General features: G+C 42.9%; 8 protein-coding genes, 1 long non-coding RNA gene and 1 pseudogene across 47 annotated transcripts in view; 5 read left to right on the top strand and 5 right to left on the bottom strand.

The window, feature by feature from the left end:
• The window catches only part of LOC110528177 (sodium channel protein type 8 subunit alpha), a 117,257-nt gene extending 115,898 nt beyond the window's left edge, over window positions 1–1,359 (bottom strand). Inside the window, exon 1 of the mRNA XM_090241400.1 lies at window positions 1,217–1,359. The gene's annotated coding sequence lies outside the window, so the exon portion shown is untranslated. The remainder of the gene's footprint in view (window positions 1–1,216) is intronic.
• Window positions 1,360–18,411: 17,052 nt separating this feature from the next.
• Window positions 18,412–19,213, top strand: LOC110528993 (thiol S-methyltransferase TMT1B-like; annotated as a pseudogene).
• Window positions 19,214–20,864: 1,651 nt separating this feature from the next.
• Window positions 20,865–22,387, top strand: LOC110527134 (thiol S-methyltransferase TMT1A-like). Its single transcript, XM_021608282.3, has 2 exons — window positions 20,865–21,491; window positions 22,062–22,387. The coding sequence occupies exons 1-2, from the start codon at window positions 20,961–20,963 to the stop codon at window positions 22,296–22,298; spliced, it is 768 nt and encodes a 255-aa protein (XP_021463957.3). The 5' UTR covers window positions 20,865–20,960; the 3' UTR covers window positions 22,299–22,387.
• Window positions 22,388–26,270: 3,883 nt separating this feature from the next.
• Window positions 26,271–42,356, bottom strand: LOC110528175 (cyclic AMP-dependent transcription factor ATF-1). Of its 5 annotated transcripts, none has more exons than XM_021610019.3 (7): window positions 42,183–42,356; window positions 36,633–36,746; window positions 33,530–33,627; window positions 32,998–33,137; window positions 27,941–28,120; window positions 27,603–27,747; window positions 26,271–27,180 (listed from the first exon to the last, which is right to left on the bottom strand). In XM_021610019.3, the coding sequence occupies exons 2-7, from the start codon at window positions 36,744–36,746 to the stop codon at window positions 27,036–27,038; spliced, it is 822 nt and encodes a 273-aa protein (XP_021465694.3). In that variant the 5' UTR covers window positions 42,183–42,356; the 3' UTR covers window positions 26,271–27,035. The 5 variants fall into 5 exon arrangements, with proteins under 5 accessions (XP_021465694.3, XP_021465697.3, XP_036839611.2 ...); XM_021610022.3 differs by having other exon boundaries at window positions 36,648–36,746; window positions 42,183–42,355; XM_036983716.2 differs by lacking the exon at window positions 42,183–42,356 and adding an exon at window positions 40,411–41,967.
• A 1,820-nt stretch (window positions 42,357–44,176) lies between these two features.
• LOC110528174 (disco-interacting protein 2 homolog B-A) lies at window positions 44,177–132,223 on the bottom strand. Of its 11 annotated transcripts, none has more exons than XM_090241391.1 (39): window positions 131,944–132,223; window positions 92,643–92,714; window positions 84,060–84,236; window positions 81,183–81,308; window positions 80,683–81,024; window positions 80,462–80,602; window positions 78,192–78,311; window positions 77,782–77,979; window positions 77,171–77,262; window positions 76,589–76,699; window positions 74,321–74,444; window positions 69,268–69,377; window positions 69,090–69,192; window positions 68,890–68,954; window positions 68,713–68,806; window positions 68,502–68,621; window positions 68,137–68,251; window positions 67,775–67,914; window positions 66,459–66,595; window positions 66,251–66,331; window positions 66,025–66,152; window positions 63,875–63,989; window positions 63,545–63,746; window positions 63,278–63,390; window positions 62,923–62,946; window positions 60,769–60,849; window positions 60,519–60,642; window positions 60,263–60,384; window positions 59,981–60,092; window positions 57,074–57,183; window positions 56,663–56,793; window positions 56,411–56,579; window positions 56,058–56,228; window positions 55,533–55,594; window positions 55,358–55,415; window positions 55,179–55,253; window positions 54,808–54,982; window positions 49,870–49,993; window positions 44,177–49,721 (listed from the first exon to the last, which is right to left on the bottom strand). In XM_090241391.1, exons 1-39 carry the CDS (start codon window positions 132,026–132,028, stop codon window positions 49,469–49,471), a joined length of 4,902 nt encoding a protein of 1,633 aa, XP_090097517.1. In that variant the 5' UTR covers window positions 132,029–132,223; the 3' UTR covers window positions 44,177–49,468. The 11 variants fall into 11 exon arrangements, with proteins under 11 accessions (XP_090097517.1, XP_021465688.3, XP_021465685.3 ...); XM_021610013.3 differs by having other exon boundaries at window positions 84,060–84,239; window positions 131,944–132,219; XM_021610010.3 differs by having other exon boundaries at window positions 81,120–81,308; window positions 84,060–84,239; window positions 131,944–132,214.
• A 1,031-nt stretch (window positions 132,224–133,254) lies between these two features.
• Window positions 133,255–141,576, bottom strand: LOC110528172 (cyclic AMP-dependent transcription factor ATF-7). Of its 20 annotated transcripts, none has more exons than XM_090241379.1 (13): window positions 141,503–141,576; window positions 140,560–140,621; window positions 140,326–140,422; window positions 139,802–139,929; window positions 139,558–139,704; window positions 138,943–139,100; window positions 138,769–138,862; window positions 138,493–138,612; window positions 138,082–138,252; window positions 137,379–137,438; window positions 137,008–137,196; window positions 136,650–136,755; window positions 133,255–136,488 (listed from the first exon to the last, which is right to left on the bottom strand). In XM_090241379.1, exons 2-13 carry the CDS (start codon window positions 140,605–140,607, stop codon window positions 136,463–136,465), a joined length of 1,344 nt encoding a protein of 447 aa, XP_090097505.1. In that variant the 5' UTR covers window positions 140,608–140,621; window positions 141,503–141,576; the 3' UTR covers window positions 133,255–136,462. The 20 variants fall into 20 exon arrangements, with proteins under 20 accessions (XP_090097505.1, XP_090097512.1, XP_021465679.1 ...); XM_090241386.1 differs by having other exon boundaries at window positions 133,255–136,432; XM_021610004.3 differs by having other exon boundaries at window positions 133,255–136,405.
• Window positions 141,577–145,566: 3,990 nt separating this feature from the next.
• Window positions 145,567–180,094, bottom strand: LOC110528171 (la-related protein 4). 6 transcript variants are annotated; one of them, XM_090241367.1, is made up of 17 exons: window positions 177,279–180,094; window positions 168,210–168,351; window positions 167,672–167,830; window positions 164,514–164,589; window positions 161,951–162,087; window positions 160,084–160,187; window positions 159,665–159,775; window positions 158,397–158,450; window positions 155,661–155,873; window positions 153,305–153,411; window positions 152,794–152,835; window positions 151,895–152,134; window positions 151,457–151,508; window positions 151,186–151,350; window positions 150,863–150,990; window positions 150,554–150,743; window positions 145,567–150,365 (listed from the first exon to the last, which is right to left on the bottom strand). In XM_090241367.1, exons 1-17 carry the CDS (start codon window positions 177,426–177,428, stop codon window positions 149,982–149,984), a joined length of 2,454 nt encoding a protein of 817 aa, XP_090097493.1. In that variant the 5' UTR covers window positions 177,429–180,094; the 3' UTR covers window positions 145,567–149,981. The 6 variants fall into 6 exon arrangements, with proteins under 6 accessions (XP_090097493.1, XP_036839607.2, XP_036839609.2 ...); XM_036983712.2 differs by having other exon boundaries at window positions 179,288–179,904; XM_036983714.2 differs by lacking the exon at window positions 177,279–180,094 and adding an exon at window positions 169,364–169,594.
• Window positions 180,095–183,899: 3,805 nt separating this feature from the next.
• Window positions 183,900–187,160, top strand: LOC149982605 (uncharacterized). Its single transcript, XR_016497326.1, has 4 exons — window positions 183,900–184,019; window positions 184,450–184,905; window positions 185,064–185,173; window positions 187,102–187,160. It is a non-coding gene; the product is annotated as an uncharacterized LOC149982605 (long non-coding RNA).
• A 74-nt stretch (window positions 187,161–187,234) lies between these two features.
• Window positions 187,235–193,905, top strand: LOC110528170 (protein polybromo-1-like). Its single transcript, XM_090241366.1, has 5 exons — window positions 187,235–187,336; window positions 187,422–187,508; window positions 187,863–188,079; window positions 188,675–188,843; window positions 193,512–193,905. Exons 2-4 carry the CDS (start codon window positions 187,475–187,477, stop codon window positions 188,727–188,729), a joined length of 306 nt encoding a protein of 101 aa, XP_090097492.1. The 5' UTR covers window positions 187,235–187,336; window positions 187,422–187,474; the 3' UTR covers window positions 188,730–188,843; window positions 193,512–193,905.
• A 407-nt stretch (window positions 193,906–194,312) lies between these two features.
• LOC110528169 (exportin-2) lies at window positions 194,313–209,831 on the top strand. The gene is made up of 25 exons (XM_021609996.3): window positions 194,313–194,615; window positions 195,705–195,795; window positions 195,941–196,083; window positions 196,189–196,290; window positions 196,500–196,645; window positions 196,752–196,842; window positions 197,005–197,112; window positions 197,227–197,319; window positions 197,405–197,572; window positions 197,666–197,795; window positions 197,920–197,985; window positions 198,063–198,265; window positions 198,361–198,445; window positions 198,555–198,616; window positions 198,740–198,876; window positions 198,953–199,056; window positions 199,209–199,306; window positions 199,411–199,561; window positions 206,557–206,765; window positions 206,907–207,004; window positions 207,114–207,199; window positions 207,395–207,476; window positions 207,729–207,875; window positions 207,957–208,188; window positions 208,980–209,831. Exons 2-25 carry the CDS (start codon window positions 195,711–195,713, stop codon window positions 209,067–209,069), a joined length of 2,916 nt encoding a protein of 971 aa, XP_021465671.1. The 5' UTR covers window positions 194,313–194,615; window positions 195,705–195,710; the 3' UTR covers window positions 209,070–209,831.
• The last annotated feature ends 5,339 nt before the right edge of the window (window positions 209,832–215,170 follow it).

Here is a 215,170-nt window from a genome sequence, read left to right as displayed (position 1 = left end):
TGTCAGGACAATAATCGATTAATTTATAAGTGGATTTCCTCTCCCAGCAATTGTCATTACGGGTTATCACTTGATAAACCCCATAGCACATGTAAAACCGTTGAAGAAAGTAAAATGCGCACCTTCTTGGCCTATATGTTATAAACTGGTAATAACTCTTCCACTGTATGGTCTATCAGTTTGACTTTGTATTGTAGCCCATGCACTGTTTACACACGCGCGTGCCTTGTCCCCGGCATGCGGGCCAAAGCCTTTACTAAAATACTGCAGTATGGAGGATGCTTCTATGACAGAGGCACAAGTCCATTTGAAAACATGCACTGCTCCTATAAATTCTAGGCGATGTCATTAATTTAACTGTGTTGCTCCAAAACAATCTCAGCTCCACCATTCGAAGTAAATGGTATACATTGTTATAGATTGTCTTGATAATGTTTTTTGGTAAGCTCCCCAGAAACCATTGACGACCGTATTGTATAGCACCACACCCGAAAAGGCTGCCTAGGTGAGCCATAAGGCTCCCAACATTAACATGGTAGGGTTATAACACCATCGTGGACATTTGTTATCCACCTCCATTTGGGGATGGGGGCTGTAAAGAGATGAGGAGGGGGTGCCGCGGTCCCCCTTCAACTGCCAAACCTGAGGCATGCCTATCTCAAGCAATATAGCCTCAAAATTGCAAGGGGAGGGGTGATGGAGTGGAGGTGGTGTGCATGAGGTAACACTATCACAGTTACAGTTAAATTGTCTTACAAAGGATTAGGGTATCGATAATAGAAGTTGACTCAAAGCTCATACCGCTACCTTGTATGCCTGCATGTATGTCGATGTCAGCGCTAACACGCACTGAAGTTTGACGTGCTCCCACTTCCCCATCCCACCGTATGCGTATGTTTCACATTTTGACACATAGAATGTCATTCCGTTCAGAGGCAGGCCAACACCCCGATTTACCTGCGTAACACTCTCCACCACTTTTTGCAGTATAAGCTTATATTTTTCAGCTAAGAATGTCATCCCTACATGTAATTGAGGTTTTCCATGCATATTTGCACAAGCTTTGGCAAGGAGCGCTATCCACAATAGTCAGAATAAAGGATTCTGAGAGGGGGACCGCTCTGCGGCATTGGGGATGCAGGTTGTAGACAGGGAAGTAGCATGATCCATCCTCCGCCAAAACCCCGCCGGACAAGACAACATAATATCTACTTACTTTTCCCGCATTAACAGAAATCCAGACAGCCGGCACTGAACTGCAGATGTCCAAAAGATTCGGGAGAAACTGCGGCTGACGCCATATTGTTGCTGCTATCTCCCTTCCCAGTGCGTGCGGGTACCCTGCATAATTGATGACTCTCAGCAAATTGTTAGGGAGTGTCGGTAAATGCCTTTGGTTTGAAAACGGCCCAGTTACTGCAGTATCGCAAGCAACATGATTGCACAAAATAGAACAAAGTTATTCAACTAATAGTCAAGAAAACTATCATATAATTACTGTGTTATCCAAAAGTTAAAATGGTTGATATCTGAGTTTGTTTTAGTGGATGACAAAACTGTTTTTTTGTGACCAACTTTTTATTATTATGTGTTGTTGTTTTTGTGAGTGGTTCAGATCCCAGACAGGCAATAATATTCAAAAAGTACATATATATAGAAACGAAACACATTTGTCCAGTCTGTCCCCCCTCCCCCCCCTCCCCCCCCTCCTCCCTTGTCAGTAGGTGTGACCCATTCCTCATCTTATGTTTGTCAAATTGTTTGTTGGATCAAGGGATGAATAGAATCAGCCTGCATACATCGATATTCTATAGGCCTACATACAGTGCCTTGCGAAAATATTCGGTCCCCTTGAACTTTGCGACCTTTTGCCACATTTCAGGCTTCAAACATAAAGATATAAAACTGTATTTTTTTGTGAAGAATCAACAACAAGTGGGACACAATCATGAAGTGGAACGACATTTATTGGATATTTCAAACCTTTTTAACAAATCAAAAACTGAAAAATTGGGCGTGCAAAATTATTCAGCCCCTTTACTTTCAGTGCAGCAAACTCTCTCCAGAAGTTCAGTGAGGATCTCTGAATGATCCAATGTTGACCTAAATGACTAATGATGATAAATACAATCCACCTGTGTGTAATCAAGTCTCCGTATAAATGCACCTGCACTGTGATAGTCTCAGAGGTCCGTTAAAAGCGCAGAGAGCATCATGAAGAACAAGGAACACACCAGGCAGGTCCGAGATACTGTTGTGAAGAAGTTTAAAGCCGGATTTGGATACAAAAAGATTTCCCAAGCTTTAAACATCCCAAGGAGCACTGTGCAAGCGATAATATTGAAATGGAAGGAGTATCAGACCACTGCAAATCTACCAAGACCTGGCCATCCCTCTAAACTTTCAGCTCATACAAGGAGAAGACTGATCAGAGATGCAGCCAAGAGGCCCATGATCACTCTGGATGAACTGCAGAGATCTACAGCTGAGGTGGGAGACTCTGTCCATAGGACAACAATCAGTCGTATATTGCACAAATCTGGCCTTTATGGAAGAGTGGCAAGAAGAAAGCCATTTCTTAAAGATATCCATAAAAAGTGTTGTTTAAAGTTTGCCACAAGCCACCTGGGAGACACACCAAACATGTGGAAGAAGGTGCTCTGGTCAGATGAAACCAAAATGGAACTTTTTGGCAACAATGCAAAACGTAATGTTTGGCGTAAAAGCAACACAGCTCATCACCCTGAACACACCATCCCCACTGTCAAACATGGTGGTGGCAGCATCATGGTTTGGGCCTGCTTTTCTTCAGCAGGGACAGGGAAGATGGTTAAAATTGATGGGAAGATGGATGGAGCCAAATACAGGACCATTCTGGAAGAAAACCTGATGGAGTCTGCAAAAGACCTGAGACTGGGACGGAGATTTGTCTTCCAACAAGACAATGATCCAAAACATAAAGCAAAATCTACAATGGAATGGTTCAAAAATAAACATATCCAGGTGTTAGAATGGCCAAGTCAAAGTCCAGACCTGAATCCAATCGAGAATCTGTGGAAAGAACTGAAAACTGCTGTTCACAAATGCTCTCCATCCAACCTCACTGAGCTCGAGCTGTTTTGCAAGGAGGAATGGGAAAAAATGTCAGTCTCTCGATGTGCAAAACTGATAGAGACATACCCCAAGCGACTTACAGCTGTAATCGCAGCAAAAGGTGGCGCTACAAAGTATTAACTTAAGGGGGCTGAATAATTTTGCATGCCCAATTTTTCAGTTTTTGTTTGTTAAAAAAGTTTGAAACATCCAATAAATGTTGTTCCACTTCATGATTGTGTCCCACTTGTTGTTGATTCTTCACAAAAAAATACAGTTTTATATCTTTATGTTTGAAGCCTGAAATGTGGCAAAAGGTCGCAAAGTTCAAGGGGGCCGAATATTTTCGCAAGGCACTGTATATTCAAAACACAATTGCTAAATTCAAACATGATTACATTACATTAACTCATAATAAGCTTTTGACCATTTCGACTGCTCCGTTGAATGTATCTAATGTTGGTTCCTTTGTGCTGTTCACACGAGCTATGGAGAGCTCTAGTGAAAGAACTTCAAGGAAGTTTTGTTGCCATCGAGTTATACTGAGCTTCTGTGGCGGCTTCCATCTGGTCACTAACATTATTTTTGCCGCAGTCAGTCCAGACAACCATACTCGTTCCTGGGTTACTGTGAGACTCAGTGAAGAGTCATCGTTCAACAATACTATATTGGGGAGATAGGGAATGGCAGCAACAACTATGTCCTTAAACTCAAGGTAGTGAAGTTTTATCCTGAGAAACAAAATAATATCATTTATTAGTCTACCTTTGTTGAACAGTGTCCAAGTTCATAACCAGATGCCTATACTATCATATGGCTGAAATGGTGGCAACTGCCCAACTTTCCTTAGTCTATAATAACTTGCCATTCTGTTATCAACAGAGCAAATGTTATTAAATGAAACAATGAGAGTGAGGTGCTGTTGTATGCTAACTAATTGGAAGGGCAGGTAAAGCAGATGTCATATCTAAACCCAAGTTGTGCCAGTAAACAGTCGCACAGGAAACAACAATTCAGCACCATGGGCAGCTACCGCGCACCTCAACACTCAACAAATATCTACTAGATGATGTCAAAATGACAGAAGCCATCATTTTCAATGGAAGGAAAGAGGCTCGCAGCGAAATTAGCAAGGCAGATGAGCTCTGTGGTTGACCTCGGTGAACAGAGTGGCGAACAGAGCATAGCAAACAATTAGAGAAAGCTGAAATTATTGGCAATATGGCAGTACATTGACCAATCAAGGCTTGCTATAGCTTCCAGACTGTGCTGGATTGGCTGTTGATAAATTCCCTACTTAGCAGTCTGTGGGCTTCCTGCTCAAATAAAATAAAAAACATGGCAATGGCTGGCAAGTCAACGGTTGAGTTCCTGCCTGACTACATTGCAGACACATGCCAGATCTTACAACGTCTGGATAGGTATTTAACACCTCAGTAACCACATCATTTCAAATCAAATCAAATCAAATTTTATTTGTCACATACACATGGTTAGCAGATGTTAATGCGAGTGTAGCGAAATGCTTGTGCTTCTAGTTCCGACAATGCAGTAATAACCAACAAGTAATCTAACTAACAATTCCAAAACTACTGTCTTGTACACAGTGTAAGGGGATAAAGAATATGTACATAAGGATATATGAATGAGTGATGGTACAGAGCAGCATAGGCAAGATACAGTAGATGGTATTGAGTACAGTATATACATATGAGATGAGTATGTAAACAAAGTGGCATAGTTAAAGTGGCTAGTGATACATGTATTACATAAGGATACAGTCGATGATATAGAGTACAGTATATACGTATGCAAATGAGATGAATAATGTAGGGTAAGTAACATTATATAAGGTAGCATTGTTTAAAGTGGCTAGTGATATATTTACATCATTTCCCATCAATTCCCATTATTAAAGTGGCTGGAGTTGAGTCAGTGTCAGTGTGTTGGCAGCAGCCACTCAATGTTAGTGGTGGCTGTTTAACAGTCTGATGGCCTTGAGATAGAAGCTGTTTTTCAGTCTCTCGGTCCCAGCTTTGATGCACCTGTACTGACCTCGCCTTCTGGATGATAGCGGGGTGAACAGGCAGTGGCTCGGGTGGTTGATGTCCTTGATGATCTTTATGGCCTTCCTGTGACATCGGGTGGTGTAGGTGTCCTGGAGGGCAGGTAGTTTGCCCCCGGTGATGCGTTGTGCAGACCTCACCACCCTCTGGAGAGCCTTACGGTTGAGGGCGGAGCAGTTGCCGTACCAGGCGGTGATACAGCCCGCCAGGATGCTCTCGATTGTGCATCTGTAGAAGTTTGTGAGTGCTTTTGGTGACAAGCCGAATTTCTTCAGCCTCCTGAGGTTGAAGAGGCGCTGCTGCGCCTTCTTCACAATGCTGTCTGTGTGAGTGGACCAATTCAGTTTGTCTGTGATGTGTATGCCGAGGAACTTAAAACTTGCTACCCTCTCCACTACTGTTCCATCGATGTGGATAGGGGGGTGTTCCCTCTGCTGTTTCCTGAAGTCCACAATCATCTCCTTAGTTTTGTTGACGTTGAGTGTGAGGTTATTTTCCTGACACCACACTCCGAGGGCCCTCACCTCCTCACTGTAGGCCGTCTCGTCGTTGTTGGTAATCAAGCCTACCACTGTTGTGTCGTCCGCAAACTTGATGATTGAGTTGGAGGCGTGCGTGGCCACGCAGTCGTGGGTGAACAGGGAGTACAGGAGAGGGCTCAGAACGCACCCTTGTGGGGCCCCAGTGTTGAGGATCAGCGGGGAGGAGATGTTGTTGCCTACCCTCACCACCTGGGGGCGGCCCGTCAGGAAGTCCAGTACCCAGTTGCACAGGGCGGGGTCGAGACCCAGGGTCTCGAGCTTGATGACGAGCTTGGAGGGTACTATGGTGTTGAATGCCGAGCTGTAGTCAATGAACAGCATTCTCACATAGGTATTCCTCTTGTCCAGATGGGTTAGGGCGGTGTGCAGTGGGATTGAGATTGCATCGTCTGTGGACCTATTTGGGCGGTAAGCAAATTGGAGTGGGTCTAGGGTGTCAGGTAGGGTGGAGGTGATATGGTCCTTGACTAGTCTCTCAAAGCACTTAATGATGACGGAAGTGAGTGCTACGGGGCGGTAGTCGTTTAGCTCAGTTACCTTAGCTTTCTTGGGAACAGGAACAATGGTGGCCCTCTTGAAGCATGTGGGAACAGCAGACTGGTATAGGGATTGATTGAATATGTCCGTAAACCCATCATATGCTATAGCAAGCTGATGCTCTACTGCACAGTTGATGACATGGCACGCAACCATTGATTGATGCAATGCATCACCTGCAGAGTAGTCGGGAAGGAACTCGACCAAGCTTTCATCCCTTCAATGGCTTTTGGTGAATTCCTGCCTGACTAAATTGCAGAGTAGATGCATGCCAGATCTAACAACGCCTGGATAGTTATTTAACATATTCTGTAAGCTAAACACATGGTATGACATAGCAATCTGATGCCGGACTGCACAGATATGACATAGCAATCTGATGCCTGACTGCACAGATATGACATAGCAATCTGATGCCCGACTGCACAGATATGACATAGCAATCTGATGCAGGACTGCACAGACAATGATGTGGCATGCTACCATTGGTTCATGCAATGCAACTGGCAATAGCGACAGTCAATGGTCGAGTTCCAGCCCGGGAGAGAGAGAGATGGTGTGATCAAAATACACCATATGACTGTTGAATTCCAGCCCGAGAGAGAGAGAGATGGTGTGATCAAAATACACCATATGACTGTTGAATTCCAGCCCGGGAGAGAGAGAGATGGTGTGATCAAAATACACCATATGACTGTTGAATTCCAGCCCGGGAGAGAGAGAGATGGTGTGATCAAAATACACCATATAACTGTTGAATTCCAGCCTGGGAGAGAGATGGTGTGATCAAAATACACCATATGACTGTTGAATTCCAGCCTGGGAGAGAGAGAGATGGTGTGATCAAAATACACCATATAACTGTTGAATTCCAGCCCGGGAGAGAGAGAGATGGTGTGATCAAAATACACCATATGACTGTTGAATTCCAGCCTGGGAGAGAGAGAGATGGTGTGATCAAAATATACCATATGACTGTTGAATTCCAGCCTGGGAGAGAGAGAGATGGTGTGATCAAAATATACCATATGACTGTTGAATTCCAGCCTGGGAGAGAGAGAGATGGTGTGATCAAAATACACCATATGACTGTTGAATTCCAGCCCGGGAGAGAGAGAGATGGTGTGATCAAAATACACCATATGACTGTTGAATTCCAGCCCGGGAGAGAGAGAGATGGTGTGATCAAAATACACCATATGACTGTTGAATTCCAGCCCGAGAGAGAGAGAGATGGTGTGATCAAAATACACCATATGACTGTTGAATTCCAGCCCGGGAGAGAGAGAGATGGTGTGATCAAAATACACCATATGACTGTTGAATTCCAGCCCGAGAGAGAGAGAGATGGTGTGATCAAAATACACCATATAAGTAGCCTGCTAATGTACCTTTCTGGACCTTGTGAACTGTCGAGAATAAACCCATAACTGATCCAAATGGTTGCATAATCAGGCCAAGGCTGTATCCTTGTGTATAGCTCCATTCTTGTGCATTTCATTTTAATCCTCTTGTGTTAGTAATTTATTCTTATTTTTAAACTCTGCATTGTTCGGAAGGGTTCATAAGCAATTATTTCATGGTAAAGTCTACACAAGTTGGATTCGGCGCATGTAATAACCACAATTTGATTCGACTTTATGTAGTTATTTCTGCATGAAGCATTCAAAACAGGGAGTTTAATCGGTTATTGTCTTGTTCTTTACTGTAATCAGATGGCTAATATCAATAGCCTACTATGCATGCCTGTCTCTCTTAGCGGAAAGTAAAGAAGAGACTGACTGCAGCGCTTTGTGTTTTTAGAAGAAACATTCATGTGTTGTAAATTGTTTGCATAGTCAAACCCCACTAGCTGGGTGAGGTTTTAAATGCATGCAGTTCTGTCCTTAAGCTGTTCCTGTCTGTTAATGTTCTGTATTATGTCATGTTTCATGTTTTGTGTGGACCCCAGGAAGAGTAGCTGCTGCAATTGCCACAGCTAGAACATACATATGTTTTTTTGCCCACATTACTGCAGTTTACAGTGCCCGACTTTTGCAGAGTGCAGCATGCAGGAACCCACAGTTCTGCCATTTCATAATCTGTAAACCTTTCTTTCTTGCACTTTGACAGGTAAATATTTATAGCCCTAATATTTAGCTAATGAGTGGCCTAATATCTAGAGTGGCCTAATATCTAGATAATATTTAGCTTTTTCAGCTACACAACTCTAGCCTCTCTCTTCCAGCTATTCCTGTGATACGGACACAAGCTCGTCTATTCCTCTTCTTGTGAAATCCCAGGAAACGCTATAAGCTACAAAAGCTTTAGGAGATTTATTTATATTTTTTATACTTGCCCTAATAGGCTTTTCATGGAGAGAAGCAGGCTTGCTCTTGCTAATTGCTGAATGAAAAACAGGCCTAGGCTAAATGAACTGTCGGGGAAAGTTGTGGAGAGAGTGCATCACTGGCAAGTGATGATAACATTGTTGCACTGATTTAGCTTATTAAATGGTTACACATGACAGAGGGTGATGAGCACAGTGAAAAGGAAGATTACTTTACAGTTGGCACTATGCATTCGGGCAGGTAGCATTCTCCTGGCATCCGCCAAACCCAGATTTGTACTTCGGACTACCAGATGGGTAAGCTTGATTCATCACTCCAGAGAACGCATTTCCAATGCACCAGAGTCCAATGGTGGCAAACGTTACACAACTCCAGCCGATGCTTGGCATTGCACATGGTGATCTTAGGCTTGTGTGCGGTTGCTCGGCCATGGAAACCAATTTCATGAAGCTCCTGACAGGTGCCGAAGTTGCTTCCAGAGACAGTTTGGAACTCTGTAGTGAGAATTGCAACAGAGGACAGACCATTTTTACGTGCGACGTGCTTCAGTACTTGGCAGTCCCGTTCCTTGAGCTTATTGGGCCTACCACTTTGCAGCTGAGCCGTTGTTGCTCCTAGACATTTTCACTTCACAATAGCAGCACTTACAGTTGACCTGTGCAGCTCTAGCAGGGCAGAAATTTGACAAACTGACTTGTTGTAAAGGTGGCATCCTATGACCGTGCCACGTTGAAAGTCACTGAACTCTTCAGTAAGGCCATTCTTCTGTCAATGTTTGTCTATGGAGATTGCATGGCTCGATTTGAAACACCTGTCAGCAACGGTGTTGCTGAAATAACATAATCCACTAATTTGAAGGGATGTCCACGTACTTGTGTATAGTGTATATGGGCTGCATGATGTGACTATAGGCTATTGATGATTGAGAAAGTAGCAAAAAAAAGCTTGCACTCTGTTCCTTACCTCAGGCTGTACACACTGTACTCTCTTCAAGTGATCATACTGTATTTTCACCCTCAGACTATTCTCAGTTGAATCTTGTCTTTGCTAATATGTCAAATTAGGGGCAAGACAAAACATACATCATCCATATGCCCTGGAATAGGGAATGGAGGCTACTTTCCTGCTGGTAGGGTAACATGGGGCAAGACACCCCTCCTAAGATCAATGTCTCATTGCATACACAAAAAATATCATTTTGGAGAAAATATATTGTGTGTGATGATGATGCCCATGCTTAGAGAAACAAACTATGAAGGAAAATAAATGGCCAAGGTTGACAGATTTTTAGGAAAGGGACATTTTTGGGGTATTTTTGGTCACCTGTGAGAGTGAATATGATTGCAAGTAATGTCTTCTGTTTAAAATTTTTTTTTTTTTTATAAATGAGAGCCAGAACTGAATCTTAAATGATATCTAAATAAGTTCTGTGGTACTAAAGAGTCTGGATTCCATCGATGATTACCATTTGTTTTTTAAAATTTAAGTAGGTAAATCAGTTAAGAACAAATTCTTATTTTCAATGACAGCCTAGAAACAATGGGTTAACTGCCTTGTTCAGCAGCGTAACAACATATTTCTACATTGTAAGCTCAGGGATTTGGTCTGACAAGACAAACACTCTAACCACTACGCTACCTGCCACCCCATTACACACACCTGGTTCCAATCCCCACTCTATCGCTGTATATATACTCCCTCTGTCATTTGTCTTTGTGGGTCATTGTAAATGTTGCTTGTTTTCCTGAGAGGAGTCTCTCCTACTATTTCCAGAGTACTTTATTATTTTGCACTTTGGTTTTCATCCCGCTTTTATATATGTTGCTTTAATAAATGTAGTAGTTCTAAACCTGCAACTGCCTCCTGTCTACTCCTCTCTACACTTGTGACAGAATGACCGACCCAAGAGAACAGGAAGCAGCAGGACATGCCGACCTCTCCGCTATAGGAGCTTTGCTCTTAAACCACGACTCGTGCCTGGAGCACCTCGGGACTGCCATGGACGAGGTGCTCTGAACCGTATGCCAGCTGCAGGCTACACCACCAACTTACCAACTTCCCACAGTCGTTCCATCCACCCCACCACCATCTACATTACCCGGTCCGATCAGCAACGTCCACATGCCCCTCCGGGAGCAGTTTGATGGCACCCCAGCTCACTGTAGGGGGTTTCTCCTACAGTGTGAACTCCACCTTGCCCGTCATGCCAGGATGGCCTCCGAGAGGGACAAGGTGGCCTTGGTGATCTCGATGCTGACAGGCCAGGCTCTGGAGTGGGTGTACACTGTCTGGGAAAGGGATGGTCCAGAAATGCAGTCCTATGAGCGCTTCACCCAACTCTTCCGTGCCAGGCGGCCGCCCAGACAGAGCTGGTCTGTCGCGATGAGGACCTCACGCTGGACCAGCTCATTGCCATGGCCATCCGCCTGGATAATCTCCTGTTTGCCCCTCAACGCCCATCCCGGGGGTTCGGGTCTCTCCCAGGAACCTCCAGCGAGACTGAGCCCATGGAGGTGGGCACGATGCACCTTCCCTCTGAGGAACGTCAATGCCGCCGTCAACAGGGTCTCTGCTCCTACTGCGGGGAGTCGGACAACCCCTGGAACACCGGTCACAGAAGGAGAACCAGGCGAGGAAGGGACAAGCAGAGGAGCGCACCTGCACCTTCCCAGATAGGTGTGGATGTGCCTTGCTCCTCTCTGCCACCTCAGTGGAAAATCCAGGCTACCCATGCCTCTATCTCGTGCCATGTGCCTGCCCCCTCATTGCCCATGGGACTGCACTATCGACCTACTACCTGGTTTTACCATCTAGCGGGGGCACATCCACCCTCTTTCACATGCAGAGACGGAAGCCATGGAGGTCTATGTCCAGGAGGCGCTGGCCCAAGGATTTCTCTGTCTGTCCACCTCTTCGGCCTCCTCCAGGTTATTTTTCATGAAGAAGAAAGACAGAGGTCTCTGCCCATGTATCGATTATCGGACACTGAATAAGGCAATTGTTAAATTAAGATATCCCCTGCCTATCATACCCACTGTGACCGAACAGATGCACAGTGCTCAGTACTTTACCAAATTGTATTTACGCAGTGCCTACAACTTGGTGCGCATTAGAGAGGGGGATGAATGGAAGACCGCCTTCAGCACCTGGCACTACGAACACAGGGTAATGCACTATGGCCTGACAAATGCACCCTCTGTGTTTCAATCCTTCATTAATGAGGTGTTTAGAAACATGTTGGGTTGCTGTGTAGTGGTGTACATAGACAACATCTTGGTGTACTTCACTACAAGCGAGCAACATGTCTCATGTCAGATCCGTTTTGGAGAGGCTATGTGGGACCACTCCTTGTCTGGGCACACATAGCACCTGTGTCGGGGCGCTCGGGTATAGCCTGTACTATTGATTGTCTCTCTGCCAAGTACTGGTGTCCCACCTTGGCTCTTCCTGCTCCACCTGCGCACAGAGCAAGACATCGAGACACCTCCCCTATGGTAAACTCCACCCAATGCCGGTTCCACAATTATCCTGGTCCCATCTCTCCATGGACTTTGTCACAGACCTTCCCCCCTCGGAGGGGCACACCACCATCCTGGTCGTTGTGGACCGGTTTTCCAAAGCCTGTTGTTTGATTCCTCTGCCTGGTCTCCCTAACTGCGGCAGCTCTCTTCTCTCACATCTTCCGGCACTACGGGATCCCAGAGGACGTTGTATCTGACCGTGGTCTTCAGTTCACCTCCCATGTCTGGAAGGCCTTCAGGGAATGACTGGGTGTCCCGGTCAGCCTCACCTCCAGGTACCGTCTCCAATCAAATGGGCAGGTGGAATGGGTAAATCAGGAACTGGATATGTAACTTCGTACTTATTGTCAGGATCGGTTGGGGGAGTGGGCTGTGTTTCCGTCACTCCTCCACTAACCTCACACCCTTTCAGTGTGTTCTAGGCTATCAGCCGGCCCTGGCACCCTGGCACCAGAGTCAGATCGAGGCTCCTGCGATTGAAGATTGGTTCCAGCGTGCCGAGGAGGTATGGAGCACAGCACACACCCATCTCCAGCGCGTTGTCCTCCGGCAGAAGGCGCAGGCCGATCGCGGTCTTTCAGGATCTGGCTTTCTACGAAGGATCTGCCCCTCCTTGTACCTCACCTGCACTTATTCTCTTCTTTTAACTTCTCCTTCACTCTATTATGTGTAGTTAAACTAAACTCATTATCATTTGAATAAGGCAAGACTTTAAATCCCAGCAGTCTTTAAAATGAAATTCAAGAGCAAACAGTTTTCAAGAGTGTGTAATATTTATGATTTCTTTTTACAAATTCATTGGAATGTAACTGATTAAATATTGATTAAACACACACACACACACACACACACACACACACACACACACATGGCTCACGTCAGACTGTTTGTATGTGGGATACGGATGGATAATTCTGGGTGCCGCTTTGTAAAACTTGTCTATGCTTGCCAACCGCCTTTCTTTTTTAATGCGTTTTGGATTCCCATCCTCTCCGCCGTGTGGCACATTAAAGGCACGGGCAGCTGCCTTAATGCCCTGCCCATTTTCAATCGCATTCAGGGCACAACGAAGCGCCTCTTCGCCATAGCCACCATAATCAGATATTTTCTTGTAAACTAATCTGAAAATAAAAAAAATTAAGTATCTTAGGAACGGTGGGTAACTGGCCTCTAAACCTAACCCTAACTCCTATTTTGAATAGCCTAGTAATTAGCAATTTTTATTTAAGTGATAATGCCCGAGAAGCCTGTGTTTGGTGGATATATTGGCATGGGTGTTGTTAGGCAAACCGTGCCAATATATCCTCCAAACTCTGGCTTCGAGGGAATTATCGCTTTTATGCAACGGGTTACCAACATATTCAAATAATGATTGTAACGATGACGCTGGGAGTCAGGAAGCAGGTGCAGGTGGGGGAGATCTTTGTGGGCTATACTCGGCCTTGTCTCAGGGTAGTAAGTTGGTGGTTGAAGACATCCCTCAAGTGGGTGGGGTTATATCTTGCCAGTTTGGCCCTGTCTGGGGGTATCATCGGACAGGGCCACAGTGACTCCCGACCCCTCCTGTCTCAGCCTCCAGTATTTATGCTGCAATAGTTTAAGTATCGGGGGACTAGGGTCAGTTTGTTATATCTGGAGTATTTCTCCTATCTTATCCTGTGTCCTGTGTGAATTTAAGTATGCTGCCTTTAATTCTCTCTCTCTTTTTCTTTCTCCTTCTCTCTCTCTTTCTCCCGGAGGGCCTACGCCCTAGGACCATGCCTCAGGACAACCTGGCCTGATGAATCCTTGCTTTCCCCAGACCACCTGGTCATGCTGCTTCTCCAGTTTCAACTGTACTACTAGGGCTATGGAACCCTGACCTGTTCACCGGACGTGCTACCTTGTCCCGGACCTGCTGTTTTGGACTCTCTTTCTACCGCACTTGTGTCTCTAACTCTGAATGATCAGCTATGAAAAGCCAACTGACATTTACTCCTGAGGTGCTGACCTGTGGCACCCTCTACAACCACCGTGATTATTATTATTTGACCCTGCTGGTCATCTTTGAATGTTTGAACATCTTGGCCATGTACGGTTATATTCTCCACCCGGCACAGCCAGAAGAGGACTGGCCACCCCTCAGAGCCTGGTTCCTCTCTAGATTTCTTCCTAGGTTCCAACCTTTCTAGGTAGTGTTTCCTAGCCACCATGCTTCTACATCTGCATTGCTTGCTGTTTGGGGTTTTAGGCTGGGTTTCTGTACATCACTTTGTGACATCGGCTGATGTAAAAAGGACTTTATAAATACATTTGATTGAATTTGACTTTTTAATTTTATTTACTTTTTATTTATTTTTACTATTTTCTACATTGGAGAATAACACTGAAGACATCAAAACCATGAACAAACACATGGAATCATGTAGAAACCAAAAAAAAAACGTTAAACAAATCAAGATATATTTGAGATTCTTCAAAGTAGCTACCCTTTGCCTTGATGACAGCTTTGCACACTCTTGGCATTCTGTCAACCAGCTTCACCTGGAATGCTTTCCCAACAGTCTCGAAGGAGTTCCCACATATGCTGAGCACTTGTTGGCTGCTTTTTCTTCACTCTGTGGTCCAACTCATCAACAAAACATCTCAATTGGTTTGAGGTCAGGTGATTGTGGAGGCCAGGTCATCTGATGCAGCACTCCATCACTCTCCTTCTTGGTCAAATAGCCCTTACACAGCCTGGATGGTCTGTTGGGTCATTGTTCTGTTGAAAAACAAATGATAGTCCCACTAAGCGCAAGCCAGACGGGATGGCGTATTGCTGCAGAAGGTTGTGGTAGCCATGCTGGTTAAGTGTGCCTTGAATTCTAAATAAATCACAGACAGTTTTACCAGCAAAGCACCCCCACACCATCACACCTCCTCCTCCATGCTTCACAGTGGGAACCACACATGTAGAGATTATACGTTCTCCTACTCTGTGTCTCACAAAGACACAGCGGTTGGAACCAAAAATCTCAAATTTGGACTCATCAGATAATAGGACAGATTTCTACCAGTCTAATGTCCATTGCTCGTATTTCTTGGTCCAAGCAATTCTCTTCTTATTATTGGTGTCCTTTAGTAGTGGTTTCTTTGCAGCAATTCGACCATGAAGGCCTGATTCACGCTATCTCCTCTGAAAAGTTGATGTTGAGATGTGTCTGATACTTGAACTCTGAAGCATTTATTCGGGCTGCAATTTCTGAGGCTGGTAACTCTAATGAACTTATCCTCTGCAGCAGAGGTAACTCTGGGTTTTCCTTTCCTGTGGCGCTCCTCATGAGAGCCTGTTTCATCATACCGCTTGATGGTTTTTGTGAATGCACTTGAAGAAACTTCCAAAGTGCTTGAAATGTTCCGCATTGACTGACCTTCATGTCTTAAAGTATTGATGGACTGTTGTTTCTCTTTGCTTATTTGAGCTGTTCTTGCCATAATATGGAATTGGTCTTTCACCAAATAGGGCTGTCTTCTGTATACCACCCCTACCTTGTCACAACACAACTGATTGGCTCAAATGCATTAAGAAGGAAAGCTATTACACAATTTGGTTTTTAACCAGGCACACCTGTTAATTGAAATGCATTCCAGGTGACCTTATAAAGCTGGTTGAGAGAATACCAAGAGTGTGCAAAGCTGTCATCAGAGCAAAGGGTGGCTACTTTGAAGAATCACAAATATAAAATACATTTTGATTTATTACACTTTTTGGTTACTACATGATTCCATGTGTTATTTCATAGTTTTGATGTCTTCACTATTATTCTACAATGTAGAAATAGAAAAAAAAGAAACACCCTTGAATGAGTAGGTGTGTCCAAACATCAGACTTACTGTACTTCTTCCAGCACGTGCTCCAGCCGACTTGATATTACTTTGTGGTAGGACGAGAGGTTAACAGGGCAATATGGAAAGATCTGGAGGATGCTGGGTTCTCTGAGATCAAACTGACGCACATCGAGGCACTGATGATCAAACCACACATTGCGTGTGGTTATGCTGTCAAGTAAAGTCCGCAACTACATTCTCTGGGTTTGGCCTATCTCAGCACACTGGCTGAGAAGTATTGTAAACACTTATTCATTGTAACATAATGTATTTTCTTAATGGCATTGCTTTTGTTGCTTACTTGTGCATAAAATGTACTTTCACATCTTGACCTCTACATTGTCAATGTTTCCCACCTTATTAAAGTTTTCTGTACTGCATAAAAGAGGATGTGTATAGATCTGAAGCTATCACCTCATAACCAAACTCTTAGCGAAACAAGCTGGATGTTCTTTAGGGAGTGGAAGCTCAGAATTCCAGTAGAAGAGGACCACTGCCATCTAGTGGATGTAAACTCAATAATGAAAAACTCGCAAATATAATCAACTCACTAATATAAACTCACTAATGCCCTATGCACATAGCCATTGAACACTGGCCACTTAATGTTCACATACTGTTTGTGTATGTTCTGCTGTAATACAATTTGTTTTGGGGGGGATTATTGTGTGCTTGTTGACATTTACTGTATTGATTGATCGGAACGAGGAACATAAGCATTTCGCTACACCCGCCATAACACCTGATTTGATTTAATGGGCCATTTTTATACAATGATAAGCAATGTACTTCGTGTGTATGACATGTACATGACCACTACATTTTTCCTGGTCAGGAAATTATACATTTTAGTCAGGGCCAAGAGTCAGGGGTTTTCTCCTGGTCCTATATATGACAGCCTAGCCTACACTGTACAATCACTACAGTACATTACAATAGGCAATAATTACACTATTTTGATTATTTTACGTAAAGAAATCCCTTACTGAACTGCTGGGTGGCTGGTGCTGTTCTGATGTGTTGAACTGGACAGTGGTAGTGATGGGCAGTCCGTGTCCACTGTCATTCCATGACAACTTTCAACGACTTATCAATTTTTTTATTTTTATTTTACCTTTATTTAACCAGGTTGGCAAGTTGAGAACAAGTTCTCATTTACAATTGCGACCTGGCAATCATTCTGCACAAGACCTGAAAGTATTACCAACTTATCAAATAGAAAACATTGACTTGTTCTGTGTAATTTTCCAATTAAGCAGGCAAGACAATGTTTGAGTCACAACTGAAATGTCGAGTTTTTTTGGTCACAGATGGAAATACAGATGGACCCACTACACATCATGATAAAGTGTGGTAGGTGGCATCTTTTCTTCTTTTGAAAGTGTTTCCTCAGACCAATGTGTGAGTTTATGCAAACTAACAATCCATCACCAGGCTTACAGATACATTGTGGTTGATGTGATGATTACCTGATGTGTGTACACTGCTTCTAAACATTACAGTGACCATACTTTGGGTATCTGTACTTTACTATTTACATTTTGGACAACTTTTACTTTTGCTTCACTACATTCCTAAAGAAAATTTGTACTGTTTGCTCCCATATATTTCCCCTGAAACCCAAAAGTACTCTTTACATTTGGAATGGTCAATACACACACCTATCAATATAAGGCATTGTCAACTCTACTGCCTCCGATCTGGCAAACTCACTAAACACAAATACTGTGTTTGTAAATGATGTCTGAGCATTGGAGTTTGCCCTTGTCTGTTCGTAAATTAAAAGTACATGACATTTGTGCAGGATGGTTTGCCTAATATAAGCAATTTCATGTATAACATTTGCTTTTACTCAAGTAAAAGGGTAAAAAAATAATAATTTGGCCAGAATATTTTATTTCTGTAGCCTATGGCTGAGTCACATTAAAACTGTTTGTTGGTATTCGTATCTTATTAGGATCCCCATTAGCTGTTGCAGTAGCAGCAGCTACTCTTCCTGGGCTCCACACAAAACATGAAACATGAAACATGAAATAATACAGAGCATTAATAGACAAATCAAATCAAATGTTATTTGTCACATGTGCCGAATACAACAGGTATTCGCTACACGCTTAACATGACGTGCTAACTAACAAGCCCTTAATTACAAGATTGTGTAATTATGTGATGCCTACTATAATAACTAAATGTTATGCCTTTAATACCGAAATAAAAACAGACGTATCGTCTGCTCATGCAGTCCTCCGCCATGGAGCCAGACAGGTCCAATGGCGAAATCAACAGCACAACTGAGCCCAAACTAATGCTGTCATACTGTCACCAGTTCTTGATTGGTTGCTCCTGAAACACACCCATTCTCTTTAGACTATAACCTCTGCACCTGACCACAACTGCACAAACGAGGTGGTGGCAGTACACCTTTTTGGATCTAGTCCACCAATAAAATCTTAAAGGATAGCACAAATGCAAAATGACTATTTTTATGAATTTCTTTAGGCTTATTTTCAAGGTAGTAACCTTGCACCTCCAATTAATGGAGACGGTTGGCATATATGGCATCTACAAGTGTTTCTTTCCATTTCTTGTTTACAAGATATCTTTCACCTACAACAAAAAATGCACGACAAAAAGAAGGACCTTTTCAGCAATCTCTCAGAGTTCACCTTAGGCAATGGCCCACTTCGCATTTTGGAGATTGGCTGCGGAAGCGGGGCTAACTTTGAGTTCTACCTGTCTGGTTGCAAGGTGGTTTGCACCGACCCCAGTCCTTACTTCGAGAAGTATCTGTAAAAGAGCCTGGCTGTCAATGATCACCTAATGTTCGAAAGCTTTGTGGTTGCTTCGGGAGAGGACATAGGGGCAGTGAAAAACAAATCCGTGGACGTTGTCGTCGGTTCTGTCAACGACATACCACGAACATTGCAGGAGGCGCATCGCATATTGAGGCCTGTAAATTGGTTATCTTATTTTTAAAAATTGTAGACCTCCACAAGTCTGGTTCATCCTTGGGAGCAATTTCCAAATGCTTGAAGGTACCACGTTCATATGTACAAACAATAGTATGCAAGAATAAACACCATGGGACCACGCAGTCATCATACCGCTAAGGAAGGAGACGCGTTCTGTCTCCTAGAGATGGACTTTCGGGATGGATGTGAGGGAGTCAGGGCGACATGGAAAGATCTGGAGGCTACTGGGTTCTCTGAGCTACAACTGAGGCACCACTCAACTTCATGATCAAACCACATATTATGGGCCATGCTGTCAAGTAATGGCCTGTCCCAGCAATTGTTTGAACATTTTTGTCAACGCCTATGTATTCAGTGTGAATTTCTTGGGCATTGCTTCAGTTACTTACTTGTGCATAAAATGTAATTAAACTGGCTTAGAAAATAGCAATGACATACGTATACTGAACAAAAATATAAACGCAACATGTAAAGTGTTGGTTCCTGTTACGCTCGTCGTTTGAATCTTACTTTTATTTAAAATGAACACCGAAAAACAACAAAATGCAAACGTAAAGTTCTGCAGGCTACACAGCAACTATACACAATCAAGATCCCACAAACTAAGGTGGGAAAAGGCTGCCTAAGTATGATCCCCAATCAGAGACAATGACAGACAGCCTCTGATTGGGAACCATACCAGGCCAACATAGAAAATACAACATAGATTGCCCACCCTAGTCACACCCTGATCTAACCAAATAGAGAATAAAAAGGTTCTCTAAGGTCAGGGTGTGACAGTTCCATGTTTCATGAGCTGGAATTATGTGAGCATTCCTCATTTGCCGAGATAATCCATCCACCTGACAGGTGTGGCATGTCAAGAAATGGATTAAGCAGCACGATCATTACACAGGTGCACCTTGTGCTGGTGACAATATAAAAGGCCAATCTAAAATGTGCAGTTTTGTGTCACAACACAATGACACAGATGTCTCAGGTTTTGAGGGAGTGTGCAATATGCATGCTGACTGAAGGAATGTCCACCAGGGCTGTTACCAGATAATTTGTGAATTTCTCTACCATAAGCCACCTCCAACATTGTTTTAGAGAATTTGGCAGTATGGTCAACTGGCCTCAAACCCGCAGACAGTGTGTAACCACACCAGTCCAGGACCTCCACATCTGGCTTTTTCACCTGCAGGATCATCTGAGACCAGCCACCCGGACAGCTGATGAAACTGTGGGTTTACACAACCAACATTTTTCTGCGAAAACTGTCAGAAACCATCTCGGGGAAGCTCGTCATCCTCACCGGGGGTCTTGATCTGACTGCAGTTTGGTAACGCAACCGACTGCAGTGGGTAAAAGCTCCCCTTCGATGGTCACTGGCACGCTGGAGAAATGTGCTCTTCACGGATGAATCCTTGTTTCAGCTACCAGGCAGACTGTGTATGGCATCGTGTGGGCGAGCGGTTTGCCGATGTCAATGTGACCCATGGTGGAATTTTGGTTATGGTATTGGCAGGTATAAGCTATGGACAGCGAACACAACTGCATTTTATATTTTTATTTATATATATTTATTTATTTATTTATATTTTAATTTCCTTATGAACTGTAACTCAGTCAAATCTTTGAAACTGTTGCATGTTGCGTTTTATATTTTTCTCAGTGCATATGAAATGTACTTAGCAAATGTAATTTTTTCACATCTTTGCATCTATTTTCAATATTTTTCACCTAATAAAAGTTGTTTGGCTTATGGTTCATTGACATAACCTGTAAAACAACACCCTGTGAAACATGTTCATAATATTTGCATTATACACCCACACCTACACTGATTGCTATAGAATGAGTGTCTAAATAAAAGCAGTTTTCAAACCTCTACAAAGCTATGATAAGACCAAAGTGCAAGAGGTTGTGATGCAATAACTCCATCATGAGGCAAGATGAAAAACTACCAGATTAGCACCTTCCTCCTGACCCTCCCTGATCCCTGTATCACCTTGCTATGGGCTAAATCCTACATCACCTAGCCTGCCTGCAGTGTGCTGCTTAAATTCACATGGGAGGTTTCACCGGGAAAATGACATATCTTATGAGGAACTTCTTGATGAACTTCTGCAAGCTAATTTGTTTGGCGATAACCTTACCTCTCCAACTAATGGAGTTTTTGGGCTTATATTGCATGTACAAGCGTTTGTTTCCGCTTCTTGCTTACAATATCACTTTTTCATACAACGACAAAATGCACGAAAACAAGAGGAACCTTTTCCGAGACTTGTGTAAATTCTGCAACACGGACGGTACACTTCGACTTCTGGAGATTGGCTGCGGTAGTGGGGCCAACTTCAAATACTACCCACACGGTTGCACGGTCATTTGCACAGACCCCAACCCTCACTTTGAAAAGTACCTGCAGATGAGTATGACAGCAAGCAACCACCTGACCTATGAAAGCTTTGTGGTTGCCTCAGGAGAGGACCTGATGGCAGTGCAAGATGAGTCAGTGGATGTTGTTGTCTGCACGCTTGTGCTGTGTTCTGTCAACAACGTGCCACAGGTACTGGAAGAGGCAAGACGGATACTCCGAAAAGTGAGCTTATTATTTCAGCTAGTAGGTTATGTGTGTCAAGCTAGGGAGACGTAGCCTGCCCTATAGGCCTAATAAGAGTTATTGTTTAGCAAAAGGATAACTGAGATCTACTGTACATTCCAGACTCCATTAGTGAATTGAGAGAGTTCTCTAACTTGCCCCGTGTTGTCCTCGTGTTAAAAGTTAAGCCTATAGCGATGTTAAGTCTTAGGTATTTTTAGACACATAAAGCTTGTGACAAATCCCTTGTCTGTAAACAAGAGGTGTGTGAAACCCCCACAGTATAAACACCTTGCCTAACCAAGCAATGTAATTATGTCGATGTAATTTACATTTTTACACATGTAGCCTTTCCACTATGTCTTACATTTGGGTTAAGCCAAGCACATTTGACCAAACATTATATTTGATATCTGGTGCTTGGGTGGGACTGGGATAGATAGTGATATGTAAATTTTTGTCAAGTTTCCCATGGCCTTTTCAGTCACTAGATCAGACACCCAGCTACTTTTGATTGATTTGACGGTTTTGGGGAATGAGAATATAATCTACACATTTGTTGTCCAACAGGGTGGTGCTCTGTACTTTCTGGAGCATGTAGAGTCAGACCCCTCCTCTTGGATATACTTCTTCCAGCACATTCTCCAGCCGATGTGGTACTACCTGGGGGACGGCTGCATGGTTACCAGGGCAACGTGGAGAGATCTGGAGGCTGCTGGGTTCTCAGAGATCCAGCTCCGACACATTGCGGCTCCGCGGGTCACTTTCATGATCAAACCACACATTCTTGGATATGCCATCAAGTGAACGTTTCATTCAACTGTTAAAGTCAAACTGTATTTTTTTTAATCTACACATTTTATACTTTGACTAACTTTTCTAAAAAGATTTGGGCAATATTAAGCAACTGTGAATTAAAGTCACTTCCTGCTATTCACACCTTATTTGCCATTCAGTTTAGGAATGAATGAAATTGACTATGTTGCAGTAACAACAGAGTAGCTATAACTGTATACTACTACTCTCTACTCAGCCCACTTCGACCTTGGTGGCTTGAGGTCCCCAGTGGAGATTAGCTGTTGATTGTGGGTTTTTTATAGTGTTTTTAGCAGTCTCCTCTGTTGGAAGGTCTTGTCTTCTATAGCCAGTAGAATATAGTGCTCCATTCTACTCTTTGTTTATGTACAGCTCTTCACTCCAATGTGAGGCCTCTGTCGATAATAGCATTTCCACTCAATACAGCCATTCACTTCGCAGGTTTCCATTTCCCCATGTTTATTCGACAAAATCAATGTTGTAAAAAAATAATAATTGCGAAATGTGTCATGGAAACAACAGATAGACAACATGTTTTATCTGTTCACCCGGGGTGGCTTTTTCTTTTGTCTAACTTTATTGCAACAAATGATGATGGAAACTCTATTTTTCTAATAAATTATGATTGCTGATTAATTTTGAAGGTACGGGGGCACATGATGTCATCGCGTAACTATAGAGCTCCACTCCACATTTGATTCTAAAAGTATACTGCTTGCAAAATAGAACAATTCTACTTTAAAAATAAGATTTCTTTGCAGGACAAGGATTGTCTTGACCTTCAAGAATGCCTGAATTGCTTCGCCTTCTTTTTCTGGTTGGTTGGTAAGTTTCACCATCCAATTATTTCAGATCTACAGGGGTGTAAGTTACGATGGTGCGGACCGTGGTGATATGTTGAATATGAAAAATGTGTCAATTATTCCATTCTATCCATGCTGTCTTTCGCGGGCTAACTAAGACATTAAATTTTGCCTTCAGAAAGTATTCACACCCCTTGACTTTTCCACATTGTGTTGCATTACAGAATTAATTTAAAATTGATTAAATTTAGATTTTTTTTCTCTCACTAGCCTACACACAATACCCCATAATGTCAAAGTAGAATTAAGTTTTTCAAAATGTTTACAAATTCATTAAAAATGAAATGCTGAAATGTCTTGAGTCAATAAGTTTTCAACCCCTTTATGGCAAAGGGGCCTAAATGAGTTCAGGAGTAAAAATGTGGTTAACAAGTCACATAAGTTGTATGGACTCACTATGTGCAATAATAGTGTTTAACATTATTTTTGAATGACTATCTCATCTCACATGTTAGGTCCCTCAGTCGAGCAGTGAATATCAAACACAAATTCAACCACAAAGACCAGAGATGTTTTCCAATGCCTTGCAGAGAAAGGAAGCTAGTGGTAGATGGGTAACAATTTTAAAGCAGACATTGATTATCCCTTTGAGCATGGTAAGTTATTAATTACACTTTTGGTGGTGTATCAATACACCCAGTCACTACAACAATACAGGCGTCCTTCCTAACTCAGTTGCTGGAGAGGAAGGAAATGGCCCAGGGATTTCACCATGAGGCCGGGTCAACTACATTGTAGTTACTACACAATACTAACCTAATTTACAGTGACAAGAAGGAAGCCTGTGCAGAATAAAAATATTCCAAAACATGCATCCTGTTTGCAACAACGCACTAAAGTATTACTGCAAAATTGTGGCAAAGCAATTTAACTTTTTGTCCTCAATACAAAGTGTTATGTTAGGGCCAAATCCATTACAACACATTACTGAGTACCACCCTCCATTTTCTCAAGCATAGTAGTGGCTCCATCATGTCATGGGTATACTTGTAATTGTTAACGACTGGGGAGTTTTTCAGGATAAAACATTTACTGAATGAAGCTAAGCACAGGCTAAATCCTAAAGGAAAACCTGGTTCAGTCTGCTTTCCACCAGACACTGGGAGATGAATTAATCTGTAAGCAGGACAATGACCTAAAACAAAAGGCCATATCTACATTGGAGTTGCTTACCAAGACAGTGAATGTTCTTGAGTCGCCAAGTTGGTTTTGACTTAAATCGACTTAATTCTATGGCAAGACCCAGTGGCGACCCGTCATTCAGCCCCACCTGTTTATCTAAATATGTATATATATATATATATTTGGCCTGTTTTGGATGTTATTTTGGCATTAATATATGACACATATCAGTTTGCAAACATTGTCAAATAAATATAATTTAGTTAATAAAGCCGCATACAAACACGGTCTCTTTTTCAAAATCTTAGCTAGACAAGCAGTCATCATCATGAATCAAGTCGACTATCTACTGGCAAATCCTTTTCAATGATAGATAAAACATCAGTGCTCATCGGCCATTGGACATAAACATTAAACAACAAGCTGGAAATTGCAAATTCAACGAGTGCTTCTACAAAGTATTGACTCAGAGGTGTGAATACTTGTGTAAATGAGATATTTCTGTATTTCATTTTCAATAAATTATCACAATTTATTTTTTCACTTTGTCATTATGGAGTATTGTGTATAGATGGGTGAGGGGGGGGGGGGGGGGGAATCTATTTAATCCATTTTTGAATTCAGGCTGTAACACAAAATGTGGGACAAGTCAAGGGGTGTGAATACTTTCTGAAGGCACTGTAGGTGGGAGGGCATACAAGATGTCACCAATTTATTAAAGCACAATTTGCCTAAATTGGTAATGGAAAAACATCAAGCACTACATTTTTATTCAACACTAGGTTTCTTGCATAATTTTACTGACACAAAAAGGTCCCACCATGTCGAACAAATGATCTGTCAGCATTTATACAATTGTACCAAAACTTCTTGTTTCAGCTGTCATATTTTTATTTTATAGGTATGACCAGTCACAGAACTGTGCCACGTTTCCATCTGAAGTTTTTATGCGAGTAAAGGCAAAACATATTTAAAAAAAAATCATAACAGCTGCGATGGAAGCTTCGGAACAATTTTAGAAATGCAAACAGAGAATTTGTTTCGTTACACATGGTAGGATCTTTTTGTCAGTAAAATTAATTGTGGTGGAAATGCCTTTATGCCCAAATATTGATACAACCATCATATCAAAGTAAACTTGGAGTCACACAATGATAAGGCATATGGTCCTCCCACTATGACTCGGGAAACCATGCAAGGTGGTGAAAGTGCAGTGATCTTGATGTGCCTTTCTAATATCGAGGGTCTTATTTTGGTGACGTGATGCTTGACTGCTTTTTGACGAGTACAAATATTCTTGCTCTTAACCATAATCTCATCATTTAGAATAAACTACCTGTACTCTGGGGCGGCAGGTAGCCTACTGGTTAGAGTGTTGAGCTGACAAGGTACAAATCTGTCATTCTGCCCCTGAACAAGGTAGGCCTTCATTGTAAATAAGAATTAGTTATTAACTGACTTGACTAGTTAAATTAAGATTACATATCTGCCCACTGTTAGTCAGTCACCAATTGGAAGTAAACCTAGCTAGAGACCACTAGAGGTCGTAGTATACCCATAACCTCAAACACTCATCACTAAAAGGGCCGACTGGACTAATTTCTCAGTTTTTGGCTAAAATATCCCTTTATGACTAGTTTTGCAATAAAATGCATACCTTTAGTCCAAGGGTGTATTCTCTTGGAACCAAATGTGGAGGGACCTACCTGAATTTGTCCAATAGAAACAATCGTTATCATTGCAAAACATATTAATTATACTGATTGTTTTTAAAACAGTCTGTTGCAAAAGAAACCGTTTACTCCAAACGGAAAACACTCATGTTTCTATTCAAATTCAGGTAGGTCCCTCCCAGTTTTGTTTGCTTCTGTTTGGTTCTTAAATGGTAAACGGTTTCCGTTGCAAGATGTAATGAATATACCCCACCCAGGACAAGGCTCAGTGTCCAGGAAACAAGCCCATACGAGTAAGCCAAAAGAACATTTGGAAAAATATTTATTTCCATTTACTGAATGAGTGACATTGCTTTCCCTCTTTTCATTTGATTTGCCCCCAGAAATATAAAATAAATATTACCCTGACATTGTGTGTTCTCCCTGATAGATTATGTAAAGCTGAATTAGCTGTTACTAAGACAATCTTATCAAATACCACTTAAAAGGGTAAGGAATGAGACTTGTAACATTTCCTCATGGGGGAAAAAGGGGGGTGGGGTGAAAATAACTGGTTCACATAAGACACATGAATCACACCATGAGGTCATCAAACAATAACAATTCAGCTGATAATTGTTTGATGTTAAAAACAGCAGATTGAGCCCACTGCTACACTTTTAAAAAATAAATAAAGGAAAATAAAGGAGTGGATTCTGGTAAAGGGGGACACAATTGGAAATTGATTGTCAATGATTATGCTCACAATTCACACCTTCCATGTGCTCACAAAATATACACGAATAAACATTAAGCATTGGTTATCCAATCTGTTAGCTCAATAAAAAGAGTTCTGATTAAAAACAGACCTCTCTTTCACACTCTTTTCATTGTCTTTTATATGGAACACTTGCCATGGCCACCGTGTTTGTTAAAACAAACAGTATAAAACACAAACTGAGGAGGATGATTTCAGGTCTGAAATTAAAGGTGTTCCCGGTTAACCTCGCGTTGTCCATGTGGCAGAACAAAGCCGCTCGCTGACGGTAAAAGTCTTGCTTGCTGGTCGGCTTCTCTTCTTGTCCTCCTGGTTATCCTGTTTTGACATGGTACAGGTCCTTTAACGTCTTGAGTTCCTCAATGAGAGTCTTGTTCTGGTTCTCCAGCACGGCCACACGGTTCTCCAGACACTTGACGTATTCCTTCTTCTTCCTGCGACACTCACGGGCCGCTTCCCTGCCCGGAAGAAACACAGAAAACTGCTTTAGAGGATTACATTTAAGGGATACCGTTTTAGGTTTAGGTCGTCATTCTAGTTACCCAGAGTCACATGAGCTTAAGGATACCATTTTTATGTCTCTGCGTGCCGTTTGTACATAATTGAAGTCAGCAAATTGTTAGCTTAGCGCAATTGCTGGAAGTCTCCAGGTACAGTAGCCAGCTCCTCTCAAAAGCAGGGAAATAGACCAAACTACTCCAAAGCTGGGTGGTTGGCCATTTATAGTCTTACAAAGCTATAGTACATAATAAGTAGAAAAACAACCTAAATCATTTTACATTTTAACGTTCACACACAAAGGGACCAACTGTGCACTGCCACAATACATTCTCGTACACACACAGACCCATCATCATCATCCTTATATGCCCACACACACCTGTTCTTAGCGAGTCGGATCTCTCTCTTCATGGTGGGGTCGCCAGTCTTCTGCTCAGACATTCCTACAGGGGAAGTCATGACCACAGTCTGTTGCGCTGTGGGCGCCGTGCGGATCTGGTACGTCTGCATCTCTCCTCCTGCACCTGAGGGGGATGAGGCCAATCAAAACAATAGATGAGGGCATCTCCTCTTTATAAATCTCAACACATTACAATGGGGTCTGCAAGCATATTTACTCACCTTCAGGGAGGCTTCAGTGACAACGAGAAAAATACTGGGTACTTCTCCTTATGGTATTGTCTCAAATCTTTCCGTGAGTCATGAAGCCATACTCACTCTGTACGACCACCTGGTTGCTGGGCACGAGTAGCTGCTGTCCGTCGGGCGTCTGGGCATAATGTAGGATGGTGGTGCCCTGCTGTTGGCCTGAGTTGGTCATGGTGAGAGTCTGTAAGCCCTGAAGACTCTCTGACCCCGGGTTGGCCAGTTGAATGGTGCCGTTAGGGGCGATGGTAACTACAGATAAACAAACAGGAAATTAGGGACGATGGTAACTACAGAAACACACAGGAAGTTAGGGTCAATAGTAACTACTAGTGATGGGTACCTATATGGAAAATCGATACCAGTTGCATTGTAAAGTGTTTTAGCCTGTATGGACATTGTTTGCGAACAGTAATTAACAGTTTCAATATTTCTACATGCCGTGTTGCATTATTCAAGTGTATTAGCTCCCTACTCATGCTGCACAGAAGTGACATGGAAACCGCAGATCGAAATGGCATGCATTGAGCGGTAGCCCTGGATCTCAGACACAAGCGTTTCTCTTCCGCCTGTGTGACTAGGTCGTGAAGTCTGACACAAATTAAGCTGTGGTGACTCTCCAAGTCCTGGCTGAACCCTACATCACAGCCACAAACAAAGCACATGCCTGCAATCCTTACATTGTTGTGCAGCAGGGGAGAGTGGTTTCGTCACATTCAGAGATCTATTTATTGCAAACTTTATCAAAGTAATCTAAAATAATTTATAGATTTTAAACCAAAAAAAACACTCAGACAAAAGTTATAAATGGGGGCTCCCGAGTGGCATAGCGGTCTAAGGCGCTGCATCTCAGTGCAAGAGGCGTCACTACAGTCCCTGGTTCGATTCCAGGCTGTATCACATCCGGCCATGATTGTATTTTGTTTTAGAAAAAGCTTTTGTTGCGCCACAGATCATTGCCTTCCTGAAAACAAACATGTATACGCAACGCTTCAGTCTGGTTTTAGACCCGATCATAGCACTGAGACTGCACTTGTGAAGTTGGTAAATGACCTTTTAATGGCGTCAGACCGAGGCTCTGCATCTGTCCTCGTGCTCCTAGACCTTAGTGCTGCTTTTGATACCATCGATAACCACAATCTTTTGGAGCGATTGGAAACCCAAATTGGTCTACACAGACAAGTTCTAGCCTGGTTTAGATCTTATCTGTCAGAAAGATATCAGTTTTTCCCTGTGGATGGTTTGTCCAAATCAACTGTAAATTTCGGTGTTCCTCAAGGTTCCGTTTTAGGACCACTATACATTTTACTTCTTGATGATGTCATTTGGAAACATAATGTTAACTTTCACTGCTATGCGGATGACACACAGCTGTACATTTATATAAAACATGGTGAAGCCCCAAAATTGCCCTCGCTAGAAGCCTGTGTTTCAGACATAAGGAAGTGGATGGCTGCAAATGTTCTACTTTTAAACTTGGAGAAAACAGAGATGCTTGTTCAAAGGTCCCAAGAAACAAAGATCTTCTGTTGAATCTGGCAATTAATCTTGGCTGTACAGTCGTCTCAAATAAATCTGTAAAGGACCTCGGCGTTACTCTGGACCCTGATCTCTCTTTCAACGAACATATCAAGACTGTTTCAAGGACAGCTTTTTTCCATCTACGTAACATTGCAAAAATCAGAAACTTTCTGTCCAAAAATGATGCAGAAAAATTAATCCACGCTTTTGTTACTTCTAGGTTAGACTACTGCAATGCTCTACTTTCCGGCTACCCGGAAAAAGCACTAAATAAACTTCAGTTGGTGCTAAACACGGCTGTTAGAATCTTGAATAGAAGCAAAACATTGTATCATATTACTCCAGTGCTAGCCTCTCAACACTGGCTTCCTGTTAAGGCAAAGGCTGATTTCAAGGTTTTACTGCTAACCTACAAAGCATTACATGGGCATCCTCCTACCTATCTTTCTGATTTGGTCCTGATGTACATGCCTACACGTACACTACTGTCACAAGACGCAGGCCTCCTAACTGTCCCTAGAATTTCTAAGCAAACAGCTGGAGGCAGGGCTTTCTCCTATAGAGCTCCATTTGTATGGAATGGTCTGCCTACCCATGTGAGAGATGCAGTCTCAACCTTTAAGTCTTTATTGAAGACTCATCTCTTCAGTAGATCCTATGATTGAGTGTAGTCTGGCCCAGGAGTGTGAAGGTGAACGGAAAGGCACTGGAGCAACGAACCGCCCTTGCTGTCTCTGCCTGGCCGGTTCCCCTCTCTCCACTGGGATTCTCTGCCTCTAACCCTATTATAGGGGCTGAGTCACTGGCTTACTGAAGCTCTTCCATGCCGTCCCTAGGAGAGGTGCGTCACTTGAGTGGGTTGAGTCACTGACGTGATCTTCCTATCTGGGTTGGTGACCCCCCCCCCCTTGGGTTGTGCCGTGGCGGAGATCTTTGTGGGCTATACTCGGCATTGTCTCAGGATGGTAAGTTGGTGGTTGAAGATATCCCTCTAGTGGTGTGGGGGCTGTGCTTTGGCAAAGTGGGTGGGGTTATATCAAGCCTGTTTGGCCCTGTCCGGGGGTATCGTCGAATGGGGCCACAGTGTCTCCCGACCCCTCCTGTCTCAGCCTCCAGTATTTATGCTGCAGTAGTTTGTGTCGGGGGGCTAGGGACAGTCTGTTATATATGGAGTATTTCTCCTGTCTTATCCGGTGACTAGTGTGAATTTAAGTATGCTCTCTCTCTCTCTCTTTCTCTCAGAGGACCTGAGCCCTAGGACCCTGCCTCAGGATCACCTGGCCTGATAACTCCTTGCTGTCCCCAGTCCACCTGGCCGTGCTGCTGCTCCAGTTTCAACTGTTCTGCCTGCGGCTATGGAACACTGACCTGTTCACAGGACGTGCTACCTGTACCAGACCTGCTGTTTCCAACTCTCGAGACAGCAGGAGCGGTAGAGATACTCTGAATGATCGGCTATGAAAAGCCAACTGACATTTACTCCTGATGTGCTGACCTGTTGCACCCTCAACAACTACTGTGATTATTATTTTGACCCTGCTGGTCATCTATGAACATTTGAACATCTTGGCCATGTTCTGTTATAATCTCCACCCGGCACAGCCAGAAGAGGACTGGCCACCCCTCATAGCCTGGTTCCTCTCTAGGTTTCTTCCTAGGTTTGGGCCTTTCTAGGGAGTTTTTCCTAGCCACCGTGCTTCTACACCTGCATTGCTTGCCGTTTGGGGTTTTAGGCTGGGTTTCTGTACAGCAATTTGACATATCAGCTGATGTAAGAAGGGCTTTATAAATTAATTTGATTTGATTGAGAGTCCCATAGGGCGGCGCACAATTGGCCCAGCGTCGTCCGGGTCTGGCCAGGGTAGGTCGTCATTGTAAATAAGAATTTGTTCTTAACTGACATGCATAGTTAAATAAAAAATATACACTACTGTTCAAAAGTCTAGGGTCACTTAGAAATGTCCTAACATTTTTTGCCCATTAAAATAACATCAAATTGATCAAAAATACAGTGTAGACATTGTACAGTGTAGACATCAAGTGACGAGGCGATTCCAGGATGCTGGCCTTCTAGGCAGAGTTGCAAAGAAAAAGCCACATCTAAGACTGGCCAATAAAAATAAAAGATTAAGATTGGCAAAAGAACAAACACTGGACAGAGGAACACTGCCTAGAAGGCCAGCATCCCGGAGTCGCCTCGTCACTGTTGACGTTGAGACTGGTGTTTTGCGGGTACTATTTAATGAAGCTGCCAGTTGAGGACTTGTGAGGCGTCTGTTTCTCAAACTAGACATACTAATGTACTTGTGCACAACTGAGCAAGAGGACCAGGGCCTCCCACTCTTTCTATTCTGGTTTGAGCCAGTTTACGCTGTTCTGTGGAGGGAGTAGTACACAGCATTGTACAAGATCTTTAGTTTCTTGGCAATTTCTCACATGGAATAGCCTTCATTTCTCAGAACAAGAATAGACTGACGAGTTTCAGAAGAAAGTTCTTTGTTTCTTGTAATTTTGAGCCTGTAAATTGAACCCACAAATGCTGATGCTCCAGATACTCAGCTAGTCTAAAGAAGACCAGTTTTATTGCTTCTTTAATCAGAACGATGGCTTTCAGCTGTGCTAACATAATTGCAAAAGGGTTTTCTAATGATCAATTAGCCTTTTAAAATTATAAACTTGGATTATCTAACACAACGTGCCATTGGAACACAAGAGTGATGTTTGCTGATAATGGGCCTCCGTACGCCTATATAGATATTCCATAAAAATCTGCCGTTTCCAGCTACAAGTCATTTACAACATTAACAATGTAATTTTAATGGACAAAATGTGCTTTTCTTTCAAAAACAAGGACATTTCTAAGTGACCCCAAACTTTTGAACGGTAGATGAAAGGTGAGTTTAGGAAGCCAAGCTAAAATATGCACATTTTCTCTAACCCTAAACATACAAATATGTATTTTACAGTAATAGAGGGTGACATCTTAGTCGTTTTTATAATTTGATTATTCTATATTTAGAGAGCATATAAGTAATCAAGCCTTACATTTTTGTTGAATAGGAAATCAAAACATTTCAAAGGTTTATCATATTTGTAGTGTGTACTTGAGCTTGTGTCCAAAAGTGACTACACCTCAGCAATTTACAACTATTTTTTTATCAGAATGGTGAGATTTTAACCTTTCTTGGAGTATGCAGCATTACTAGTTATTTTTTATGGTCCTCATTATAATTACTTTAGGCCGTCATTGTAAATAAGAAATTGTTCTTAATTGACTTGCCTAGTTAAATAAAATACACGTAGATCACATTTTACATGATATTTAGTTACATTTGTCATTAAACAGAGGATGTCATCCATTGACATAAAGCATACTCAATGTGTGTCAACTGTATGTGGCCTTGCTGTTGCCTTGGGAAATCACATAATGAGCCATTTGGCACTACCTGTCCCCTGCGGTGGGGTATATTTTCACAAAACTGCAGAAGCCCATCATTGATGATCCATTACTTAGCAAGTGCCTCCAATTCTTAACAATATCCAATTGTAGAATCTATTTATGATGACAGTGGTGAATTGGTAAGACTATGTAGTAGGACAACCCTTACTGTACTGGCCGCTGCTGGTCTGGTAGATTGTCTGGGTGTTGGGCACTGTCACTGTGGTCATGCCAGAGGAAGCAGGGTTGTCATCCTCTCCCTCGTTCCGTGACGCCACCTCCTCAGCAGACAGCTCATTGAGGATCTTTCTACAGACCACCGGGAAGAAGCAGGAGATTACTCATCCATTAAAATATTACCATAAAGATTGGTAATTCTATTATATGTTTGTTGTTTTGGCAGGAGGTGGTAATTAACAAAAAACACTATGCTACAGAATCAAACAAATGAGATTGGAACATTTTATGGAGAATAGGTAGCTCACTAGTAAACATCCAAAAGGTAACATCAATGTAGTATCATTGTTGTATTTCAGTTCACTACTTATACATTGAGATTGACTGTTTTTCCACATCATCATAGATACTATTTAACATCCCAGTTCAGCAGTGACCTTTGCAGTCTGCACACACTTCTTTTCACTATTACAAATGGTAAACTTAAGATGGTGTTTTGGACACAACAGTGCGGGGACAGCTACCTGTAGGAGGGCCGTCTGGCCAGTATCTCTCTGGTCTTCTGGGCGGAGGCTCCACTGTCTGAGGAGTCCTGGGAGTCGTCACTGTCTGAGCCCTGGCCCTGTGGAGGAGAGATGTGCCAGGACATGATGGGTTACTCATCTACTATGTTTACTTAATACCTAAGATCAGAATGTGGGGGCACAAGATAGAGATTCAATCACACATTTACAATAGTAATACAGTAGGACAAAGGCTAACAGATTTAAGTTATGCTAGAAGAACAGGGGACACCTCACTGTCGTCCAGAGGCACTGTAGTCCATGGCCAGTATTCATTAGGCATCTCAAAGATGGTGCTGATCTAGGATCCGGGTCCCCCAATCCATGTAATCTTATTCATTTTGATCTCAAAGCCAAAACTGATCCTTGATTTGCATTCCTACTCTGAGATGTTTGTGAACATGGGCCCAGACCTAGTTCCTGGTTGTTGAGGAGCTCCTCTTGCCTTTCCTTACAGTTCTCTGCTGCCAATGACTGGAACGAATAGCAAACATCACTGAGTCTTATATCTCCCTCTCTGACAGCTGATGCTGAAAGTTAGAGCAGCTTACCGATCACTGTACCTGTACGCAGCCAAAATGTAAATAGCACACCCAACTACCTCATCCCCCAATTGTTACTTATCTTCTTGCTCTTTTGCATCCCAGTATCTCTACTTGCACATCATCATCTGCACATCTATCACGCCAGTGTTAATGCTAAATTGTAATTATTCCGTCTCTATGGCCTACTTATTGCCTTACCTCCCTACTCTTCTACATTTGCACACACTGTACATATATTTTTCTATTGTGTTATTGACTGTACGTTTGTTTATGTGTAACTCGGTGCTGTTGTTTTTAAAATCGCACTGCTTTGCTTTATCTTGGCCAGGTCGCAGTTGTAAATGGAAACTTGTTCTCAACTGGCCTACCTGGTTAAATAAAGGTGAAATATATATATATTTTTTTAAATAAAACAAAATAACCTCAGGCCTGGGCAATTATTTTCCATGGAGGGCCACATCAGAATATAATTTTGCCATCGTGGGCCAGCATCATATTATAGGATGATACATCATGTGTATGACTGCGTTGACAGATATCTACTATAAATCCCATCCAGATATGCTGCTTACTTTTCTTTTTTAACATGCACAGAAACAAACCACATCCATGTTCTCCTTTTGGTAGGTATTTTCATTATTAAACATTCAATGAACTACACGGAGGGAAAAGTACACTGTGCATTCAGCACCACGGACAGAACTCTTGTTAAAGGGTATGCACAAAAACACAGGAAAGAGGGAGAGCTCAACATTACATTTAAACTACTCAATCAGTGTGAGGAGTGAAGTCTCTGATGGGTATTGACTAGAGCAGTGAAGTCAGGTATAGTTTCTGACGTCACTATGCTCAGGATTGCTGAGAGGTGAGTCAGTAAGAGATGATCTGTGCCTTGACTTGTTATATTTCATCACTGAAAATGTCTGTTCACATACGTAGGTTGACCTAAACAGTGCAATCATCTTCTGAGCATGACGAAGTTTTGAAGTTTTGTTCATCGAGATATGCATAGAACCTTGTCAGTGACATTGTTTTGAATAGTTCTCCAATCACTGCATCAGACCGAAGATCGATACGCTCAAGTTGCAGTTCAGTGAGAGCGTTTTCCACATTGAAGGTGAAAGGAGAGGAAACCAACAGCATGTCATTTTCCAACCCTTTGAAATCCTCGAAACAACGAGAACTCACTGTTCAAAGCACGCAGCAGCGATGTATACTTCTCCCACTGGTCATCTGATAGGGAACACAGTAGAAGTGTCGGAAGGTGGGTGAGATTGTTGGTTTCTACTTGGCGGATCAGGAGGAGTAATTTTCCCTTGAAGGCTTTGACAAGGCTGTACACCTGATGTGCAAAAAGGCCCTTTCCTTGTAGTTTGGAATCCAGTTCATTCATGAAGGCCATGATGTCCACGGTGAAGGCAAAATCAGCCAACCATTCTTTATCTTGCAGTTGAGGGAAATCCATATATTTTCCTTTCATTTGCAAAAACTCTGCAATCTCCGACTTCAGGTCCCACACCCTTTTAATCACCTTCCCCAAACTCAGCCATCTCACGTTTGTGTGGCAGGGGAGATCTGCACGACCCAACCTCTTCCAACAGTGAGATAAGAGCAAAATCTTTAAACCACAGGCAGTTTATGAAGTTTACCACTTTAGTGACTGTATCCACAACATGGCTCATTTTCAAAACACATTTACAGAGCACCTCCTGATGAATAATGCAATGCAGGAAAAAAAATGTATGATCTGGGTTCAGCTCAGCTACTTGATCTTGTATCCTTTTCAAAAGGTCAATGTTTTTTCCTGTCATGTTTGGGCACCCATCTGTGGTCACAAACTTTTCAAAACTCAGTCCCAGCTTTGCCACACAATTATTAACCTCCTCCAATAAATATTGTGGTTGTGCTCTTCGTTGACTGCACTGAAGCAAGCTCCTCTGTAATTTCAAAGTCATCACTGCTCTCATCCAGGACCAAGGAGAAATAGGTGAAATCCTTTACCTTGTCTTTGAACTGTTGTTCCATATTCTCTGCGATGTCCTCAACACACCATGCCACTGTTCGTCTTGACAGGGAAACATTTTCAAACAGCTCTTTCTTGTCCGGGCAAAGTATTGCTGCAGAGTCAATTAAAAACATTCTTTAAATTAATTCGCCCTCAGCGAATGGCTTGCTATGTTTAGCAATTTTGTGGGAGAGTACACAGGTACCTCTCGCAATTCCGTCATTTGCTGAATGCAGTTTTGTGAAAAGTCCTTGCTGGTTTTGCAACTGAGAATGCAATGCTTTTGATGCACTTGCCGTCTGCTCAGAAGACATATTCATATAAGTCCCTGCATGTTTCGTCTGGAAGTGTTGGGACAAGTTGTAGTCTTCAAGACAGAGATGCTCTCTTTGCACACTAAGCACACAGCTTTCCCCGATACCTCAATAAAGAAATATTTGGATGTCCACTCGTTGGAACACCCTACATTCATCGTCTACTTTCCTTTTCTTTGAAAAACTCAGGCCTGGCTAACCTGAACAGTCTGCACCTGTGGGGACTGGATGACCGACGACTGGATCACCCCCTGCACCTGGAAATTACCCCCAGGGAGCTGGACCACCGTCACAGGAGAGCCCCCCAGAGACATCTGCAAACACACAGTCAGATTAGAGGGTGACAGGAGGGAATATTCCACCCTGTACTGTCCTGTGGATTTTGTTTCATGTCCTGTTAAAAGTAGACTCAGTGAGATGACGTAGATGCAAAGTTAACAGTAGTGGGTACACACTTCCTAAACAAATGTAGTTACAGTTCATTCATTATGCTGGTCTGACTGGATCGTCACTTTCTATTTTCAAGGATCATAAATTTGTAAAATTCTGAACAAAACAATTCCAAATATTTTACTTAGTAACAGTTCATGTAAGGAAATCAGTCAAATGAAAAATTAATTAGGCCCTAATCTATGGATTTCACATGACTGGGATTATAGATATGCATCTGTTGGTCACAGATACCATACAAAAAAGAGAGGGGCGTGGATCAGAAAACCAGTCAATATCTGGTGACCGCCTTATATCCTTTGGGCTGCATAGAGTGATCAGGCTGTTGATTGTGGCCTGTGGAATGTTGTCCCACTCCTCTTCAATGCTGTGAGAAGTTGCTGAATATTAACGGGAACTGGAACACGCTGTCGTACATGTCGCAGCAACAGCCTTCCACCTCCACCGGGGGCTGCATAGGGCAACCTGTCATCCGCATCTGAGGAGCATTCCACAGACACGAGGCCTACTCCAAACTATTCAATAAAATTCCTCATCATATTCTGTCTCTGTCATTCAGTTAAGCCTGTACTCAATTGAACTAAGAGCATTGAAGTGCGAGGCTCAAATTCTCTGCTGTGTTGGTTCCGTTGCTTTCACGTTGTAGCAGCGTGAAGCACACTTGTGCACCTGTGCAGATACACTAACTGTGTCTGAGTGAAGTCTTCCTGCTCTCTCTGAGTCTATCTAGAGTCTCTGATCCATCAATACACACTGAAACCAGTGGAGGCTGCTGAGGGGAGGACGGCTCATAATAATGGCTGGAATGGAGCGAATGGAATTGCATCAAACCATGTTAGATACCATTCCACTAATTACACTCCATCTATTACTACGAGTCCCTCCCCCCTCCTCCCTCCTTCCCAGTTAAGGTGCCACCAACCTCCTGTTACTGAAACAGATAGGGCTGGGAATTGCCAGGGACCTCACGATACAATATTATCATGATACTTAGCTGCCAATATGGTATGTATTGTGATTCTATATATACACAGATTCGATACTGTGAATTGATTGTGATTCCAAGATGGCCAAGTGATATTGTGATTTAAAGTGATCAAGATGGCACTTCAGTAGATAATGGACATTTTACATGCTCCTGACCAATTCTGCCATTTATTTTTATTCAGAACTTTTTTTTTGTATATAATGTCTCCGCCATCTCCTATGATGGCAAAGATATTATGTATTGCCCTCTGTTCTATTGGCCTCTGTTCTGGTGGCGAATGTGCAGTCACTGGAGAACAAACTGGATGAACTCCGTTTGAGACCATCCTATCAATGGAACCTGTAATATTCTGTGTTTTTCGCAGTCTTGGCTGAACAATGACATGGATAATATACAGTATATCTCGCAGATTTCTCCATTATTCATCAAGGCCGGATGGCAGCCTCGGGTAAAACTAAAGGGGGAGGGGTGTGTCGCTTTGTTAACAGCAACTGGTGCGTGATCTCCAATGTGAGGGATTCACTCATTATGCAGAGGGACAACAGAGCCATGAGAAAACAAGTTTGATCAGTCATGAAAATAAAGGTGCAGGTTTTTGCACCATCCTGCTTACAAGTAAAAACTCAAACAGGAAGTATAAGTGACGCGCTCAATATGGAAGTGGTCTGATGAAGCAGATGCTAAGCTACAGGACTGTTTAACTAGCACAGACTGGAATATTTTCAGGGATTCCTTTGATAACATTGAGGACTTCACCACATCAGTCACCGGCTTCATTAATAAGTGCATCGACGACATCGTCCCCACAGTGACCGTATGTAGTGGGGCAAAAATGTATTTAGTCAGCCACCAATTGTGCATGTTCTCCCACTTAAAAAGATGAGAGCGGCCTGTAATTTTCATCATATGTACACTTCAACTATGACAGACAAAATGGGGAAAGAAAATCCAGAAAATCACATTGTAGGATTTTTGATGAATTTATTTGCAAGTTATGGTGGAAAATAAGTATTTGGTCACCTACAAACAAGCAAGATTTCTGGCTCTCACAGACCTGTAACTTCTTCTTTAAGAGGCTCCTCTGTCCTCCACTCGTTACCTGTATTAATGGCACCTGTTTGAACTTGTTATCAGTATAAAAGACACCTGTCCACAACCTCAAACAGTCACACTCCAAACTCCACTATGGCCAAGACCAAAGAGCTGTCAAAGGACACCAGAAACAAAATTGTAGACCTGCACCAGGCTGGAAAGACAATCTGCAATAGGTAAGCAGCTTGGTTTGAAGAAATCAACTGTGGGAGCAATTATTAGGAAATGGAAGACATACAAGACCACTGATAATCTCCCTCGATCTGGGGCTCCACGCAAGATCTCACCCTATGGGGTCAAAATGATCACAAGAACAGTGAGCAAAAATCCCAGAACCACACGGGGGGACCTAGTGAATGACCTGCAGAGAACTGGGACCAAATTAACAAAGCCTACCATCAATAACACACTACGCCGCCAGGGACTCAAATCCTGCAGTGCCAGACATGTCCCCCTGCTTAAGCCAGTACATGTCCAGGCCCATCTGAAGTTTGCTAGAGAGCATTTGGATGATCCAGAAGAAGATTGGGAGAATTTCATCTGACCATATGACACCAAAATATAACTTTTTGGTAAAAACTCAACTCGTTGTGTTTGGAGGACAAAGAATGCTGAGGTGCATCCAAAGAACACCATACCTACTGTGAAGCATGAGGTGGAAACATCATGCTTTGGGGCTGTTTTTCTGCAAAGGGACCAGGACGACTGATCCGTGTAAAGGAAAGAATGAATGGGGCCACGTATCGTGAGGTTTTGAGTGAAAACCTCCTTCCAACAGCAAGGGCATTGAAGATGAAACGTGGCTGGGTCTTTCAGCATGACAATGATCCCAAACACACCGCCCGGGCAACGAAGGAGTGGCTTCGTAAGAAGCATTTCAAGGTCCTGGAGTGGCCTAGCCAGTCTCCAGATCTCAACCCCCATAGAAAATATTTGGAAGGAGTTGAAAGTCCGTGTTGCCCAGCAACAGCCCCAAAACATCACTGCTCTATAGGAGATCTGCATGGAGGAATGGGCCAAAATACCAGCAACAGTGTGTGAAAACCTTGTGAAGACTTACAGAAAATGTTTGACCTCTGTCAAAGCCAACAAAGGGTATATAACAAAGAATTGAGATAAACTTTTGTTATTGACCAAATACTTATTTTCCACCATAATTTGCAAATAAATTCATAAAAAATCCTACAAAAGTGATTTTCTGTATTTTTTTCTTCTCATTTTGTCTGTCATAGTTTAAGTGTACCTATGATGAAAATTACAGGCCTCTCATCTTTTTAAGTGGGAGAACTTGCACAATTGGTGGCTGACTACATACTTTTTTGCCCCACTGTATATGCAACGCAGGACACCCTAGATAAACTAGTAATATCATCAACCATGTGTAGTTAACTAGTGATTATGATTGATTGTTTTTTATAAGATAAGTTTAATGCTAGCTAGCAACTTACCCTGGCTTCTTGCTGCATTCGAGTAGCAGGCAGGCTCCCCGTGGAGTGCAATGAGAGGCATGTGGTTAGAGCGTTGGACTAGTTAACTGTAAGGTTACAAGATTGAACCCCTGAGCTGACAAGGTACAAATCTGTTTTCTGCCCCTGAACAAGGCAGTTAACCCACCGTTCCTAGGCTGTCATTGAAAATAAGAATGTGTTCTTAAAAGACTTGCCTAGTTAAATAAAGGTGTAAAAAAAAAAAAAAAAAAAAAAAAAAAACTGTTAAAATTCAAATATATATATATATATATATATTTTTTTTTAAATCGGCCAAATCGGTGTCCAAAAATACAGATTTCCGAGTGTTATGAAAACTTGAAATCGGCCCTAATTAATCGGCCATTCCATTAATCGGTCGACCTCTAGTAATAACTACGTAAAAAAATCATTAACACGTTAAATTATGTCATATTCTGGTCCTAATTAGTCAACAAGTTTATATGACACATCAAATAGTGTTATTTGACATGTATGTTTTTTGACACACAAAGACCCAAACGGCATTCATAGAAATTCGGGTTGAGAATGAAACGACTGAAAAAATTAACAACAAAACAGCACAGCAAGTAAGTGAAATAAATGAGGTTGGATTATGTTTTACTGGTAATGGGGACATACGTAAATGCCAACAAAATACATGTTTGGTCAGTGTGTGTGTGTGTAACCTTTATTTAAGGAGGCAAGTCGGTTAAGAACAAATTCTTATTTACAATGACGGCCAAACCCGGATGAAGCTGGGCCAATTGTGCACAGCTAAATGGGACTCCCAATCACTGACAAATGTGCTACAGCCTGGATTCGAATCATGGACTGTAGTGGCGCATCTTGCACTGAGATGCAGTGCCTTAGACCGCTGCGTCCGTGTGTGTTAACTATTTAACTGTACTAGAATGCTTAAAAGTCACAAACATGTTAATATAGTTTCTCTATTGGTCAAAAATGTCATATCGGTGCATCACTAACCGGTACACCCCTGTATATAGTCTCGCTATTATTATTTTACTGCTGCTGTTTAATTACTTGCTACTTTTTTTCCGTATTCGTTTTTTTAAAAAACTGCATTGTTGGTTAGGGGCTAGTAAGTAAGCGTTTCATTGTAAGGGTTACACCGGTTGTATTCGGCGCATGTGACTAATACACTTTGATTTGAAATTCAGTAACGTTACTAACTAGCTAGCTAAGTTGCTGACAGCACTAAACCTAAAGACTAACTGTGGCAATGTTAGATAAGTAGCTAACCATTGCTAACTAGGTAACGTTACCGGAACTAGCTAACTGCAGCGTTGGCTAAGGACAAGTTAGACAGTATTTGAATACGTTCGCTAGCAAACATTAACGTTTGCTAGTTAGCCAATTAGTCAAATTAGGCCGGGTAAAGTGTCAGTCAGCAAACTGCGTAACGTTAGTTGGCTTGCTAAACATTGCCGTTGGTGAATAAACCAGATTAGTCTTAACATTTCTCCAGGTCTCATATACCTTGTAGCTAGCTGACTCGCACTGTATTTACTTTTGGACAATGAGCGAATTTGTGTAATACCGAGTCACTGGCACGCAAGTACCCGCGTCAATAGACGTCAGCAATACCGCCACCTTCCCTTCGACAACGACGAGGAGACGGAGAGGGAGCCGCCATTAAATGATTAGCAACAAAGCAAACCATTGCTCAATTTAAAGCTGAGTACATAGCTAATATATATGTAGGCGGTCAAGTCATTGAGAAGCTGCATTACCTTTCAAATCCTTCGTGGGCCTCTGCAATGGCGTCGATTATCTCAAAAGCTGGTATAAAATCACCGGGGGGGGGGGGGGGGGGGGTAGTTGCTGGCTAATTGCTAAATAAAAGGGCGGTGCGACACCATTATTTTTTTAATCGTTTTATTTTTTTGAAAGGAAGGAGGCCCCAGGATACACATATGACGTTATTGTTTCCTTTGGGTGCTGTGATTGGTGGAAACAGTAGTGCTAGAGCATGGAAAGTGTAAAATATAAATGTGATGTAATGTATTGACGTTAATCCTCTGTTTAAAATATAGCCCATTGAATATGAAATAAAGATTATTTAATCAGAAAGCTATGGTTTTAAAGCTGATCTTGTTAAAAATGTATTTTTAAAAAGTGTAGTGAAAGGTCAAATCCATAAATATTACCCTACGAATCGTTACCTGAAGAAACTCAAAAAAGACATTAACACTAACTGTACTTTTTGTGATGAGCGTCCAGAAACAGTTTAGCATTTATTTTGACATTGTCTACATGTAAAGAAATGATAGCAAGATATTTGTAGATTTAAAATTGATAATATTTTTGATGACTTGTTTATTATGGGAGAATGTGCTGCTCGGTGTCCTTAACTGTAATAAGGTTAACGAAAAACTATTTTAATGTAAAAATTGTATATTCATAAATGTAAATTCACTAATAAAAAACACTGGTTTTCTATAAGGAGTTTGAGCAGTAAATTAAGATCATTCTACATTGTTTGAATAAGAAAGCTGTAAAAACAGTCAATAGGTCTGTCTTTTAAGGCCTTTCCATAACCTGTAATTATTTGTACCCCCTAGCATATGTTGTTTGTTTGTTTGTATACCTCCTGTATGACTAGTGACTAGACTAGTATACCTCCTGTATGACTAGTGTTTTGTGTATGAAATTAAAAATGATTAAAGTGTAATGACACAAGGGGAGAATCTGAATTGCATACTCCTCGTGTCCGCGCTCATCTCCTCATTCTCAAAACCCATTGGAAGAGAAGGTCAAAGGGGCGGGACCTCTGGCTTTCTCATCCAATGGATTTTGAGGAGGAGGCAAGGAGAGAGGACACGAGGAGTATGCAATTGAGATTCTCCCAAGGGCTACCTAGCCAGGGGTGTATTCATTAGTCGGATTCTATTGCAAAACGTTTTGCAACAGAAACAGTTTACAGTTTACTCTAGGAGCCAAACGGATGTAGGGGTGCTCCAGCACACCCTGAAAAATCTTTAAAGAAAATTGGGGGCACTGGGCCTTTAGTATTAGTGGACTGATATAGCCATTTGCAGCATGGGCAAAAATAACTATGAAAAACAGCCCCAGATTCCTCCTCCACCAAACTTTACAGTTGGCACTATGCTTGGTAGCAGGTAGCGTTCTCCTGTCATCCGCCAAACCCAGATTTGATTGGCGGATGACTTGTTGGAAAGGTGGCCTTATATTCATATGACGGTGCCATGTTGAAGGTCACTGTGCTCTTCAGTGAAGGCCACTCTACTGCCAATGTTTGTCTATGGAGATTGCATGGCATTGTGCATGGCATACATTTGTCAGCAACGAGTGTGGCTGAAGTAGCCAAATCCATTAATTTGAAGGGGCGTCCACATACTTTTGTATATATATGAGTTCTGGAACTTCTAATAGAAAATCTGCTGAAAAATGATGCAATTCCAGCACCCAAATACAAAAATGAGTGCAGGCACCTATTTCAGTCAAAGTCAAACACTGGTTATGATAAGGTAAGAGTAGTACTAAGCTATTTGAGGTATTTCTTAGTTGTATTCTTCAAAACCTAATGGGTATAATATTATTTCAATAGTTGAAATTATCAACAAAATGTTAGACAGAACCTTTAGCAAATCTGGTCACCCACCCATAACCATGAGTAATGTCCTTGAACAATGAACCAAACATTCACTAGAAATCATTATTTGCTGCCAAATCTAAACGAGTGAAAATAATGGGGAAAGGGTAATATAATACAATATCAGCAAGTCTTTATTTCTAAAATATATCATGAGCCAAATTACCCCAGACCACAACAAAATCATGATTGGATCATCCCCATCACATACCTGTTTTTAATTGACATTTTCTTTTTACTATTATTAACCAAATAATGTATATACATACATAGCATACCAGGAGTGCATACACAAAGTATTGATTTAACTCAGATAAAGAGATGTGTGTAGTGCTATATGTACAATATCACTAGTCAAACTTAAGACCTCGTTCTTTGTATATTTATTACAAAATACATTTCCCCCAGCCTGTGTAAGAATTGGGGTTAAACTGCATGGCCATTGATTGCATAGTGTTAAAAAACTATTTTGGAGAGAGCAGGAGCAGAGAGAAGAGGAAGCCCTTATTGACCTCCCTGTCATAGATGGATTTCAGCACTAAGTAACTCCCCTTTTACTCTTCTTAATGTTTGCAGTCTTAGCAGTAATGACAAGCAAGTCCTGGGAAAAACATCCAAAACATGGGGAGTATTATTCACAGACTGCACCGGGGGACCACCTAGTCCTTCCTTCCCTGTTGTCAGAGTAGCCAACTATTGTTCTTTCAAATGTCTCCCAAAAATCTGATGCCTAACTTCACTTGAATCTGATGCCTAATGTTGCTTGGTCTCCGAGTCATGCAGACAATCAACAGTGAACTTTTAACGTACATTTAAAGGCAGGATATGGCACTATAACTTGTCACTGGTTTTGTTTTTCTGCATGGATAGGTTCAAATCAAATGGCAACCATCTCATCTCTCTAAACATTGTAATTGAACAGCACAAGGGGGACAATTGTTTAACTCACACATCTCTGGTACAGTGCAGTACTGCAATTAGTTCAATCTTCACACAGTGTTCTTATTCATACATTATGACAAAATAAAATGCATCTTCTTTTCAAGCTTTTAAGCAGTGTTGTTCAACATGACTGAATGTTAAATATAGACCAACCCCATTCACACCTCTCACATATTTAAGATATATACACTACCATTCAAAAGTTTGGGGTCACTTAGAAATGTCCTTGTTTTCCATGAAAACATACATGAAATGAGTTGCGAAATGAATTGGAAATATAGTCAAGATGATAAATATTGATTTTTAAATGAAATAATAATTGTGTCCTTCAAACTTTGCTTTCGTCAAAGAATCCTCCATTTGCAGCAATTACAGCCTAGCAGACCTTTGGCATTCTAGTTGTCAATATTTTTGAGGTAATCTGAAGAGATTTCACCCCATGCTTCTTGAAGCACCTCCCACAAGTTGGATTGGTTTGATGGGCACTTTTTACATACCATACGGTCAAGCTGCTCCCACAACAACTCAATAGGGTTGAGATCCGGTGACTGTGCTGGCCACTCCATTATTGACAAAATACCAGCTGACTGCTTCTTCCCTAAATAGTTCTTGCATAGCTTGGAGCTGTGCTTTGGGTCATTGTCCTGTTGTAGGAGGAAATTGGCTCCAATTAAGCGCCGTTCACAGGGTATGGCATGGCGTTGCAAAATGGAGTGATAGCCTTCCTTCTTCAAGATCCCCTTTACAATTTTTTATTTATCTGTTATTTTACCAGGTAAATTGACAGAGAACACATTATCATTTGCAGCAACAACCTGGGGAATAGTTACAGGGGAGAGGAGGGGGATTAATGAGCCAATTGTAAATTGAGGATTATTAGGTGACTGTGATGGTTTGAGGGCCAGATTGGGAATTTAGCCAAGACACCAGGGTTAACACCCCTACTCGTACAATAAGTGCCATCATACAATTTAATGACCTCAGAGAGTCAGGACACCCGTTTAACGTTCCGTCCGAAAGACAGCACCCTACACAGGGCAGTGTCCCCAATCACTGCCCTGGGGGATTGGGATATTTTTTTAGACCAGAGGAAAGAGTGCCTCCTATTGGCCCTCCAACACCACTTCCAGCAGCATCTGGTCTCCCATCCAGGAACTGACCTGCTTAGCTTCAGAAGCAAGCCAGCAGTGGTATGCAGGGTGGTATGCTGCTGGCATAAAGCAAGAGGACAAATCTCCCACTTTACCACCTACAAAGCACCCCCAGACTATCACACTGTCTCTACCATGCTTGACAGATGGCGTCAAGCAATCCTCCAGCATCTTTTCATTTTTTCTGCATCTCACGAATGTTCTTCTTTGTGATCCGAACACCTCAAATTTAGATTAGTCTGTCCATAACACTTTTTTCCCAATCTTCCTCTTTCCAGTGTCTGTGTTCTTTTGCCCATCTTAATATTTCATTTTTATTGGCCAGTCTGAGATATGGCTTTTTCTTTGCAACTCTGCCTAGAAAGCAAGCATCCCGGAGTCGCCTCTTCACTGTTGACTGGTGTTTTGCGGGTACTATATAATGAAGCTGCCAGTTGCGGACTAGACACTCTAATGTACTTGTCCTCTTGCTCAGTTGTGCACCAGGGCCTCCCACTCCTCTTTCTATTCTGGTTAGAGCTAGTTTGCACTAATCTGTGAAGGGAGTAGTGCACAGCGTTGTATGAGATATTCAGTTTCTTGGCAATTTCTCACATGGAATAGCCTTAATTTCTCAGAACAAGAATAGACTGATGAGATTCAGGCCATTTTGAGCCTGTAATCGAACCCACAAATGCTAATGCTCCAGATACTCAACTAGTCTAAAGAAGGACAGTTTGATTGCTTCTTTAATTAGAACAACAGTTTTCAGCTGTGCTAACATAATTGCAAAAGGGTTTTCTGATGATCAATCAGCGTTTTAAAATTAAAAACTTGAATTACCTAACACAACGTGCCATTGGAACACAGAAGTGATGGTGGCTGATAATGGGCCTATGTAGATATTCCATTAAAAACCTGCCGTTTCCAGCTACAATAGTCATTTACAACATTAACAATGTTTACACTGTATTTCTGATCAATTATGTTATTTTAAATGGACAAAAAATGAGCTTTTCTTTCAAAAACAAGGACATTGCTAAGCGACCAAAAACTTTTGAACGGTTATATATATATATATATAAATAAAAATACTATTTACATGTTAGAGAATTAAAATTAATAGTTCACCATGGACTCCTATACCACTGCAAGAATAAAACATAATTTTCTGAGGAGCACATAAAAGAAAGGAGCATACAATATTGTAATAAATGTGAAAACTTCTAAAGATTAGAGTAAATGAGAGCTTTTCCCAGGGTGCTACAAATTGTGTGTGGGGAGGAGAACATAACAAAAGCTAAACTCGTGGCTGTTGTCCTCCTATTTCATCCACAGGACTGTGCCTATCTTTAAATGCTAATAAAATATTGACGTTTACAAAAGCAATTTAAGTTTACAGGGGGAAAAACAGGTTCTAGTGATTTAAAGTTGAATAGGACTAAATTTTCAAACCTGGCCACTATGACAGTGGCCAATGTTTGATTACATTGAATATTACAGTCCTATTATGCTAATTGGCAACCTTTTCATATGCAAAATGTTGCATTGCCATATTCTCTCGCTCACATTCTTAAATCACTCAGCCTAGGACAGTCAGTGAAAAGTGCCCTGCATCTAATCCCTTTTATCGATGGTTCATAGAAAAAAAACAAGATCTTATTTTATTTTTACACAAAACAACAGTAATTTATATTGGTTTAATCATTCTCCCCAAGCTCATAACATCAAAGCAATCTCTGGTTGGGGGCAGTAGTTATCCCTGACCGTACAAATCCCTGACAACCTTATTCATGGTGGCGTTGTTTTCATGGTCCTTCGAGCCAGATGGGACCTGACCTGGGGAAACTCCTGACCCTATTAGCTAGTTCCTTTCTGCTAATACCTAGTGATTCCTCAAAAAGTATTCCTCACAATTAATATGCTCCTTGAACACGAGGAATGTGCATAATTGGATCATGAAAAAATATAATATTTTTGGAGAAAGTGCAAGATTAGTGTTAAATTCTTATGTACAATATTATTTTGCTACCATCTGCTCACAACTATGTTAGCTATCCAGACAACCATCACGTGAGAGGGATGAGTTGAGGTTTTTTTCACATTTATGCACACATTTTAAAAAATAATATCTATACAGTTTATCGAAACTACAGAGGTCTTGATGGGTTCAGTACAGTAAATGGCCTCTAGCTTCTACTCAAAACATCCCTTTGGATATCAATCAAGATTCTCACCCCAATAACACAAACAGTTATGAACTGGAAGAACAGCAATGGAGAAAAACAAAAGTTGCATGGGCAAAGTTTTATAAGGCAGGAAGTAAACGTAATTCAAGAAAGGTGAGAATGTGTTCCATTTCATATTTTGCCTTTGTAAAACTTCAAGCAATAAACCTATGATGTAAGTACAGTACATGATGACTGACAGAATAAATTAAATCAACAGCTGATGATTGGTCTAGCTAATATGTTCATTAGTGTTCTAACATACCTTCACACATCCTTCATAACCCCCTGCCTCAAAGTGCACGGATAAGAGGCCACTACAGGGTGAAGCAAGCACCGGTGTGAGTTTCTGTGAATGTGTGCGTGAATACAGTACAAATATGGCAATTTAGAATAAGTCAAAGATAAGAAAAAGAAAACAAGGACTGGGTAAGACCTGGAAAGCTTTGGGAGGAGAAACAGTTATAATGGATGCATTTGTACACATCACTCAACCACAGAAAATGATGTCACCAGAGACAGGAAGTCCTCATCCCATGGCCCCTCACAATAACCCACCGATGATTGGATTGTGGAGGAGTGGGGAGAGTTAAGATTGACTTCAGCACCTTAATACTCCCCGACACTCTGTGCAAATAGAGGGCCAGTTGAGGTGTTTGATTTGGCAGGAGGGTTATAGGGGTTGTGGCGAGATTAGAGTTCTCTTCCCACCCAGTTCCAGTTGAACAGCTGTGTTTGGTGTAGACACACTCACTCTGTCCGGGTGTGAATATATATATATATATATATATATATTTTTTTTTTTCTTTCATTTTTTCAAACACACGTCTGAAAACACAACAGAGTGCCCCCTTCAAATCCAGCAGACCTGGAATGCAAAATAGCTAAGATCTGAACATCGTGCACCCCAAAAAGAGCTGTGGTTTCCCCAAGGGTCAGTACAGTCAAGGTCAACAGTACAGTCAAGTCAAGTACAGTCAAGTTGTACCACCTTGTGGTACAATATGCATTGTCTGTCTGTGGAGTAGGTTGGTCCAAACCACTTTCTTCCACCAGCCAGAATCTCTTCCATCATACAATAACCAGCCTGCCCCCCTGGCCCTTCACATATTATAGGCCACATAGATGGGGTCCAGTTGGTCAGCCAGGAAGGAGTCCCGTAGGTGCATGCGTTGTTTCTCCCCCCTGGAGTTGATGGGTATGACCCCCGGGTCCACGATGACCACCACGCCCACAATGAGGTGGTGCTCCTCCAGCACCACATTGGTGACCAGGGGCACCAGGTCCAGGGCATCCTGCTCTGAGCCACTCAGTTCAGCCACCACCACCAGTAGGTTGGTCCATGTGAATACCGCACTGTATTGGGGACACAGAGTGAGAGGAGAGAAAGGGGTTATAATCAAATGTCAGACTAAGATACATGCGCACGTACACACACAATTATGAAAACAGACCAACCAAATGGTCAATAGTAAGGTCTCCTGGGACCCCCCAGTGTTCTGACCTCTCTGCAATGCTGCGGTGAGCCCGGGACACAGATGTCTCGATGTCGATAGGGTGGTAGCGCAGCCCCCTCAGCTCCAGAGTCTCATCCAGGGAACCCACCACAAACAGGGCGTCATGACGATCTGACCACAGATAGGGAGACAGACAAAGAGGGGCAAACAATATTGAAAACTGGGAATGGTGGGATAGATCGGATCCCTATATCTCCCTTTTCATGTTATCTATTAGCATTAGCATCTATAGCAACATGTTACTCAATTTAGTGCTTCCTAGTTCCATGTATCAAACAGTTATTTCAGTTATATTAAAACCAGGAAAATCTGGAGAGACCCCTGCTGATTACAGACCCATAAGTTTAATAAATTGTGACAATAAAATAACCAAGCTTATAAGCAACAGAATGGCAAAAGACTTACCAGACTTGATACATATCAAAAAAGGTTAATTAAAAAGACACTTACAAATACATGTTTCAGTTTTATACAATATGCAAAAAAACAAGATTTAGATTTATCAATGTCTGTTGATGCCGAAAAGGCTTTCTACCATCTTGAAAGACCTTTTCTATTAAAAACGTAGGAAGATTTAAACTTTCCAGCTGTAATAATAAATATTATATATATTATATAAATGTCCTAAAATCAAAATATTCACAAATAATACATTATCTGAAGAAATTGCATTATAAATAGGCACAAGACAGGGATGTCCTCTCTCCCACCTGTTTGCAGTGGCATTTGAAGCGCTTGGAGAAAGAATTAGACAGGACGCAAACGTAACAGGTATCAGTATCGCTAAACATTAATATAAACTAAACTTAAATATAAACCAAAAAATAAATAAATAAATGTTAATAGGAAAAATAAAAAAATAATACTTATTATCTACAGCAATCCTTTAAGTGGACCATGAAAAATAAACACGTAGGATGCTTAAGTGACAACAAAAAACAAATATATAAATATAACTTAATACCATTACTTAACCATTTGAAAGCATACCTATTAAATGGAACAAACTTCCCATAAATCTTACAGGTAGAATTACCCTCAGAATGGCATGTGTCACACCCTGATCTGTTTCACCTGTCTTTGTGCTCGTTTCCACCCCCCTCCATGTGTCGCCCATCTTCCTCATTATCCCCAGTGTATTTATACCCGTGTTCTCTGTCTGTTGCCAGTTCATTTTGTTTCGTCAAGCCTAACAGCGTTTCCCCCATGCTCCTGTCTTTCTCTAGTTTTCCCGGTTTTGACCATTCTGCCTGCCCTGACCCTGAGCCTGCCTGCCGTTCTGTACCCTGTCACACCACCCTGGATTACTGACTTCTGCCTGCCCTTGACCTGCAGTTTGCCTGCTCCCCTGTTTTGTAATAAACTTTTGTTACTTTGAAACTGTCTGCTTCTGGATCTTCTCCTGAGTCTTGACAGGCATGGCTCCTAAAGTTTTTATATTTATTCTCAGTAATACCAATTACCCCACCAAAGACATCCTTTAAAAAGTATGCTCGGTCATAACAGACTTCATATTGGAAAATAAAACTTGAAGATGTAAAACTTTCCTTTTCATTCTCTGACAGTAGTTTTAACCTTCCAGACTTGCAATTGTATCATCTCTCCACCCAAGGCATTTACTTGTGACATATAGTTAAATGCACAAAGGAGGAAGAATGGGTACATAATGAAGATGCACATGCTCATCCCCAGAGTTTTTTCACGTGTCTATTTTCAAAGGATAAAGCTTTGGAAATGAACAGCAATATAAAAGAAAATGAAACTGATTCTACAAGAACCAATATCACTCCGTAAAAACACATCCCTATGGAACAATCCTTGGATAGTGTTTCAGAATTTACCGATAACTTGGTCGCCATAGAAAACTTGGTAATAGGAAATACATTTATTTCCACGACAGAATTAAAAAGCAATTTTGGACTGACCAATGTAGATATTTTTAAATACATGCAACTTAAAAGTTTCGTATCACCAAATTTCTATTTGAAATCTTTTGAAAATCAGAACAATCTTGAGGGAATCCTATTTGAGTCAGAAAAGGATATTCATAAACTCAGCAAAAAAATAAACGTCCTCTCACTGTCAACTGCGTTTATTTTCAGCAAACTTAATGTGCAAATATTTGTATGAACATAACAAGATTCAACAACTGAGACATAAACTGAACAAGTTACACAGAAAGGCCTATTTAGTGTCCTAAGTTTTCATAACTGTGACCTTAATTGCCTACCGTCTGTAAGCTGTTAGTGTCTAAATTTGCTTTAGGAGTAGTGCGTGACCATAGGGTGGCAACACAAACTCAGCAAAAAAAGAAACGTCCCTTTTTCAGGACCGTCTTTCAAAGATAATTCGTAAAAATCCAAATAACTTCAGATCTTCATTGTAAAGGGTTTAAACACTGTTTCCCATGCTTGTTCAATGAACCATAAACAATTAATGAACATACACCTGTGGAACGGTCGTTAAGACACTAACAGCTTACAGACGGTAGGCAATTAAGGTCACAGTTATGAAAACTTAAGACACTAAAGAGACCTTTCTACTGACTCTGAAAAACATCAAAAGAAAGATGCCCAGGTTTCCCTGCTCATCTGCGTGAACTTGCCTTAGGCATGCTGCAAGGAGGCATGAGGACTGCAGATGTGGTCAGGGCAATGAATTCCAATGTCCGTACTGTGAGACACCTAAGACAACGCTACAGGGAGACAGGATGGACAGCTGACCGTCCTCACCAGGAGCGCACAATCCCTCCATCAGTGCTCAGACTGTCTGCAATAGGCTGAGAGAGGCTGGACTGAGGGCTTGTTGGCCTGTTGTAAGGCAGGTCCTCACCAGACATCACTGGCAACATGGGCACAAACCCACCGTCGCTGGACCAGACAGGACTGGCAAAGTGCTCTTCACTGATGAGTCGCGGTTTTGTCTCACCAGGGGTGATGGTCGGATTTGCGTTTATCGTAGAAAAAAATAGCGTTACGCTGAGGCCTGTACTCTGGAGCGGGATCAAGGAGGTGGAGGGTCCGTCATGGTCTGGGACAGTGTGTCACAGCATCATCGGACTGAGCTTCTTGTCATTGCAGGCAATCTCAACGCTGTGCGTTACAGGGAAGACATCCTCCTCCCTCATGTGGTACCCTTCCTGCAGGCTCATCCTGACATGACACTCTAGCATGACAATGCCACCAGCAATACTGCTCTTTCTGTGCGTGATTTCCTGCAAGTCAGGAATGTCAGTGTTCTGCCATAGCCAGCGAAGAGCCCAGATCTCAAACCCATTGAGCACGTCTGGGACCTGTTGGATCGGAGGGTGAGGGCTAGGGTCATTCCCCCCCCAGAAATGTCCGGGAACTTGCAGGTTTCTTGGTGGAAGAGTGGGGTAACATCTCACAACAAGAACTGGCAAATCTGGTGCAGTCCATGATGAGGAGATGCACTGCAGTACTTAATGCAGCTGGTGGCCACACCAGATACTGACTATTACTTTTGATTTTGACCCCCCCCCCCCCCCCCCCCCTTTGTTCAGGGACACATTATTCCATTTATGTTAGTCACATGTCTCAGTTGTTGAATCTCAGTTGTTGAATACACTTACACATGTTAAGTTTGCTGAAAAGGTTATTTGGGACAAATAATTCACTAAACCCTAAACCTCAACTATGTCTCATAATGAAATATGTGGAAATTGAGCAAGTTGAGGTGATTAAACTGCTTGGTTACCCTGGATTGTAAACTGTCATGGTCAAAACATATTGATACAACAGTAGCTAAGATGGGGAGAAGTCTGGCCATAATAAAGCGCTGCTCTGAATTCTTAACAGCACTATCAACAAGGCAGGTCCTACAGGCCCTAGTTTTGTCACACCTAGACTACTGTTCAGTCGTGTGGTCAGGTACCACAAAGAAGGACTTGGGAAAATTGCAGTTGGCTCTGAACAGGGCAGCATGGCTGGCCCTTAAAAGTACACGGAGAGCTAACATTAATGGCATGTATGTCAATCTCTCATGGCTCAAAGTGTTTTTTGTAAGAGGTGTTGACAAGCTGAATGTACCTAGCTGTCTGTTTTTAAAATACTAGCACACAGCTCGGACACTCATGCATACCCCACAAAACATGCCACCAGAGGTCTCTTTACAGTCCAGACACATGCATAAGCAAGCATTATGATATTTTTGTATGGTGGTTTTGAACATTTTGTGTTGTGGATATGTGGTGGTGTAGGGATGTTATATGATGTACTGTTTTTTATGTAATGTGTTTTGTATTTTCTTAAAACTGAATTGTTGGTTAAGGGCTTTAAATTAAGCATTTGACTGTAAGGTCTTACCTGTTGTATTCGGCGCATGTGACAAATAAAATGTGACAAATAAAATGTGATTTGATCCCTAATAAATACAAATGTCTGAAGTGTAAAACTAACAATGACTCAATAATCCATGCCTTCTGGGAATGCTATTAAGTCCAAAAGTATTACAATGTACATTTACTTTTAATCTGTCTGTCTGTATATTTCAAGACATGGCACATGAGGGTGCCTGATGGGTTGGACAATACTTTTCTCGTCAATCAACTTGAAAAACGTATACTTTAAAACTGGAAAATCAACCAATCCTCCAACGTTAACACAATGGAAAGGTCAAACACTTGATTATCTAAATGTTAAAAGTGTGTGGGCAATGAAGATAAATAAAAATGGTGCCACTTGAGGCCATGTAGCAGAGAGTGATGCGTGTGCTGGAGATGGACGGGGGTGTGAGCAGGGGGGTCTGGGCAGGGTGATGTTTGTATGCTGGCGTTTGTATGTGTGTGTTTTAGTATTGCAAAAAAATAAAAACACTAAATAAGAACATTAGCATCCATAGCCATCCCTTTTCATGTTAGCCATTAGCGTTAGCCTACATAGCCCTGACCAGGCCCAGCCACTGACCCCCAGCGGCATCCAGTAGCTCAGTCCTCTTGACGAAGCCCAGGTAGCCAGTCCTGGCCCACAGGGTCGTGGGATCTCCGAAGCTCAGCTTGGTGTTGAAGTGGTCGGCCTGCAGGCTCTCCTCTCCATAGATGGCATAGTAGCCACTGGCACTGTGAGGGCTGTTGATCCAGATCTGACAGAGAGCAGAGGAGGGGACAAGGTAGAATTAGGGATGGAATAGGAGAGTTATGTGTGAGGAGAACTTGGTTATTGATAGGGCTGGGATTGATAGGGCTTTTTCCTAATTATACCCTGCATATTTCCCATCCTTTTCTCTATCCCACATGTTGCCATTTTCACTCTAATATTAGCGTTCTATCTCCTCTCACCTCTCCTAGATGGGAATCTCCTAGAGGTCCCCTGGTCTCTGGGTTCACGATGATCACCCTGACTCCTGGTAAGATCTAAAGAGAGTCATACATGGTGACCAACAAACTCACACAACAACACATCTTGTATCTGAGCCAAAGGGCATTTAATGTGTGTGGATCCATCATGGGAGACTTACTTTGCCAGACTCCATCAGAGGGAGACTCTGAGGGGCTCCTCTCTCCACCAGCCTCACTCTGAGATAGAAAATGAAAGCACATTGTGATGGTGAACTCAATACTGTAAAAAATGTCTTCCTCGGCATCAAAGCTGCTCATACATAAAACATACCACTAGGGTCTACATGTTCTCACCTGTCATGACGGAGGGACTTCATGTCCACATACACAGTGGAGGTGTCCGGTCCAGTGGTGCCCTGAAAAACACAGACAACCTGACTGAAAACTTGGATCAGTCATTAATGAGACACACAGGAAGGTCCTGATGTACTAACTGACCTGGACTAAGGCAGACAACCCTCAGAGGCCTCTATTTACATGTATGTTATGTACAGTAAACAGAAGTCTCTAACCTCCAGTTCAGGGAGACACTGGTCAATGCATCAACCAACATGAGTTAAGGTTCAACCACAGATCATTGGAACATTGGCCATGGCCATCAAAACATTTGTTTTCCTTTAGCCATTAATAAAAGTATATTTCCAAACAAATTAGTTTTTGCTTCCATCTTGTAGGTTGTCATTGTAAATAAGAATGGGTTCTTAACTGACTTTTGTAGTTAAATAAAGGTTCAATAAAAAATGAAATTCCCTGTTGCCTAGTACCTCCTCACAGAACTTGTTCTAGCTGGTAGAGTAACGGTTCTAACTGGTTGAGTACCTGCATGCAAATGGCAAGGTTGACCCTGGATCCGAAGGCTGTGCTGACAGCGCGGGGTGAGAGGCCCAGGTCTTTAAACAACTTGGAGAAGGACATGGTGAGGGCCAGACGAGGACGCTCCTCTGCTATCACCACACAGCTCCTCACACATGACAGGTTCAGCCCCCGCGCCTGGAGGGAAAAAGAGGGAGACGGTGAGTTAGCATGTACATGTGTGTGTGTGTGTGTGTATATGTGTGTGTGTGTGTGTGTGTGTGTATATGTGTGTGTGTGTGTATATGTGTGTGTGTGTGTGTGTGTGTGTGTGTGTGTGTGTGTGTGTGTGTGTGTGTGTGTGTGTGTGTTATACTCACTTTGAGTATCTCTGTCTGCGTGCCTATCCCCTTGGTGCAGAGCTCCATGACAGAGTAGGAGCAGAAGGTGTCTCTGATCCGGTACTGGCTCAGGGTGCTCAGCCACAGGGGCAGACAGCTTTCCAATTCCAGAGGAGGGATTAGGATGGACTGGTGCCCTGAGTACACACTACACACAGGAAACAATAGAAGGTATGAGTTCAAAATGTTTGTATGAGAGAGAGATAAAGATACCCTGTGTGTGTGTGTGACCTTGCGAGACACCACAGTACAAAGCCCAGGCCACAGTAAGGGTCTAGGCAGATGGCTATTTGGCGTGAGGAGTAGAGTTCACACTGCAGCTTGATGGAGCGACACAGAGCACTGACTGCCGCATGGGATATCTGATGGACAGAAACACACACACACACACACACACACACACACACACACACACACGCACACGCATCACAAAGAAACAACCAATAAGAGAAGCAGAATCAACGGGTAAAGTCATGGTTATGGCTACCACCATTGGCCCACTGTAAATCAGAGGAGCAAAATTAGCTGTTGGCTACTGACTTTGCCAATGGCAGGCCGCTCATGGGCCACCAAGTTTGCAAACTATCTGGGGCTTTTTTAGAGTATTGAGACCAATCAGTAGCCTCCTGTGGGTGACCTTACCTTGACCCCGGTGAGCATGCCTGTGGTAGACACACTGAAGTCCAGATAGGCAATCATCTCTGCCGTGGGGGGCTTATAGATCATTGGGGGTCTACGGCGAGGGAGGTCATCTGGAAGAAGAGAACATGCACAACAAGGTTGAGTTTCTCTGGCTCAGATTCTATGGTCAGGTATGTACTGTATGTAAGACCCATGGCAAGGGTTCTCGAAGTGGGGTGCGGCGGTACTGCAGGGGGTCTGCAGCCAGATCTCAAAATAAATAAATATATACAGTACCAGCCAAAAGTTTGGACACACCTACTGAGTCAAGGTTATTGCTGTATTTCTTTGCTATTTTCTACATTGTAGAATAATAGTGAATACAACAAAACTATGAAATAACACATTTGGAATCATGTAGTAACCAAAAAAGTGTAAAACAAATAAAAATATATTTTATATGAGATTCTAAGTTGCCACCCATTGCTTTGAAGACAGCTTAACTAGGCAAGTCAGTTAAGAACAAATGATGTTTTACAATGACGGCCTACCCCGGCCAAACTCTAACGACGCTGGGCCAATTGTGCGCCACCCTATGGAACTCCCAATCACGCCCAGTTGTGATACAGCCTGGAATCTAAACAGGGTCTGTAGTGACGCCTCTAGCACTGAGATGCAGTGCCTTAGACCGCTGCGCCACTCATGTGCCTGTCACTGAGGAGTGGCTTCCGTCTGGTCACTCTACCATGAAGGCCTGATTGGTGGAGTGTTACAGAGATGGTTGTCCTTCTGGAAGGTTCTCCCATCCCCACAGAGGAACTCTGTCAGAATAACCACAGGGTTCTTGGTCACCTCCCTGACCAAGGCCCTTCTCACCCGATTGCTCAGTTTGGCTGGGCAGCCAGCTGTTGTAGGAAGACTGTGGGACCTTATATAGAGAGGTGTGTGCCTTTCCAAATCATGTCCAATCAACTGAATTTACCACAGGTGTACTCCAATCAAGTTGTAGAAACATCTCATGGATGATCAATGGAAACAGGATGGACCTGAGCTCAATTTCGAGTCTCATAGCAAAGGGTCTGAATACTTGTGTACTTGTAATACATTTGTCATTATGGGGTATTGTGTTTTAAAATAAGGCTGTAACGTAGCAACATTTAGAAAAAGGGAAGGGGTCTTCTTCACTGTATATATATTTTTTTTAACAAAAATAAATACAAATGAATATTACTAGCAACGACAGATTAAACAAATGTTGGAAAAGGGATCCATGAAATAAGTTTAGAGGGTGTAATACAATGTGATATGATTTATCTACAATTTATGTTTTTAACCCTGGGCAACATGGGCATAGGAGGCTCACAGGGATATTGGTATCCACAGCATTCCAATTCTATATTTTTCAACTCAATACTTATTGTAATACCCAAAATGACAGATTTTTAAAAAACAAATGCTCTGTTATCTAAGCAAAGTTCACCTAGCCTCATAGCAAAATGTGTGGAATTGCAGGATATTACCTTTCAAGGTATCTCTCAACCCCAAATTCAGCCTTTGCCCAACCCCTTCAAATAAAAAATATAAATTAAAATCAGGTGAGAATTTGTGGGTTGGGATATTGCTCATAAATATTAATTTTGGGGGTGGGTAAACATAGTTGTACCTGATCCCAACCCTTTCTTACTAAAAGTCCACTGGCACGCTCTGATAAAACTATATGCATCGCGAGCAAATACAACTCTGGACAGTTAGCTCACAGTGGTAAGGCGTGGAGTTCCTGACATCTATTGCAAATGAACTCAGATTGGTCTTGGGTACTGTATAAAAACCTACAACTACTACCAGGGCGAGCCCTCTCACAGGTATGCTTTCACTTTTCAGAATTAGACATGTGGGCACAGGATGAATACTGTAAATTAAGGATAAAAAAAATAGAAAAAAACATCTGCCCCATGTGGGATTAGAACTCACAACCATTGAACTATGAGCCAACCAACTGTCTTAGCAGACTGCACCACCAGTCATAGTAGTTGGGAGAAACTACAACCAGCTGACATGACTACCATTGTCATCTATTTCCTGTTATGATAGAGGTAGCTATGAATCTAAACGTATGAACCTCATATCCTACATGTTTTTTTTGTCTCTTTGTAAAAGCACATAGATGTGTATGAAACGGAAAGCAAAAACATAGAATTTGTTCATATGCTGAAATGTGCCTTACTGCCTTTAGTATTTTGTGTAATGTCAGTAGTTGAGATATGGAAGCACCATGCTAAATATATTGGCACACTCCACTTATCAAGACCATTGCCAAACAAGTTACGCTGTCACCTACTTTTATAGTTAGCCTTGAGGTGGTACCACCCAGCTTATCTAGAAGGGAGTGTCTTTCATACTGAACGCCTCCCTTGATGACATATAGGCACATTCTCAAAGCGCTTCTACATCAGCATTTCAATGCTATATTTGAATCGCTAGGGACAAAAAAGAGCTAGATTTACTACTAAAAGACCAAAATATATCACTTTTGCTACGCTGTCAAAATGAGGACTTGACATGTTTCACTATAACTAAGCCTAAAACATCTGATTAAAAAAGAAAGTTATGTTTTTCCCATGAAAGTTACTCTTTAAAGCAGCAACAACAAAACATCTCTGTGCCCCATGACAAAATGTGTAGACATGCAGAAAGTAGCTTGAAAACTGCGAAAATTCTCTGATGTCAATAGGCTGCCCTTTAAAATGTTCCTTCCCAGAAAATGCAATTGTTCGTCTGGCCATGCACTGCTGAAGTCATAGTAAAACTCCTTGTATGCTATTTTTATCTCATTTGAGTTGTGTTCTGATGAGGGTGTCCCTGATGAATTTGCCATCACAAAAGGGGTCCCCTGTGACACCTTGTTTTAGAACCCCTGTTCTATGGTACCTGTGTCTATGATTGTCGGCCATGTTTTAATGTTCACAGTGGCAGCAGCCTCTTTGGAGCGCAGGATCCTCATGAGGTTCTGAGTGGTGAGGATACAGGCAGCTTTACTGACCTGGGGACAGACAGAGGCACCACAAACAACATGTTAGTTTGTAGAAAAATATGGTTCCAACTTCCTACTCTAGGAAGACCAAAATAATGACACCCAAACACCATGCTCATAAAATAGCACCCAACCTCATACACTCAGGTGATCAAAAGATAGCACACATACACACTTACGTCAATGATCATGCGGACAGTGGGCAGTGTGGCTGCCAGGTTCTGTGGGTGAGGAGGTCTGACAGTGACAGGAACACAGCCAGCATACAGGCAGCCATAGAAAGAGGCTATCAGATCAATACCTAGAGTGAGAGACAGAACGAGATAGTGACGATAACTGTAAGTCATCCTGAATGGGTATGACTATGCCAGTATCAGTGCCAGTATGACAGATGGACAAACAGAGACAGGCGGACGGACAGACGGAAGGACCCACCAGGAGGGTAGAGTAGCACCACGTTGTTTCCGGTGTTGACGCTGCCTTTCTCTGTGAGAGCCGCTGCAATCTTCTCCGCCCGCTTGTGCAGCTGCACACACGTTGCTGTGGATACAACTAGACCCTGAAGCACAGGAGTTAGAGAGGGTAGGGAAAAGGGCTTTATTTACAACTGGGCCCAACTGTATATGGGCAGGGGGTTCTGTTTATTGTCTGTGTGAGAGTGAGTCTATAAGTGTGAGAGTGCTACCTTTGCATTGAGCAGCACATAGAGACAGTGGTCTGGATCAGTCTGTGCCCTCCACTGTAGAGCCTCGGACAGGAACTGGTGCTGAGGAGAGAAGAGGGTCAAAGTTCATTCCATAGCAATCATGTCAATATGGATATCAATTTTATACCAACAAGATTTTTTACATTATAATAAATTGATATCAAGTTATGCCAAAATAACCACAAAGAAATATAATAGAAGTTTTATTTTGCTGATGGGAGGAACTCGATAGAACTTTAATTTCCTCAAGTTCATTCTCTTAAGTTAAGTCTAAGGTCATGAAGATGGTCAATACAGTCACTCAGCAGTAAATAACCCTGGAGCCAAAATGTCCTCCGTAAGCAGCTTTTCTACCAGGAGGAAGGAAACTGTCACTCCCATTGGCAAATCAACAAGCAAATGGACAATTTAGAACATGCAGCATTAGCCAAACTACTTCTTAAAATAATGAACTGATTTCAGTTGTAGCTAACAGCAATGATTGGGAGAGATCCATTGGGGAGAGAAAGCAAAGCACATAAAGAGGAGATGTGAATGTCTGGATGTCTGGAAGATGGCTTGCCAGAGACTTCCTCTGAGTCCACACAACTCTGCAGATCAGCAAGGCCTGTGTGTGTGTGTGTGTAGCAACAGTCATCAACAACAACAAAAAATATTCTAATAAATGCAACAGTTGGACAATGGATAAAGATACTACACATTTAAAAAAAAAATGTTTTAAATAATCAGATAGACTAAATTATAGCACATAAATATTTTAGTTCAGGGAGTTTGGTGGGAATTCAGGTATTCAACTTATTGTCAAATGTCACTTTTATTTCTTAGAATGCACTCATATATACATTTTCTAGAATCTACTCATATATACATTTTCTAGAATCTACTCATATATACATTTTCTAGAATCTACTCATATATACATTTTCTAGAATCTACTCATATATACATTTTCTAGAATCTACTCATATATACACATTTTCTAATGCTATTTTATTTTAAATTTTGTGTTAAAAGAAAGAAAATGTGATGTGCCCGATTTGCATGAATCCATCTGAAAACATGAACATAAAGGGGTGGAATAGGGCTGCTACCTCCACAAACTTGCTCTATTTAGGACTACACTCAACTGTGCTGTCTCCACTGTCTCATGAATTACTGTAGTCACGTTCTGTTGCATAATTCAACAAGTGTGTCAATAGCAGGATACCCTCGGATTAAAAACCAACAAGCCTCTAGATGACACCTATCTACACATACTTTACATTGTTTGCGAGATCAGACATAACATCACTACAATCTGTGTTCATTTTTGGAAGTTGCTTTCATTTAAGTTCACCTCATTTGTAAACATTTCAACAATATTAAATTATAACTTTTTTAAATTCCCTAAAAATGAACACCCATCAAATCAAAAGTGATCTTTCTTCTCTTTCTTGTGATGTAAGGGTTGAGACGAGGCATTAAATCCCAGACAAAGCTTTAGTGTTCTTATAGATGCAACGGAAAGACAATGTATTCCATTGAGCCCATTTCAGCCATTACCGGGGGGGTGTTTGACTGTTTGATTACAAACATTTATACAGTCGTAATGTTAAAGGGAAAAAACGTCAGGCACAAGCAAGAAAGTGAAAATGAAAGAGTCACAGGAGTAAAATGAAGGCAATCACAATCTAACGATATTTAAGTGACAAGTGGATTTTGCACCCCTCAAACACAGGAAACACATGGCTGAAAAGGACAGCTCCTCAAGTTGGAGGGGCATGCGAGTTGCTAGTGTGTGTTTGTGTATACGTGTACTATTTTGAACATTCAGAGGTGATGGAGGGCAATGGAAGGCATGTGGCATCAGGTGGCATTAAGAGGTATGCCGACAGATTGTCACCATAACTGTGCTGTGATCCAGAAAAATAACAGAAAACTGAATAATACATTGGCACATGCAGATTCCGAGCATTACTTCTGACACCATGCAAGAGCTCACATCTTGCCAGAACTTGCATCCATAGAAAGATCTGTGTGTGCAACTGAAGAATGGCTCCATTCACATTTGGAGCTTCACTGTACAGCACATTCCAGACAGAAGCAAAGGTAGGACCAGGGTGTTACAGAGTTAGAGGGGGCAGTAGCTCTTACCATGATAGTAGGCCACATACGGAGCTATATAGATCCAGAGAGATGGGTGCATTAGGGCAGAGGAGAGGAGAGAATGCATCATGTTGCCCACATGGTTTACCAGCCATCTTGTCCTGTCCAACTAAATAGCTAGTAAACACTTATTGGACCACTGGTGGCAACCAATATGGTAGTATTATGCCGCTGGCAGCCCAACAGCATACTGACCGTGAGTCGGCATGCCATTGTTAGTAGTGTTGGCTACCACCAGGTTATTAGTGCCAGCTACCGCTATCGTCCCTACCCTGCTATGGTCCAACGTGCATGTGGATCCTTTCTAACTGGTGAGATGAGAGAGGTCATGAGGTGGTCCTACCTTCCTGACCAGGTCCTGGTCCTCAATCATTCCCAGATCCCTGCCTGCTGCCTGGGCTATCCTCTTCCCTGCTACCAGGTTCCCCACCATGATGGAGGCTGGACCCACACCCACTAAAGAGAGAGAGAGAGAGAGAGAGAATATGTGAAAATGAGAATGCATATTTACAATCAGATAAACAGTCCCTGGCTCAAAAGACATGGTAACTGTAAGCCAAATCAATTGCTAAGTTTTGCTGTATGATCCCCTGAACTGAGCCTACTGTACCTGGCTGTTTCTGCCGTGGTTTGGGGAGGTTGGTGACACAGGTATGGGGGCACATGAGGATGTTACAGGGGTGCAGGTTGCCGTCCAGGAAGTTCTGCTTGGTCTCAAAGATGTGGATCCCTCCCAGGTGGGTCTTGGGTAACGTGTTGGCAGGTACCAGGGCTAGGCTGTACAGACCCACCTGGTGGATACTGTCAATGGCCTGGACAATGGACACACACACACACATACACAACACTCCTTAGTTAGACAACTTCCCTGTACATTGAAAACAGTGGTGTTTGTTTTGGAATGTACCAAGAAAGAGGTGTTTGTAGGGGGGTTAGCTACCTGCAGTACTCGGCTCATCCACTGGAAGCTGTCCTCCTCACTGGCATCTGGCCTCTGCTCTGCCACAACCACAATCCTCTCATCATAGAACACCGTCACAGAGAACACCGCAATCCTGACACACACACGCGGATTAGAATGTCTACTCTGCAATGATCCATAGTCACACACACACATGTAGTTGAAGTCGGAAGTTTACATACGCTTAGGTTGGAGTCATCACAACTCGTTTTTCAACCACTCCACAAATTTCTTGTTAACAAACTATAGTTTTGGCAAGTCGGTTAGGACATCTACTTTGTGCATGACACAAGTAATTTTTCCAACAATTGTTTACAGAGAGATTATATCACTTATAATTCACTGTATCACAATTCCAGTGGGTCAGAAGTTTACATACACTAAGTTGATTGTGCCTTTAAACAGCTTGGAAAATTACAGAAAATTATGTCATGGCTTTAGAAGCTTCTGATAGGCTAATTGACATCATTTGAGTCAATTGGAGGTGTACCTGTGGATGTATTTCAAGGCCTACCCTCAAACTCTGTGCCTATTTGCTTGACATCATGGGAAAATCAAAAGAAATCAGCCAAGACTTCAGAAAAAAACATTGTAGACCTGCACACGTCTGGTTCATCCTTGGAAGCAATTTCAAAATGCCTGAAGGTACCCGTTCATCTGTACAAACAATAGTACGCAAGTATAAACACCATGGTACCATGCAGCCGTCATACCGCTCAGGAAGGAAACGCGTTCTGTCTCCTAGAGATGAACGTACTTTGGTGCGAAAAGTACAAATCAATCCCACAACAACAGCAAAGGAGCTTGTGAAGATGCTGGAGGAAACAGGTACAAAAGTATCTATATCCACAGTAAAACGAGTCATACTGTATATCGACATAATCTGAAAGGCCGCTCAGCAAGGAAGAAGCCACTGCTCCAAAACCGACATAAAAAATACAGACTAAGGTTTGCAACTGCACATGGGGACAAAGTTTGTAGTTTTTGGAGAAATGTCCTCTGGTCTGATGAAACAGAAATAGAACTGTTTGGCCATAATGACCATTGCTTTGGTCATGGAGGAAAAAGGGGGAGGCTTGCAAGCCGAAGAACACCATCTCAACCGTGAGACGGGGGTGGCAGCATCATGTTGTGGGGGTGCTTTGCTGCAGGAGAGACTGGTGCACTTCACAAAATAGATGGCATCATGAGGAAAGAAAATCATGTGGATATATTGAAGCAACATCTCAAGACATCAGTCAGGAAGTTAAAGCTTGGTCGCAAATGGGTCTTCCAAATGGACAATGACCCCAAGCATTCTTCCAAAGTTGTGGCAAAATGGCTTAAGGACAACAAAGTCAAGGTATTGGAGTGGCCATCACAAAGCCCTGACCTCAATCCTATAGAAAATTTGTGGGCAGAACTGAAAAAGCATGTGCAAGCAAGGATGCCTTACAAACCTGACTCAGTTACACCAGCTCTGTCAGGAGGAATGGGCCACAATTCACCCAACTTATTGTGGGAAGCTTGTGGAAGGTTCCCGAAATGTTTGACCCAAGTTAAGCAATTTAAAGGCAATGTACCAAATACTAATTGAGTGTATGTAAACTTCTGACCCACTGAGAATGTGATGAAAGAAATAAAAGCTGAAAGAAATAATTCTCTACTATTATTCTGACATTTTACACTCTTAAAATAAAGTGGTGATCTTAACTGACCTAAGACAGGGAATTTTAATTAGGATTAAATGTCAGGAATTGTGAAAAACTGAGTTTAAATGTATTTGGTTAAGGTGTATGTAAACTTCCGACTTCAACTGTATTTATTCATTACACATAAATACACATCCACACATAAAGCCGAGAACACCACAATTCCTACCCACACAAAACCACTCTGAAGAAGACAATGCTCTGATCATTAGCTGATCATTCCCAAACCATAGGAATCCCCACCCACTTTAAAATGGTGGAAGCCCTCAATGACAACGTCCACGCAAAAACAAGTTATTTCCCTGTAATGATCGCTATACATCTCTATGCTCAATCCCCACTACAATTGACTCACATCGAGCACAAACTGCACAGATCTCATCCAATGTTGATTCAAATACATGCTGACCCATGCGCACACACACACACCGTAATCACCTTCCGCGATACACAGTCTTGACAGGCTCCACGGCGAGTGCTGTGGCCACCAAGTCATCAGCATTGTGTCTCCTCCCACTCACCATCAGCAGGCCTTCGTTTTTCCCCACCACAAATATCAGATTGCCCTGTAGAAGGGTTAGACACAGCCGTCAATACAGACTGACACACAAATGCTCACAGATATGGACGCACGCGCACATACACACACAACCTTCCTACTTACAGGTCCTACGAAGCCTAGGAGTCCAGATCTCACAAAGGGGATCTCTCCAATAGGAGCACCAAGAGTATTGACAGGAATCACCTATAGACAGACATGTTTCATTAAAATGTCTAATAGAAGAAGTGTTGAACAGCATATTGGTGTGTCTAACCAGGTGTAAGATATGCTGTAACACATAAGGGGGAATTGAATGGTTGTGGGTCTGTACCTCAAAGGTGTTCTTGGTGACTCCTGGTAGGCCATAGTACATGTTGCCTCCGGCACGAGAGTTCACCACAATCTCCCCTATCTCATCTGTCTTACACAGCTGAGGAGGCCCTTCAGGCTTCACTATACACATCAGAGCTGCAGACACAGAGACAGGCTTCACTATACACATCAGAGCTGCAGACACAGAGACAGGCTTCACTATACACATCAGAGCTGCAGACACAGATACAGGCTTCACTATACACATCAGAGCTGCAGACACAGAGACAGGCTTCACTATACACATCAGAGACACAGAGACAGGCTTCACTATACACATCAGAGACACAGAGACAGGCTTCACTATACACATCAGAGCTGCAGACACAGAGACAGGCTTCACTATACACATCAGAGACACAGAGACAGGCTTCACTATACACATCAGAGACAGGCTTCACTATACACATCAGAGACACAGAGACAGGCTTCACTATACACATCAGAGACACAGAGACAGGCTTTACTATACACATCAGAGACACAGATACAGGCTTTACTATACACATCAGAGCTGCAGACACAGAGACAGGCTTCACTATACACATCAGAGCTGCAGACACAGATACAGGCTTCACTATACACATCAGAGCTGCAGACACAGATACAGGCTTTACTATACACATCAGAGCTGCAGACACAGATACAGGCTTCACTATACACATCAGAGACACAGAGACAGGCTTCACTATACACATCAGAGCTGCAGACACAGATACAGGCTTCACTATACACATCAGAGCTGCAGACACAGATACAGGCTTCACTATACACATCAGAGACACAGAGACAGGCTTCACTATACACATCAGAGCTGCAGACACAGATACAGGCTTCACTATACACATCAGAGCTGCAGACACAGATACAGGCTTCACTATACACATCAGAGCTGCAGACACAGATACAGGCTTCACTATACACATCAGAGCTGCAGACACAGATACAGGCTTCACTATACACATCAGAGCTGCAGACACAGATACAGGCTTCACTATACACATCAGAGCTGCAGACACAGATACAGGCTTCACTATACACAGAGATACAGAGACCGTCAGATACACACAATAATGCAGAAACCTATTTACACATAAAGAAACAAAATGGACATGCAGTGGAGGTGATTTGGAATCCCACTCTCGTGATGAGTGACTGTAGCCAAGCCTGAGACTTCTATGCCAGTTACACACATACAAATGGATTTCACTCCTGATTTCTTTCCCCATTTCTCTCGCTCTTCTACACTGTGCACCCCTTATCCCCTCTCCTCACCTCCAGGCATCACGTGACCCACGTCCTGCACAGTGAGGGCAGAGTTCTTGTCCTCCGCATTGACCCTGATGACCCCGTGACTTAGACCCCCCATGGAGAGGATGGCCCTGGCTGGGAGGGGCGTCCCCGGCACCCCCGGCCTGGGCACAGGACAGGAATTTTACTGAAAAATATAGACATACTGCCGAAAGACGATCCTTTTATCCATACATGCTTTCAATCACAGAAGGTGCAGTATGTAACTTTAATTTACTCCCATTTGTCCAGAGGCAAATCAGGGTACTACAAACACATTTTGCCAAGTAGCAAAACAAAACACAAACTGTTACATTTGCCAAGAAAACCCATCAGGCGTATCCTACCTGCGGATGGCCACCGTCATGGCCTCAGGGGAGGTGGCACAGGGACAGATGACCTCTGGCTTCAAGCCGTGGATCTGGAACACGTTGAGGAAGGCATCACAGGATGACACTGACCCTAAGGGAGAGACACAGATAGAGACATCTCACAACACTGACCATTTTTAGAGGGAATCTATTCTAACCATACAGAGCTTTGTTTTTCACTTGCAATTGTCCTATTGCATGTGGGACGTTTGCTCTATGTCAGCCCCACTGACAGCCTGGAAGTTGCCATGCAGACCAGTTCCAAGCATGTCTGCCACCTGTAGTTCCAGTGTGGCTTCCAGAGACTACATTTCCCTGCATGGACTACATTTCACACTCACAGGGGTTGGCTCCATCAGCAACGATGAGCATGTGCAGTGATTCCAGGCTGGTGTCCCTCTGTTCCCTGTGTGCCATCATGGCCCAGTGCAGGTCACGACACTTCACCAAGGCAACGCGCGCTACGGGGGAAGAGGAGGGACAAATGAGTACATTAACCTCACAGTGTTCTCATGGTCACACAGAGAGAGAGTGTGGAGGTGGTGTAACTACCTTTGTGTATGTGGACCCTCTGAACCCAGGAGAGAGGGCAAGCCTTCATCACAGCATAGGGCACACTGATGGTGTGGATCCTGTTCATTACACTCTGAAAGAAGAACAAAATACAACTTATTAAAGGAAAATACATATGATATGAAATCAGTTTACCAGTAACTATTATCCTCCCACCGTGAGAACTCCATGCCACAGGCCCATGTCCTTTTTAAAGTCCAGAACGTTCACTAGTGTCTCACCTAAGAACAGAAACAGATAAGTCCCTATGAGAAGCATCCTTTAAACACTTGTTCCCTGTGTATCATCCTCATACAGATGCCATAAACTTACTCTCACGATAGAATATGCCTCTCTCATATAGAGTAGTTCCTCACCCTCACAGTAGTTGCAGGCCTGGGTCAGTGCTTGGCAATGGGTCAACATGGCCACCTTAGACACAGCCACACCCATCACTGTGCCCTCCTTACTAGCCTTGTACTAGAGGGAGAGAAAACACAATTATTTAAGATTAGATTAGCAGTACATACATATGCACGTGCACACACATCTCACCTCTATGTATGCAGGGTCAGTGTTCGCTGTAGGGATGTGGGGCTGCCAGTCCTTGCCAGGTTTGGTGAGGTACTTGGAATCTGTCACCACCCACTTTAGCCGAGGCCAGCCTATAAGAGACAGTCAATATCATACACCAGCCAATCAACTTCATTAAAAAGAGACTCGTAACGAAAGAGATAAGGTATCACATTTGGATCTCGAGAGACAATAGTTGCGTTTGAGATCGACCAGATTGCAGTCGCCGACTCGATGACTAAAACCACCTGGCTTCCTAAATAACTAATCATTATTATTTGTAGATCAGTCAGTCTACTTAGTCAGTCAGCTGTGACGGCTGCCGACGGCATTAGCTACCAAGAGAATTCTCTTCGATTATAATCACAGTCGTTAACATCCCCCCCCCCCCCCCCCCCCTCATTGTAGCTGGGAATTTTAACAAGGCTAATCTGAAAACAAGGCTCCCTAAATTGTATCAGCATATCAAATGCACAACCTACGCTGGCAAAATTCTGAATCATTGTTACTCTAACTTCCGCGACACATACAAATCCCTCCCTCGCCCTCCTTTCGGCAAATCTGACCACGACTCCATTTAGTTGCTCCCAGCCTATAGACAGAAACTAAAACAAGAAGCTCCCGCGCTGAGGTCTGTTCAACGCTGGTCCGACCAATCTGATTCCACACTCCAAGACTGCTTCCATCACGTGGACTGGGATATGTTTCGTATTGCGTCAAACAACAACATTGACGAATACGCTGATTCGGTGAGCGAGTTCGTTAGAACGTGCGTTGAAGATGTCGTTCCCATAGCAACGATTAAAACATTCCCAAACCAGAAACCGTGGATTGATGGCAGCATTCGCGTGAAACTGAATGCACGAACCACTGCTTTTAAATCAGGGCAAGGTGACCGGAAACATGACCGAATACAAACAGTGTAGCTATTCCCTCCGCAAGGCAATCAAACAAGCTAAGCGTCAATATAGAGACAAAGTAGAATCGCAATTCAACGGCTCAGACACAAGAGGTATGTGGCAGGGTCTACAGTCAATCACAGATTACAAAAAGAAAACCAGCCCAGTCACGGACCAGGATGTCTTGCTCCCAGGCAGACTAAATCACTTTTTTGCCCGCTTTGAGGACAATACAGTGCCACTGACACAGCCCGCAACCAAAACATGCGGACTCTCCTTCACTGCAGCGGAGGTGAGTAAAACATTTAAATGTGTTAACCCTCGCAGGGCTGCAGGCCCAGACGGCATCCCCAGCCGCGCCCTCAGAGCATGCGCAGACCAGCTGGCTGGTGTGTTTACGGACATATTCAATCAATCCCTATCCCAGTCTGCTGTTCCCACATGCTTCAAGAGGGCCACCATTGTTCCTGTTCCCAAGAAAGCTAAGGTAACCGAGCTAAACGACTACCGCCCCGTAGCACTCACTTCCGTCATCATGAAGTGCTTTGAGAGACTAGTCAAGGACCATATCACCTCCACCCTACCTGACACCCTAGACCCACTCCAATTTGCTTTCCGCCCAAATAGGTCCACAGACGATGCAATCTCAACCCCACTGCACACTGCCCTAACCCATCTGGACAAGAGGAATACCTATGTGAGAATGCTGTTCATCGACTACAGCTCAGCATTTAACACCATAGCACCCTCCAAACTCGCCATCAAGCTCGAGACCCTGGGTCTCGACCCTGCCCTGTGCAACTGGGTACTGGACTTCCTGACGGGCCGCCCCCAGGTGGTGAGGGTAGGTAACAACATCTCCACCCCGCTGATCCTCAACACTGGGGCCCCACAAGGGTGCGTTCTGTGGCCACGCACGCCTCCAACTCAATCATCAAGTTTGCGGATGACACAACAGTGGTAGGCTTGATTACCAACAACGACGAGACGGCCTACAGGGAGGAGGTGAGGGCCCTCGGAGTGTGGTGTCAGGAAAATAACCTCACACTCAACGTCAACAAAACTAAGGAGATGATTGTGGACTTCAGGAAACAGCAGAGGGAACACCCCCCTGTCCACGTCGATGGAACAGTAGTGGAGAGGGTAGTAAGTTTTAAGTTCCTCGGCGTACACATCACAGACAAACTGAATTGGTCCACCCACACAGACAGCATCGTGAAGAAGGCGCAGCAGCGCCTCTTCAACCTCAGGAGGCTGAAGAAATTTGGATTGTCACCAAAAGCACTCACAAACTTTTACAGATGCACAATCGAGAGCATCCTGTCTGGCTGTATCACCGCCTGGTACGGCAACTGCTCCGCCCACAACCGTAAGGCTCTCCAGAGGGTAGTGAGGTCTGTACGACGCATCACCGGGGGCAAACTACCTGCCCTCCAGGACACCTACACCACCCGATGTCACAGGAAGTCCATAAAGATCATCAAGGACAACAATCACCCGAGCCACTGCCTGTTCACCCCGCTATCATCCAGAAGGCGAGGTCAGTACAGGTGCATCAAAGCTGGGACCGAGAGACTGAAAAACAGCTTCTATCTCAAGGCCATCAGACTGTTAAACAGCCATCACTAACATTGAGTGGCTGCTGCCAACATACTGACTCAAATCTCTAGCCACTTTAATAATAAAAAATTGGATGTAATAAATGTATCACTAGACACTTTAACCTTTTGTGACTAGGGGGCAGTATTTTCATTTTTGGAGAAATAACGTTCCCGTAGTAAACGGGATATTTTGTCAGGACAAGATGCTAGAATATGCATATAATTGACAGCTTAGGATAGAAAACACTCTAAAGTTTCCAAAACTGTCAAAATGTTGCCTGTGAGTATAATAGAACTGATATTGCAGGCGAAAGCCTGAGAAAAATCCAATCCGGAAGTGACTCATCTTTTGAAAGCTCTGCGTTCCAATGCGTCCCTATTGAGCAGTGAATGGGCTATCAACCAGATTACTTTTTCTCCGTTTTCCCCAAGGTGTCGACCGCATTGTGACGTAGTTTTACGCATTTATGTTGAAGAATACCCGTAAGCGGCTACATTGCGCAAGTGGTCACCTGATGCTCTCAGAGTGATTCTCGCGTAAAATACAGAGGTAGCCATTATTCCAATCGGTCCTACTGAAAAACCAATTGTCCCGGTGGATATATTATCGAAGATATTTGAAAAACACCTTGAGGATTGATTATAAACAACGTTTGCCATGTTTCTGTCGATATTATGGAGCTAATTTGGAATATTTTTCTGCGTTTTCGTGACTGCAATTTCCGGGCGATTTCTCAGCCAAATGTGAAGAACAAACGGAGCTATTTCGCCACAAAAATAATATTTTTGGAAAAAAGGAACATTGGCAATCTAACTGGGAGTCTCGTGAGTGAAAATATCCGAAGCTCATCAAAGGTAAACAATTTAATTTGATTGCTTTTCGGATTTCCGTGACCAAGTTACCTGCTGCTAGCTGGACATAATGCTATGCTAGGCTATCGATAAACTTACACAAATGCTTGTCTAGCTTTGGCTGTAAAGCATGTTTTGAAAATCTGAGATTACAGGGTGATTAAAAAAAGGCTAAGCTGTGTCTCAATATATTTAACTTGTGATTTTCATGAATAGGAATATTTATGTCCGTTGCGTTATTCTAATTAGTGTCAGTCGATGATTAGCTCCCGGACCCGGGATGGGGAGTCACTACAATGCCACTTTATATAATGTTTACATACCCTACATTGTCTCTATAAGCTTGGCACATCTAGCCACTGAGATTTTTGCTCATTCGCAAAGGCAAAACTGCTCTAGCTCCTTCAAATTGGATGGGTTCATATGGTGTACAGCAATCTTTAAGTCATACCATAGATTCTCAATTGGATTGAGGTCTGGGCTTTCAGTTTCCCAGTCCCTGCCGATGAAAAACAGCCCCACAGCATGATGCTGCCACCACCATGCTTCACTGTGGAGATGGCGTTCTCGGGGTGATGAGAGGTGTTGGGTTTGCGCCAGACATAGCTAATTAGTGTCAGTCGATGATTAGCTCCCGGACCCGGGATGGGGAGTCACACATTACTCATCTCATATGTACAGTGGCGAGAACAAGTATTTGATACACTGCCGATTTTGCAGGTTTTCCTACTTACAAAGCATGTAGAGGTCTGTAATTTTTATCATAGGTACACTTCAACTGTGAGAGACGGAATCTAAAACAAAAATCCAGAAAATCACATTGTATGATTTTTAAGTAATTAATTTGCCTTTTATTGCATGACATAAGTATTTGATCACCTACCAACCAGTAATAATTCCAGCTCTCACAGACCTGTTAGTTTTTCTTTAAGAAGCCCTCCTGTTCTCCACTCATTATCTGTATTAACTGCACCTGTTTGAACTCGTTACCTGTATAAAAGACACCTGTCCACACACTCAATCAAACAGACTCCAACCTTTCCACAAAGACCAGAGAGCTGTGTAAGGACATCAGGGATAAAAATTGTAGACCCGCACAAGGCTGGGATGGGCTACAGGACAATAGGCAAGCAGCTTGGTGAGAAGGCAACAACTGTTGGCGCAATTATTAGAAAATGGAAGAAGTTCAAGATGACGGACAATCACCCTCAGTCTGGGGCTCCATGCAAGATCTCACCTCGTGGGGGATCAATGATCATGAGGAAGGTGAGGGATCAGCCCAGAACTACTCGGCAGGACCTGGTCAATGACCTTAAGAGAGCTGGGACCACAGTCTCAAAGAAAACCATTAGTAACACACTACACCGTCATGGATTAAAATCCTGCAGCGCATGCAAGATCCCCCTGCTCAAGCCAGCGCATGTCCAGGCCCGTCTCATCGCTTATCCATATATTTATATGTACATATTCTTATTAATTCCTTTACACTTGTGTGTAAAAGGTAGTTGTTGTGAAATTGTTAGATTACTTGCTAGATATTACTGCACGGTCGGAATTAGAAGCACAAGCATTTTGCTACACTCGCATTAACATCTGCTAACCATGTGTATGTGACCAATATAATTTGATTTGATTTCACATTGATGCTCTGGAACATGGCCAGTAATAGAGGCAGCTTCTGACCTTTAAACTGTAGAATCTCTCCGGTGGGCATCTTGGGAAGTCCCTTCAGACAGATCTCACTGGTCAGAGCCAAACTCACACTACAGCTGCCCAACAGGAAGCCTACCTGACTACTGCCTGCATCCTGGTGGCAGAACAACAATGACACATGGAGTAAATCACAGAGCAGATATACAGTTGCTTGCGAAAGTATTCACCCCCCTGGCATTTTTCCTATTTTGTTGCCTTACAACCTGGAATTAAAATGGATTTTGGGGGGGTTTGTATCATTTGATTTACACAACATGCCTACCACTTTGAAGATGCTAAATATTTTTTATTGTGAAACAAACAAGAAATAAGACCCCCCAAAAAATGAAAACTTGAGCGTGCATAACTATTCATTCCCCCAAACTCAATATTTTTTAGAGCCACCTTTTGCAGTAATTACAGCTGCAAGTCTCTTGGGGTATGTCTCTATAAGCTTGGCACATCTAGCCACTGAGATTTTTGCTCATTCGCAAAGGCAAAACTGCTCTAGCTCCTTCAAATTGGATGGGTTCATATGGTGTACAGCAATCTTTAAGTCATACCATAGATTCTCAATTGGATTGAGGTCTGGGCTTTGACTAGGCCGTTCCAAGATATTTAAATGTTTCCCCTTAAACCATTTGAGTGTTGCTTTAGCAGTATGCTTAGGGTCAGTGTCCTGCTGGAAGGTGAACCTCCGTCCCAGTCTCAACTCTCTGGAAGATTGAAACAGGTTTCCCGCAAGAATTTCCTTGTATTTAGCACCATCCATCTTTCCTTCAATTCTGACCAGTTTCCCAGTCCCTGCCGATGAAAAACAGCCCCACAGCATGATGCTGCCACCACCATGCTTCACTGTGGAGATGGCGTTCTCGGGGTGATGAGAGGTGTTGGGTTTGCGCCAGACATAGCGTTTCCTTGATGGCCGAAAAACAACATTTTTGTCTCATCTGACCAGAGTACCTTCTTCCAAATGTTTGGGGAGTCTCCCACATGCCTTTTGGCGAACACCAAATGTGTTTGCTTGTTTTTTTCTTTAAGCAATGGCTTTTTTCTGTCCACTCTTCCGTAAAGCTCAGCTATGTGGAGTGTACGGCTTAAAGTGGTTGTTATATAAGTATTCATACACATAGCTCATATAAACAAAGACATTCCGTCGTAAGAACACATACACCCAGCCACAAGACTGACCCCCTCTATTGGTCGGATGCTCAGGATAAGGCTCTGCTGTGCACCAATGGGGCTTCTGCTCTGGCTAGAGCAAGGCCCGCCTCCAACCCTCCGACCAGTCAAGAAGACCGAAACGACAAGACTCCACCTACTTTATTCTATGTATAAAAATGAATGTAACCGTTGTATAAGGTCTCTTTTTCACCTGGCTCCTTGCCGAGTTATGTGAACTAGGTCCGTGCACGTAAAACTGCGGGACAAGATATCTCTGACTCATTAAAACTGTCTTTTGTTACCACTAAAATCCACTCTGTCCAGCTTCCGTGATTTGGTCTCAACTCTCCAGTATTTAAACACTAACATGGTTCTATGGACAGAAACTCCGATCTCTGCTGTGGATCTTTGCAGCTCCTTCAGGGTCATCTTTGGTCTCTTTGTTGCCTCTCGGATTAATGCCCTCATTGCCTGGTCTGTGAGTTTTGGTGGGCGGCCCTCTCTTTGCAGGTTTGTTGTGGTGCGGTGCCATATTCTTTCCAATTTTAATAATGGATTTAATGGTGCTCTGTGGATGTTCAAAGTTTCTGATATTTTTTTATAGCCTAACACTGATCTGTACTTCTCCACAACTTTGTCCCTGATCTGTTTGGAGAGCTCCTTGGTCTTCATGGTGCCTCTTGCTTCGTGGTGTTGCAGACTTTGGGGCCTTTCAGAACAGGTGTATATATACTGAGATCATGTGACAGATCATGTGACACTTAGATTGCACACAGGTGGACTTTATTTAACTAATTATGTATGTGACTTCTGAACGTAATTGGTTACACCAGATCTTATTTAGGGGCTTCATAGTGAATACATATGCACACACCACTTTTCCCTTTTTTGAAACAAGTATTTTTTTTATTTCACTTCACCAATTTGAACTTTTTGTGTATATCCATTACATGAAATACAAATAAAAATCCATTTAAATTATAGGCTGTAATGCATCAAAATAGGAAAAATGCCAAGGGGGATGAATACTTTTGCAAGGCACTGTAACAGCATGTCAATGTCAGTTTGAATAAGTTCCAATGGCATGTCCCTTACCTTGCGAGACAGAGGTACCTCTATAGGGACAGGGATGACCTCAGCCAGCAGGCAGCCATAGAAGGCCACCAAAAACATCCCAGGGTCACTGTTAGGGTACACTAGAGCCACCTACAGGAAAAAAGTTGATGTATGGACCTCAAAGGTCCACTATGCAGAAATTGCTCCGCCATTTCCTGGTTGCTAAAATTCAAATAGTTCGCCTCATTTCAGTTTATGTGAAAAAACAAGCAAGTATTCTGTAGTGTAAAGAATCATTGTACCATCTAAACCATTATCAAATATATTTTCTATAAGCAAAAATAATGTATTTTCAGCTGTTTGAAGCTGGTGTACAAAATCAAATTAAAAGATGAAAAGTTTAAGCACGGGAAGCATAGAAATAGTGCACATAGAATATATCTACCGCTTCTTAGACATGTGCTCAATGAGAATGACAGATCTATAATAATTTTTTTTATGGGAATTTGGTCAGATTGACCAAAAAGTTACATATTGCAGCTTTAATTTATGGGATTGTTTTGAGGTTATATCATTACGACGCAGAGGGAAGTAGAAGTAGTGTGAGTCGGTGTGTCTCACCCTGTCCCCAGGCTTGAGGACCTGCTCGTTCTTGGGCCCCAGTTTATTGAGGAGGGTGTAGGCCAGCTTCACACTGCGGCTCCACAGCTTTCCTGATGGAGGGAGAAGGGGAGGAGGGAGGAGGAGTGAGGAAAGAGGGAGGGCGGGCATCGTAAATAACAGTGGCACACTCTGACAATCAATCTCATACTCATAACCCTCCATTACTTTGATTACTCTATCCACACCATGTCTACAGGATAGTACCAACAATATCCTAAAATAATATAATAAATAAATGATCCAGGGCCAGACCTTGAACCTCCCTATATAGTAAGTAGAGTTATTTAAATGTAAGCAATCATATTACCGTGAGGGGGTTAAGACTGTAACGTACAGTACATCAGTGTGTACAGGGGTTTGTGTGTGGGCCAAGTTTCTTACAGTATGTCAGTGTGTACAGGGGTTTGTGTGTGGGCCAAGTTTCTTACAGTACATCAGTGTGTACAGGGGTTTGTGTGTGGGCCAAGTTTCTTACAGTATGTCAGTGTGTACAGGGGTTTGTGTGTGGGCCAAGTTTCTTACAGTATGTCAGTGTGTACAGGGGTTTGTGTGTGGGCCAAGTTTCGTACCGTATGTCAGTGTGTACAGGGGTTTGCCAGTGATGTCCAAGGCGGTGAGGGCGGGGCTCTTGCCCTGTGTGGCCCCCCAGCGAACCAGGGCAGCCTGGAGGGCAGGGGGCCAGTTAGTGACCACCCCCAGGGGCTCCCCCTTCACTGGGATGATCGGACGTCCCTCTGGCCGCGGGGTGTTGGGGTCTGGCTGAGGCACTGGAGGAGAAAACGGGGGGGCAGTATTAACCAGAGAGCATCTTTGAGGTTGGTACAGAGCAGTGGAAATAAAAAATATTGTAGGTGACATTGACATATATATAGTCTGATCCCAGATCTGTTTGTGCTGACTGGAGTTGGCAAGACTGCACTAACAGATCTGGGACCAGGCTAAGAGAGATCTACTGATTGAAGAATAAATGATGACTCACCCTCTACGATCTCCTCCTGGTCGTCCATGAAGAACTCACTGAGGGGGGGCCTCTTGGGCCTCTTCAAGGTGTTGAGCAGCTGCTGAATCTTAGTGGACACCCTGCTGTTAACCGGGACACCTGGAGGGTGGGGGGTGAGTGGTCCGACAAACACTGTCACACACACATACACACACTCTCCCTGCCCCGATACACAAAGCCTTAATTTCACACACAACTCTGGCTTGCCTTATTTCGCCAGAACATTTCTCCACTCTCAGTCTGCTAGTTTTTAATCAACATCATAATTTCCCACTGCAAGCTGGCCCATGGGAGTGGTCAATTCTTAAATTATTTTTAGAATGAAAGCCAGTAGACAAAGGGCTCCCTCTACACCAGGACTGGGAGGGTCAGAGTGAGGTAGATGGGAATAGGACTCATTGGATTCATAATTGGAAAACACATGAGGATTCATCCGTTTCAGAGGATGGTTCTGGTTTCAGAGATCTACTATTCTCCCTAAAATCATACAGTACAGAGGGTAAGAACAAGTCACAAAGGCACACACAGTACACAGACGTACAGTGAGGGGGAAAAGTATTTGATCCCCTGCTGATTTTGTACGTTTGCCCACTGACATAGAAATTATCCGTCTATAATTTTAATGGTAGGTTTATTTGAATAGTGAGAGACAGAATAACAACAAAATAAATCGAGAAAAACACATTTCAAAAATGTTAGAAATTGATTTGCATTTTAATGAGGGAAATAAGTATTTGAACCCTCTGCAAAACATGACTTAGTACTTGGTGGCAAAAACCCTTGTTGTCCCACTCCTCTTTGCAGATCTTCTCCAAGTCATTAAGGTTTCGAGGCTGACGTTTGGCAACTCGAACCTTCAGCTCCCTCCACATATTTTCTATGGGATTTAGGTCTGGAGACTGGCTAGGCCACTCCAGGACCTTAATGTGCTTCTTCTTGAGCCACTCCTTTGTTGCCTTGGCCGTGTGTTTTGGGTCATTATCATGCTGGAATACCCATCCACGACCCATTTTCAATGCCCTGGCTGAAGGAAGGAGGTTCTCACCCAAGATTTGACGGTACATGGCCCCGTCCATCGTCCCTTTGATGCAGTGAAGTTGTCCTGTCCCCTTAGCAGAAAAACACCCCCAAAGCATAATGTTTCCACCTCCATGTTTGACGGTGGGGATGGTGTTCTTGGGGTCATAGGCAGCATTCTGCCTCCTCCAAACACGGCGAGTTAAGGGGATGCCAAAGAGCTCCATTTTGGTTTCATCTGACCACAACACTTTCACCCAGTTGTTCTCTGAATCATTCAGATGTTCATTGGCAAACTTCAGACGGGCATGTATATGTGCTTTCTTGAGCGGGGGGACCTTGCTGGCGCTGCAGGATTTCAGTCCTTCACGGCAATATTGTGTTAACAATTGTTTTCTTGGTGACAATGGTCCCAGCTGCCTTGAGATCATGGACAAGATCCTCCCGTGTAGTTCTGGGCTGATTCCTCACCGTTCTCATGATCATTGCAACTCCACGAGGTGAGATCTTGCATGGAGCCCCAGGCCGAGGGAAATTGACAGTTCTTTTGTGTTTCTTCCATTTGCGAATAATCGCACCAACTGTTGTCACCTTCTCACCAAGCTGCTTGGAGATGGTCTTGTAGCCCATTCCAGCCTTGTGTAGGTCTATAATCTTGTCCCGGACATCCTTGGAGATCTTTCTGATTGAGAGGGGGTCAAATACTTATTTCCCTCATTAAAATGCAAATCAATTTATAACATTTTTGAAATGCGTTTTTCTGGATTTTTTTGTTATTCTGTCTCTCACTGTTCAAATAAACCTACCATTAAAATTATAGACTGATAATTTCTTTGTCAGTGGGCAAACGTACAAAATCAGCAGGGGATCAAATATTTTTCCCTCACTGTATATATTCTCATAGGGAACGTGTTACCTCTTCTGTTACCTATTGCCAGTCAAAATAACATGTGACAGGGTGGAAAAAGACCAGAAGAAAAGAAAGCAACATGGTTTGGTTAATGATATGGTCCAGTCGGAAAGCAAAAGTTAATCAGGAAAAAATACTTATTACTTCAAAAAAGTTATTTTCAATGGAAATGCAAAATTGTATGAATCGACGAGGACACACACTCACAATCTCACACATACACACACTTCCGTACTCCTACGTGACCCCTCACACACACACACACACACACACACACACACACACACACACACACACACATTAATAGAGATGCTATTCTTACCGTCGGCTGTCTCCATCATGCCGGAGCGACTCTGTCCGCGGCTCATCCCCCGGACCACGGGAGGGTTGTTGGGCCGGTCCACCTGAGAGAAGTCCCTGGCCTGGGGGGCCGCTGTTGTCACATCACTGTTCTCTGAAGGGCCTGGGAGGAAGGCAGGGTGATTTTATCTGGGGTTACAGGTCATGACGTACTAGTGTTGTGATCATGAGGACATATCTTACCGATACGTGCGTGAGCCAGCATGTCAGCTATGACTGGATGCTGTAGTTGTGGCTGGTACTGCGGCTGGTACTGGGGCTGATATTGGGGCTGATACTGGGGCTGGTACTGGGGCTTGTACTGGGGCTGGGATGGTTGAGGCTGGGGCTTGCCCTCTCCATGGGACAGGGTGGAGGAGGCAGAGGAGGAGGTGGACGAGCCTTGGACAGAGTGGTTGATCCAGGAGTCAGGGCTCTGCAGACTCGGGGGCTGCAGCAGAGAGGGAGTGTCCAGAGCCTCCAAATCGGCTCCCACTGACGACTGCCTCAGCAGAGCACTCTCATTCTCTGAACCTGACGACGAGTCTGAGATAGGAGAAAGTGTAAGAGAGATGGAGAGAATTAGAAAGAGAGCGTGTGACCTTAGGATTAAACTCTACAGTACTAACAATAAAGCTTACGTAGGCTGTTCCTGAGGAAATAGAAGCAGTCAGGCTGATTTGAAGGGGTCAGTCCTACGCTACCTGGTGGGGTGCAGTTCATGACGGGCGACTGGACGTAGGTGGAGCGGCGTTTGGTGGGCATGGGCAGTGCCATCTTCTCCTCCTTATGTTTGGCCAACGCAGCTTGTACCGTCTCTGTGTGGATATCTGAGGCAACAAGAGAGAGAGAGAAGGAGAGAGAGAGGGGAAGAAGGCAAGAGGAAGAAATGACCCTTTAAAATTTGGATGCTCGGATAGGGATGGAGAGGAAGAACTTGAACATGAGAACACCCACGGATAAACTTGAGTTTTTTCTTCTGAAATCTAAGTGAAACTACCAATGACGGAGATCTTTCAATAATCGTTATTCCATAGATATTGATGCATAAAGATAATCAGTGTTCTGTCAAAAGCTGAAGTGATGTTTGACTTTTAACCATCAGAGGAGAAGAGACGCCAGTTCGGTCCTGCTGTAACAGGAAACCACTGTTTGTGTGCTGGAGAGAGGGTCTATTACAATCCTCACCCATCCCTTACATTTAGAAAGTATTCACAGCACTCCCCTTGATGTTTTGGAATACTTATCTAATCAAGATATATTCATGTTTTATTTTCCATATATTTTTTTTTATAAATGTTCACATTTTTCTTTCACTTTGTCATTACAGAGTATTTTGTGTACATCATTGAAAAAAATGACAATTAAAATAATTTTTAATCGCACTTTGTAACAACAAAACATGGAAAAAGTTAGGGGTGTGAATACTTTAAGGCACTGTACATTCATACATGCACACACCCACCACACACACAGGTACACAGTCATGTACGCAAGCATGCACCCAACCAACACACACACACACACACACACACACACACACACTTCTTCATGAGAGATACAATCAGAATACATAGCTACATGGAAGAGAATCTACATAAACCGTCATCAAAAACAACACATTAACCAACACTATAGAATGTCACTAGATAACATTTGATTCTTCTAAAAATAGACTGCTATTCTGTTTCCATTCTTCCCATATGCTGCATGTCCAATCATTCATCACCATATATCTGTGGATATAGGTGAGGTTGCCGCACGGCAACCAAGAAATGAATAGCAGAGACAACACACATACACACTAGAAGCACCTCAGCCTAGCAACACACACACACTGGCTGCTACCTTCCACACACCCATGTAAATGCATATAGGCTACATACACGTGCACACAAGACAAGCCCTTCTGGATCTAAACATCAATAATATTGCTGACAGCTAATTCTACATCCTCTTGCCCACACCCTCGCCGTCTTCCTTTCTCTGTACCTCTCATGAGACCCCCCATGAGACTGAGGTGTCAGCAGGTTCATCATAAGGAGGATGAAACCATCCAGACTTGCCTTCTCCCTGACCCCTCCTCTCTATCCCGCCTCTCTATCCCGCCTCTCTATCCCGCCTCTCTATCCCGCCTCTCTATCCCGCCTCTCTATCCCGCCTCGCTATCCCGCCTCGCTATCCCGCCTCGCTATCCCGCCTCGCTATCCCGCCCCGCTATCCCGCCTCTCTATCCCGCTTCGCTATCCCGCCTCGCTATCTCTCCGCTCTATCTGTCCTCTCTATCCCTCCTCTCTATCCCTCCTCTCTATCCCTCCTCTCTATCCCTCCTCTCTATCCCTCCTCTCTTATTCCCTCCTCTCTTATTCCCTCTCAGTCCCGCTCCATTTCTATGTGATATTCCTCTGTTATCCAGTAATAAAACAGTGTTTTTCCTCAATACTCTTCAAACTCCTTCTCCATTATCCCTGCATCCTATTTGTTTCCACCTGACTACCAGCTACCACTCCCTTTCCCTCTTTCCCAATCCTTCTTCGCTTTGCCCCCAAATCCAGTCGGACTTCCAGCAAGATCCCCAGAGATCCCTTCAGATATCAAATGGAACTTGAAGAAAACGTTCATGCAGTTCTCTCTATCTGGTCAGCCGTCCTATAGGATCCAATAGATCACACACAATGGTAGTCCTTCAGCCCCTCTGGCACATCAGACTGGCATTGATTTAGTGTGTGTGTGTGTGTGTCTCACGTGAGAGGCGAGACCAGTCTGATGCAGAGGCTGTCCAGACAGGGAAGGGAGGAGAGGGAAGTGGAAGGAGAGAGAGAAACAGTAGAGCATGAAGCTGCCTAGAGGGAGGATACATTTACACTGTGTGCACCTCTAGTAACAGAAGGAGAGAGAGAGAAAAACAGAGAGAGAGAGATAGAGAGACAGAGGGAGAGAGAGAAAGAGAGAGACAGAGAGAGAGAGCAAGAGAGAGAGAAAGAGCAAGAGAGAGAGAGAGAGAGAGCACAAGAGAGAAATCAGTTATTTTGTGTCTTTTCATCCATCTAAAGATCCATTCTAACAATCCTTCCCTGCAATCTTTAGAATCTACAATATAATTCTATGGTTCTGAGTTCATCCATCCTGTTTAGTATTCCCCCTGCTCTCTCCACAGCCCAGCACATTGCCAAGCCGTGACATCCCTCCACACTCACAATGTGAGGGATCTGGACTCCTGGGCTCCCCTGTAGAGGGGCTGCTGAACACTGTAAGAAGTATAGGGACTTTTCTTTCTCCACAACCCAACAGGACACACACACACACACATGACCTCAGACAGTATTCACACTCTAACACACACGCTCTAAGCAGTGCTGCCTTTTTCTTGGTATTTGAGACAATTATGGGATTACAAGATTCTGCTTCAAAACTATATTACTGGTTATATTGATCGAAATTAAAGAAAATACTGAGAGAATAGATAAAACCTAAAATGAATGAAAAACTCAACATTATTGACTATGACTGGATTTCCTTAGGTGACTTTAAGTGTCGATTTAAAAACGTAAACTTATGTAAGGATAGAAGTTGTTGCTCACCTGATCGGTAGCGGTCATCCCTGGTCCCTCCGCTGCGGTGCGGTCGTCGGGAGCGGCGATCACGGTAGCGAGAAGAGGAGCTGGGGGGAGGAGCCTGTGTGTGAGCGCTGACATGGGTGGAGCCAGAGGCGTTGCTAGGACCAGGAGCATGTGCGTCATAGGCAGGGGGGGGAGGTTCTACTGGGGAGCACAACAAAAATTAAGTAGATGATTAGGAGATCACAAGACAGTAAACAAAGTACATAGTATATAGAAGGTAATGTACCACAGAGTACATGTATAGAGACGTCCTTTCCATAGATGCAGACAGAAAGGGCTCAGATCTCTCCATGCTTTCAGTTCTTCCCTTGACCTGACTAGGGCTGTGGCTGTCGTGAAAATTTGTCAGCTGGTGATTGTCAAGCAAATAACTGTCGGTCTCACGGTAATTGACCGTTAATTAACATAAACACATTTAGCATCTCTGGGCTTCGACACACAGCCTACAAACCACTGATGCTGACCTTTGGAACATTTCCATTTTGAAAAGTCTAATAAATCCATGTTCTATAACCTACACCATCACAATACATCCATTATTTACTTTAGACTGTAGTCTATTTCAGAAGAAAATAATAGCATACTCTGAGTTGACTTAGGTTAGGCCCTGATGTGGCTATGCCATATGGCTGTGGGCTACACTAGTTAATTTAGCAGACAAGATTTGCTTAGAATTCCGTGGCATTATTTTATAGTATGAAGAATACAATTGAACATATCTGAATGAAACAGAAAGGATATTTTCTACAAAACTATTTGAGGGAGTGCGTACATGCAGCTATTCTGTGTTGAGCGGTTAACAAAGAAGGTCCTCCTGTATGTTTAATTTAGAGTTATTTATGCAACTTTAGTTGTGATTAGGGTCGGAAACTTTCCGGTAAATTTCCTGTATTTTTCCGGAAAATTTCCATGGGAAGTTAAGCCCGGGAATTTGGGGAATTTTGCTTAAATTCTTTTAAAAAAAGTTTGCTTATGACAGTGAAACTTTTTTGTGGGATACACATAAGGCAATTCTAGCTCTTGTGGCATATTTTGGTTCAACTATCCCCAATTCAATGCATGCACAGTGCATTCTTCCATCACATGTGCAGTGCACTCTTCCATCACATGTTCAGCTGATTCTCAAGATCTTGCACACTAATGAGATGCTATTGAGCCCACACTACTACACTGTCTGAGCCAAGGACTACATGCTTTCTGGTAAGTTTTGATTACAATACTGGGTGGGGTGAATATATTTTATATGACATACATGATTTTTTGTTAACTAGTAAATAGTAGCCTACAGCAAAGTGTGTTTTTATCCTTTCTAACTTAACAATTTCTGCTAGTTAGATTTTGTACCATGTGGGTTTTAGCTTGCTTGAGCCTGCTAACTGAGGAGTGTTAATTCACCTGTTTCCATACATGTTTCATTTTAAAACAATTATCTCACAAAGGAGTTGTTTAATCTAACTGCTTAACTATTTATCTGTACATGGAATTGTATTTTTTATTTTATTAATTATTTTCCTAATCTTTACAGGAAAATGCCATGGGCAGTATCTGATGTGTGGAGACATTTCACTGCAGCTAATGTAGAAGGAAAAGCTGTGTACATTTGCAAATAGTGTGCCAAATCATATGTGAAGAATGCAACAAAGATGCAGAATCATCTGGCCAAGTACATAAAGTTCCCTCAGCGCTCACAACCTCTGAGAAAAGTCCCTCTACTTCTATTCGAGGTGAAAATGATGAATCAGACACCTTATCGATAGCAACAGCTCATGGTCCTTCTGGAATCAGAAGTTTGTTTGACTCAATGGAGGAAAGTAGTCAGGGAAATGCTGATGAATGTCTTGCTTGAACTGTGTATGCAACTGGTTCACCTCTGATGCTCACAGGCAATGTGTATTGAAAGAGATTTCTGAATGTTCTTCGCTCAGCATACACCCCTCCAACCAGACATGCTGTATCTACTCATTTGCTGGATGTAGAATTCAACAGAGTTCAAGGGAAAGTCAAGTAAATCATAGAGAAAGCAGGCTGTATTGCAATCTATGATGGGTTCGTGGGCAAGGAATAATTAACTACATCATCTCCACCCCACAACCAGTATTCCAGAAGAGCCCAGACACAAGGGACAACAGACACACCGGTCTCTACATTGCAGATGAGCTGAAGGCAGTCATCAATGACCTTGGACCACAGAAGATATTTGCACTGGTGAAAAACAATGCTGCGAACATGAAGGTTGCTTGGTCTAAAGTGGAGGAGTCCTACCCTCACATCACACCCATTGGCTGTGCTGCTCATGCATTGAATCATGGTACTGAAAACAATGGATACACTCTACAAGAGAGCCAAGGAAATGGTTAGGTATATGAAGGGTCATCAAGTTATAGCAGCAATCTACCTCACCAAGCAAAGTGAGAAGAATAAAAGCACCACATTGAAGCTGCCAGCAACACCCGTTGGGAGGGTGTTGTCATCATGTTTGACAGTGGGAGGGGAAGGAGTCTGGAGGGGAAAGAGTCTCTCCAAGAAATCACAGTCTACCGATATGGACAGCCCCATCAAGAGGATCCTCCTGGAATGTATTTTGGGAGAGAGTGGTAAGCAGCCCGAAACTCCTGAAACCTATAGCAGTAGCCATTGCATGGATTGAGGAAGACAATGCCATCCTGTCTGATGTTCAGACTCTGCTTGCAGATGTAAGAGAAGAAATCTGTACTGCCCTGCGCACTCCACTGTTGATTTAAAAAAAATACATTCAAAGCGTGAAGACTTCAGCCTGAAGCCCATACAAGCCGCAGCGTACATATTGGTACCAAAGTATGCTGGCAAGAGCATCCTGTCTGGTGCAGAGATGAAAAACGCCTATGGTCCCATCACTACCTTGTCTCGCCACATTGGAAAGGTTCTTGGCAGTCTGGCGAAGTACACTTCCAAGCAAGGGCTTTGGGATGGAGATGCAATATGGCAGTCGTGCCAACATATCTCATCAGCCACCTGGTGGAAGGGACTTTGTGGATCTGAGGCGCTTTCCCCTGTTGCCTCCATTATCCTCCAAATCCCAACAACATCAGCCGCCTCAGAGCACAACTGGTCCTTGTTTGGGAACACACACACACACTAAAGCACGCAACAGGCTGACCAATAAAATTGTTGAAAAATGTGTGGCCATCCGGGCTAATTTGAGGCTTTTTGAGCCTGACAATGAGCCATCCTCAACAAGGATGGAAAGTGACAATGAAGATGAGGCCTCAGAGTCTGATGTTCAAGAGGTGAAAATTGAGGAGGTCCAGGGAGAGTACATGGAAGCCTGAGAGGAAGACAACTAAAGCTTTGGTTTCAAGACTATCATTTTACAGATGTATGTTGAAAAGGTTTTTGGGAGATGTGATGGATCACATCGTCATTTCGTCATTTCCAGTCACAACTTGCAGACTTGTTGCTGTGCGTTTTGTTGCCAACCTTACTTTGCTACCTGACAACTTTACGTTTTTATCTTTTTAATTACCGTTTATATTTTTAGTTTTTCCTTCACTCAACTTTTTTTTCATTCAACTTTTTCACTCCGGACGCTTTATCTGGACGTGGTTCGTCAGGACCTCCACCAGCCGAAGCTAAGTAGTAACATTAACATGATGGTTTCTGATTGCAGTCGCTGTACTCATAATATACAGGAGAACGATCGCCTTATGGCGAGGATAGCTGTGCTGCAAGCCCAGCTTCAGACGCAATCATTAGGCAACAGTCATTTTAGTGTAGGAAAGGATGAAACAGCGTTTGTGCCACCAGTAAGTACAGATAGTAGTATAAATCCCCTCGCACAGTTCCCGCAGCCTGACAACTTTCTCATGGCTTCTGGAGGGAAATGCTGTAGGAATGCTCAACCGGTGTCGCTCATTCAGCCGACAGAAACTTTCAACCGGTTTTCCCTATTAAGCAGCGAGTCGGAGTCTGAGGCCGAGCCTTTTCTTGTCTCTACTCCTCCCGTTACGGGGTCTGAGACGCCGAAGCCTCCAACCATTAGCTCTGACAAATTGAAAACCCTAGTCATTGGCGACTCCATTACCCACAGTATTAGACTTAAAAAGAATCATCCAGCGATCATACACTGTTTACCAGGGGGCAGGGCTACTGATGTTAAGGCTAATCTGAAGATGGTGCTGGCTAAAGCTAAAACTGGCGAGTGTAGAGAGTATAGAGATATTGTTACCCACGTCGGCACCAATGATGTTAGGATGAAACAGTCAGAAGTCACCAAGTGCAACATAGCTTCAGAGTGTAAATCAGCTAGAAAGATGTGTTGGCATCGAATATTTCTCTGGCCCCCTCCCAGTTAGGGGGAGTGATGAGCTCAACAGCAGAGTCTCACAACTCAATCGCTGGTTGAAAACTGTTTTCTGCCCCTCCAAAAATACAGAATTTGTAGATAATTGGCCCTCTTTCTGGGACTCACCCACAAACAGGAACAAGCCTGGCCTGCTGAGGAGTGACGGACTCCATCCTAGCTGGAGGGGTGCTCTCACCTTATCTACCAACATAGACAGGGCTCTAACTCCTCAATGAAATTGGGTGCAGGCCAGGCAGCAGGCTGTTAGCCAGCCTGCCAGCTGACTGTGCTAGTGGAGTCTGCCACTAGCACAGTCAGTGTTGTCAGCTCAGCTATCCCCATTGAGACTGTGTCTGCGCCTCGACCTAGGTTGGGCAAAACTAAACATGGCGGTGTTCGCCTTAGCAATCTCACTAGGATAAAGACCTCCTCCATTCCTGCCATTATTGAAAGAGATTGTGATACCTCACATGTCAAAATAGGGCTACTTAATGTTAGATCCCTCACTTCAAAGGCAGTCATAGTCAATGAACTAATCACTGATCATAATCTTGATGTGATTGGCCTGACTGAAACATGGCTTAAGCCTGAGGAATTTACTGTGTTAAATGAGGCCTCACCTCCTGGTTACACTAGTGACCATATCCCCCGTGCATCCCGCAAAGGCGGAGGTGTTGCTAACATTTACGATAGCAAATTTCAATTTACAAAAAAAAAGAAATGACATTTTCGTATTTTGAGCTTCCAGTCATAAAATCTATGCAGCCTACTCAATCACTTTTTATAGCTACTGTTTACTGGCTTCCTGGGCCATATACAGTGTTCCTCACTGAGTTCCCTGAATTCCTATCGCACCTTGTAGTCATAGCAGATAATATTCAAATTTTTTGTGATTTTAATATTCACATGGAAAAGTCCACAGACCCAATCCGAAAGGCTTTCAGAGCCATCATCAATTCAGTGGGTTTTGTCCAACATGTCTCTGCACCTACTCACTGTCACAGTCATACTCTGGACCTAGTTTTGTCCCATTGAATAAATGTTGTGGATCTTAATGTTTTTCCTCATAATCCTGGACTATCGGACCACCATTTTATTACCTTTGCAATCGCAACAAATAATCTGCTCAGACCCCAACCAAGGAGCATCAAAAGTCGTGCTATAACTTCTCAGACAACACAAAGATTCCTTGATGCCCTTCCAGACTCCCTCTGCCTACCCAAGGACGTCAGAGGACAAAAAATCAAAAAAAATAAATAAATAATAACCCTAACCACCTAACTGAGGAACTCAATTTAACCTTGCGCAATACCCTAGATGCAGTTGCACCCCTAAAAACTAAAAACATTTGTCATAAGAAACTAGCTCCCTGGTATACAGAAAATACCCGAGCTCTGAAGCAAGCTTCCAGAAAATTGGAATGGAAATGGCGCCACACCAAACTGCAAGTCTTCCGACTAGCTTGGAAAGACAGTACCGTGCAGTATCGAAGAGCCCTCACTGCTGCTCGATCATCCAATTTTTCCAACTTAATTGAGGTACATAAGAATAATCCTACATTTATTTTTGATACTGTCGCAAAGCTAACTAAAAAGCAGCATTCCCCAAGTGAGGATGGCTTTCACTTCAGCAGTAATACATTAATGAACTTCTTTGAGGAAATGATCATGATCATTAGAATGCAAATTACGGACTCCTCTTTAAATCTGCGTATTCCTCCAAAGCTCAGTTGTCCTGAGTCTGCACAACTCTGCCAGGACCTAGGATCAAGAGAGACACTCAAGTGTTTTAGTACGATATCTCTTGACACAATGATGAAAATAATCATGGTCTCTAAACCTTCAAGCTGCATACTGGACCCTATTCCAAATAAACTACTGAAAGAGCTGCATCCTGTGCTTGGCCCTCCTATGTTGAACATAATAAACGGCTCTCTATCCACCGGATGTGTACCAAACTCACTAAAAGTGGCAGTAATAAAGGCTCTCTTGAAAAAGCCTAACCTTGACCCAGAAAATATTAAAAACCTAATCGGCCTATATCGAATCTTCCATTCCTTTCAAACTTTTTTAACAAATCAAAAACTGAAAAATTGGGCGTGCAAAATTATTCAGCCCCCTTAAGTTAATACTTTGTAGCGCCACCTTTTGCTGCGATTACAGCTGTAAGTCGCTTGGGGTATGTCTCTATCAGTTTTGCACATCGAGAGACTGAAATGTTTTCCCATTCCTCCTTGCAAAACAGCTCGAGCTCAATTTAAGTATGCTCTCTCTAATTCTCTCTTTCTTTCTCTCGGAGGACCTGAGCCCTAGGACCAGTCCACCTGGCCGTGCTGCTGCTCCAGTTTCAACTGTTCTGCCTGCGGCTATAGAACCCTGACCTGTTCACCGGATGTGCTACCTGTCCCAGACTTGCTGTTTTCAACTCTCTAGAGACAGCAGGAGCGGTAGAGATACTCTTAATGATCGGCCATGAAAAGCCAACTGACATTTACTCCTGAGGTGCTGACTTTCTGCACCCTCGACAACCACTGTGATTATTATTATTTGATCATGCTGGTCATTTATGAACATTTGAACATCTTGGCCATGTTCTGTTATAATCTCCACCCGGCACAGCCAGAAGAGGACTGGCCACCCCTCATAGCCTGATTCCTCTCTAGGTTTCTTCCTAGGCTTTGGCCTTTCTAGGGAGTTTTTCCTAGCCACCGTGCTTCTACATCCGCATTGCTTGCTGTTTGGGGTTTTAGGCTGGGTTTCTGTACAGCACTTTGAGATATCAGCTGATGTATGAAGGGCTTTATACATTTGATTTGATTTTGATTTAATTGGGGATCATTCAATATTCCCTTTCTTTTGTTGTTCCATGAAATCATCCCATGTGAAGAGTCAACTTATTGAATTAAAGTTCAATTCGTAACTAAATTGTTTTGTTTTTATTTCTATTGGAAGGATTTAATCATTTGCAATTATGTCTACTTATGATAATGTAAAAAGTTTATGTTTCTGTCTCCATATGACATGGTAAACATATCCAATGCAAAATACATCTACATTTAAATGGTATTAATGTTAATTCCCATATATTCCCGTTAATTCCCATATGTTCCAGTTAATTCCCACGGAAAATGTCCACCTCTGAATTATCCCCAAAATATGCAACCCTAGTGATACAAACGTTGGGCTATATGTTTTGATTTTGAATACATTCTAAGTCTGCATGATGCGACTCTAATGATGATTTGAAAAAAGTTGCATGAAAGGCATGAGCTCTGCTTTGTTTTTTTGCACAAGCTGCACACACTTCATCAGTCTCTCATTCACAGTTTGAACAGGAACTTCAAATCAAATCAAATGTTATTGGTCACATACACGTATTTAGCAATGTTATTGGTCACATACACATATTTAGCAATGTTATTGCGGGTCAGATGTTATGTGACTAAGTCAGTTAGTGATGCTATGTTATGCTATTGCACACTCTCAAAAATAAATCATCCTATAATCTGATACAATCTTACAAAATGTCATTAGGTTCTATATGTGATTTTACAACATACAGTATTTTCATAAAATGTATAAAGATCTTTACAAAAGGGTTCCATCTAACCATAACAGATTATTATTAGATATTTATTTTCCTTTATTTAACTAGGCATGTCAGTTAAGAACAAATTCTTATTTACAATGACGGCCTACCCCGGCCGAAGCTTGGCCAATTGTGTGCCGCCCTATGGGTCTCCCAATCACAGCCGGATGTGATACAGCCTGGATTCGAACCAGGGACTGTAGTGACACCTCTTTCACTGACCGCTGAGCCACTCAGGAGCCCTATGTCATCAAGACATTGTAAACATGGGAGCAGCTTTAGTCATTTCCGAGAATAGCTGATATTTGCATACAATCATTAGTGGGCTAAAGAGGGAAGTGGTGCCTGGCTGTCAGGAGAGGATAATGGTGTTTCTCTGAACTGGAGGAAAGTCTGCAAAAACTGTAGTGACTGGGGGTACCACTAAGAGGGAGCAGTGAGCACCAAACAGCTATGATTATGAACATCATGATGATTTTTTAAAATGAACTAAAACCAAACAAAAAGAGTAGTTGGATATGGTAGGTATGTTCTCATAGGCCGAAGGGGCACATGGATCAAATTCTAAAAGTAGGAAAAGAGAAAAGAGGGGAGATGTTGTATCCAGGATAAGAGGATAGGTCAATGTTTCTTACCTGGTGTTTGCATGAAGAAGGGAAGCAGAAGTTTAGTCTTTTTCTTCTCATATCCCTTCTGAGTGATATCACCTGAGAAAGAAGAGAGTAATGTTTACTATTGTGTTCAAACAATCACAACATGCAACACACACACACACAATACTAGTTCCACAGACAGTACACATACAGTGCCTTGCGAAAGTATTCGGCCCCCTTGAACTTTGCGACCTTTTGCCACATTTCAGGCTTCAAACATAAAGATATAAAACTGTATTTTTTTGTGAAGAATCAACAACAAGTGGGACACAATCATGAAGTGGAACAACATTTATTGGATATTTCTAACTTTTTCAACAAATCAAAAACTGAAAAATTGGGCGTGCAAAATTATTCAGCCCCTTTACTTTCAGTGCAGCAAACTCTCTCCAGAAGTTCAGTGAGGATCTCTGAATGATCCAATGTTGACCTAAATGACTAATGATGATAAATACAATCCACCTGTGTGTAATCAAGTCTCCGTATAAATGCACCTGCACTGTGATAGTCTCAGAGGTCCGTTAAAAGCGCAGAGAGCATCATGAAGAACAAGGAACACACCAGGCAGGTCCGAGATACTGTTGTGAAGAAGTTTAAAGACAGATTTGGATACAAAAAGATTTCCCAAGCTTTAAACATCCCAAGGAGCACTGTGCAAGCGATAATATTGAAATGGAAGGAGTATCAGACCACTGCAAATCTACCAAGACCTGGCCGTCCCTCTAAACTTTCAGCTCATACAAGGAGAAGACTGATCAGAGATGCAGCCAAGAGGCCCATGATCACTCTGGATGAACTGCAGAGATCTACAGCTGAGGTGGCAACAATGCAAAACGTTATGTTTGGCGTAAAAGCAACACAGCTGAACACATCATCCCCACTGTCAAACATGGTGGTGGCAGCATCATAGTTTGGGCCTGCTTTTCTTCAGCAGGGTCAGGGAAGATGGTTAAAATTGATGGGAAGATGGATGGAGCCAAATACAGGACCATTCTGGAAGAAAACCTGATGGAGTCTGCAAAAGACCTGAGACTGGGACGGAGATTTGTCTTCCAACAAGACAATTATCCAAAACATAAAGCAAAATCTACAATGGAATGGTTTAAAAATAAACATATCCAGGTGTTAGAATGGCCAAGTCAAAGTCCAGACCTGAATCCAATCGAGAATCTGTGGAAAGAACTGAAAACTGCTGTTCACAAATGCTCTCCATCCAACCTCACTGAGCTCGAACTGTTTTGCAAGGAGGAATGGGAAAAAATATCAGTCTCTCGATGTGCAAAACTGATAGAGACATACCCCAAGCGACTTACAGCTGTAATCGCAGCAAAAGGTGGCGCTACAAAGTATTAACTTAAGGGGGCTGAATAATTTTGCACGCCCAATTTTTCAGTTTTTTATTTGTTAAAAAAGTTTGAAATATCCAATAAATCTCGTTCCACTTCATGATTGTGTCCCACTTGTTGTTGATTCTTCACAAAAAAATACAGTTTTATATCTTTATGTTTGAAGCCTGAAATGTGGCAAAAGGTCGCAAAGTTCAAGGGGGCCGAATACTTTCGCAAGGCACTGTACATACAGTTCCTTCAGAAAGAATTCACACTCCTTGACTTATTCCACATTTTGTGGTGTTACAAAGTGTAATTAAAATGAATGGCATTGGAAAACCTCCCTGGTATTTGTTGTTGAATTTGTGCTTCAAATTCACTACTCGACTGAGGCACCTTACAGATAATTGTATGTGTGAGGTAGAGATGAGGTAGTTGTTCACAAATCATGTTAAACACCTATTTTTAAAATTATATTTCACCTTTATTTAACCAGGTAGGCTAGTTGAGAACAAGTTCTCAATTGCAACTGCGACCTGGCCAAGATAAAGCAAAGCAGTTCGACACATACAACAACACAGAGTTACACATGGAATAAACAAACATACAGTCAATAATACAGTAGAAAATGTCTATATACAGCATGTGCAAATGAGGTAGGATAAGGTAGGTTAAGGCAATAAATAGGCCATGGTGGCACAGTAATTACAAAATAGCAATTAAACACTGGAATGGTAGGATGTGCAGAAGATGAATGTGCAAGTTGAGATACTGGGGTGCAAAGGAGCAAGATACATAAATAAATAAATACAGTATGGGGATGAGGTAGATTGGATGGGCTATTTACAGATGAGCTATGTACAGGTGCAGTGATCCGTGAGCTGCTCTGACAGCTGGTGCTTAAATCAAGTGAGGGAGGTAAGAGTCTCCAGCTTCAGAGATTTTTGCAGTTCGTTCCAGTCATTTGCAGCAGAGAACTGGAAGAATTGGCTTTGGGGGTGACCAGTGAGATATACCTGCTGGAACGCGTGCTATGGGTGGGTGCTGCTATGGTGACCAGTGAGCTGAGATAAGGCGGGGCTTTACCTAGCAGAGATTTGTAGATGACCTGGGGCCAGTGGGTTTGGCGACGAGTATGAAGCGAGGGCCAGCCAACAAGATCATACAGGTCGCAGTGGTGGGTAGTGTATGGGACTTTTGTGACAAAACAGATGGCACTGCATCCAATTTGTTGAGTAGAGTGTTGGAGGCTATTTTGTAAATGACATCGCCGAAGTCGAGGATCGGTAGGGTATGTTTGGCAGCATGAGTGTAGGATGCTTTGCTGCGAAATAGGAAGCCGATTCTAGATTTAATTTTGGATTGGAGATGTTTTGTCATGTATTGTCATGTTGTGTCTTTCTGTCCTTTCCTTTCACCCTGTCTCCCTCTGCTGGTCGTATTAGGTTACCTTTTCTCCCCCGCTTTCCCCCAGCTGTTCCTTGTCTCCTCTTGACTACCTCGTCACCCCTTCTCCCACCTGTTCCCCTTTTCCCTCTGATTAGTCCCCTATATCTCTCTCTGTTTTTGTTCCTGTCCTTGTCGGATTCTTGTTTGTTGTGTTTCATGCCTGAGCCAGACTATCGTCATGTTTGCTGTAACCTTGTCCTGTCCTGTCGGAATCTGCCGGTCTATCTGAGCCTACCTATGTTTGGTTATTAAAGAAGCTCTGTTTAAGTTAGTTCGCTTTTGGGTCCTCATTCACTCACCGTAACAGAAGAATCCGACCAAGAATGGACCCAGCGACTTCGGATCCTCTCCACTCAGCCGTCGAGATCCAGGGAGCGATGCTAGGCAGACACGAGCAGGAATTGTCTGCTGCTCGACATGCCGTTGAGACCCTGGCCACCCAAGTCTCCAACCTCACAGAACAGGTTCACCATCTCCGCCTCGATCCACCGGCCACTTCCAGGGCTTTCGAATCTCCAGAGCCCAGAATCAATAACCCGCCGTGTTACTCTGGGGAGCCCACTGAATGCCGCTCGTTCCTCACCCAGTGTGATATTGTGTTTTCTCTCCAGCCCAACACTTACTCCAGGAGCACTGCTCGTGTCGCCTACGTCATATCTCTCCTTATTGGACGGGCTCGTGAGTGGGGCACGGCAATCTGGGAGGCAAGGGCTGAGTGTACTAACCAGTATCAGGACTTTAAGGAGGAGATGATACGGGTTTTTGATCGATCTGTTTTTGGGGAGGAGGCTTCCAGGGCCCTGTCTTCCCTATGTCAAGGTAATCGATCCATAACAGACTACTCTATTGAGTTTCGCACTCTTGCTGCCTCCAGTGGCTGGAACGAGCCGGCTTTGCTCGCTCGTTTTCTGGAGGGTCTCCGCGCAGAGGTAAAGGATGAGATTCTCTCCCGGGAGGTCCCTTCCAGCGTGGATTCCCTGATTGAACTCGCTATTCACATTGAGCGACGGGTTGATCTTCGTCACCGAGCTCGTGGAAAGGAGCTCGCGTTCTCCGTTGCCCCCCTCTCCGCATCACTACCATCTTCCTCTGCCGGCTCGGGAGCTGAGCCTATGCAGCTGGGAGGTATCCGCATCTCGACTAAGGAGAGGGAACGGAGAATCACCAACCGCCTCTGTCTCTATTGCGGTTCTGCTGGTCATTTTGTCACTTCATGTCCAGTAAAAGCCAGAGCTCATCAGTAAGCGGAGGGCTACTGGTGAGCGCTACTACTCCTGTCTCTCCTTCAAGATCCTGCACTACCTTGTCGGTCCATCTACGCTGGACCGGTTCGTCAGCTTCCTGCAGTGCCTTAATAGACTCTGGGGCGGAGGGCTGTTTTATGGACGAGACCTGGGCTCGGGAACATGACATTCCTCTCAGACAGTTAAGGGAGTCCACGGCCTTGTTCGCCCTGGATGGTAGTTCCCTCCCCAGGATTCAGCGTGAGACGCTACCTTTAACCCTCACTGTTTCTGGTAATCATAGCGAAACCATTTCTTTTTTGATTTTTCGTTCACCTTTTACACCTGTTGTTTTGGGCCATCCCTGGCTAGTTTGTCATAATCCTTCCATTAATTGGTCTAGTAATTCTATCCTCTCCTGGAACGTCTCTTGTCATGTGAAATGTTTAATGTCTGCTATCCCTCCTGTTTCCTCTGTCTCTTCTTCACAGGAGGAGCCTGGTGATTTGACAGGGGTGCCGGAGGAATATCACGATCTGCGCACGGTGTTCAGTCGGTCCAGGGCCACCTCTCTTCCTCCACACCGGTCGTATGATTGTAGTATTGATCTCCTTCCGGGAACCACTCCCCCCCGGGGTAGACTATACTCTCTGTCGGCTCCCGAACGTAAGGCTCTCGAGGATTATTTGTCTGTAGCTCTTGACGCCGGTACCATAGTCCCCTCCTCCTCTCCCGCCGGAGCGGGGTTTTTTTTTGTCAAGAAGAAGGACGGGTCTCTGCGCCCCTGCATAGATTATCGAGGGCTGAATGACATAACAGTTAAGAATCGTTATCCGCTTCCTCTTATGTCTTCAGCCTTCGAGATCCTGCAGGGAGCCAGGTTTTTCACTAAGTTGGACCTTCGTAACGCTTACCATCTCGTGCGCATCAGGGAGGGGGACGAGTGGAAGACGGCGTTTAACACTCCGTTAGGGCACTTTGAATACCGGGTTCTTCCTTTCGGCCTCGCTAACGCTCCAGCTGTCTTTCAGGCATTAGTCAATGATGTCCTGAGAGACATGCTGAACATCTTTGTTTTCGTTTACCTTGACGATATCCTGATTTTTTCACCGTCACTCCAGATTCATCTTCAGCACGTTCGACGTGTCCTCCAGCGCCTTTTAGAGAATTGTCTTTTTGTGAAGGCTGAGAAGTGCACTTTTCATGCCTCCTCCGTCACATTTCTCGGTTCTGTTATTTCCGCTGAAGGCATTAAGATGGATCCCGCTAAGGTCCAAGCTGTCATTGATTGGCCCGCCCCTAAGTCACGCGTCGAGCTGCAGCGCTTTCTCGGCTTCGCGAACTTCTATCGTCGTTTCATCCGTAATTTCGGTCAGGTGGCAGCTCCTCTCACAGCCCTTACTTCTGTCAAGACGTGCTTTAAGTGGTCCGTTTCCGCCCAGGGAGCTTTTGATCTCCTCAAGAATCGTTTTACATCCGCTCCTATCCTTGTTACACCTGACGTCTCTAGACAGTTCGTTGTCGAGGTTGACGCGTCAGAGGTGGGCGTGGGAGCCATTCTTTCTCAGCGCTCCCTCTCTGACGACAAGGTCCACCCATGCGCGTATTTTTCTCATCGCCTGTCGCCGTCGGAACGTAACTATGATGTGGGAAACCGAACTGCTCGCCATCCGGTTAGCCCTAGGCGAATGGCGACAGTGGTTGGAGGGGGCGACCGTTCCTTTTGTCGTTTGGACTGACCATAGGAACCTTGAGTACATCCGTTCTGCCAAACGACTTAATGCGCGTCAGGCGCGTTGGGCGCTGTTTTTCGCTCGTTTCGAGTTCGTGATTTCTTATCGTCCGGGCTCTAAGAACACCAAGCCTGATGCTTTATCTCGTCTCTTCAGTTCTTCAGTAGCCTCCACTGACCCCGAGGGGATTCTCCCTGAGGGGCGTGTTGTCGGGTTGACTGTCTGGGGAATTGAGAGGCAGGTAAAGCAAGCGCTCACTCACACTCCGTCGCCGCGCGCTTGTCCTAGGAACCTTCTTTTCGTTCCCGTTCCTACTCGTCTGGCCGTTCTTCAGTGGGCTCACTCTGCCAAGTTAGCCGGCCACCCTGGCGTTCGGGGTACGCTTGCTTCCATTCGCCAGCGTTTTTGGTGGCCCACCCGGGAGCATGACACGCGTCGTTTCGTGGCTGCTTGTTCGGTCTGCGCGCAGACTAAGTCCGGTAACTCCCCTCCTGCCGGCCGTCTCAGGCCGCTTCCCATTCCCTCTCGACCGTGGTCTCACATCGCCTTAGATTTTGTCACCGGACTGCCTTCGTCAGCGGGGAAGACTGTTATTCTTACGGTTGTCGATAGGTTCTCTAAGGCGGCTCATTTCATTCCCCTTGCTAAGCTTCCTTCTGCTAAAGAGACGGCACAAATCATCATCGAGAATGTTTTCAGAATTCATGGCCTTCCGTCAGACGTCGTTTCGGACAGAGGTCCGCAATTCACGTCTCAATTTTGGAGGGAGTTTTGCCGTTTGATTGGGGCTTCCGTCAGTCTCTCTTCCGGCTTTCACCCCCAGTCTAACGGTCAAGCAGAACGGGCCAATCAGACTATTGGTCGCATCTTACGCAGTCTTTCTTTTCGCAACCCTGCGTCTTGGTCAGAACAGCTCCCCTGGGCAGAATACGCCCACAACTCGCTTCCTTCGTCTGCGACCGGGCTATCTCCTTTTCAGAGTAGCCTCGGGTACCAGCCTCCGCTGTTCTCATCTCAGTTCGCCGAGTCCAGCGTCCCCTCCGCTCAGGCTTTTGTCCAACGTTGCGAGCGCACCTGGAAGAGGGTCAGGTCTGCACTTGGCCGTTATAGGACGCAGACTGTGAGGGCTGCTAATAAGCGTAGAACTAAGAGTCCTAGATATTGTCGCGGTCAGAGAGTTTGGCTCTCCACTCAGAACCTTCCCCTTAAGACGGCTTCTCGCAAGTTGACCCCGCGGTTCATTGGTCCGTTCCGTATTTCTCGGGTCATTAATCCTGCCGCAGTTCGACTTCTTCTTCCGCGATACCTTCGTCGCGTCCACCCGGTCTTCCATGTCTCCTGTATTAAGCCCGTTCTTCGCGCCCCCGCTCGTCTCCCCCCCCCCCCCCCATCCTTGTCGAGGGCGCACCCATCTACAGGGTCCGCAGGATTTTGGACATGCGTCCTCGGGGCCGTGGTCACCAGTACCTCGTTGATTGGGAGGGGTACGGTCCTGAGGAGAGGAGTTGGGTTCCCTCTCGGGACGTGCTGGACCGTGCGCTGATCGAGGATTTCCTCCGTTGCCGCCAGGTTTCCTCCTCGAGTGCGCCAGGAGGCGCTCGGTGAGTGGGGGGGTACTGTCATGTATTGTCATGTTGTGTCTTTCTGTCCTTTCCTTTCACCCTGTCTCCCTCTGCTGGTCGTATTAGGTTACCTTTTCTCCCCCGCTTTCCCCCAGCTGTTCCTTGTCTCCTCTTGACTACCTCGTCACCCCTTCTCCCACCTGTTCCCCTTTTCCCTCTGATTAGTCCCCTATATCTCTCTCTGTTTTTGTTCCTGTCCTTGTCGGATTCTTGTTTGTTGTGTTTCATGCCTGAGCCAGACTATCGTCATGTTTGCTGTAACCTTGTCCTGTCCTGTCGGAATCTGCCAGTCTATCTGAGCCTACCTATGTTTGGTTATTAAAGAAGCTCTGTTTAAGTTAGTTCGCTTTTGGGTCCTCATTCACTCACCGTAACATGTTTAATGTGAATCTGGAAGGAGAGTTTACAGTCTAAACAGACACCTAGGTATTTGTAGTTGTCCACATATTCTAAGTCAGACCCGTCCAGAGTAGTGATGCTGGACGAGCGGGCAGGTGCGAGCAGCAATCGGTTGAAGAGCATGCATTTAGTTTTGCTTGCATTTAAGAGCAGTTGGAGGACACGGAAGGAGAGTTGTATGGCATTGAAGCTCATCTGGAGGTTAGTTAACACAGTGTCCAACGAAGGGCCAGAAGTATACAGAATGGTGTCGTCTGCGTAGAGGTGAATCAGAGAATCACCAGCAGAAAGAACATCATTGATGTTTACAGAGAAGAGAGTCGGCCTGAGAATTGAACCCTGTGGCACCCCCATAGACTGCCGGAGGTCCGGACAACAGGCCCTCCGATTTGACACACTGTAGGGGTCCAGATTACTGCACACAGTGAGTCCATACAACGTATTATCTGACTTGTTAAGCACATTTTTACTCCTGAACTTATTTAGGCTTGCCATAACAAAGGGGTTGAAGACATTTCAGATGTTCATTTTTTATTAATATTCAAAACATAATTCCACTTTGACATTATGGGTTATTGTGTGGCGATCAGTGACACAAAATACAAACTTAATCCATTTTAAATTCAGGCTGTAACACAATAAAATGTGGAAAAATTCAAGGGGTCTGAATACTTTCTGAAGACACTGTAGGTTACTATGTGCACCAAACCTACAGTGGACAAATAGACTCATTTGAACAAAAATTACACAATTGTAACCACTTCTTTCCAAACAACAGTGTGTTCTTCATTTAAAATGGCTACACTGGAGAAACTGTGTGTCGGCTATGTGTTCATACTGTAGCACGCGCACGCGCACGCACACACACACACACACACACACACACACACGAATGTCCAACTTTGATGACGAAATACTAGAATATTTCAACCAATCACTTTTAGGATTAGTGGTTTTCTTTTCCTGTCTGAATTCTTCACATCTCAAAATCTGTTTGGGAAAAATATCTACAATATTTATACTTTAAGGCACTTTGTTGGCAGTTCTTTACCCACTTTTTTCCCCGACTCTCATTATCTGTGGATTACATGAAAATAATTCCAATTCAGATTTTATTATGTAAGAACATTTGTTAACCATATTTTCAAATAGCACCTGACAAATCGGGCAAACCCATAAACCCTGGAAGTAATGGTAAAGGCAAACCCATAAACCCTGGAAGTAATGGTAAAGGCAAACCCATAAACCCTGGAAGTAATGGTAAAGGCAAACCCATAAACCCTGGAAGTAATGGTAAAGGCAAACCCATAAACCCTGGAAGTAATGGTAAAGGCAAACCCATAAACCCTGGAAGTAATGGTAAAGGCAAACCCATAAACCCTGGAAGTAATGGTAAAGGCAAACCCATAAACCCTGGAAGTAATGGTAAAGGCAAACCCATAAACTCTGGAAGTAATGGTAAAGGCAAACCCATAAACCCTGGAAGTAATGGTAAAGGCAAATGGGGTAAGACACCTAATTGAACTGCCTGTAGTTGGATTCCCAATTCCCACATCAGACTTTAGCAACCCTGGTAATGACCCTCTATGCTCAACAAGGTGTGGTGTATTACCCATCTGTTCAAACACAGGCCTTTTATAAGTCACTTCCATTTGAGAGAGAGGGGGGACAGAGATTAAGCAAATGAAATGAGGAATGAAAAGGGGGAAAGGGAAGAACAACAGAGATGACCAGAAAACAGTGAAAAGATTAAAGTAGCTAGCTACTAGTGCTTAGCGGCAGTGGTCTGACAGAGAGAAGGACGGATGGAAAGACATGAGCTGGATGATGAGTGTTGGTGTCACTCCAGTGACAGGATGAGAGGAGGAAGTGGAGGGAGAGAGAGGACTAAATATGGAGACCCATGGATGCAAGTGTAGGATGGTATGAATCAGAGATATACACAGAGAGTGAGGGGGAGGACAGAAGAGGAGAAGAGAGGAGAGATAAGGGAGAGGAAGAAAATGGAGGAGGAGAAAGAGTGAATGGGACTTAGGGGAGGAAAGGATGGGTACACAGAGGTGGACGAATGTAGAGGTGGGGTGATGGCAGGTTATAGTGAACATGTCTATTGTGTGTCAGTCAGCACTCTACTTTCTCGTTCTATCTTTTTCTCACTCTCTCCCTCTCTTCACTCTTGCCTGACTGAGTTCTCTGCCTGAGAATCTGGCCTTGAAGCAGAGCAGCCTCTCTGCCAACCGCCTCCGTAGGCACTGCTGCCACACACACACACACACGCACGCACACACACACTCTCCCACGCATACACAATCCATCTGGAGTGCATTCACCTCGTTATCCCCCCTGTTGAACACAGATGATAAATATGCCCCTCCTCAAGCCCTCTGTTCTACCTGCTCCCCCACCTCCCTCCCTCCCCCTGTGAACAGCTGTTGAACGAACCCCTGACTGCCCTGCAGAGTCTGAGATAACATTTCAATAATGTTTCAATAAAGGCTGAGGGTTTCCGTTATTTTACGGTTAGCTGAGATTACAATTCAATAACACTTCGATAAGGGCTGAGGGTTGAGAGTGTCTGACGGTTCACCTAATCTGAACGGGTGATGTCTTTATCTGAGGCCAGAAATTAGATTCCTTCTGGGTAGTATCATCTCGAAGAGCTCTCAGCGGGCAGTGGACCTAAACCCAGATTACAGATTAGAAACCTGGCTGAGGAAAAGGCAGGAAATGCCAAGGTGAGTTTTAGATGTTCCAGTGGTCTCCTACTATAGGGATTCTAAAGGGCTTCTCCCTGAAAAGACACAGTCCATAATATACACATAGGGATTCAGTATACAAATACGTACTCTAGCCTACACAAGGACACAGTTCAATAGGTCTATTTTATTTAGATGCACATTGAAGCAGAGTAAATTACCCCAAATGTAGGTGTAACCGATGTGAACTGGCTAGCCGATGTAACCGATGTGAACTGGCTAGCCGATGTAACCGATGTGAACTGGCTAGCCGATGTAACCGATGTGAACTGGCTAGCCGATGTAACCGATGTGAACTGGCTAGCCGATGTAACCGATGTGAACTGGCTAGCCGATGTAACCGATGTGAACTGGCTAGCCGATGTAACCGATGTGAACTGGCTAGCCGATGTAACCGATGTGAAATGGCTAGCCGATGTAACCGATGTGAACTGGCTAGCCGATGTAACCGATGTGAACTGGCTAGCCGATGTAACCGATGTGAACTGGCTAGCCGATGTAACCGATGTGAACTGGCTAGCCGATGTAACCGATGTGAACTGGCTAGCCGATGTAACCGATGTGAACTGGCTAGCCGATGTAACCGATGTGAAATGGCTAGCCGATGTAACCGATGTGAACTGGCTAGCCGATGTAACCGATGTGAACTGGCTAGCCGATGTAACCGATGTGAACTGGCTAGCCGATGTAACCGATGTGAACTGGCTAGCCGATGTAACCGATGTGAAATGGCTAGCCGATGTAACCGATGTGAAATGGCTAGCCGATGTAACCGATGTGAACTGGTTAGCCGATGTAACCGATGTGAAATGGCTAGCCGATGTAACCGATGTGAAATGGCTAGCCGATGTAACCGATGTGAACTGGCTAGCCGATGTAACCGATGTGAACTGGCTAGCCGATGTAACCGATGTGAAATGGCTAGCCGATGTAACCGATGTGAACTGGCTAGCCGATGTAACCGATGTGAACTGGCTAGCCGATGTAACCGATGTGAACTGGCTAGCCGATGTAACCGATGTGAACTGGCTAGCCGATGTAACCGATGTGAACTGGCTAGCCGATGTAACCGATGTGAAATGGCTAGCCGATGTAACCGATGTGAAATGGCTAGCCGATGTAACCGATGTGAAATGGCTAGCCGATGTAACCGATGTGAACTGGCTAGCCGATGTAACCGATGTGAAATGGCTAGCCGATGTAACCGATGTGAAATGGCTAGCCGATGTAACCGATGTGAACTGGCTAGCCGATGTAACCGATGTGAACTGGCTAGCCGATGTAACCGATGTGAACTGGCTAGCCGATGTAACCGATGTGAAATGGCTAGCCGATGTAACCGATGTGAACTGGCTAGCCGATGTAACCGATGTGAACTGGCTAGCCGATGTAACCGATGTGAACTGGCTAGCCGATGTAACCGATGTGAACTGGCTAGCCGATGTAACCGATGTGAACTGGCTAGCCGATGTAACCGATGTGAAATGGCTAGCCGATGTAACCGATGTGAACTGGCTAGCCGATGTAACCGATGTGAACTGGCTAGCCGATGTAACCGATGTGAACTGGCTAGCCGATGTAACCGATGTGAACTGGCTAGCCGATGTAACCGATGTGAACTGGCTAGCCGATGTAACCGATGTGAAATGGCTAGCCGATGTAACCGATGTGAACTGGCTAGCCGATGTAACCGATGTGAAATGGCTAGCCGATGTAACCGATGTGAACTGGCTAGCCGATGTAACCGATGTGAAATGGCTAGCCGATGTAACCGATGTGAAATGGCTAGCCGATGTAACCGATGTGAAAGGGCTAGCCGATGTAACCGATGTGAACTGGCTAGCCGATGTAACCGATGTGAACTGGCTAGCCGATGTAACCGATGTGAACTGGCTAGCCGATGTAACCGATGTGAACTGGCTAGCCGATGTAACCGATGTGAACTGGCTAGCCGATGTAACCGATGTGAACTGGCTAGCCGATGTAACCGATGTGAACTGGCTAGCCGATGTAACCGATGTGAACTGGCTAGCCGATGTAACCGATGTGAACTGGCTAGCCGATGTAACCGATGTGAAATGGCTAGCCGATGTAACCGATGTGAAATGGCTAGCCGATGTGAAAGGGCTAGCCGATGTAACCGATGTGAAATGGCTAGCCGATGTAACCGATGTGAACTGGCTAGCCGATGTAACCGATGTGAAAGGGCTAGCCGATGTAACCGATGTGAAATGGCTAGCCGATGTAACCGATGTGAAATGGCTAGCCGATGTAACCGATGTGAAAGGGCTAGCCGATGTAACCGATGTGAAATGGCTAGCCGATGTAACCGATGTGAACTGGCTAGCCGATGTAACCGATGTGAAATGGATAGCCGATGTAACCGATGTGAACTGGCTAGCCGATGTAACCGATGTGAACTGGCTAGCCGATGTAACCGATGTGAAATGGCTAGCCGATGTAACCGATGTGAACTGGCTAGCCGATGTAACCGATGTGAACTGGCTAGCCGATGTAACCGATGTGAACTGGCTAGCCGATGTAACCGATGTGAACTGGCTAGCCGATGTAACCGATGTGAACTGGCTAGCCGATGTAACCGATGTGAAAGGGCTAGCCGATGTAACCGATGTGAAATGGCTAGCCGATGTAACCGATGTGAACTGGCTAGCCGATGTAACCGATGTGAAATGGCTAGCCGATGTAACCGATGTGAAATGGCTAGCCGATGTAACCGATGTGAACTGGCTAGCCGATGTAACCGATGTGAACTGGCTAGCCGATGTAACCGATGTGAACTGGCTAGCCGATGTAACCGATGTGAACTGGCTAGCCGATGTAACCGATGTGAACTGGCTAGCCGATGTAACCGATGTGAACTGGCTAGCCGATGTAACCGATGTGAACTGGCTAGCCGATGTAACCGATGTGAACTGGCTAGCCGATGTAACCGATGTGAACTGGCTAGCCGATGTAACCGATGTGAACTGGCTAGCCGATGTAACCGATGTGAAATGGCTAGCCGATGTAACCGATGTGAACTGGCTAGCCGATGTAACCGATGTGAAATGGCTAGCCGATGTAACCGATGTGAAATGGCTAGCCGATGTAACCGATGTGAAAGGGCTAGCCGATGTAACCGATGTGAACTGGCTAGCCGATGTAACCGATGTGAAATGGCTAGCCGATGTAACCGATGTGAACTGGCTAGCCGATGTAACCGATGTGAACTGGCTAGCCGATGTAACCGATGTGAACTGGCTAGCCGATGTAACCGATGTGAACTGGCTAGCCGATGTAACCGATGTGAACTGGCTAGCCGATGTAACCGATGTGAACTGGCTAGCCGATGTAACCGATGTGAACTGGCTAGCCGATGTAACCGATGTGAACTGGCTAGCCGATGTAACCGATGTGAACTGGCTAGCCGATGTAACCGATGTGAACTGGCTAGCCGATGTAACCGATGTGAACTGGCTAGCCGATGTAACCGATGTGAAATGGCTAGCCGATGTAACCGATGTGAAATGGCTAGCCGATGTGAAAGGGCTAGCCGATGTAACCGATGTGAAATGGCTAGCCGATGTAACCGATGTGAACTGGCTAGCCGATGTAACCGATGTGAAAGGGCTAGCCGATGTAACCGATGTGAAATGGCTAGCCAATGTAACCGATGTGAAATGGCTAGCCGATGTAACCGATATGAAAGGGCTAGCCGATGTAACCGGTGTGAAATGGCTAGCCGATGTAACCGATGTGAACTGGCTAGCCGATGTAACCGATGTGAAATGGATAGCCGATGTAACCGATGTGAACTGGCTAGCCGATGTAACCGATGTGAACTGGCTAGCCGATGTAACCGATGTGAAATGGCTAGCCGATGTAACCGATGTGAACTGGCTAGCCGATGTAACCGATGTGAACTGGCTAGCCGATGTAACCGATGTGAACTGGCTAGCCGATGTAACCGATGTGAAATGGCTAGCCGATGTAACCGATGTGAAATGGCTAGCCGATGTAACCGATGTGAACTGGCTAGCCGATGTAACCGATGTGAAATGGCTAGCCGATGTAACCGATGTGAAATGGCTAGCCGATGTAACCGATGTGAAATGGCTAGCCGATGTAACCGATGTGAACTGGCTAGCCGATGTAACCGAATTGAAATGGCTAGCCGATGTAACCGATGTGAAATGGGTGCGCGCTAATAGCGTTTCAATCGGTGACGTCACTCGCTCTGAGACTTTTAAGTAGTTGTTCCCCTTGCTCTGCAAGGGCCGTGGCGTTTGTGGAGCGATGGGTAACGATGTTTCGAGGGTGGCTGTTGCCGATGTGTGCAGAGGGTCCCTGGTTTGAGCCCAGGTAGGGGTGAGGAGAGGGACGGAAGCTATACTGTTACATAGGGATGCATCAACATGGACAGACAGTGGTACATGGTAACATGTTTCTACTTGATCACACAGCCAGTTCCTAAAGAAGAGCCAGTGTCATGGTTTCCCCGGCAGCTAAAGCCACGTTGGTCTCTCTTGAGTCCAGACAACACGACTGTTGAAGATTTAAGCTCGAATTCAACTGAAAATTCTAAATCAATATTGACGCAGTGTCTTTAAATCCAAACTACTTCTGTGAACACACACTTCTTATTCTGGAAGCATCTACCTGGTAGTAGGTTTTACAGTGGCCAAAACCATTCTGTGATGTTATTTGACCATAAGGAAAATAGTTTCTATATAAATACAGCAATGCAGGTTTGATTGACGTCTAAAGCTTGGATTGAATCGGTACAGATATCCATCCAGGACATGCTACTGTGCTTTTCAAACACACCTTAGACAGCGCAATAAGATAAAACATTATCTGCAACGATTGAATTCCAGTCGTTGGTCTGTTGGTTTGCTTGGTGTCTGATATCCCAACAGCTAGTACCATTCTGGTCTCTCTCTATAGACAACACGGGTGTTAATGAAGACTTATGCTTCCTCTGCCTGGGGGGGGATTAGATGTTTTATTCTAGGGGGGAGAGATCAAAGCATCTCCCCCTCTTCACTCCCCCCTTCCACACACGACACACACACTTGAATTGCATTGAGACTGTTCACTCTGTCTGCATAGCAATTAGCTAGCTCCTTCCTGTCTCTTCCTTTTCCCATTGTACTTTATCTCACTGTTTCACGGCAACAGAGACATATCGAAACATATGCTTGTTGATAATATACACTTATGACACAGGGCACGCACACACACACAAAACAGAAACATACACACACATGGAAAAAACAGGGAGAGAGGATGAGGACGGGGATTCCCAGTCTATATCACTCACCATAATATACTGAACAAAAACATAAACTCAACATGTAAAGTATCGGTCCCATGTTTCATGAGCTGAAATAAAAGACCTCAGAAATGTTCCATATACACAAAAAAGCATATTTCTCTTAAATTTGTTTACATCCCTGTTAGTGAGCATTTCTCCTTTGCCAAGATAAACCATCCAATTGACAGGTGTGGAATATCAAGGAGCTATGCTGGGGACAATAAAAGGCCACTCTAAAATGTGCAGTTTGTCACCCAACACAATGCCACAGATGGCTCAAGTTGAGGGATTTCTGTCTGTAATAAAGCCCTTTTGTGGGGGAAAACTAATTCCGATTGGCTGGGCCTGGCTCCCAGGCCCACCCATGGCTGCGCCCCTGCCCGGCGATGTGAAATCCATATATTAGGGCCTAATGAATTGATTTAAATTGTCTGACTTCCTTCCATGAACTGTAACACAGTAAAATCTTTTAAATTATTGCATGTTGAATATATATTTTTGTTCAGTAAACTTGTTTTGAGTTTTGTTGGAAGAGAAGGATTGAGGTCTTGTAAACATTTAAATATAAATAGCATACCCGTGTAGACACTAGACAACACTTTCACTGTATATTGACAACACACCCACATCTACATAACTTCCATACAATTTCCTTTACAATTGAACTAGATCTAATAACATCAATGTATTATAAAGAGAGAGGAAGAATGCGATACAATAGCAAGTATACCGGAAATCATGTCACAGCAGACAGAGGCTTGATCTCACTGATATGACCGCAGACAAGTAATGATGAGTAAGAACCTGGACACAAGATGGCATACAGTGCCTTTGGAAAGTATTCAGACCCCTTGACTTTTTCCACATTTTGTTACGTGACAGCCTCATACTAACATATATTAAATTGTTTTTCCCCCCTCTTCAACCTACACAAAATATTACCCCATAATGACAAAGCAAAAAACAGGTTATTGGACATTTTTGCAAATGTATAATAAAAAAATTGAAAAGTTAATATCACATTTACATAAGTATTCAGGCCCTTTACTCAGTACTTTGTATGAGCACATTTGGAAGAGATTACAGCCGAGTCTTCTTGGGTGTGATGCTATAAGATTGGCACACCTGTATTTGGGGAGTTTCTGCCATTCTTCTCTGCAGATCCTCTCAAGGTCTGTCAGGTTGGATGGGGAGTGTTGCTGCCCAGCTATTTTCAGGTCTCACCAGAGCTGTTCGATCGGATTCATGTCCGGGCTCTGGCTGGGCCACTCAAGGACATTGAGACTTGTCCCGAAGCCACTCCTGCGTTGTCTTGGCTGTGTGCTTAGGGTCGTTGCCCTGTTGGAAGGTAAACCTTCGTCCCAGTCTGAGGTCCGGAGAGCTCTGGAGCAGGTTTTCATCAAGGATCTCTCTGTACTTTGCTCCATTCATCTTTGCCTCAATCCTGACTACTCTTCCAGTCCCTGCCAATGAAAAACATCCCCACAGCATGATGCTACCACCACCATGCTTCACCGTACCGATGGTGCCAGGTTTCCTCGAGATGTAACGCTTGGTTTTCAGGCCAATCTTGGATTCATCAGAGCACAGATTCTTGTTTTCATGGTCTGAGAGTCTTTAGGTGCCTTTTGGCAAACTCCAAGCGGGCTGTCATGGGCTGTCATGTGCCCAGGAGTGGCTTTACTGAGGAGTGGCTTCCGTCTGGCCACTCTACCATAAATTGGTGGAGTGCTGCAGAGATGGTTGTCCTTCTGGAAGGTTCTCCCATCTCCACAGAGGAACCCTGGAGCTCCTGTCAGAGTGACAATCGGGTTCTTGGTCACCTCCCTGACCAAGGCCCTTCTCCCCCGATTGCTCAGTTTGGCCGGGCGGCCAGCTCTAGGAAGAGTCTTGGTGGTTCCAAACTTCTTCTGTTTAAGAATGATGGAGAAAACTGTGTTCTTGGGGACCTTCAATGCAGCAGACACTTCTTGCTACCCTTCCCCAGATCTGTGCCTTGACCAAATCCTGTCTCGGAACTCCACAAACAATTCCTTCGACCTCATGGCTTGGTTTTTGCTTTGATCCAATCAGTTGTGTTGTGATCAGGTAGGGGTGGTATATGGAACATAGCCCTATTTAGTAAAGGACCGTCCATATTATGGCAAGAACAGCTCAAATAAGCAAAGAGAAACGATAGTTCATCATTACCTTAAGACATGAAGGTCAGTCCATCTGGAAAATTTCAAGTACTTTGAAAGTTTCCTCAAGTGCAGTCACAAAAACCATCAAGCGATATGATGAAACTGGCTCTCATGAGGACCGCCACAGGAAAGGAAAACCCAGAGTTACCTCTGGTGCAGAGGATAAGTTCATTAGAGTTATCAGCCTCAGAAATTGCAGCCAAAATAAATTCTTCAGAGTTCAAGTAACAGACACATCCCAACATCAACTGGAGACTATGTGAATCAGGCCTTCATGGTCAAATTGCTGCAAAGAAACCACTACTAAAGGACACAAATGAGAAGAAGAGACTTGCTTGGGCCAAGAAATACGAGCAATGGACATTATACCGTTGGTCCCTTGTTCTGATGAGTCCAAATTTTAGATTTTTGGTTCCAACCGCCTTGTCTTTGTAGGTGAATGGATGATCGCCGCATGTGTGGTTCCCACCGTGAAGAATGGAGGAGGTGGTGTGATTGTGTGGGGGTGCTTTGCTGGTGACACTGTCTGTGATTTATTTAGAATTCAAGGCACACTTAACCAGCATGGCTACCACAGCATTCTGCAGCGATAAGCCATCCCATCTGTTTCATGCTTAGTGGGACTATCATTTGTTTTTCAACAGGACAATGACCCAAAACACACCTCCAGGCTGTGTAAGGGCTATTTGACCAAGAAGGAGAGTGATGAAGTGCTGCATCATATGACCTGGCCTCCACAATCACCCGACCTCAACCCAATTGAGATGGTTTGGGATGAGTTGGACCGCAGAGTGAAGGAAAAACAGCCAACAAGTGCTCAGCATATGTGGGAACTCCTTCATGACTGAACGCCAAGAGTGTTTAAAGCTGTCATCAAGGCAAAGGGTGGCTACTTTGAAGAATCTCAAATATAAAATATATCTTGATATGTTCAACACTTTTTTGGTTACTACATGATTCCATATGCGTTATGTCATGCCTTTGATGTCTTCACTATTATTATAAAATGTAGAAAATATAAAAACATAAAGAGAAACCCTTGAATGAGTAGGTGTTTCCAAACTTTTGACTGATACTGTACGTAAATAAGGTACAGTTGAAGTCGGAAGTTAACATACACCTTAGTCAAATACAGTTAAACGCAGTGTTTCACAATTCCTGACTTATAATCCAAGTAAAATTTCCCTGTCTTAGGTCAGTTAGGATAACCACTTTATTTTAAGAATGTGAAATGTCAGAATAATAGTGAATGATTTATTTCAGCTTTAATTTCTTTCATCACATTCCCAGTGGGTCAGAAATTTACATACACTCAAATAATATTTGGTAGCATTGCTTTAAATTGTTTAACTTGGGTCAAACGTTTCAGGTAGCCTTCCACAAACTTCTCACAATAAGTTGTGGGAATTTTGGCCCATTCCTCCTTACAGAGCTGGTGTAACTGAGTCAGGTTTGTAGGCATCCTTGCTCGCACACGCCTTTTCAGTTCTGCCCACAATTTTTTTATGGGAATGAGGTCAGGGCTTTGTGATGGCCACTCCAATACCTTGACTTTGTTGTCCTTAAGCCATTTTGCCACAACTTGGGAAGTATGCTTCGGGTCACTGTCCATTTGGAAAACCTATTTGAGACCAACCTTTAACTTCCTGACTGATGTCTTGAGATGTTGCTTCAATATATCCACATGATTTTCTTCCCTCATGATGCCATCTATTTTGTGAAGTGCACCAGTCCCTCCTGCAGCCAAGCACCCCCACAACATGATACTGCCACCCCTGTGATTCACGGTTGGGATGGTGTCTTCGGCTTGCAAGCTTCCCCATTTTTCCTCCAGATATAACAATGGTCATTATGGCCAAACAGTTCTATTTTTGTTTCATCAGACCAGAGGACATTTCTCCAAAAACTACAATATTGTCCCCATGTGCAACCTTAGTCTGGCTTTTTATGGTGGTTTTGGAGAAGTGGCTTCTTCCTTGCTGAGCGGCCTTTCAGGTTATGGCGATATAGGACTTGTTTTTACTGTGGATATAGATACTTTTGTACCTGTTTCCTCCAGCATCTTCACAGGGTCCTTTGCTGTTGTTCTGGGATTGATTTGCACTTTTCGCAACAAAGTACGTTCATCTTAACGACAGAACGCGTCTCCTTCCTGAGCGATATGACGGCTGCGTGGTCCCATGGTGTTTATACTTGCGCACTATTGTTTGTACAGATGAACGTGGTACCTTCATGCGTTTGTAAATTGCTCCCAAGGATGAACCAGACTTGTGGAGGTTTACCATTTTTTTTTCTGAGGTCTTGGCTGATTTCTTTTGATTTTCCCAAAATGTCAAGCAAAGAGGCACTGAGTTTGAAGGTAGGCCTTGAAATACATCCACAGGTACACCTCCAATTGACTCAAATTATGTCAATTAGCCTATCAGAAGCTTCTAAAGCCATGACATCATTTTCTGAAATTTTCCAAGTTGTTTAAAGGCACAGTCAACTTAGTGTATGTAAACTTCTGACCCATTGGAATTGTGATGCAGTGAATTATAAGTGAAATAATCTGTCTGTAAACAATTGTTGGAAAAACTACTTCTATCTATTTTAGAATAAGGCTGTAACGTAACAAAATGTGGAAAAAGTCAAAGGGTTTGAATAGTTTCCAAAGCCACTGTATGGTCCTCCCACTCCCCCTCCCTACATTCACTGACGTGTGTTCTGTGTAGTGATGGGAAGAAAAACATCTATACAGTTCCATATTATTTTTGACGATATATCGTATTATTTTGTCAATATCGCAATATGTTTGGAACATCAAATCGCAATAAAATCACAATATTGAATCGCAATATAGAATGGTAATAGATATCGTATCGGCACCAAAGTATCGTGAAAATATTGTATTGTGAGGTCTCTGGCAATTCCCAGCCCTTGTTTTGTGTGTGTATGTGTATGTGTGTGTGTGTTCCGCCACGCTATCTAAGGCTGATGGACACACTCCATAAGGTGATTAAAAATAGCATGTTCAAAATTACGATGTTTCATATCGTTCCAAGACGTAATAACTTTTAGGGTATCTTTCACCTGGATTAGGCTATAGTTGGTATGTTGCACAACGTCTGGTGGTGGGTCTGGGAGAGCTAATGGAACGTTTGTGAATCACAGCCAAACAGCCCTTGCCAAGGAGCCAGCGTGTTTCTATCTGTGTAACAAACATCCTAGTAAAACCTCCCCTGGGGTTTCCCCTACCAGCAACCAACCAGCCCACTCCTGCCAAAATATATCCCCCTTCAACACACACGCACACACACAGTATCGCCACCCATCTGTCTCACTAACTTACAGCTTCCCAGTGACAGCATGTAGTTAGGCTAGCCTGTTTAGCAAGAACTTACTCCACTTTACTAAATCAAAGAAAAACCTGTTTTCAAGGAACTGTTAGCAGTTGAAGTTACTCTTCAATAACACAGACCCCAAAGCAAATCAGGGGGAGAAAAATAGGTTTATTCAAAGAGGACAAATCATAGATGTTATGTTGAGAGGTAGATGTTCATTCTCCCCTGTTCTCAGTGATTCTCTCCCCAGAACAAAGTGACAGGATGTAATTTATAACCCAACCATAGCCTATGGTTGACCAATTAGAATACCTTGCAATAAAACTGGCCCAATGGCCAAATAACAAGTATCCTATTTCAGGCTCAATGTATAGACAAATTCCTCACATGTCTCTGACCCATTGATCATTCATTCCCTATTACAGAAAAAAACATTATTTCCATTGATCATTAATTCCCTATTACAGAAAAAACATTATTTCCATTGATTGTTAATTCACTCTTGACCTTTAGCCCTCTGCGTTGTGTATTTATCTTCAAAATATTCTTACAGAACCAACCAACCACTTCCCTACTGATCCTTCCTACCCTGTTCTATTCGACTCTACTCTGCCAAAAGATACCCCACACACATCACCCTCCACTGAGCCAACCACACCTCTGTCTGACCTCCTGCTCCTCAACCCTCTCCCCCAACAGGCCTCTGTCTGTCTGTCTGTCTGTCCTGACCCCTAATCTGCTATGACTCACTCTCAACTGTGTTTTAAAGATTTATTTTCCTCTCTCTCCCCATACACACACTGGTTTCCTGTCTCTGAGGATGATGTCATGTTCTCCAGTGCTCAATCTTCTGTCCTTTGACATCGTTTCCTGTAGAGCTGTGAGAGTAACACACGCACGCACGCGCACACACACACGCACACACACACGCACACACATACATACACACACACAGACTCAAGAGCAAACATAGGATATGCACAATTGCACAAAAAGTACTCATTGACAAATCACTATCCTCAGCAACAAAGAATCCTGAGCAAACACACAAAGACACACAAACAGCAATGCTTGACTCTCTGTTTTGATTCACCACTCCTTTTTCCTTTGAGGTTTCTGTCTCTAGAGGAAGTGCTTCCCTCAGTAACAGCAGCAGGGTGTGTCCACACAGGTAAAGACAGGTGACTCGTGTTACACACTACACACACTAATGACACACAGCTCCTGGGTGGGGGAAAAACATTCACACACGCACACACACACACAGTCGGGGAGTTCATGAACAAAGAAATGGTTTCATGCTGCCATTGACCTAACAGCAAGACAGTGTATACAGGGAAGTGGGAGCAGACTGACACTGCATTAAAAAAGGTGAATTACCCCACCCCCCCTTCCTCCCACTCTCCCTCCACTCCTCTCTCTCCCTCAGTCAGTGGAAGACAACAGTGGTAGGCGAGGCCCAACTGACTCATAGCACCTGTGTTACAGAGGCTCCTGTCCTGCTCCTCTTACTTCAATACCTTATCACAATGACAGGCTGACACACTACACTACATTACACTACACCCACCCCGGTGCTCTGCTCTGTCATCACAAACACACACACACACTCCAAGCCCAACGAACCTCCTTCACAGACGATATTACACACACACACACACACACACACACACACACACACACACACACATGCGCACACACACATATACACAAGACACACACACACTACATACTGTTATTACTCATGCTTATAAAACACATCCCACTAATGACTGGTTTTGGACAGGATGTCCAAAATAACTACCCTGTTACATCCTTAGGGACCCTGGGAGTGTGTCTTTTTCCTCCTCCCTCCCTCCCTTGCCTACTTCCTTGGCTCAAATGCATAGCAATGGGTGTGTGGAGTAGATAGAGTGTCCTTACTTCAGGCCTTTCCTGATCCAGATGCAGTTTTAGCTCTGTATTTCATAATAGTTTAGGTTGAGTTTGAGGGTGAGAAGAGCTCTTACGAGAACCCTTTCTCTCCCTGCTGTGATCATCATATGCTTCTTCTATAATAATAGATGTAAAAGCTTAGCACCCCATTGGATTGTGTTACTGTGGTTTTGGCTGATAATGTGGCATATGGGCGTTGTAATCTTCTGAGGGTTTAAGCTTTCTAATAAAAAACATACACATCCAAGATAGGGGGGGGTCCACCGTGTCCATGGCAACACTGCAACCGTGGTGTCCAAGCCTCCCACCAACCCTTTTTCACCCCGGAGTGTTAGTGTGTGTGTGTGGTATGGGGTGATCATCAGTGTCCACACCTCAGGCAAGACTGTCTGACTATAATCGCCAATGGTTGATCTCTTCATCCAAATATGTATCTATTATTTATTATATGGGCCATACATGCAGCATTCTTCATGCCATGCACTGTATGAGACTGCTAATGCTAAGTCATGCTATAGGCCTACAACACTAAACTAATGCCATGTAGGCCTACAATTCACACTGTCAAGTACTGAAAAGACTGTATACTGTAAAGACTAATGGTGCGATACAAACATTAGCTAATGCTAACAGGCACAGTAGGCTTATTGATATGTGAGTCTAATGGATCTGCAGACTCACTCAGTGTACTGCGGCAGAATCCACTCAGCTCTGTTCAATAATTCAGAGTGCACCACAGTGACCTGGGCTCATGGCTAACGCTAACACTAACACTACTCTCGTATCGCTCTCGCTCTCTCTTTAATGGAAATATATCAGACAGCCACAGGAGGACAAGATAATAAATTGTAATACTGTAGTAATAAGTTAGTAGTAGGGCTAGTGAGTACATTCGTAATAAAGTATTCACAACATAACATCTACCACATGAAGTACAGCTAATAGCATGGGAAGGGTCTGTCTGTGGGGCAAACAATGGTTGAGGTTGACCCTAAACTTGAATGTAGGCCAAGATTAGGATCAGGACTCTGAACTTGACAGTTTTCCTCCCTCTTGTCTTGAAAGTGGATTGTAGGTGTGAGGTTAGTGTGAAAATGGAGACTGGAGTGGAGGAGCTAGTCTGTGTCAAATAAAATTGCATTTGTTACATGCGCCGAATACAACAGGTTTAGACTTTACACTGAAATGCTTATTTACGAGCCCTTTCCCATCAATGCAGAGTTAAAAAGCAAAATAAAAAAAGGAAATAGTAACACAATAAAATAACAATAACAAGGCTATATACAAAGAGTACCGGTACCGAGTCAATATGCAGGGGTACAAGGTAGTTGAACTAATATGTACATGTAGGAAGGGGTAAAAGGCAATCAGGAATGATAATAAACAGAGTAGCAACAGCGTATGTGAAGAGTGTGAAAGAGTGTGGAAGTGTGTCTATGTGTGAGTGTCGTCAATATCCACATGTGTGTGTTATGTGTGTGTGAGTGTATGCAGTGTGTGATTGTGTCCAGTGAGTGTGCATAAAGCCAGTGCAGGAGAGTCACTGCAAAAAAAGAGGGTCAAGCGGTGATGCAGCCAGTCAAGATGCTCTCAATGGTGCAGTTGTAGAACTTTTTGAGGGTCTGAGGGCCCATGCCTAATCTTTTCAGCCTCCTGTGGGGGAAGAGGCATTGTTGTGCCCTCCTACAACTGTGTTGGTGTATTTGGACCATGATAAGTCCTAAGTGACGTGGACACCGAGAAACTTGGGGAGAAAAAGGGGCTAAAATAAATAAAAAATAGATATGTTAATTTTATATCATATATAATAATTAACAGATTGCATTGTGCACCCTATCCCCTCAAGATTAATGGTTTTTCCCACTGGAAAGTTTTGCTTCCCAAACCAAGCCAAACCAAGGCAGTTCTTCTGCCGACTGAGTCACCCTAACGATGCTGGGCCAATTGTGGGTCTCCTGGTCATTGCCGGCTGTGACACAGCCTGGGATCGAACCCGGGTCTGTAGTGACGCCTCAAGTACTGCAATGCAGTGCCTTAGACCGCTGCGCCACTCGGGAGGCCGAGCTGCAGTTTTTTGAATAATTGCATCCCGTATATTTACCACTTGTTTTACTTTGCGAACCGCTAGTGCCATTTAGAATTGGTTAGCCTAGTGCCATTTAGAATTGGTTAGCCTAGTGCCATTTAGAATTGGTTAGCCTAGTGCCATTTAGAATTGGTTAGCCTAGTGCCATTTAGAATTAGTTAGCCTAGTGCCATTTAGAATTGGTTAGCCTAGTGCCATTTAGAATTGGTTAGCCTAGTGCCATTTAGAATTGGTTAGCCTAGTGCCATTTAGAATTGGTTAGCCTAGTGCCATTTAGAATTGGTTAGCCTAGTGCCATTTAGAATTGGTTAGCCTAGTGCCATTTAGAATTGGTTAGTCTAGTGTCATCTAGAATTGGTTAGCCTAGTGTCATTTAGAATTGGTTAGCCTAGTGCCATTTAGAATTGGTTAGCCTAGTGCCATTTAGAATTGGTTAGCCTAGTGCCATTTAGAATTGGTTAGCCTAGTGCCATTTAGAATTGGTTAGCCTAGTGCCATTTAGAATTGGTTAGCCTAGTGCCATTTAGAATTGGTTAGCCTAGTGCCATATAGAATTGGTTAGCCTAGTGCCATTTAGAATTGGTTAGCCTAGTGCCATTTAGAATTGGTTAGCCTGGTGCCATTTAGAATTGGTTAGCCTGGTGCCATTTAGAATTGGTTAGCCTGGTGCCATTTAGAATTGGTTAGCCTGGTGCCATTTAGAATTGGTTAGCCTGGTGCCATTTAGAATTGGTTAGCCTGGTGCCATTTAGAATTGGTTAGCCTGGTGCCATTTAGAATTGGTTAGCCTGGTGCCATTTAGAATTGGTTAGCCTGGTGCCATTTAGAATTGGTTAGCCTGGTGCCATTTAGAATTGGTTAGCCTAGTGCCATTTAGAATTGGTTAGCCTAGTGCCATTTAGAATTGGTTAGCCTAGTGCCATTTAGAATTGGTTAGCCTAGTGCCATTTAGAACTGGTTAACCTAGTGCCATTTAGAATTGGTTAGCCTAGTGCCATTTAGAATTGGTTAGCCTAGTGCCATTTAGAATTGGTTAGCCTAGTGCCATTTAGAATTGGTTAGCCTAGTGCCATTTAGAATTGGTTAGCCTAGTGCCATTTAGAATTGGTTAGCCTAGTGTCATTTAGAATTGGTTAGCCTAGTGTCATTTAGAATTGGTTAGCCTAGTGTCATTTAGAATTGGTTAGCCTAGGGCTAGTCTATAACCTCTTAAACATAGACAGGTTCCACACACTGAAAATATGCATCAACATTAGTTTGCTAAAGACGGAGCGTATTTTCATCAGAATCATTAAGTCTGGGCCTACTCACCAAGCAGATATCCTGGCCATAATTCATCCCCATGCAGTGTTCAATGTGGAATTGTTAATCCATATAGAACATTCCAAAGAACAGGCAGAATAAACCACATAATGACAAAGTGAAAACATGTTTTTACAAATGTTTGCTAATTTATTGAAAATAAAATAAAGAAATATCTCATTAACATAAGTATTCAAACCCCTGAGTCAATACTTTGTAGAAGCACATTTGGCAGCTATTACAGGTGTGAGTCTTTCTGGGTAAGTCTCTAACAGCTTTCCACACCTGGATTGTGCAACATTTGACCATTATTCTTTTCAAAATTGTTCAAGCTCTGTCAAGTTGGTTGTTGATTATTGCTAGATAACTCTTTTCAAGTCTTGCCATAGATTTTCAAGTAGATTTAAGTCAAAAAACTGTAACTTGAACACTCAGGAACATTCAGTGTTGTCTTGGTAAGCAACTCCACTGTAGATTTGGCCTTGTGTTTTAGGTTATTGTCCTGCTGAAATATGAATTAATCTCCCAGTGTCTGGTGGAAAGCAGACTGAACCAGGTTTTCCTCTTGGATTTTGCCTGTGTTTAGCGTTTCTTTTTATCCTGAAAAACTCCCCAGTCCTTAACTATTACAAGCTAACATGATGCAGCCACCACTATGCTTGAAAATATGGAGAGAGGTAAACAGTAATGTGTTGTATTGGATTTGCCCCAAAGATAACACTTTGTATTCAGGACAAAAAGTTAATTGCTTTGCCTTGTTGCAACGCAAAAAGAAGACTGTACAGAATAAAAATATGTTTATTCTGTAGTCTTCCTTCTTTTCACTCTGTCAATTACGTTAGTATTGTGTCGTAACTCCAATGTTGATGATCCATCCTCAGTTTTCTCCTATCACAGCCATTAAACTCTAACATTTTTAAAGTCACCATTGACCTTATGGTGAAATTCCTGAGCGGTTTCCTTCCTCTCCGGCAACTGAGTTAGGAAGGACGCCTGTTTCTTTGTAGTGACTGAGTGTACTGATACACCATCCAAGGTGTAATTAATAACTTCACCATGCTCACAGGGATATTCGATGTCCGTTCTTTATTTATTTATACCCATCTGCCAATAAGGTGCCCTTCTTTGTGAGGTATTGGAAAACCTGTGCTGAATCTGTGTTGGAAATTCAATGCTTGACTGACCTTCCAGATAATTGTATGTGCGGGGTACAGATATGAGGTGGTCATTCAAAAATCATGTTAAACACTATTACTGCACACAGTGAGTCCATGCAACTTATGTGAGCAAATTTTTACTCCGGAACATATTTAGGCTTGCATTAACAAAGAGATCGAATACTTATTGAATCAAGACATTTCAGTTTTTCATTTGAAAAAAAAAGCTCTGACGAAGGCCAACACCTAAAGCTTATTAAAAGAGCAGTGTGTGGGTTTCTCGCCGGTTTGTGTCAAGAACTAAAACGCTGCTGGGTTTCACACTCACTGGTTTCCTGTGTGTATTAAGAATGGTCCACCACCCAAAGGATATCCAGCCAACTTAACACAACTGTGGTAAGCATTGGATTCAATATAGACCAGCATCCCTGTGGAACGCTTTTGACACCTTGTAGAGTTCATGCCCGACAAATTGAGGCTGTTCTGAAGGCAAAAGGCAGGGGGTGCAACTCAATATTAGGAAGGTGCTTTAATTTTTAATTTTATTTTATTTCACCTTTATTTAACCAGGTAGGCAAGTTAAGAACAAGTTCTCATTTACAACTGTGACCTGGCCAAGATAAAGCAAAGCAGTGTGAACAGACAACAACACAGAGTTACACATGGAGTAAACAATTAACAAGTCAATAACACAGTAGAAAAAAAAGAGTCTATATACATTGTGTGCAAAAGGCATGAGGAGGTAGGCGAATAATTACAATTTAGCAGATTAACACTGTAGTGATAAATGATCAGATGATCATGTGCAAGTAGAGATACTGGTGTGCAAAAGAGCAGAAAAGTAAATAAATGAAAACAGTATGGGGATGAGGTAGGTAAATTGGGTGGGCTATTTACAGATGGACTATGTACAGCTGCAGCGATCGGTTAGCTGCTCAGATAGCAGATGTTTAAAGTTGGTGAGGGAAATAAAAGTCTCCAACTTCAGCGATTTTTGCAATTCGTTCCAGTCACAGGCAGCAGAGAACTGGAAGGAAAGGCGGCCAAATGAGGTGTTGGCTTTAGGGATGGATCAGTGAGATACACCTCCTGGAGCGCGTGCTACGGGTGGGTGTTGCCATCGTGACCAGTGAACTGAGATAAGGCGGAGCTTTACCTAGCATGGACTTGTAGATGACCTGGAGCCAGTGGGTCTGGCGACGAATATGTAGCGAGGGCCAGCCGACAAGAGCATACAGGTCGCAGTGGTGGGTGGTATAAGGTGCTTAAGTAACAAAACGGATGGCACTGTGATAAACTGCATCTAGTTTGCTGAGTAGAGTATTGGAAGCTATTTTGTAGATGACATCGCCGAAGTCGAGGATCGGTAGGATAGTCAGTTTTACTAAGGTAAGTCTGGCGGCGTGAGTGAAGGAGGCTTTGTTGCGAAATAGAAAGCCGATTCTAGATTTGATTTTGGATTGGAGATGTTTAATATGAGTCTGGAAGGAGAGTTTACAGTCTAGCCAGACACCTAGGTACTTACAGATGTCCACATATTCTAGGTCGGAACCATCCAGGGTGGTGATGCTATTCGGCTGTGCGGGTGCAGGCAAGCGAACGGTTGAAAAGCATGCATTTGGTTTTACTAGCGTTTAAGAGCAGTTGGAGGCCACGGAAGGAGTGTTGTATGGCATTGAAGCTTGTTTGGAGGTTAGATAGCACAGTGTCCAAGGAAGGGCCAGAAGTATACAGAATGGTGTCGTCTGCGTAGAGGTGGATCAGGGAATCGCCCGCAGCAAGAGCAACATCATTGATATATACAGAGAAAAGAGTCAGCCCGAGAATTGAACCCTGTGGTACCCCCATAGAGACTGCCAGAGGACCGGACAACATGCCCTCCGATTTGACACACTGAACTCTGTCTGCAAAGTAGTTGGTGAACCAGGCAAGGCAGTCATTAGAAAAACCGAGGCTACTGAGTCTGCCGATAAGAATATGGTGATTGACAGAGTCGAAAGCATTGGCCAGGTCGATGAAGACGGCTGCACAGTACTGTCTTTTATCGATGGCGGTATACTCAGTGTATATGGGGAGTTAGGATTTTTTTTAGCAGTTAGGATTTGTTCTCTGTAATGGTTATGATAAATTAGGCATTGTTACACTCTATTAGCATATAAATAAATGCACACACATTTTTTTCTGGACTTGCGTCCTGAAAATAGATGTTTGTTTTCATCCAAATACTCAAGTTCAATGTAAACCTACGAAAAATTGTTGTGTTTTGTTGATATGGATTCCCCCTGTAAAGAAAGTGTAGAATTGCAGGAAATGGTTTTAACATTTTTGAATTAAATTTGTTTGCACCCCACTTTCAGACAAAGTCAGGCGCCCATGTGTGTGTGTGTGTGTGTGTGCATGCGAGCGTGTGTATGCAATTCAACTAGAGAGCCTGCCTCACCCCTGTGGGCTTCCATAGACACATCTGAATTATTCACTCTCCTTACAGCCACAGAGCAAAAGCCTGCAAAAAACTATATTCACACACCAGAACAAAGAGATAAATAGTGTGTGTGTGTGTTTTATAATGTTTCTGGGAGCGTGAGGTGAATGCTATTAAGTAACACAAATGTTTAATTTCCAAAACAGAGAACTCCTCTGGACATTTCAGTTTTTCCACAATAGGTACCACACACTGAGTGTAGAGCTGTCCTTCCTTCTACATTTGGTGTTTTTTGGCCTTTATATATGGCTGGAGATCAGTGAACAGCTTCTGTCACAGTTAATGAGCTTTTCAATGGATAGAGAGAGAGAGAGAGAGAGAGAGAGAGAGAGAACATGAGAGAGAGAACTTGAGAGAGAGAGAGAGAGAGAGAGAGAGAGAGAGAGAGAGAGAGAGAGAGAACTTGAGAGAGAGAGAGAACTTGAGAGAGAGAGAGAGAGAAATATGGATAGTGAAGGAGAGAGAGATGGATAGATAGATAGATAGATAGAAAAAGAAAGAGAAAAAATAGAGAGGAAATGGGAGAGCGAAAAGGAGAGAGAGAGATCCCCAGTAGCAGTGCTGTCTCACTGTGACTCAGAGGGCTAAATGAGCCAGGCATGTTGCCTCTTGATGCTCTGTGACCTAGATTGGGAGACTCAAGCACAGAGTGAGTAATCTCTCCCTCTCTCTCTCTCTAAACATTTTATGACATTTGTAATGTCTTTACTCTTTTGAAACTTCTGTGAGTGTAATGTTTACTGTTAATATTTGTTTATTTCACTTTTGTATATATCTGCCTCACTTGCTTTGGCAATGTTAACATATGTTTCCCATGCCAATAAAGCCCATACTGTGGTATTTCACCCAGTAGATATGGGAGACTATCAAAATCGGGTTTGTTTTCAAATTCTTTGTGGATCTGTGTAATCTGAGGGAAATATTTGTCTCTAATATGGTCATACATTTGGCAGGTTAGGAAGTGCAGCTCAGTTTCCACATCATTTTGAGGGCAGTGTGCACATAGCCTGTCTTCTCTTGAGAGCCAGGTCTGCCTACGTCGGCCTTTCTCAATAGCAAGGCTATGCTCACTGAGTCTGTACATAGTCATATATTTCCTTAAGCTCTCTCTCTCCCGCTCTCCACTCAGCATGGAACAGGCTGCTGTGCTGAAAAATCTGCCTCTTCTCCCACAGCAACACAGACAGAACACATATATATGAGAACACATATACAGATGACTGGACAAACACACACTAGACACTAGAGTCCACACTGGGACAGAGACAGGGCCCAGAGCAAAGCCAAAGGGGAGTCAGATCCACTCAGCTCTTATCAAAGCATTATACCACTTACACCATACTATAATACTATTATACACACAGGCCTTGGAGACCAGGCAAGGGGACACCGAAACCAGGCAAAGGGGCACACATTGTCTGTCTCTGTGTGTGTGTGTTTGTGTGTGTGTGTGTGTGTGTGTGTGTGTGTGTGTGTGTGTGTGTGTGTGTGTGTGTGTGTGTGTGTGTGTGTGTGTGCGTACACACACAGTTAATTTGAGAAGCTTAAAAACACACAAAGGATTGTGGTCTAAATTCCAGCCGAGCTCCCAGCCACCATGGCTTTGATCCTCTCAATGGCTCCCATTGTGTCCACAGTCACCGGGGTTAGAGCTAGGTATAGGAGAACTTAACACACACACACACACACACAATGCACCACCACTACTGACACACACAATGCACCACACCTACTGATGCTAAAATATGCTGATGGTGCATATTTCCTGTATTTGTTGCCATGGCAGTCCTGTCTTTGGCACAGAGTGACAACAATGGGCTGATTATTAGAAATGTGGAGGATATGCTCGAGAAACATTAAGAAGACTGCTACTACTCCATACAATGTAGTATTACTGACAATCCAATAAAATGGATTAAGATGTGTTTTGGTGCATAATACTGATAAACATAGATAATAGAGAATAGGCTATGTGCTTACAGTACCAGCTTTGACATGAGTGGGGCAGACTGTTGGATGTTCAGTACAGTGTCGTCCTCCCTTCACTGCTGTGACAGAGATGAGTGATGGCCACACTGGGGGTGTTGAGTTTCTATTGAGTCACTGTGCTGCTGAAGTCTTAACTGACTCTAGTTAACCACTAAAGCTACAGTTATACTTCAACCACCAGCAGCCTGATGGAACTACAAACATGGCCACTCTGGTCCGGGCATCTGATCATGGCTCAGTGTGGTTGGAGTAATGAGGCAGCATTCTCTTTGTGGTGAATCAATGAATGGATGTCGTGCTGCTGGAGCTCAAAATGGAGCCTGTGCGAGTGTCAGTGGACTAGCTGAGGGCTACAAGGCTGAAGGGAAGGAGTAAACACCTCATACTGGAGGCAGAACACAACATCTCCAGGTTATTTCAACAATCATTCAAAGTACTACATATGCTAATAAACATGTATCTGGGATACATTTTAATAAAGGTAAAAACCTGTAAACAAAAATCCCATATTGTGTGACTCACTCAATCAACCAGTGTATGCCACACAACGACACACTCTCAAACATTTCCAATTGATTTGCACACACAGCAGGAAAATAGTGACAGTCTGTGTATGTAGTACATCATAAAATGTGCCATGCCATTATTAATAGATAGCTACTCTCTCTCCTAAACAGAGTATCACCCCTCCTTAACCTCATTAGCCAAACTGTTAATGTATGTCTATTATTAACAAGGCCACACTGTCATGTAAAAGTGAGGTCACCCACCCGTATGTTACAGTGAACTAGGGCTCCTCCATCGCTCAGGCCTTTTCAGAAGTGCCCTGTGACATTCAAACAATCGAATCTAATTGATTTGATCGAGATAAAACAGATTTCACACATCTTATTGAGGAAGTTGTTTTTATTTGCTTGTGGTTTTTTACCCCGGAGAGTATCCTGGAGTCGCCTCGTCACTGTTAACGTTGAGACTGGTGTTTTGTGGGTACTATTTAATAAAGCTGCCAGTTGAGGACTTGTGAGGTGTCTGTTTCTCAAACTAGACACTCTAATGTACTTGTCCTCTTGCTCAGTTGTGCACCTGGGCCTCTCTCTCCTCTTTCTATTCTGGTTAGAGCCAGTTTCCGCTGTTCTGTGAAGGGAGTAGTACACAGCGTTGTACGGGGTCTTCAGTTTCTTGGCAATTTCTCGCATGGAATAGCCTTCATTTCTCAGAACAAGAATAGACTGACAAGTTTCAGAAAAAAGGTATTTGTTTCTGGCCATTTTGAGCCTGTAATCAAACTCACAAATGCTGATGCCCCAGATACTCAACTAGTCTAAAGAAGGCCAGTTGTATTGCTTCTTTAATCAGACCAACAGTTTTCAGCTGTGCTAACATAATTGCAAAAGGGTTTTCTAATGATTAATTCGTTTTTTAAAGTTATAAACTTGGATTAGCTAACACAACGTGCCATTGGAACACAGGCTGTTGATAATGGACCTCTGTACTCCTATGTAGAAATTCCATTAAAAATCAGCCATTTACAGCTACAATAGTCATTTACAACATTAACAATGTCTATACTGTATTTCTGATCAATTTGATGTTGTTTTAATGGATACAAAATTAGCTTTTCTTTAAAAAAAACAAAGACATTTCTAAGTGACCCCAAACTTTTGAACGGTAGTGTACATAACCTCCCAGTAATCTATTGGGTAAAAAAACACCAACGTTTCGGCATCACTGTGCCGTCTTCAGGGTCCCCAAACAATGACTCCCAAACAAAATTTACTGAGCCTTAGCAAATTGGACAAAAAACGATGGATACAGTATACAGTGCATTCGGAAAGTATTCAGACCCCTAGTCTTTGCCACATTTTGTTACGTTACAGCCTTATTCTAAAATTTATTCAATCGTTTTTTTCCTCATCAATCTACACACAATACCCCATAATGACATAGCAAAAATAGGTTTTTAGACATTTTTGCAAATGTAATAAAAATAAAAAACTGGAAAATCACATTTCCATAAGTATTCAGACCCTTTACTCAGTACTTCATTGAAGCACCTTTGGCTGCGATTACAGTCTTCTTGGGTATGACGCTACAATCTTGGCACACCTGTATTTGGAGAGTTTCTACCATTCTTCTCTGCAGATCCTCTCAAGCTCTGTCAGGTTGGATGAAGAGCGTTGCTGCTCAGATATTTTTAGGTGTTCAATCGTGTTGAAGAGGGAGTGTGTGTTTAGGGTCATTGTCCTGTTGGAAGGAGAACCTTCGCCCCAGTCTGAGCGCTCTGGGGCAGGTTTTCATCAATGAATACTATACTTTTCTCCGTTCATCTTTCTCATCGATCCTGACTAGTCTCCCAGTCCATGCCGCTGAAAAACATCGCCACAGCATGATGCTGCCACCACCATGTTTCACCGTAGGGTCCCTTGGCATTCAGGCCAAATAGTTCAATCTTGGTTTCATCAGACCAGAGAATGTTGTTTCTCATGGTCTGAGAGTCCTTTAGGTGCCTTTTGGCAAACTTCAAGCGGAATGTCATGTGCCCGCTTCAATCTGGAAGGTTCTCCCATCTCCATGGATGGGAGTTCTTGGTCACCTCCCTGACCAAGACCCTTCTCCACCGATTGCTCAGTTTGGGCCGGGCGGCCAGCTCTAGGAAGTCTTGGTGGTTTCAAACTTCTTCCATTGAAGAATGATGGAAGCCACTGTGTTCTTTGGGACCTTCGATGCCGCAGAAATATTTTGGTACCCTTCCTCAGATCTGTGCCGCGACACAATAGTGTTTCGAAGCTCTATGGACAATTCCTTTGACCTCATGGCTTGGTTTTTGCTCTGACATGCACTGTTAACTGTGGGACCTTAGGTCAGGTGTGTGCCTTTCCAAATCATGTCCAATCAATTGATTTTACTACAAGTGGACTCCAATCAAGTTGTAGAACCATTTGAAGGATGTACAATGGAAACAGGATGCACCTGAGAACAATTGAGTCTCATAGCAAAGGTTCTGAATACTTATGTAAATAAGGTATTTCGCTTCTTGTTTTTTTATACATTTGCTAATATTCCTAAAAACCTGTTTTCGCTTTGTCATTATGGGGTATTGTGTATATATTGATGAGGGAGAGAAATATTTAATGCATGCTGTGTGAAGGGAAAGCTATTATTATAGACCAGCACGGTGCTGCTGTCTCCAAAGATTTTCTATGGGGTTGAGATCTGGAGACTGGCTAGGCCACTCCAGGACCTTGAAATGCTTCTTATGAAGCCACTCCTTCGTTGCCCGGGCGTTGTGTTTGGGATCATTGTCATGCTGAAAGACCCAGCCACGTTTCATCTTCAATGCACTTGCTGATGGAAGGAGACTTTCACTCAAAATCTCACGATACATGGCCCCATTCATTCTTTCCTTTACACAGATCAGTCATCCTGGTCCCTTTGCAGAAAAACAGCCCCAAAGCATGATGTTTCCACCCCCATGCTTCACAGTAGGTATGGTGTTCTTTGGATGCAACTCAGCATTCTTTGTCCTCCAAACACGACGAGTTGAGTTTTTACCAAAAAGTTATATTTTGGTTTCATCTGACCATATGACATTCTCCCAATCTTCTTCTGGATCATACAAATGCTCTCTAGCAAACTTCAGACGGGCCTGGACATGTACTGGCTTAAGCAGGGGGACATGTCTGGCACTGCAGGATTTGAGTCCCCGGCGGCGTAGTGTGTTACTGATGGTAAGCTTTGTTACTTTGGTCCCAGCTCTCTGCAGGTCATTCACTAGGTCCCCCCGTGTGGTTCTGGGATTTTTGCTCACTGTTCTTGTGATCATTTTGACCCCGAGGGGTGAGATCTTGCGTGGAGCCCCAAATTGAGGGAGAATATCAGTGGTCTTGTATGTCTTCCATTTCCTAATAATTGCTCCCACAGTTGATTTCTTCAAACCAAGCTGCTTACCTATTGCAGATTCAGTCTTCCTAGCCTGGTGCAGGTCTACAATTTTGTTTCTGGTGTCCTTTGACAGCTCTTTGGTCTTGGCCATAGTGGAGTTTGGTGTGGGACTGTTTGAGGTTGTGGACAGGTGTCTTTTATACTGATAACAAGTTCAAACAGGTGCCATTAATACAGGTAACGAGTGGAGGACAGAGGAGCCTCTTAAAGAAGAAGTTACAGGTCTGTGAGAGCCAGAAATCTTGCTTGTTTGTAGGTGACCAAATACTTATTTTCCACCATAATTTGCAAATAAATTCATTAAAAATCCTACAATGTGATTTTCTGGATTTCTTTTCTCTCACTTTGTCTGTCATAGTTGAAGTGTACCTATGATGAAAAGTACAGGCCTCTCATCTTTTTAAGTGGGAGAACTTGCACAATTGGTGGCTGACTAAATACTTTTTTGCCCCACTGTAGGACTAGTCTACCTGGCCTGTGCATAAATGTAGGCCTATAAATGTCCCATTTGGGGATGTCTGATAGTATTTCTGATTGTCTTAATTTACTACCACTAATGAGCTGTGGAGCTTCTAAAAGTAAGTAAACAAAGTTTGTTTTTAGAATCAATTGACAGACAATAGTTCCTCAAAGTATTTTAACAATATTTTGAGCTCTCTTCCTTTCGATAACCACTTGGCATTAAAGGGAAAAATGTAATGCTCAGATCCAGTGGAAATGTCATACAAATACCTGATCACTTCTTATCCCTTGCACAAATAGCCTACAGCTGTGTCCGTCCCGTGCTCCCTGGCACGGGAAACTGTGAGGGACAGGAATATTTTATACAATGTTTCAAGTTTGCCAACATGAGTTTCTGGGCAAACCAGTTGATAATTGATACATTGATTCAAGTTCATTGCAACAAGGACATACATTGACAATGTGATTCATAGGATATTTATTTTTATCAGGATATTTTCTACCTGCAGGCTGCAATGTTTTTATCTGTCAGCTCTATGTAAGCTATTTTGTAACATAGTTGGCAACGGCAATAAAAGTTACTTTATCATTTTCATTTAGATTGCCTGTGGTTAATCTACATTCTATGATTTTGAGATACAAAGACTATTATAAAAAATAAATAAAACAGTTCCAGAAAAATGTGCATATTAAAATCAGAACTGGCACGCAGATTAGTAGATATGGTAAGATAAATTGACAGTCCAAATAGAAAAGGTTGCCGACCACTGGTGTAGCCCATTACAGAATCTGCTAAGGCAAGCAGCGGGAAAAAGAGGGTTGGGAATAGTTGTTTTTCTTTTGGTTAGACTTGATCTCCGGCTCCCTCGAGTAATTTGCATGTCTTAATTATTTAATCAAACAGCCTGCTTAAAGCATCAGACAAGCTCAGTACATATAGTTGATTTTATTAAAACACATAGGGTGTCTATATATTGAAAAATACACATTTAAAAATGTCAACCAATCAATTGGTCTAAAGAAAAGACTACTCTTGGTTGGCCAAGAGTATTTTTTGTCGGGGGCAGCCCTAGTAGAATTGCAGAAAATGAGTTTAAGATGTCCCCCCCCACTTCTAAAACCAAAGTTGCACCCCTGCAATAGGAAAATATGTATGAAAGGTTTAGTTCAAATCAAAAGGGGGGGATGTTAAAAAGTGATTGAATGCAAATGGATTTACCCTGTTCACACAGTGGGAGAGAGGGGAGTCAGGGAGAGAACTAACTGACTCCAGTCAGTCATTCACCAATGGTGTCTATTCTTCCCATACATACAGAACCAGTCAAAAGGTTGGACACACCTACTCATTCAAGGGTTTTTCTTTATTTTTTACATTGTATAATAATAGTGAAGACATTAAAACTATGAAATAACACATATGGAATATGTGGATGGTTTGGGATGAGTTGGACCGCAGAATGAAGGAAGCAGCCAACAAGTTCTCAGCATATGTGGGAACACCTTCAAGAAAACATTCTGGGTGAAACTGGTTGAGAGAACGCCAAGAGTGTGCAAAGCTATCATCAAGGCAAAGAGTGGCTACTTTGAAGAATCTCAAATATAAAATATATTTTGATTTGTTTAACACTTTTTTGGTTACTACATGATTCCATGTGTGTTATTTCATAGTTTTGATGTACTTACTATTATTCTACAATATAGAAAATAGTACACAAAGAAAAAATCTGGAATTAGTAGTTGTGTCTAAACTGTTGACTGGTACTCTACATCCTCTCCAAAGCCGAAACATAACATTACTAATCTAACCCCAGGCGCGTTGGAACCGCACAGCACAGAACCAGCAATACTGTGATTCACCAACTAAGTAGGAGACTTGCATTATACCATATTATTTCCTTTTCAGCATTGCCATTTGTCAAAACAAGGTGAAAGCTGCATTCCCACATAAACAAGAGAGTTTAGCAGTCTACCTTGTTGTAGTTCTATGGAACGTGTAGCATCACTGCAGCAGCACTATGATTTCAGAAACAGACATGTGAAGAGGGAGAGAGCTTTGACCTAATTTCTATGACAGGAAGAAAACCTGTATGGTCTCCTTGATATTGCAATTAACATGAAGGCAGTTTATAGCCTAGCGACTTGAGAAAAATGCACTGACTGCAAAACAAATTGGAAGATTGTTTTAACGTTGAGAGAGAGGTATACTTCTGGTGGTAAGTATTACATCCAGTCACGGGATATACTGTAGCATACGATTAATACTGTAGCCATATCAAAAGCCTCATCCAAAAAGTGATATCTCTATATATTGTCATTACTCAACAACACTATGACATTGCAGGCGAAAATAATAAAGACCAACACCTATGTTCTTAGGGCACTAACCAGCTAATTAAATGAAATTTCTAAAAAAGGAAGTCAGTGTTTTCATCCTCCCGGGCAACAGAGCAGCGCGAGCGAGTCGTGCCTGCAGCTCTCGCCACTGACACGGGACGGGTGTTTGTTTATGTTTTTATCTGGGACACACTCATAAGAGCATTTACCAGACACAACAACTCTTCAACTCTTTCTCCTTTCCCTGTCCCAAGCCCTTACCTTCAGACAGCTCCAAATCCAACTCCGCCAATTGGTCCCTGACCTCTTTTGGTAGTGCTGACATATCCACGCCTCGGCCCGCCATCGTTGCAGGAATAATACGGAGTAGTATGTAACAATCAAGGAAAAGTGGTAACACGTTCCTGAGTCAACGAGAAAAATCAGATATCAAGAAGTGGATTGTACTCCATCCTTGCGACTCCCTGACACCGCCATAACTGTGAGCGATGAACATCTCGCCAAAGGAATCTGTCACATGACCATGTTAATTGTTGTGACTGGAGCATGAGATCAGTAGACGGTCTGCTCCCCCTGGCGTTACTTTCTGGCAACTGAATGTAGAGCATTTTGTACACCACTAACTGAACACACAGGTAACTGCCAAAATAATGGAAACAGTTGGGGATGGGTGAAATGGGGGATACAACATATTTTGAAAGCAGGTGCTTCCACACAGGTATAGTTCATCCGCTAATTAATAATTTACATACCATCATGCTTAGAGTCATGTATAAAAATGCTAGGTAGGTCATGATTTTGGCTACCATGGCTATGCCCTGGTAGGATGATCATGCCACCTCCATAAGAAATTAAATTATTTTATGTTTTGTTGATGGTGAGGGAAGTGTTCAATTGGGTTGAAATCTGGTGACTGAGATAGCCATGGCATGGTTTACATAATTTATGCTCATCAAACTATAAGGTGGTCTGGCTCACACCTCACGGTCTTTACAGTCACACACAGGGGACTCTGATTTTCAAACATACAAAACATTAAGAATACCTGCTCTTTCCATGACAGACTAACCAGTAGAAAGTGATGATCCCTTATTTATGTCACTTGTTAAATCCACTTCAATCAGTGTAGATGAAGAGGAGTCAGGCTAAAGAAGGATTTTTAAACCTTGAAACAATGTTTAAGTGCCTTTGAACAGGGTATGGTAGTAAGTGCCAGGACAGGCATGTGGTAATGACTAGAGTGGTATTAATGGAAAGGTATCAACAATTACATGATTTCCATGTGTTTGATGCCATTCCATTCACTCTGTTCCAGAAATTATTATGAGTCGTTCTCCCCTCAGCAGCCTCCACTGGTACACACACCTCGTTTTCCGTGTGTGTACTTACGTACTCGGGCAACCAGTCCACTCGGGCCACCAGTTTTTGGCACCTGTGGCTGAGCACCCTGAGCCAGTACCGGATCAGACACCCCTTCTGCTCCTACTCTGTCATGGAGCTCTGCACCAAGGGGATAGGCACGCAGACAGAGATACTCAGCATGAAAATAATTAACCTGAAACCATTACATTATTTATTTATTTTGCTGGAGATAGTTTATTAGTTGAGACTATACACAAGTTCATTTCACCCGCCTTAAGGTGGAATACATATTTGGGAAAAATCCCTCAACACATTCTTAGAGACAATCAATTTCCACAATAGTTTGTAGAGGTTACACTGTTGAAGACAGACATTTCCCTCCTCTTGACAGAACATGAGGGGACTGGTAACATGACAGGGTGGAGAAGCTACAGCAATAAAATGACATTTTAAAATATTGATATGTTAAAAAAAAAATACAAAAAGATGAGGAAATAAACAATATGGTATTCCCCAAAGCTAAATGACAGTGGTAAAAACATAAAAGGACATCCCTCACTGACATTTCATGCCATATTCAAATTAAGAGTCTTAGAAAAGTGATATTCCAATAGACAGTAGTTTTTCAAATGGGGTAAAGCATCTGAGCCTAAGACATGATCTATAACTCAATATAGATGTTCCCTAATCCAGATATGCATTTTCTTTGATCACCTAGAATGTCAACCATTTTCATTGAATTAGAACCACCCATTCTACCACTGACTTCACTAAACATGCTTTGGCTAAACGCAGGAACATTAATATTGAATATAAAAATATATTGCACTACTTTTTCTTCAACTAACTTTAGCCTGGGTAAATGATTTATCTAATGAAGAGTTTGCTGATTATTACATAAAGTATAATCTAAAACCTAACCATTTCAAGTGTTACATTAGGACATTATCATTGTTTGCATCAGTCATTTGAAAAGCAGTATGTTAAAACCAGCGATAATATTAACAGACACCAGCACACAGACAGTGGTCTTCATCAGTGTCCTCTAATATCCATGCAGTCAATAAGTAGTTTCATACACGTTGCCAGAAAGCAGAATTCCTACGAGGTCAAAAAAAAGGCCAGACACGGACTGTATCCTTACTTTGGCTCACTCCATGACAAGGGGAAAACAATATGCACACACAATATTTCACACTTATTCAGCCCTAAAGATGATAAAGAATTTCCCAAGGATTAACAGCTGCATAAACAAGATAAATATGTAAGGAGAGATTCACTGTAGACAGGGGAGAGAAGAATTGGAAATAGACAACAAAAATTACATTCTTTGATCGAGTGTGTGTATATGTCACGGGTGTGTGAGTATGTACATACACTTCTATATACAGTTGAAGTTGGAAGTTTACAGCCAAATACATTTCAACTCAGCTTTTCACAATTCCCTGTTTTAGGTCAGTTAAGATCCCCACTTTATTTTAAGAATGTGAAATGTCAGAATAATAGCAGAGAGAATTTTTTATTTCAGTTTTTATTTCTTTCATCACATTCCCAGTGGGTCAGAAGTTTACATACACTCAATTAGTATTTGGTAGCATTGCCTTAAAATTGTTTAACTTGGGTCAAAAATTTTGGGTAGCCTTCCACAAGCTTCCCACAGTAAGTTGGGTGAATTTTGGCCCATTCCTCCTGACAGAGCTGGTGTAACTGAGTCAGGTTTGTAAGGCATCCTTGCGCGGACACGCTTTTTCAGATCTACCCACAAATGTTCTATAGGATTTGAGGTCAGGGCTTTGGGATGGCCACTCCAATACCTTGACTGTTGTCCTTAAGCCATTTTGCCACAATTTCTATTTTCTGAAGTGCACCAGTCCCTTCTGCAGCAAAGCACCCCCAAAACATGATGCTGCCTCCCCCATGCTTCACAGTTGGGATGGTGTTCTTCGGCTTGCATCTCCAAACATAATGATGGTCATTATGGCCAAACAGTTCTATTTTTGTTTCATCAGACCAGAGGACATTTCTCAAAAAAGTACAATCTTTGTCCCCATGTGCAGTTGCAAACCGTAGTCTGGCTTTTTTTATGGCGGTTTTGGAGCAGTGGCTTCTTACTTGCTGAGCGGCCTTTCAGGTTATGACGTTTTACTGTGGATATAGATACTTTTGTACCCGTTACCTCCAGCATCTTCACAAGGTCCTTTGCTGTGGTTCTGGGATTGATTTGCCCTTTTCACACCAAAGTACATTAATTTCTAGGAGACAGAACACGTCTCCTTCCTGAGCGGTATGATGGCTGCGTGGTCCCATGGTGTTTATACTTGCGTACTATTGTTTGTACAGATGAACGTGGTACCTTCATGCGTTTGGAAATTGAGCCCAAGGATGAACCAGACTTGTGGAGGTCTACAATGTTTTTTTCTGAGGTCTTGGCTGATTTCTTTTGATTTTCCCAAGATGTCAAGCAACGAGGCACTGAGTTTGAAGGTAGGCCTTGAAATACATCCACGGGTACACCTCCAATTGACTCAAATGATGTCAATTAGCCTATCAGAAGCTTCTAAAGCCATTACATAATTTTCTGACATTTTCCAAGCTGTTTAAAGGCACAGTCAACTTAGTGTGTGAACTTTTGACCCACTGGAAATGTGATACAGTGAATTATAAATGAAATAATCTGTCTAAAAAAATTGTTGGAAAAATGACTTGTGTCATGCAAAGTAGATGTCCTAACTGACTTTCCAAAACTATAGTTTGTTAACAAGAAATGTTGGGAGTGGTTGAGAAACAAGTTAGTGACTACTACCTAAGTGTATGTAAACTTCCGACTTCAACTGTAGACAGTGACAGTGCATCCAAGCTAGGATCAATCAGAAAATGGGCCCAAGAGGCAGGACTACTCAGTCTGTTCAGTGATTATCATTGGCTGTGAGGCTATCAAGTGTGTCCAAGGTCATAGAGCGTAGGATGGAGAAAGATGGGGAGGGGAGTGAGAAGTACTATCAACAGGTGGAATTTCAGATTTCAAATCAGGTCCCTTTCTCTCTTTCAATCTCTTGCACACATCATTGTGCCAGTCCAGCCTCGTAAAGCCCAATGTAGAGTTCTTACTGGCTCCCTGCGCCTGCTCATCATCTGGGGGCCGGCTGCGGCTGTGTGGCCATGAGGACCCCTCCCTGCTGGGCCGCCCCCATGCCGGCCAGGACCGACATGGCTACTGCCTCAGCCGCGCGGACGCTCAGCCCGTTGACGGTGATGGCCCCAGGGCTGGGGGCAAGGGGCGAAGGCCCGTGCTGGATAACCGGGGCTGGGGAACCCATAGGCTCAGAGGGGGGGTCCCTGGAGTTCTCCTCTACTCCTGCAGCTACAGACAGAGAGAGAAACATTCACCCTTAAAGAGAGGTGAGAGGCAAGCAATAGATTAGATGGATGAGTTGGAGGTTGATCCTGGATTGATGGATCGGTAGGTAGGTAGGTAGGTAGGTAGAAGTACAGGTTGATGGAAAGGGGACAGATATATTAGAGCCTAAATTAACAATCAAACAGATGGAGTGAATGAAATACTTGTGTGATTGATAGTTGATTCATGCATGGTTTGTCGACATTACCTACGTAGGCAGACTTCTTCTGCATGGCAGTGACAGGGCAGTCTTTGTGGGCCAGCAGCAGCTGTTTCAGTTGGGTCACCTCGTTCCTCAGCAGACCCACTTCATTCTGATAGAAACAGAACACATCACACAAGACAATTTACACACAAAGTTGTTCTCAACCAATGATAAGCATACAATAACACCGCATGGGCAGGAGAATGATATTAGCGATCCTACCAGTATAATACAATCCCAGACGGGTTCAATGTTTTAAGTTTGCCTTTCTTTGCTGTTGTAATAGCCCAGTTACGGTCTATTGTAACTGACTGTAATAGACAGTCTAGGTCCAGTTACGGTTGTAGGGCGGTAGACTCACGGTCAAAGAAACATTCATGGTAGCCAGGTCCTCTGCCTTCCTCTCCAGAGAGCCAACCCACACCTTGCGTTTCTGTCGGCAGCGAGAAGCCGCCGCCCTATTCCTCTCCAGGAAGCGCTGCCTCCTCTCGTCTGGGTCAACCTCCGCACCCCGCCGCCTCCTACCACCTGTGGGCTGGGCTGGGGACATCTGGGGAAGATGGGAGGGGAAGGTATTATACACTCTGGACTGGGTGTGTATGTATGAGAGAATGAGAAACAATGCCAGAGTGCACAAGAGTGTGAGCTTGTGTATGTGTGTGTGTGTGTGTGTGTAAAAGTGCATTTATTTTCATGTGTATTTTAAAGTGTTTCCATGTATACGCCTCTCACCATCATGTCCTCTGAATGTAGACTATACCCAAATGGAGAGGAGGAGCCACTGCTGGTTTGCTGTGTGAGTATATGTAAATCATATAGGCATGAGAGTGTGCCTGTGCATATTTTAACTTAATGTTTGTGCACAAAAGTTTGGCAAATACATGCAAGCGACATGAGATCTAAGAACAAGATCTGCAATTTTATATTCCATTTTGTTGGACTCGAACGATACCTTTCCATGTGCGCACTACACAGAAGTATCGCTCGAGCCCAAACAAATGGAATATAACGTTGCGGATAAAGTTTGGAATGACAACTTCATGGGTACAACATCTAAAGACCTGCATCACTATACTGAGAGCATTGCAGTACTAAAAAGGAAGTATTTGGGTGTTTTTGGAACCTTTATTGTAGTCCATATCTCTTATCAATACCTTTAGTTTCCAGCATATTTAATCTACAAAACATGTTTTGTAACAGCTTTTGGTTTGTTCAGTGTCCTTTCTAGTATTTTGATCATTTCTGGAGTTTGTCGGCCATTGCCACTAGCCCTCTAGGCTTTTCAAAGGGGACTCCTCACATCAGTTCTAGTATAAACTCCCCTCTAGTGACTGGGCTGCAGCCCTAACAGAGTGTAACAACCAGGGAGAACAGAAGCCTTTAGCAGATTCCACCTGACCCTTAGGTATTGTGTGTGTCAGTATGTGTGTGTTACCTGTGGCTGTGCGGGAGAGGGTGTGTCAGAGTGCTGCGAGGGCTGCTGGCTCTGTTCATGTCTCTGGGGGACAATGGGGCTGGAACCTGCCCCCCCTGGGCCCTCTCCAGCCCCGTTCTGAGCCCCTGGGCCATGCTGCTGCTGTTGTTGGGTCAGCGCTGCCTTCAGCCTCTACAGAGAGTGGGAGGGATGGGGGGACACATAAATGTCATACAGACATCAACAACCTGCCTTCCTAGGGTTGAAAATCTACTGGTAATTTACCAAAATGACCACAAGTTTCAGTAACTTTAGTAATAAACAGTTAACATTGCCTCCCTTTGCCTTCCACTGCCATGGGTATGGGTAGGCCCACTGATATTTATTTCTTAACTGCGTGTGTGTGTCCCTGCCGGTGCATGCGTCTCTCACCATCTTGGCCTCTGACTGTAGACTATACCCAGATGGGGAGGAGGAGCCACTGCTGGTCCCACCAATCGGAGGGCCTGGAATCCCAGGGATGTTGGGCACCAAATTAAACGGCCTCGCCAGCTACAAATTACACAGGAAGGGACAAAATAAGAGAAGACAAAATAACACCTGCTAATGACCTGGCATTATCAAGACTTTCATGTTCATTAGACATTACTACTTTTACTCACAATGCTGATGTAAAAAGGGCATTATAAATAAATGTGATTCACTCACAGATATGACCGAGGTCATATTTGGGCTGGGGAGGAGAGGGACTGTCTGTCCGTTGGGGAGATGCATTACCAGCGGGAAGGAACCTGTCGGAGAGCTGAGAACAGGAGATAGATTAGTATAAATTAAATAGACAGAGAGAACACAAACAAAGAGATCTTGGCAGATTAGACTCACCCCAGTTGTCTGTTGGAGGGCGGGGTTTGTGTGATGACAGAGGTTGGCGAGGGCAGAGTCGGGTGCAGGGGGTCGTAAACAAGGTGAATGGGAAGGGACCCTGGGCGTACAATAGTTGGCGTGGGGGCAGAGCTCACCACCGGCCGTGGAGGAGTCTCCTGTCAACACAAATCTCATCCAGTCAGACAGAAGCTGCATTTGCACAGACAGCCCAATTCTGATATTTTTTCCACTAATTGGTCTTTTGACCAATCACATCAGATCTTTCAAATCAGGTATTTTTCAGAGCTAAACTGATTGGTCAAAAGACCACTTAGTGAAAAAAAGATCAGAATTGTAAACACAGCCTGAGAGAAACTCAGGTGAGAGTTGGACACTATAGGCCGCTGAGGTGAACCCACTAAGAGGCCCACTAAGTTTCAACTTTTTGCTGACATCTTTACTTGCCTCACAGCTAAGTGATTAATTTGCAGCCTCTCTTTGGCCACGACTGTTCCCTTCGCTCTCTCACTCAAATTACCATGCAAACTTGACAAGAGGAAAGTATACACAACAATTATCTGTTCAACCATACACCCAGTTCACCTGGACCACAGGTTGTACCTTTCCTCTCACCATTGGCTCTTTGCTGCTGTCCGACATGCTGGAGGTGGAGTCAGGACTGCCTGGGGGGGAGGAGTCAACCTCCAGAGGCCCCTCATCCTCTTCTTTCACCCCAGAGGGGGTCTGTAGGGGTGGGGCCGGAAGCTGGGGGGCCGTGAGCTGTGTGGGGACCAACAACCAGACACACAACATTTATCAGTCGGTCAAACTACGTGTTTAAAAATCGAACCCATCATAGCCCCTCCACAATCCTCACCGGGTTTTTGTTCCTTTGGTCATCCTCATGGGCCTTCCGGAACTCCTGCTCGAAGGAGCTGGCCAGCTCGTTGAACAGACCCACCTCCTCACAGTTCTTCAGGAAGCGGGTGGGTGTGGGGGTCTGGTCTAGTGAGAGAGAGAGAGAGGGGAGAAATTGGCAACTTCCGGATGTTGCACACCGCATTCAGCCAATCAGGTGGCAGCAGTCTTGTTTACTCTAGTCTGCAACATCAGGAAGTAGCATTAGCCAGTCTAGCATGGTGGTAGAACCATTACAGCGAGTTAAGGAGGAAACCGATGCCTTTGCAGCCTGAATGGGGGATGTTTTATGGGGGACACGAGTGTATAGCCAGCTGGGCTGACTGCGTCGACACCAAGATGTAGTACGACATCAGGAAGAACTACGCCCTCTAGGGGTCTTGGTGCGAGTGTTTGTTTAATAGCTAGTCAAAAATATGATCTAACATATAATTGCTTTATACAGTATAATTGAGAAATGCTGGGAATGCTAGAGGCAAGCACCTGCAATGATGACGGAGTCAGTTCTGGCAGGACCAAATTTCAGGGTCATCTCATGCTTGTGTTTGTGGACCGATAGATGGTCTTCATTAGTAAATCTCTGTGTACAAAGATAACACAAGACACAGGTGATAGACAGCAGATGGCTCCTGAAATCCAAGATATGTAAAAAGAGGTGAAAGAGTGGGGGGAAAAGAGAATATGGGATGAAGAGAAAACGAGGGAAAGAGACCTTACCTGGCCACAGCCTGGGGCGGTGCACACAAAAGGTCGATCGTCCCCCATCTCACACAAAGAGCCTGCAATAAAGAGGTATGGGAAAGGAAGAGAATGGAACTGTGTTATTCTGTCTGGTTTTACATCTAGGTAATAAAAAAAACGGTCTGTATTGGACAATAAATTAGGGTTAACAGATATATTCACATAAATAATGTTCATTACTTCCAATTAAAGTACTTTGTTTACATTACATAACACAAAGCCATGTTAATTATCTTGGTGTAAAAAGTTAAATACATAACGTTGACTAGCTATCTAATGGTAAAATACGCCTACTGGTTAGCTGTCCTAGGTAAATGGCCTCCTTTCGGCTAACTGTCAACAAACAGCGCAGTCTCAGCACAGAAACTAGCTAACAGAAGCTGCTAACAAGGTAACGAACTAGCTAGCTAGCCATCTTGCCCCTTCCTTGTTAGCTAGCTAGCCATGGGCCAATGATTACAACAGCACTTTAAGTTAACGCTAGATATAACGTTAGCAAGATAATGTCAGATAGGATGAAGAACGGACCACGTTATTCAATATCTGACAGGCTATTAGCATTATCACCAGATTGTCTGCTGTACTGTCTGTACCAAACCATCAGCCACCATTGGCAATCACGGCCGAGCGAATTTAAAGGGCTTCTTGCGGTCGCTGTTATTGCTAAGCTAGTTTATTGATTTTTTTCAGCTAACTTGCTAACGCCTTGCCATAGAGGATAACGTTACTTACTGTACACAACACCCAGTCACACAGGCTAGCTAGCTGGCTAGGGCACTGACAAAATTTGAGGCGCGTCAAATAAGTATTTCAGAATGGGGAAGGTAAATGTGACAGAAGGTCAATTGTTCCACGACAAAGTATTTTCGGTAACATCTTGATATCTGAACACGAGCAAGTCTAATGTTTACAAACTCACCCAACGTCCCTGGCTAGCTACCTATCCGCTGCGGTGAAATAGCGCGAGAAGTGAAAATATTCAATTTCTTACGTAACGGGATGGCTGAAAAAAATCGAATACTACAAACATGAGGCTTGAATGCGTCCTCTAATCACCTCCAAAGACTGAGAGACCTGCAATTGTTTTTTCATGACACTTTCATCTAAATATAACATATTGTATGTTTGAGGTAAGTGTAAGGTACACATCATGGTATATATGATGGCAGAATATTTTCTACTTGTGTAAAATTGCAATCCCTATGGTATCCATGCAACAGATGGCATCAAATCTGTCAAAAATCCCCTAACTACTTTGTTTATATACACTCAATTCACATACCATATTTGAAATCCTAAGCAACCAGTCAATACCATGTGAGAACAAGCCTTTCTCTAATGAGGATTTTCAAGATCCAAAGAATGACATGAGTCAACTCACTGCCTTGTCATTTGTTGGCGATTGAACCAGTTTGACCCTTAGCCAGATCAAGGTCAAACGAAACACAATACCTTGCTCTTGTTAAAGCTTTTAGAAACAATTTTAAAAAATCAACAAAAATAGGGGATCATAATTTATGACCAATGCTTGTTAAAAAAAAACTTTGATGCAAAACAGTAAATAAAACATCCCCAAAGATGTAATAGCGGTTTCCTCCTAAGCCAATGTCACAGATCGTAACAGTTAGAGTCCAAAGTATGCATCCCAAATGGCACCCTATAGAATAGAATGACTTAATATTTCTCTTTTTAAGAGGAAAGATACTCTGTAGCAACAATATTCACACGACAGATAAATCAAATGTCACATGCTTCGTAAACAATGGGGTGCAGACTAACAGTAAAATGCTTACTTACGGGCCTTTCCCAAAAATTCTGAGAAAAAGAGAAATAGAAAAATAACACAAGGAATAAATACACAATGGGTAACAATAACTTGGCTATATACAGTTGTGGCCAAAAGTTTTGAGAATGACACAAATATTAATTTCAACAAAGTTTTCTGCTTCAGTGTCTTTAGATATTTTTATCAGATGTTACTATGGAATACTGAAGTATAATTACAAGCATTTCATAAGTGTCAAAGGCTTTTATTGACAATTACATGAAGTTGATGCAAAGAGTCAATATTTGCAGTGTTGACCCTTCTTTTTCAAGACCTCTGCTGCTCTGATGTTTTTCCTAGAGAGAAGTGGCTTCTTTGCTGCCCTTCCTGACACCAGGCCATCCTCAAAAATTGCAATTGCAATTCATCTGATCACTCTTCATTACATTTGGGTGTATATGCAAATTGCCATCGTACAAACTGAGGCAGTAGACTGTGAAAATTATTATTTGTGTCATCCTCAAAACTTTTGGCCACGACTGTCCACGGGGTACCAGTACTGAGTCAATGTGCAGGGGTACTAGGTAACTGAGGTAGATATGTACATATAGGTAGGCTTAAAGTGACTAGGCAACAGGATAAACAGTAGCATATGTGAGTCAAGAGTTAGTGCAAAAGGGGCAATGCAGCTAAATAGTCCAGATAGCTATTGGTTAACTAACTATTTAGCAGTCTTATGGCTTGGGGGTAGAAGCTGTTCAGGGTCCTGTTGGTTCAAGGCTTGGTGGATAAGTGCCACTTGCTGTGTGGTAGCAGAGAGAACAGTATGACTTGGGTAGCTGGAGATATTGAACATTTTTAGGGCCTTCCTCTGACACAGCCTGGTATAGGGGTCCTGGATGGCAGGAAGCTCAGCCCCAGCGACGTACAAGATACATATCATACATGGTATATAGAAGACACATGACTCAATGTAATATTTTGAAAGCCACGCTGATGCTAGAACAAAATTGTTAGTGGCACTTGATTTTGAGAGGTTAAGACCTGAGTCTGCAACATGATGGCACAGTGTACAGTTGGAAATTTGGGAAGCATATCAAGCAAGATCAATATTTATGGACTGCACTCATGCAATGACAAAACAATTACAGTGGGGCAAAAAAGTATTTAGTCAGCCACCAATTGTGCAAGTTCTCCCACTTAAAAAGATGAGGCCTGTAATTTTCATCATAGGTACACTTCAACTATGACAGACAAAATGAGAGAAAAAAATCCAGAAAATCACATTTTTAATGAATTTATCTGCAAATTATGGTGGAAAATAAGTATTCGGTCACTTACAAACAAGCAAGATTTCTGGCTCTCACAGACCTGTAACTTCTTCTTTAAGGGGCTCCTCTGTCCTCCACTCGTTACCTGTATTAATGGCACCTGTTTGAACTTATCAGTATAAAAGACCTGTCCACAACCTCAAACAATCACACTCCAAACTCCACTATGGCCAAGACCAAAGAGCTGTCAAAGGACACCAGAAACAAAATTGTAGACCTGCACCAGGCTGGGAAGACTGAATCTGCAATAGGTAAGCAGCTTGGTTTGAAGAAATCAACTGTGGGACCAATTATTAGGAAATGGAAGACATACAAGACCACTGATAATCTCCCTCAATCTGGGGCTCCACGCAAGATCTCACCCCGTGGGGTCAAAATGATCACAAGAACGGTGAGCAAAAATCCCAGAACCACACAGGGGGACCTAGTGAATGACCTGCAGAGAGCTGGGACCAAAGTAACAAAGCCTACCATCAGTAACACACTATGCCGCCAGGGACTCAAATCCTGCAGTGCCAGACGTGTCCCCCTGCTTAAGCCAGTACGTGTCCAGGCCCGTCTGAAGTTTGCTAGAGAGCATTTAGGTGATCGATCCAGAAGAAGATTGAGAGAATGACATATGAAACCAAAATATAACTTTTTGGTAAAAACTCAACTCGTCGTGTTTGGAGGACAAAGAATGCTGAGTTGCATCCAAAGAACACCATACCTACTGTGAAGCATGGGGGTGGAAACATTATGCTTTGGGGCTGTTTTTCTGCAAAGGGACCAGGACGACTGATCCGTGTAAATGAAAGAATGAATGGGGCCAAGTATCGTGAGGTTTTGAGTGAAAACCTCCTTCAATCAGCAAGGGTATTGAAGATGAACCGTGGCTGGGTCTTTCAGCATGACAATGATCCCAAACACACTGCCCGGGCAACGAAGGAGTGGCTTCGTAAGAAGCATTTCAAGGTCCTGGAGTGGCCTAGCCAGTCTCCAGGTCTCAACCCCATAGAAAATCATTGGAGGGAGTTGAAAGTCCATGTTGCCCAGCAACAGCCCCAAAAAATCACTGCTCTAGAGATCTTCATGGAGGAATGGGCCAAAATACCAGCAACAGTGTGTGAAAACCTTGTGAAGACTTACAGAAAACGTTTGACCTCTGTCATTGCCAACAAAGGGTATATAACAAAGTATTGAGATAAACTTTTGTTATTGACCAAATACTTATTTTCCACCATAATTTGCAAATAAATTCATTAAAAGTCCTACAATGTGATTTTCTGGATTTTTTTTCTCATTTTGTCTGTCATAGTTGAAGTGTACCTATGATGAAAATTACAGGCCTCTCTCATCTTAAGTGGGAGAACTTGCACAATTGGTGGCTGACTAAATACTTTTTTGCCCCACTGTATATAGTTTGACTCAATAAATACAATGCAAAGTGTTTATTCACATACATGTTCCGGCTTGAAATGATACAACATTCACCAAACAAGTGTGTATATGTTCCTGCTTCCACCACCATTGGGCTTGCACACCTTTTTATAGGAGCTGTCATGTTATTGGAGCAGCGTATTCAATTTTCAGCATTGTCATGAGACTCAAAACATGCGTACACACAAGGTCTACAAACAGCCTCCATATGACCAAATCATACTTATTTCTTAGATGTTAGAGGACCTTGTCTGCTTTCTGGTTGTTATAAGCTTTTGGAAACTCATGACTGATACACCCCCACCACGGCACATAATTCTGTATTTCACGTGAACAACACATTCAATGGGATTACGAGCACCACGCATTTCTGCCTTCCCACTAAACCTGCCCTGCTCAAAATGAAAGTGAATTTGTTACTTTTACTTTGCAGAGAAGGAAAAGCTCAACATTGAGAAGGCACTAGAATTTTGGTTTGGCCTGAAACTTTTATTTGGACATGAAGAAAGGAGACTGTTAAAAGTATAACTGGTGGACACACACACACACACACACTTAACACAGATGTCGGGGACAAGACCACAGAGCACCGCACACAAAACATTTAGAAATACACAGACGGCAAAATCATTGCAAGCACAGGACCCAGAATCAGCATCTAAGGCAAAAACAAGAAATATTTGTACTTTATTATTCTTTTAAGTTTTTGTTCAGACATCTATTAAATCAGTAATTCAGTGTCTCACATCCCACCCTCGTACGTTACCATGTCCCAGCTGCACCCCCTCCAACGCCTTTGTCCCAGCAGGGAAGTGCTACAAAAACTAATCAAAACAGTTAAAGAAAAATAAAACCCTATTCCTGTAATAATTTCAGCAAACCTGCTAAACACCTTTTCTTCAATGTAGACATCTAAAATGATTTTACACCTTACAGGATTAAGAGATTATTTTCAAACAAAAGTTAGTGCATTTCATTCGACAACACCACTAGCTGCTCTTAACTTAGCCATTAATGGATGTAAAAATATAAAACAACATAGGCCCAGTGGTTAGATAGATAACATGTTACTGCACTGCTAGCATCCAGGCAGTGCACCGAATTTTCACTTTACCCAAGTAGCAAATCAGATAACAGTTTTGGAAATACTACACACACACACATTTTGGGAAAAAGACACAAAAAAAATTAAATGCATTGAAAGAAAAAGGGTACATCAGAGTACATAAAAAAACTAAAGTCAAACTGAGGAACTCTTTCAAAAGATTTACTCAAATCTAAAATGTGCTTACTAATAGAGGGATAAAAAAAAAAAAACCTGACCAAAGATTAGCCTTCTAGGCGCAAAGTCTGTACAAGAACATTCAGACCACCTACACAAGTGGCCTTCGCTCAAATAGGACTACATTAATCAAGCATAACTGGCCAATCAAGAGACAGGGAGCATTATCAATTAACTGACAGCTTTTCCGTCCAACAGTAGGAGGGTTACGAGTTCTCCACATCCCACCCAGAAACAGTTGTGTTGGAGCGAGTTCCCAAGGTTGTCTTTTTGCCTGCTTGACTTTGGTCTGGATCATAGAGATCACAATGTTGTATCTGTGCCAATGAGGCCATCTCCATTTAAAGTAGTCAATTTTCTTCTGATATTGGAAAAAAGTGTAAAGCTAAAATTGGCATTTTACCACCAGCTACAGTGTTGAAGTCTAGAAACAAATCTTGAGTAATTCATTTATTGTAGCCGCTAGTTGGCGGTCAATGCTCTGATAATTGGTTGATTGCTCCCAATCCATAGGAATCCCCACCCAGTTGACTACTTTAAAATGACAATGTCCATGCAAAAAAAGTTATTTTCACATAATTATCTCTATACATTTATGGTCTGGATAGTGTTCAATCCATTAATACACAAAGGCTGAATTATGAGTTTGCAAGCGCATAGAAAAGGAACAGATCTGAAGGTTGATGCTCCCCATGTCAAGTCAACTCTCCTAATATTACGCAAACTTCCATTTTTCAAACAATGGATCTGTACGGAATTTAAAACAATCGTGAGATATGCATTAAAATCTTCAATCAAAAGAAAACTAAGACAGTAAAGAGAAAATCCAAAAGTGAAATGTACAAGGGAAAAAAGCAGCTAAATCATAATCCTATGAGTTAGCCAGACACCAAAACTCTAATATCCGACAGTCGCTCTGCCCTCAACCCCATCCCAAAATAACGTGACTCATCATTATCACCCTTCAGAATCTCTGCTCAATGAATCAACGGCAACATTGAAAAAGGATAACCCCAAAACGGACATGATCAGAGTTCGACAGCATTTCACGGACAAGAAAACAGCCCTCTGTACACGATAAGCACTAAACACCTACCAACACCACACCTGGAAGTCTCCACTGGCCACCCCTAATCTCATACTGGGACAGGTTCGGTACTGCATGTTATCACCACACCTGGAAGTCTCCACTGGCCACCCCTAATCTCATACTGGGACAGGTTCGGTACTGCATGTTATTAACTCAAATTGAGAAGTCAGAACACTAACCGGACTCTTGCTGGGGAAGAACTTTACTGACAAATTTATTTTTAAAAAGTTTAAAAAAATAAAGTTTATTTGCATTAAAAATGTAAAATTCCAGTGATCGCTGCTCTAAACCAGTAAGCTCCTTTATAGATTAATTCCTGATGCCAACAAATAAGAGAATGAGAACTGAGTACGTTTACTTGACTTCAGAATTCAGGCCATTTTAAAATGAGCAAGCTCGAATACATAGTACCAAAGACTAGTTTCATGCTTGGGATCCCATTACTATTCTCTAAAATACCATCTAACCTATTCTACATGATACAAGAGCTACCAAAATGCATGGCAGACTACTCTGGAACATGTTGCACAGATATGATGGCATGTTGAAATGGCCAGATATTTGGGGTGGAAAGGTTTCTATTTGATGATAAAGACCACCTGTTCCATCAAGACATAAATAGGAAGGTATATGTTAACGCCGGTATCCTGCATTTGACCACATAGGTACAATTAATTAGACATATTAATACAACAGGTTAAACTTTTATGAAAGACACAAATAATTAAAACTACTCTTCTTAAAATGACAATCAGCAGTTGAAACAAAGCGTTCTCCCTACCCTGTTACAGTAAAAAGCTGAGGGATGGGGTTGGAGAAATGTAACAGCTCAAATTCATAGACTGAGCTATGGATGCATAAAAATGACAGTTGTAACCATGTTTTGAGGCTATATAGATTTAGTCTGCATTTACTTTGTTTACAAACATTGGAGTAAAACAGGCTTATATTTTGGGTTCTGATGGGGTATGACAGTGGAACAAAGCTTCGATACTTGAAGAATCAAATTGGTACATAAATTAATAATAGGTCCAATAATGAATGTAGCAACTGCAGACTGCCCCTTTAAAAAGGCTACGTATAAAATGGTCAAATTCATGATAACTGTGAACGTGTCAGGTGTCTACAATGCGAGTGCTGACTGCCTCAACTACCAAATACCTTCACTAAGGGAAGACTCCTCCCTTTCTCATGAGCTGTTACCCATGACAACACTTCCTGATCTACTCAAATCCCAACCAATGGATTGGTGGGTCATGTTCATAACACACTGTAGCAAACCACTTAAAAAACATTTTAAAAAAAACTTAAACCACTTAAAAAAACAAAAGCAAGCAGTTCATATAGGAAAACTTCTGAGAGTACCTTGCGCCTACTGAACTTGAACCTGGATGGAGAGATTATGCACTAATGGTTGGCGCAATCGTCATTAACCAACCAAAGCATATTTTAACTAAACAGGATTGGCAGACAGTTGGGACCAACAACTCAAACATTTAACCATATGTTTCAAAGTAATAGGACATGGAGTGGAAAATATAATTCAGTGACCGACAGCCTGACTATCCAAACTTTTCCCCACATTTGCACGGTATCCAAGCACCATTATCGTAAAGGTTTTAATGTCCTACTCAAGCAAGGGTATACCAAAAGTGTCCATCAACCGTGAAAATAAAATCATTGATTCTAATAAATTAATATTTTCCCATTGATTCTGAACACAAAATAATTCCAGACTCTTGGCTGACAGGTATCCAAGACTGTTTCTTCACCTAAAAGAAAATGCAGCTTGACAGGCTTCCCAAATCACTCTATCTCTCAGAACAGTTCAAAACAGGCACTTCTCTAAAACCATGTGGCCCTCTCGCTTCCAACCTACATAAAAACACATTTTATGAACTATCCTTAGCCCTTTGCCAAAATAATCACTTGCCAACCCCTCCAACAACAAATTGCATCATATGTATCAACTCATAACGATGTCATATTGGTGGATGTCCACATCTTTTGCTGTGTCGCATGACAAGATTTGCTAACAGCTCTTTTCTTTTCCTTTTTTCCCCTTTGCAACTACCAGTATTCTGGTGGTACAAGGCATTACTGTACATTTGTCCCCCATCCCCCACTGACAGAAATCAAATGAACATAGATTTAGCAGTGGAGGGCCCAGCCTTCAAGCTAACCAAGGTGAGGCAGCATGTAAGCATCTCTCGCTATTCTTTCAAACAAGTCCTTCAGTTTATGATTTGTAACACTCGTGTCGGCCCCCTCTTAAAATGATTACCGCTTGCAGTCTTTCCTAAACAAAGGTCAGCGGATGTCCGACCGAGCTTCAGGGGGGTCTTTAAGATGAAGACCACGAATGTGTTCTTTCATCCAATAACATACATATATATACACATATATATATATATATATATATATATATTTATCTCTTTACATATATATACACACACACACGTATATAGATTTGTGTTTGTTTTTCTGTTAGTCTGTTGGTTGTTGTTTAAACTACTTTGGTGACCGGGGGGGAATGTTCTGTTCCTTCCCGCTCCGTCTGGCCCAGCCCTGGGGGGAGATGCGGCGGCTCATGGACGCACCTCTCTGCTGATCCCAGTACTTTAGGCCCATCCCTCCGGATCGGGCAGGGCCATTAACCCCACAGTATGAGCCAAGGGGATCAAGGCGGGGCTGGCCTTCTCCAGGCCGCTCGGGTTTCTCAGGCCTATCCCCATCGCTGCTGGAGGAGGTGGCGGGCTCGTCGGCCTTGTTGACCCGCAGTTCACGCAGGGGTTGGCTGGCTGGGGAGGTGGGAGGGTTTGGGGAGGTGCTTGGCGCTGGGGGCTGGGTGGCAGGCCGCTTGCACATCTCAGCATAGCTCAGTTTCCTTGACTCCTGGTTGGATGGATGAATAGATGGATAGGCAAAAAAGAGAATAGTGGAGGAGAGAAAATAGACATAGGATGACTAGGGCCTGACATCTCTTCATTAATCTCTATTTAACCAGTTATGTTAACTGACAACATTCTATCCAATGCATTATGTATCCAGTGAAATCCACCAGGCAGTGAGTGAAGTCTTACCGGTGCAGGTGTGGTAGTGGCGGGAAATGGTGTTGCCGTGGAGATGGACTGACTGTGGGTGGGCGTAGGTTTGGTTGCAGCGGCGGGCTGTGAGTGGGTTGGCAGAGAAGAGGGTGGTGTGGGGGGTGGAGCCATCTCTTTTTGGACATGAGGCTCAGGCTTCTCCACTTTCTTCACCAGATGAGCAACACTGCACAGACAGGAGAGGAAAAGGTTACCAATAAGGTTCATTTCCAACAGTGAAATCATGTTGGATCATCAAAATCCCTACAGCAGATCTTTTCGCCGTAAGCCAGAGGTAAACCATACCTTGGAACAGGGGGCTCCACAACCAGAGGGGTGGGGGGTTTGTGGGCCGGCACGACCTGACTGGGCGCACTCACAGCCTCCTTTTGGGCACTAGCAGGAGGGGCCACAGACTCCTTATTCACATCAGGCTGAAAATAAGAGAAATGGACATAGTTGACTTAAGAGGGGTGAAAGACATGACGTTTGGCTGAGAGACTAACTACAGTAAGAGGAATGTAAGAGTTGGGATTAAGTTACAGACCAGACAAAACAGTTATTATAGACCACTTCTTCCTGTCACATCAAGTGGTCAGGAGGCAAAAACTAACAGGGTTTTTCCTCACCTTGTCGCTGGTCACCTTGAGGCCTCGAACCACATCAGACATGCGAGTCTCTAGCACGGGCTCTCCCTGCATGCTGACCACACACCCAGGCAAAGGAGGGAAGTTGGAGGTCGCCAGGTCAAACTTGGGCTGTGGAACCTTTATCTCGCTCAGAGGGATGGGCCTCTGAACACCAAAACACAGAAGACACACATTTGACCATGTGGGTGAGATAGGGGGTATAAACCACACTAAACATGGGATAGAGGAAATTAAATGGCAGAAAACTGACCGTGATCCTCTCGTCCTCTCTCTTCCTCCGCATCCCTCTGTAGCTGCCTCTCCTACAACAGATAAACATGTTACACAGCATAGAGATGATCATAAGCAAACATGTAAGCGTTTCTGTTGGGGAGGCTTTGGATGGCCAAGATAGACCCGTTTGAACCCTCAGATCTCATAATCTTACCGCTCATCGGGTCAAGTGTAGAGACTAGTGACTTTTGGGGGGGGGGGGGTAGATGGATGGAGAGAGCGAGAGAGAGCGGAGTGGAAAAGGCAAACCCAAAAGTCTTCATCACTTAGTTTGAAGCACCTCTATGCGCATCGATTTGTCATCACTGGGTCAAAGCCATTTGATAAAGCCCAACAGGGACATGATCACATTTCATGTATGAGCAGGTTGTTGGGTGTGTGGATGGATGTATGAAGGGGCTCTGTGCAGACTGACCTGCCCCTGCCAGCAATGCCCAGGTCTCCATTGGGCATCCCCTCTGCAGCCAGTGGCAGGGTGTCCCTGAGGTTGGGGGGCACAGGGCCAGGCTCGGGGGTGCTACCCAGGGGAGCCCCTGCCGCCCGGGGAGGAAGAGCGCTGGAGGGGCCCGACAGGCAATCCACCAGGGGGGATACGGGGGTAACAGAGGGAGGAGGGGTCTCGTCACATGGCCGGGGCTGGCTCTTCGCGTGGTTCCTGAGGAAAGGAAGATCAGTCAGTCATATCAACTTAACGAACTCAATCGCTCAAGCATAAATGCCATCTATCGTTCAGTCTAACGATATGATCACAAAATAACTAGAGGGGTTCCAGTATGATTCATGCAGAGGATGATGAGGACAGGACATTAAACATTAAGATGGCAAATGAAGGGGATTGTAAATATGCTCCTGTATAGAATACTATGGGAATAGTTTTGGTTTGCTCAGCACAAGCTGAGGGTAATGAACTTGCTGGATCCCATATTCAAACACCAAATGTAAATGTAATTCATTTTATTTTTTTATTATTTTACTTTTAGATTTGTGTGTATTGTTGTGAATTGTTAGATACTACTGCGCTGTTGGAGCTAGGAACACAACCATTTCACTACACCCACAATAACATCTGCATGTGACCAATAAAATTTGATCATAGTGTCATTTGTCACTTACGCTAGCCATCTAAAATATCAGTTGAGGGTTGCCATTCACCACCATTCCCAGGGACACCCCAATGTAGCATTACATGGATGGTTTAAAATCGGGATTAACATCGTAGCTTGTTAATGCGTATGTTTTTAGAATGACACTGGATGAAATGAAAGTGTGAGAGAGCATCAACTGATGACATGATTGATATCTGATAATTTATACCTGAAGGCATTGATTACATTCTTTCTAGAATAGAGGGGGACACTGTGGGGAGTAAGAGACAACCAGTTATTTATGGCAGCAGAGCCCAAAAAACAGTCTTGCTTTGTTGATGAACATAAATACCATTATGTGCACTAAATTACAGTGTCTGTTCAATTACAACAACCATCCTGGTGCTAGTCAAACTGGCTTTTTAAAACAGAATCTAATGTTGTAAGGCTGTGGATTAATTCACTGGACCACTTTGGACGGTCAAATAAGACGTTTGAACCCTCAGATCTCATAATCTTAACGCTCATTGGGTCAAGTGTAGAGACTAGTGACTTTGGGGGGATAGATAGAGGAGAAAGAAAGAAAAAGGAGTGAAAGAAAGGAAAACCCAAAAGTCTTCATCACTTAGCTTGAAGCACCTCTATGCGCATCGATATGTCATCATTGGGTCAAAGCCATCTAATAAAGCCTTCTGATGGGGCCGGATGGGGGGGTTCTTGCCCTGAGAGAAAACACCTACCGGTTTCTGTTGAAGGGCGGTCGTCCGAGGCCCAAGGGACTGGTGCCAGTCTTGTAGTTCCCAGGGGTGCTGAAGCCGTTCACAAAGCCACTGTTGGGGAACGGGGCCTGGAGAAAAAGCAGAAAACAAAATGGCCACCAGTCAAATCACCTCAGTTTTCTTTGACACAGCTCTTACAAGATTAGCTGATCCTGACAGTGATACATTAGTAAATGTCATGCCCCCTCTGACCCCAGAGCGCAATGTGAAGGATGTGTGTTACAGCTGACGCAGGGTAAATTCACATGGGTCTGAACAGGACATGTTGAAGATGACGTCCACCATTCCTAAATCACCTACCCAGATCATCAGATCTCATAATCTTATTGCTCACTGGTGTCGACTGTGGAAACAGGAAAGGAAGATTTGGGGGCATATATGAACCCAGAGTGGTTTGTCTCCCAGCCTGAACCCCTCTATGCGCATGGTTGTGTCATCATTAGGTTCAGAGGTTTGTATTTATAGGAGCAATTTGCAGAAAAAAATAATAATTTGAATCATGTTCTAAAAATGTTTGTTCAGAATGATCATACAATTACATCTGAAACTTGAGTTCCTACAGGTACACCCACACGTCTGTACCCATGGCAACCAACACACACTCTGGAGGGGCTGGTCATCCTAGGAATGAACAACAGTACTTCTAACCAAATCTAATTCAATACAAGTTACAGCTAGAGGTCGACTGGTTAATTTGGGCCGATTTCAAGTTTTCATAACAATCTGAATTTTTGGACACCAATTTTTTTTTTTACACCTTACACCTATTTAACTAGGCAAGTCAGTTAAAAACACATTCTTATTTTCAATGACGGCCTAGGAGCGAGCGGTGGGTTAACTGCCTTGTTCAGGGGCAGATTTGTACCTTGTCAGCTCCGGGATTCAACGCTCTAACCACCTACCTCTCATTGCACTCCACGAGGAGCCTGCCTGTTACACGAATGCAGTAAGAAGCCAAAGTAAGTTGCAAGCTAGCATTAAACTTATCTCATAAAAAGCAATCAATTAAAACCACTAGTTAACTACACATGGTTGAGGATATTACTAGTTTATCTAGCGTGTCCTACGTTGCATATAATCGATGCAACGCAGGGGGATGATTTAACAACGGCGCATTTGCGAAAAAAGCACAATCGTTGAACGGCTGCACCAAACCATGCAACAGTTTGGGCTGCCTGGCTCGTTGCGAACTAATTTGCCAGAATTTTACGTAATTATGACATAACATTGAAGGTTGTACCATGTAACAGCAATATTTAGACTTAGGGATGCAACCCGTTAGATAAAATACGGAATGGTTCCTTATTTCACTGAAATAATAAAAGTTTTGTTTTCGAAATGATAGTTTCCAGATTTGACCGTTTTAATAACCAAAGGCTCGTATTTCTGTGTGTTATGTTATAATTAAGTCTATGATTTGATATTTGATAGAGCAGTCTGACTGAGCAGTGGTAGGCAGCAGCAGGCTCGTAAGCATTCATTCAAAAAGCACTTTCGTGCGTTTTGCCAGCAGCTCTTCGCAATGCTTCAAGTATTGCGCTGTTTATGACTTCAAGCCTATCAACTCATGAGATTTGGCTGGTGTAACCGATGTGAAATGGCTAGCTAGTTAGCGGGGTGCGCACTAATCGCGTTTCAAATGTCACTCGCTCTGAGACTTGGAGTAGTTGTTCCACTTGCTCTGCAAGGGCCACAGATTTTGTGGCGCGATGGGTAACGATGCTTCGAGGGTGGCTGTTTTCGATGTGTTCCTGGTACGAGCCCAGGTAGGGGCGAGGAAGGGGACGGAAGCTATACTGTTACACTGGCAATACTAAAGTGCCTATAAGAACATCCAATAGTCAAAGGTATATGAAATACAAATGGTAGAGAGAGAAATAGTCCTATACATACTATATTAACTACAACCTAAAACCTCTTACCTTGGAATATTAAAGTCTCGTGTTAAAAGGAACCACCAGCTTTCATACGTTCTCATGTTCTGAGCAAGGAACTTAAGTTAGCTTTTTTTTTTACATGGCACATATTGCACTTTTACTTTCTTCAACACTTTGTTTTTGCATTATCTAAACCAAATTGAACATATTTCATTGATTATTTGAGGCCAAATTGATTTTTATTGATGTATTATATTAAGTTAAAATAAGTGTTTATTCAGTATTGTTGTAAGTGTCATTATTACAAATAAATAAAAAACATTTATATACATAAATCGGACGATAAATTTTTTTGGTCCTCCAATAATCGGTATCGGTATTGAAAAATCATAATGGTCGACCTCTAGTTACAACAGAAACAACAATCAAGCGGGCCTCACCAGCGGGGTCTGGAAGTAAGGGGCAGGCGATGGGTTCCAGGTGGGTGGCACCAGGGGGTAGAGTGGGTACTGCTGCTGGGGGCTGAACACCTGCTGCATGTAGAGGTGTGTTGAGTTATACTGGGACTGGCCCTGCTGGCTGTACACACTGGAGTTCGGTACACTACGGTAGCCATTCTTCGCAAAGAATGTGTTGATGGCCTTGATACGAGCCTAGACAGAGCAAGAGAGCGACAGGAAGATGTGTAAAGGACTGGAAATGGAGAGTATGAACACAACATGTAAACACAATGTACAGTAAAATAAACATTGACATTACAACGTCTCCCCACACTGCCATTCACAGAGAAGGAAAGAGGCTATGCTCCTTGTTCCCCTCAGATCTCATAATCTCACGGTCATTAGGTCAGTCACACTGTGCTGACGGAGGGAGGGAGAGGACAATGAAGAGGGAGGACGAAAAAGGGAGGGAAAGTTAGAGAGGAGGAGAGGGTAGTGATTTAGAGATGAAGAGTGCCCTCCACAGCCACAGTGCTCCTGGGTCCTTCCAAGCGCGATACTGATCATCACCGGGGGATACCGCTTTTTCCAGCCTTAAACATCATGCAAGTCAAATCAAAGTTCTGGAGTTTGAGGCATTAAGCTACTCAATTTAGCACAACAATCAAAATCCCATTGTTAGCAACCTAAATGATAACCATTTGAAATTGAGCCTGAATGTGTTATGCCAGATACATTTAACGACAATACTGGCAATCATCAACTACTGCTAAAGAAGAGTGGTTGAATGAAATGTGGACAATGTCATAACATCTTGAATGGGGGAGATGACTGGAGATTGAGTTCAGACCAGTTTAGAACAGAACGAGACAGAGACTGCTGGCTGGACTTACTCCTTCCTTTTCAGACGCTTATATAGGCACAAACTCAAGGTGACCTTACTGTCGTGCAGCCACAGCTCAGCCACGTGCTCCCAACAAGACAACCCCCTTTACAAGTCACTGACCTGACCGCATAACAGCTGACTCCAAAACAGTCTGAGGTAGTCCACACAGCGCTGCTTCCCCCCACTCCTATCATCTGATCTCAGAGTTATACCGTTGACTAATGTTACGCATTGCCCCCCCCTTGACCAAACTAAATCTTAAAGGAGCCATTTCGGTCCCAACAGAATAAAAATACAATTATTTGTAATGCACACATTGAATCATAGACTTAACTTTTATTTCATGATTTTAAACGGAATTGAGTGAACCCCATCAGCTATATTGGTGCCGTGATGTCCGAGTATGAGGTCAAAGGGGGGTGAAATGTAACCAATGTCCTCTCTCTTTTGATGAGTAACCTTGCTGGAGACTTGTTAGCTTGCTGTACTCATCCCTATAGGCTTTAGTTAAGTTGGCCAACAGAGTCTTGTACTGTGCAGGAGATCACAAGAGCAAGATTAATTAGGGAGTGGAAATGCTATCCTTAACCTCTCTAGGCTAGGGGGCAGTATTTTCACGTCCGGATGAGAAGTGTGCCCAAAGTAAACTGCCTGCTACTCAGGCCCAGAAGCTAGGATATGCATATTAGTAGATTTGGATAGAAAACACTCTGAAGTTTCTAAAACGGTTTGAATGATGTCTGAGTATAACAGACCTTATTTGACAAACCATCCAGGATTTTTTTTTTTATGTCACATCAGCCAGGAAGCAAAGGAACTGAGAAGTGGTCTGGTCACCACCTGCAGAACCACTCCTTTATTGGGGGTGTCTTGCTAAATGCCTATAATTTCCACCTGTTGTCTATTCCATTTGCACAACAGCATGTGACATTTATTGTCAATCAGTGTTGCTTCCTAAGTGGACAGTTTGATTTCACAGAAGTGTGATTGACTTGGAGTTAAACAACACAATGTAAGTGTTCCCTTTATTTTTTTGAGCAGTGTATGATTGTCTGTGTTTGTTTGATGGGACACTGTCCTCAGAAAATTGCATGGTTTGCTTTCGCCGTAAATACTTTTTGAAATCAGACACCGTGGCTGGATTAACAAGTCATCAAGCTTTAAATTTGACATATTGCATGTGTATTTTCAAGAATGTTAAATATTTACAATTCTGTAGTTTGAATTTGGCGCCCTGCACTTTCACTGGATGTTGGTCAGGTTGGACGGTAGCGTCCCATCTAGCCTAGAGAGGTTAAGAAGGTCTATGACAGGGCTACTCAACTAAATTGTAATGGGGGCCAAATTGCTGTTTTTGTCACATTCCCTTTTAATGTGTCCATAGAGGGGAACAGAATGACTATGTTCCAGAAAGTCGTAGCTTTCAGGAATGGGGTGATAAAGGCTTATAACCCAAACGCTAGAGGCAAATTCATTGGAAGAAAATGAATGAATCATGCCAAATAGCAAAACTGAATATGAAACTTGGTCAACTTGAAATTAGTTTGTAAACTTTATACACAGACAATGAATGCAATATTAACCATATTGAAACGAAATATATAAATATTGAATTAAAATATTCAAGGACATTTACATTTAATTTTAAAACTGAATGCAATATTCATTCAATTCAGTTTCAAATCATGAAATACAAGTTTAACTTAGGAACTCAATTTGTGCATTACAAATGCAAAAATATTCAACAACTTCAAAAATATTGAATTCAAATACATTTTCTGTTGGCACTGAAATCACTTAATAGAAAAGCAGCATGTCTCACATGAGAAAGGAACAGTACATGTACTCACCATGATGGGTTTTCCCTGAAACGTTTTCACTTCTTCCCTTAGATATCTGTGGGCCTGAGGAAGAAGAGGAAAAACAAAGTACTGTGAGAGAGCTGGACAATACCTTTTCACATGTAGGAGATATGATTACATGTCTAAATAGCTTTTATTTTATATACAACTTGCAGACATAGCAGCAGCATCAACCCCACAAACAGAAAAGAGCCTCCAAGTACAAACGAACCAGGGGCCTGCCAGTTCATTTGTCTTTGACCAATCAAATCAGATCTTTTTCCAGAGCTGATCTAGTTGGTGAAAAAATATCAGAATGGGCTACCTGTGTAAACACAGCTTTTCACTAGGCTGGTAAACTATACTGAACAAAAATAAACATGGAACAATTTCAAAGATTTTACTGAGTTACAGTTCATAAGGAAAATCAGTCAATTGAAATAAATAAATTAGGCCCTAAACTACAAATTTCCCATGACTGGGCAGGGGCGCAGTCATGCATGGAACTGGAGGGCATAGGCCCACCCACTGGGGAGCCAGGCCCAGCCAATCAAAATGAGTTTTATTACAGACAGAAATACTACACAGTTTCATCAGCTGTCCGGGTGACCTGTCTCAGATGATCCTACAGGTGAAGAAACCGGATGTGGAAGTCCTGGGCTGGTGTGGCTACACGTGGTCTGCAGTTGCAAGGCCAGTTGAACGTACTGCCAAATTCTCTAAAACGACGTTGGAGGCAGCTTATGGTAGAGAAATGAACATTCAATTCTCTGGCAAGAGCACAGGATATTCCTGCAGTCAGCATGTCAATTCCACACTCCCTCAAAACATGAGACATCTGTGGCATTGTGTTGTGAGACAAAAACTGCACATTTTAGAGTGGCCTTTTACTGTCACCAGCATAAGGTACACCTGTGTAATGACCATGCTGTTTAATCAGTTTCTTGATTAGCCACATCCGTCAGGTGGATGGATTATCTTGGCAAAGAGAAATACTTACTAACAGGGATGTAAACAAATTTGAGACGAATAAGCTTTTTGTGCGTAAAGAAAATGTCTGGGACCAACACTTGACGTGGCATTTATATTTTTGTTCAGTATAGATCAATCAACAGAACTGTGTTGGTTTGATTGAACTAACAAATAGGAAATTACATTTATACAATATCAGAAGACAAATAGCAAAAAAACATGTGCAAATTCAACACGCATGCAGTGAACTTTGAATAAAGACATTTTCACTGACTGACTACAGAGTGTGGAAAGTGCAACGCTACCTGCTGTGCATCAGTGTCCGACTGGAATGTGATGTACCAGTTGTTGTTGGCCGCAAATTCAACACTCATCACCTTGGGACAGTTTTCATTCTTAAAGAGGGCCTCCACTTCCTGAGGAAATAGAGAGAAGATGAGGGTGTTAGAACTCGAAGAAAGGTTCTGCAACAAAATAAATGATATTCTTCACATGTAAATGAGCAAATGGCTACACCAGCGTTTCCCAAACTCGGTCCTAGTGACCCCAAGGGGTACATTTTTAGTTTTTTGCCCAAGTACTACACAGCATATTCAAATAATCAAAGCTTGATGATTACTTGGTTATTTGAATCAGCTGTGTAGTGCTAGGGCAGTGGGCTACATAGAAGGTAAACCGGAAAAAACGTTCAAACACAATAAAGCTCATTCTAAAATGTTGTTACCTCTACAGGTGTGGTCTCTGGCACCTCCCTCAGAATGATGATGCAGCGCTTGCGATTGGGCCGAACCTTTTCCCCCATCTCGTCAACTTGCACCATGGGCGAGGCTGAAACCACAAACAAAAATATATCAAATTTACTAGTGCCTTTTCAAATAATGACTCAGTGAGGATTATTTGCTCTCATTTGAGTGAGTTTGCTCCCAAAGCCAGGTTCATGGCATACCTACCCCAAAGTGCTTGAAAACCCTCACTCAACTTTAACATGGATCATGTTTCTCACCTACTTAATGCTGCTCCCATTAATTACTACTATGACAGTGCCTTCAGAAAGTATCCACACCCCTTGACTTTTCCCACATTTTGTTGTGTTACAGCCCGAATTTAAAATGGATTAAATTTAGATTGTGTCACTGGCCTACACACACACCTCTGTACCTCACATACAATGATGTGCAAGGTCCCTCAGTTTAGTAGTGAATTTCAAGCACAAATTCAACCAAAACACCAGGGAGGTTTTCAAATGCCACAAAAGGGCACCTATTGGTAGGTGGGAGAAGAAAAAGAAAATGCAGACATTGAATATCCCTTTGAGCATGGTGAAGTTATTAATTATGCTTTGGATGGCGTATCAATACAGCCAGCCACTACAATGATACAGGCGTCCTTCCTAACTCAGTTACCGGAGAAGGGGGAAACCGTTCAAGGATTTCACCAAGAGGGCAATGATGAATAGGATGGATCAACAACATTCTAGTTACTCCACAATACTAACCTAAATGACAGAGCGAAAAGGAGGAAGCCTGTGCAGAATACAAATATTACAAAACATGTATCCTGTCTGCAATAAGGAACTAAAGTAAAACTGCAAAAAAAATCCATAGAAATTAACTTTGTCCTGAATACAAAGCGTTATGCTTGGGGCAAATCCAACACATCACTGAGTACCATATTTTCAAGCATGGTGGTGGCGTATGCTTTTCACCGGCAAGGACTAGGGAGTTGTTTTTTGGGGGGGGGGGGGAAATAAAAAAACTGGGCACGGGTAAAATCCTAGCGAAAAACCTGGTTCAGTCTGCTTTCTAACAGACACTGGGAGACAAATTAACCTTCTAGCAGGACAATAACCCAAAACATAAGGCCAAATATACACTGTAGTTGCTTACCAAGACAACAACGAATGTTCCTATGTGGCCTAGTTACAGTTTCTGACTTAAATTGCCTTGAAAATCAATGGCAAGATTTGAAAATGGCTGTCTAGCAATGATCAACAACCAACTTGACAGAGCTTGAAGAATTTTTCAAAGAATGGGCAAATATTGTACAATCCAGTTGTACAGTCCAGTCGAGACTTACGCAGAAAGACTCACAGCTGTAATCACTGCCAAAGGTGATTCTAACATGTGTTGACTGAGGGGTGTGAACACCTATGTAAATTACATTCAATTTTTAATAGATTTGAAAAAATTTGTCATTATAGGATATTGGGTAGATGGGTGAGAAATATATTTAATCCATTTGGAATTCAGGCTGTAACAAAAATGTGGAATAAGTAATTTGTCATTTTGTAGGGACTAAGTATATTGTTTTATGTTTGACTACCACAATCCTCCTCGATACTATTACTAATTAAGCTAACAATGCAGTTCTAGCCACCACTAATCTCGTTCCCAGCCATGTGTCAACACAACATCTGGTATGAGGCTACAACTTGTGCTAAGTGATTTTTAGCTTGGGTAGAAATCCTGCAACCTGAGCTTGTTTCTGACCAGTCATGTAGCAGGCTACAGTATAAGCCTGTCCAGGGAGGCTATTTCCACAGTTCTCCCCACTCCTATAGGGTCAAAGGTGAGGTGGGTTTTTGTTCATACCTCGTAGTACCTCCAGGATGAGGTCCATGTCGGTAGTGAGGACCTTGATGCCCTCAATGCTGGCGATGGTCCAGATGGGGACAAAGTGATCACTATCCATCTGGGACATCAGGTACAGATCCTTGGACAGATTCTCTCTGAAGACAGAAGAGGGCATGAGAAACCAACAAGCCATGTTTGTTACATGCTATGGGGAGCTAAGATACATTTGTGCTCTGATTCTTGAAGCTGGGCATAAGACACATTTTACTACTCCACAGGAGAGGCATTTTAAAGTGAAACTTTTATCCCCATCTAAATGCATTTATTTTTTTGAACATGTGAACTTTCATGTGCCTGAATAAAAACACCCTGTAAACTGTAAATATAAAAACGTGAATCAGAAAGCTGTTTAGTCATGGAGAAAATCCAGAATCTTGCATAGCCATGATTGGTTGAGATAATGGGGGGACTGGGACATTCATGAGTCTGTTCTGTCACTCAAGGCTTCTGTCAAATGGCAGGCCCTGCTACCACGGATATTTGAACGAGCCATAGATCATTAAATTCACCAATATTTTCATCATGGACAACATGCAGTGTAGTTGTAGCTACAGCTTTCAATAACAGTGTTGAATACAGCTGCTGGTGTCGACACAGTGCCGTCTTCTGTGGCAAAAGCAGTCTGGTTGAAGCAGAGTGGGCGGGATTATTTTGAAAATGTTTTAGTCTGCCGTGAATCATCATAATCCATACACAAGCGTCTACAGTTAAAATGTCAAGCTAGCTACATGTGCATATGATATTGGCTCAACTGTATCAAAAGGTTGTATTCATTGCAAGCTATTGTTAGCTAGCTAGCCTCCCAGTTGCAAACAGGTAACATTATAGCCAGCTTGCTAGCTGAACTGGCAAGGTGATTTCTGCCGTTAATGTTGATTGCCGATGTGCTAAACCATGCATGATGCTAATCTTCGTCATGCAGTGCATTCGGAAAGTATTCAGACCCCTTAACGTTTTCCACTTTGTTACGTTGGATTAAATTGTTTTTTTCCCCTCAACCTACACACAACACCCCATAATAACAAAGCAAAAAGCCTTTTTCTCTAAACGGAATTATACATTTAGCAACTTCTTAAACAGGATTACTTACCCATGTTTTCTCCAACTATAGTGTATGACATACAATTTTTAAGGTCCGATTCTACTTTTATGCAACGTGAAAAAAGAAACATTTCCAATTTGGGAACATGAGACTAAAAAGAGGTGGTATACATTCATGTTCCCATGTTTCTTTTCCTTGTTCCCCTCAGACCTCAATCATTACCATTGCGACCTGTACACTCTCGTTGGCTGACCCTCGCTTCATACTCGTCGCCAAACCCACTGGCTCCATGTCATCTACAAGACCCTGCTAGGTAAAGTCCCCCCTTATCTCAGCTCGCTGGTCACCATAGCATCTCCCACCTGTAGCACACGCTCCAGCAGGTATCTCTCTCTAGTCACCCCCAAAACCAATTCTTTCTTTGGCCGCCTCTTCTTCCAGTTCTCTGCTGCCAATGACTGGAACGAACTACAAAAATCTCTGAAACTGGAAACACTTATCTCCCTCACTAGCTTTAAGCACCAACTGTCAGAGCAGCTCACAGATTACTGCACCTGTACATAGCCCACCTATAATTTAGCCCAAACAACTACCTCTTTCCCTACTGTATTTAATTTATTTATTTTTTTTGCTCCTTTGCACCCCATTATTTTTATTTCTACTTTGCACATTCTTCCATTGCAAATCTACCATTCCAGTGTTTTATTTGCTATATTGTATTTACTTTGCCACCATGGCCTTTTTTTGCCTTTACCTCCCTTCTCACCTCATTTGCTCACATCGTATATAGACTTGTTTATACTGTATTATTGACTGTATGTTTGTTTTACTCCATGTGTAACTCTGTGTCGTTGTATCTGTCAAACTGCTTTGCTTTATCTTGGCCAGGTCGCAATTGTAAATGAGAACTTGTTCTCAACTTGCCTACCTGGTTAAATAAAGGTGAAATAAATAAATAAATAAAAATTAGGTCAGTCACACTGTACTGATGGAGAGGAAAGAGGGAGAGTTGGAAGCGGTGTAGAGGGAGTAGGGAAGTTAAAGGGTGAAGCGATTTATAGAGAGATGAAGAGGACAATCCTCCAGTCACAGTGCTCCTGGGTCCTTCAAAGCGCGATACTGATCATCCCTGGGAGTACAGCTTTTGTTCAAATCCAAGGTCTGCTTGATTCATTACATAAACCATCACACAACATCTAGAATTGCTTAGGTCAGTAAGAGACATTGCAATTCCGACTGCAGATAGCCTAGTGGTTCGAACATTGGGCCAGTAACCGAAAGGTTGCTAGATCGAATCCCCGAGCTGACAAGGTAAAATTCTGTCATTCTGCCCCTGAACAAAGGCAGTCATTGTAAATAAGAATTTGTTCTTAACTGACTTGCCTAGAGTCAGTTAAGGTTTTTAAAAAAAAGGTTTAAAAAAAACAAGTTATAACAACCATTTAAAAACAGGCTCTTCAATAGCAGTTCACTACTTACCTTGAGAAGCAAAACTCCAGCTGTTTCTTCAGAGACTCTCTCAGGCTCTCTTCAGAGAGTGGCTGCTGTTCCTCCACTGCACACACACAATTTCATATCACAATTCATGTTTGGGTATAGGCTGCAAAGCTACAAGTTTTATTCCTTGTGCATAACAACTGTTACCAAAGCCATACATCTGATCGATACCATTGGTAATCAATATTCAATTAATTCAGGCAACACTAAATGACGATACTTCACGAAAGGCAAAACTGAGAAAATGTAGTTTAACTTTGTTTTATTTGTCACATGTACAGTGAAATGCTTCACTTCCCAACACTGCACTATTCAACATTAAACTAATGATACAATTAAAGAGAGGAAGCTAAATACAGGGTCATTACCAGTAGCAAATTCACAATGTGCAGCGATACTGAGTATTTGAGGTAGATATGTACATGTAGGCAGGAATTAGGAAAAAGTAACTGGTAGCAGGATAAATAATAATGGTAAACAGTTTGGCAGCAGCTAAGTGGTGAGTGTGTCAGTGCAAGAATGTCAGCATAGGTGTGAAAGCAAATATACATGTAAACAGTGCTGAAAAGTGACTGGTAGCAGGACACACATTCAAAAGTTGAGTCACTTAGAAATGTCCTTGTTTTTGAAAGAAAATAAAATTGTTTGTCCATTAAAATAACATAAAATTGATCAGAAATACAGTATAGACATTGTTAATGTTGTAAATGACTATTGTAGCTGGAAATGGCAGATTTTTAATCCAATATCTACGTAGGCCCATTATCAGCAAACATCACTCCTCTGTTCCAATGGCACTGTGTTGGCAAATTCAAGTTTATTATTGTAAAAGGCTAATTGATCATTAGAAAACACTTTTGCAATTATGTTAGCACAGCTGAAAACTGTTGTTCTGATTAAAGAAGCAAAAAAACATCCCAGAGTCGCCTCTTCACTGTGGACGTTGAGACTGGTGTTCTGCGGGTACTATTTAATGAAGCTGCCAGTTGAGGACTGGTGAAGCGTCTGTTTCTCAAACTAGACACTAATGCACTTGTCCTCTTGCTCAGTTGTGCACCGGGGCCTCCCAATCCTCTTTCTATTCTGGTTAGAGACTATTTGCGCTGTTCTGTGAAGGGAGTAGTTCACAGCGTTGTACGAGATATTCCGTTTCTTGGCCATTTCTCGCATGGACTAGCTTTCATTTCTCAGAACAAGAATAGACTGACGAGTTTCACTAGAAAGTTATTTGTTTCTGGCCATTCTGAGCCTGTAATCGAACTCACAAATGCTGATGCTCCAGATACTCAACTAGTCTAAAAGGTGGCCAGTTTTATTGTTTCTTTAAAATCAGTTTTCAGCTGTGCTAACATAATTGCAAAAGGATTTTCTAATGATCAATTAGCCTTTTAGAATGATAAACTTGGATGAGCTAACACTTTAATGAACTAACACAATGTGCCATTGGAACAGGAGTGATGGTTGCTGATAATGGGCCTCTGTACACCTATGCAAATATACCTTTTAAAAACTCTGCCGTTATCAAGCTACAATAGTAATTTACAACATTAACAATGTCTACACTGTTATTTTAATGGAGAAAAATAAATAATTGCTTTTCTTTCAAAAACAAGGACATTTCTAAGTGACCCCAAACTTTTGAACGGTAGTGTGTGTGTACGGTAATAAACAGTACAACATCCATTCAGGGTTTTTTCTGCATAGAAAAGTCTTGGGTGGGCCGCCTAAGTGTTTTTTCAGACCGCCTACGTACAAAATAAAATGTTGCTCTCACACACACACTACTTGACCAACAGTATGTGAACACCTGCTCGTCGAACATTCATTTCAAAACCATGGGCATTAATACGGAGGTGGTTTCCCCTGCTGCTATAACAGCCTCCACTCTTCTGGGAAGGCTTTCCACTAGATGTTGGAACATTTCTGCGGGGACTGGCTTCCATTCAGCCACAAGAGCATTAGTGAAGTCGGGCACTGATGGTGGACGATTAGGACTGGCTCGCAGTCGGCATTCCAATTCATCCCAAAGGTGTTCGGTGAGGTTGAGGTCAGGGCTCTGTGTGGCAGTCAAGTTCTTCCACACAGATCGACAAACCATTTCTGTATGGACCTCGTTTGGCCAAATAGTGAAGCGTGATTAATCACTCCAGAGAACGTGTTTCCACTGCTCCAGAGTCCAATGGCAGTAAGCTTTACACCACTCCAGCCGATTGGAATTGCGCATGGTGATCTTCGGCTTGTGTGCGGCTACTCGGCCACGTTAACACATTTCCCGACAGTTATTGTGCTGGTGTTTCTTACAGGCGCAGTTTGGAACTCGGTAGTGAGTGTTGCATCCGAGGACATACGATTTTTACGCGGGCCAGTTCTGTGAGCTTGTGTTGCATACCACTTCGCGACTGAGCCGTTGTTGCTCCTAGATGCTTCTACTCCACAATAGCAGCACTTACAGTTGACCGGGGCAGCTCTAGCTGGGCAGAAATTTGACAAACTAACTATGATGGTGGCACGTTGAAAGTCACAGTGCTTCAGTAAGGCCATTCTACTGCCAATGTTTGCATATGTAGATTGCATGGCTGTGTGCTTGATTTTACACACCTGTCAGCAACGGGTGTGACTGAAATAGCCAAACCCACTAATTGGAAGGGGTGTCCACATACTTGTGTGTGTATTTTTTTGTGTGTATGGAAAAACTGTGTGTAAAGTTTAAAACCAGATCAACTATGAAAAGATAAATGGACCTATATATTTTTTTCACATGAGATAATCTTTGACAACTAACAATCCCCAAAATAAAAGCTATACAGCCAGAGAGAATCTAACATTTAAGAAATTATGTAATCAGGAGTATTTTGTCATGGGGCCCCCATTGATTCTGTTATTATGTTTGAGTCACTCAGATAGCATAAACCATGGCAAAATGTATAGAATTGCAGGAAATTAGCTTTGAAACCGCAAAAATGTGCCACTGCTGCCAACAGGAAGGCCACGCCCACCACCCAAGCCCCAGTTTGATCCCCCAAAAATGTAAAATAAATTAAAAACAGTACATGTAGCCAATTCCCTCCAACACCAGATCAGAGCATGCCATGTCAAAAGCTTCTGACCCAGAGGGAGCTGACCTGAGGACTGCTACTGACCTGCTGACTCAGTCACAGAGTCATAGAGGGGGTACCCCAGCTCAGGGGGATCCATGCCGTTCAGTACACCCTCTGTGGGTAAACGGGCACTACTGTCCGAGGGGTCTGAGTACTCCGTGCCGTACCCCTTATCCTCAGTTGGGGGAACCTCTGAATAACCTGGGAGGAAGATGGTAGAGTCATGTGGTAGATAAGAGTCTGACAGGGAAAGAGACACTGTCAAGGTTGAACCAGGGAGGCTATGTATTCCACAGACTAATAACAGTGATTTATTTTCGGTCCATCCACAGATCAGGGTTAGGATGATCTCAGGCCTGGATTAACGGTCCTTCTAAGAAGGCAACGGTGCACTCAACTCCGCTAATCAAGTGCCCTAAACCACATGCTTAACACGTAGAATTTTGAAGAAAATATGCATAAATTCCATTTAAAACACAAAGCAAATATCTTATCTAGGTCTGTGATGAAGATCTAGTTAGGCCTGTGTGTGAATGTAGGTATATAAAAACTCCAGTGGTGCATTGGGATTGGCATTTACCCTCAGTGACATCAGCAGAAGTGGGGGTAGTCTCTAGCCAGTGGGTGCCCTCCGTGGCATCCTCTGGGACTTGGCTCTGGGGCACAGGGATCTCCTGCCAGACTTTGGCATTGGGGTTTAGCCCTGCTCCCTTTGTGGTGACCTGTGTGACAAAATACAGAAACACCTTTAAGCTCCTGTAGGTTTCTGTCAAATGCTTATTTATAGATCATGGATTCATATTCCAATATTGCTGCATTTTCAAAACATCCAATGCTGTCAAATACATTATCATATACCATTAACATCAATCAACCCTACGCTGATCAAGTCCATTTGGAGAGTGATATGTTATGAACGCTGCTTAACAGGCTAAATGTTCAATGCCCTCCATCAGATTTTCATCATTATTAACAGCCATGTTTGAAATGAAAACACCTCAATGAATCAGCCATGAATGCATGCTGATGTTTAATTCTAGACCAGTTCAAATTTGCTGAGATTCAAATTACACCTTTCACCTTGAATTGAAAGTCAGACACCAATGCAAAGCACAAGACAGCCCATATCAAATACACTGTGATAAATTGTACATACTGGAGCTTCAACCCGTCATATGCAACTACTTGATGTTTAAAATAGTCAAGCCTTTGTAACGACTAATCAGATTAGGTAGCATCAACTACTCAGTGGTCACTACACTGACTGGAGACCTGGGCATCTAAACATATCTGTCTAAACTCCCCACCTAGTTAGATACAATATGAATAGTTAAACTGACAACTATGTTTGTTCATTTACATGGTACACACGTGTTGTAACTAGGCTAAGAAAAAAACATCGTAATTCATTAACATATCGGTGACGGATATGTAAATTTAAGGAGGCGTTATATCACGTCCCAGAACTACACACGTTCTTGCCCTTTAGCTCTAGATTGTAAAAACATTAATAAATTGAGCTGTAGCTGTACATGTAAAGTTTTTTTTCCCCTTTGCATGCTCACCAATGAACGAAAGCATATTCCCCGATTGCAACGTTTGATTAACGTCATTATTACAGCGCTATTGACACGCATGCAACGGTCCCCGTGGCTTCCTAAAGCGCCATAAAATTTCTTCCATAAACCGAACTTTAGACTAGAATGTATAGCTAATAGTACAGACCAAACATACCTCAACAAATAACAACATTGTCTTCCTCCCAATGTGGTACTGACTCGCTAGCTACCCGATTCAATGGATGTAGCCAGCTAATTCACGATTCTGGTCACTTTTAAGATAAATGTAAAATGGATGGAACTCGATAACACCGTACAATTCACAAGAGGACAGCATGCTACAGGGAAGGCGCTCTCATGAGGCCTCAACGGATTGCTCATTGGTTATCGTACTCCATTAGACTCCGCCTCTCCCAAGTCGTCACATGTACAGACACACTTTTGTGCATCGCCTCTCATTCACACATTTTCCCCCACCGACAATACGCCAAAGACATTCTCGCAATTGGTCGAAGCGTCGCGTCAGTCAAAACCATCGTTCAACTCTTCCGGTACTGAAGCCTTCCCTCTGCGGATAGTACGACAAAAGAGAGCACATGGCGACAGGCATACAGGCCGCTCCAGCATCATGTATACGCTGCACACTTGTAAACCGAAGAACATAAAATAGAAATCATTTCCGATCATGTGGAAATAAAATAAGAACATTTTTGACAGCTTTGGTGGAGGTCAGGAAAACAAAAGGTCCCACTTTACCTCGGACATAAATAGTATCGTTTATCAAAACACGAGGGAAAGAAGGGTTGAACGAATCTGGGGTGTATTTATTAGTCGGATTCTGTTGCAAAACGTTTTGCAATGATAACAGTTAACAGTACTCTAGGTACTCTAGGATAACAGTACTCTAGGATAACAGTACTCTAGGAACCAAACTGAACCAAACGGGGGACCTAACTGAATTTGTCCAATAAAAATGTAACTCGTTTTTGTTGCAGTATCTGACTAATGACCACACCCCTGATCTGAGTCAGGGCCACCATCTGTGAGCCACAGTTCTTAGCCCGCTGAACTGAAGCCTAAGCATTAGCTTGGAGAGCCAACAAGTCTGAAGGTCTCAGGTAAGGTTACAGGAATGTGGTTCACTGAACCAACTGGTCAGACTACACCCCCATTTGATCGCCTTAGTCACTGTACTACTGTGACCAACTGGGGTTTTGAACCTGGATCTCCTGCAAGATTGTTAGTTCAGGGAGACAAAACAAGTCTTTAGGTCTCAGCCAAGGTTACTCATCACGAGTGCAGTTCACTGAATCACCTCCATTACACACATGCAACAGTCATCAAAATTGTTACGGTTTCAAAACAATTGTAATAAATGCAACAAATGGGAAATGGATGAAGATACTGCAAACGTAACTTTAAAATTAATCAGATATGACTGAATTATTGCACAGAAAATATTTTACTAGTTCAGGGATTTGGGTGGGAATTCAGGTATTCCAACATCAGATTGAGGGAAAACAGAACATCAGAAAATCACATTGTAGGATTTTTAATGAATTTATTTGCAAATTATGGTGGAAAATAAGTATTTGGTCAATAACAAATACTTGTTACCGTGGGGCAAAAAAAGTATTTAGTCAGCCACCAAATTGTGCATGTTCTCCCACTTAAAAAGATGAGGCCTGTAATTTTCTTCATAGGTACACTTCAACTATGACAGACAAAATGAGAGAAAAAAATCCAGAAAATCACATTGCAGGATTTAGTGTGTTACTGATGGTAGGCTTTGTTACTTTGGTCCCAGCTCTCTGCAGGTCATTCACTAGGTCCCCCCGTGTGGTTCTGGGATTTTTTGCTCACCGTTCTTGTGATCATTTTGACCCCACGGGGTGAGATCTTGCATGGAGCCCCAGATCGAGGGAGATTATCAGTGGTCTTGTATGTCTTCCATTTCCTAATAATTGCTCCCACAGTTGATTTCTTCAAACCAAGCTGCTTACATATTGCAGATTCAGTCTTCCCAGCCTGGTGTGCAGGTCTACAATTTTGTTTCTGGTGTCCTTTGACAGTTCTTTGGTCTTGGCCATAGTGGAGTTTGGAGTGTGATTGTTTGAGGTTGTGGACAGGTCTTTTATACTGATAAGTTCAAACAGGTGCCATTAATACAGGTAACGAGTGGAGGACAGAGGAGCCTCTTAAAGAAGAATTTACAGGTCTGTGAGAGACAGAAATCTTGCTTGTTTGTAGGTGACCAAATACTTATTTTACACCATAATTTGCAAATAAATTCATTAAAAATCCTACAATGTGATTTTCTGGATTTCTTTTTCTCATTTTGTCCGTCATAGTTGAAGTGTACCTATGATAAATTACAGGCCTCATCTTTTTAAGTGGGAGAACTTGCACAATTGGTGGCTGACTAAATACTTTTTTGCCCCACTGTATGTCATGCAATAAAATGCATATTAATTACTTAAAAATCATACAATGTGATTTTCTGGATTTTTGTTTTAGATTCCGTCTCTCACAGTTGAAGTGTACCTTTGATAAAAATTACAGACCTCTACAGCTTTACAGCAAAGAAAACAAATGTTTCTAGCCTAAACGTTTGTTTATCCTATATTTTCAAGAGATGCCTTTCTATCGAGATTCGCACGCATTTTATATAATTTCACAAACCATGTTGCAAGCCGTTTTAAATTAATCCCGGGGTTCTAGCCAACAACCTGGTTATTTTGACAGTAGGTTTAGGCAAATTTGATTGGCACAGGAAAGTGTCTGCTACTCAGGAGATTCAGAATGGTAGGATTCATATAAGCCTAATGTAAGCCTAAACTATATTTTTAAAAATCTATTCATTATTTTTGGGTGCTTAACCTTTTAAGAAGTTGGGAGGTGTGTGTGTGTAACGGTTTTATGCAGCGTTTACCCTTTACATGAAGACCAGACACGTTGCGTGCGCGAGCGTTGCAAAATACATTTAGAAATCCATGTTATTCAATTATTGCGTGCCAACGAGCGTCTGCGTTGCCATGGGCTAAAATAGAAGTCATTCCTATTTCTGATGCAGATCGCGCTGCAAGTCCTGCCTCTCCCATCTCCTCATTGGTTTATAGAACTAGGTACCCACGTGGGTGATTGAAAGACTAATTGTTTTGCCGGTTGTCGTGGTAATACTATGAAAGTGTAGATGCCAATCACCATATAAGTTAAAAGATGAAAAGCCTGGAAGGAGGAGAGATGACTAGAAACGATTCGGTTGACCGTTTTGTGTGTGGATGAATTGTCGGAGTAGAGGACCTTGTGCATTTCAGGTAAAATAACTCAATGTTTATATCCCAGGAAAAATTAGCTAGCAACAGCAAGCTAGCTAAATAGGACATCTAGCTAAATTGCCATACATGTTTAATGCTTTCCGACCTGTCCCCAAATTAATGTCATTGGTTCAGAGTTTGTTTTGATATTTTAACCTGTGTGTCGTGATCACGTTTGGTGTAGGGGGACAACATAAATTCTGTGCGCAGCCGGTTTTTGTTCCGTGTTACTGACACAATGACATTCATGTATATCACAGGTGGCACCTTAATTGGGGAGGACGGGCTCACGGTAATGGCTGGAGCGGAATATGTGGAACGTTATCCAACTATTTTTATGTGTTTGATGTAGGGAGACAAATTGTTAGTCCGTTTTACTGCCGACTAACTGATGCCAATCAACCGGTCAGCAAAACATTAAAAAAAACAATACTAACAGTAAAATGACGTGACCAACAGAAAATACTTTGAGATCCGCATATGCTTATGTTTCTGCCCTAACAAGCTTAGGACCAAAATAAGCCCATAGAAACGCATTGGACTTATTTTGGCGAGAGAAACCTCTCACGTCGCCTCTTCCTCTCAAAAGGCTATAATAGAACATGTAATTCCTGTAATGAAGCAGCTAATAAAATGTGATTTTCAAACATTCTCCCAAATCCAATTGGCAGAAAAAACAGTTCTATGAAAAATAAAAATAGCTCCTTATTAATTCTGGCCACCAAAGTTAACATGCGATTGCATTTAGAATTATTTGTTGTGCAATGACTGGGCGTACAAAAGCAGGTTTCACTCCAGTAGCCTACAGGCTTTTTGAGGAGCTACTCTTGCGCTGTCTGACAGGTGGTAGACTACTCCGCACCTCAAACTAGGCTCTGTATGCTGTGTGCGTTTGATAAATAAAATTCATGACAACTAAATAAAAACAGACACGTGGCATTTTCATTCAACAAAACTATGCAAATTAACCTATGGACCGATAAGCATGACCGGTCAAATGTATTTTCGGTGGCTAACAGATTAACGGTTAACCGTTAACATCCCTAGTTTGATTATTATGAGCCTCTACTGATGTACATTACTTCCATTCCTCCAGTCAAATAACAGGTAGGCTCGGTCTTGGCAAATATGAGAAATCAGTCAGTCATTCTATGCAGTATTCTATTATACACTGAACAGTGGAGCGTTAAATGTGTTGTATTGAGTAAAAGTCCATTTCAGTGACAGGTCTTTGGAGAATATTTAGAAAACGCGAACAAGCATCCAGGGGAACGGGGCGAACAGGATGCTAGGCCACTATATTTCCACCATGGTATTGCAATATTAATCGGTATTGTAATACTTGGCCTGGTATCGTATCATTTGTAAAATGTTGGTATCGTGACAAGCCTAGTGTCTGGTGTGACCACCATTTGCCTCATGCAGTGTAACATCTCCTTCGGATAGAGTTGATCAGGCTATTGGTTGTGGAATGTTGTTCCACTCTTCAATGGCTGTGCAAAGTTGCTGGATATTGGCAGGAACTGGAACATACTGCTGTACATGTCGATCCAGAGCATCCCAAACATGCTCAATGGGTGAGATGTCTTGAGTATGCAGGCCATGGAAGAACTGGAATATTTTTAGCTTCCAGGAATTGTGTACAGATCCTTGCGACATTAGCGCGCTAAAACATGGAGTGATGGCAACGGATTAATGGCACGACAATCGGCTTCAGGATCTCATATCAAATTTTATTTGTCACATACACATGGTTAGCAGATGTTAATGCGAGTGTAGCGAAATGCTTGTGCTTCTAGTTCCGACAATGCAGTAATAACCAACGAGTAATCTAACTAACAATTCCAAAACTACTACCTTATACACACAAGTGTAAAGGGAAAAGAATATGTACATAAAGATATATGAATGAGTGATGGTACAGAGCGGCATAGGCAAGATGCAGTAGATGGTATCGAGTACAGTATATACATATGAGATGAGTATGTAAACAAAGTGGCATAGTTTAAAGTGGCTAGTGATACATGTATTACATAAAGATGCAGTAGATGATAGAGTACAGTATATACGTAGACATATGAGATGAATAATATAGGGTATGTAAACATTATATTAACTAGCATTGTTTAAAGTGGCTAGTGATATATTTTACATCAATTCCCATTATTAAAGTGGCTGGAGTTGAGTCAGTGTGTTGGCAGCAGCCACTCAATGTTAGTGGTGGCTGTTTAACAGTCTGATGGCCTTGAGATAGAAGCTGTTTTTCAGTCTCTCGGTCCCAGCTTTGATGCACCTGTACTGACCTCGCCTTCTGGATGATAGCGGGGTGAACAGGCAGTGGCTCGGGTGGTTGTTGTCCTTGATGATCTTTATGGCCTTCCTGTGACATCGGGTGGTGTAGGTGTCCTGGAGGGCAGGTAGTTTGCCCCCGGTGATGCGTTGTGCAGACCTCACTACCCTCTGGAGAGCCTTACGGTTGTGGGCGGAGCAGTTGCCATACCAGACGGTGATACAGCCCGACAGGATGCTCTCGATTGTGCATCTGTAGAAGTTTGTGAGTGCTTTTGGTGACAAGCCAAATTTCTTCAGCCTCCTGAGGTTGAAGAGGCGCTGCTGCGCCTTCTTCACAATGCTGTCTGTGTGAGTGGACCAATTCAGTTTGTCTGTGATGTGTACGCCGAGGAACTTAAAACTTACTACCCTCTCCACTACTGTTCCATCGATGTGGATAGGGTGTTCCCTCTGCTGTTTCCTGAAATCCACAATCATCTCCTTAGTTTTGTTGACGTTGAGTGTGAGGTTATTTTCCTGACACCACACTCCGGGGCCCTCACCTCCTCCCTGTAGGCCGTCTCGTCGTTGTTGGATCTCTTCACAGTATCTCTGTGCATTGAAATTGCCATTGGTAAAATGCAATTGTGTTTGTTGTCTGTAGCTTCTGCCTGCCCATACCATACCAACTAATTTGCCAGAATTTTACACAATTATGACATAACATTGAAGGTTGTGCAATGTAACAGCAATATGTAGACTTAGTGATGCCACCCATTACATAAAATACCGAACGGTTCCGTATTTCACTGAAATAAACGTTTTGTTTTTTCAAAATGATAGCTTCCGGATTCGATCATATTAATGACCAAGGACTCGTATTTCTGTGTGTTATTATGTTATAATTAAGTCTATGATTTGATAGAGCAGTCTGACTGAGCGGTGGTAGGCAGCAGCATTCTCGTAAGAATTAATTCAAACAGCACTTTTGTGCGTTTTGCCAGCAGCTTTTCCCTGTGCTTCAAGCGTTGCGCTGTTTATGACTTCAAGCCTATGAACTCCCGAGATTAAGCTGGTGTAACCGATGTGAAATGGCTAGCTAGTTAGAGGGATGCATGCTAATAGCGTTTCAAACGTCACTCGCTCTGAGACTTGGGAGTAGTTGTTCCCTTTGCTCTGCAAGGGCCGCGGCTTTTGTGGAGCGATGGGTAACAATCCCCCGAGGGTGGCTGTTGTCGATGTGTTCCTGGTACGAGCGAGGAGAGGGACGGAAGCTATACTGTTACACTGGCAATACTAAAGTGCCTATAAGAACATCCAATAGTCAAAGGTATATGAAATACAAATGGTATAGCGAAATAGTCCTATAAATACTATATTAACTACAACCTAAAATCTCTTACCTTGGAATATTAAAGTCTCATGTTAAAAGGAACCACCAGCTTTCATATGTTCTCATGTTCTGAGCAAGGAACTTAAGTTAGCTTTTTTTTTTACATGGCACATATTGCACTTTTACTTTCTTCTCCAACACTTTGTTTTTGCATTATTTAAACCAAATTGAACATGTTTCATTATTTATTTGAGGCCAAATTGATTTTTATTGATGTATTATATTACGTTAAAATAAGTGTTTATTCAGTATAGTTGTAATTGTCATTATTATAAAAAATATATATATATTTTATTAAATTGGCCCATTAAATCGGTATCGGCTTTTTTTGGTCCTCCAATAATCGGTTTCGGTGTTGGAAAAAATCATAATTGGTCAACCTCTAGAAGAGGCTGATCGTGGTGGTCCTGGGCTGTTGTGGTTTCACATGGTTTGCAAATGTGAGGCCGTTTGGACGTAATGCAACATTCTGTAAAACAAAGTTGGAGGCGACTTATGGTAAAGAAATTAACATTCATTATCTGGCAACAGCTCTGGTGGACACTCCTGAAGTCAGCCAGTCAATTGCACACTTCCTCAAAACATCTATTGCATTGTGTTGTGTGACAAAACTACACATTTAAAGAGTGGCCTTTTATTGTCCCCAGCACAAGGTGCACCTGTGTAACAATCATGCTGTTTAAAAAGCTTCTTGATATGCCATACCTATCAGGTGGATGGTTGATCTTGGCATGTAACTAAAAGTGTGCACTACATTTTAGATGAATAAGCTTTTAGTGCATATGGAACATTTCTGGGATATTTTATTTCCGCTCATGAAACATGGGACTAGCACTTAACATGTTGCTTTTATATATTTTTGTTCAGTCTAGTAAGATTGGATTTTAGGGTTGCACCGACAGGAAATTTTGGGCGATACCGATATCTCATATTTTCCTTGCCAAAAAAACTGATACAGACAACAGATATTTAAAATTTTAGCAGCCTTTTAAGCATTCTAGTACAGTTAAATAGTTGAAACACACACTGACCAAAAAGTTATTTTGTTGGCATTTACGCATGTCCCCATTACCAGTAAAACATAATCAAAACATATTTCTTTCACTTACTTGCTGTGCTGTTATGTTGTTCAGTCGTTTCATTCTCAACCAGGATTTCATCATAGATGTCAAGCAGTGATGTTTCAGCTGTCTGGTCCGTGGCCTCTTCTGACGTGGGTCCTCTACCTCGGTGCGCACTGTCACTGTGACCGTTTCCATCTTGTCCAGTTGTGTCTAACATTTCACGTAAACCCTATTTCTTGTCTGCATCGTAGCGGCCCTTGTACCTATCATCGAGCATGGTGGCGACACAGTAAAGAGGCTCTGAGAGAATGCCTCCGAATCGCTTGTTCACTCACAGCCTCCAGTCGGGTACTTTTGCAAGTATTAACCCCACGGTCTGTCTCTGCAGTTTTGTGGAGCAGGCTTTTCAATGCCATGACAAAGGGTATCACATCTGCTGCAGACCCAGTTGATGAGCTTATTTCTCGAGCCAGTTGTTCGAACGGAGCTAGGATTGTGTTCATGTTTCAAACATGTTCTCAAATATGGCAGCAGCGGTATGAGAACCAGCACATTCTTGAGCATGCAATACAGCTTTCCTCAGTACGAAATCCTCTTAGACCCACTGTGCTGTCATACTCTGCATGCTCATGGAGCTGACATCGCTGGTCCAAATGTCAGTCGTGAAGCTAATAGCAGTGATGCCCATAGAAAGTAGTTCATGGAAGTGCGTTTTAACCAATACTGTGTAATTCCGGTAGGGCAACATCTGAAAAATAGCACCAACTTGGTAGTGTGTACCGGGGCTCGAGGTGCTCAACCAGTTAGCAAAAGCCAACATCCTCCACGAACAGAGAATGGTTGATTGTCAAGGGCAACGAATTCCATTATCTTGGCGTTAATAGATTTCGGCTTGGAGTTGAATCCCAGATTTTTTTTACTCTTTCAAATGACTGTTTGACTTGCACTTCTTTAGTTGTTGGAAGTATGTGCTTAGTTTTTTTCTGCTTTCGTTCTAAGTAGTTGCTGAACTTCTGGGGGTGATGCACTTATACATGAGTAATCAGGTTTGTGGTATTTAAAGTTTTCACTTTCTCCCCTCTGGAAATAATAGCAGCACAAACATTGCATATGGCCTTTTTGTTATCTTCCTTTGAAACGTCAAAATAGATCCACACAGCAGACATTGTGGGCTAGGTTAAGAATGCTGTGTTGCACGTGTAGCACTGTATTTTTTTGTGGCGTCATTTATCTACATTTAAAGGTATGCACTTAAGCTTTGACATCGGTTTTGCACATCTGCGTTAAACTAGACATTGGGCCGATGGCAGATTCCGATATCCTTACCGATATATTGTGCATCCCTATTGTATTTCTTGCGTTTACAGCCATGGTGATGCACTGCACGTATGGAGTGAAAATCACAGGATATATGTTAGTTGCAGCAGCAGATAAAAATATGTGAGAGCTTTTAGTGCAGAAGACCTACAGGAAGTTGAGAGAAGGGGTTCCATCCTCCCAGACCGACGGACTGGTGTAGGATCCTTTAGGGCCAAGTATTGGAATGGGATAGTGTATTGGCGCAGAGTAAGATGGTGCAATTTATTAAGTTTCCCCTTTATTTTTGTGTTTGTCATAATGTGGAATGCACATTCCGAACTGAGAAAGGCAGCAATACGCCAAAAAGCGTCTAGTCTGCCGGAAATTCACATGAATTATTAATTCATACGGATACTCGTTACAAAACTATCTAGCTAACGTTAACTTAGTTGACTAACGTACGCGAGCTAACCTCGTTAGCTATTTTACGTTGGTTAACTATTAGTCGACCTGGCTTGCTAACGTTAAGTTAACGAACACCTGTCGACAAAACTAAGTCTTAATGCGTAGTTACAGGCCAGACTAACACCGAAGTAGCACGCGGAAGAACCAGTCTATACAGCCAACGGGTGAATTGCAGTAATTTAGCTAACTAACTGGGTTGCAACATTACGATTACGTTAGTTTCATGGGGGCCTGCCCTTGGGAGATTCGAGGGGGAGGGAGTGCTAATTTAGCACAGGGCCCAAACTCACCATGCCGCCTTGATCCTTCACGGTTTTCGATGTTATCTCCCCTTGTTCACGTTTGTCCAATGCTGGCTTGACCCTTTCCTTCTGCTGCGGCGACGACGGGCAATGCTCCGAACTCATCCGCCGCCCCGACTAGCCACTCTGCCCCGTCCCCCCCACTCCGACTTCACCTTACCACGTAAAAACAATCCCACGCTATTCAACTTGGTTTGATGTATAACTAAGTGCAATCAATTGAGCAATTGTCACATTAAAAAGGAAATAGGATAGCCAGTCGTGTAGTATCTTAATTTTCGATTACAAATCAAATCGTTGACATAGCCGCACGACGAAGCCTATGCTAGGCGCCACACTCCCGTCATACAACGCGACCAGGAGTGTATTCATTAGTCGGATTCTGTTACAAAACGTTGTGCTTCGAAAACAAGAGTTAATATTTCAACAATTCCAGGTAGGTCCCTCCACGTTTAGTTCCGTTTGCTTCCGTTAGGGTTGTTACCGTTTACTTGAGAAACCAACCGTTTTTCAACGAAATCGGACGAATGAATACACCCCTGTTACTGCCTCCCTCCCTGGTAAACAGTGCTACAGTCTCGGCGCCGCATAGCAACGAGAGCGGCACTCTTTCCGCATAACGACAGCGCGAGCAGAAAAACAAATATATGGAATGTTTTTTTTAAATATATATGGATGTTTCAAAATAGCAGTCAATTTGGCGAGGGAAAAACAAGAAACTTCTTCCAGATAATTGAAGTTTGTAAACAGACTATCATATGTGGCTGTGTTCTTCAATAGTGTAATGAAACAAGCAGGGAGCAGGACACGAACCATCGACCTTCTAGCCCGAGGTCCGGCGCGCTATCGACTGTGCAGCAAATGCATGCTCGTGCGGAAGAGTCGATGTCCGCGCTTATAAACCCAGGGTTGTTACAATATTTAATTTAGTCTTGAAATAATCACTGATCTGGCATCACTGACAAGTGGAAACACTGCTTTCGGTGATTTTCTTTAAGGAAGGGAAATAACAATTATGTATACAAACACATATATAATTAAACACATCATTGGGAAAGAATGATTAATGTATTAAACAGGGACGATTTTTCGGAACAACAACGTCAGGAGGAACAGCGCCCGTTAGCCATCTCTCGAGTCTAGGCAAAGGCTTGGTACAAACCTCAGGTGCAAACAGCATGAGGGACATAAACCAAATCAATCTGTGGTGTGCATATGGTTTTATCACAACAATACTACACTGATGGGACACTCTTGACCCAAACTGCTACAGACCTATATCTATCCTACCATGCCTTTCTAAGGTCTTCGAAAGCCAAGTCAACAAACAGATTACCGACCATTTCGAATCTCACCATACATTCTCTGCTATGCAATCTGGTTTCAGAGCTGGTCATGGGTGCACCTCAGCCACGCTCAAGGTCCTAAACGATATCTTAACCGCCATCGATAAGAAACATTACTGTGCAGCCGTATTCATTGATCTGGCCAAGGCTTTCGACTCTGTCAATCACCACATCCTAATCGGCAGACTCGACAGCCTTGGTTTCTCAAATGATTGCCTCGCCTGGTTCACCAACTACTTCTCTGATAGAGTTCAGTGTGTCAAATCGGAGGGTCTGTTGTCCGGACCTCTGGCAGTCTCTATGGGGGTGCCACAGGGTTCAATTATTGGACCGACTCTCTTCTCTGTATACATCAATGAGGTCGCTCTTGCTGCTGGTGAGTCTCTGATCCACCTCTACGCAGACGACACCATTCTGTATACTTCTGGCCCTTCTTTGGACACTGTGTTAACAACCCTCCAGGCAAGCTTCAATGCCATAAAACTCTCCTTCCGTGGCCTCCAATTGCTCTTAAATACAAGTAAAACTAAATGCATGCTCTTCAACTGATCACTACCTGCACCTGCCCGCCTGTCCAACATCACTACTCTGGACGGCTCTGACTTAGAATACGTGGACAACTACAAATACTTAGGTGTCTGGTTAGACTGTAAACTCTCCTTCCAGACCCATATCAAACATCTCCAATCCAAAGTTAAATCTAGAATTGGCTTCCTATTTCGCAACAAAGCATCCTTCACTCATGCTGCCAAACATACCCTTGTAAAACTGACCATCCTACCAATCCTCGACTTTGGCGATGTCATTTACAAAATAGCCTCCAATACCCTACTCAACAAATTGGATGCAGTCTATCACAGTGCAATCCGTTTTGTCACCAAAGCCCCATATACTACCCACCATTGCGACCTGAGTTGGTAGTTGGTGTTGGTGATAGTTGGTGATCTCGTTGGCTGGCCCTCGCTTCATACTCGTCGCCAAACCCACTGGCTCCATGTCATCTACAAGACCCTGCTAGGTAAAGTCCCCCCTTATCTCAGCTCGCTGGTCACCATAGCATCTCCCACCTGTAGCACACGCTCCAGCAGGTATATCTCTCTAGTCACCCCCAAAACCAATTCTTTCTTTGGCCGCCTCTCCTTCCAGTTCTCTGCTGCCAATGACTGTAAAGAAATACAAAAAACAATGAAACTGGAAACACTTATCTCCCTCACTAGCTTTAAGCACCAACTGTCAGAGCAGCTCACAGATTACTGCACCTGTACATAGCCCACCTATAATTTAGCCCAAACAACTACCTCTTTCCCTACTGTATTTAATTTATTTATTAATTTTGCTCCTTTGCACCCCATTATTTTTATTTCTACTTTGCACATTCTTCCATTGCAAATCTACCATTCCAGTGTTTTACTTGCTATATTGTATTTACTTTGCCACCATGGCCTTTTTTTGCCTTTACCTCCCTTATCTCACCTCATTTGCTCACATCGTATATAGATAGACTTGTTTATACTGTATTATTGACTGTATGTTTGTTTTACTCCATGTGTAACTCTGTCGTTGTATGTGTCGAACTGCTTTGCTTTATCTTGGCCAGGTCGCAATTGTAAATGAGAACTTGTTCTCAACTTGCCTACCTGGTTAAATAAAGGTGAAATAAAAAAATTAATAAAAATGTTGAACAGGTATCATATTCTCTGTGATGTTCGTCAGACATCTGAAGACCAGAGGTCGGAGACAAAGTTGTTGGGAATCATCTATATATAGAAGCAGAGCATAACCTATGGCAGAATGGAATGTTTTGCCCATTCATTTATTGAAAGTTTGGTGTCAACTTAGTTTCCTCTCTTGCATTTTCCAGCAAATGATCAATACATTTTAGACCATGCCAGTAAAAAAATAAAAGTATGCTTTCGCTCTCTAGTTTCCATTGCCATTAGCCTACACATATGATAGACAACGTTTTATTTTCTTTAAAGAAAAATAGTAATTTATGCAATTGTGGATGTTGTATACACAACTGGCAACAGCTAGCAACAATTAGAAAGTGACTTTTGGGGATACACTGTCAAAATGAAAGAACAAACCCCTCTCTTGAGTTTCTCTGTCCATGTCTTGAGCCCAGGGGATGTGCGTCTCTGAGTAGGAATGCTGATCTAGTATCAGGTTCCCCTGTCCATGTCATTTTAATCATTGTGGTCTAAAATAGTCAAAATAAAAGTTTTTAGATTGTGGTCTAAAATAATTTGAATAACTCAGATTTGAATCAATCAGATATGTTATTTTGAAGTTTATAACGGAAGTGATCGGATGCGTCTTCTGCTGCTACGTTCACACACATTTTATTTGTTCTAAATGATCAGCTTTCTCGAATGGTTTGCTTTCTTTTGGGGCGGCAGGGTAGCCTAGTGGTTAGAGTGTTGGACTAGTAACCGGAAGGTTGCGAGTTCAAACCCCCGAGCTGACAAGGTACAAATCTGTCGTTCTGCCCCTGAACAGGCAGTTAACCCACTGTTCCCAGGCCGCCATTGAAAATAAGAATTTGTTCTTAACTGACTTGCCTGGTTAAATAAAGGTAAAATAAAAAAAATTAAAAAAAATTCTCTTCTACATATTATAATTAGTTTGAGACTGGAGTTAAGATCTTGCAGGTTTAAACGGTGAGTATTCACCCAACCGTGTGGTTAAATATTTAGTTACTTATTCACATCTTTCTCTTTGTGTGTCAGGGAGATTATGGGTAGCATTAGCTAGCTGACGTTAGCTTGCCGTAATTGATGCTGAGGCTAGCCAGGTAGCTAATATTCAACCTGCAAGATGTACGTACCATTGTTGTCTGTAAAGAAACTGCTGCAACAACGTCTCTGTCATCTCGCAACAAAAGAGAAACAAGAATGTTATCATATGCCAGTAGTGTTAATGGGGACACAGGCAATTTTGAATAAAATGCCCAAATTTGGCTACAGCTGCTCTATCCCAGACAGCTGTCAAATCAGCACCCAACTGCTCTCCTCATCTCAGACAGTGAAGAGTCGTCGAGTGAGGAGTAATTACAATTGATCACTGAACAAGGCCTTCATGCTATTCTAGGTAATGGCATCGAAGCATGATTAGAGCCTGTTTGATGAAAATGTTAATACAATATCTCACAATATTTGTAACTTTGTAGCTAAATTGACTTCATATGCTGTTGTTATTTTGCCTTATTCTTCTTTCCAGGTATTGGACTCATCATGGGCTCAAAAAGGAGAAGGGCTACGTTCCCTTCTAGTAGTGTCAGTGGGAGGGACTTTGAGGATGGACAGCCGTCATCCTCAGCATCTTCAGTAGGTCGGAAAAGGAGAAGAACCTCTAACATTCCCACTGTTGATCCAGTAAGTTCAGTTAAAAACCTTTTTTTGTGTAGAAACATTGCTTTCCAATACAAATATAGTACTCAACTTCTGTGGTTATGCCTTCGGATCATGTCTTAACCCAAATTTAATTATTGAATTTTGACTCTAAATCAGCAGGCACAAGTCAAACCGTTGTGTAGTTTTTGAATAAGTGTTCATAAACATGGTTGCCTGTATTGTTTTGTGTTCATCTACTATGTTTTGACTCCAGATTGCAGTATGCCATGAACTGTACCACACTATCAGAGTTTATAAGAATGACCAAGGAAGGATGTTATGTGAGCTGTTCATAAGAGCACCCAAGAGACGGGACAGAGGGTGGTTAATATAGAATGGTTACCAAAGAAATCTCAATTACTAAGAACATAAGCCTCATTAAATTCACTTATCTATTGTGTTTTCCTTGAAGGAATCAACCGGATTACTGCCACATTGTGACACATCCCATTGACATGATGAAGATCCAGCAGAAGCTGAAGATGGAGGAGTACGATGATGTGGACCAGATAACGTCTGACTTTCAGCTCTTATTCAACAATGCAAAGGCATACTACAAGGTAATATATCCCTGCCTGTAATAACAAACACATTCACTTACTGGACTCTTTAGGGGAGAGAAGTAATGTAATGTTGTATGAAGGAGTTTTCCTAATAAATGCCCTGTCTATGGCTTAAACCTGGAATTGACCAAATGAAAGGGAGTGTGTTGCATGTCTGTAGCCAGACTCTCCAGAGTGCAGAGCAGCCTATAAGCTGTGGGACCTCTACCTGCGCACCAATAATGAGTTTGTCCAGCGGGGGGGATTATGATGACGATGATGAGGACGGGGACGATGCACAAGATAATCCTGGAGAGTCGGATGAGGTAACACCAGCACTTTCGATGTAGCATAAAAAGCATTTATTACATGTTGACTGCCCTGTCACACATGCATTACATGTAAACCGCCTCAAAACATAGCACAACATGGCTAATAAATCTGTTTACTGTTGAATTGTACTGTGTGTGTCTTTGAATGATAGAATGCACCCAGTTGCCTGAAGGAGGTCCTTGAGCAGCTGTTGGATGCGGTGGTGAAATTCTCAGAGCCCTCTGGCATTTAGTCAGTGATCTGTTCCATAAACTACCAGTGGTAAGATAAACATTCTCTCCAATCCTACGGTATGGCGTTGGTTGAAGCACAATGTTAAATCTCCCTACCATCCTATCTAAGCCAATATCTATTATTCCTCTGAAGAGTATAAATTGGGCTGTTTGAGAAGATTTTAATCCTAAACAACCTGCATACACATTGTTTGAAGTACAATAGACTAGTCACGATACCAACATTTTACTAACGATATGATACCAGGCCAAGTATCACGATACTGAGTAGCATTGCGAGAGAAAATGAAGAAAAATTCTAGCATGTTTCGGTTTTCTAAATGTTATGCTCATGTACTTCACAAAAAACTTGTCACTGATATTCATACTTCTCCTCAATACAACACATTCAATTTAACTTCACACCGTTCACTGTATAATAGAATACTGAATAGAATGTCTACTTTGCTCATATTTGCAAAGGCCTACCTGTGATTTGGCTGGAGCAATGGGGGGAAGGAATATACATGCATAATGATCTGCATGTCATTGTGGCAGTCGGGGAAACTGCGTGAAACATTCTTTACTCTTCAGTTAAGACACACACTCCACCTCTCTTCTTCCCTCACACACACTCACTGTCTCCCTTTGTCTCATAAACACATGTAACCGATGTGAAATGGTTAGCGGTGGTACGCGCTAATAGCGTTTCAATTGGTGACGTCACTCGCTCTGAGACCTTGAAGTTTTTGTTCCCCTTGCTCTGCGGCTTTTGTGGCGCGATGGGTAACGATGCTTCGTGTTGTTGGCGCGATGGGAAATGATGCTTCAGTTGTTGATGTGTGCAGAGGGTCCCTGGTTTGAGCCCAGGTAGGGGTGAGGAGAGGGACAGAAGCTATACTGTTACACACACACACCACTCTCTCTCCCACAAACACATACACAGTGCTCCAAACTGTAAAAACGTTAGCACTAGAAAGAGATTGATTTTTAATAGTTTAGGCTTACACTAGGCCTATATGAATCCTACCTTTTAAAGCACATCTCATGAGTAGCAGACCCTTTTCCATTCTTCCTGTGCCAATCAAATTAGCCAATACCTACTGTCAAGTTACCAGGTTGTTGGCTAGTTTTTAACGTGACTGAGCGACGTGGTTTGTTATCAAATTAGTTTAAAACGGCCCTCGACATGGTTTGTGAAATGATGTCAAATGTGTGCGAAATCGTGCAAGCAGAAAAAAAGGCAGCTTTGCTGATATAAGTCCTATTTGTTTAACCAACCGTTTGAGCTAGAGACAAGACGTTTTCTTTGCTGTAAAGCTGCAAGCATACCTGTTGCGACTCTGTTTCTCCTCTCTGGCATTGATGCGTGACAGCGAACTTGCAAAGCCTACTCAGACTGCCCAGTGCTCTTATACCAAGGAGGAAATTAAACAATGTATCAACTTTGCTCTGCTCCAATGTATCAAATGTACAAAATGTAACCGAAGACTGCTCAGGTTCGGCCTCCCTGCTCATCCGTTATGGAGGAATAGATGAGGAGGGAGAGAAGCAGGTGATTGATGGCTGGAAGGGGATGCGATTGGCGGATTACAGCTGCCACCCGTGATGTGTGCATGAAAGTGAAGTGGACATTATTGGACCAGTACATACAAGAGATTAGTTGCTGTTGCTTAAATTGTTTTACTGACTTCATAAACATTGTCACAAGAGGCTCCAGCTAGTTCTTGGATATCAGTAGGGACAAAACATTTGGTAGTAGCATATGAAATGGTACTACAGTATTCTCAAATTCAGCGGGGGATTCAAAAGTCCGCCCTCCAGATCACAAGGTATTATTATGAAATATTAGAGTATGGGCATGCCATTTTGATTCCCAGTTACATTGTTTTGCTATTTTGTGCTAAATAGACATTTTGTGTAGAAACAGTTTTGATTGTTTCTTTTTTTTCTTTTTTCCCCCTCCGCAATACCCAGACTATTATGCCATAGTAAAGGACCCAATAGATCTGAAAATCATTTCCCAGAAGATACAGGTATGCTACCCAACCATCTGACTGAATATATTGTAAGTGGTATGCATACAATAAATCACTGCTCATTTTCTTCTCAGATGAGCCTCTACAGAAGTGTTAGCGCCATGGCAAAAGACAAAGATCTCCTGGCCAAGAATGCCAAAACGTACAATGGGCCTGGGTCACAGGTTTTTACGGTATGCTGTACTACAACTAAGAATTAAGTCAGAATTATGATATCAGTTTTGTTTGTTATAATGCTTTCTTTCTTATTTATTTAAGGATGCCAACACCATCAGAAATATTTTTTTCACAGAGAAAGACAGAAATTGAGCATGCTGAGCCCATCAAATCCGGCATTCACATCAAGTAAGCAGTACCATAAACAGAACAGAAAGTATAATTTAAGAGCAAACAACATGCAATACTTACATGGATTTTCCATGAATTAAACGTGTGTGTGTGTGTCAGGAACAGAAGGTCAACCCAGGGGAGACCAGCTATTACCATGGTTCTTCAGTATGAGAGTGATGACGATGGCATTCTGGCAGGTACATCTCATTGGTCTGTTAGCTGTTTTGGCTCTGCATTATCAACCTGGTAAAAAATAAGGAACTTATAAGAACAGAAGGGACATTGCAGTGCTAAGTATACTAATATATGAGGGTTTGTCAGAAGACTTCAGACTTCATCTGTCTGATTCGATTGTCTCTCATTGCCCAGGGTCTGTCCACTATGACGAGGGGGAGTCGGAGGCAGAGAGCATCCACCACAGCATGGACATGAGTACCCCCATCTTCCAGCTGTACGAGGCTGTGCGGGGCGGAAGGAACAACCAGGGACAGCTTATCGCCGAGCCTTTCCTCCAGCTGCCCTCCAGGAATGACTACCCAGACTACTACCAGCAGATCAGCCAGCCCATCTCCCTGCAACAGATTAGGTAGGCCAAACAGTGGAAGGACAGTATCTCTGCTCAATAAATGGCAGATTTGAAAAGTTGTTCCACAAAAAAGGGTTATTTGAAACAAATTCATGCAAGTGTGATTTATGTAATCTGGGCTCCAAGATGGTCCATTTAATAGTCTCTGTCAAGTTTTATTCAGGTTAAAAATATATATATATATATGGAAATAAGTCAACATCATCCGTACTGACTTACCACTCTTATGTAGTAAAACACATATTATTGAGTAGAACTGTTAAGGTAGTGATGAATAAATAGTATGTTTATTTTTATGAGGTTGTGGCGATAAACTGCCATCTGTTGGTGACTAGAAACAATTGCATAATAGGAAATAGTACAAATTGATGGTCCTTGAAAATAAATATTAGTGCTTGAGAAAGTACTAGAAAGTCCTTAAATTTCACTTACCACTTTTCGTACAAACCCTGTAGTAGTGATGCTGCATCATTTTTGCATTTTGTTGTGGAAATGGTCTGACATTCAATCATTTATTTTGCTGTATATGTGTTCACTTTGACTGCTTCAAAATCACGCACACATGAAGAATCAATTGGTCTGTCCTTTTTTATAGTATTGCTTCAGGTGAGAAGTGGCTGTATGGCTGCTGGTTCTACAGGCCAAATTAAACATTCCATCTTGCTACACGCAAGTTCCTGGAGAAGGAAGTCTTCAAGAGCGACTACTTCAAGAAGATTCCCATCAGCATGATACTGGGAAAAGGTGTTGTCATGTTTGTCAAGGTACTAAGCTATTTTCTATTTCCATGTTTCAGCTCTTTGTAATATGGTTGAAGCATGACCCGTTTCGAGTGAATCATTGCATGATGTTATTGACCTTGGCTTTTGTTTTGTGACTGATTCCAGGACTACTTTAAGCTTCACCCAGAGGGCTTCAGGGCAAATGATGTGTATGTCTGTGAGTCTCGCTACTCAGCCAAGACCAAGAAGATTAGACACTCAGTTAGCAGCCTCAAGCAAGCAAAAACTGATTTGCAGAAATTGTTAACAAGTTAGAAATGATTTAAACACACTTTGCGGTAGGCTACTATTTACTAGTTAACAAAAAATCATGTATGTCATATAAAATATATTCACCCCACCCAGTATTGTAATCAAAACTTACCAGAAAGCATGTAGTCCTTGGCTCAGACAGTGTAGTAGTGTGGGCTCAATAGCATCTCATGAGTGTGCAAGGTCTTGAGAATCAGCTGTACATGTGATGGAAGAGTGCACTGTGCATGCAGAGGGTTCCGATTCCATTGAATTGGGGATAGTTGAACCAAAATATCCCACAAGGCCCGAGAATTGCTATATGTGTATCCCACAAAAAAAGGTTCCTGTTATAAGCTAAAATAAAATATGAATTTAAGCAAAATTCCCCAAATTTCAGGGCATAACTTTACCGGAAGGTTTCTGACCCTTTGCAACCCTACCACTGATGCACATATCTGTTGTATTGCGATACCCTCCTCCTCCTCCTCCCCAAAGGCATGATGGGTACATGCTGCTGCAGGGCCCAGTTGACGGCATGTTTAGTATGACTGGCATGAGGTTGCCTTTCTTGCTCCATCATCACCTGATGCCAGGTATCTCCAGGTTCCTTGGCATGCCATACCTGGGTAAGAGCACTTTCACAGCCTCCCTCCCTGCCATGCCCCTGCAGTTGCTTTCTGTCTGCCACTCTAACTCACTAGAGGGGCTACCTGTAACATAAGCTGAGGTCCTGTAGTGACTAACCAGTCAACAGCCATTCACACAGCCTGATGCTCAGTCGCTGAGGGATTCCTCAACAGGGTAATGCATTGCTAAATTATATTGTAACACTGGAAATACAATGTTTATGGAAACACAGTTCTCTGAAGTACCTGAACATTCAATGTAGATTGTTGCTGATTGGTCTTTCTCTATATTTGGTCTTGTGTATATTGGTCTTTCTCTATATTAAATGGGCACAATTACAGTCAGTATTTGACAACACAATCCAAGATGGCCAGCTGGAGAAGCATCCAGCTGCAGATTGTGCATGCTGATGCTGCATGGTCTGTGAAGCTCATGCGTCTCAGATGGTATTTTTGCTTCTCAAATGGTATGTGCGTTCACAACATGTAGACGTTTTTTGGTCTTGTGTATAGCGTGAGCCAGTAGCTTTGTTCCAGGGCGTCATTGTGCTACGCACATACTTTTGTATATACAGTCGTGGCCAAAAGGTTTGAGAATGACACAAATATTAATTTTCACAAAGTCTGCTGCCTCAGTTTGTATGATGGCAATTTGCATATACTTCAGAATGTTATGAAGAGTGATCAGATGAATTGCAATTAATTGCAAAGTTCCTATTTGCCATGCAAATGAACTGAATCCCCCAAAAACATTTCCACTACATTTCAGCCCTGCCACAAAAGGACCAGCTGACATCATGTCAGTGATTCTCTCGTTAACACAGGTGTGAGTGTTGACGAGGACAAGGCTGGAGATCACTCTGTCATGCTGATTAGGTTCGAATAACAAAACTGGAAGCTTCAAAAGGAGGGTGATGCTTGGAATCCTTGTTCTTCCTATGTCAATCATGGTTACCTGCAAGCAAACACGTGCCATCATCATTGCTTTGCACAAAAAGGGCTTCACAGGGAAGGATATTGCTGCCAGTAAGATTGCACCTAAATCAACCATTTATCGGATCATCAAGAACTTCAAGGAGAGCGGTTCAATTGTTGTGAAGAAGGCTTCAGGGCGCCCAAGAAATTCCAGCAAGCGCCAGGACCGTCTCCTAAAGTTGATTCAGCTGCGGGATCGGGGCACCACCAGTACAGAGCATGCTCAGGAATGGCAGCAGGCAGGTGTGAGTGCATCTGCACGCACAGCGAGGGAAAGACTTTTGGAGGATGGCCTGGTGTCAAGAAAGGCAGAAAAGAAGCCACTTCTCTCCAGGGAAAACATCAGGGACAGACTGATATTATGCAAAAGGTACAGGGATTGGACTGCTGAGGACTGGGGTAAAGTAATGTTCTCTTATGAATCCCCTTTCCGATTGTTTGGGGCATCCGGAAAAAAGCTTGTCCGGAGAAGACAAGGTGGGCGCTACCATCAGTCCTGTGTCATGCCAACAGTAAAGCATCCTGAGACCATTCATGTGTGGGGTTGCTTCTCAGCCAAGGGAGTGGGCTCACTCACAATTTTGCCAAAACACAGCCATGAATAAAGAATGGTACCAACACATCCTCCGAGAGCAACTTCTCAAATTCTGACAAACTCCAAGAATTGATTATGCAAGAATGGGCTGCCATCAGTCAGGATGTGGCCCAAAAGTTAATTGACAGCATGCCAGGGTGGATTGCAGAGGTCTTGAAAAAGAAGGGTCAACACTGCAAATATTGACTCTTTGCATCAACTTCATGTAATTGTCAATAAAAGCCTTTGACACTTATGAAATGCTTGTAATTATACTTCAGTATTCCATAGTAACATCTGACAAAAAATATCTAAAGACACTGAGGCAGCAGACTTTGAAAATTAATATTTGTGTCATTCTCAAAACTTTTGGCCACAACTGTATCGTGTATGTGGACATCCCTTCAAATTAGTGGATTCGGCTATTTCGGCCACACCTGTTGTTGACAGGTGGATAAATCAAGCACACATGCAATTGTCATAGACAATCATTGGCAGTGGAATGGCCTTACTGAAGAGCTCAGTGACTTTCAACGTGGCACCGTCATAGGATGCCACCTTTCCAACAAGTCAGTTCATTACATTTCTGCCCTGCTAAAGCTGCCCCGGTCAACTGTAAGTGCTGTTATTGTGAAGTGGAAACATCTAGGAGCAACATCGGCTCAGCCGTAAAGTGGTAGGTCATACAAGCTCACAGAACGGGACTGCAGCCTAAGATCACCATGCGCAATGCCAAGCGTTGGCAGGAGTGGTGTAAAGCTCGCCGCCATTGGACTCTGGAGCAGTGGAAACGCATTCTCTGGAGTGATGAATCACGCCTCACCATCTGGCAGATGGATGCCAGGAGAACGCTAACTGCCTGAATGCATTGTGTCAACTGTAATGTTTGGTGGAGGAGGAATAATGTTTTTTCATGGTTCTGGCTAGGCCCCTTAGTTCCAGTGAAGGGAAATATTAACACGACAGCATACAATAACATTCTAGACGATTCTGTGTTTCCAACTTTATGGGAACAGTTTAGGGAAGGCGCTTTCCTGTATCAGCATGACCGTGCCCACGTGTTCAAAGTGAGGTCCATACAGAAATGGTTTGTCGAGATCTGTGTGGCAGAACTTGACTGGCCTGCACAGATTCCTGACCTCAACCCCATCCAACACCTTTGGGATGACTTGGAACGCCGACTGCGAGCCAGACCTAATCGTCCAATATCAGTGCCCAACCTCACTATTGCTCTTGTGGCTGAATGGAAGCAAGTCCCCGCAGCAATGTTCCAACATTTAGTGCATAGCCTTCCCAGAAGAGTGGGGGCTGTTATAGCAGCAAAGGGAAAACCAGCTCTATATTAATGCCCATGATTTTGGAATGAGGTGTCCAATTACTTTTGGTCGTGTAGTGTACCAGTCGGTGCACTAGCTCTGGTCCACAGTGTTATGTTAACCACTTGCTTTTGCAGCTAGCTATTACACACTAGCTACGTAGTACACACTAGCTAACTAGTATCTATTTTATAATGTATTTTCACCACCTGTGCTGTTGGTTGCGGTTACCCACAATCCTCTCTGGCACCATTCAACATCCTGTCTTAGCTCGTATGTCTCACAGCGTCTGTGGCTTAAGGTGTCTGTTGCAGCCAGACCCTATTGGACAGCTGTGTCCTGGTGCACTCTGACTGTTTATGTTAATACCTTCACTGCCGGTGTCAACACGGGTGCTTCTGCCAGTCATATTCTGTTAAAGGTCCCCAAAGCACACACATCCCTGGGTCGCTCCTCTTTTCAGTTCACTGCAGCTAGCGACTGGAACGAGCTGCAACAAGCACTCAAACTGGACAGTTTTATCTCAATCTCTTCATTCAAAGACTCAATCATGGACACGCTTACTGAGTTGTGGCTGCTTTGTATAATGTATTGTTGTCTCTACCTTCTTGACCTTTGTGCTGTAGACTGCCCAATAATATTTGTACCATGTTGTGTTTCTACCATGCTGTGTTGTCATGTGATGCTGCCTTATGATGTTGTCTTAGGTTTCTCTTTATGTAGTGTTGTCTCTCTTGTTGTGATTTGTGTTTTGTCCTATATTGTATTTATTAATCCCAGGCCCCTGTCCCCGTAGGCCTTTTGGTAGGCCATCATTGTAAATAAGTATTTGTTCTTAACTGACTTGCCTAGTTAAATAAAAATAAATGTACTATTTCCTAATAACCTTGTGTATGTATGTGTTGTGTATGTGGGAATGTTTCAGCAGTGAAAGATGTGCGACTGACCAAGGAGCAGGAGAGCCGGCTGCCGTCCCATTGGCTGAAGAGCAAGGGCGCCCATTCCACAATGGCAGACTCACTGTGGCGTCTGCAAGACCTGATGCTGCGTGACACACTGAACATCCGCCAGACGAACAACCAGTAGGACATCTGAGCCACTGCTCCCTACACTGTCAGACAGGAAATGGGTTTAGGCTCATTTGAAAATGTGTAAATGTTGTTTTGTTATGTTACGTTAATGTGGGCATTCGTTTGTAGAATGGTTAAATTAGCTTGCTTACTCTGTTCAAGCTGTTTTGTGTTTGCATTTTAATTGTTCTAACAAGTGCATTATTGTATTTAATGTTTCTGTGATGGATAAACATTTTCAGAAAAAAATGCAGAGAAGGGACTTGTTCTTGACTGCTAATTTAGTGTCTGTGTACTGCAATATGGAACATTCTAGTGGGCAGTGGGAACCCACTGAGTCTGGTGACTCTGCACCAGACAAGAAAAGAGAAGGGGAACCAACATACATTGTTTTTTCTTTAAGTTGTTCTATTGGGCTGGTTTAACCAATTCTGATATTTTTTCTCTAATTGGTCTTTGAACCAATCAGATCAATGCTGAAAAGATCTGATGTGACTGGCCAAAATACCAATCAGTGAGAGAAGATCTCAATTCAGCTGCCTGTCTAAATGCAGCCTTGCAGTCTTCCATGACCTGACTATGAGGATCAAAACCGTAATGTATCTTTGGTCAATTGTCACTGGCCGACAGATCTACAAATGATGAGTAGGCTAGTTATTTATGATGGAAGGTGATTTGTAGATCAGGCAGTAGATGAACAATCCCAATGACTAGGAGAACATACTTGATCAATCAATAATTGTGATCAATTCATTAGTCCATATTGTATATACAATCTCGTCCAAACACTCGCCCATGCCCATCCCTTCTTTTCAAGTGCGCAGGGGCTTGTCCAGCGTGGTTTTCCAAACTTGTTTGCGCACGCCCAGTGCACAGACCGCCCAGTGGTTTGAGATTTTTGAAAGCCATTTCGTCCGGCAGCAGCGAATAACAGCACAGACAACAAAAAGCAAGAGAAGGTATGAGAGCTCTTTGTAATCTCATCGCTCTATCAAATTACACATGCATGTACATTGTTGGCTAATTTGTAGAGATATAAAACTGCCGTAGCCATTTCTAATTTCCCATCGTGGATAATTTAGCTTGGTAAGAAGTTAAGTAACTAGCATTAGCAAGCTAGGTAAATGGCTAGCTAGTTACTTGCAGAATATTAATTCACAGATAGTACTATACCACGCATTAGGGGTTAGTGCCACTGCTTTGCGAGGACACTACAGAATAGGCAGTTTTTTTACAGGAAATTATTTCAGAACTAGCTAACGTTATTCGCCCAAATGTAACACGCGCATCAGATACAAGCGCGCAAGAAGACGTTCTAAGTTAGCCATGGCATGGCTGTCATTTAGGCTATTTTTGCTAGTACTGCTGGCCTACCAGACAGCCATGGCTAGTTTAGCCTGCTATTAGTTAGCTAAGTAACTTAGCTAGCTACCAAAATAGCTAACATGCTCAGTCATTCGGTAGCTACGTTTTATATTCTTGAAACTAGTGTTGGATATTTTTATCCTACAGTTCTAAACTAGTGAAACGTAAGTATTGTTGAATGAGCACCATGCCAGAGTACAGTGCTAACATTGCTAGCTAGTGAGTAACTGCAGCCTCCAAGTCCCGCCCCAAATGTACTGTGATTGGATAAAGTTTCTGACCTCTGGAAAATAACGAATTCCATTGGAGCACAAAGATGATGCAAGGCTAGCTTGCTTGACTTAGTCCAATTGATTGGCTCAATACAACTATCTATGCCTTCAGATATCGTCGTCACGCCGTGAAATATTAATGGGTATGTGTGAAGTTACTGCGCATGATTAGAAAGTGGGTAGCTGGATGACTGAATGACAATAAGCACCTCTATCGTTTTGTTTGTCTAACTTGTAGTTAAGACAATCATTCACACCTGCACTGTTGGAGCTCGGCAGTTAAGTATTTCCCTGTACACTGCAACTAAATCTGCGACCCTGTGAATGTGATTAAATAAAAAGTTGTATCTTATCAGCTAATAGTCATTTATTTGAGACCATCACTAATGTAATGAATGACTTTCTTTCTAGGGCACCATGGAGCTGAATGATGGAAACCTTCAGACACTCACAGAATTTATGCGCAAAACTCTGGACCCGGATCAATCAGTCAGACGTCCAGGTATGGGAGCTCAGAGTAGAATGCATGTTCATTTAAAACACCCATGCGCACTGATCAGTCATGGTATGAACATGCATACTTTGGGCATTTTGTACAATTTCCCATTGCTTGACTGGAATGTTCTTATTTCCCTAATTTCTTCCAGCTGAAAAGTTTCTTGAGTCAGTTGAAGGGAACCAGAACTACCCAATATTGCTGCTTACATTATTGGAGAAATCTCAAGACAACGTGATCCGGGTGTGTGCAGCTGTCACCTTTAAAAACTACATCAAGAGAAACTGGCGCATAGTAAGTTAGTGGTTGCCTGAATATTCGAACAAATCGAAGTGTTATGAGTTGTGCAAGTATTGTTGGCATGACAAGTCTTACTTTTTATCCTAATATTGCTTTCAGATTGAAGATGAACCAAACAAAATCTCAGATCCTGACCGAACCACTATCAAGGCCAACATTGTACATTTGATGTTGAGCAGCCCTGAACAGATTCAGAAACAGGTATGTCTGCACAAGAGGCAAGACCTGTTAACTGCCTATTTATTGTACATAAAGTCAGTGAGCTAATGCTGGTTTGAATGACTTTAATCAGAGGTTCTTGGAATCCATCTACATGAGTTCACAATCCTTTAGGATAATACTTCTACGGAATAAAAAGGGCCATTTCCATATGTATTAGTTTTACTCTAGTGTTTACTGTTCTTCTACAGTTGAGTGATGCCATCAGCATCATCGGCAGAGAGGACTTCCCTATGAAGTGGCCGGACCTCTTGACAGAGATGGTGACCCGCTTCCAGAGCGGAGACTTCCACATCATTAACGGAGTGCTCCGGACCGCACACTCACTTTTCAAGAGGTTAATCACCATGGGCATGAATGTGGTCCTCTAATGATAGGTGTAATAGTGAATTATGTCTTTGGTTAGTTTTTAAAGATGTTCACACTGATCTTCTGTTTTTCAGGTATCGTCACGAGTTTAAGTCGAATGAGCTGTGGCTGGAGATTAAACTGGTGTTGGACACGTTTGCGAGTCCACTGACTGAACTCTTCAAGGTTGTTTACAGAGTTAATCAACCCTAACAATTTAAATATATTTCAAGTAAAAACAACAGTTCATGAAATTGGTACTGCCCATCGCTTGCTTTTAGTTTGTAGGACCTAAATTATTCAGACATGGGAAGTCATTGTCTGTTATTCATGTATATTGTTTCTCAGGCCACCATTGAGCTGTGTCAGACCCATGCGACGGACATCAACGCTTTGAAGATCCTCTTCTCGTCCCTTACTCTGATTTCAAAACTCTTCTACAGTCTCAACTTCCAGGTGTGTCTTATCTGCTTTATGACCACAAGGACATGCTGCATGTTGCTGAATTTTCATGTCCTTTTCACTGGAGTAAAAGTAATCTCATTCTTCCAACTTTCACTGCCTTCACAGGACCTTCCTGAGTTTTTTGAGGACAACATGGAGACGTGGATGTCTAATTTCCATAACTTGTTGACCTTGGATAACAAGCTACTACAAACAGATGTGAGTGGACTTTCACTTGTAAAATGTTCAAGTTACTACATCAGTTGATTCAATCTTTGATAACCTTGTCTTTTTCACCCAACAGGATGAAGAGGAGGCAGGTCTTCTGGAGCTGCTCAAATCTCAGATCTGTGACAACGCTGCTCTTTACGCCCAGAAGTACGATGAAGAGTTCCAGCCTTACCTGCCTCGCTTTGTCACTGCTATCTGGAACCTGCTGGTCTCCGCTGGCCAGGAGGTCAAGTATGACCTGGTGAGGCTGCTGATGATACATTCATGTACCTTATCAATAGATCATGTGGGACCGCCTGCTAATACATTTGCTCCATTTTGTTTTGTGATATAGCTTGTGAGCAATGCTATTCAGTTCCTGGCATCTGTGTGTGAAAGGCCCCACTACAAGCATCTGTTTGAGGACCAGAACACACTCACCAGTATCTGTGAGAAGGTCATTGTGCCCAATATGGAGTTCAGAAGTGAGTTGAGACTGAAATAGTGTCTTGGGCATGAATTGGTATTTAATACATGCTAGTGTACTTTAATGGCAGATATCTGCATAATGGTCTCTGGTACTGATGCATATATTTCTTTGGTTTCCAGGTGCTGATGAGGAGGCCTTTGAGGATAACTCTGAAGAATACATCCGAAGAGATCTTGAAGGATCAGGTAATAACCCAAAAATGAGTTGGAGTATTGTTTAAGCATATGGTTGTTGACCCCTCTGTTCTGTCTCCTCCCTACAGACATAGACACTCGGCGCAGGGCTGCCTGTGACTTAGTGAGAGGCCTGTGTAAGTTCTTTGAGGGCCCGGTCACAGCCATCTTCTCTGGCTATGTGAACTCCATGCTGGGGGAGTATGCCAAGAACCCAGTGGTGAACTGGAAGCACAAAGACGCTGCCATCTACCTGGTCACATCTCTGGCCTCTAAAGCCCAGACAGCGAAGGTATGGTTATAATTTGTTTTGTGTTTGTAACATTGCTGGGTTATAAACATGATTGCAATAGACATTGAGTAATGTAAAATGTGTATCTTTTTAAGCATGGTATCACTCAGGCTAACGAGTTGGTGAACCTCACAGAATTCTTTGTGAACCACATTCTCACAGACCTCAATTCCCAAAACGGTACATATAAAGTTGAACGGATAAACAAATGATTAATGAATTCATTATCACAGCTGTGGATTGCTTTATCTGCACTTATCAAACTTGCTTTTACTCTGTTCTATTCTAGTCAATGAGTTTCCAGTGTTGAAGGCTGATGCCATCAAATACGTCATGATCTTCAGGAGTCAGGTTTGTTTGTTTTTTCTCCTCTTAAAATTCACTGTCATGAGTTCAGCCTACTTAAAGGTTGAAATCAACACTTTGAGGGGCCTGTGAATATCCAGTCCTCCTTTGTCCCCTCTTGTCTTCCAGTTGCCCAAAGAGCAGCTGCTGCAGGCTGTCCCTCTGCTGGTTGCCCACCTACAGGCGGAGAGCACAGTGGAGCACACCTACGCTGCCCACGCCCTGGAGAGACTCTTTACCATGAGGGGCCCCAACAACTCCACACTGTGAGTAGTTACCCAGCTACGTTAAGTCTATAGTTGATTATCTTAATCTTATCCAACACTACACAATGTGTTTCAGTATCACTCCTACAGAGATGGCCCCCTTCACGGAACAGCTGCTCAACAACCTGTTCAAAGCCCTGGCTCTGCCTGGCTCATCAGAGAACGAATATATCATGAAAGGTACGGGAGTTTGAGGGTTAACTGCTCTGCTAATAACTTAAATGGCTTTAATGATATGTGGGTAATGTTTTTTTTTTTTTTTTAAGTTATATTTTATTTTAGAGTATTCGATCCTTGTTTTCTACCCTGACATCTCCTTCATTCTCTTCTAGCCATCATGCGCAGCTTTTCCCTCCTGCAGGAGACCATTGTTCCTTACATCCCCACACTGATTGGCCAGCTCACTCACAAGCTCCTCCTCGTTAGCAAGGTAGGTCACACCCTTGTCTGTGCGGTAGATACATACACACATGAGCTGACTTACATTGTGTCCAAGTGGCAGCTGTATATACTGGTATCATGTGTTTCTTTCAGAACCCCAGCAAGCCTCACTTTAACCACTACCTGTTTGAGTCCCTGTGCCTGTCTATCCGGATCACCTGCAAGGCCAACCCTACCACTGTGGGCAGCTTTGAGGAGGCCCTCTTCCCAGTCTTCACTGAGATCCTACAGAATGACGTACAGGGTATGTGGCTTTACCATAGAAAGCAGGTTACATCAGTCCATGTTAAGCATAAGATTGCTCATCTTAGGATAGGCCTAGGAATGTGAGTGGAAGGAAAATTATTTGTTGTTTATTGGGATCCCCATTAGCCGATGACAATGGCGATAGCTAGTCTTATTGGGGTTCGACACATAACAAAAAAAAAACGTTTAAAAATTTACATTTAAAAACAACGTGTGTGTGCATCGATCAGTTACACATCTCAGTACATTCACACAAGTAGGTCACATTTGGGTGAGGCGTTGTGCCTTGAGGTGTTGCTTTATTTGTTTTTTCAATCCAGGTTTGGTAATTAAGTCTTTCTTTGCAGTACTTGACCATATGACTGGACCAATAATCAAGATAAGATAAAACTAGAGCCTGCAGGACTTGCTTTGTGGAGTGTGGTGTCAAAAAAGCAGAGCGTCTCTTTATTACAGACATGCCTCTCCCCAACTTTACAACCATTGAATCTATATATGTTTTGACCGTGACAGTTTACAATCTAAGGTAACACCAAGTAATTTTGTCTTAACATTTTGTTCAACAGCCATACTATTCATTACCAGATACAGCTGAGGTCTAGAACTTAGGGAATGATTTGTACCAAATACAATGCTCTTAGTTTTAGATGTTCAGGAGCAGCTTATTACTGGCCACTCATTTGAAAACACACTGCAACTCTGAGGGTTTCAGTGACTTCAATAGCTATGGTTGACTCATCAGAATAAATGGACACGCATGCCTTCTTTTAATGCCAGCCGCAGGTCATTGGTAGAAGTGGAAGAGTACAGGGTCTAGAGAACTGCCCTACGGTACACCACACTTTACATGTTTGACATAAGAGAAGCTTCAATTAAATAAAACCCTCAGTTCTTTTGATAGATTGCCATATTGTGGATTCAGAGCAGTGGTTGAAAAGCCATAACGCATACTTTTTCTCGACCTTTTATGGTCAGTATTATCCAAGGCTGCATTGAAATGTAACCGTACAGCTATCCATTTCTTTCAACCAATCATCAGTCATTTGTGTCAGTGCAGTACATGTTGAGTGCCCTTCTCTATAAGCATGCTCAAAGTCAGTTATTTTGTTTGCAGAGAAATAGCATTGTATTTGGTCAAACTACATTTTTTTTCCTACAGTTTGCTAAAAGCTGGCAGGTCTGCTCTTAGAACCAGGTAAGGCCGCTTTGCCCCTCTTGGTTAGCTAAATTATTTTGGCTTCCCTCCAGGCCTGAGGACAAACACTTTCCTCTAGGCTCAGATTCTAAATATGACAGGAGTGGCTGTAGTCAGCTATCGTCCTCGGTACCACCTATCCCACACTACATTGACAAAATTCGAACTTACAATGCTTTTCTTTAAATAAATAATAATTATGCATGAGTATGATGGCTCATTGTTCCATTGTTGGCATTTCCTGCCTAAGTCTGTCTACTTTGCCAATGAAATAATCCTTCAAATAATTGTCAACATCAAAATGTTTTGTGATGAATAAGCCATCTGATTCAATGAAAGATGGGAGTTGAATTTGTCTTTCTGCCCATGATTTAAAGTCCCCCCCCCCCCCCCTCTCATTCTTTATATCATTGATCTTGGCTATAATACAGTTTATTTTTGCTGCTTTTAGTCATTTCAATTTGCAGTCAGATGTATAGTCAGAATTATTAGCCACTTTTGCCACATCTTTCAAAACGCACTCGCACATCTGAGTAAACTAATTTGCAGGTGCATGGCAACAATTGAACAAGATGAAGGAAAAAGGAAACTGCACACTGCTTTTGATAGTATCACTGATATTTAATAAGCTTACATATCGGCCTTCGTCAGAGCTTCTGTGGATTTCTTAAAATTTGCACCCTTATGTAGACCTAGCCCTTCCCACATCCGTTCTACACATTGAATGGGGTTGAAGGCAAAGGGAAAAACATGAGTGCTCCCAAATATATCAATATGCTTTTCATAAATATTACGACGGTGTATAAATAAGACGAATGAAACACGTCTGTAAAATCATGAGGAGGACATAGCCAGTTTACATTAGTCAATTGGTACATCATATGAAAAAAAAAAAAAAAACATCTGAATCTTTGTTGCAAATGTGCCATACGTCCATGCTTGTACATTTTGCCAAAATTACACAAACCTAAAACACAACAAGGCAACTATCCAGGCAGGCCAGTGGTTGCAGGAATAGGCTCAATGCTAGAGCATTAGATGTCGAATCTATATACCAGCATTCCCCATGTGGGGGGGCTGGCAGCACTAGCACACTATTTGGGCGACGGAGATACTAAGGAATATCCACCAACAAGCTTCGTTTTAGAGCTGAATATGTTTTGACATAACTATTTTAGGTTTGATGATGAATACTACCTCCAAACAAATGGAACATCGATGGGCTCCACATTCGCTCTGAGTTATGCTAACCTTTATGTGGGTCTTTTTGAAGAATGTTTTGTTAACGATGAAAATCCATTTTTTTAATAAAGTCCTGAAGTGGTATCGATATATTGATGACATTTTTTGCATATGGGAAGGAACTGAAAAAGAGCTGTCAGATTTTGACATTGACCTTAATCTCAAATTCACGATTGAACGTGACACTCAACGTGTTCATTACCTCTATGTGGATTGAGAAATCAAATGGAACCCTGTTTACAACTCTGTATAGAAAAGAAACTGACAGAAATACTCTATTACAGGGGGACAGCTTCCACCCTGAGCCATTAAAAAGCGGACTTCCAAGAAGCCAATTTTTCAGACTGTGCCGTATATGCCACTCCACAGAGGATTATCTAGAAAAAGCAGCGGAGATCAGGTTTCTAAGAGGCTATTAGCCACTGTGTGGATGAAGCTCTTAATTTGGCATTGGAAAAAACACGAGATTAACTGTTAAAAAAAAGACCAGCTAAAGAAAACTCCCTAATGTTTCACAACTACATGTGGGAGGTGTGGTCAAGAAACACGGGCATATTTTATCATCGGACCCAGCTTTGTCGGCTGAATTTAAAAATCCACCACTTCTTGTGTATAGGAGAGATCGCAATTTACGCGATAAATTGGTTCATGCCAACTGCCAGCCACAAGAATATCAGCCAAGCCCTTTTACGCCCTCTACCAAATGGTAGCTATAAATGCAGAGGATGCGCACAGTGCAACAATATGATAAAGTGTGAATATTTCTGCCACCCACACACAGGAAAACGGTTCCAAATAAATGACATTATTACGTGTTCCACCTATATTATTTACATTATTAAATGTCCATGTGGGCTCTGCTATGACGGTAAAACCTCTCGTTCTCAAAGAATTAATGAACACAAGTTCAATCAGGAGAAACGACAGGTCGCAGTACATTTCAATGACCTGAATCATGATATTTCTAACTTTTTTTTTTTAGATTTGTGGCATAGAAAGTTAAGATTTCAGACTGGGGAGGTGATATCAATAATACTCTGAGTAGAAGGGAATGTTTGGGGATTTTCACCCTCCAGACATTATTTCCTAAAGGACTGAATGATGAAATGCCTTTGTATGGTATGTTGTGAATTTGAACATGAATTAACTGCCTATTTAAGATTTCTGTTTTTCGTATGATGTACCCAATGACTAATGTAAAGTTCCGACAATGCAGTAATAACCAACAAGTAATCTAACCTAACAATTCCACAACTACTACCTTATACACACAAGTGTAAAGGGATGAAGAATAACTACATAGTTATATGAATGAGTGATGGTACAGAACGGCATAGACAAGATGCAGTAGATGGTATAGAGTACAGTATATACATATGAGATGAGTAATGTAGGGTATGTAAACATTAAGTGGCATTGTTTAAAGTGGCTAGTGATACATTTTTTACATGTATGGCACAGCCACTCAATGTTTGGCCTTCCTGTGACATCGGGTGGTGTAGGTGTCCTGGAGGGCAGGTAGTTTTCCCCTGGTGATGTGTTGTGCAGACCTCACTACCCTCTGGAGAGCCTTACGGTTGTGGGCGGAGTAGTTGCCGTACCAGGCGGTGATACAGCCCGACAAGATGCTCTCGATTGTGCATCTGTAAACTTGAGTGCTTTTGGTGACAAGCCAAATTTCTTCAGCCTCCTGAGGTTGAAGAGGCGCTGCTGTGCCTTCTTCACGATGCTGTCTGTGTGGGTGGACCAATTCAGTTTGTCTGTGATGTGTACGCAGAGGAACTTAAATCTTACTACCCTCTCCACTACTGTTCCATCGATGTGGATAGGGGGGTGTTCCCTCTGCTGTTTCCTGAAGTCCACAATCATCTCCTTTGTTTTGTTGACGTTGAGTGTGAGGTTATTTTCCTGACACCACACTCCGGGGCCCTCACCTCCTCCCTGTAGGCCGTCTTGTCGTTGTTGGTAATCAAGCCTACCACTAGTGTCATCTGCAAACTTGATGATTGAGTTGGAGGCGTGCATGGCCACGCTGTTGTGGGTGAACAGGGAGTACAGGAGAGGGCTCAGAACGCACCCTTGTGGGGCCCCAGTGTGGATGAGGGGTGGAGATGTTACCTACCCTCACCACCTGGGGGTGGCCCGTCAGGAAGTCCAGTACCCAGTTGCACAGGGCGGGGTCGAGACCCAAGGTCTCGAGCTTGATGACGAGTTTGGAGGGTGCTATGGTGTTAAATGTTGAGTTGTAGTCTATGAACAGCATTACCATAGGTATTCCTCTTGTCCAGATGGGGTAGGGCAGTGTGGTTGCGATTGCGTCGTCTATGGATCTATTGGGGCGGTAAGCAAATTTGAGAGGGTCTAGGGTGGAGGTGATATGGTCCTTGACTAGTCTCTCAAAGCACTTTATGATGACGGAAGTGAGTGCTACGGGGTGGGAGTTTAGCTCAGTTACCTTAGCTTTCTTGGAAACAGGAACAATGGTTGGTCTCTTGAAGCATGTGGGAACAGCAGACTGGGATAAGGATTGATTGATTGAATATGTCAGTAAACACACCAGACAACTGGTCTGCGCATGCTCTGAGGACGCGGCTGGGGATGCCGTCTGGGCCTGCCGTCTGGCGAGGGTTAACACGTTTAAATGTTTTACTCCCATCGGCTGCAGTGAAGGAGAGTCCACAGGTTTTTGGTGGTGGGCCGTGTCAGTGGCACTGTACTGTCCTCAAAGTGAGCAAAGAAGTTGTTTAGTCTCTGGGAGCAAGACATCCTGGTCTGCGACGGGGCTGGTTTTCTTTTTGTAATCCATGATTGACTGTAGGACCTGCCACATACCTTTACTGACGCTTAGCTTGTTTGATTGCCCTGCGGAGGGAATAGCTACACTGTTTGTATTAGGTCATGTTTCCGGTCACCTTGCCCTGGTTAAAAGCAGTGGTTCGCGCTTTCAGTTTCACGCGAATGCTGCCATCAATCCACGGTTTCTGTTTTGGGAATGTATTAATAGTTGCTGTGGGTACGTCATCGCCAATGAACTTGCTAATGAACTCACTCACTGAATCTGTGTAATCGTCAATGTTTGACGCAATGCGGAACATATACCAATCCACGTCATTGACGCTATCTTGGAGTGTGGTATCAGATTGGTTGAACAGACCTGAGCGCAGGAGCTTCCTGTTTTAGTTTGTCTATAGCCTGGAAGCAACAAAATGGGAACGTGGTCAGCTTTTGTGAAAGGAGGGCGGGAGAGGGCCTTGTATGCGGTGCGGAAGTTAGAATAACAAGGATCCAGGGTTTTACAAGCCCTGGTAGCACAATCGATATGCTGATAGAATTTAGGGAGCCTTAAAAGCGTTAAAATCCATAGCTACAATAAATGCATCCTCAGGATATGTGGCTTCCAGTTTAGAGTCAAATGAAGTTCGTTCTGGGCTGTCGACGTGTCTGCATGGGGGGGGGGGGAATATCTGCGGCTGTGATTATTATCGAAGAGAATTCTCTTGGTAGATAATGCGGTCGACATATTCATATAAGGAATTCTAAGTCAGGTGAACAGAAGGACTTGAGTTCCTGTATGTTATGATCACGCCACGTCTCGTTAATCATAAGGTATACACCCCCACCCCTCTTACCAGAAAGATGTCTGTTTCTGTCAGCACGATGCGTGAAGAAACCAGCTGGCTGTACCAACTCCGATAGCGTGTCTTGAACGTTAGCCTCTGTCTCTGGAATGCTACCCTTGCTTGGATTTCATTAACCTTGTTGTCAAGAGACTGGACATTGGTGAGTAGTATGCTCGGGAGCGGTGTGCGACGTGCCCGTCTCCGGAGCCTGACCAGAAGAACGCTTCGTCTGCCCCTTTTACCGCCTCGTTGTATTTGTTCGCTGGTTGGGATCCGATCCATTGTCCTGGGTGGTGGGCAAAACAGAGGATCCTCTTCGGGAAAGTCGTATTCCTGGTCGTAATGATGGTGAGTTGATGTTGCTCTTATATCCAATAGTTTCTTTCTGAGAGTATGTAATTAAACCTACCTGGGGTACCAATGTAATAAATAACACGTAAAAAATAAATACTGCATAGTTTCCTAGGAACGCGAAGCGAGGCGGCCATCTCTGTCGGTGCCGGAAATGGGTACAAATACACTATCAAGCGTTTCACTTGGTGGCCTATAGTAACACCACAAAAGGAAAATACTTTAGATGTGCCAGGTGAACCTGCAACCACAACACTGCAATAACACTTGACATAAGATATTCTCTAAGCGTTACAGGATCAGGTAGTATCACTGGACACAGTGGCCCCAGCTACTGATGCCAACTGTATTTCGGTATCCTAACTAAAAAGGTAGCTAGCTAGTAACAACTTTTTTCAATTGACTTTCCAAAACAACAAACCAAGCTCTCCCTCGTTCAACAGGAAGTGGGGTGCTACCAGGTTAAAATGAGCATTGACATCACCCCTTCTGAAGGGTTTGTGGAACCATCCCCTGAACTGCATGTATGCAAGCTTGACAAACTACACATTGACCTTACATCAACTTTCCCCCCTTCTGTTGCAGAGTTTGTGCCCTACGTGTTCCAGGTGATGTCTCTGCTTCTGGAGATCCACACCAGCTCCATCCCTAACTCCTACATGGCCCTGTTCCCCCACCTGCTGCAGCCCGTGCTTTGGGAACGCACTGGCAACATCCCCCCTCTGGTGCGCCTGCTTCAGGCCTACCTGGAGAAGGGGGCTGCCACCATAGCCAGCTCTGCTGCTGACAAAATAGTGAGTAACATCTGGGGGCATGTTGGTGGTAATAGGACTCTTACTGTACATAATATTCTGTAACCTACCAGTCTTAGTTGAACTGAGGTGTGCAATTGGTTAGTTGTGATAATCTGCCGTTAAACTGCTCTCCCTGTACAGCCTGGTCTGCTAGGAGTTTTCCAGAAGCTCATAGCCTCCAAGGCCAATGACCACCAAGGTTTCTACCTGATGAACAGCATCATAGAGCACATGCCCACGTGAGTCGACCACCTCCACCTCCACCTGTCTATCTGACAAAGTCCTTAATTTAGTTATGCAATTTTTAGGGTGGCTGTATCATGAGTTGTCTTGCTCTCTCTTTCTCAGGGAGTCCATTGTTCAGTACAGGAAACAGATCTTCATTCTCCTCTTCCAGAGACTGCAGAGCTCCAAAACGACCAAGTTCATCAAGAGTGAGTACAGCTTAAAACTAATGTTGACATTGTTTATTTTGAAGTACAATTGAAACTGCACACACATCCTCTTGGTCTTTGTCATGCTCACACAACCAGACACGGTTGTTATATTAGCCTAGTTTCAAAACGTACATAGTGTGGCTCTGATCTCTCCTCCATGCTGCACATTTTCAAAGGTCCTCTTCTCCATAGGTTTCATGGTTTTTATCAATCTGTATGGTGTCAAGTATGGAGCCATTGCTCTGCAGGAGATCTTTGACAGCATACAGCCAAAGTAAGTCTCTTGTCAGATGAAATGAGACTGACATGTTTGTGTTTTCCATCATTGAAATGTTCATTAGTGTAGCCTTAAAGCTAAGTGTGCAGATCTGCTCACTGAACACAAACCAGTCAGTTCTCCCTTTTGGTTTTAAAGGCCAACCATGTCATATGTGAAAGGATAAGCCTGAAAGTTTAATCATAGTCAGTAATTATTCTGATAGTCATGCGCAAAGGTATTCTCAGTACTGGGTCTTCTCTCTTGTAGGATGTTTGGCATGGTGCTGGAGAAGATAGTCATTCCAGAGGTGCAGAAGGTGTCTGGCCCAGTGGAGAAGAAGATCTGTGCCGTGGGCATCATCAAGATCCTCACTGAGTGCCCGGCAATGATGGACACCGAGTACACCAAACTCTGGTGCGAAACGGTCCTGAAGTATTATCACACTTTTCAGTGTTTCTAGTATTTTAATGGTCTGCTAAATTGTTTATTCTTTAGGACCCCCCTGCTCCAGGCCCTGATTGGTCTGTTTGAGCTGCCAGAGGATGACAGCATCCCTGACGACGAGCACTTCATTGACATTGAGGACACAGCCAGTTACCAGACTGCTTTCTCCCAGCTGGCCTTTGCTGGGAAGAAGGAGCACGACCCCATCGGCGACGCTGTCAGCAACCCCAAGATCCTGTTAGCGCAGTCCCTCCACAAGCTCTCCACTGCCTGTCCTGGACGGGTAAGGTTATATATTGAAATGCATGAATACTGGGCTATGTTTAGAGGCATTGGGGCTCTTGGCTAAATCACTCCTTATAGCAGGAACATCTATACAGCAAGGCTACAAGAGATGGCACATCCACCTTGCGTTCCAATCTTCTACTCGCTTCATACGAGTCAGACGTTCAGTTTTAAGCAGAGTTCAAAACAAAATGGTGTAGAAGTTAAACACCACCTGTGGTTAGTGTCTGCTCTGAGATTGGAAGGTGTGGGGTTTGATACCCAGTCAAGTCATATCAAATGCTACAAAAATGAAGGATATGTTTTGGGGGTGAGGCCCTGCGACACATTAGTGTTCTGTCAAAGGTGTGTGCTTATACAACAGGCTGCCTCACGCTATAGATACAGGAGATGGGCTCCTGTCCTATGGTCCTTTGTCTTGGACAATGCTTACTTATAAAAGTAAAGCCCCAGCCGACTGAGCCAGCCACTCCGTAGAGCGCCTAAGGTCCTCTAGTGCAGCATAGATGGTGTGCGGCCCCAGGGAAAGCAGTTAGTGTACAACATTTTGGCTCCTAGATTGCCAATGACTGAATATTCTATTTTTATATTTTTGTAACTATTTAGTATGTTTAAAGGTGAAAGGTAGATGCGAGAGTGCTGAAAGAGCAGTGGGTCGGATTCGAACCCATGCTTGCAGCGGTACATGCTTAGACTGCAAATAGTTGTGTATTTTGTGTAGTGTGTGTATATAGATATTTACATTTTAGTAGTTGACAGATGAGTGACTCCTGTTCTCCCCAATGGCAGGTCCTCTCTATGTTGAGCACCAGCCTGAATGCTGAGGCCCTCCAGTACCTGCAGGGTTATCTCCTGGCTGCATCTGTGCAGCTGGTGTGAAGACACGACAGCTTCCGCTCTGATGCGTAATGGAGACCATGACACTGCACAATGACTGGGCACTGTCTGTCGCCCATGGGCAACACCAGGACTGGGACAGACTCGCCAGGACTGAGTGGACAGAAGACTGACTGACTGACTTTACTCATGGTGGATACTTGGACAATGGGTCAACATTTTCATCTATGAATTGGGATTTTTATGATTTTAAGTGTTAAAAGAAAATACATTTAATATGTTCCCTTTAATGAGCGCACCAGAATATATTTTGTATTTTTTTGGGGGGGGGGGGGCTCAGTCCCTAATTGGCTTGCTGTGCGGTTGGCAAGTTGAGCAAGGCTGTTGTCACCAACACAACTTTGTGAATATAATGCTTTGATATGACTGTTTCTGCTTGTTTGTTGATTTGTCATTTATAACAACGGCCGGTCATTGTGAATTGACAGTATTCTAGAACAAGTATTGGCCCCAAAACATTATGCTTAAAGGGATACTTAGAGATTTTGGCAATGATTTGCTCTATTTCCCCGGAGTTCGATTGAACTAGTGGATACCAATTTTAGGTCTGGTTGGTATGAAGGAATTTAGAGGTAGTTTTGCGAACCAATGCTAACTAACCTTAGATACCCGTAGACTTACTCTGGGGAAGTAGAGCAAGGGCCTCATTTACAAAATCCTAAGGTATCCCTTTAATGTTTTTCTGCATGTAGCTAGTCATAGCATTGTATTTTTTGATGTGAATAAAGAGGCACTTGTATAAAACCGGTGCTGTTTAGCACTTTCAAGTGACAACTCCTGTCGATGTGACTAAGTCCAAACTGCGTTATGAACTGTCTGCTTTAGAGGGATGACTGAAAAGCCTGAATAATTCCCAGTTGAACCAGTTAAATGTGCAATATGCTTAACTTCATCTTTACTAGAGGCTGCTCACCTACTAGACCTGCGCTGGTTCTGAGGCACTGTCCCAATCTGTCATACTCCCAGTCCCTGGTGTCACAGGAACGTTCCCACTACTGTCACACTCCCAGTCCCTGGTGTCACAGGAACATTCCCACTACTGTCACACTCCCAGTCCCTGGTGTCACAGGAACATTCCCACTACTGTCACACTCCCAGTCCCTGGTGTCACAGGAACATTCCCACTACTGTCACACTCCCAGTCCCTGGTGTCACAGGACCATTCCCACTACTGTCACACTCCCAGTCCCTGGTGTCACAGGAACGTTCCCACTACTGTCACACTCCCAGTCCCTGGTGTCACAGGAACATTCCCACTACTGTCATACTCCCAGTCCCTGGTGTCACAGGAACGTTCCCACTACTGTCACACTCCCAGTCCCTGGTGTCACAGAAACATCCCCACTTGTTCTCCTTTTTCCCTGTGTCCAGTAGCAGTATGCCTGTCCTGAGTGTCATCAAAAGGCTTTGTCTATTGCACCAATACACAGCCCCATCTTCTGACTGAGGTGCAACCACCTCCAATACAGTAGCCTTTCTATCCCATGAATCCGGACCCCGAATTCAAACCACATCCTGACTTGCCAATGGGGACAACACTAGCAGTTTTGTCATAGAGTTTTGTCTTGCCTTCAGTTGCAGGTCCCTATCCTGCACAGCTAATGGGCAATCATTCAGGCAGAGAATAGGCAACCTGGAACGCAACTTGCATCCTATTAGGATTTCTGCAGGTGACCGGCCACATTCCAAGGGCGCTGCTCTGTAAGACAAAGCCAAGTATGGATCAGTCCCACTATGTGCTACTTTTTTTTAAGTCTCTTAATGATTTGCACACATTTTTAAACCTTTGTTACTTTTAGGATATAGCAGACCAGAAGTCTGAACTAGCGGGAAAAAAATCTAATGCAAAATGGGTCTTGCTGTAGTGCTGGACAAGAGTGCAATTTCAGGGTAATTTGACAAGTCAACAAATAGTCCTTACCACTTGCAGTGAAACGAGTTGACTCCAACCTTCTCCCAGGCTGTGGTGGGTACCACTCTCATAGGTATGGGCTCCTTGGACTGTCTATAATTTGAGACGTGTCACAATTTCCCACCATTTGCTCAATATCAGAATTTATATTTGGCCAATGAAGGGACTCTCTGGCCCTTCTGTTTCTCAGCTCCCAGATGTCCTTCATGCGCACTCTAGCATCTCCTGACGCATTGAATTACAGTACCAGTCAAACGTTTGGACACCTACTCATGCAAGTGTTTTTCATTTATTTTTGCAATTTCTACATTGTAGAATAATAGTGAAGACCTAAACTATGAAATTACACATGGAATCGTGTACCAAAAAGGTGTTAAATAAATCAATATATTTTAGATTATTCTAAGTAGCCAGCATTTGCCTTGACAGCTTTGTATACTCTCAACCAGCTTCACCTGGAATGCTTTTCCAAAAATCTTGAAGTAGACATTTTTAGCTGCTTTTCCTTCACTCTGTTGACCAAACCATCTCAATTGGGTTGAGGTCGGGTGATCTGATGCTCCTTGGTCAAATAGCCCTTACACAGCCTGGTGTGTTTTGGGTCATTGTCCCGTTGAAAAACAAATAGTCCTAGTAAGTGCAAATCAGATGGGATGGTGTATTGCAGCGGGATGGTGTGGTAACCATGCTGGTTAAGTGTGCTTTGAATTCTAAATAAGTTACTGACAGTATTACTAGCAAAGCACCATGCCAACACCACCTCCATGCGTCACGGTGGGAACCACACATACGGAGATCATCTGTTCACCTACTGTCTCAAAGACATGGCGGTTGGAACCAATTTGGACTCATCAGACCAAAGGACAGATTTCCACTGGTCTAATGTCCATTGCTCATGTTTCTTGGCCCAAGCAAGTCTCTTCTTATTGGTGTCCTTTAGTAGTGTTTTCTTTGCAGCAATTCAACCATGAGGGCCTGATTCACGCAGTCTCCTCTGAACAGTTGCTTTTGAGATGTCTTACTTGAACTCTGAGAAGCATTTTTTGGGGTCTACACTTTCTGAGGCTGGTAACCAATTAACTTATCCTCTGCAGCAGCGGTAACTGTGTCTTCTTTTCCAGTGCTGGTCCTCATGACAGCCAGTTTCATCATAGTGCTTGATGGTTTTTGCAACTGCACTTGAATTGTTTTTTGATTGACTGAACTTCATGTCTTGAAGTAATGATGGACTGTCATTTCTCTTTGCTTATTTGAGCTGTTCCTGCCATAATGTGGACGGTCTTTTACATACCACCCCTACCTTGTTACAACACAACTGATTGGCTCAAACTCATTAAGAAGGAAAGAAATTCCACAAATTAACTTTAAACAAGGCACCTGTTAATTGAAATGCATTCCAGGTGACTACCTCATGAAGCTGGTTGAGAGAATGTCAAGAGTGTGCAAAGCTGTCATCAAGGCAAAGGGTGGCTCCTTTGAGAAATCACAAATATAAAACATGTTTTGATTTGTGTAACACAATTTTTTAATTTTTGGTTTACTACATTTCTTAATTTTATGTCTTCACTATTCTATAATGTAGAAAATAGTAAACATAAAGAAAAACCCTTGAATGAGTAGTTCTAAAACTTTTGACTGAGTGAGGCAGGCAGTGCGGCAGAAACGTGAGTTTCCCGGAGGAGGAAGTGTGTGATGTGAGCAGGCTCCCAGAGGATGGTGACACGTGTGGGTCTGGTAGCCAGGCAGATGCCAGAGCAGTGATATGGGAGGTATTACCGTGGGGACTGAATCATTGTATGTCTGTGTGTGTTTGTAAGGTGGACATGCAGGGCAGTGGTGAAAGAATCGCAGGGTTGAATGCGTCTCTGGTGTCTGTCTTATGTAATCAGGAAATTAGATGGGAGATCTCCATGTCCTCACTGTCAGTCATTAGGAGTGAATGATGAGGTAACTGAGCCTGCTGATCCACTAATACGGCTATTCCCAAACTGAGGAACGCAAAATAAAAATGTGATTCACATTTTCAAACAGTCATTTAGATTTTCCAGCAGGGTTATACATTTGGGTGATGTTTTTTTTCTCACCTGAGTAGCCTCGTTTCACTGCCAAAAATAACATTAAACCATCTAGTGTTCAGCAAAATAACACAATGTCAAAGACAGGTCACTAAAGGGAGAACATTGCTTCAGAAAGAACATATACATTTTGTTTTTGCTATTTACAAGAAATGTACAGGTTCTGTGTGTCACAGCTTGGTAGTGCTAGATGCACCAATGAACAGAACACCACAGAGACGAGAGCTGAGAAAGTCTACTGGTACAAACAAAGTATGACATTTTACAAAACAAACAACCCCAGAGACGAAGGACAGCATCGAGGGCTGTGTGAGAGAGCGGAGGTGAGGCTGGATTCCCTGAAAAGTGGGAATAATTCTGTGGAGCTTGTGGAGCATTAGCAGTTGGCTGCATCTGTTTGTATGGATGTTTATGATAAAAAAAACATGATGAATGTTAAATTGTGCTCTTACATATTTGCAACCTTGAGTAAAAATGTAATTCAAGAGTCTGTCTGGAGACAGTGTGCTTTGCTTTGGCCTCGTAGAAGAGGCCTAATTTCAAATAGATATGTCTCATAGTGCATTTATACAGTGCCTTCAGAAAGTTTTCATACCCCTTGACTTATTCTACTTTTTGTTGTGTTACAGCCTGAATTCAAAATTGATTAAAAATATTTGTTTTCATCTATCTACACACAATACCTCATAACGACAAAGTTAAAACATGTTTTCAAAAATGTTTGCAAATGTATTGAAAATGAAATACAGAAATATCTCATACACATAAGTATGCACACCCCTGAGTCAATACTTTGTAGAGCCACCTTTGGAATTGATGACAGCTGTGAGTCTTTCTGGGTAAATCTCTAAGAGCTTTCCACACCTGGATTGTGCAACATTTGCCTTTTTTTTAAATTCTTCAAGCCCTGTCAAATTGGTTGTTGATCATTGCTAGACAACAATTTTCAGGTCGTGCCATAGATTTTCAAGGAGATTTAAGTGAAAACAAGTGTAACTCGTCAGCAACTCAGAAACATTCACTGTCTTCTTGGTAAGCAACTCCAGTGTAGATTTGGCCTTGTGTTTTAGGTTATTGTCCTGCTGAAATATGAATTAATCTCCCAGTGTCTTGTGAAAAGCAGACTGAACCAGGTTTTCCTCTAGGACTTTTTCTATGCTTAGCTCCATTCTGTTGATTTTTTTTATCATTATAAACTCCCCAGTCCTTAACAATTACAAGCATGCCCATGACATGACACAGCCACCACTACGCTTGAAAATATGAATGGTACTCAGTAATGTTTTGTATTGGATTTTCCCCAAACATAACACTTTGTATTCAGGACCAAAAGTTAATTGCAGTGTTACTTTAGTGCCTTGTTGCAAACAGGATGCATGTTTTTTTTTGAACATTTTTCATATGTACAGGTTTCCTTCTTTTCACTCTGTTATTTGGTTTAGTATTGTAGGGTAACTACAATGTTTTTGATCCATCCACAATGTTTTCTCCTATCACAGCCATTAAACTCTGTAACTGTTTTAGTTACCATTGGCCTCATGGTGAAATCCCTGAGCGGTTTCCTTACTCTCTGGCAACTGAGTTAGGAAGGACTCTGGTATCTTTGTCGTGACTGGGTGTTTTGATACACCATCCAAAGTGTTATTAATAACATCACCATCCTCAAAGGGATATTAAATGTCTGATAATTGTATGTGTGGGTTACAGAGATGAGGTAGTCATTCAAAAATTATGTTAAACATTAATTATTGCAAACCGAGTCCATGCAACTTATGTGACTTATTAAGCACATGTTTAATCCTGAACTTATTTAGGCTTGCCATAGCAAAGGGGTTGAGTACTTATTGACTCAAGACATTTCAACTTTTAATTTTTAATTAATTTGTTGAAAAGATAATTGAACAACATAATTCCACTTTGAAATTATGGGGTAGGCCAGTAACAAAAACATCTCAATTTAATCCATTTTAAATTCAGGCTGTAACACAACAAAATGTGGAAAAAGTCAAGGGGTATGAATACTTTCTGAAGGCACTGTAAGAAATAAATAAGCTTGGAAACAAAAACAAATAAGAGCCACTTATTTGTTCTAAAAG

Source organism: Oncorhynchus mykiss, chromosome 7 (genome assembly GCF_057628025.1).
Source record: "Oncorhynchus mykiss isolate SJ-2025 chromosome 7, ASM5762802v1, whole genome shotgun sequence".
Taxonomy (NCBI): Eukaryota; Metazoa; Chordata; class Actinopteri; order Salmoniformes; family Salmonidae; genus Oncorhynchus; species Oncorhynchus mykiss.
This window is presented reverse-complemented; position numbering and strand designations above follow the sequence as displayed.

Excerpts from the sequence above, each read along its gene's own strand:
- LOC110527134 (XM_021608282.3), top strand. The coding sequence starts at position 20,961 with ATGGGAGGTTTCACCGGGAAAATGACATATCTTATGAGGAACTTCTTG. Across the intron at positions 21,492-22,061 it reads CAAGACGGATACTCCGAAAA|GGTGGTGCTCTGTACTTTCT; the intron begins GTGAGCTTATTA and ends GTTGTCCAACAG.
- LOC110528175 (XM_036983716.2), bottom strand. Across the intron at positions 28,121-32,997 it reads GACCAGCAGCGGCCAGTACA|TTACCATCGCCCCTAACGGC; the intron begins GTAAGGGTTGTC and ends GTTTATCTGTAG. Across the intron at positions 27,748-27,940 it reads CAACCAGGTGGTCGTACAGA|GTGCAGGAGGAGAGATGCAG; the intron begins GTGAGTATGGCT and ends CATCCCCCTCAG.
- LOC110528174 (XM_021610010.3), bottom strand. The coding sequence starts at position 132,028 with ATGGCGGGCCGAGGCGTGGATATGTCAGCACTACCAAAAGAGGTCAGG. Across the intron at positions 77,263-77,781 it reads CCTGTACACACTGACATACG|GAAAGCTGTGGAGCCGCAGT; the intron begins GTACGAAACTTG and ends TCCCTCCATCAG. Across the intron at positions 69,193-69,267 it reads CTGACCCTGCATACATAGAG|TACAAGGCTAGTAAGGAGGG; the intron begins GTGAGATGTGTG and ends CTCTCCCTCTAG.
- LOC110528172 (XM_021610002.3), bottom strand. The coding sequence starts at position 140,607 with ATGGGGGACGATCGACCTTTTGTGTGCACCGCCCCAGGCTGTGGCCAG. Across the intron at positions 138,613-138,768 it reads ATATGACCTCGGTCATATCT|CTGGCGAGGCCGTTTAATTT; the intron begins GTGAGTGAATCA and ends TGTAATTTGTAG. Across the intron at positions 136,406-136,649 it reads GAAGAAGTCTGCCTACGTAG|CTGCAGGAGTAGAGGAGAAC; the intron begins GTAATGTCGACA and ends CTCTGTCTGTAG.
- LOC110528171 (XM_090241367.1), bottom strand. The coding sequence starts at position 177,428 with ATGGAAACGGTCACAGTGACAGTGCGCACCGAGGTAGAGGACCCACGT. Across the intron at positions 164,590-167,671 it reads CTCTGTGACTGAGTCAGCAG|TGGAGGAACAGCAGCCACTC; the intron begins GTCAGTAGCAGT and ends GTGTGTGTGCAG. Across the intron at positions 155,874-158,396 it reads TTCAGGGAAAACCCATCATG|GCTCGTATCAAGGCCATCAA; the intron begins GTGAGTACATGT and ends TGCTCTGTCTAG.
- LOC110528170 (XM_090241366.1), top strand. The coding sequence starts at position 187,475 with ATGCTGAGCCCATCAAATCCGGCATTCACATCAA. Across the intron at positions 187,509-187,862 it reads AAATCCGGCATTCACATCAA|GGTCTGTCCACTATGACGAG; the intron begins GTAAGCAGTACC and ends CTCATTGCCCAG. Across the intron at positions 188,080-188,674 it reads ATCTCCCTGCAACAGATTAG|TATTGCTTCAGGTGAGAAGT; the intron begins GTAGGCCAAACA and ends CCTTTTTTATAG.
- LOC110528169 (XM_021609996.3), top strand. The coding sequence starts at position 195,711 with ATGGAGCTGAATGATGGAAACCTTCAGACACTCACAGAATTTATGCGC. Across the intron at positions 196,291-196,499 it reads CTGAACAGATTCAGAAACAG|TTGAGTGATGCCATCAGCAT; the intron begins GTATGTCTGCAC and ends GTTCTTCTACAG. Across the intron at positions 199,562-206,556 it reads CCTACAGAATGACGTACAGG|AGTTTGTGCCCTACGTGTTC; the intron begins GTATGTGGCTTT and ends CTTCTGTTGCAG.